Source organism: Theropithecus gelada, chromosome 3 (genome assembly GCF_003255815.1).
Source record: "Theropithecus gelada isolate Dixy chromosome 3, Tgel_1.0, whole genome shotgun sequence".
In the NCBI taxonomy this organism is placed as follows: domain Eukaryota; kingdom Metazoa; phylum Chordata; class Mammalia; order Primates; family Cercopithecidae; genus Theropithecus; species Theropithecus gelada.
Window position 1 is genome coordinate 118,900,455 of NC_037670.1, and position 232,018 is coordinate 119,132,472.

Consider the following 232,018-nt stretch of genomic DNA (forward strand, 5'->3'; position numbering starts at 1 on the left):
AAAAAAAAAAAAAAAAAAAAAAATTGCAAAACCCGCAATTGCTTTTGCACCAATCTAAGACACTGGTTATAGTGTGCTCAGAGGCACATGACTGAGTTATCACAGAGCTGAGATTACAACTGAAGCCTCTTCATTCCCACAAGAGTAAACTTTTTGCTTCTTACTGAGGTTGACAACTAATTTAGAAAGAAACCTGTAATGCCAGAATTCTTGACACATATCAAAGCAAGGTGACAAATAATAGTCATATTGAAATGAGCATTTCCAGACGAACAAATTAAATTTTGTATCAGATGCTGAAGGATTCTATTCTGCTATGAGCACCCAAATCTATAAAGCTGGTACGATCTCTACCTAGAATATATTCCTTATAAAAACTTGGCTGGGCGCCATGGTTCATGCTTGTAATCCAAGCACTTTGGGAGGCCAAGGTGGCAGATCATCTGAGGTCAGGAGTTCGAGACTATCCTGGTCAACATGGTGAAGCCTGTCTCTACTAAAGATACAAAAATTCATCAGGTATGGTAGTGTGCACCTGTAGTCTCAGCTACTTGGGATGCTGAGGCAGGAGAATCACTTGAGCCTGGCAGGTGGAGGTTGTAGTGAGCCAAGATCATGCCACTGCACTCCAGCCTGGGCAACAGAGTAAGACTCTGTCTCAACAACAACAACAACAACAACAGCAAAATCACAATAGTACATTTATACACGCGTACCATTTTTTAACACTATACAAATTTATATTTATCTATTTATCCATATATACCGATGTATATGCATGTATACATAAATGCCTATTATATAACATGCTAATTCTATCTTGTATATATGTGATTGTATATACTGTATATCTATGATTGCATATACTATATATTGTACATAAGAGAATGTTTGCAGACAGCAACTTTCAGAAATTTCTTGTGTAAAGTAGTTCTTATAATGACAGTAATAGCATGAAATCACACACTGACCCAAATGCTTCTCCTCCAAATATAACACTTATTCCTTGAAATTGCCTATTTCTACTCTATTTCCTCCATTATTACATGAACTTTATTAGGGTAGGAACATGTCTGTCTTGATGACCATTTTATCATTATGGTACTTATAAATACATGGTAGATTCTCAATAAGTAAGTGTAAAATAATTAATGTTTTTACAGGATAAATGTTGTCAAGTGTCCTTTGTGATGCTCACCCTGACTTAAGTTATTCAAGACAATTCTTCCAGACAACTTTAAATTGTTAATCATTGTTTGGCTTTCTTTGTCTTGCTTGAGTACCCTTGGATTTACATTGCTCTTATCTATTAATTTTACTGTGACATCATCATTCAAGAAGTATAAACCAGGGATAGGCATGTTTTGAAGAGAACTTGCACTCATACACTAACTTGTAAAAAAGATGTTTTTGAAAGTCACAGAGGTATTTTAAAATAAGAATTAAAATTAGATCATACATTGATAAAAAGTTAAGTGGTATTTGCTGTTAGATGTTTCTTGGAAAACTTGTTCTGATTAGCCTGTAGAAAGGATGAAACTTTCTTGAGACTACTGTGTGACTGCATCCTCTCCCCACCAAGCCACCCAAATATTAAGTAATGGGTAGGCTTTGTAGGTGGAGATGGGCCATTTTCCACATAGTTGTAGTTGTTTTTAAAAAATAGTAAGAGCCACAGGTTGATTAATCCATTTCAGCCATTAGACTATGATAAGAAAAGTATAAAATTCTGTCAAACTTTTCAATTATTATATACACTTTAGTCCAAAATATATGTCTTATCATAAATATGCATGGGAACAGTATAGAATACCCCTACTAGTGTTTTGTTTATAGCTATTTGTCTGTGGGAGGTAGACTTATCTAAAGTATTACCATTTTCCATTTGATATCTGGATGTGAACAGAGAGAAAGATAATGTTTTTACACAATATCATGTTTTCTTGATGTGGTCACCTTTAATAATAGAAACCAAAAGAAACATTTCCCAATGTATTCATCATAATTCTATCAGGAAGCAGATGTGCAGTCTTATTTTTCTTTTAAATCATGTATTTATTTATTGCATTATATCTTTCAGTTGTAGATATTTTCCTGTAGAGGGAAATTCCATCCTTCCTGGAATAATAATTCCCCAAGTTTTAGATGTATTTTTTTAAACTGGAGATTTGACATGAAAATACACCCTTCCTTCTTAAATATATTGGTCTTTTGATTGTATGTCTCTACCGGTAAACCTTGAATGCTTATAATGCTTCCTGAAGATATTTCTGTATATTTATCACGATAAATCAAGATAATTTTATGGGCAAAGTCACATTCTCACTAATCTACCACAAATAGACCTCCAACATTAGTATCAGCTACACAGTAAATTATATCATTCAAAGGTGAAAATTTATAACACAACCACCTATCCTTCTAGCTTTCTAATTACTTTTCTTCATTCCCGTTGAAATGCTTTATGTTTCCATGAGAACATCTCCACCCTTGACTGTTCTGTATATTTCCAGATACTCTTGGCCTCACTTCTCTATTTACCCAGCCAAGACCTCCAGATGAGGCATTTCAAGCAAAATGTTTCAGCCTATTATAACATTTCTTCTCTTGACATTTCAGTGTAGTTGATGTAGCTCCCTGCATGATGAAACATAATATTGTTTTGGCTTTTCATGATCTTCAGGGTCTCAGTTTACCTGTGTCTAATGAAATATCTGCTGTTTCTCCAGCCACCTTTGCTAATGGATATTTCTCTAAGGCCAATCCATTTGTATTCATTTCAGGACATTGTTTCAGTTAAATTTTGTTTAATTTGGTAATTTACTTCACAACACTGTATGCCATCATTTATCTAATACCTCTGATCCGTTGCTTTGGCTGTAATCCATTATCACCTTCGTACAAAACCTCAAACTCATGTTTTCTAATCCACTTTAATGTTCTTTCAGCCCTTCAAATATAAAATGTTCAAAATAAAATAGGGCTTTCATTTTCATTTTTTCCCTCACCAACTCACTGAACCTCTTTTCTTTGTTTTTATCAGCACCATACGGCTAGTAATTTGACCTTTACACATCAGTCATCCCTAATGCAATACAGAGCAGGTCCTGTGAACCTAGTCCCACCTGGATTCCCATCCTGATTCTGTCACTAACAAGCTTGTAGCCTTGGGCAACTTGCTTTATCTCTCTATGCCTTAGATTCAGCATCTGCAAATGAAGTATTAAGAGTATTTAATAAATTACTGTGTGGATTGAGTTAATATGTGTTCACAACTTAGAATAATGTCTGGTCCTTAGTAATACCTCATAAATGTTAGCTACTATTATTATCACTTTCCTTTGCTCTTTATTTCCAATTACTTCAGCAAGTTTTCTTAAAACTTGCCTCCTTTCCATCGTCACTGCCAACACCATGATTCAAACCTTCATGTTCTTTTGCCTGAACTATTTTATTAGTTTTCTAACTCACATTTCTGTTCTCATTTTATCATAAGCCCTAATCAAGTGAAGATACTGCATTTAAGAACCTTTGTCATTGTTAGTAAGACTTTATTTGGTAAGATCAACATCGTGTAGAAAAATACATAATTTAAGCAAAACTAACAATGACATTAAGTATCACGTGCATATATAGTATGTTTTAATGTGTATATGTGTGTAGGTATATGAAATATAGTAGTAAATGAAGAACAATATCATTCTGAGAAAGTCAGATTCTCATGGTTTTTAAACCTGCTTATGCCATTAACCATCTTCTTGGCACCTTCCTCTATTAAAAAATTGATGAAGCACATTATATACTCAGGTACATATTTATATAATTTTGTTAGGAATAATATATGTCCTCTTAAGGCATATGAACTCATCTGCATTTTCTCTTGCTTATGTTTTTAGTGCCTTTTCTGAATATTTCTGTAAAAGGCTGACTTTTGCAAATACTTTGTAGTGTTTGAGATGCATGATTGCTTTCTCTACTACACATTTTCTCCATAAATGGAGACTTGCACCACATACTTGCTCCTATTTTATATGAGAATAATTGTAAGGAATAATTGATGTCCTTCTTAATTTAAAGGGAATGACCTGAATTGGGTTTAAAGAAATATATTGCTAACTTTTTGAGAAATGGTATGCATATGTACTCAGATATTGCAACATCACAAGTGATGAAACTACTGTGGGTGAAGCATGATTTTCGCCTGATAAGGTAAACTCAAATACAGTGATTGCCTTGTTTAGATACCTCTGGTGTCATTCACTGCCTACTGCAAGTGATGGCAGAATCCATTGTAAACACAATACCTTTGTCATGATTGGGTTGTAATCTAACTTTGCAGTTTAGTCCGTGCTTATCTTAGCCACATGAAACTATTACATCACATCTTTTCTCACGCCATATCTTATGTGTCTAGGGAAACATTATCTACTTACAAACTCTAGCTTAAATGATTTCTCTCTACTGTGAAATTTTCTTTGATTCTACTACATCTCCCATTCATCTCACTCAAGAAGTTTTTTTTTTTTTTTACTATTTAATTCATCTTCTATATTTCTTGTATAGCACTTTCATTCTACTAAATTACAGCTCTTTGTATACATGTTTTATATCTTTAAGTGCCTATTGTTTCCTGGAATAAAAGACCATATTGTATTTACCAGCTACAAATACAATGGAGTTGAGTTTTATACAGGTTCTAAGTTCTAAAGTCAATATTTAAAGTTAAAAATTACTATTGTCAGCATTATCCAGACAAATCCTAATATAAAATGTATTACACAAAATTTGTGTGCCACAAAAGTGGCTGACATTCAGTCTTTCAATAAACTACAACACTGAAAGTTTTCTTCCTGTATTGTGTCAAGTCACTTTCTTCACTTCAGCACCAGATGAAGTAATTAGCTTGTCTTTAGAGGCTGTGTTGTATGAAAAAATCCATGCATCTTTAAGCATGAAAATGAAATGCAGCTTGCGGAGATGCTCAGACTATGAGAACTTAGAATGACTAAGGGAATCTAGTTTTCCTTTCCAAAAAAATATTTTTTAAACAGTGGCAGTTCAAAAATGCTCTCTATCTGCTTTAATTTTAAGAAATTTGGTTATCAAGTTCATAAGAGTTTAGATAAATAAATATATGTATAGATACATACAGATAGAGAGATAGGTTTCAGTTCAAACAAACAATAACAACTAGTTTAAATAACTAGTTTAAATCCGTGATTGATGGTATCATTATACAATGATATTACGTAGTGACTCTATTCAAGTTATTATTCACTGAAGGCTCCCAGGTAGCAACGTTATGAAAAGGACATACTTTTGCTCAAATAAACCTTTATTCAAATCCATGCTCTGATACTGACTGACTGTAAGACCTGAAGCACTCACTACACTTCTCTGAGCATCAACTTTATTGCAAACTAATTAGCATTTTTGAAAAGTCTCCAAAAGAGTCTGAAATAAGATGTGTAGAGTTTATTTCATAGCAAACATTCTAAAAAGATTGATGATTATTACTGTTGTTATTGATGTTTCCATTTACAAAATAAACATTTTTAACTTATGAAAATTGAAACTTTTCCTGTGAGAATGGAAGTCTGTAACTTTACTCAGTTCAAGTTATGTTTGCAAGATTGGCAAAAATTACTTTCCCTTACTGTTTCTGAAAAGCATTCAGATATGAAATGCTTGGTTATTTACTTGAATCAGGATTGAAACATTTGGCTGGTTGAAAGCAATTCTGGGAATGAGAATAAGGGAGCCACTTTAAATGATTGAAGCTGGATTTCTGAATTAGGTCTTTCAGAAATAAGAGGCTTCTTTGCCCATTTTCCATGAATTTACATTTTTCATAGTAAATTGTCTTGGATCAGATAAATTTTATGTAACATCTTTCACTTTATTCATTACTTTAAAAAATTCATCTTTAAATTGCCTAATTATTTCCTACTGTCCTGTTATCCTTTCTGTTGGACTGATTCTTTTTTTCTTATTTTTTCCATCATGCTGATCATTTTTATAGCCTTTTTTTGTTCAGATTCCATTTCTGATCTTTGAAGTATTATAAATCTTTCAAGACTTTGGAAATTAAGATTATAGTTTACTGTTCCCTCTGATGACAAGCACTGTATTCTTTGCTTTATAACAATTTTTTTACTGAATTCTCTTGATTTATTGTGTGGTGGGTGATACCTTTTCCTTTTTCAAGTGAAGAAACTGAGGCATAGAGCGATTAAATAACTTGCTCCAATTTCCTCCTACTGAGCTGTGAAGATAGAATGTGGACCCAGGCAGTTGGATTTTAGAGTTTAAGCTCTTCACTACTGCACAAGCGTTAGCTCACTTTCATGGAGAGGCGACTTTCCACGTGCCTTTTTTTTTTTTTTTTTTTTTTTCTTCACTGTTATGGAGAGGCCACTTTCCAAGTGCCTTTTTTTTTCTTTTCTTTGTATTCTGTTTTACTTTCTAATCTTACTGTATATTTTGGATTTATGTATACTTCTTTTATATTCTTACTTCACATCCTTGTCTTTCCTTCTCCTTAGCTCACCTCCTTGGATGTCCTCGGCCTCTAAACCTCTGCCTTATGACATTCAATCGCTGACTCAGTTCCTTTACTTCTGTCTTCCAAGGAGTCTGAACATTTTAAATGTTATTTTCCTTTCAGTCAGTTCCAAGATGATGTTTGCCTCTGCTCAGTGTATTTCCTCTCAGCTACTGGAACCTTCTGTTCTGCAGATTGCTCCTTGGTGCATTTGGAAAGACGTTGCCAAGTTTCTTTTTGTGCATATGCTTGTTTTCAGTTTCTGGAAACTTGTCAGAGCTTCCACTCTTTTTCCAAATTCTTCCTCAGGTTTTCCTCACCCTCCCAGTACACCTTTCCCATAGTGTTCCTCCTTCCATTTACTGCTCCACTCCACCCATCTTTAGAGTGTCCTTTTGTTCTGAATGCTTAAACCTACCTGAAATTTCTGGCTTTTTTCACTGTGGCATGAGTTGCATTTTAATCAACTATGACCTGTCATTCTTAGAAAACACAGGTCATTCTATGAAAACAAATGGCTACACATTCTGGAAACTTAAGCTAATAACTTTTGTTATTAATTTTTACTTGATCTACTTCACCTGCTTCTTTCATTTTTCTTTCATAATAATTGCACTTTTTATGTTTCCCAACAAACTCATGATAAGGGTGTGGTTTTATGCAGTAATCACTGTTTTGTTAACTCTGTGTTTATTGATGCTGTGACTTTGTACATGAATTGCTCAGGACATACAATGCAGTGGAAGGATCACTTGCTGGGCAGTTGGAGGATGAGGTCTTTGTTGTTGTTAGCCCTCCTTTCTACTTGACTTAGGCTACTCAGAAACCCCTCTGATTCTTGCTTTCTTACTTGTGAAACAGAGGAAGAGCAATATCTAACTCCAGAGCTGAAATTAAAATGAGATTAAAAAAGAAAAAACACACACATGTTTTACAAATTGGGAACAGCTGCAAAACAGGTACAGTTTATTATTACATTGACTCTCAAAGCACAGAGATGAGTGTCAGACAAGCAAATGCATAAAACGCAAACAAATGGACAGTCTGACTAGAGTGAGAATTTAATTTCTTCAGAGTTTTCTATTGTGCATCAGATGTTTCTTAAAATGCAGAAATCTTCACTTTGAGTTTTAATAAAAATATATTTGTATGCAACACTGTGAATATTTAAGTTGCGAGATGGTGGATGACATACCTGTTTTGCTAACTCAAATATCATAATCCAAAAATAATACCTGTGTGGGTAGTTCACTTTCTTCCTATGATGGGTATTACAGAGTGATTCATAGAAAAAAATACAGATTGACCTCTATGTACATGCAACAGCCTGTGTTATTATGGATAAATAAGTCCCACCTGAGAATTGTTTGCTTCCTTCTGTGAAGAGCCACCTCACTCCTACATGAATGATAGTTGTTTTCCTCTCTTCCTGCTTCTTGCAACTCTCCCTGCCTACTCAACCTGCAGCCATCCTCAGTTCCAGCCCTGTCTTCTTTGCCCCTCCAGAGGCCATGGGTATCTGAGTTTTTCATACCCCGCAAAGTAACAGCAGGGGAGGGAGGAATAATTTAATGATTAAAACATTATAAAATATTTATGATTTATTTCCATATCTATCTATATGTTATTTATATATTTTATATTTACCCCCATTGCTAATTATATGAGTGATTTATTCACATTTCAATATTTTAAAATATTAATTTGCAAATGAACACAAAGAATCACTGTAAGCCATGTTAAAATGACCAATTACTCGATTTTATTTAGTTCCCTTCTGGAAATTACCGAATTAATTTATTATTTCAGGTGAAGGCTAGTGTAACAAGAAAACATGGAAGATAAAGCTAAAATTTTTCGTCCTTTTGAAAATTGAGTTTGTATTATTAATATAATTCTGATATTTCCTTATTTTATGTTGATTGTTTTGTCTTCCAGAATCACGGTCACCCTCTGTGTGGTCAAGTTGCCTGTATTTTATTTACATTGTCCAACTGATGTTGTCCATTCCCCTCCTCCATACATGCAAGTAGTCATTGCTTGCATTTTTATACTTCACTTCCTAATTTTAGGGTTGACTTCTTTTCTGCTTCATTGCAATTATTCTTCATAAACCTCTTCTCCTAGTACCAAATTTAATAATACTTTTTTCCTCCAGAATTTTGATATATTTTGCTGGTTTGTAGAGAGATACTTTGCCCGTCAACTTGTTGCTCATCCAAGTTGAGCTTCTTTAGTGCTTTAATCTTCCATCAGAAATCATCTTTCTTTGTATCTTAATCATTTTTCCATCATGTCTCTGAACTACTTCCAGCTTCCCTGCACCTTTTAGATAACGAGATGCCGGGTCTGAACACCAGGTGCAGTCCCACCAGTCCTGTTTAGGAGGGTCCCATTACCTCCTGTGCTGCTATTATGTTTTCTTGTTCCCCAAGGTTCTCATTAGAATGATGATGCGTGTTTCTACAGGCAGAGAGTCAGGCACACTGCGTCGCCCCCATTTGCCTACAGCTGCCTTCTGGCTAATTCTTTTTCCATCGTGGAAATCTCGGTTTCAATTTCTCTCTCTCTTTCACTATGACTCTGTCTCTCTTGTTCTTTATAGTTTTTATTTTTACTCATTCTGCCTGACTCAGATCTTATTCATGTGTTTATTGACTTCTTTATTTTTTTTTCTGTATCTTGATCAGATCCATTATCTTCCCAGTGCTATACTTTCATGCTGGTGTTGATAGTAATCTCTGTCACTCTGACTGCATGTTCATCCATCTCTTAACCATATCAATTTTGTTCACACTTCAATGGTAAAAAAAATATACATATTTCCTTATTTTATATAATGCCTTACCTTTTTGTTTTTTTTATCAGATCAATAAATAGTTTGACATTATCCTGTTAGGCTTGAAAATTCAATGTTATCAAAGTTGAATTGAGATATATATTATTTTCAATATTACTATTTTCAGTTCAATAAAATAACAGTTCAGTTTTTATCCACAAGTGATACAGTTTGTGGAGAGATGTGATAGATATATCATCTCTGGAGTAGTTACTGTAGAACTTATGGCGTGTGTTTCTTGAACACTAGTTGGTCATTCTCTCTTCATTCACTTCCTTCTTTCCTATCTTTCTTGCTTCCTTCCTCCAGTTATGTAATGGTTACTGAAATCCTACCATCTGCAGGACAGTGTGAAGGAAAGAATGCGCACTGGTATTAGATGGCCTGCTGTCAAAGTGAATAGCTCTGCAGCTACATCAAATCATTTACATTCTGTCACTATGTTCTCACTCATAACTGGAGTGGAGTTCAGCAATATGATGATTAAGTGAGAATAAGGCAACGTTTTATTCACAAATTAGAAGCCTAGTTAGAGATAAAGCCATAATAAATTTTCCGATAATACTGAGAAGAACCTTGACCACTTGAAAAGTTTGTTTTTCTGGTTTACAAAACAACACATGGCTCCCCATTGCCTACCAAATCAATTGTATCAAAACACATTCATAGTACACATGTGGTTTGTATATGACCAGAGGACGGAAGTGACAGAAGATAGAAAATAATGTAATGGTTCATGAATTAGGTAATAAAGACAGATGAGGACTAAAGTTAGAGGAAAATCTGAGTCTGGCACTTTAGATTTGGGAACCGATTTTAAACTCAATGACTGTTAAAAAGGGGTAGATTCTGTCCTACCACCTGGAGTGCTTTCATGATTAATCCAGATTCCTTATCACCCCTCTTTGACTTGCTGCAATGAAATATTTGAAGATGATGGCCTGGAAACTGCAATTTAACACCCTTCTCTACCCTCACTGCCATTTGATTTATGTGTTTATACTTGTTACAAAATTTTAGCTGAAAGTGCAGCCAGTCATTGTCAAAATAAGAGAATATCAGGGTCTAAGGTAAGTAAGAGGAAAAAACAGATGAAGGGGGTTAAGGAACTACAGGTGTTGGGTCCTGCCAGTAGCTGAGGTGATAGTAAAGACGGTGATGTGGGTAGCAAAGCAGGTAGACACTATAGACACAGTCGGTGAGAAGGGGAGAAATAAGTCACTATGAGGAATTTGTAGAAAGGGCCAGAAATTGAGTTTCTGATCTTAGTGGAACAGAAAAAATTCTGATGATACAAATCAGTGTGCTTTGGGGGACTGAAGTGAAAATGTGAGGACTGCTGGGCGTTGTTGAGAGGAGCTACATCTCTGCCCAGCAGAGCCTTTGTTGGCTTGTTTTGTTTTGCTTTGTTCTCCCCAAACAATGTTGATGTATGTACAGCATAAATTAATGCAGTTTATTTACTTACAAGCCTTGTAAAATACAAGTCACAAGAGAAATATAAGATCATATTGTCACATGGTACAAAAAACTCAGACATCAGAGTATTATAGTGAGCACATTTTAGACAGTATACATAAAGTGTAGGCAAGGGTCAAATTATGAAGAAAAGGCGCATAAAATGTACAATGGGGAGCTGTTTAAGCATACCAAATTGTCAACTTATAAAAGCATCTTTTCAGGAATTTAGTCTCACTTGGAGAAACAAAAATATTTTGGTTAATATTTTGAATACAACCAGAATCTTTCATACAAGTTATTTTTATTACACTGTGCTGATATTTTAACATTGATATCAAAATTGTTACCATATTTGATATTGTTAACATAATTTATTTGTTAACTGCCACATTTTTAGTATTGACTTTCTTTATCCATCTAAGCAAATAAGGATGAAATTTTGTTCTTATAAAAATAAGAAATAGAATAAAACCCTAGGTCTATTTTTTTTTTTTTTAATCAGACTAAAAAGGGAGGTTTGTGCCAGAAACAGTGAGACATTCTGTATTTCAAAGTGCCATTTATTCCCGAAGCATGTCAGCCTCTGCACAGTGACCTTCTGTGTTTATCTTTATAAAGAGTAAAGTAAACCATTATGCAAACACACTTCCATTTGGGCACTGTAGTGCCAAGTGTTAATGGCATCATTATTCCAAACAAAGCATGTTTAGAACCATTACTTTTTGTGTTATTTTTCTTGTGGTGATTTCCATAAAGTGTCTGTAGGCTAAGATATTTGCTGATATAACTATTTTCTTCTTACTGTCTGTTATGCTAATGGTATTTTGTGGTGTTTTTGGTAAACTGGTTGATTTACTTCATAAAGAGTTTGTTAAAAAGATTACTTTCTAATCTGTGCCAGCTCTCTTTCTTTGTGTGTCCTCTATAATATAAATGGCTTATAGGTGATGACTTGGGTGGAAAATGTAAACAACTCATAAGGGGTTGAAATTTGCTCATAAATTAGTAAAATTCTTAAAATTTTTCAATACCGAACTAAAATATAGTTAACACCATAGGTCTTAAAGAGATATTATTTTTCAGAAATGTGATTTTTATGACTTTATACCCTGGAAAATTCAATTATTCCTTTAAGTTGGAAGAATCAAACTCTAGAATTCTATGCAATACATTGAAGTTGGAGATTGCTTTATTATCTTAAGAATCACTTGTGGCCAGGCGCACTGGCTCACGCCTGTAATACCAGCATTTTGGGAGGCTGAGGTGGTGGATCAAGAGGTCAGGAGATAGAGACCATCCTAGTCAATGTGGTGAAACCCTGTCTCTACTAAAAATACAAAAATTAGCCAGGTGTGGTGGTGCGTGCCTGTAGTCCCAGTTACTCAGAAGACTGAGGCTGGAGAATTGCTTGAATCCTGAAGATGGAGGATGCAGTGAGCCAAGATCTTGCCACTGCACCCTAGCCTGGGCGACAGAGTGAGACTTCATCTAAAAAAAAATCACTTATATTACAGCATAATGCAAGATAAATTAAAATATTATTTTGTCTACATTTCTAAGTATATATATATATATATATACACACACACACACACGTAACAAATAGGTGATAAAACTAACAATTATCAGAAGAAAAATAAAAATAATTGGATAAGCCAGTGCACATTTGGACTTAGAAGCACATCAGCTAAAATAAAAGGAATTGTGTAAGTGTGACATAAGTCATATTGTTCATTCATATTCGCAAGAGCTCAGCATTTAATTGTCGTTTACTGAGGTGCCACAATTTTATGAGATGTCAAGGGCTCATTACTTGCTGCTGTATGATAAATGCAAATATTATCTCTGGCAATATTAGACATTTTATAATTTATACTCTGTTGAAGAGCTAACCCCCATTAGAAATAAATATATAACTAAAATAAAACATGAATATAGGTAAGTATGACATCTCTAAAAGATAAATAAATTATTGTTTATTATATATTTTTTAAAGAATAGGTTTGTTTTATAGTATCTAAATGTATAAGTGAATCATTTGTAAAATGTCTTTAATTAACACCATCAGTTGGACCTGTTCCCTGATTTGTCTATTATTTAAGATTTGTGTCTTTGGCATGTTATACCCCTGTTGGAAGTACATTAAGTTTCAGTATGACTAAATGTTATTAGGGGTTTAATATGTACCTATGGAAAACAAAATAACTAATGGACCCTCAGGGAGATTAAAACTAAGATGATAGCCTCATAAGCACTAAACTCTAATGGATAAGTAACTAGTGTCCAACAGATTTAGTGCACAGTAAGACATCTATTTTGTTATATATTTTTATCCCTTAGCAATATATATATTTAAGTTACAAGAGAAAATACAAATATTTTTATTCTGCTAGAGTGTTTAGGGGTAACGTATATGGATATCACTGTCCTGCTTTGAAAAAAATATTTTAAGTCAGATGGATTGGCAGGAATGTATAATGTGATAATAAAGCAAATGTCAAAAAAAAAAGAGTGATTGTAGAATCTAGGTGTGGGTATACAGATGCTTTTTGTATACTTCAACTTTTCTGTATGTGTGAAAATTTTTATAATAAAATGTTTGAAAAATCTTCGCAATGCAAGATCATTACATTATTTTTAAAGCAATCAATTTGAAAAACTGTGGAGATGACAGTAATAACATGACACAATTTTTTATATGTAGAAAGACAAGTTGTGCTTTATCTTTAAATGAATACCTTTAAAAATAATGACATCTGAGCTTAGCTAAATTCTTTTCAGATTTTTGCATATTTTTGTAAAAAGCTTTTACTCTTTTCTCTTTAGATTATGTGTTCAAACCTAATTATCTTTTATGGTTGTCTATTATTTAGGGCCAACCTAAACTTATCACCTTGTGTTGTATTTTAGTCAATGCACTTATTCAGTTTTATGGTTCTCTCTGGTACATTTACAAAGTGCATTTTATACTCCACTTCTAGTTTCCTATAAACAAGGAAACAATCTGTTCTACTGTATTTCAAATCACTGCCATCTTGACCATTACTTCATTTGCAATAAAAGTCACAAACTGTGCAAGTGCATTTCATACATGTTCATTTCCAAGGTGTTAATAAGTAAATGTCTGGTCAGCCTTGGTACAGAGAAGGTGACAGACCCCCCCACATGGTAGGGTTTTTATGAGGTTTGATGGGATACCAAGAGTATGCTTCCCTGCCATTTCCTTGAGGCTCCCTTCAATGGGAACGTCCATGTTTGTTCCATCTTTCTAAAAAATAAAATAAGGTTTCTACTGAAAGGTAAATGTTATCAACCACTAAGAGTTATTAATAACTGAGCATGATGAATGTATATTCTAGCCAGCTCTGAGAAAACTGGGCATGATGAGAGTTTGGAACTTAGGAATTCTCTGTAGTGTCTGAACATTCCTTGGTTTAGCAGGCACAGGAAATATGATGACTTGGAGGTCAGGGAAGCAGAAGCAAGCAGTAAGCACTCTTAGCAGTAAGGAGCAGCTAAGGGTTCCTGTGACGGTTGATTTCATGTGTCCACTTGACTGGGCCATGGGGTGCCCGGACATTTGGGCAAATATTCTGGATTTGTCTGAGAGGGCATTTTTGGATAAGATCAACATATGAATTGGTAGACTGAGTAAAGCAGATTGTTGTGTCTCCTGTTGTGGGTCTCACCCAATCAGTTGAAGACCTAATAGAACAAAAAGCTTGACGTTCCCACAAGTGGGAGGTAATTTCCTCTTGCCTGACTACCTTGAGCTGGGATATTTATTTTTCTGCCTTTGGACTTGAACTGAAACGTCTGCCCTTATTGGTCCTGGAACTTGAAGGTGTTTGGACTGGAACTGCAGTATTATCTGTCCTGTTTTTCAGGCCTTCACACTTGGACTAGAACTATAACATCTGCTGTCCTGGTTCCCAGGCTTTTGAACATACACCATTGGTTCTCCCGAATCTTCACCTTGCCAACTGTATATCTTGGGAGTCGTCAGCCTCAATAATTATGTGAGTCAGTCTCTTAAATAAACCTCAATAGATAGATAGATAGATAGATAGATAGATAGATAGATAGATAGATGCATGTATTCTCCTATTTGTTCTGTTTCTCTGAATAATTCTAATACACTGTCCTTGGGCTGATGTGATTGGAGAGGAAGCACTCTACAGGACGGTTCGTTAGGGCAAACTTTGGATCATCTATGTCCACACTACATACGATGTTATTTCTAGACATGATCACTCCAAGACCTTGGAATGCAAATAATGATTGGGTCTCTGCTGTATCAATGACTCTCAAAACAAATATAGTGTAAAGTAATTGTAATGCTTTGAGTCCTGTTAGTTATATACAGTTGATCCTTTAACAACATGAGTTTAAACTGGGTGGGTTCACTTATATTAGAATTTTTTTTTTCCAAACAGATACAGTATTCTCAGGATGCAAAACCTGCTTATACTGAAGGCAGTCTTCTTATATAGCAGGGTTCTGCAGGGAGGACTGTGGGAGAATGTTGCACACGTGGGCATATGGGAATGGCAGAGATCCTGGAACCAATCTTTGGTGTGTATCAAGGGATGACTATACATTATAATGTTGCCATTACATTAGTAATCACCTGCAAAAAGTTATTTACCTCTCTCAGAATTAGCAGACATAGCTTTCTTGTGATTTCTTGATTTGAACATGTCACAGTGTCCCAGTTCCTTAGGCTGCTAGACTTGACTTTGACTTCCATCAGTGACTACTTTTGCTTCAGCTCCAGAGCTAAAGATGAACAATTACGTTAGTCCCTTCTACTATTTTATTTGTTGTATAGAATAACAACATATACCATGTAAGCACCAAGTAATTTATCAGTTTCTAATCCTAATACATGTGTGTATTTGTTTTATAAAATAAACTCTTTCAATAGAAATTATTTTGATGAGATTATTAATCTATGTTTGAAGACACTTTGCTTGTATGTCATCTTGGCAATGCTCTGTTGAGTTATTACTATACCAAAAATCAACATCATATTCTCTTATTGTTGTGTTGTTTCATTGTTTGATAGGCATAATTAATGGCTCTCATTTTCCTTTTACTATAAGATTGTGATTAACATTTTAGGCACTTAGCCTGAGATCACTTTCATCCTAGCTAACTTGCCTTCTTCCTCAAATTAGACATAGCGTTGTCCTCAAATTATAAACTATTAATTTTCAGGCAAGAAAGATGATGTCTTTTGACTACCATATAATTTAATTTGGTGATCAGAGATCAAATGTAATTGTAAATATTGATTCCTCTTTTATTTGCTTATGGCTGACAATGATTCTTTTACATGCATCTTTGGCTTATTCTAACAATCAGTAATAGGTAATTCAGTCATTACTTATTTACACATTACAGTAAAATTTGTTTAACAGGTACTTGAAATAATCGAAACCAAAGATTAAAGAACCCTCACTCTGAACAAACAAATATTGTCCTACAAGTAAGTATAGGTATAAAATAAAACATAAAAACAAAACAAGGAAGAGGTAAATGTTTAGTAAATCAAAGGGAGAAAAAATCATAAAGTAGTTATGAAATCAATGATTATGAAATTTAAACAATTTTGTTTCATATATTCAGCCATAGAAGCTATAAGATAATTAACTATTATATAATTAGAAAATAAAGAAAGCATCTCAAGGCATATAATACAATTGTAAGAGATGTTCTTTGCAAAAAAGTTTTGTGGACTTTTTCATTATTTTTTATCATAGTAAGGTCAAAAATCCTTTTTTCTTTTCTTTTTTTTTTTCTTTTTTTTTTACAGACAGTCTAAACTTTGGAATTTTTAAATAGGAATTTAAAATTTTCTTCTAATATAATAGTTTAAGTTTATCTAGAACCTTCAGATCAATGTGATGAACTAAACAGAAAATATTATCACAAAAAGCTGTGCCAGTACAAGATGCTTTGAGAATATAAAGGAAATAGTACTAAATACACTATAATATACTGAAAATTGCATACCTTGATCACAGACACACACACACAGATGCATTCACACATCAACTACATGTTCTAGTTTAACCCATATAGAAATATATATTGTCTAATACCTAGTTCAGGTTAAGAACTATATTCTTTCTGGAACTGATTTGAAAATAATGTGTTACTGTTTGTTAAGAGTATGACACTGTTTTTGTTTGCTTTGTCTCAATTTGGGGTTAGGAAAAATTTCCAGATATCTTCTATGCATATATAAACTTGGAGATGTTTAGCTGGTTTATTTTGAAGATTTCTAAAGTGAAGAATGAAAGAAGAAATGAGGACAGACTATACAAGCCCAAATTAAGGAATAAGAAAATGAACCATTTTCTTGAGTTGACAACACTTTCTCTATTCAGTTTTACATAGGGTTTTTGCAGCAACTTTTTTTACATAGTTTTACTAGACTTTCAGTCTCAGTAATATCAGATAACGTCTCTAATTATATATGTGCAGTGTGTGTGTTTGTGTGTCTGTGTGTGTGTGTGTAGATTTTTTTATTGTAGGTAACAGTGCTATTTAAACATTTATATTGCTTAGTATTTGAGAAACTTTCAGGTGATATTAAGCTTTTAAATGGGTTAAGCTTTTAACTCAGTTAAATTGTTTTAGAACTTTGGAAACATTGTTTTAAAATATTATTTTGTTTGTCTAACATTTACAATAAAAGGAATTAACAAGAAACACAAAATAACACCATTCACCACAGAGGGAAGTCAACGTAAAGAAAGTCATCTTTGGATCCTTTCCAGTGAGGCTTAATCGTGGCACCACAATAGGGACATTGTTATGCCAGGTCTTACTTACTTCATTACCTTATACCTAAACTCAGAGAACCAAAACATAGAAAAGCTGCAATGACTATAATCTTCTGGGTATAAATGTAGCAAAAGCTGGAAGATACTGAAGAGTAAAGGAGACAAAATGAACGTTAAGATGTAAGCAATAAATTGATAAGTACATTGCATACCCAAATTCTCCTTCAGGTTTCAGGTTTGATTTGGGAAGTGATTCGATTTACAGGGATATATATATATATATAGTGGATATATATATATATATATTATTTTTTCTAGAAAAGTATTTAGAACAGAAATATCTTTCCAAGATTTTCAGTTCTTAGTACCATAACAGCTCAATTTCCTTTTTCATCACACTTCTAGGCCAACAAACAAATACTAAGAATTCTGATTTTTATAGTTAAGGCCAAACAACTTAATAAGTGTTTATGTCCTGACAACATAAATTAAAACAAAAAAAAATGTTTTACATGTTTTAAATTTAAATATCCTTAAATTACATGTGAATTACTTACTAATGGGGAGTGCATATGTGTTGGGCACTGTGCAGCTTCTCAAACCTTAGAATCGGATTGAATATTGCGATCCTTAGTACCTGTTCCACAAGGACTTTTGAGGACACTTGCTTTACTGAGAACCCAACTTCACATACCTGTGACCCCTCGAATGTAACCCCCTGGAGTGTTGAAATTAAGAAACAGCTTGACTAGTAGTTAATACAGTGCCTGATAAATAGTGAGTATTGTTGTGTTTATCTTGAAATTTTAAAATATCTTACAGCATTCCTGGTGAGTTCACTGTATTACTCCAGAGTGCCTTGCACATAGTTTTGGAATCACAGTGTTAGACTATTAGATGCTAATGTTAATCGTAGCCCCTGAATCTTAATTGAGAAGTCCAAAAGCCTCTGACATGGTGGAAGTGAATGGAGGCACTGTATGGCGACTATAAAAGCTCAGTATCTTCTTTAATCTCATTGTTTTCTGATTTTTCTCAGTCCAATACGCCAAATATTTCCTAGGATTTACAGTATCACAGAGTCTGTGACTGAAAATTTGATGTTAGACAGTGATGGTAAATGGGACCACTATCATTGTTTAAGGCAAGTGTTACTTTTGTTTTTTGTTTGTTTTCTTTGTTTGTTTGTTTTTTGAGACAGAGTCTTGCTCTGTCACCCAGGCTGGATCACAGTGACACGATCTTGGCTCACTGCAACCTCTACCTCCTGGGTTCAAGCAATCCTGCCTCAACCTCCCAAGTAGCGGGATTACAGGCACATGACACCATACCTGGCTAACTTTTTGTATTTTTATTTATTTAGTTATTTATTTGGAGAAGCGGGGTTTCGACATGTTGTCCAGGCTGGTCTTGAACTCCTGACCTCAGATGATCTACCTGCCTTGGCCTCCCAAAGTACTGAGATTACAGGCATGAGCCACCACGCCTGACCAAGTGTTACTTTTGTATTTTTAAGAAAATAATATTATCAGTGTTTATTGAGATATTTTAAATTTTGACATAGCATTTTAAGATTTGGTGTTATTTTGTGTTTCCTTTTAATCCCTTTTATTGTGCAAATGGTTTTATTTTTTGTTTCTTGTTAATTCATTTTATTGTAAATGTTAGAAAAAAAATATTTTTTAAAAAGTTTCTAAAGTTCTAAAATAATTTAATGCAGTTAAAAGCTTAGCCTATTTAAAAGTTTAATATCACCTGAAAGTTTCTCAAATACTAAGCAATATAAATGTTTAATGTAGCACTGTTAGCCACAACAACAACAAAAAAATCTTCACACACACACATACATGCACACACACATACACACTGCACATATATAATTAGAGACATTATCTGATATTACTGAGACTGATTTAACTAATTTTTTTCAAAGTTTCTAACTATATTCAGAAGAGCTACTTGTTTTAACATTCCTGTGAGATGTATTGTACTGAGAGGAGAACTCTGTCTTCTCATGAGTCTACCCTAACTGCAAATAAACCCGGGGGTGCTCTGAGGAAGGAGATTTGAACTAATTTTTCATTTTATCTCATTTTCATGTTTCAGTAACCCAGTTAACTATATATAAACACTGTTTCCTTTTAAAAACAAGTATCTTATAGAAATGTGTATTTTCTGTCAGCTAAGGACCTTAGTGGAAATCTTATCTGGATTATTAGGAGAACTCAAATATGAGAGTCCTTGAACCAGATGATGTTAACCATTTCCTGCTCAGGAAACTGTGAGTGCCATCAGTGTCCACACTGAAAGCTCAGAACAGAAAACTAAAACAAGTCATATTAAGATGAATAGTAAAAAATATAAATTGTTTTGTAAATGAAAAGGGAAACAAGATATGATGACAGAGAATTCTTACAGATCTCAGGGAGGGTTAATTAATGATCATCATTAATAGTGATACTTAGCAGCTGTTTCTGACACTCTTGTGATTTTAAATTCAAATTTTTAATCTCTATGTTTATTTTTAATCTTCATTTCCTAGAACCTACTTTGCTGATCAAGTTTCCATACCTTTAAATAGATTGTCATCGTGATCTCTGACCATAGCAGAGATAATATGATTAACTTTTGTTCATTGGTTGAAATTGTTTACACCTACTAGGCAGTGGGTGTTTGAGAGAATGAAACTCAAAGCTAGTGCTGAGTGGGTTGGTATGTTAGGGACAGAGTGCACTCTCCCAGTTGAAAGACTCCTGAAAATTGATAGGGAGATGAGGCAGGAAGTTGGTCAAATGAATTATGCTGCTAGGAAATAATAGGAAGGGTACTTCTCCTACGTTGTATATCCAGAACTGAGTCTGGTTATTTCATATATAACTACAAGATCAGAAAACAATAAATTAGCAGATATATAGGTAAGTGAAACAATATCAGTGATACTAAAGCATTAGGATAAATAATATTTAAATAATAAGGTACTTGAAAAAATTGATTAAGATTTTCATGAAATTCTGTTATCTAAATATCAGAAAAAAATACTTATAGACACAAGATTTTGCTTCTAAATTGATCGAGACATCGTATTTTTCATTATTGGTATAAATTGCTTTCTAGCCAGGTTGCTAACAGCATGTCTATAAATAGATATATTTACAGATAATTAGAAATAGGGATCATTAGAAAGATGGACAGAGACCAGGAGCCATGGCTCAAGCCTGTAATCCCAGCACTTTGGGAGGCCGAGGTGGGCAAATCATCTGAGGTCGGGTTTTGATACCAGCCTGACCAACAGGTGGGCAGATCACTTGAGGTCAGGCATTTGAGACCAGTCTGGCCAACATGACGAAAACCCATCTCTACTAAAAATATAAAATTAGCCGGGTATGGTGTCTCATGCTTGTAATCCCAGCTACTCAGGAGGCTGAGACAGGAGCATCACTTGAACACGGGAGGCAGAGGTTGCGGTGAGCCGAGCTCATGCCACTGCACTCTAGCCTGGGCAACAAGAGCAAAACTCCATCTCAAAAAAAAAAAAAAAAAAAGAGAAGAAAAAGAAAAGAAAGAAAGATGGACAGAAAATTCCACTTCCGTGACTGGAACTGTAGCCATCGAATGTTGACACTGTGGTATACGGAAAGATGAGCCCATTCTCTGGAGGAATGAACTATGTTTTTCTGGTTCACTTACTTCCTCCTAATTGCTGTACCAACATTCTTTCTTTTAGACTTTCTATTCCTGAAGCTACTCCCTTGAATTGTTCATATTAAATTTGCTACTCCTCTGAGTATCCCCACAAATCTGCAACATGCTTTTGTAGCCTGCTTCCATTCACTGGAGTCTTCTGCTTTGTCATCATCCAAACATATCTGGAGATTTTACTGTACATTTTTCCAGAAAGATATACTTGTAAACAGAAGACTGGTGCTTGTATCTTATTTCTCCATTTCTTTTATCTGTGATACCTGCTATTAGGCTAGTTTTTATTCTTTCGAAAATATGACTTATTTCTTTTTACCAATACAATTGCATATCTTAAATGCAGAATTGTTAAGTAAAAGTTTTTTTTTTTTTTAGATGGAATCTCACTCTGTCACCCAGGCAGGAGTGCAGTGGCCCAATCTCAGCTCACTGCAACCTCTGCCTCCCAATTTCAAGTGATTCCCTTTCCTCAGCCTCCCGAGTAGCTGGGGTTACAGTTCCCGCCACCATGCCCAGCTAATTTTTGTATTTTTAGTAGAGACAGGGTTTCACCATGTTGGCCAGGCTGGTCTTGCACTCCTGACTTCAAGTGATCTGCCCACCTCAGCCTCCCAAAGTGGTGAGATTACACGCATGAGACACCACTCCTGGCTAAGGATTTTTAATAGTATATGTGAAATGTGATTGTATGTATGTGTAAAAATACATATATGTATACATATGTGTATATATCTCATTAAAGAACTGTAAGATGTCATACAAATATAAAGTTGATTGAATCAGAAAGATTGAATTATCTATTTACACCAATTGGTTTTTCTTTATATGTACAATTAGCCCTCTGTATCTTTGAGCTCCATACCCGTGGATTCAACCAACTACAGATCAAAAATATCTGGGAAAAAAAATTATCTGAAGCAAAACTTAAATTTGCTGCCCACTAAGTTCTATGCCAAATCCATGGGAATGAAATTATGTGTAGGCATTGTATTAGCTTTTATAAGTAATCTAGATATGATTTAAAGTTTATAGAAGAAAAAATGTATAGGGGAAGAGGTGAGTAGGTTATATGCAAATACAACATCATATATAGGAGACTTGAGCATCAGCAGATTTTAGTATCCAAGAAGGATCTTGGAATCAATCTCCCAAGAATCTTGAGGGACGACAGTGTGTTTTTAATCTCAAAGTTTTGTATTTGAGAATAAGAAATCACTTCTTTTTGCAAATGCCTTATAATTTCCCTCCAATAAAGATCCTTTTTTCCACCAGATTTTGTATTATTAAACATACTGTATCATCTTGCTTGGTGACAAGATGTGATTCCTGAGAATTTCCTGTTCCTTTAATGGGAGCTCTTACGTATGAGTTGTAGATTTAGTATTCTAAGATTCCAGCAATGTAGCTTTTAGAATGGCATTTCTCCATTTATTATATAGTACTTAAATACCAAATAACTAAAAGTAACTAACAATGATAGCAAAAAAAAATGTCCAATTCTGCTTCTTATGTCATTATTTAAGTATAGTACTTTTGTATATCCCCCCAAACCAATAAAACATTAAAAACTTTTTGATATATTGTTCAGACCATCACATCCATGTCACCTTACACTTTATGTTTGACTTCACTTTTTCATTCACGCATTTTTTCTTTGGTTTTACATAATAAATTTAACACATCTTTTGAGACATGTATTATGCCAGACTGGGATCAAATACGGGTTAAAAAAACACTGTCAACATAATTCCCATACTTGAATGGCATCATTCCAGAAAGAGTTTAAAAATTTGGAATTCGATTTTTGTGATGCTCTCATGTCTATTCATAATTCAGAGCCCTTGAAACATTCCTAATGAGGTTTCAAGTATTTTCTTTTTCCTCCATGCTTTATAAACAAATAAAATTAAACCAAACTAAACACAAATAAAATCCAAGCTAGAATTGTGTATATCATCCAGCTGCTCCAGGATTTCTCTCTAAAACTGATTTGCTCTCCTTAGTTAAATACAGTGGACACCAAAGCCAGATTAATTTATAATGCCAATTTCTCCCATCTTTGAAATGTTAATCATTGGGCTGGGATTAAAGTAGGAATCTATAATAAATCCTAATCCAATTCTATGACATATTATTATTTGTTTTACACTATTCCCACATATCATACTAGAGGCAGGGGGAACAGAAAAAATAAGAACAAACACAGCTTTAATTTTGGGCTCTAGGCTGACTTAAATGTTGGATATTGCAGGCCAGTTCCCAAAGGAAAAAAAAATGTATATATATGAGTATACATTCTTAGAAACCTTGATAAAGATCCTTACAGAAATCCTGATGGTTGTGTGAATGCATTCATTTTTCTATTACACGAAGCATAAGGCAAAAAATATATCTTTATTCTGAGAATCTTTCCCCTCTATCTCATGTAAAATATATTTTCTACCTCTGGGGAAGAGGATGAAGTTTGCGGGTATTTACATCTTGCTTTAGTTTCAAAGCTAGCTTTAAATTCAACTTTTATGTTATTTAATTTAATTAATTTAAATTTAATAAATGATACTCGATTCAGTTATCCGAAAACTTTTACATTTGCTTGAAACAACTTGAGTAAATTCAATCTCCTTTTTTAGTTGTAAATTTTATGAAGTCAGAATACAAACCAATTTTTATTGCTAATAAAAATTCAGCATCCACTTAGAGAAATACTGAAAGTGTAAAATGCACACCTGAATCTGAAGACTTAGCATGACAATGGTTTTTTGATTAATAATTTTATATTGTATACATGTTAACACGATTATATATTGGATTAAATATATAAGAATTGGTTTTATCTGTTACTTTTTACTTTCATATATAACTACAAGAAAATTTAAAATACTGTGTCTCGGGTCAGGCTCGGTGGCTCATGCCTATAATCCCAGCGCTTTGGGAGGCTTAGGTGGGCGGATCACTTGAGGTTAGGCATTTGAGACCAGCCTGGTCAATGTGGCGAAACACCGTCTCTACTAAAACTACAAAAATTCGCCAGGTGTGGTGGTGCATGCCTGTGGTCCCAGCTACTCGAGAGGCTGAGGCAGGAGAATCGCTTGAACCTGGGAGGCAGAAATTGCAGTGAGCCAAAATCATGCCACTGCACTTCAGCCTGGGTGATAGAGCAAGACTCCATCTCAAAAAAAAAAAAAAAAAAAAGAAAGAAAAAATTACATGCCTTATATTATATTTTTACTAGAGAGCACTATATATTATACAACTGGATTATATTGCTATATATTACAGTCATGTGCTGCATAACAACATTTCTGTCAACTGACAGACTATATATAGGATGGTGTTCCCATAAGATTATAGTATTTTATTTTTGTTGTATCTCTTCTATGTTTAGGTAAGTTTAAATACGTAAATACTTCCCATTGTGTAACAATTGCTTTTAGTGTTCAGTACAGTGACATGCCGTACAGATTTAGTGTTCAATACAGTGACATGCCGTACAGTGACATGCCTTACAGGAGCAATAGGCTATACCATATAGTCTAGGTGTGTAGTAGGCTGTACCATCTAGGTTTAAGTTCCCTCTATGATGTTCGAACAATGATGAAATCACCTAATGACAAATTTATCAGAACATATTCTCATTGTTAAAGCATGGCTGTATATTTTTATGCTATTCTTATCTTTAATAACTTTGAAATCACTAGAATTATAATGAAAGTATTAACATTTACTTTAGAGCTTATACGTTAGGCATTCTGCTAATCACTTTTCTCATATAACCTGATTTTATCTGCAGGTACCATGTCATGCCAGTTTCATACCTAATTATGTGTGGCATCATGATAGCTATGTGATAGGTACTCATTATCATTATTGTGAGTAACTTACTTTTAAGATTGTCTTATTAGAAATAATTATTGCATTATGAGTAAACATATGAAAGGCGTATTTATTGAAAAGATAAGAAAAACATTTAGTAAGTTGTCTGAGGTAGAATTCCTCTTGACATTACTTTTCCTAATTAAGGTGGCATTGTCTCAGCATTTGGGATTCCCAGAGAAAGTCTTTTCAACTCATGGACATGGCTCAAGAAAGACATATTCAGAAAAAAAAATGTATAAGATGTGTTATAAATATTTTTGAGAAACCATCACCCAGCCAAAGAGAGAAAAGGTTATTCCATTCACATCATGTGGTTAGTCTGGGAATCTTTCTAGTGTAAAAGCAAGAAGAGTCATAAAATTAAAGGAAACATTGATGGGGTTTTTTAGACGCGCGTGCGCGCGCGCGCACACACACACACACACACACGCCATCCTTCTTTGCTTTCTTCTAAAGAATCTCTTTCTGGACTCTCTGAAATAAAACAAATATCCAAAGCCTTTATTCTTCTTCCTAAAACTTGTCTAAATTCTGTTCTTGAGATCCATGTCCAATGCAAATTGGGGAAAATACCATATTACCATGGAGAATGATTAAATAAAAACAGGACCACCATGAGCTATATGCCTTATTTCCCTGATGTAATCTGTGTCTTTTGTAAATAAATTATGACATCTTTAGAAAGATTTTATTATTGAGTTTTAAATAAGGTTATAATTTCATGTCTAGAGAAATAAATTTTGATTTTAAAACAATACAATTCATATGGAATTAACTTTGATACTGAATGTGTAGATAAAGCTAAGTACTTTCTCGGTGTTTTACTAGATATTATTGGTTCAAAAATTTATTATATTGGTAAAGAGATGATATCTCAAACCTTGATTAAATAAGCAATTAAGTAATTTAGAAATTGGTAGACAGACACCCAGAAAATTGTCCTCTTTAGCAATGTTGATATATATTATTAATTGCTTAGAAATTTTAATACATCAAAACTAAAATGCATTGCCAACTTCCGTATAGTTCACAGAAACTTGTTTTGTGTTTTTCTCTCTTACCTTCTATTTTGCTGGCTATTAAATTTAAATAGTACATTAATGCATTAAAGCTTTGGTTAAATGCATTTTTAACTCTTTTTCCTATTCTTTTTTTTTTTTTAATGCAAAGTGCATTGCACACATCATAAATTAATACTGAGAAATCTAAATTTATGCCAATAAGGTCTTTCAGTGAAGGCTTTATAAACTGGGCCCTTGTTTATTCTGTGTGTGGCCACTTTGGTTATTAGTAGGGGTTACACTGACCGCCTTTTCCCAGATTTATGAGACTTGGCAAAAACCTTGAGAAAACAGAGCCCAGCTCCTCTCAATAGAAAACATTATTAGATACTAAATAAACATTAATTAGGTAAACTGGTACTATTCAGCCCAAAAGGAACATGTTCTTATTTAGATTTGCTCTGATGGGTGAAAGAATATGTGCCAGAAATGATTTATAGAGATAAAAAAGAAGGGAACTTAAGTGATTTAAATTTCAGTAACAGTCAAGACTATCCTTAGAAAGACTTTGTGCTCGTTCATGTAGGGCAGTGATCCTGTGCTAGGGAGGACATGCATCATGTCCTTCTCCCAGTGGAGAAAGATCAAGAGACCAATCTTTTTTTTTAATATTAGCACAGAATCCCCAAGAGTACAATGATTAATTTTCTCTGGATTCCAATAAAAACTGAGAAATAGGGCATATTGTGCAGTTAGTTGACATATGGTTTTGAAATAAATTATTAAGTTTTTGACAATGTTAAAATTCCTGAAGAGGTTAAAGCATTTTAAAAGGAATAACTTGAACTTGTCCCTCTTCAACAAGTTAACATCATGAAAAATAAGAGAGGGGGTTAATATGTGTACTATATTAAAAATGATAGTGCTGCAACTAGGTAGGTATAGTGTGCTTAGAATTAGATACCAAATTGGACAAATCCGCCATAAAAACAGTTTTGAAACATCTCTAAAATTTTTAATGTGACTGAATATTAAATAAAATGAAAACATAGTGATGGGTAAAGTGGAAACAATTAACTCATTAGTAATTTATAAACTAGATTATTGATATAATCTCATTGTTGTGAAATACATTTATGTATATGCACAGAAAATAGGGAAAATATAGAAGATGTTAACAGTGATCATCTCTAACTGAGGTGCTGATAGGAAGATGGTGTTTTGATTTTCTTTTTGCATACCTACCTTCTTTTAATGGTAGAATGTAAAAAACTACTTTTATAATAATCACAGTCTATTATTAATAGAATAATTAAACGGCAGTAAAATATATATACATTAATTCATTCATTATTAGGCCAATCCCCAGGGAAACCAGAAGAAACTTGTATTAAATAGATTTATCTCTTAATAATGACTCCTTAACAGAAGCACTTAATAATGTGTTCATGTCTTGCAGGTTGTAGGCTGTAGATTATAGGGAGTAAATATCATGTATATATACATAAAACTCTGCTGTAACATGTCGGACAGAAATTTGTGCTGATATTTGAAGTGACTATGATCAATAATGTCTCAATTTTTCTTTTTAATGTAAGTGATCCTGTACATATCAGAACAATAAGTCACCTTAAATCCCATCTTCACTAGTCCTTTCATTTAAAGATGATAAAACTGCAATTCACAAAAATAGAATAATTTAACAACATTTACTGGCAGGGCTTAAACCAGACCTTAGCTTACATGGTTTCTAATGCTGTGCATTTTCATTCTGTCACAATCAAAGTTTTGCATATTTGAGGAAAAGAGAAAATGCAGAAGTCTTATTTAATAAATAAATTATTATTTTTTATTGGGTAAAATAAAACATTTTTATTGATGTTAAAAAACATTAAGTAAATGCTCTTATAAAGTTAATTTTTTAAATGTTAGTAAATATGTTAATATATAAACATTTTGAAAATTATATGATACTTAATAGTAGTCTGCAGTAATATATTGTTAATATATTAATGTAATTAATAGTAGCCTGTGTAATAATTACAGCATACAACAAATTTATCTAATTTAATTTCATCTATTTTGTTTTGATCACTTTTTCTGTGGTTATTTATTAGGTGTGTTTGTTGTGTCATGGGAATAGTTGTTTATTCTGCAACAGCACTGTACATAACAGTATTTATCATTTGTCTAATTCTTTGATACAGAAATAGAATGTACATCTTAATATAGTAAGAAAAAGAAAATACAATAGTATTTCATAAGTTTTAAGATGGTTTTTTTTCTCACTTCAATGTCTGAAATCAATGACGTCTTACAACCAATGCCATGTCATAGTTAAATTGACAAGATTGTTTTCTTAGTGACACCTAAAATAATGATGTATATTAAAATGGTATCTTAGGTTAGATTAAATAAGTTATAATAAATAATATTTATTCACTTCTTTAGAGACATTTTCATTATAAGTTCAAAAGCATTGTTCTTAAAGAATAGCATTCATCTGTAGTCCCTTTGTGAAAAAGACAGAAATATTATTACAAGGATTTTAGGATGCTATACATCTTAACTTTAAAGCATTTGCTGATATAAAATGATGTTTTCATTGTGAAAATAAAATAAAATATATATATATAAATGTATATATCTATTTGAATAACTTGATATTTTTGATCCATTGCATAACTCTTTAGTACTGTTTAAATCTAATGATCAGTGCTCAGATCTTACCTTATTGACATATTAGTAACATTTAATCCGGTGGCTCTGTTGATCATTTATCTTCCTCTGATTTCTGATTCCTGTGAAGATTTCAAAGGAATACAGAGTCTCACATATTTCTCATTGTCCTTCTCCACAAGTAGCTTTTACCAGTCTCAGTTGCTGGTTCAGCCTCATCTCTCTGACCTTTTAATAATGGAGTGTGCCAGAGATCAGTCCTTGCACCCATTTTTTCCTCTATCGGAATTTCTTCCCTTGGCAATCTCACCTCTCATAAATGCCACCCATATACTTATGACTGCCAAAATTATACATCTATCTCTGACTACTACTTTCACCTTCTGACTTTAATTCAGCTGCCTTCTCAATGTTTCCAGGTGAACGTCCAATAGAAAGCTAGAATATATACAAAACCAAATCTTGATCTTCCAGCAATCTCCAAATGAGAGTTGAACAATGAGAACATAAGGACAGGGGGAGGGGAACATCACAGGGGAGGGATAGCATTAGGAGAAATACCTAATGTAGATGACAGGTTGATGGGTGCAGCAAACCACCATGGCACGTGTATACCTATGTAACCCATCTGCACATTCTGCACATGTATCCTAGAACTTAAATTATATATATATTTTTAAAAAAGGACAGGGAGGCACAAAATGGAACACAGGGATGAAAGGATATATTAATATACATGTAATATAATTTTGATATTTGAGTTACGTACATGTTTTATATAATCAAAAAGCAAAACAAAAAATAAGATAAAAAGCTTAAAGTAAACAAAAATTAGCCAGGCGTGGTGGTGCACACCTGTAATCCTAGCTGCTCTAGAGGCTGAGATGTGAGAATCTCTTGAACTGGGGAGGCAGAGGTTGCAGTGAGCAGAGATTGTGCCACTGCACTCCAGCCAGGGTGACAGAGTGAGGCTGTATCAAAATAAAAGAAGTAAAATTATTAATTAAAAAAGAATATCAGTTATTGCTCTTATAAAATTTACAGAACCTTTTATTCCTAAAGTTAATTAATTGTTTAATGAGTCAGAATAGCAGATTTCTATTATGTTTCCTCTATGTAATTGTTTGACTTCTTATCTGTCTACTAAACATTTATTATGCTTTTACTTTGAGCCCATTCAGCTTCTATGAGCTATCTGAAGTAGATTTAAGACAGTATACATTTTCTGTGCCTAAGCATCTTTCCAAATTTTTTGGAGAGGTAAGAGGCTTGTAAAATTCAGGCCATATGCAAGAAAATTTGACTGTAAGTCGATGTAGTTGAGAAAAAATCTGCTGTAGTTACCCTGGTAGAAAGTGTGTGAGTGTGTTGATCTGGAACTTACCCAGAAATGCTTTTTGGATGAGACTGGATCAGGACAGCAGAACATCACACACAGGAAGAAGGAAAAGAATATAATTTAGATGGGATGTGTTCACTGACTATTTTGCCTGGAACAGGGGGTGCACATTGAGGAACAAGGAAAGTAATTTGTGTAGTTAAAGAAGGGATTTAGATACCAACCTAGGGAGTTTATATTTCAAATTAGAGATGGCATTATGAAAGCAAACATTTGAGGAAAACAAGTATGGAAAACAAGTTATCCATTTCCAGGATTGAAGTCTACGGGTCAAGTCCGGAATACCAATTGTAGCAACCCAGGCATTCAATCAGAGCAACTCGATGCTACATTAGTGGCATGAAAATGGAGTAGAAAAATTAATCTTAGGTAAAAAAGAACATGTACATTATTAAAGGTATCATTAATATTGATGACAACTTTGATAAAGAGCAGATATTCCCTTGCCATATCCCTATAGTGTCTGTGTTATGTATGTGAGTATATATGAGATTTATATATATACACACACACTCCTATGTATATACCATATATGTCTTATATATATCCTGTATGTATCTGATGTATAGACTATATATGTCATGTGTATATCATATATACACCACATATATACACATCTTATATGACTTTTATGTATATCATATATACCATATGTAATACATGGTACTTCTCTATTTCATAAAAGTAAATTGCAATATCTGAATCAGAGTTTCTCATATCTGACTCTGCTGTACATAAGATTTAATAACATTGATCCCTAAAAAAAGTAAACTTGAATTAAGTCAAAAAGGTTAATCTCTTTTTAAAGAAAAAAGTCTATGTATGTTGTGTATTCATAGACACTTTGCTTTGCTAAAACTACGTACGTCATATTCCTGTAATATTGATGACATATCAACAGACTAAATTTACATAAAAAAAAACCCTGACCCTGAGTGGCTAATTGAATTCCCGAAAATAAGATGTCCTGTATGAGGCAAACCAGGACTACAGTCATGTCTTTAGACCTTTAACTCAGAGCACTTTCCTCTAAAGCATAGTGGTTCCTTATTCATGTTCCCTTTGCATTCTTTATCAAAGAGTAACTGGAAAATCTGACACTTATATAAAACATCAGAATTTAATAGTTCAAGTTAAATGATAATAAAAATCTGTAAATTGTAAAAAATAAAAATGTATTTTCCCAGTTGATACACATATTTTTAGCAAGACAAAGCATAATATGCCTTTCAATGCATAATGTTTTTACTGTTCTTTAATATTTTAAATAAAAACATATTATAGACAATTGTATAATTTGTTTTAAACTGAAATAATCTTGAAATACCATTTACATATTATAAAAATGTTTTTTTAAATATGTTACTTTACCCTTTTGCACTACATTGATTGGTCAATAGATAGATAATATAAGCTTGTTTTAAATAAATCAAATGCAGTATTTGAAAAATCAAAGTTCCATGTATACTTAATGCTGATGCTTATCATAATCCCTGGAAGTTGGCAGTCTTTGTTGAATGATTAGGTAAAGTACACAAGTCAACTTTTTAAAGGAGAATTCTTAATTTTATGAGGATAATGCAGTACAAGAGTTTAATGAAGCATTGTCTGAAAACTGATTTATTGTAGTGACAAGGATAGAAAGATATCTTTTTCTCATTGTTTTATAATCAAGAATTCGTTACTCTTCATTGACATTCCAAAGGACGCACTCATGCACTATTACAATTGAACTCCACATTCTTTCTTACCCAAGATAGCAATAATCTCTACATCTCTACATTTTTCCTCTGAGTAGCTTGCATATTTTACCACTTAGACATTGCTCTCTCATCCTCTTTTTAATCTGGGTGTGCATTTATTTAGGAAAAGGTCCGTGCTGTGAATTTTCTAGAAATGTGGGAATCATATAGATAGGATAAATGCTTAATGGATAATTCTTGAATATGTCTTTAAATTCTACTTAATTTTATGGTTTGTCTTCTGGATATAACTCAACAATTCACAGGAAGAGAGGAAGAGAAGTAGAAACATGATAGTAAATAATACCAGTAAATATATCATTTTCATATGTGTGTATGTACACACACACACACACACATATATATTTATATTTATTTATTTATTTATTTTTTACTGAGCCAGCAGGGATAGGAAGAGGGAGAAACTTGACAAAACTTTCCAAATTGTTAAATGAGCATTTGCTCACTTCTGAATTATAAATACCGACATGATTCATGGACAAATCATACCCAGTTGAGGGAATGGAACTATCTTAATCTATAATAAGAAATAATTGTCTCAAAAAAAAAAAAAAAAAACAAAGAAATAGCTGTCATAATAGCCATTGTTTTTCTGCAAGTACTATTTATGTACAGATTTTAATGTACATTATTTCAAATGCAAAAACATAGCAAAGTTGTCATTATCTGCTAAATTTCAAAGAAAATCTTACCCTGGAAATGGTAAAACTGGAATTCATAATCAAGCCTGTCTGACTCCAAAGTTCAAATGCTTACCATTATCTCACGGCCCTTCTCTACACGCAGGGGTTTTCTAGGATATTCTCAAGTGATGTTAGAAAAAAGTGTTGTTCTAAAAACTTGCAAAAAGATACCCAGAATTACAAAGAATGTCCCTGAATTGCTCAGATATTCCTCCCATTTTGGAGGGTATGAATCTTTATAACATCTATACCTCTTTCTAGTTTAGTCCCCACATTCCTATATATTCCTTGGACTCTTGGGGAGACACAAGGTTTTTGAGTTTTTCTGATATTACACATAAGGATGCTGTAAAGAGATTTGAAAAGCTTCTCCATCATATGTCAAAGAAGTGGGCTGGTGAAGGAAAGAGGAGATTGAGTTCTTCTTTCATTTATTTAATAAATAAATACTCATATCTTACTCCATACTAGGGACTGTGTTAAGCTTTGAGGATACAGTGGTAAATTTAATAGATGTCCTGAATTCATGTGGTACAAAAGAAGAAAAAGTACATGATTCGGTAGATGGAGATTTTGCTTGTTCTGGAAGGTACAAATGAAAAACTTGCAAGATTTAGGGAATGATCTTCTAATGACTTAGAAATATATTTTAAACTGTGATTTTATTATGATATAACAACTCATGTTTTGAATACTCTAAAAAGTACAGAAGTTATAATTAAAACTAAATTTCTTGATATGCATAAACATTGTTGGTTATTATAATATCTAAATAAGCCTTCAAAAATAACTTTAGGTTGGCTTTCTGTCAAAACCATTTCTAAGCATTTATATCAGCTCCAAGACCTCCCTCATAGACTTTTTCTTCAAACATATTTAGTAATCTCTAGTAGAAAATTCTAGAAAAAATATTTTCATTCTCCCTTTTATTTTGCATAGTCTGACAATTTCCACATCCAATAAAGCAATTAAGTATGTTCTTTTTATTAGGATTTCAGTTTGGCAGTGCATAGGGGCTCAATGAATTAGAAGTTCAGAGGAAAACAATGTATTATTAATACTGCAATAGGGATCTTATCTAATTGTGCATTGAAAAACATGTACACTGTGGAATGAGAGTTGAGAACGTTAATGCCAAATTATACAAACACATTTGTAACTATGATAGGAGAATATGGGAGTTTCCAGACTTCCTTTTAAGTTTCATATTTACTTACTATCTTTAGAAAATACTTGCTATCATAGTCCATGTAAAAATGGAAGACCATTAAGCTAACATTTGTTAGAGCTAGTTATGTGCCAGAGAAGATAGTAAGTGCTTTTCATGCATTATTTCATTTTATTCTCACAACAATCATATTTGATAAGAACTGATAATCCTATTTTGTAGATGCAGAAACTGGACTTAGAGAAATTAAGTGAATTCTCTCAGAGGATAAAGTTGATAAGTAACAAAACAGAAATTACAACCAAACCATCTTATAGCCAGAACCTGAAATTTTAACCAGTAGGCTGAGCGATCCTGGAAAATTCCATAATTTTATCTCAGTTGCTATAACACTTGGTAAAAACAAATAAGTTTAATTATTGAGGATTTTGAGAGACTATCTGAGTTGAACTCTGTATTTAAAAATTCAGAATGTTGTGCTAGTTTTAGAACATTGTGCTAGCTTTCAAGTCAACTTCTGAGATCTTGTAGTAAAAGGTATTATATTTTCTCCAAGAGGGAAAGATGTAAAAAATAAAAATGGAGAAATATCCATCGGCAGCTGTATGCTCAACTCAGGAATCCCCTGCTTATCCTGACTGAGACACTTTTTAACACTCATGTAAGTCCAGTTGTTAAGATGTAGCTGAGGATATAAGGATGAGACTAAACACAGCTCAGAAACTGATATTACTATGTTGATAGAGAACTAGATAAGGAGGGTGATAAGGGTGGAGGGGAAATTAAATAGCACAAATATTCAACACATGACTTCAACAGAACAGTCATGCAAAAAGAAGAAAGAAAGCAAACATATCTACATAGGAAGACCAGAGAGGTTTTTTATAAATGTGTGACTGCCTGATAAAGAAGCTGAAATTTCTGGCACTTTATTAGTCTCACTATTATACGACAACACCCCAACTCATTCTATATGCATTGCGTATGCACTGGGTAACTGCAAGTTACTTTTTAAACACAAATATATTAGTCCAGGAACTGCTCCCTTATACACATTAAGAGAAGGTAAAAGATATGAATTCAGCTTTAATGATAGAAGCTCTTTAATAAGATCCATATTATGCTTCTATATTGCATGTCCAGTACATCAAATAATGTTTCTAAAAGAGTGTTATGAGGTCATACTTTAAAATATAATAAATTCATGTGAAGGCATGTATATAGATAGTATAAAACTTGTATTAATTATAAGATGATATTTCTACATTTTATTATGTTATTTGGAATTATGTAATATATTGATATTAATTTTTAATTTTATTAATTTATATTTGAGGACAGTAAAGTTCATGCTAGAGAAACAGTTCATCCTTATGCAAATATGTATTTCAATAGCTATTTAATATGAAATAAATTTTTGATGTGTTCTTTTAATAGTCCATCTTAGAACTACCAGAAATATTAAGATGTTCTAAGATGCATAGTAGCTCTTTGAATCTGTGGCAGAGACAACTTCAACTCTTGGTATGCTACAAATACAGTAATTTTGAAAACTGTTGCAAATAATACTGGCATGCTTACACATGTGAAATGGTTTAAAATGTTATTAAAAGTATTTTTGTATGTTTAACCTACCAAAACCTAATTAAATCTCAATATGATATCCAATTTTGCCATGTTTTAACTTAGGAAACATTGCTTCACCGTTTTATGCGTTACCATAGTCAATAAAATAACTTTTGTTTTCCTGCTATATATGAAAGTTTCGCTATGTTTGATATATAATCACAGGGTATTATAAATGAAATTTAATCAAAACAGTTTTTTAAGCTGGTATGAATTTTGAAATATACTTGGTAAAAGCATAACAATTTTAATGTAAGTAAAACTAGTTTCAAAAATTGATCATAAACACAATATAGCTGTTTTTAAACATGATTACTTTTTCATGTAAAAATTATTTTAATTAATTATTTAAAATAATTTCAGGCATATGTTCAAAAATGATCAGAAACATGTGTTCAAAAATATAAATTGGTGAGGTGCCTAAGTGACATCATAATTATGAAGAATAATTTTTTAAAGAAAGCTGAAAGCAGATAACATTAATAAGAGTTCGTTAAAGATCTTTATACCTTTAAACCATACTATACTAGTTGTAAAACTAAAGACTACGTGTGGGAATGGAAACTAGAACACTGAATTAAGTCTCATAGATGCATAAATTTTTTTAAAATTACAACCTGTTAAGATTCAATACAAAGTATATATTGAATTGCAGACATACATAATCGTTATACTTTGAATATACTGTTGAATGTACTATATCTTTGTATTTCACAGGATCCACAAGATTTTTAAAATTTGTTTTCCCCTTTAGAAGGTAGTATCCTTTCTGGAGAAGGCACTCAGGGAAGCATACTTCTTTTCATCTTTTTAACCCAAGTAAAAATCTTCAAGTCAAGTACTACACATATTCACCAATGTTTATTCTATTTTGATTTAAACATTTTATATGAAGTTATTGTTGATTGGGTATTTAGTTATTTTCTCTTTCTTGATAAATTATGTGATTTAATTTAAATGAGTAGCATTAGAGGCGCTCCAGATACAATTATGTTATATCCTTCATAATCAGATTCAAACCATCACTTTCATTCTCCCCTTTTAAAGTATAGAAAAGAAATTTATATGTTTGCTTGTTTATGATCTCAAAGAATTAAAATTATTTTCTTCATTTGTTTTCATACTCTTGGATGTTATATAGTATTTTCCTGAAAACTCTGCTTTACAGGCCTTATAAACTGTAATTGTACTTTCAGATAATCATGAGTTGTCTTTAAAACCATAATTTTCTCGTTCTTAAATCGAGTTTTAATAGAAAATTAAGACTAATTGATTATAATGATTTTTAAATGGCTAACACTGATAGATCACTTACTCTGTACTGGGCAGGGTGTGGCGCTTTACATTATGGTTTCTGAGTCCTTACAACGAAGGAATCAAATACCCTTGTTATCCACAATTTCAGGTGAGAAAACATGAGACACAGTATGGTTAAGTAACTGGCCCATGGATAAACAGAAAGCAAGTGATAGACCTGGGCTTTTTGTCTGTGCGCTTAACCACAGTGCTACTATCCTTTTGACATGTCCCAGAAGAGTTATATAACCTGGGATATGTGGAAGTGTAGCTAAAAGAAGCTTTTACTTTGTATGACAAGGCAATCATATAAGGTACAAATAATGGAACTTATGATATCAATTTATTTATAAAACTTATATATTTGTTGTAAGTTGTTTTTAACTTTCTCAATAGCAGAGTTAAACCAAACATAGGAATATTTACTGAGCCAGGGATTTGAGAACTTTTGAATTTCTGGTAGAAGCTGGTAGATTATTTATGGCAAAATTCAGATTTCTCCTATGGATAAGATTTTCCAGATATCCAGCTCTTTTCTGGGCCAGGAGACCCCAATAATGAGCATGTGCAAATGTATTCTACAATGTTTACCTTATAATGACACAATTAGAAATACAAGTGGGTTGGAACAATTGCATTTGAAGCATGTTAAAACAAGATGAAATGCGTGAACATATGTCATCATCATTAGAGACATAAACAATGATCACTAAATAACTATTACTGCTAAGAGTGCTGGACAATTCTTTTATTTGTTGAAAGAAAAGTTGCCTTTTTGATTGCATAGTCATCATCAGGTGTTGAATTTATAATGTTAATTATTAATAGTTGATGAGTTGGGTCAAATACAATGAAATTCAAATCGGATATGAAGACTTGGTTCCTAAATTCCACTTGTGATGCTAAGTTCTTTTTACATGCTGCCTATTTGTGTTTCCAGATAGCAATATGTTTATGAAGTGAATTATTTACATTTTTTCTCCTATTTCCCTAGGGTGTTTATTTCCCTAAGGTGTTTCATTAAATAGTGAAGAAAGAAACAGTGTTAATGTGTTTAGCACATCTTTTGTTAAAAAAAAGATAAAATAAGGCTATATAGGATTCATTTAACTCATTATAAGTGTTTTGATCTCAACAGTTTATGTGTTCCTGAAGAATATATGTGAGTATGAAACTCAAGGTCATAGTTTTCCTGCTATGTGCAGTTTTTTTAGATTAAAAGTTTGCTATTAAATATGGGCATTGCTGGTAGATTTGATGGCATTTCTTTATCTGTTTATGTAAAAGGGTTAGGATTTTTATGAAGAATACGTATAATTGTCCTACAGCATAGATTTCAAAAATGTAATTTAATTACTTCATAATTATTTACTGGTTTCCAATAGTTACAACCTTAAGATTCTAAACTAAGTATGTATAACCCCATGTTATAATTTAGTCTCAGTGTAGGAACTTATCGAAATGCTATTTCCTATACATAAGTGGTTTTGTATAAGCAGGCTTATATAGTTTTACATATTGGCAACTATAACCTCTGTATGTTGTTTTCATGATAAGATGAAATCCCCATCTCACAGTCTGATAAGACATGTATTAAATAATTTTTTAAAAATCAATTTTTCCTCCATTGGCATAACCAATTTTTCAGTAAATATTTTTAATTGGAAAATTAAAATATACACATGAAGTCGTGTGGGAAACACGACTACCACAAGTCAATAAATGAAAAGAAATTCTGTTTTACACATTTGTCTGTCTTTCCTATCTAGGTGTTGTGCTCTTCTCTTCGTGCATCTCTGTATTGTTCTTACCTTAGAATAAGTGCTGCTAAAACAAACACCATGATAATATTTTAAAATATAATAAAGTAGGTGAGGCACAGTGACAGTGGCTCACACCTGTAATGTCAATACTTTGGGAGGTTGAAGCAGGATGATCACTTGAGGCCAGGAGTTCAAGAGCAGACCAACCTGGTCAAAATAGTGAGACCCTATCTCTAAAAAAAAAAAAAAAAAAAAAACAAAAAAAAACAGAGTAGAAAATTAGCTGGGCATGATGGCACATGCCTATAACACCAGCTCCTCAGGAAGCCAAGGCAGATGGATCACTTGAGTCCAGAAAGTCCAGGCTACCATGAGCTGTGGTCATACCACTGCACTCTAGCTTCAGTGACAGAGTGAGATCCTATCTATCTCTTAAAAAAAAAAAAAAGGAAATATACATATATCATAAAAATACTCGTATTGCTTTGAAAGACAAGTTTCCAAGTGCAGAATTATTTATGCTGCCACAGAGACCATGGAGCCACTAACTTGGTTTGTAAAACATAATATTCTGTACATTTTATTGTGAATAATCAATTTTTAAAAATTCGAATCCATTTATTCTTCACATAGGCAGAATACTTATAATATTAGATACATATTATAAATTCTGGGAAAATGTTAAATGGACATGTAGTTCAACAGCTAAATGAATAACTGAATGTGAATTTCAGAAAAGAATAAAGAGAAATTTTGGATATTTGCCAAAATGTTGTTTAGTTTTGATAAAAATGACATTTCTAAAAAATAAAAGGGCTTGACTAAATTAGAAATAAGCATATCTCAATAATAAAAATATAGTTGGCCCAGCGTGGTGACTCATGCCTGTAATCCCAACACTTTGGGAGCCCGAGGCTGGTGGATCATGAGGTCAGGAGCCTGATCAACATGGTGAAACCCCATATCTGTTAAAAAATATAAAAAATTTAGCCAGGCACGGTGGCACGTGCCTGAAATCCCAGCTACTCAGGAGGCTGAGGCAGAAGAATTGCTTGAACCGGGGATGTGGAACTTGCAGTGAGCAGAGATCGCTCCACTGCTTTCCAGTCTGGTTGACAGAGTGAGACTCTGTCTTAAAATAAAAAAAAAAAATAAAAAAGAAATAATAAAAAAATAAAATAAAATAAAATAAAATAAAAGTTAATTCTTACTTCATTATTCCAAGAAAATAGAATAATTTTGCCTTCATATTTTCAATAATTCCTACTCTGCTTTTTTCAAGTCACTTCATTAAAAAAAGCAGAAGTACCTAAGAGGCACATATCAGAATATTTGAGGTCGATGCTTTTGAGTTTTAAAAAACAACCAATTTATGTTTCGAGTGCGCACATTAAAATTTGACACAATGTTATATAATTCTCCAAAAGCATATTATAAGATTATCTTAGTCATGAAAAGTTGCATGAGTTAAAATGCTCCCAAGAGTGTAAGAATTTGAAAGGAAAATATTGAAACTTTGGACTGTCGATTAATCTGATTTGAAGAAAAGCCAACTCTGATGATGTTGTTAGTACTTTCTCTGACCCTTCAAATTGATAAGTATCAATTGCTGCTTTGAACAGCAAATTGATGTGAGATTTAGGATGAGGAAAATTAATATCAATAAAGTCATTCACAGTAGTATTTTATTAAATTTGTATAAACGTGTTAACAACTTCAACAGTTTAGACCTTGGAGGCACTTTATTTCTTTGGGACCTTTTTACAACTTAAACATTATTTTGTTGTTACTGTTAAGGTAAGAAAAAAAAGAAACTCACAATATTAAACCTAAGAGATTACACACATACATTCTAAAATCTCACAATTGTATTATTGTATGTTGAATTCGTTAGAGGTGAGATCTTAACAGAATTTTATTTGGCTTTTAGTACATGGCTATAACGCATGCAAACCCAAGTAAAATGTTAACAGTGTTGCTTTGTTGAACAAGGATTATAAAACAATATACTCTCAGTGTATTTTAGAAATGCAAACATAATGTTTAAACCACTAAAAAATAAAAATGTAGGTAGTTTAATTTATATTTACTGACAAATAGCTTAGCTCAGCTCTACAACTAATTCTGATGATAATCATAATTTGTTTGATGTGTGGAGAAATATCATTGGCCATCATAAAGAGGCCAATTAAATGCTATATTTGATTAGCATTTAATCAAATATAAGACTCTTCATGATCTCTGAGGAGTCAGATGGCCTTCCACACTCCTTTAGAATATATCAATTGATGGAGAATTCATGACATCTGAAGACAATGAAGTCCATTAATGGACAATTAGTCTTTCAACAAATACTTGCTCTCTTACTAAAGTAGTAGAATATTTTACATGCCTATTAGAAAATACACAGAAGGAAACCTAAAAAGGATAGGATAAATTCAAGTGAAAGTTCTAGCATTCCAAGCTCTGCTCCTGTGGACCTTTTCACATACCACTTGAATCCTACTTTGATATTATTGCATTTGATCAATGGAATGTATAACAGCCCCCTGTAACATAAAGCTTCTCTTTGTTTGCCTATGTTACCTCTTTGGCTTTCAAGTGTTTTTCTATAATCCCTTTTTGTTGTTCTGTCCACAGCCATGCCATGAAGCAATGTTACCAATAATTGATCAGTCATGTGCACCCTACAGGAAAACCATCTAATCAAACAATAGCTCAAAATAGGAGCAGCAATTTGGCCAGAGTGAGTTAATACAGATATTGCTTTTAATATTGAGATAGGCATATTTCCTTGTGCTTTCTGAACTGGGTAAAAAACATTCTCAGGTGACCTTATACATACCACTTAGTTATAAAGAACAAAGAGCTCTTTATAAAATTTAAAAAATCAGGGGTTCTTTTCTTCCCTTCCCCAACCTACACACCTATACACACACACACACACACACACACACACACACACACTTGAGAAAGAGTCCTACATCTAAGTGTTCCAGATTTTCAGGCATGAAGACTTATATATTCTAATTATTGTTCTGTGCATAGAAGCTATTTTTTCACACAAATAGTACCTGATCCTGGCTTAATAACTTTTGGAACAAATGCACATGAATAAATAAGACAAATCAATGAAGTTCATATATAAAATTTTGTATCTCTTGCTCCTGAAATAAATTTTTTGACGAGTTACCATCCATCTAATAAGTTCTGGACTCTTTGTGTTCCTTAGGGAAATGGCACAAGGTCTTCTTGAGTTTAGATTATGCATTTGGATCTCTGATTTAGTGGAACAGTGTGTAAAAGTCTCTCATAATCAGAACACTCCCTATTGGCTCCACATCTGAAGATCCCCAAGAGTGCTGTTTCTATCAGGGAGCATCTGGAATAGATTATATTCAGTTAATTGGCTCCAGATCAAGCTTGTTACAGACAGTAGCATGCAGTATAACCTATGCATTTCACTAAATCCACCCACTTTGGGTTAAATCACACCTACTTCTCTCCATAATTCATCCCAGATGCACAACACACACACATGTGCACATAACACACACGCACACACACACGAAGACGGCAAAATATCAACAGAGTAGGGAGGAGGTTTTTGGCAAGACTAATCCGTAAATTATCTCAATTAAAAGATTAACTATTGAATTTATAGGATTGTTGGGAAGAAAAACAAAGAATCAGGACCAGCAGATTGTAGGTCTTGACTGTTTTATAGTAGAAAAATATATAAAGGCTTTTATTTTAAGTTCCAGAAGTATCGCCATTTTTGCTTTATTTTGTTCCTCCAAGTACAGGTTCAGCACACATAGGCACTTCTCAGAATGTCTTAGTAGGAAAGCAGGGCTTTGATTTTTAACTTATTTAACAATATTAATTAGTTGGGTTACAAGGAACAGTGTTACTACTGTTCATTGAAAACCAAAACATCAATCTTCTCAACTTACGACGTTAGAGGCACAGGGCATGTCTTAGCGATTAATGACCAGTTGGAGGAGTGGATATCTCAATGCATAGCCAAGGGCCATTAACCCCAACTAGTCATTAATTCCCAGGAAATGTCCTGCACTAAGGTCATTATTGCTAATAAAATGCACATATGGAAAATTCCCTCTTTTTTGCCTATGTATATAAACATACATTCACATTACATGCATTGTTATATGTCATAAAAAAGTATTTCACATGTCCAGAAGCTTAAAAAAAAAAAAAAAGTATAATGAGAAATTTAATATATTTAGTCTCTACATTCCTTTTACCTTTCATTTTTTTTAGAGGGTATGGGTAGGAGGGAGAATACATGTTTGTATGCCAAGGCTGTGACTCTGCTGCAATCAGATATCTGTGCTTTGCTAATAATGTGAATACAAGAAACAACGGAAGGAACAGGGTAATGGGATTGGAGAAGCACTGATGAATGTGGGTGGAACAGCACACTTGATCAATACCAAAGGCAGTATGGAGTGATCATATGTATTGTTTCGAGTCATAATATATTAGGTACAAGAACATGCATGAGCCAAATTTAAGAATTAGCCAAAGATTCTCTTTGGTGTGCTTCTGTTCTATGCCCCTGAATTATGCCACATTCTCTTCCTTCTCAGCCATATAACCCAGTCTATCATGCAGCCTGCCTTACTGTTCAGGAGTCCTTAACAAGGTTTCACTGTTTTCTGGAACTGTCTCTGTTTGCTTTCCCAGTCTCTTTTCTCTGTCCTCCAGGAAAGTATACTTGTCTTGTTTAAGCCTATATGATACTCCTTTGAGTTATTTTGCATAGCGTGTCACAAATGTCTCCATTTTAAATTTATTTTATGGTACTTTATTGTTTATAATCAACCATTCCCTTCAGAAAAAAATCTTATTCATTTCCTCACCTTATAAATAGCGATTAGATATGATGCCAATGGCTAAGAATATATATAAGTGAATATATGTTAGATATATTCAAATACCATCGTAAGTTATATAAATATATATTTATTAACGTATAAATATGTAAATATTTAAAACTTGTATTGGAATTTGTGTAAAAGCAGCAAGTTTTTAAGGAGAATCTATAAGTCAAAGAATACTGGTATTCTAACAAGTTAAAACTAACTTTTAAAACTAACAAGTTGTAAGAATGCATTGAGATTGAATGATTCAAAACTCATATATTCAAATCTAATCTGATTTTTTTTTTCTGTAGATCAGTTAAAGTAACTGTTTTGTGGCAATAGCATTAATGTGTTCCTACTTGCCTTTAAATAATATAATTTTTAGGACTTTATGTCTTTTTTTAAAAAAGGCTTTATTAGTGTTCTATATTAAAATTAGCATAATTGAAATATTTAAAACTAAAATTTTCATAAAGGGCGCTGATGGTGTAGGTGTTTTTCGTCAGAAAGACATTCCTGTTGTCTCTCACATTTTATCTAATTAGGGGAAACGTTCAGGAAATGTCAATTAAATGTGACTAAAATATGCAACGTTTGTTATATTTAATACAATATGATTGAAAGAGTATCTAAACCAACTTGATTATCTGCATATGGAGTAACCTTCTAAAAGAAGAATTAAATGTTGACAGATTATATACGAAGAATAATTTAGTATTTCTTGTAGGTATCTTTGAATGTAATGAAAGTGATTGAAGAAACAACTTATTAAGCACTCACTTTTCATTTCATGAAGAAATTCAGCATAAAATTGAAGTCTATCCTTAATTATCATGTATAAACATAATACACATCAAAATTTTATTTTATTTTACTTCCAAAGACTTGACTTAGCTGCTGAGATTTAAGGTAACTGAAAACTTGGTATTCAAAATCTGGGAGACATTTTAATACACTGAAGAGCTGATCTCACTTAAGGAAAATTCATCCCTTATTAGGCCTTCTCTTAAAACTAAACCATATAGGCATAAAATATTGATTCTGAATGTTAACTAATTAGAACATTACTTAAAGTCTAATACTTTTTTATTATGATCAAAGCTATCACCATGCAATGTATCATCAAGGAAATTATGGGTTCTGTGGCCTATTTCCTAGTAAGATGGCAGTAAGTTAATTAACATAGAAGAGAAGTTGAAGACTCTAGCAGGAGATGAAGATCACTGGTTTCTACCATAATGCAAAGCACCCGAAGACTTAGGTGCGAAGAAAGCAGACTCCAGCTAAAGTCCTGATCATGCGTTGATTTGATCCATCTCTTACTTGCCGTGTACCCCTGGAAGAACTATTTAACTCTGTACCTCAATTTTGTTTCATTGGTGAAGTGAGATAAATAATTACCCACCCTTACTGGTTGTTTTTAAATTAAATCATTTAATCTATGTAAAGCACTTTTCAAAAAGTATTGGGTACATATAAATGCTCAATAAATATGATTTGTAATTTTTATTTCCAGGCTTAGTTTGGAATACGTGTTTTGATTTACTCTACATCTCACAGAAAACAACGAAGTTAGCCTATTTTATGGCAACCCAGTTAATAACCACCCCCTCCTTCTTATAAACGCTTATATTTTAGAATTTGTTTTTCTATTCATTACTTCCCTGTGTGGAATAATATAGGTTTCAGGTAAGATTGCATTGTTCCAGGCATAACACCTATACTGGGGCCCTGACCTAATTAAATTTAGTTTCTCACATTTAAGTGGAATTTTTAAATGTCTCTAAACTCAGAAACAAGATAACTTGTCTCAAAATGACAGCTTTTGTCTGTTTTAGTTGGTGGACCTTTTTATTTGGGGATGACATGGGGCAAGTATGGGCTTCTATCAGTGAAAGTGGTCTCATCTGATCAAATAATTCAAGTTTCAAAAAAAGTTGGTTCTTGAGATATTTGCTTAAACAAAACACAGAAACAACTTTAGTCAAGGAAAAAATGTTAAATATCAAAATAGTTTAAATTCTAGTGGTGCTTTTATTTCTACATCTGGACAAAGCCAGTCCTTAATTTTATTCCTCAGTTCCGATTCGTTTCTGTAAGAGTAAAATAAGAGCTATGGAGAAATTATTTTAAAAAATCTATATACATTCAATAAATTATAATTTAGTAAATTGAGGAAAACCTGCCAACTGCTATCTTAATAGTTTTTTTTTTTTTTTTGATACTTTAAGTTCTGGGATACATGTGCAAAACATAGGTATACACGTGCCATGGTGGTTTGCTGCAACCATTAACCTGTCATCTACATTAGGCATTTCCCCCAACGCTCTCCCTCTCCCAGCCCCCCAGGCCCCAACAGGCCCTGGTGTGTGATGTTCCCTTCCCTCTGTCCATGTGTTCTCATTGTTCAACTCCCACTTCTGAGTGAGATGATGTGGTGTTTGGTTTTCTGTTCCTGTGTCAGTTTGCTGATACCTTAATAGTTTTTTTTTTTTTTTTTTTTTTTTTAACTCCTTCTTAGATTTAAATTAACACTGTTGGAAAGAGAACATAGTTTTCATCATGAATGCTAATAAAGATGAGAGACTTAAGGCCAGAAGCCAAGATTTTCACCTTTTTCCTGCTTTGATGATGCTAAGCATGGCCATGTTGTTTCTTCCAGTCATCGGCACTTCAAAACAAAATATTCCAAGACTCAAGCTAACCTACAAAGGTAAATATATACATATTTTCTAAATTGTTTATTAAGATTTTTAAATGTCTTTTTTGACTGCTATATTTTTTCTTTTTAGAAAAGCATATTGGCTTCTGTGAAATGTTTATTATGTTGGCATCAATTCATAAAATAGAATTATAGAACACAAAGCCCAATCACTCATTTTTATGAGGAAAAATATGCTAAAGCTATTCAAGTATGCTTTTCAGCCCAGTATTTATAATAATCAGTTTGATCTGCAAGTGGTAAACGGTTTGGTGTTAAAACAAATCAATCCTTAAAAATAGAAAAATGTTAACTAATTTCACATAACTCTTGCTAGTTTATTCCTAGTCAGAGGGGATTTAAAAAAAAAAAAAACAGTAAGATATCTTCAAAAAGAACTTAAGACAGCAGGATAGCTTCAAGTTCTCAACTACATATGTATTTGGTAATAGAAAAAGACAATGTGAAAGGTTTAAAATACAAAAAAGATGAAACAACTTTGCTAAAAAATGAAATCTGCTAAGCTAGTTTTTAAATGTTTGATATAACAGCAAAGTTTATATGAATTACGGTTGGTCATCTTTGTGTGTGTCTGTGTCCAGTTTCATGCCCAAATAGTTTTTACTTTGGTTTTCCTTTTTGATGTACTCTGGGGTTCATTAATAACTCAAGAAATAAAAGGGATGTAGGGAGAATAAAACTTCTTTATTCTCAAAGTGGTAGGCAAAAATTATGCTGGCAATTTGATATCCTCTGATCTCTTTAAGATGACATTTTATAGACAAACAAAATACTAATAAAAGCATGTTGGATGTTAAATCTAAGAGTAAGTTGAATTAGCACATTATATCCATTACAAATCTTATATGTTGGTATTTGTACAGAATATATGTCATGTATTAAAGAGTTAAACAATTTATAAATTTTTGAGTTCTTATGTTTTTATATGTATCAAACTCATTTGAATTGGAAGTCTATTTTTTGGTAATCTAGGATGTTTTTATCTGGAAACATTGATCACATTATGAAATATAATTTATTGATGTCTATTTAATCAATAATTAAAACCTTTTTTTTTTTCTTTTTGAGATGATGTCTCATTCTGTTGCCCAGGCTGGAGGGCAGGGCATGATCTCGGCTCACTGCAACCTCCGTCTTCTGGGTTCAAGCGACTCTCCCACCTCAGCCTCCTGAGTAGCTGGGATTACAGGTGCCCACCACCACACTTGATTAATTTTTGTATTTTTAATAGAGATGGAGTTTCACCATGTTGGCCAGGCTGGTCTCGAACTCCTGACCTCAAGTGATCCGCCCACCTCGGCCTCCCAAAGTGCTGGGATTACAGGCTTGAGCCATGTCGCCCAGCCATAATCAATAACTAAAACCTGTATTTGATTGTCTTCCATTTCTTAATCATAGATATATTCAATTTTCTGTCATTCCCCTAAAATTATCTTAGTTTCAAGTGAACATTAACAGTTATGGCAAGGTTTAGGCCATAAATAAAAAACAAAGTCAAGGCTTTTAACCATGCCAGTATAAACAGTACTGAATTATGCCTTCTTCCATAAACAACGATTCATCTAGATAAACTATATGAAGCAACTATTTTTAGACATTGAGCAATAGGCAGCAAAGATGAAAGAAAGAAACTACCAGTGGTACATGCCTATAACCCTAGCTATTCAAGAGGCTGAAGCGAGAAGATTGCTTGAGCCCAGGGGTTTGACTGCAGTGAGCTAGGATTGCATCACTTTTAGAGACTCTGTCTCTAAAAAAGAAAACAAACAAACAAACAAAAAAAAAAACAAAAAAACACACTTAATGGAGCAACTCGGAAAGGGTTTGGGGCAAACGGGGAATTTGTGTGCTGAGCCGAGATATTGAGCTGAAATATTGGAGGTCAAGGAGTGCCGAATGATATAGCAGTTCTGTCCACCCAGAATTTTAAAACTTTACCAAAACCTGGGGCACTCAGTTGACATGCTGCAAGGGTCATTTTATTTTTTAATTTTTATTTTAAGTTCAAGGGCGCATGCCCAGGTTTGTTACATAGGCAAGTTGTGTCATGGAGATTGGTTGTGCAGATTGTTTCATCAAACAAGTATCAAACCCTGTACCCATTAGTTATTTTTCCCGATCCTCTCCCTCCTTCCTACCTCCACGCTCTGATAGTCCCCAGGCTATGTTATTCCCCTCTATGTGTCCACGTGTTGTCATCGATTAGTTCACACTTATAAGTGAGAACATGTGGTATTTTTTTTTTCCTCCATTAGTTGGCTAAGGATAATGGCCTCCAACTCTATCCATGTCCCTTTAAAGAACATGGTCTCATTCTTTTTTTATGGCTGCATAGTATTCCAGGGTATATACGTACAACATTTTCTTTATTCAGTCTATCATTGATAGGCATTTAGGTTGATTCTATGTCTTTGCTAATGTGAATAGTGCTGCAATGAACATACAAATGCATGTGTCTTTATAATAGAAAGATGTATATTTTGGGGGTATATACCCAGTAATGGGATTTCAGTTTCTAATGGTATTTCTGTCTTTAGATCTTCGAGAAGTTGCCACACTGTCTTCCACAATGGTTAAACTAATTTACACTCCCACCGACAGTGTATAAGCATTCAGTTTTCTCCACAACCTTGCCAGCATCTGTTATTTTTGACTTTTTATATAATAGCCATTCTGAGTGACTAGTGTGAGATGGTATCTTGTTGTGGTTTTGATTTGTATTTCTAGAATGATCAGTGGTGTTGAGTTTTGTTTTTTTTTTTTTCCCACATGATTGTTCCCCGCATGTATGTGTTCTCTTGAAAAGCATCTGTTCATGTCCTTTGCCCACTTTTTAATGGTGTTGTTTATTTAAAACTATAAAAACCCTGAAAGACAACCTAAGCAATACCATTCAGCACATAGGCACAGGCAAAGAGTTCATGATGAAGATGCCAAAAGCAATTGCAACAAAAGCAAAAATTGACAAATGGGATCTCATTAAACTAAAGAGCATCTGAATAGCAAAATAAACTATCAACAGTTGACAGTGAGTAAGCAGGCTTGAGTCAACAGACAACCTACAGAATCAGAGAAAACTGTTACATATTATGCATCTGACAAAGATCTAATATAAAGCATCTATGAGGAACTTAAACAAATTTACAAGGGTCACATTATAAGAGCTCAGCTATTCTATTCCTACTGTAAGGGATACTTTAGTCCTGCCTTAAAAAACGTGACAATAAGTCTCAAAAGGATTGAACTGATCTTCCAGTAAACTCAATATCCGCGAGAAAAAAAAAAAAAAAAAAAACTCAACAATTTTTAAAATAAGAAAACCCAAATCAACCATATTCTCAACAATTTAATATCCATAATGTCCATATACAATAAAAAAAAAATTACTAGACCTACAAAGAAACAGGAAAATTTAATGATAACAAGGGAAACATGCAGTTAATGGAGGTAAATTGAAGTGATGCAGATGTTCACATTAGCAAAGATTTTAAAATAGCTATTATGAATATGTTCAAAAATTTAAAAGAAAATGCTATCAAAAGGAATAAGCAGATATGGAATCTCAACAGAGAAGTGAAATGTATTAACAAAACTAAATGAAAACTCTAGTAATGAAAATTGTATCTGAAATTAAAAACTTACTGCATGAATTACAGATTGGAGATAGCAGAACAACATTCAGTAAACCAGAAGATAGAGAAATAGGGATCATCCAATATAAAGAACCCTTGAGTTTTTTACATGTCAATTTATAACATATTCCATTAAACCAAAGCCATATCTAGAAAGTTATTTTGTATTCCTTATGCTCTTTGTGTGACTATAATGGGATATCTTTAAATTATTTGAAGCTCTATTGTTTAAATAAATATATATATATATCTCTTTACATCTGTATCTATCTATAAAAATACATATATCTTTATATCTATATATATTTATATCTCTATATATAGTATCTATATGTATCTCTATATATAGTATCTATCTCTCGATATACTATATATATAGAGAGAGAGATAGATACTCTTGCTCTGTCTCCTATATGTAGAGAGAGATAGACAGATAGATACTCTTGCTCTGTCTCCCACACTGGAGTACAATGGCAAGATCTTGGCTCACTGCAGCCTTGACTTCCTAAGCTCAAGTAATCCTCCCACCTCAGCCTCTGGACTACAAGCATGAGCCATCATGCATGGCTAATTTTTGTATTTTTCGTAGAGACAGAGTTTCACCATGTTGCCCAGGCTTGTCTCCTGGGCTCAAGCAATCCGCCTGCTTCAGCCTCCCAAAATGCTGGGGTTATAGGAGTGAGCCACCTTACCTGGCCAAAAGATAATCTTTAAAGCCACAGGTTTTATGTTTTGTTATGACAGTGCCCATTTCTAAAACCAAAATGTAATTTGGATAACTATTGCTGTATAACAAGCCATCATAAAACTCATTCCCTTAATAAAACAACAATTACTATATCCCTCAGTTTCTCTGGGTCAAGAATTTGGAAAGGCTTAGCTGAGTGGTTCTGGTTTGTACTCTTTAATGGAATTGTAATCAGACAACGGCTAGAGTTATAACAGTAAGGGTCTGGCTGGCATCTCTTCCTTGATGTATCCTCAGGTTCCTCCGAGGGAGTCTTTTCACTTGGGTAGTTTGGGCTTGCTCAGGGCCTCAAGTGCATACATTTAAACAAACAAAGAGGAAGTTTCATTGCCTTTTTATACCTAGCTTTAGAAGTTACATGGCATTGGTTCCAGAGTATTCTATTGGTTGAACCATGAGAAAGCTTCACTCAATTTTAAAAGGAGAGCACAAAGACTGTACTTCTCAATCATAGTAGTGTCAAAGTCACATATGTAAGGAGCTGTGGCATGGGAGGTATTGTTGATACATATATATATCTGTATATATATATACACACATATATAAATTCTTATATATATATATCTGAAATAAATTGATAATAAAAAACAAGTTTATATAGGGTAAAGTACTTATTGAGACACTTCACAAACATATACATGGCCAATAAACACTTAAAAATGCTGGCCCTCATGAGTCATTGGGTAAATACAAATTAATATTACAATGAAATACTCTTATATATCTGTTGGAATAGCTAAAAACATGAAACACTGACTATATCAAATATTTGTGAATCTGTGGAACAATTTGAGCTTGCAAACATTGCTAATGTAAGAGTTAAGGTGGAAATTGTTTTGGCAGTTTCTTATACTATTATACATGCACTTACATTCATTTGAAGTTCTAGAACAGGCAAAACTAATCAATGGTTTAAAAATATGATAACAGTTGCCCTTGTTGCTGGGGGACAGAGAGGATTGACTGAGAGGGGCATGTGAGGAAATTTTCTGGGAGTATATATGTGTTTTCTGTCTTGACAGGGATGTTGAATGCCTAAGTGTAGAGATTTGTCACAACTCATTAAATTGCACATGTAAGGTCTGTCCATTTGCCTATATATAATATTGCCTTAAAAAGAAAATGAATAGAAAACAAACATTAAAATCCAAGGAATAAAGAAAGGATATGGAAAGTTTGAACTAAAGGAATTGAAGACATAAAAAGGGAAACTCTGGTTTCTTTAATACAGTGAATATCGCAAAAGCACTGCATTGACAAACATGGGTAATGCAAACATCACACTTGCAAATATATTTTAATAATTGATAATATTCACTAAAGAGTCATAATGAACAAAACATTTGCATAAGGACTGTATGTGAATTATCTCATTACCTCGCTGTGAGATGCGTATTATCATCCCTTTCCTATGTATGAGGATACTGAGGTACTGAGAGATTGAGAAATTTGCCAGGGTCACAAATCTAATTCATGGCTCAACTCCTGGGTCAACCCCAGGCTACTTAGAGCTAGGATTCTAGCCAAGTCTCTCTCACTGTAGACATAAGTATTTCCTTCCTGAGGCACTTACCTGTCATAGTGAATAAATTACAGAAGCATCATGCTGATATTTGACTAAAACTGATTATGTGATTTTCAATTGTCAACATTAAATGAAGTTGAAGAAGATTACATGTACTCTTTAAGATCACTGGGTAGCCAAAAAGATTATTTGATTTTTGTGGGATTTTATGCCATTTGCTAAACTTATTTTTTAAAAGTTGATTGTGATAAATTGTCTTCATAATCAAAATTTCATAGAAAAGTGAGTCTTAATATTAAATCAAATGTATAAATTGTCATCTGAAAATAACAGCTTGTATTAATGTATGTTTTTGGCCTTAGAGCCAACTCTATAAGGATTAAAAATCTTGTTTTATTTATCTTTCTCTAAATTTCATTCCTCTCAGCACCTTATTCTTATATATAAGGATAATTGATATGTTTTTCTTGGAGTAAATGCAAAAAGCTGTACTCTTTTGATGCTTCTTATATTCAGTATTCATTTCAAATTTATAATTTTTTCAGATGTTTTAGGTTGTCTACATGTCAAATGCTGGTAATCAGAAGCAGAGACTGAATGCAGGATAGAAATCCTAGATATCTTCCAACACACCCTCAGCACACACCCATACTTCCCTCCCAGCTCCCCAGGGCTACTGTTAGTGAGTCATTTCTTGACTGTATGCTAATAGAGTAGTCACCTTTGTTAAGAGAACTACTGATAATCCTTTGCTGCTCACAACACACCATTTTAAGGAATGCTGAACCATTTTAATGAATGCAGAGTATTCATTTTGAATATCACAATTGTTCAGCACTGTGAAGTGTATATTTCCCATTCACTTCCAAAAATTTCAAGTTTTCCTATCCGCCTCTGTAAAATCAAGCACTTGAGAAAGAAAGTAGCTCAAATCCTGACATACCACCTTTTAAAAGCTGTCTTTTCCTGGATTTTAAAAAGCTGTGACACAAAAATTACCGTTAATTTTGTGTTCTGGTGGGGCAAACTGCTTACATACCAGATTCCTGCTTCTGAGGTAAGAACTACAACATTTCTTTGACATTTTCATTTTTTCTCTCATGACAACTTACTGACTTGAGATCAGCTGGGACTATCCTTTGCTTAGACAGTATTGAGAGTCTGAAAGGTTATTCTTGGGCACTAATACACTGGTAGAACGTGAGGTTAAAAATAATCAGCCAAAATAAAAAAAAAATACTAATTTTAGTTTTAAAAATAATTAACTTTTATGGACATAAAATTAGCTTTGTTTTCTTTGCTTTCCATAATTCATATCTTCTCAGTGTAAACCAAAGATGCAGGCAGTATCTATGGTAGTAGAGTTAGCTACTTGGACGAGCTGCAAGGTAATATTAAGGGATTTCTTTTCTTTCTTTCTTTCTTTCCCTCCCTCCCTCCCTCCCTCCTTTCCTCCCTTCCTCCCTCCCTCTCTCTCTCTCTCTCTCTTTCTTTCTTTCTTTCTTTCTTAGATGGAATCTCACTGCAGTGGCCCGATCTCAGCTCACTGCAGCCTCTGCCTCCCGGGTTCAAGCGATCTCCTGCCTCAGCCTCCTGAGTAGCTGGGACTACAGGCACATGCCACCAAGCCCAGTTAATTTTTGTATTTTTAGTAGAGATGAGGTTTTACCATGTTGGCCAGGATGGTCTCATTCTCTTGACCTCGTGATCTGCCCACCTTGGCCCCCAAAGTACTGGGATTGCAGGTGTGAACCAACACGCCCGGCCTATTGAGGGATTTCTTAAAGTACTTCTTAAACAACAAGAGAGCTGTAGTAACCATTTTATCCAAAGAATGCTCTTTAATAAAGACTTAACTGAGAACCTCTGAATCCACAGGAGCTTGGTAGTTTGGTTCCATTGTTGTGCAAAGAAATTTCCCTTTGGTCCATGTTGTGAATTCTTGCATATTTATGACTACTAAACTTTTTTCTTGAATAATAAGTAAGGAATCATGGAGGTCAGAATGTTCTATATTTCCAGGTTTTGTATTATATGATTGTTACTATAAATATTGTCTTATAAATTGGGCTTCTCATAGTGACTTCTACAGTTCATGCCGCAATTATAAAAATAATATTTGAGAGACGATCTTCTTAAATTGCACAATAATATAAGTATTTTCTATCTCACCATCATCACTATAGACTTTGAATGTGTTGGAGATATTTATACTCAAAAATCACTGGTGTCTGTAACGTTATTTGTTTGGAAAACTCTAGAAGATGAGATTGGTGTAAGTCTTCAGCAAGAAAAGTAACTCATTTAATATTTACCATATATTCATCCATTCTACAAATACGTAATATGGAATCACTATTTACTAGGCATTGTTTTAGATAACAGTTACTGTCTTATTGGAGCTTATTTTTCACTTAGGGAGACAAACAGTGAACAAGCAAACAAACAGGTGAATATCATTTCAGATAGTCTAAGTGCTATCAAGACTATAAAGCCAGAGAATGACTGGGCCCAGGTACCCTATTCAGACTTTATCATGTATAAGTCTCACAACACTGTTTTTATACCCATTGTTTTCATACCTACTTTATAGATAAGATACAGGCTTAGAACAGGAGTCTCTTGCCCAGAAGCAAAAAGCTATTAAATAGCCCAACCAAGTTGTGTGCTTACATTTATCTAGTTCAAGGTCCATGTTACTGTCAACTCACCATGCCCTTGAGGAAAACATTACATTTTCAAGAGGATAAATATTAAGATATAAAAAATAACAAGATTTTACCATTATTTCTTTAGCATCAAGCTATTTTCAATAACTTCTGATAGTAGTAATTATGTTGTGCACCTCCAAAATTTATTAGATGTATATTCATTGACAAGAAAACCTTCAAAATTCCCTTTTGAAATTTTATCTGCCTATCTTATAACTAGGGATTACTGTATCTTCTAGAATTGTTCTTTGTTTTATCAGAATTTTCTAAAAAATGAATAAGTAAGGCTATATATTTTTCTGTAATTTACAAATTATTTAGCTGTGAAATTTAGCATGTGTGTCAAGTAGAGACGTCATTTAACTCATCTAATTTGTTTGATTTGTATTGATACATCTAATAATATGTATTTTATCTGGATCCAGTATGAGATAGCAGTGAATTATTTACCAAGACAGAAAGTGACCAGCACTAGGGAGAAAAATGAATCAAGACAGGGAGCTCAGTAGTGGTGGGAGTGCAGTCATCAAATACTGTGGTCAGGAAAGCACTTCCTGAGAGAATATTTTCACAGATGCTTAAGCTAGTCATGCAGATATCAGGAATATTTTTGCAGAAAGAACATCAAGTGCAAAGGCCCTGGAGTGAAAGTGTGTCTGGCATGTATAAAGATCCTAAAGAAGATGGTATGGCTAAACAAATAGCAGGATGGAAGAAAGAAGAAAATTGACTAAATAGAGAGTTAACAGGAGGGAGGAGGGATTAGATCTTCTACTGCTGGCATTTAGTCTGAGTATTATGGGAATCCACTGAAGAATTCTGAGCACAGTCTGACATGATCTGACTCTCAGAATAATAGAATCATTGTAATTTGCATGTTGAGAATACGCAGAAAGAAAGAGATCAAGAAATAGGGAGCCAAATTTGAGGCTGTTGTAATAATTCATGTGAGAATTAATGGTCTGTGGCACAAAGTGATAGGAGTGGATACACATAGATAGAGCCAACAAGATTTGCTGATGAGCTGAATATAAAGTGAGAGAGAAGTCAAAGATGACTCCATGGCTTTTGTGGTTTTGTTTTGTTTTGATGTGGTCTACAGGTGGAGGTACCATTAATTAAAGTGGTAAATACTGTGGAAGAAGTAGTTTTGTGGAGTTGTGGAGAAGATCAAGTGGACATATTTTGTTTGAGAAGGCTATTAGACACCTAAGTGAGATGCCAAGAAGGCATTTGAGTACATATATAACCCTGAAGTTCACGGAGATGTCAATTGGAGATATGAATTTGACCATTAACATATAGAAATTTTTAAATCTACAAGACTGTGAAATAATTAAGGGATGAAGCAGAATTCAAAAGATTGGCTTCTGGTATACTACCAAGTCAGGAGATGGGATAAAGGAAGAATTAACTGCAAAGTGAACTGAAGAGGAATGCCCAGGTGTATAGGAGAAAAATTAGGAGTTATAATACAAAAGGCATTAAATGAAAAAAGTAAAAGGAAAGAGATAATCAGTGGTGTCAAAGTCAGGTAATACGTCTAGAGAGATGACAACTAAAAAGTAACAGTAAATTTAACAGAGCTCACTGTTGACTTTGATAAAAGCAGTGTCTGAGTGTGCCAGCCAAAGCCTGATTAGGATGGATTCTTGAGAGCATGGGACTGGAGACACTGACTATAGATAATTCTCTCAAGGAAATTTTTGATAATTGTGACATAGGCATTAGCTGGAGGAGAAAAGCGATCAAGAGACTTATTTTAATGCAAGAAATAACAACATATTTGTATTTTAATTGAAATAATCTAGAAGAATAATAATTGATGATTCAGGAGACATGACGGATAATCTACACCTTATTGAAGAAAGTATTGATGAGATTATTTTCCCTAAAACAGGGTACATTTAGAACATGTATTAATAAAAGTGGCTTATTTTGCATAATAAAGTTCATTATCAGTTGCAACTATTGTCTAGAAAGGAAGCTAGGTTAAACATAAACAAGTTTTCAAGGAGGAATGCTTAAGTACGATATAATGATACAGGCTGTAGGCACTATATATGTTTAGGAGATTAATATGTAAAGATTTGGAAACAAAAATACAGACAGATTAAATAATAATGCTAGGGTCACATAAGTAGATAATTTTTTTAAAAAACTGATGTTCAGATCTAAATCCACTGTTTTTTAGTAAAATAGTGTTTGTATTATTAATACAACTTACCTGTATGCAATCTCTTTATACGATAATAATTGAAATCCATTTAACATTGTATATGGAACATTGTTCTAAACATTACTGGTCTATGGAACTTTACAGAGTGGTGGAGTGACACAATAATATAAGGTAATATATGATGCAGTATTGCCATGCAAACATACAAGAAGCCTTCTTGGAATTACGAAGATAGCTAAAAATCACTGAGGGCTACAGTGATCATCTATGTATTCCTAGCAGGGTAAAAGAGAGCTCAGCCTTGAGGCACTTAGGTTGTGTCTTTGTCTTTGCATAAATGTGGAAATAACTTTAAAAAGGGCATAGTTTGTCTAAAGGCAATTTTTATTGCGATAAAATCCAGTCAACTATCTTTTGGTGGAAAACTCTTTTTGAATAGATCTTGTAAGCAACTGGTTTACTATTCTATAAACTATTGAGGAGCAAAAGTTTTTATGTGCAACTGCTCATTTCACAATTCAACTTCCCTAAATTTGGCGCTAATTTCTTGAGCCTTATTTAAGGAATTTTCACAGTGAGATTTTTCCATACATGTGTATAAATATAAATTCAATGGCAGTTTAAAAAATAATGTCATAGGTCTTTTTTAAACAGAAGATTTGACAAACAATTCTCTGATTTCTTAAGAACTAGTAATATACAGTTTGCATTTTTGTAAGAATCCTTTAAACATACTGCTTTAATCCTACTAATTCAAAAGAGGCATAAAGTAGAACGAAAGTCCTTTTTACTTACAAAGATGGTCATAAAGGGGTTTATTTGACTAAAGCCACAGTGAGCCAGACACAGTTTGGAAATTAAGATAAATACTTCAGTAATCCCGATGGAGTGGTGAAGTGGAAGAAGCAATAGAAGTGAACCTGTCTGTTGGAATATTCAGTGGAAATATAAGTAGAGAACTTTTGAAAAAGAATCTTGTTTATCTAAGTAATGCTAAACATTAAAATATAAAATATAGCTGTAATGGGTGATGGGGCTTAGAATCAGAAGATAAAGATAGGTTTGAGCTCTTTCTATGACATGAACTGTCTATGCACCACTAGAATCGTAAATTGTCTTTCTGAGTCTAGGTTTTCTCATCTGGAAATTAAGTTCTTCTTGATGATCAAATTAAACAATAAATGGGAAAGTTCCTCAGATGTTACAAACCACAAAATGGAGGTTGTGACAGATTTCAAAGACAGACCATACATGTTTATAATTAATTGAATATATAAAGAAAATTTAAGATGTTTAAGAATATAATTGTAATTTAGCATCTTGGGTAGAATTTTTGCTACCACAGATAACAGCAAAGATATTTGAAATGAAAGTCTACAATGGATACTCATCTTGACACCTTTTTTCCCCCCAAGTAAATGTGTGTTAAATTAATGTACTTCACTTCTTTGTATGAAAAAAAAGCTGAAGGGAAAAATCTTATATATCATTGGTTTAAACTAAGCATTTCATTGATCACTTCTAGAAATTAAGGAATAAGCTAGCTAAAGATGTACAAATGTGACCAATTTAGAATTGTAAAAGAAAAAAAAAAAAAATACTTTGGCCACCTTGCATAAATTAACACACACCATGAGGTAAAGGTTTGAGAAACATTCTAGTGTGAGGAAGAATGAAATAATTCAGCTCTTTAATGCAGGCAAGCTGAGAATAACAGGCGCACACTGTATTTATTTTAAACCTTTCTACTCCAGGTGTGGTTCAAACTGCAGTAGTATCAGCAAAATGTGAAATTTGTTTGAAATGCAGAATCTCAGATATACTATGTGACTTCTAAACAAAAATAACTGTATTTTAACAAGAATCCTTGAATGCATGTTACATCCTGAAAAGTAATGCTTAGGGATCCCCGCGATACATGCGAAATATGGAGATTACAAAAGGAACCCCTTATGACTGCAAAACATTATCACAATTAGGTCTCTAAATAGCACTTCACTTCTCTAAATTATTAATAAGATGGTAATAAATCCTGATTTATATCGAAAGTAGATAAACCAAGGCAAACAAAAATCACTAGTTTAAAATATTGTGAGTTAAAACTTTATTAGACTTATGTATAAGAGGTGGTGTTGAAATACAGAAATGATTTTGACATTATTCTTATCTTCTAGGGCTTCTAGTGTTTTTAAGGGACAAAATAACTACACAAAATAACTGCCAAAAGACCAGTGCCATAGTATAAATGAAACCAAAAGTTTAAAAGAATTTAGAAGAATTTGGAGATGAAATTGAACTTTGAGCACTGGAGAAAGTTTAAAGTTTATTCAATGAAGCGTATGTTGGTATTGGAGTATTTTAATCATGAAATTGACCTAATTTAATTGTGATTGTCGGGAAAATGAAATAGGCAGTATCATGCGGGAGACGCTGTTGGGAGAGTGGGTGTAGCAAAAGATAATTTATGAACCGTTTACAGTAATTTGGAGAAGTAGTAATATGATAGGCAATAAGAATAAATATTCAAAAAGGGAGAATAGAAAATTTACTTGATAGATTCTATAAGGCTTTAAATTTAGCTGGATGTTGTGTGAGGTGGGGGTTAAACAGATTTAGAGTGATGGATTATATAAATAGGGGAGAGAAGAGTAAGGAAGAAAAACTAAAAGTGATTCAGAAATGTTGAGCCTCATGACTAGATAATTTCATTGAAGTCATTAAAATCAATGAGATCAGATGATTGGAGGAAAAACTGACAATACCTAGCAAGTGATGGCAAATTCTAAACTGGAACACTTGGGAGCGATGATGGGGTTGTGGTTGTGTATTTTAAAGTCATCAGCAGAGAACTAACAATTTGTGGGAGAGAAACTATTTAAGGAAGATAATGCATAAATGGAAAGCATTTCTTCATTGCTTATACCCACTGAAGAGTACCTGAAATTGAGAACAATATTCCATGATGATATTTTTAAATTTCCCTTTTGAAGTATATGTGCAAGTTCTGATGCAAATTCTCTGCACACCTTTACCAGGGTGATGCTTCTTGGGCAAGTGATTAAGAACTTTCATCTGGAAAAAACCTTGAGAAAAGTCTCACAGATGATTAACATTAATTTGTTGTAGATGAAAAGCCAAACTGAAATTTTCTTGAATCTATGAAAATTGAATTTTAGATAAAATGTCACACTGAGTGGCCAGTATGATCAATGATTCATTATATATATCTGTATCTGTATGCAGATACAGATATATATAATTATATATATATTCTGGTAAATTATTTAAAATTTCATAATAGCAAGAGAGAGGATGTGATTTGAACAGCTTCCAAGAAAAACAGAAGGCACATTCAAAGGCTTGGAAATACAAATGGTTATATGGTTTGACTGTGTTGCCACCCAAACCTCACCTTGAATTGTAGTTCCCATAATCCCTGCATGTCCTGTGAGGGATCTGGTGGGAGGTAATTGAATCATGAGGGCGGTTTCCCCCATGCTATTCTCCTGATAGTGAGTGAGTTGTCAAGAGGTCTGATGGTTTTATAAACATCTGGCATTTCCCCTGTTTGCACTCATTTTCAATCCTGCTGCCCTGTGAAGAGGTGGGTTCCACCATGATTGTAAGTTTCCTGAGGCCTCCCCAGACATACAGAATTGTGAGTCAATTAAACCAGTTTTTCTTTATAAATTACCCAGTCTGGGGTATTTCTTCATAGCAGCTTGAGAACAGACTAGTACAGATGGCATGAGACATCTCAACTATGACTCTCACAATTGAGAAGTTTCACATATACCTTTTAACATCATTTTTGATATACATATACTTGACTTTAATTAATCAAATTAATTTTATAAAACAGTATTGTTATAAAAGTGTTATCTGTTTTATATTACACACATAACTTTTTGCTTTATTCCTTAATTTATAGGGATCTTACCTTGAGGAAATATTTGCTCTTGTCATATTTGTCTATTATTTAGAGTCAATAATAGATGTTGTATTCAGTTAAGACCTTCCGAGGTTTTTTACATTAAATATATATACTTGATTGAAACAAGTACCAAATATGTGTGACATGGTGCTTCATTTTAAACATTCTTTGAAACTTGAAGAAGGAGAAATTCTGAATAACTTGAAGGAAGCTACGAAAAATTGTAAAAGTAGTATCAATCGTGCTCAGAATGATACTCTCAACTTTTTATCAGGAAGTTTATTCTATCGTGACATTGCTTTTCTTGAAATGTACTAGATATTTATAACACTAACTTTTTTACAGGTCAGTAGAAAAAAAGATCACAGCAAAGCTTTTGAAAATGTAAAAGGACTCCTTCTTATTCAAAGTATGAATTTACTCCATAACTATAAATCATAAATGTCACAGTGATGGATTATATAAAGCATCCACTATTGAAAGCTGGCCAAATAAGAAGAAAATGTAATTTAAAAGTATGGATATGACAGAAATACAACCGTGTATAATTGCCACACTCCTACTCCACAACCTGTCTTGGCAAGAACACAGGCCCCATGACATAATAAGTTTAATTTGTTTCTAATTTATGTTTCCCTATGTGATATCATCTGTTTTATTATTGATATAGATAATGTTCTAAGACCTAATGAACAGAATGATCTATAACATTCCATCACAGACAAGCAAGAGAATTTGATTTGTTTGTGTTCTTTCTGATTTGGACTTGCATTTGCAAGGAGATAATGGTTAGCATGGATAGCATAATGATATCTAAGTCAGCACAATAATAACATAATCTACACCTGCAATTTTGAAGCAGTCTTTTGTAGCGCTTTTAGGTTTGACTAGTATTTTTTCTTCATATGCTTTGAAAGATTAGCTTTAAAGACTAAATGTACACAGTAGAGAATCATTGGTATTTTTGTGTTGGTAGAGGTGAATTATGAGTTATCTTTATAACCAGAATGTTTTCACATGATCTCAAGCCTCAGAAAACATATTGGAAGTCAGCTGATGCCAAGTTAAGATGAGCTAATTTTCCCAATGTTAAATCTAAGGGAGAATCAGTGTCTTGCCTTGGACAAAAAGCTGTAGTATTTCTGGAAGTTATAGGAAGAAGCTTTGAAGGCACTTCATAGAAATGATGCTCTGATAGTAACTTAGCATAAAAAGCCTGGAATTTTAGAGATCAGAGGAGAAATGCTGAATTTAGGGGGAAGGCAGAAGTAGAAAGGATGCTGAAAGGCTTAAAGAGAAACGTTTTTACTTAGACAGCTTTGTAGAAAACACACTGGAGATCTGACTACACTAAAGAAACCTGAGAATAGCCCTATTGATAAAACTGCTATTTCCTGAAGGAAAAAGAAAAGTGGGTAGGGCAAGAATATATGCTGAATATCCTGAAATGGCAGGGAAAGGTGATTGTATTTTGATCTGGATCTATTTTTAGTCGTAACATTTCTCTGCTGAGGAATTTTCCTCTTTAGATTGGAATACATTGGAATTTAAGCTTCTCCAAAGCTGATTTTCTTTTTAGCCCCATGAATTTCTGTCTTTCATAAAATGTTCTTTAAAGGATGTGGGAAGCATTTTTTTCTTTTTTCTTTATCTATGTAGTCTTCTCGTGAGAGAAACTGACAACTCCACCCAGTTCGGGATCTCTGGCAATAAATGCAGGATTTCAAGGTTATAGGATCTTGTTCATTTAACACTCAAATACTGAGGAAGTCTGTGTTGCTTAATCCTAAATTTATTAGATTCAATATGACTCACCACTCCCTTCCTTTCTGGGGTGAAGAGGAAGAATATAGACCATTGGGTCAAATGTTTCCTCAGGCTGAATGAACAATTGTATTAAGGGACACTAAAAGGGAGACACAAAGAATTATTTTTAGAACAAAAGTATTTCAAATAAGAGCAGAGATTACCTAATCCTTAGCCTTCCCTTAAATAGGGAAGCATCTGGCTGTCAATTAGGAGATTCATTTTATTAGACTTGCTAAAGGAAATATACATAAAAAGATATTTCCATTTTACCATTAGAGGTACTTACTGATCTACTACATTATATGGTTGTCCTTTGTCACAAGTATATTTTCATTTTTGTTGTAGATGAGCATTTTCTCTCCACTAGGGTGTGAGTTCCATGAGGACAGGAGTGTGTCAAACTTGTAATCAGTGTCTTTCCAGCATGTGCAGATACCTGGTGTTCTTAGATGAGTCAGTTATTGGCTGCAAAAGTCACATTTTAGGAGGGTATTGGCTCACTTTCTTGTGCTAGCAATGAGAAATTATTTTAGATATGATTATTAACTACATGTGGAAAACATATAATTTTCCCTGTGACTTCTGGTAAGATATCAAGAGGTGTTAATAAAGACACATGCAGAAACTCTTCAAAAAATACACGCATACAGACAAACGTGAAAGTGTCATGTTGTTTACATGAAATTCAATCCTCAGACCCATTTCATTGTCCCATGGTGGTTTACTGATAATGGGTCAAGAACATCTTCTCTGTGTCACCCATGCATCAAAATCCATAATATGCAATGATTTCTATATTTAACCAAGTAGATAAATAAAAAAAATCATGTCCTTGCTTCATTAATTTTAGAAATGATGAGACTGTAGATTTTTCCAAAAGTGTGTTGCTAGAGCAAAAGTGGGAATTTGAACATCTGTGAGATTAAGATTACAAACTGGGAACAAGGTAATAGGAGAATGCACTGCTAAAAGGAACAGTGAAAAAGAATTATGGTGGATTAGGTCAAAGGTTTAGGGAGATAGAACAAAGGAGTCATTTAGGAGGTAAGTGCTGCTGACATCCCGAGGAAGGGTGAGGCTGTTTAACCAAGCACAGAGCTGGCCTCCTCTCAATGGCACGTGTGAAGCAACACACTCACCCTTTTACCTAAGGGGAAAAATAAAAAAAAAAACAAAGTTCCTGTCCAAAAAGCTTTAAAACTATGGACAATCTCAAAAATCACGTGCCCAAAAACTTCCAGTTTAGAATTTTTTTAAAAAAGCTCCAAAGTATATTGCCAAATTATTAGTCTTCAACTTTGATGAGTTTGAACCCAGCAGAGCCAGCATCCATTTCTGATTTATGAAATCCACTGAGTGTCTTTGCTTTATGTGTTAGGATACAGACTCTAAAATTACCATTTTTTTTTCAGTTTTGGTTAATAATCCTGTGGACACAAAAGTGTCTTTGCTTGGTTTGGCAGAAATGCAAGAAAGATAAGCTGGTTGGAAAAGAGGGAACCTGTTCCAATCCCTGTCCCAAAGTCTTTTCATAATGTGTGCGTCAGCCTAAGAAATTCTCATATGTAATGCCTAAATCTAATTATTTAATTTGGCTACAACAAATTGTTGAAGGATGTTTAATCGTTTTGTTGCTAGCATTGTCACAGGGCAATATTAAATCATTTGGAAATGATAATACCCCAGGTTAGTCACTATTTTTTCAGCTGTTTTCTCTTGTCAAGTTGGTTTGAAATTAAACCCCATAGAATTGGTTTTGATTAAAGAAAATAAAGCAAGTGGCTATATCAACTTTGTATTTATTTTTCTCACTGTATAAGTAAAGACAAAAAATGACATAAACAGCTCTTAAACACCTTCCTCTTCTCATTGCCATAATTCAGGGACTCCTCATGTTTCAGAACCTCTGGATAGTCTTCCTGACCCCACCTTTCCCTGTTCTCACCCATCCTAAATAATTTAGCCAGACTTATCTTTACAACACTCAGCTATAGTTGTTGCCACTTTTCTGAACAAAACATTTTAGTAGCTTCCAATCACCTACATAATAACCAAAATCTTCAACGTGCCATCATATGCTGTAATCTCTAGATGCTGCCTTTATGTCTAGTCTCAATTCTTTCCATCCCACATAGTCCCTATATTTCAGCAAAGCACATTTCCTCAGTTCTACAAATAATTATTAAGTACTGAATTTGTCTCAGACTCTGAGCTAGGTGCTGGGAATTCTAAGATAATTACACCATGGTCTTTGCCCTGAGAGAGGTCACGCTCCAGAGTAGGAGACCTATTAGAAGTGCAGTATGTATGTGCAACCTGGAGTAACATGTGCCCCTGTACAGCCTAGTGTTCATTCTGACTGGAAAAAAATTTTCTTTATGTGTTTCCTCTCAAAATTCTATCTGTCTTTCAAGGCTGTGCTCAAATCTCACCTCCTTTTAGAAGATGATGTATAATTGATTATCTGAAAGGTTTAACATTTAATATATACTTCTATTAGAATTTATTTCACATACGTTGTGTTTTATATACATAACTGTTTCCACACTGATCTGTGAGCCCCTTGCAAACAAGGCTCACTAATCCCACAATCTTTTTTTTTTTTTTTGAGACGGAGTGTCACACTGTCGCCCAGGCTGGAGTGCAGTGGCACGATCTCAGCTCACTGCAAGCTCCACCTCCCAGGTTCACACCATTCTCCTGCCTCAGCCTCCCGAGGAGCTGGGATTACAGGCACCCGCCACCACGCCCGGCTTATTTTTTGTATTTTTTAGTAGAGACGGGGTTTCACTGTGTTAGCCAGGATGGTCTCGATCTCCTGACCTCGTGATCCACCCGCCTCGGCCTCCCAAAGTGCTGGGATTACAGGCGTGAGCCACTGCGCCCAGCCTATCCCACAATCTTAACACCATACTCAACATTTAATACACACTAAATACTTCTAAATATATGTGGCTTTAATAGCATTTTAATATTATTCCATTATCATAAAAAATGCAGAGATGTTCTCATCTTACTAATTCTGATTTAACGGAAGATAAGATATATGATTTTAAAATATATCTTATTTGGCCCAAAGCAGAGCTTAATAATCATACTCAAAATAATATTTATTGACTTTTCCTATCTACCCAGCATGGTTCTAAGAACTTTATATAAATTACCTCCTTTAATCATCATGAGAACTGTGAGTTGGGAAATATTATGATTTCCTTTTTATACATTTTGTATAGACTTTTAAAAATACATCATCATCACTATAATGACTGATAGATACATAGCACTTACTATGTGCCAGACACTATTCATAATGCTGATCATGTATTAACTCATTTATTCCTCACACCAACATGGCTTATTACATCATTTCTGTTTTTGTCCTCACTTTATAGATGAGGAAACTGAGGCACAGAGAAGTTAAGTGACTCGTTCTAGATTACACAGCCAGTGAGTTGGAAGGCAGGATAGTGCCCTGGTGGCCTGGACCTAAAGCTCATACTCTTACTCATTATGAGAAGTAATATTTCCTTTTGTAATTAACAATGTAATGCATGGTTCAAAATAATTGAATATTATTCATAGGCACTTGAAACAATAAGGATTTCGATTATATAAACTACTTACTCTACTAGTTGGGTCAAAATATACCCCTGGGAATGCTTTTACATACGTTTGATTTTGCTGATTTCAGTCTTTGTTAAATAAGGGAAATTGCATGGAAGGCAACTGCCTGATTGAAATAAGGTTTGTGTGAAATGTATTTTCTCATTAAGGCTTTAGATTACATTCGTTTACCTTTTGTCTTGGTTCCATTCTTCTCTTCTCAATTCTACTTTACAATCAGTATGGCGTGTTTATTGGATATTATCCCTGCATTCGGAACTGCTATAAAATATTACACCATTGGGTCTCTAGTCTGAAAAATGACTAAAGTTATATTTAGCTTAATAGAAAAATAATTAGTATCAATTTCAGACTTCTATCCAATGTATACAAAGCATGATCCATAAATGTTAGTGAGACATTTATGTTCGGTAAAGTCACGCTCATTTGAGATTTCAAATATCATGTCTTCTTCGGCATACTGCCTTTTGCTTTGTAAAATCTAAGACAAAACCCAGCTTAGAAACTAAGGTAAATAACATTTAACCATTATAAAGTAAAAAAAAGAAGGAAGGAAAAGCTAAAATATATGAAATAATAATAAAGCCCATTGTTGGTAGATGGAATATAAAGCCATTGTATTTAAGGGACTCAAATATCATTTTTGCAGAGGTTAAAACTGCCATGATACTTTTTAGAATTATCTTGGTGCCTATATCCTAGACATTATCTCTTTTTATCTTTCTCATCAATTAATGATAAGCTACTTTTAAATAATGAATTGGTTAAAAGTCAGATAGCACATAAAGAGCTTTAATAAAGTGATGAATATTAGTACCTTATTAGCATTCATTATTCTAGGATTTAAAAATAAGATGATATTGTAAGTACCTGAGGCAAAATCTAGTGAAAGAATCTGGATGACTTATAGGAGTCTGTACATATTACAATTATAAATATAACAAAGAATTGGGACCTAAAGAGAAGTGTCAAAAAAAAAAAAAAAATCAAGACTGCAGAATCCAATTCAATTATCAACTTTGCTGCTAGGTAGTTTTGTAACTTTAGGGCATGTGACTTCACCTCAAAACGATTAAAGAGCTTCATTTGTATCATTTGTATAATTATGCTTTTGCATTAATTTAATTTCAAGGCCCACCCTAGCATTAAATTTTTGATATTACTGGATTACTGGTTCAGGGTCATATCTCTTTCAGAGTACATTTTCTGGGGTTCAGTTTCTTTCTTTACATCTTATTTCTGCACATATGGAATAGAAAAAGTTTAGTTCTTCAAACACAGACATCAATCTAAATACTATCAAAAGTAGTATGGGCAAAAGACAAGCTGCAGACTGGAAATAATATTTGCAAAATATGTATCTGATAAAAGACTGTAATCCAAAATATACAAAGAACTATTAAAACTCAATGATAAGAAAACAAACAACCTAATTTTTTAAAATGGACAAAAGGCCTTAACAGACATCTCACCAAGGAAGGTATACAGATGGCAAATAAGCATATGAAAAGATGCTCCATATCACATATCATCAACGAAATACAAATTGAAACAATAAGATACTGCTACACACCTATTGGAATGGCCAAAATCGAAAACACTGATACCACCAAATGCTAATGAAGATGGAGCAACAGAAATTCTCATTCATTGTTAGTGGAAACGCAAAGTGGTACAGACACTTTGGAAGACAATTTGGCAGTTTCTCACAAATCTAAACAGAAGACCCAACAATCATGCTCCTTAGTATAATATTTACTCAAAAAAGTTGAAAACTATGCGTATTAGTCCATTTTCACACTGCTGATAAAGACATACCCGAGACTGGGTAATTTATAAAGAAAATGAAGTATAATGGACTCACAGTTCCACGCGGTTGAGAGGCCTGGCAATCATGGCGGAGGGCAACAGGCCTGTCTTCAACAGCGGCGAGCAAGAGAAAATAAGAGCCAAGTGAAAGGGGTTTCCCCTTATAAAACCATCAGATCTCGTGAGACTTATTCACTGCCTCGAGAACAGTATGGGGAAGCCACCCCCATGATTCAATTATCTCTGACCGAGTCCCTCCCACATGTGGGAATCATGGAAGCTACAACTCAAGATAAGATTTGGGTGGGGACACAGCCAAACCATATCAGTATGTCCACACAAAAACCTGCACACAGGTGTTTATGGAAGCTTTATTCATACTTGCCAAAACTTGGAAACAACGAAGATGTCCTTCAGTAGGTAACAATTTAAATAAACTGTGGTACATCCAGGAAATAAAATACTAGCACTAATAAAGGATGAGCTATCAAGCCATGAAAACATGGAGCTAACTTAAATGCATATTACTAAGTGAAAGAAGCCAATCTGCAAAGGTAGCATATTGTTTGATTTAAACTATGTGACATCCTGTAGCAAGCTGAACTTTGGAGACAGAAAAAATTAGTCATTGCCAGGGAGAGGGGTAGGGGAGAAGGATGAACAGGTGGAGCACAGACAATTTTTAAGGCAGAGAAGGTACTCTATATGATACTACAGTGGTTGATACTTGTCATTATTCCTTTGTCAAAATATATAAAATATACAACACCAAAATTAAACCCTAAAGTAAACTATGAAGTTTGAATGATTAATATGTGCCATTGTAGGTTTATTGATTGTAATAATTATACCACTGAAGTGAGGGATGTTGATGATGGGAGAAGCTATGAATGTGTGGGGTAAGAGGTATATGGGAAATTTCTGTATCTCTCAGTTTTGCTGTGAACCTAAAACCGCTCCAAAAAAGAAGTGTATTTTTTTAAAAGTAGGAAAAAAAAATGCTGAGAGATTTATGATACACTTGATTTGATATTTACTTTGTATACATTAATTAATTTTATAGGTTTGCAAATATTGATATAGATAGATGCTTTAAATGATAAGAATATGAACATAGGGTTGTAAAATATTTCGTATTTAACTTTTTGTGTATTTACATGTTTTATATTCATTTTAATACTGCGTATTTTTCACACATAAATATTGTGTTAAAGTACAAATATATTACATCTATTTCTAAATAATTATGTTGAAAACCGTAATTACATATAGCTATATTGGCCTTTTTATGCTGTATGTATTCATTTACAAAGTGAGACAATATGTATATTTAGGCAAGTAAATATTTTGCTTATTACTAATTCTTTCTTTCTTTCTTTCTTTCTTTCTTTCTTTTTCTTTCTTTCTTTTTCTTTTCTTTCTTTTTCTTTCTGTCTCTCTCCTTCCTTCTTCTTTCTTTCTTTCTTTCTATTTTTCTTTTTCTTTTCTTTTTCTTTCTTTCTCTCTTTCCTTTCTCTCTTTTCTCCTTCCTTCCTTCTTTCCTTCCCTTCTTTTTTTCTTTCTTCTTCTTCTTCTTTTTTTTTTTTTTGCTTTCCATAGACTTGCTGCTTTCAAATAGCTGTATTCCCTTTTTGGGTTCATCAGAAGGACTGGATTTTCAAACTCTTCTGTTAGATGAGGAAAGAGGCAGGCTGCTCTTGGGAGCCAAAGACCACATCTTTCTACTCAGTCTGGTTGACTTAAACAAAAATTTTAAGAAGGTCAGTATATTTATGTATACATTTGGTTAAATTCATTTACTTTCATCTTTCTTCTTCTCCCGTTTTGTTTTGCTTTGTTTTAAGGGACGCAATGTCAAATGCAGTGCATCATGTACATGTCAAAAAGTAGTATACTTGAAGAATATATTGCCTCTGATACACATTCTGGATTTTTATGCATTTTCTTTATTAAGAGTGAATAAATATAATAAAAGCCTTGAAAATATAAATGAAAACATCAAAAATTAGTTAATGTCCATTAGGCTGTATAATAGAAATGCAAAGTTTGAGATTGAAGAAATGACAAATGAGTTATACATCAAGAATGAATATATCCATAACAATAGTTGTAAAATTAAATTTGATTAACATTCAGTTCACAAATAAGCATACTTTCAAATGATAATGTGGCTATAATAACAAACACCATGGGGCTTTTTCCACACTCCCATTTCACATCCGAATAGGTTTCTCCTACAAGTCAATCACTCTCAGCAAGTATAGATAAAAAATCTCCCAACTATGGGTTCATTAAGACAATCTTACCATGACAAAGAAACATACACTAGTAATTTAAAAATCAAAAGGCAATTACTACCATGTCCTACATTTTCAACTACCAGTGTGAAACCCAGAGGAAAGGGTGCCACACTTTAGATGTCGTCTACTAACTAGTACTTTAGCAAATATCAATATCTATGTAAGCAGAGATAGATGCTAAGACTGGCAGAGATTGAATGGCTGATAAGATTACATAATATCAGATCTCTTCTGCATCTTTGAGACATATTCTATTGTCTTTTTAACCCATCTTTTTCAGAAGTATTGAAAAAAAAAAAAAAGATTAGGAGCAATTGCAAGGTTTAAATCCAATAGTTACCAATATTGAGTTGTTCTTCTTCAAAGAGAATTGTTTATAGGCCATCCTAGGACTTTAGACTTTGAAGCTACATACAGTATTCATCTACAATGACCACTTTAACTCTCTAATTGTGAGATTTAATAGCCAAGTATCAGTTGCTCAATTATTTTAGAATTATTTATTCTCAGGGCTTTAGTCTACACAAAACATTTATCTTAATATGCAGTATATTACTTACTTAATTTCTGCAATAGAACTATGTTATTTGGTTTTTAATCAATTAACTTTTAAGTAATTCTTTCACACATTTTTAAGGTCTGCTAAAGGAACAGGACTTATTGCTTATAAAGGCTCATACTTAATAAAAAAATTATTTCTGCAAATGTGTACACATACATTTCATGTAATCTGTGTTTTCAGATGAAAAATTGAGGGCTAAAATACTGCTAGCAATTGTTTTTGACTTCTGTTAATCCAAACACACTAAGAAGCTCATATGATTATCTTTAAAAAAATTAAAGTTATCTGGTAGCCTGGATATTATTTAATGTAAATAAAATAAGCAGTTGATTATGTACTAGAATTTGAAAGTTTGTCCTCCATTCTAATCTACCATTATAGCTCCATTCCGTTTTTTTCTTAAGGCTGTATTTTTTTCTTCAGGAATTTCTTTTAAAAATACTGACACTCCTAGCATGAGCCAATCGATGGCATCAAGTAACATCTTAATTTTCAGTAAATATCTTAGCAGGAGATGACATGTTTTGTGAAAGTGGCCAAGGGAAAAAATCTTAGTTAACTTTGCAATTTTGCTTTAAGAGATGCCACGTAGCTTAAAAGGCGTTTTTTCCAAATATGTCTCAGTTTCACTATACTAGAAAAAGCAAATCATACTTTTAAGGGAATTTGTTCTTGTTCTATTCTCTGCCTTCAGGGATTGGAAGAAAAAGTCCCTTTATCTGAACTGAGTGTATTAGATCATTGCTTAAAATAAATTCTTATAGCATAACTTCCTGCCGTGACTATTTTAAGCAAGTCTCTCTTTGGCAATGTTTCATGCATGAAATGTGCTAATATTTAATAAAGTAAATGTTTATGAAGTATCAATTTATCTTATGATATCATTAAAATAAAGTTATTTGAATACATTATAAAATTAGATGTTGTCTACATAACTGATATTTCTTTATATCTCTATAAAATGTATAATTCATAAGGGGATTATGTATGCAAAGGTAATAATTTATATTATGTAGGTATCCACCATTCCAATTTATATAAATCACTCCATTGCTAAGGATACTCCACAGTAGCACATAAGTGTCAAAATGTAGTACTTTAGCAGTGTTTAGACCTACTTGGTTTGCACTGGCTCAGTGCCCCTCGGCAAAGATCCAAACTCTCCTGCGGAGGAAACCACACATGTTGGGACTCTAAGGGTCTGAAGGCTGTCCTTTGTACTCTTTAGGGTTAAAGCAACCTACAACATATAATTGAGTTATCAGTGACTGGTTGGGTTTTTTTTTTCCCTTGGAAAGGTTAAAAAAAAAATCTGTAGAAAATACTCGAAGTTAGCAAAATTTACAATATATGTGAACTTTGAGGTTTTGTACAAACAAGGCTGTGCCTCTTGAAAAAAAGGCCATTATCATTCATATTTGCCATGGGCATTTAGCGTAGAATCACCAGAAATTATAGCAAAGTGATTCACAAAATGCGTTTTGTAATAATTATTTAATAATACCTTTTTACTGTCTTTACTGTTGTTCAGACGAGATTTTGAGTCTACTAGAGTGAATAGTGCAGGTATATAATTAGTAAATATTTGACAAATAAATGATTGCAGAAGAGGAAAGTCAAAAGTAATTAGATTTTTGGGGAACATTTCCACTATCTAGAAAATAAAAATTAAGTAGACTGAGTTGTTTTTTTGTTTCTGTTTTTAAAATTCTCTGGCATTTAAAGAAGATGGATGAGATTATGACCTTCTTTTTGTCTTTTCTGAAATATTTTTTGAGAGAAAGGACTATTTCTATAGGGACTTAGACTTAAAAGCAAGTATAAGCACACATTGCAAGGATGTGACACTTCACAACTTAACTATTCCGAAGTTTAACGATTCCAAATTTGGTCCGTAAGGCCTCTCTTCAGCTAGCGAATACTCGTGGACTCCTTCTCTGGGACGGGGTCTGGAAAGATGATGCTTATTGATTTGACAGTCCCTTCCCCCAGTACTAGATCAACATGGAGCAATCAGAACCGCCCAGAAGTGATCACATTGCGAGAGAAGGACATGGATCTAGAACGGTGTTTGCCATTTCTGACACTTTTGTGTAGGTTGAGTTTCTCCAGAAGCCAACTCTGAGATGAAGATTATATCATCAGAGAGTGTTTTTGGAATCAGGCCAGTGGGAGGAAAGCTAGGAAGCAGTATTAGGCAAAGGGAGATTTGAGCTGTGACACAGTCCCAGCAAAAGCCTCAGCTGACAAGCCAAGCTGATAATGTGGCAAACATTTCAATATATTTTTCTAGTGTGAGTGATAATACCATTTTTAACTTAGTTTATCCTTTTCTCCTATCTAATCTGTTTACCACAACCATAAGATTATCGTCACAAAATTAAAAGTCTGAATGTGTCTCACTCACTCATACAACTCTGGCAGTTTTTCCTAGCAACTTGAATAAACTCCAGGCTTCTTAGCATTGACTTTTTTTTTTTTTTTTCCATTATTATACTTTAAGTTCTAGGGTACATGTGCATAACGTGCAGGTTTGTTACATATGTATACTTGTGCCATGTTGGTGTGCTGTACCCATCAACTCGTCAGCACACATCAACTCATCATTTACATCAGGTATAACTCCCAATGCTTTTAAGGCTCTTCCTAGCGCATTTCCACCCTGTTTCCAGTCTCACTGTTAACTATTCTTCATTGTTCTCTCACATGCACTCTATTTTCTGCTTCTCTCTCCCCACCTCTCTCTTTCTACTTTACTCAAAGCATCCTGTTTATTCTTCATAAATTAAATAATTTACTATCAAGTTCTGTGCCTTTTCTAAAACTTCCTGGATTTCACTTTCTTGCTCATTTCACGGCTCTTCATTCTTGAAAGACTTTATCAAATTATATTCTTTTGCTCTCCAAAGCTTCACCTTTTGCGCTCCAAGGCTTCACCTCACCCTTGGGAAATTTAAGTGTTCACATTTACTGGTGCATTTTGTATATTTATGTCAATGTCAGATGTCCTAGCTGATAGTGTTGTCAGTATTGATTTGTGTCAGTATGTCTTCATCCACATTATACATTTCTTGAATAAGGGAATAATCTTTTATGTACTTCCGATCTCTTTTAGCACACTGCACAATGTCTGATGCATAAAATACAGTAAGTGTTGTGTTTCTCTAATTTTTTTGAATTTGTGATTTTGTTAGTTTTCCTTTTTTTGAGTAAGAAACTACTATATTGCTTTTATCAATTAGCATGGAATAGATAGCTAACAGAAAAAAAGACACCTAAATTTGAATTAAAAAATAAGAAAATGTGTCATATAATATAAATATGTTCAGAGTTTGAGTGACTACAAAGATGAAAATATCATCTGCTTAATGATGTTATCGAGGACCCAGTTCTTTCTCTGTCAGCCATTCTTGGGGTTGGCATTATCTTTAGGTTGGTAGCAAGATGGCTGCCACAGTTTTCATGGGTCACATGCAGACAAAGAAATATAAATGGAAAAATAAATAATCACTTATATCTCTTTTTTAGGAACAAAAATACTTTTGTAAAACCCTTTCTTTCATCTCATTGGCCAGAAATATATTAGTTTCAACTCTCAAACTTGCGTGGAAAGGAGGGTAACTATAAGGTGATTATATCAATCACCTCAAGTTGAAGGAATATTTAGGAACCAAACACTTTGATTACAACACTTACAAAGAGGGAGCAGAAAATAAACTTTCTTTAAAAATTAATTGACTTAGAAGACTGATTTTTTCTTTTTCAGTTTAACACAGGTAACGCAAGGGAAACATAAAAGTTTTCTCAGCCAAACAAAAAGAAGAGGATATATTGCCTATTTGGAAAGACTTATAAAGATTAGCTAGTTTTACAAGAAAATTATCTGGAAGAATTTATTATTCTTTCAGTAGATAGCCTCGGAAGGTATTTGTTGCCAGTAAAAATCCTAAAAATGATGTAGTTTTTTCATCTTGTGTAGTAAAAATAGAAAAATTTGCTAATCCTCATAAATAATTATTTTCCTTCACAAGAGTTTATTTGCCTCTGCAAAAGTTTTCTCTGTCTTGATTTAATGTAAACTTCATGAAATCTGGTCTGCTGCAAATCTTTTTAATTATGGTAGTATCATGTAAGTTTTCTCCCTTTAATATTTTGACTGTTTGGGGGGGCTGACTCTGATGAGAAAGAGTAGATTGTAACTTAGTTCAAAGACTTACATGTTATTGTATAATCATAGTACTTAGCATGATATGCTAAGTATTTAATGTACAGAGAACATATTTTTAAAAAATCAAATAACTAAATATGACTTAAGCACCATTTAATATATATCTTAGTGTAATTATAAATAAAATAATGCTGCTTTTATTGGTTTGGTTTTGTCAGTCTCTGCAGCCGAAACAACTGATACGCATTATAGAAATAAAACTTGGGATACTTTATAAGTGACTACACTTCGAATATTTTTTCTTTTCCCCTTCTACTTGAGCCAGCATTTCTTTTTCATTTGGTTCAACAAAAATCCATTGAGTATCTATTATTATCACTAAGCATATTGTAATAGAATATAAAACTCAGATCTTGTCATTGCTTAAATCCTAGTTAGGGCGACAAGGCATAATACAGTTACAAGGAAAGTTAGAAAATTTTAAATGTCCAAAATCATAAGACAGATCACATATGGTAGAAACCTAGAGAGAGGAAAACAATTACATGTTGTTCATGGTTTTGAACTAGCACAAGATGGATGAGTAAAATTTGGATTAATGTTAACTGGTTAGTTTAAAATGTTTGCATTTAAATTTGGAACTTAGGGTTTGTTGTTTCCTTGTTGTTCAGTTTGAATGGGGAAATATATGTTTGAAAAATGGAGCAGAAGAGAGTCTATTCTCTATTCTGTATGCAGATTTCTCACTTGATCTTAGCCAAAAGGCTGAGAAGCGATTGTATGTAGATTTCTCATAGTTTAAATTAAGAGAGCTGCATTTTCCTGCCCCAGCCCTTAACATCCTACTCCATCTCTTTAGTCAGAGGAAGTATATAAAAGAAGAATTTTTAATAGTCCTTCAGAAAGGTGGCCAACTGTGAATAGACATTTATATCTATTTATCATTCATTTACAAGTGATGCATTAGAAGCCTGTTCAGTGTAGATATTATAATAATGAATGTGTTTGACATTTGTACAATATGGTTTAAGGACCCATGGTTTCCAAACAAATGATTCGAAACTACATAGTAACTGTCAGTTTGACTACAAGTGAACATTCTCTACTTCAGCCAGCCTTAAGTAGTCCTAGCAATAATTCATATAAAATCCAGAGCCCTCTCTATGTAAACTTCAGGAATAATGTATACAAACTGAAAGTCTTCCTCTCCCTCTTTCTCACTCTTTTTTTTTAATGGAGTCATAGTTGATGGTAAAAAAAATATATCCAATGCTCTCTGTTTGGTTATGTTACTTAGTTGGACTTCTGAGTTAATGAATTATTGGGATTCATCCATATGAAAATGTTACTTATTTTGGAAGCAGTTCAGACCTGCAGGGATGGAACAAGTCTCTAAACCAGTATGAAAGCAAAGGGTCACAAAGAGAATGACGTATGACTTACCAAGCTGAGTACTGCTTTTGTGTCTATATTATTCAAGGATTTATTTGTTGGCTTTCTTTCTCTCTTTCTCCTTCCTTCTCTTCCTCCCTTCCTCCCTTCCTTCCTTCTTTCTTTCCCTCCCTCCCTCCCTCTCTCCCTCTCTCTCCTTCCCTCTCTTCTTTCTTTCTTTCTTTCTTTCTTTCTTTCTTTCTTTCTTTCTTTCTCTCTTTCTTTCTTTCCTTCTTTCTTTTTCTTTTCTCTCTCTTTCTTTCTTCTCTCGTCCTTTCCTTCCTTTATTTATCCTTTCTTTCTTTCTTTCTCTTTTCTTTCTTTCTTCTTTCTTTTTGCATGTAATCATAAAAATTACTCAGATTACTTGAAATCCTTAATACTACACCCTTATGTTTGAGCATTTATATTGTGAAAATAACTAACCTAAATGAGTTTATAATTTTACATATAATAATTTTCAGTGGACTATTTAAACACCTTTCTTTGCCTAACATAAAAAGAGCTTTGTTATTTCCCTTTCTTTAAGGAAGTCTACAACAAGACTTTTGATACATGAGGACTCTACACTTGCTTGTTTGATATTAAGTATAAGCAAATATACTATTATAAATCAGAATGATTTTCTGACTCCAGTTCTATTAACTTACTCTAGGGCTAAATAAGACATTTCTGTCTAATGCTTTAGCTTGTAAGAAGTCTATTATATAGTGGGAAAATAATAGAATAAATAACCTTCTCACTTAAAATCAAGTTATTGGTAAAACAAAATTGTCAGTCTTTTAATTCTTATTTAATACTTGAAATTAAGAAAATATAAACACATGGAAAGCATGTGGACAGCCTAATAAATTAACTTCGGTATAAGGCACCCGGCTTAGATTCATGGGATTAATCTGTTTCCATTGCCTGCCAAGCATATGCTGTCTAGTAATCACAGAGCTAAAACAATCGACTCGTTCATGGATGTGCTGGCTCTCTAGCCCGGGTGCTCATGTGCAGGTCCCATCTGGTCACTGTAATGGACTGTCAGGATGTTGTCAGACTGCTCAGACCTTGCCAGAACTCTGACAAGAACTCATTCTCTGTGTCCAATTCTATGGGAAACTCTGCAGATCACTTTTCAATGAATAATTATTGAGCGCTCACTATGCCAGGTTCTGTGCCAGGTACTAAAGGTGATAGGAAGAAAAAGCAATGTTCCTTGACACCGGACATCAGTGCTTATTAAACTTCAATGAGTCATGGATTAGAGGTATTGAATAGGATTCACTACAAAAGTTTGAAGTCCATCCACAAGAGTAATTGGACCGCAACTTCTAAATTACTGACCACTTGTGAATTTATTTGAATGTATTTTAATTTGTATGGTATATTAGCATTTCTCTCTCTTTCATGCAATACATATTGGTAGGTTTTGTTTGTTTGTTTGTTGGTTTGTTTGTTTTATGAGATAGGTTCGCACTCCTGTCACCCAGGCTGGACTGCAGTGATGTGATCTTGGCCTACTGCAGCATTGACTTCTTGGACTCAAACAATCCTCTCACCTCAGCCTCCCGAGTAGCTGGGACTACAGGTGCTTGTCACCATGCCCAGCTAACTTTTATTATTATTATTTTTAATAGAGACAGGGTGTTGCCACATTGCCCAGTCTTGTCTCAAACTTCTGGGCTCATGCAATCTGCCCACCTCACTTGTAATCCCAAAGTGCTAGGATTACAGGGCATGAGCCATGGCACCCGTTCTTGCAATACATATTTATTGAGGTTCTACTATATTCCTGATACTCTTCTAGATCCTGAGAATATAGTGAAAAATAAAACAGGTCAGACATTTGTGCTCATAGTGTCTTCAATTTGGGAATAGAGAGTTAAAAGGAGAAAAAGAAACAAATAAAATAACACTTATTGTGAAGTGTTATGTTAAAAAATGTGTGGTGTTCCTGGGAAACTACTTCTGATTGTTATTAGAAAAGACCTTTCTAGGGAGATGATAATAAAATTGGCGTTTGAACGTTTCTTTCAAATGAGTATTAACTTGGTGGAGATGATGATTTGTATTTTAAGGCTGGGCAGCTGAGACTCACACCTACCTAAAGTCACAAATCAAGCGGCGATGCCGTAGGGACTCACATTCACATCTTCTGATTGCACTGCATTTAATTGATCTTTACACCTGGAAAAAGGTCTCAAACTAAACTTACTTTTGAAAAAGAAAGTACCAAATGGATGTGATAAGCAAAAGTGTAGTAGAAGACAGAGATAGTTAGTGGTAGAAGGCTAAAATGCAGGTGAGGCTCCTGAGCTGAGTCGGGAAAAGGGAAAGACAATTGTCACCCAAGGCTTCAAGAAGAAATATCATGGAAAACACCACTTTAGACTGTGCCTGGAACTCCATCTTCTGTATTGAAGGACATTTTCTTGGAAAATTTGTAGGCCTGCCCTTATATAAAAATCTAAAAAAAAAGAAGTGGAGAACTTAAACTTCCCTTCTGTAGCAATTTCTGTCTAGGCCAGGCCAGTACCCACTGTGCAAGCTTTACCTTTGGTGCTGTTGCTCTTGTTTTGCAATAGGAAAACACCTCCCTGTCCTGGGAAACCAGATTAACCATTGCTCTTTTAGTTGTTCAAATACTTATATAGCATTCAGAGTGACTTTTTTTTTTCTTTAAAGACATTCAAAAACTTGTATCCTGTTTTTTGAAAGAGATGGCCACTATCTCAAGGGTTCTGAATTTTTGTCTTTAATTAGGTTCTATGAACAAGTTTCAACTTCCTTTTGTGTGTCTCATTCAGTTGTTTTGACATCTCTGAATTAGGCCAAGGGGCATTTGACTGACCATGCACTTGCTAACTTGAGACAATTAAATCGCTTCTCCAAAGATGAAACAAAGAGCAGATATAATTAGAATTTCCACTGGATGTTGTTATAAGGTCTTATCATTATTTGAATGTTTCTGTGACTTGCCTAACACTGAATAATTAAAAATTAATTGTCTGACATTTTCACCTTACTAAAAGATGACTGTTCATTAATTATATAAATCATGAATGAAACAATAATTGTTAGGGATACTGCAATATTTTGTAAGTCCCTTCTAAGTATTTTTTTTCAAAGTGAAGTAAAAATAATATTAAAAGGACAAAAAGTTGTTTTGGATTTTGGACAGAGATAAGCAAATAAAATCAATATAACTAGATCACAGCTTGTATTTTAAATTCACACAGTTTCCACTACATTTTCATTAAAAATATTATTATATCTTTTTAAGAATCTGTTTAAACTATAACTTTATGCCCAAAGCCTATTTAAGGAGGAACTGAAGACAATTTTTATTTCAGTAATATGGTCTCTTTTCGTACTAGTAAGCTATACAACTCTAAAAGAAAATATACAGATATATGTTTAGACAATAATATTTGAGCCTTCCAAGGTTAGCATGAAAAAATTAATCCTTTGCAAATGATCAACTGTGAAATACTATAAAGGCAAAATAAATACAGTAATATGGGTAAGTCAGTAAATTATAGAATATGAGGACTGGCTTATGAGACATACTTGTTTTACAGTGTTGACCCATAAACTCTTATTTCTAAGTGAAGAAATGTTATAAATTTATTTACTTCTGTTTGCCAGTTTTCTGTTATCAACTAGATCTATAAGAATTAGCACTCAAACTAAAACCAATTGGCAAGTATTATTTAATAATTGTTCAATTAGTAATTATACCCTGAATAAGTAAGTTGAGAGGAATTCTTAGGTTCTTCTGGATCCACAGAAAAGATCTCCATTTGATTTCTGATGTCTCCTGCACGTGGATAGATAGCAACAGGAAGCTCTCTGCATGTTTGCAGTCCTTGATATCAAGGCTCTAAGGTCCCAAAGACCACAACCCACCAAAATTATATCCTTAAAATCTGTATCTGGTGCATCAGCACAAGGTTAGTTAAGAATTAGTGTTATGTGGGAATATTTCAGAACAATTAAAACCTGGCCATTAGGCAATGGCATCTCTGCTTCTGATATGATTCTCTTTGATAAGTGAAGGAAAAATATCTGTGGATGACTTTCTAAGGGACAAACTCAGTTGCATCAGCTTTTAGAAACAGGGACATGTGCTTTGGTGTGTGCTGTTTCGTGCAACTTTTAATATGTCAAGATACTGTGTGCAAGACACACTACAGTGCAAGAAGATTTATGAGGCATTTTATTGCCAATGAATTCAAAATACAGTAAGAATATTAATAATCACTGTCTCAAAATTGTCCATATTAACTATTGATCCTGAGGGTTGACATTTAATAGATAATGTGGATATTATATTTTTTAACTATATCATGTGACTTTTGTCTAATAGTGACACAATCTCAAAGTGTACTGACTAGGCTACTAAAATAATCCAAGGAACACAGGTATGTCTTGGGCTGTTGTACAAAATATGCTGAAACTTCAGCCTATATGTGAAACATATCTTATTCTATACCCAGTCACCCTATAGTTAACATCTCTATTTTTCCCTTTATATAACTGTGTGTGTCTCTGACTTTCTCTCTCTTACTTCCCCCTCCACATGCACCTATACACACACACACATGCACACACGCATACACACACGGGCAGGGGGAGTGGGAGAGAGAGAGAGAGACTAGAAAAATATGAAAATAGTGGAATGCTATTATATATGTGCGTGCATTGTACATTATATATCACATTCTATAAACATTATATATAATGTGATATATATACATATAACACTTCAAAAGATTATTGCAAATTTTGCCAATTCTATGTAAGAATAAGAGTGGATCTTTAAAAATGAATTTGTCTTGTTTTTTGTGTTTTTAGATGAACTAAGGGAAATTCTGTCTCTTTACATTATTTTCCAATTAGAAATAAAAATGAATATTTTTTAAAAATTTCTTTATTCTAATGACTAGGTAGTCTGTAAGAAAAAAGTCCACCACAAATCATAATTAAACTGACATCTTTTCAATATTAACACAGCTATAATGACTCTTTTTCCCTTCTAAGTAAATGTTTAGAGGCTAAAAGACAATCAGATATATCATGGGTTGTTTTTATTTAAGGTAATTCTGTTTGTGATTACTAAACCTTGGCAGCATTGTGTCAAAATAAGCCAATATGTAATTTCAATAAATCGTTATTTTTGAAGGTTTTAATTTTACATTAAGAAGTAAAATTTTCTTTGTGATCCCATCTCAGAATCCCTGTGCTTGTATGTAACATTTACTTGCTAATCAAAAAGTCAATTCTCTGAAGCTTGTAATTAGTTGTATGGCTTCATAAACTAGGATAATGCAACTCAGATTACAATTATGTGACTTATAAGCAATAACTGAAAATGTACAACAAAAACATTAAAGCATCTTTTACAGATTTGTATTTCTTTACAAAGAGAATAAATGTGCAATTGCTATTTTGGTGTCAAGTCCCTGAGACAAAATTAGAATTGAAACCACCTAACTAAACCAAACTATTACATTAGAGTTGAAACTATTAAGAGCAAGTAATTTAAAACAGAGGCTCAAAAGTAGAGACTGCTAAAGACGCTGTTTACCAGTAAGCGCTCCACAGTGCTCCCTGGGCACAGTGGTTTCATCTTGTGTACTCTTTTCTCGCTCTGTCTCTCCCATCCTGACTCAGATCCAAGCACCTCAATCTTGGCTGACATACAGAAGGCCCTTCATAATTATATATCTAGTGAACAAACAGTTAATGAAGAGTAACTACTTGATGCTAACTTTGAAATCTTGATTTAGATTTCAAAAACGATTGCTTCCACATTTTGTCATTCTTTAAATAAGCCCCTCCTCTTAGAATTACTAATGAATATATTCACACTTAATTTTGGTGGCATCGTTTATCTCATAATTTAACTCAATCACCCAATACTATGATTTGAAGTAAAAGATAAAACCCTTAAAACCCTTTATCCTTTTTAAGACTCATTTACTTAATATGAAAGAGTTATGTATTTTTTGTTTCCTACATTATTAATATTTGTATGATATGTAATTCTGAACAAATCTATAGATATTTGCCCTATATGTATTCCTGAATTGCGATTAAACCTGATTGTCATCTAAAACAAACAAAAAAAGAACAGGATCTTTCATGCTGAAATGGTTCAAAGAAATATTAATCTAGCACCATAGCAAAGACATGGAATCAACCTAAATGCCCATCAGTGGTAGACTGGATAAAGAAAATGAGGTACATGTACACTATGGAATACTGCCCAGCCATAAAAAAAAGAAACAGATGTTGTCCTTTGCAGAAACATGGATGGAGTTGGAGGCCATTATCCTTAGCAAACTAGCACAGGAACAGAAAGCCAAATACTTATAAAATGGACTTCTGTGTGTCCATGTGTTCTCATCACTCATAAGTGGGAGTTCACTGATGAGAATACATGGACACATAGAGGGGAACAACACACAGTGGGGCCTTTTGGAGGGTGGAGGGTGGAAGGTGGGAGAGAATCAGAAAAAATAACTAATGTGTACTAGGCTTAATACCTGGGTAAAGCAACAGTCTTTACAAGAAACTCCCATGACGCAAGCTTACCTGTGTGACAAACCTGTACTTGTACCTCTGAACTTAAAATAAAGGTTACAAAGAAAGAGGAAAAAAAAAGAAAATATTCTAAAAAATAAAATAAAATAAAATTCTAGGCTTAAGATCTGCATCAATAAATATATTTTGAGTGCATTAAAAAGATTAAATCAATTGACAGGTTATGGATAAGTAGTCTGTGTACTATTTTCAGTCCAATGACATAAAGTTGTCCTTTGTAAAATCACTGTAATATTGAAGAACCAGCAAGTACAGCATTTCACTTTTGCAAGATGAAAAAGTTCTAGAGATTGGCTGCAGAGCAATGTAAATATACTTAACATTACTGAATTCTACACCGAAAATTGTTAAAATGATAAATTTTTTATGTTATGCGTTTTTAACCAAAATTAAAAATAATAATAAAATTGGACCATTGGGGGGGGAAAAAGTGAGAGGATACCCAGAGATCTCATAATCTCATATCTAAAGCAAAGACTCTGAATTCAAGATGCAATTTTTTTTTTTTTTTGGCAGAACCTTGCTCTGTCACCCAGGCTGGAGTGCAGTGGCACAATTTGCGCTCACTACAAGCTCCACCTCCCGGATTCACACCATTCTCCTGCCTCAGCCTCCCGCCTGTAGTCCCCGCCTCCAGTCCCAGCTAATTTTTTTGTATTTTTAGTAGAGACAGGGTTTCACCGTTTTAGCCAGGATGGTCTTGATCTCCTGACGTCGTGATCCTCCCGCCTCGGCCTCCCAAAGTGCTGGGATTACAGGCATGAGCCACCACTCCCGGCCAATGCAATTTTAAAAGAGCACTCAGTCCACTATTTTTGCTAGCAATGATGAATAACAAAGGAACAACCAAAGCAAAAATAACAAACAACATTGGAAGAAACTCTCCAATTTGTGGCCAACTGCGGTGTTCCATCTGGATTATTAAGTTATGGCTTCACGATTCTGGGTTTATGACTAACCATTGTCCATTGGTCCAAGCATTGCCCATTTTAATCTATTTACTAACTTACATTAATCTCTTGTTCTTAATTATGTATTAAATGCCTGAAAATGTACCCTCAAATACAAATGCTAGAATCTGATAAATAACCTGTTTCTTACCACCAAGTCATCCTTCTCCTCGTCTCCCATTTTGGCTGGCCATTTTTCTAAATGCACCCGCCTATACACCTGAAATGTAACCATTTTATTTTAGTTGCTTTTAACTTTAAAGCAAGATCGTGCGGTTTTCAATCTGAGGACATATTCTTTTTTGACCTATTACTGAGTTGCTAATTTCCATTCATATTGCTTTACATTGCTGTAGCTCATTGATACTTGACTGCTGGCTGCTATTTAAAGTTGTGTGATAGTAGAACTACAGTGATTCAAACCATTTCTGAATAAATAGCATTTTCTGGTCTTCATTGTGTACCTTATCAAGGTTAGCTCATCACTTGAGCCTCCTGCTGTCTCTACCACCTGCCTATATACATATCTGGATTGTAATTTGTGAGTGTTAAGATCTTCTCTAAGTAAACAATCTTGCTTCCGTTTAAAATCTCAAAAATTTCATTGTATTTGTCTATTTTGAATGCTATTCTCTGTTCTTTATTTAGAGACATAAAACCCTAAAATTTCACCACAAAGATAATATCATATAAACATTGATGACGTCTAAATCCTTTGTTAATTCCAGGTTTAACAAGTCTCTTTCAGTGTATTCCTTCAGGATATTTCCTTTTTTTTCTCACCTATTAAAATATTTTCTGCTACCATTGGTAAGAAACATAATAAAAGTCTGTCCGGAACTCCTGGAGCATATATTATAAGATTTTAGAGCTTGCTTTTCTTGTTCCTTCTTGCTTATAGCTTAACAGAGAGCATTTCTTTCTGTAAGCTAATGAAGTAACATAACTGTTTAAACTTTATTTTTCAAAAACTTTCTTACAGAATTCCTACAAAAACTTCCTGACAGAATTTAAAAGAAAGAAAGAAAAGCCTTGAACACAAGATTGTGAAGCATAATTAAAAGCTATCAACCAATGAGTTTGGAACCCTTGAGTTATATAATGGTTGAGAACCCCCCAGTTCAGGAGCGAGATGGACTTTGAGTCAGATTGTGGCTCTGCCATAGTGTTGTGGTCCTCAACATGTTATTTAAAGACTACGTGACTAAGTTTTCTGATCTCAAAATGGGAAGAATAAGTACAGCCATCTCAGAGGGTCATTGTGAAATTTAAATAAGATAATGCTTATAAAACATTTAGCTAAGTGTCAGATGCATCTGAGTTCCAAGCATGTTAAATACTGTCAACAAATTCACACTGGTCCTTGGCTTGAAGAAAGAACTTATGCTCTAACAGAGAGTTGTTTCTAACACTTCATGGCACATGTTTATGATGTACTGCTACTCTGAGTAAACACAGAAAAACATGGTACATACAGCCTCTTATTTAGACAAATGCTCATGTGAAATTCTGTTGACATCATGATAAAGCTTGTGGACCTCTGAACATAATGTATCTACTGTTACATACATTAAATTAGAAACTAGAAGATTAACAAAAATGGATAGTACTAGACACTTTTCTTTTAGAAACTTTCAGAGTGGATTTGGGAAATATTTAAATCTCAGATTTCCCACACTGACTCTAACAACATGCTTAATACCCATTCTTCAATTTCACACATCACTCTCTAATCAGAATTGCAGAGTGTTAGGGTGTTTCAGATATTCAGATTGTAACATACTTTGAAATGTTTTGCAGATTTATTGGCCTGCTGCAAAGGAACGGGTGGAATTATGTAAATTAGCTGGGAAAGATGCCAATGTAAGTATGAAACTTTAACAATTATCTTTGTAAAACTTCTACTGATATGAGAATAAATATTTATATTGGGCTTTATTGAATAAATGGTATTAGTGTATTATTTTTCAGACTAAACTAACATATTCCATGTGAATATTACTGTGGAATAAAATATCTCTACCTTACCAAAAGCCATGATATTATTTATAAAATTTAAGAAATCTAGAAATATTCTAATGTATTAATTCTAAATATTATTTTTTTGTCACAAAAAAGATTAGAAACACATTAAAATATTCAAAAATAAACCATCCAAAAGATTATAGTTGTAAGAATATATATTTTTCATGTATGCACATGTATTTTGTAAGTGTACATAAAACCATCAGTTATTTTAGCATCACACAGAATTGACACGTAATTTCAATTGAGTTGAAATTAAAATATCTATAAGAATTCCTTTATGTAGTGACATGATGGAAAGAACAATAAGAATTAGTTGATAATGAATGACAATTCTGGCATAAGAACTAGTAATTACTTCCTCTGAAATTTACATATTAGTAATAATGATTATATAAAATAACTCATAAAAGACAACTAGAGGGTACTAATAGAAGCTTTTAGTTTAAGCTGCCTTGAAGAGCAGAGAAAACCCTTAAACAGGTATGACTTTTTGTCTCCGGGATGGTCTTATCTACCTTGATTTCTGCACTGTTCAAGCTGTCCTGCATGCTCCCTCTAATCGTGTTACCTGATTTATCTTCAGCAATGAGGGCCATGACTCTGACTGGCTCCTCTCCTCATCCGAGTGCTCTGATTCAGGCCAGATATTCTGTCTTCTGCCCTGACTTCTTGCATTATGGTAATGGGGAGAATTGCTCTTTTTTTGGCAAAATAAATTTCACATCAAGTTGTAACCCAAGATGACAACAGGTCGTAACCTGGGGCAGAAAAATGGACATCTTGAGGCTTCTTTTGCACCATCCTTTAATCGTACCTCTAACCACAATAATGCAGGGGTATTAAGCTCAGTAATACCGTCATATTTAATAATAACAAATAGTGTTTGTTATGAAAGGATGAATAAAGAATCCTCTATCAACGTGATATAAATAAAACAATATAACACATAATGCCTAATGATGTGAGGAGAAGCTCAGACAGCTAATAATCTCAGACAACAGGTTAGTTCACTCATTTCTTACTCATTTATTCAAAAAAATTTTTAGAGATCCTAAATATGTATATGAAATTCATATCATATCTGCCCTCATGCAGCTTTCAATCTAATGGGGGATACAGATATTGCTCAAATGATGACTTCTACATAGTAACTACAAAGCAAAATAATTGAAATGAAACAAAACAAACTTGTGGTGACCCCTGATTTTATATTCAGTTATTAACAGAATTAAATGTCATCCTTTCAGGCATATTTATATTAGCAGAAATATATCAGGGAGTGTTAACATAAAATGCAGTGGGAAACAGTTTTTACATTTCGGCCACTAGAGATGAAAGAGATTAAACTATTCTGTAATGTATTCTTCTTCCTCCCATGGCTTTGATATCTTTATCCAGTTCAATATTCCAACACCAAACAGGTACCCAGGTCTGCAAAAGCACCAATACTTTACTGAACACTCATGGAGAAAAAAAAAATGCTTTGGTTATGAGAGTTTTTCAAATTATTTCATTTAATGGACAGTATAAGCATGGCATAACCACCAAGAACATTTTAATATTTCTGTTTCACCAGTATTGAGTATACGATAAGGAGGCAAGAAGGAAAAGTATGTTTTCAATTGACTCCAATAAACTGGTTTTCCCATGGAGTAGATCAGGGATAAACAGTCAAGGTCAAACAGTCAGTGAAGGTTTAAATTCTGACAGTGTTCTCACTTGGGTATGTTCACTAATTCCAGTTACATAGTAACTTAATTGCCTCTCTTATTAAGTTAAAGCAAACGGAGATAAACTTTTCTGGAGGTGATATCCTTGACCATGTAGGATTCTGTATATAGAACATATTATTCCGATTCGGTCATAATTGTGAGCTAGCAATCACCTCTAACCTTTAAGTACATTTGCTGCTAACCCAGGATTAAAGATATGAGGAGCTTTTTGCTTTTTGCTTTTTGCTAAAGTCTATAGTTTGCTGTTGAATCATGTAGTGATAATTTTTAATTTTTGCCTCATTTTAACTTGTTCCTTTAAAATAATGTTTCATTTTAGAGCTACTGATAATAGCTAACACTTTTGTAGCAGTTACCATGTTCAAGGAACTGTTTTCAATGCTTTACATTTATAACTTCATTTAATCCTTATGACAACACTATATGCTAGATTTTATTATTATTTTCTATTTTCTGGATGAGAAAACTAAAGCCAAAAATCTTAAATGGCTTGCCCAATATCATGCATCTGGTAAATGGTAAAGCCAGGGATTGAATCCAAAAGTCTTGCCCCAAGGTCTGTGCTCTTACATAACATTATAAAATATACATATAAGATCCAAAAACTATATCCTTCAAATTATTTCTCTCCGTAATATCACCAGAACATAGATCCTCATTTTTAACAGCATTACTTAGATTTTGGCCGACAGAAAACTGAGACAGCTCTGTGGTTTTATTGACATCTTTTATTATGTTTGGCATTACCCTCTCTCCTCCTTCCTCTCTAGTAATTTTTACCTACTTCCCAAGAGTGTGTTTAGGATTAACAAGTGTTTGGAAAGACTGTCCCTTTACACAAAGGTACTATATAACTGCAAAACAGTGAATTATTTACCCTAATGAAAGTTAGCTAATTGGGGTGGGGATAGTAGAAGATGAGGAAACAAAAGGGAACTATTCCACTTTGTTGAACATAGTCCCCAGTTTAATCCAAAGAAGGGTAGAGGTGACAGGAAGATATTTGGTAGTATTTTGCTTCTGTTTAGTGGAAAGTTATTCAAAAGAAAGTAACTAAAGAAATGTCTTTAGTCCTGACTATATAATTGTGGGTTCAACAGCTTACTCCAAGCAAAAGAAACCACAGGGTGAGGGTAGCCTGGGCTGTTTGTCAGTTTAACCACAGAGGGGCACAGCCTGTCCACACAGACATTACACAGAGTTAAAGCGTCTTCCGGAACTTCAGTTCTTTGATTATATTCACCCTCCTTCCCTCTCTCCCTCTCTCCCTCCTTCCCTCTCTCCCTCCTTCCCTCTCTCCCTTCTTTCCTTCCTTCCTTCCTTCCTTCCTTCCTTCCTTTCTTCCTTCCTTCCTTCCTTCCTCTCCCTTTCTTTTTTTCTTCCTTTCTTTCTCTCAAGAAAGTCTAAAACTAAAATAGAACGTTCATTGTAGAAAGTTTGCAAATTATATACAAGCAAAAAAAGAAAAACAAGTCATGTATAAATACCTCCCCCATGAACACTGACCAGAGATAACTGGTGACATTTTGATGTTTTTCTATCTTATCTATTTACTATTTTTCAGTATGAAATCATTGTATACATAGTCACTTAAAACACTTATTTTTTTTACTTCACAGACTGCCATGAGCATTTTCCCATGTCATTAAATTCCTTTTTATAACACTTCTTTTAATAGTTACAGTGCATTTCTTTATGTATTATTTCATCAATCCCCTATAGTTAGAAGTTTGGTACATATCCAGTTTTACTATAGAAAATGACACTGTACGTGAAAAATTTTTATGTAAATATTATGAACATCTTTGATTATTGAGTAGACTTTTATTAGTTAAGGACATAAAAATTTTTATAAACATGTTGCCAAATCGCCCTCCAGAAAGTTTATGGCTCATGTGCTCTAACCAGCATTATGTGATCAACGGAGGGTGTATTTACCTAATATACCATTGTTAATATTGGATACAACATACAATTAATGCTTAATACAAATGCATATGAATGAATAAAATATGTATGTTCTTTGCCAATAAAAAGAAAATTATTTTTGCTGTTTTAGCTTGAATTTTTTTCATTACTCTAAACATCTTATATAGCGGTAAAATAAAATTTTTAAATAGCATATCCCTGCGGGCTGTATTTTTAAAATTTTCCTGTTTGCCTTTTTTGTGCTGATTATTTACAGATTTATAAAACATACACACACACACACACACGCATATGTAGATGTATATAACATAAATATGTATAGAGTATACATAAGGTATAATGCCTTGTGTTCCACGCATGAAAACATATTATCACTTTATCAGTTACTTTGATGTATAGACTTTATTTAAATAGTCATTTCTATCTTTTTCTTTAAAATGTTTTCTTTTGCACTTTTACTGTAACTGATTATTGCTCTGTAGAAATCTTCACTGTTAGATTTCCCATTTTTAAGTATAAATGTGATATATGAGATTTTCTATTTTTATTTTGAAGTGTTAACCATCTGTTAAATAGTTTTTTTTTTGTTGTTGTTTGTTTGTTTTAGACAGAGTCTCGCTCTGTCGCCCAGGCTGGAGTACAGTGGCTCAATCTCAGCTCACTGCAACCTCTGCTGCCCGGGTTCAAGTGAGTCTCCTGCCTCAGCCTCCTGAGTAGCTGAGATTACAGGCACCTGCCACCGCTCCCAGCTATTTTTTTTTTCTTTGTATTTTTGTATTTTTAGTAGAGAAAATTCACCATCTTAGCCAGGCTGATCTTGAACTCCTGACCTCGTGATCCACCCGCCTCGGCCTCCCAAAGTGTTGGAATTACAGGCATGAGCCACCGCTCCCGGCCCTATTTTAAAGATTTTAAGACCTAAACTGATATCTCTGCATCCTGGATCCTGTCTGAGAACTTCTAGACAAGCCTAACATGTAGCACAGAGACAGATACGGGTGAAAAGTCAAAAAATGTTTGATGATAACAATATTCTGCAACACACATTAAAAATAAAACCAGATAAGATTCCTAAATCATTAGTATCTTCTAATATTTAACATAAATAAATTAAAATTACCTATTGTAAGTCAATTATCAGACTAGATATAAAGCTGTTTTGGATTTTATTGGACAATACGTACGTCTTGAGAATTACAAGTACTTCTATTTTTCTATTATCTTTCCAGGTATCTGGGGAGAAATTAAAATTCTAAGTGTTAATGCATAGACTAATATGTTTTTGCTTTTTTTCTCTCCAAGTATGAATTCATCTTTATACTTGTCTATTTAGTTGTTTATATATGTATGAATATGTCTGAGAGATAAAACATTGAAACATCTAATATTACTTAGGATAATTAAAAAGTTGATGTTTGCTTTGCTTCTTTCTCTCTTCTCCCCCTTTTCTCTTTTTCTTTCTCTCCCAGTGGGGGTAGGGTAGGGCCTATGGAAAGTCATGTAGGTAGGAGGAATAGAGGAAGGAAGGAGAAATTCAATACTTTTCCTAAGCTGAATATATTATTCCCTGGGTTGTCTGGTCACATGCAGTGATTGACATTGTGGGCAATAGCTGACAAATTAGCTTTCAGGGAAAGTTACAAAGGCTGCTTCTCAAAGTTATCTTTCTTCATGCCTCACAGAATTACACTACCATTGATAGCCTTGCAGGTCACTAAGTGAATTAAATCAGGTTAATTATTGATCATGCTATTTAAACAAATCTTTGAAACTTTGTGGATAAGAATAAAACAATACAGGATTTCTGAGACTTAAAAAAGTGAAGTTATGAATTGAAAGGGAAGTCATTGTAAAGTTTTTTTTGCAACAAGGATTGTTTGGCTTAAATGTCAACCTCAGCCAAAATTTAAAGTGGGAGACCTTATCTTTCATGATCTCTGTTCACAGGTTTCTTTTGCTCAGTCAGCCAAGGCCTTTCTATTGCCTCTAGGCTGCTGAGAGAACCATCCTCTCTCAACTTCCCTACAGAAAACTTTGAGCACAACTGACATTTTTGTAAACTGTGTCAGATAATTCAAGATTCACCCATACTTTTTTTTATTATTATTATTCCATGTCAGCCCAATCAGACAGAAGGAGGAATTTCACAAATTAATCTGAGGTATGCCTTGTCAAGTCAGGAAATTGGTATATTAGGCAACTTTCTAGGACTAGCACCATTTTAATAAAGTACTCCTAGAAAAGTGAAAGGAAATGAAATACTTTAGATGTGATTCCGAATTTTTTTTAAAATAATCACCAAAATTATATCCCCACTGTGTATAAAATGTTACCCTGGATCATATTTGTCTTTTTAAACAGTGCTGCGTCACTGGTGGCTTCTAATCTGTTTGACTCCATAATTTAAAATCTGGAAAGGGAGTTATATTTCTTTATCCAAATATTTATTTCAGAATCCTGCAAAATTACTTTCTAAATTCTAACTGAGCTTTTGAAAAAATGAACTAATTGGTGGTGAGTCAGTCCTCCCTCACTCCAGCCATATGATTTTACTGTTCCCTGCCCTGCATGCTCTCCCCGATGCACTAACGTCTTTGTGCAGGAAAAAACAAGGAATAAAAGTCTTTTCAAAAAGCGAGCATGAGTGAGCAAATTAAAGGCTGGATTATAAAACTTCCTACTCTAGCCGTGAGGTCATCAATAAAATTTACCTGGTGATCAAGTACATTTTCATACTTTTATCTTATCTTTTCTCATATTACTTTGTCTTCATTGTTTGTTCAAAACTATTAGTATTGACCTGCCACGGTGGCTCATGTGTCTAGGGGATTGCTTGAGGCCAGGAGTTCCAGACCAGACTAGGTAACAAAGCGAGACCCTGTCTCTACAAAAAATTACAAAAATTATCCAGGAGTTGGTGACTTGCACCTGTAGTTCCAGCTACTCAAGAGGCTGAGGCTGGAGAATTGCTTGGGCCCGGGAAGCGGAGGCTGCAGTGAGCTGAGATCGCACCACTGTACTCCAGCAGCTTAAACAAACAAACAACAAACAAATATGTGTGTGTGTGCGTGTGTGTGTGTATGCCAGTTGAAACGTTGTAGCTCAAAATCAGGGTAAGGAATACACAAGTATTAAATTTATATTATTTCACTTAATCTACATAACAGCCATAACAATCCTATCAGTAAGTCATTGTCTGCCTTTTTAAAAATTTTTTTCATTCTAAGAAACACCCTACCAGTTAGGTTATCATCTATTGTTGGGGTTTGTTTGTTTTTTTAAATATATTCCTCCTAGAAACCCCAACAACAGCAGTGGACCATTAGATCCATGCCTGACTGGTGAGTGACCTATGGCCACTTGGGCAGAAATAAACTGAACTTTTTCTATGAAATCCAGTGGTTTATAATCAGATTACCAACTTCCTTAATAACCCAACACTTGCCTGTCTCCTGGGTAAAGTCAATCTAGAATAAAAGTGTACTCCAGCCCAGTGTTTACTTAAGTGTCTTTGGATCTAAGAATCATGAAGCCATGGTTAAGAAATTGCATCTAACAATTATGTAAAGATACAGTATCACTTGCAGGAGATAGATTGAAAATAATATGTAATAACAAGAATAAATACTTTGAAAAAGAGAGTGTCACTATTTACTGCTATCTGAAGCATATAAAATAATTAAATTCTAAAGATAATGATGACATAAGGAAATATTTTTAGGCATAAGCTTATGCAAAACAAAAAGAAACAAAAATTTCTTCAAAAATTTGACTTGGTGTAAAAAAAGTCCATGAGAAAAACAGGGATTATTGAAATTGACCAGAAATAATCTGATTCTTAAAGGCTCTAAAACATTGGAAAATAAATGGCAAAAAGTGGTAGGGCATCTGGTCAATAAGAATAGAATAAATAGGTAGAGATGCACGTTTGTGTTCAGTGTTTTGTTCAGTGTAGCTGAGACAGATGACATTGCACACAGTAGTAGCTATATAGTATAAATTATGTGGTAATAACAGATCATGATAGAGTTTGTGTTCTATGTATTTCTTGTAGAAAGTAAGGATACCAGGTGTGGTGGTTGGTGCCTGTAGTCCTAGCTACTTGGGAGGCTGAGTAAGGAGGATCTCTTGAGCCTAGGAGTTTGAGGCCAGTCTGGACAACATAGAGAGGTCTCATCTCTAAAAAAAATTAAAAAAGAAAATTTTAAATATAGACGTCTAATTCACATTCTGTTTATATCAATTTTCTAGGCCTCACTGAGTACCACTTTAGAGGCTTGCATTCTAATTAACCCTAATTCTGATTAGTTCAATGGTTTTATAACTTCGAAAATCTAAAAAGCTACTCCTTCATGCCATGGTTTCTATATTTGTCTTGCCTCCTTTGCTACAACAGATGTCTAGAATTTCTCATAAATCTTTTTCATTTGTGTTCTTACTTTGAAGACTAATCTACTTGGAAAACAGGTGGCATAAATGATAATATTTCAAAAACCTGAATTGTGTGTTAATGCTTTTAATTTTTATGCCCAATAGACAGAATGTGCAAATTTCATCAGAGTACTTCAGCCATATAACAAAACTCACATATATGTGTGTGGAACTGGAGCATTTCATCCAATATGTGGATATATTGATCTTGGAGTCTACAAGGAGGTAAATAATGAAAAAGCATGAAAAGCATAATTTATTGTAATACGTTGTTACTTAATTCTTATGACATAAAAGAGGCAGATTTGAATATAAAGACTGAAACATATATGGCCAGGCATGGAGGTGCATGCCTGTAATCCCAAAACTCAGGAGGATGAAGTCAGAGGGTCCCTTGAGCCAAGGAATTCAAATCCATCCTAAGCAGCATAGTAAGATCCTGTTTTAAAACAAAACAAAACAAAAAATGAATAGTTTATGAACAATATAGTAACTCATGTTCTTAGCCATTCTATGGACTGTCGTTTTCACCATATACTTGATCTACCTAATAAAAATGTTTTTCTATTAAAAGTGGTTTTTAGCAGGATGATCAAAATTAATAGTGTAAAATGTTAAAAGCATTTGTTTTTTATGGGCTTTATGTATGTCTTTATTTTCTGTTGACTTTCCTTTTTAACTAGATATATATATAGAATGTTGCTGTTGGTAAAAATTCATTTTCCATAAGATCTTGTAGTGGAATTGTATTATATAAATAATTTCATTTTCCCATCTAATAAAGTTTACCTGTTATGTATAATAGTGGACACTAAGTAAAGAATATTTTAATAATTTTGTTAAAACTTTATAGTCATTGGCACAATGAATTTATTGTTTCAGCTGGACCAAATTGGCATAATGGAAATAAAGGATGTATTAATTAGGAGTAATGTATTCCAGATATCAATTAGAACTTTAATAAGTGAGAAACATGCATATTTTGGCAATTAAATTATTTACCAATAATTTAGTTTACTGTCCTTGTGTTATGAACTTCATGCCATCCACTTTACATGGATTATTGCTTTGGAATTTCACAACACTCTTAATAAAGCCAGTGTCATTATAATTACCAATTTACAGGTTAGTAAAAATTAAATCTCAATGGAATAAATAATATGCTAAATCACCCAACTAATAAATGGTCTGGCAACAAATTGAATCAAGGCAGTGTAACTCTAGAGCAAGCATGAGCAACTGAGCTTTAGGATAAGTGCTCCCAGTTGTTTCTTGGTGATGTGCAATGTCATCTTCATGTTTCTGTAAGTACAGCCATGTGCATCATAACAAAGTTTCCATCAGCAACAGGCTGCATATAATACAGTAGTCCCATGAGATTATATTACCCTATTTCTACTGTATCTTTTCTATGTTTACATATATTTAGATACACAAATGCTTACCATTGTCTTATGGTTGCCTGTAGTATTCAACAGTAACGAGCTGTACATGTTTGTAATCTAGGAGCCGTAGGCTATACCATATAGCCTAGGTGTGCAGTAGGCTATACTATCTAGGTTTGTGTAAGTGTACTCTGTGATGTTCACACAACGATGACATTGCATAACGATGTACTTCTCAGAACATATCCTGTCTTTAAGTGATGAATGACTGTACTTTTTGTGAGTAACCACACATATTTGCAGGATAATTGGCTGTGTTTTTGAAAGTAAAGTCTGGGCTTATGGAAAAGGTTTCTTTATACTGACTTAACTGATTCACACAGAAATCAAACCGACAACTGTGGATGGATAGATTTTGCTCTCTAACCAACTTGTCTAACCAGCCCAGACTCAACTGTTTGAAAATAAAGCAACCCTGACAGTTAAATTTCTGAACCACTAGGAGACTAGGAAATTTGAATCCAACATTCTTTGTTGGTGGTGTAATGCTCTCTTGTCTAGCTCTGATGCAGGGTAATATATAACGTTAGCTTGTAGCACAGGGTGTAATTATGTGATATAGCCCCACAGCTTGAGTGTGTTTTGAGGCCTAAGGATAAAGGCCAAACTCACAACCTGCTGAGGAGGGCAAATAGTGTTCTATAGCTTCTTAAAAGTCACAAATGCTGGCCGGACACAGTAGCTCACACTTTGGGAGGCCGAGGTAGGCAGATCACCAGAGGTCAGGAGTTCGAGACCAGCCTGGCCAACATGGTGAAACCCTGTCTCTACTAATAATACAAATGTAGCCAAGCGTGGTGGCACGTGCCTGTAATCCCAGCTACTCTAAAGGCTGAGGCAAGAAAATTGTTGGAACTCAGGAGGCAGAGGTTGCAGTGAGCCAGGATTGTACTACTGCACTCCAGCCTGGGTGACAGAGCAAGACTCTGTCTCCAAAAAAAAAAAAAAAAAAAAAAAAGTCACAAGTGCTGAAAGGGAATTTAGATTTTAGATGGAGCTAATTAGTAGCTAATTAGCAGCTTGGGACTGTCAAGAAGCTCTGGGGCAGTCAAATTTACAAGTTTCATGAATAAGAGAATTATGAGTAAACAGGGGCATTGAACCTTGAGTTTTCAGCTGGTCTGGCATACAGGTAATTGTATGGAAGCCCTGCTTGAAAGTTGTTAACTTTTTAAATGAATCATTAGTCCCAATAAATCATTGTACTTCTAGAGGGAGTTTAGAAGGACCTTCCATTTTCAAATAAATAAGGCTCCTCCTAAGATGGCTGGGAAGAGGGAAGAGCAATACACCAAAGGAGCAGAAGAAGGTATACTTCAGGGACTGCTATGCAGTGTGGCTGGGGCAATGGGAAGAAACAGGGAAAAGCTAAGATGAATCCCAGATTTCTGACTTTGCCAGTGAGTTGAAGAGTGATGTTATTTATTGAGGTGAGAGTAGTAGCAAGTTTGAGGGAAATATGGTGAGTTAGTTTTTCACATTCTGCGTTTGAGGCATATTCAGTAGGTCATGCCAAGTGGCCAACTGGAGCTGGAATTTAGGATGGAAGTCAGTGCTGCTGTCAACAACTTCTAATAGTAAGTTGAGGACAGATGGCCAGAGTTTGAAATATGGTTCCAGTCGTTTACTAACTCCATTGCTGTATGCATACTCTATAAACTTTCTATGCTTCTGCTTATTCAGTAAAATAATGATAATAGTAACTATTTCACAGAATTATTTTGAGAATAAAAATGAGAAAATGATTGTATACTATTTGGCATAGCACTTGCTTCATTCTAGTCACTTAACATTCATCCATTTCTAGATAACAGAAACACAGAAAGCTAAACAGGTGTGGATATACACAATATGTATATTTCACATATTTCTATAAAATAATATTTGTATCCCACAGTGCTGGGAAACCTTGAAAGTTGTTTAATACTTGGCTTGGTATCGTTTCCTCTGGGACCTCCCCTCTGCTGCTGTAGATCTTATCTTTAAATTGCCATGATATTGACAATAACGTTGCTTAGCTGTTGTGATCGTTAAATGTTTTCTTACTATCATTCCTACCTACTTGTATCATCTTTACTTCTCTGCCCATATTTCCATCTGCGTAGCTCAGACAGGTGCTTTTTGCATAATTAATCAAGAATAAGGAACTTCATAGAAGCAATCTTATAAAGTTGAAGTCTCAAAATATAGAGTGCCATTAATTCAGTCAGTTTATTTCAGGAAGCACATGGAATCATACATTTTTTTTTTATATATACTATTTTCTTGTATGTGTCCTTGACTGGCTCAAGGAAACTTGCTTTCTTGCTATCTTCTATTTCCAGTAGATTATAAAGGGAGACCTTGTCCTCAGCTTCCACAAATATCAATATAATGGGCTTCCATGGATCATTTAATCAAATATTGTATTCAAAAACAGAAGTCTATACAATTTTAAGAGTTTATTTAGTACCTTGGATCCACTGTTACATTTTCCCAGGTATTTTTTTTTTCTTTAATACTTCCTTCTTTCCTCTTTCCCTCAGTTCCTCCCTCCCCCGCCTCCCTTCCTTCCTTTTTTTTCCAGGTTTTTACTGTAATTTTCTGGGGCATCAGGATTCAGTGCACTTTTCTCTTTACAATATCCCATTACAGATTTTTGAGTCAATAAATCTATTTGATCTGTGGAGAATAATGTACCCTTAATGATATTTAAATATGCTTCCGAGTCACCATCTGCAGTTGTTTTCCCCTGGCATATCTCTGACCCCATCGGCAGTTGGGAAGCATGCCCTAAATGTGTTCTCATTAAACATTTTTTCATAGCTCAGTTCCACTATTACAACTTTTCATTAGTTGGCCTATTCTAACAAAACAAACTTGGATTTGATCATGTTGTGGTCACAGTGAGTCTACAAATTAACTTCAACACATTTTTAAATTTATGTGTTTGAAATTCTGAGACTAGATTAGTTAAGAGGATAAATTTTGGAGACAGTCATTAATTCAACCTCCGCTTTGCCTCTTACGAGCTATGTGAGAGAATAAAGTCAGTAACCCTTTCTATCCTCAATGTGATATTTGCAAGTCTGGAATTATTAAAGTATTATCAGCTACATTATTAGGCTGGTGGTGAGAATTCAATGAGATAAAGGGCATAAAGTTGCTGGCATTAGATTAGTACCTATTTAGGTACCCTTATTATTTGTATTAAAGTGTTTACTTAAAATTATGATCCATAAATTGTTAACCAGGCTATTTAAATTGCTATTAGTATTTAGTTTTTTTTTTGTTTTTTTTGTTTTTTTGTTTTTTTTAATTAGGCAGTAGTTACTATTGGTCTTGTTCAGAAGAAAAACAAAGATCTGAAGTGCAACATAACACATAATTTTCTCTGTCTCTTTTGCTTTGTTGCTTGTGTTCTACGTAAGTTGCACTGAATGGTCCCTTTTTATTACATGTGTGCTGTGATATAACCTAATAGATAGGTCACCTAGCCAGAATGTCTGAAGTGCAGGATTTCTGTAACTAGTGCATGCACAGAGTGAGTCATCATCCTTTCTGCTGGATGGTAGTGCTGTCATTGTTATGAAACACTCAATCTCATGGGGCCATATTCATTATACATTCATATTTTTTCTTGGAAAGTTCAACTTAAGATGTTATTTATTTTCCCGAATACTAAAAGTCTGCCAATGTCATTCTGTCTGTGGCCACTATTATAAAAATAGATGTTTCAGCCAAAGTAACTCTGTGGTTTAATGTGTACAGTGTTTTCATAATAGTGAAATACTACAACAGGATTTTTTTTTTACCCAGATGTATCAACAACTTGAAAATGAACTGTCTGCCTTAGAACACTTTTATGTTACTGTAATTTTAAAAACTGTTACAAGGTTTAAGTCATTTGACATAGTTGAAGATGCTTAGTTATATAAATCATAATCATTATCCTGAAAGTATGATTATTATAGCAAATCTATTTCTTAAAAGATGAAGTTGGTTTTATTAGGCTTAATAAGTTAGTCATGAAGCTCAAGAAATGTGTGTTCTTAGTGGTGATTTTGATATTGATAATGGTGGAGACTAAATGTACTGATGAGTACATTACTACTTCCATTTGAAAAACTCACTCAGTATTATCATTGCCACTTTGGGCAAAGGGAGACCAAAACATGGTTATTAAGTCTTGCCAGATATGTTTGCTAAAAAGTTAAGGAGTCCAGCATGATGCACATGCTGTATACTCAATTAATTTTATCAAATTCATGAGTTGGAATTCAGTTTGTATCTCCCACATTCTTACTGTTTGTAATATTTTAAAAAAGCTCACTGATATTAATATTTCTCATAACAGGATGTTATATTCAAACTAGACACACATAATTTGGAGTCTGGCAGACTGAAATGTCCTTTCGATCCTCAGCAGCCTTTTGCTTCAGTAATGACAGGTAAGATCAATGATAGGCAGTTCTTATCCTTAAATGGTTTTCTAAGAGTTATTTGTTGACTGAACCACATTTTCTTTTTTTTTTTTTTTTGAGACGGAGTCTTGCTCTGTCCCCCAGGCTGGAGTGCAGTGGCGCAATCTCGGCTCACTGCAAGCTCCGCCTCCCGGGTTCACGCCATTCTCTTGCCTCAGCCTCCCGAGTAGCTGGGACTACAGGCGCCCGCCGCTGCGCTCGGCTAATTTTTTCTATTTTTAGTAGAGACGGAGTTTCACCATGGTCTCGATCTCCTGACCTTGTGATCCGCCCGCCTCGGCCTCCCAAAGTGCTGGGATTACAGGCGTGAGCCACCGCGCCCGGCTGAACCACATTTTCCTATTGAGTTAAAGTAATTGTTGATTAATCTACCATCAGCAATTTGTTTCCATTATTTTAGTGCCAGATTTGTCTGTACTGAGCATCCTTCTCAGTAAAGGAAGGCCACAGCAATCCATGGTGTCTGCACAGTTACTTTTTAAATGAACTTCTGATTGAATTTTTATAATGTAAAAGAACACATAATTATGTGTTCTATATTTTATATTTAGATGTCTGGGGATTTTCTTATGTTGTAATATCTCCCTATCTGACTTAGTATGGAAATTGAATTTAGCAATTCCCTATGTGGGTGAATTAAATCAAATTAATCAAGCTATAGAATACAGATAATAGAATGTTATAACATCTTTTGCAATTTCACTATAACCTGATTTTATCAGTGGAAACATGAAATTTCTGCTAGCATAGCTAGTCTTCTCTCACTTTGTATACATCTTAAATTCTCTTATGAGATAGCTATCTTGTTCAAAGAAGCAGTGCTGTGTGGTCTGAAGTCTGCTCCAAGGAATGTCGGCAAGACTTCTGAATTTCAACCATTATAAGGACTCCTTTTGTCTTGGTTTGGTTCATGACTTTAGTCTCTTTCTATTTAACTTGTCTGTCAAATGTTTGAATAGACGATAAGAGTGAAGCATCATGACATTTTAATTTTCACTTAGTGAAAACTAATGATTTTGCTTTGAAGTGACAACATGTGTGTATTTGTGTTTTTTGAAAATTATGTGACTAATGATCAGTCATTATTCTCAGAAAATGAGATACATGGTTTGTGATTCTGATTTGTGAAGTGGAGTTGGCACACTCTTAATAAAAAGCAAAACAAAACAATAGATTGGTGGCAGTTGTTACACCCCTTATGAATCTCCAAGTAATTTTAGGTAAAAGAAAGAAGTTTGAAAGCCTGGATATTCAGATCTAATTTTTATGTTGAAATATATTTTTCCTAACAAAACATTCAAATACTTGCAATTTTATAGTTTTCAAAGTGACATTTCGCTTCGTTTGCCAAACTTTTTAATAATGTCTTTGTTGTTATTATTTTATTCTTTTTAAAAAATATGCCCACAATGAAATATTGCCATTTACCTGATACATCGTAGGGAAATACTGTAAGAGGATGGAAGCAGTACCTAATCTACATCTACTTTACATAGCTGGAGTTCTCTCTCTCTCTCTCTCTGTGTGTGTGTGTGTGTGTGTGTGTGTGTGTGTTTCTTTAGAAGTTAGCTATCTCATTCTTGAGGTTGAATTATCCCTGATCGTTCATTGAAATCTTATTTAGATGGATATAAACAGGGGCTATCGAAAGTATCTTCATGCGTTCTTATGCAAGGCAGAATTTTAAAGCTATATTTCTGAGCAAAAATAAATTTCAGTGACAACACAATGTATTTGTTCTCATATTTAGGCATTCATAAAATCTAAATGCTTTGTAGGAATTAGCCATTTTTTACATTGTTCTATTAAATGTAAAGCCAAGTGGTTGACCAACAAGTTTCTTAAAATAGTAAAGGTTTACCTCTCAAAGAGACAACATATTCTCCTGCAGGGACAGCCTTCTTCCTGCCACTCCACCCCACCCCTACCCAACATCCTGACTAACATTAGGGAACATGGATCCTTACTCCCTTCTTCTCCTTCCCTTATGTTTTTCTCACTCCCCTTCCTTCCATCTTCTTCCTCTCTCTAACCTGCCTTTTCTCTTTTCTCTTTGTCCTCCCCTTCTCCTGCCTCCACTTTTCCCCCTCTTCCTCTTACTTCCCTTCTTCCTCCTTCTCACCATCCCTTCTCTCCTCCTCCTTTTCCTTCTCCTTTCTTCTTCGTTCTTCTCTCCTTTCTCTCTCTTCTTCTCCTTGACATTCCCCTTCTCTCTTTTCTTTCTTTCTGTCTCTGGTGAAACAGAACATGCATTTTACACAAATAACAGAACAAAGAAGTTTGGTATGCAGTAATGGCAACATCTTTCCCCTTTCAAGAATTCCTGTTTATCAGAACTATTAGAGACATGATTAGCTACAAAGAATGCAACATGTTATAATTACCAAGAATGACTTCAGTGCTGAAAGCTCCCTTTCAGCAGAGGTTAGGCAAAGAAAATTTGTGGTCATTGAGGTTGTGTCAGTTAAGTAAATACTAATTACACAATCCATTCCTCATTATGGCATTTAGCTTTTCATATTTTTTGTGTCTATTCTAAAGAGGAACTCTTAATTATGATATTTATTTGAATTACTTGTGGGGAGAAGAGAAAGAGGAATCGCTTATTATTATTTATTGAAAAGGGAAGCTGATGCATGTGCAATTATTAATTCAGAAGAATTTGCCCTGTTTTATATTCAAGTATTCAGCATCAGCTTACCAAAGTAAATTGAGTTATCCTTTCTTCAACTGAGATAAATTTTCAAAATCTGAATGTGAAATTTATGAAACAATACATTCTGATATTAAACAACAAACATCTTTGGTGTCATGCTGTAAAATTTGTATATGTTAAATAGCATCTACCGCTGTACTCTTAAAAGCTCTGTGTACTTTTTTCTCCCTCTCAGATGAGTACCTCTACTCTGGAACAGCCTCTGATTTCCTTGGCAAAGATACTGCATTCACTCGATCCCTTGGGCCTACTCATGACCACCACTACATCAGAACGGACATTTCAGAGCATTACTGGCTCAATGGTTAGTGATTTTTTTGTTGTTCGCTTTTGATTGTCTTGCCTTTGGTTTAAGATAGATAAGAAGTGCATTATTATTCATTCAAATGTATTTTGGAATAATTGATTTAGCTCAACATTATAAAATACATTTGAAATAATTTCTCACTAAGAAAATCTCCAAACCCTTTTGTTTATATAGTAATACATAATATTTATTGAGTGTGTGCTATTCCTCAACACTCTTCTATGCTCTAATTAATATTTTACATATTTACAATGACATCTGGGATGTATGATTATTTTATTCTTTAATACGCATAAACTGTTATACTATAAAAATACCGAAGTATGGAGAAGTAATTTGGTCAAGGTCTTACAACTTGTCAGATGCAGAGTGAGAATTCAAGCAGGCAATCTTACTCTTGCAGTCTTTGTAGAGACCAAGGCATGTACTGTCTGTTAGCCCAATGAACTGGGGTTAGATTATAATGGTAACTTCTGTTGCTTAAAAATAATATATATTTGGGTTAAGACACTTCTCTTCAAAATTTTAAGCATATTAATACTGACATATTTTTGTCTGATTACCATTTTATTTAAGAATCATACAATATTTTGAGTTTAAATTTTTTTAAAAAAACATAAGAATCTTATAAGTGAATTTATTTAATTAATCCAAGGAACACTACAAGGCATTCAACTCCACCCCACTCCCCACTACCGCCTTACAACAGATCAAATTTTATCATGATTCTCTAACGTATGACTTTATTCCATTGTGTGGCAGAATGACTTAACACTATAATTTAAGCAGGCAGGCATTTTTCATTCCCATAATAAATATTGGACCTTAGTGAAGGAGGCCAGGGTAGAGATTTCCTAGGGGCTATCTCTTTATCTCTCAGTGCCTTTTAAGCAGTGACAACATAAACAAAAGGAAAAACACTTTGAAAACATTTCTTTAGTCAAAAACTCCAGATCTATTTGTTTATACAACAATGTGTTTCTCATCAGCCAAAAAAGTACCCTTAATAGGTAGTCTTAAAAGGGAAAACAAATATAGAATATCCAGGACTATGTGATTACCCATTAATTTCTTGACACACATGAAAAGCAAAGCTATCTTTTTGTGCATTGTCAGATATTTGTGGAATTATTTGGTTTGAGAGTAAGTTCTTAGATGTCACCTATAGAATAGCTTAGACACCTATTTGAGTAAAAAGATATTTTATGGCTTAAAATGAAGTATAAGATTGTATCTCTGTATTGGGATGGCAAATATCACGTTTCTCCTCATCTAAAAGACAATAGTATTTTTTCCATTACTGTAACATATTCATTAATAAGTCAGCAGCATTGTCAATACAATAAATGTAGGAAATATGCATTCAACTCTTATTTGCCTAGATATGCTATTTTTAGTACTGTATGAAGAAGATTAGAGATTAGGAAGCCTTTGAATTGGTTTAACAATTTGCTTAATAAATAACTTCTGAGACCCTATTGGGTGCTACTCTACCCTTGTGGCCTGCATAGATAGATAGGGGAGGGTCACTGACCTCACAGATGATGAATGCCTTGCTCAGCCTGAAGCATAAAGCGAGAGTGGCAGACAAGGCTACAAAGCTGTAAATATTATCTTGAAATCATGATGGCTTACTTTTTAATCAAGGAGTCAGAACTTTGTTTTTCTAAAGGTAACTTACAAAAACAATAGCATGTTTTACAATAGCATGAATGGAAGACTGAAGAAGGATGAGGACAGAGAGACAAGAGGCCATTGCATGAAACTAGGGAAATGAGAAAGGGACAGCAACAAAGGTAGTGGAAGTGGGGATGGGCATGAGAATATACTGCAAAGAATATTTGAGAGAGAATACACTGGCTTGTAAATAGAAGAATCCAAGGACACGAGGCAGGACTCAAGAGATTTGGATGCTGGGAAAATTTGCAATTAAAGAAGCCAGTAGAATGGAAGAAATTGAAGGTAGGAGAAAAGACAAATGGTAGAGGAAGTCTCAGTTGACCAAATTCAAGTAAATAATTATGATGCAGAAAAACTGACTTTTATGATTCTAGGAGATTCAAGGCAGACTGCTTAGCAGTTAAAAGTCAGGGTGATCATATGACCTACTTTGCCCAGGACATTTTCAGTTTGCTTCTGTTCTTTTACTCTTAAAAGTATCCCAGTTTAGACCAAAATTATAGCTTTGTTTCCGTGGAATTTATTTATTTGTGCTTAATTCCTGAATGGTGACTTTGATCAAACTTTAATGTCCATTCAAATTATTTGTCTGTAAATATGGAATCTATTAACAACAGAATCTATTCACAGGGTATTATAAGGATTAAATTAAATCATATTGGGAAGTCTATTAGAAGACAATTTTAAGAGCTGAATTAATGTCAATGTCATCGTGATCATTATTATTCCTGAAGGCAGCAGTGGGAGGTAGAAGTGGGGCTAAAACCTGAATTCCGTGTGATTCTCTACCATCTCTTTAGCATTTTGTATTATTGACCGTCTTTTCATTCTCTCCCTCTACACCTCATAATTCTGTGAGCTCATCCATCCGAATAGTTTCCACTGTTTCCTGTGTTCCAGTGTTTCCTAAAATTGTATTTCCAACCTTTTCCTGTAACTAAGTGGCCTTAAAAATAATTTATTTGGATGACTTCCATTTTCATTCTACATTAAAAGAAAAAAGATTATTGTTTTATCTAAAAATCAAGATATGTAAGCCTTAGTTTTGACTGTGCTGTTAAATTGTTTTAAGGTTTTTACAAGTGGTTTAATGACCCTTTGTTTTAATTGGATCTAACGTCTAAAATCTTGTGAATGTTATAGATCTTGCTTCTTCTTTCAAATCTGTCCTTCAATATCCATTTCCTAATTTTTATCTATTTTAACTTTCTTAACTTCATCCACCCAGTTACCTTGGAGCTATCTTTGATTCCTTCCTCTTCTTCCTCTCCTTTATCTAATCTATTGCTAAGAGCTTTTACTTCCTTGAAAATATCTGCTGACTTTGTTATTTACTATTTTCCTATAGGGCTTCATTACTTCATCTCTGCTTTATTACCACCATTTTATTGTTTACTAACAGCTCTCCCCATTTCTCTTTTCCCATTCAAATTTATTTTATATAATATCCATGCTGGTCCTATCTTTGGCACTTTTAAAGTGCTATTTTATTTGACTGTTATAATCCTGAGAGAATTACTATTTGCACTGTTTTACATTTGGTGATATATTAGATGTCAGATAATAGTTCATAGTTAAACAGCTAGTAGAGGTGAGATTGAAGCTCGAATATGTGTATCTAGCCCCCGACATTGTATCATTTCCGTTGTATGATACAGTTCATCAGCTCAAAATCCGCTCTTTTGATGGCATATCCCCAGCTCTTTGCAGCCTCACTACAAACTGGGCCATATGTACATGCCATGTAGGGCAACAGCAAACCAAGGATGTGGGTCTGGTAGCAGGAATTAGGACAGATAGAGAAAATGGAGTTCAGCAAGCAATGAGGGAGACCTACGCAGTCTGGCTGGAGCCAGGGAAAGCAGGGAAAGTGCAAGCAGCCAGTCAGATGTTTGCTGAGGGAAAGGCAGGCCAGAGCTAGAAGACCACAATGCTTCAGGAGACTCAGTCATTCAGGAGTTCCCCAGTCCACAGAAACTAGGGCAGAGTAAGGGGAGAAATTATAGAAATGATGATATTCTTATAATGAAGAGGGATCTGATGGACTTAGACAAAATATTGGCTTGCTAAGAGGATGTTTCTGTCCTTTATGAGAAATGGCCATTTTCCAGATACAGTCAGCCTAAGGTCCAAAGTCAATGGGGTCATCTGTCTGGAGTCAGGAGTGGGAGGGGAGAGAATACAGATGAACTGCGACAACTGAATATTTAACTGTTAAGATGCAGTTTCTAAAGAATTATCATTTTTAATATGATGCTACATGAATCTTTTATAAATCCATTTTTATCACTGAAGCACTTAGGGAGTTTAAAATTCTTGATACATGTGTGCATGCCGTATTGTGTTCTGTGCCCCACTTGGCATTAACCAGAGTGAGATCAGCTAACCACTTAACAGTATAAGGATCCTTCTCAGAATTATTCTAGGACTGTTTAATCCAGTTTCAAGATTTAAGAAGTAGGAATCCTGATTCCTTCCTTAAGATACTAATCCATCTAGCAAATACCTTATGAGGAGGATACAAAATGGCAAAGATGAAATTTTTTCATCTTTGAGGCAGTTTTCATTTGAAGTTGTAAAAAGTGTTTTTTACAGTACTTTTATGGGCATTTCTAAATGAAGACTGATGGTTCCACACATTGATTTATCAACTTAATCTTAAAACATATAGGAAATAGGAGTATAGATGCAAACTAGGGTGTTTACTCAAATGCAGTTGAGCTTTTGTTACAATTTTAGGATAAAACTAAGAAGTGTGACCACTTGGAAGATGAAAGCGAGCAATAACGCCTCAGATGCAAGCAGATGTTTTTGTTTTCTTTCTTGGAATAGATGAGAACTTTTGTTTTAAAGTTTCATTTTTAACATATGGAGACAGTTTTCATTTGAAGTTTCTCTTGGGGTGATCTGTTGTCTGTAAACTCTCCTTCCACATGAAAGGAGAACATTAAAAAATAGTAATAGGAAAATGAGACTATAAGAAGTAGTAAAAGGAAGTTAGGAACTTACTGTCTGTTCAATAATGCTAGTGTGCTCATCTGGGTGAAAAGAGGTTTATAGGGAGAAAGGGAAGTAGTGTGTGCTGCAGGCCACATGAGTTTATGCCATTTTCTTTTGGCAGTGCCTCTTGGTGTCATGCTAGAAGTTCATCTGAAAATGCATGATTTCAAACTACATTCCTTTTGGGGCATGTACTTAAATGCCAAATGGAGAAAATGTGCTATAATAAAGCCCAGGTGCCTAATGGTATAATTTTAAATTGTTGAATTCATCAAGTATGCACTGATTAAATGATACCTCTTTTTATCCAAATTTGGCAACAAATCAGGAAGAGCTTCTGTCATAAAATACTAACATCAGAGTTCTAAGACTGGACCTCAACAGAATCTACAAGAAAGGAATTCTGTTCTTGCAACTTGTATTTATTTTTAACTCTCAAGTATGCTTCCTGTTTAAATCACAGAATAAAGCACTATTTGATCCTAACTCTTTTTCTTATAATTAAATTTCTTTATACAATAAACATTTAGCCTTAACACCTCCAGTATTCCCCTCTAAAACATTTTTCACAGTGCTGGCAAGAGAACCAATATTTAAAAGAGAGTTCAATAAAATCAATAATGACTGAATAAACAAATAAGACTATCTATGGTATACATCAGTTGAACGGTAAAATCAATATCGCTTGGAAAATTATTCATGCTCTTTCCTTCTCCCACCTCATTGATGTCATACTGAAATTTCTGAAACATAGACTGGTGTCATAGTCTACCTATTGGCCATTTCAAATAGCCATACCTGTCAACACTGGATGATTTTTTTCATATCCTAAATGGATTGTCCTATGCATTTCTACAACATGACAATGAATTGCCATATTTATTTATACTCCTTTTAGACATCTTTTATCTTTCTATTCTATTATTCTGCTCTTTTTCTTTTAATTGAACTGTGAAAATAAGTGAACAGAAATCAGTTAATGGAACCTCTTCTCCCATTTGAGTGACTGAGGAAAGCTTTATAAGCGACTCTCTCCTTCATATTGGTATCCCTTTTAACTGTTATGTTTTCCTGTTTCAAATCACTGAGTTCTAATTTTTTTTTTCTCTCTAGAGAGGAGATTCTATACACTTTGTACCTTTATGTTATTTTTTAAATTATAAATTCAATTCAATCATTTTGTAAGTTTGACAGGACACTAAAATTTCAAGGGCCATCATGCTGCATGTGTAATTTCTATATTAATTATATGTAAGTGCCACGATAAATTCTACTAATGTTAATACCAATTTTAATCCCACATATTTGTGAAGATAAGGAAAGCCAATCATTTCCTATAATTTCTGCATAGTTTCAGTTTTATATATTTTTCCCATTTATATTACTTAAGAATTTATTATTAAGTCACCATACCGCCCTGTCCATCCATACAACTGTATTACTGACCTTGAGTTAATGAGTCTAAATGTATCTTTTTCCCATTCCATGTATACATAGGGTTTTATTTTTGTATTTGTATATGTTTGAAATACACATGGCAGTCCAGCTAGATAATTCCATCCAGTTTGGCAGCACTGGATTTAAACATCTGTAAATTCAAAAAGTTGTGTAGATTCTTATTCATCCCTGGTCTGTGTTTGTGGTTGGTTGTTTTTCTCTGTTCATTGTTGTAATATCATTTCAAGTCAATGGGAAAATCATGGCTAGGCATTCTCCTTAGACATGTCTTGACCATTTGTCAATATTTCCTTAATCCAGATTATACTTGGTTTGATATAGAGTGTCAGTTGTTATTAATTCTTGTATTAATTCAATAGTTTTCTTTCTTTGCACTAAGTTCCTTGAATATAATAAATACATTATTTCTCTGTTTTCTTAAATTTCAGAAACCCGAATCTCACATTTATAGAACAATTTGATCCCACAAAGAGTTCATTTTTTTTTTCTTTTGAGACAGTCTCGCTCTGTCACCCAGGCTAGAGTGTAGTGGTGCGATCTCGGCTCACTGCAAGCTCCGCCTCCCGGGTTCACGCCATTCTCCTGCCTCAGCCTCCTGAGTAGCTGGGACTACAGGTACCCACCACCAGACCTGGCTAATTTTTCGTATTTTCAGTAGAGACGGGGTTTCACTATGTTAGCCAGGATGGTATCGATCTCCTGACCTGGTGATCTGCCGGCCTTGGCCTCCCAAAGTGCTGGGATTACAGGTGTGAGCCACACCAAGAGTTGCTTTTTAAAAGAAAACATATTTAAATAAAAAATCTGAAGTACTGGTTTGAGATTAAAAAAAAAAAAACTTTTACTTTGCTCAGTGATTAAAACCAAGTGTTTCTGATTTACTAATAATCTGAAAGAGGGCCGGGGCGGGGGTAGGGGGGGATGTTGAATGGAATTGTTAATGGACCTTGACAATTTGAGATTAGTTAGAAAAAAAATAAATATTTTATGTGGTTTTCTAAAGTTTTATTTTTATATGTTTTTGAAAAACCATACCAAAGTGAGGTTATCAAGAATATAAAAAGTCCATTGAAGTTCTAAATTACCAACAAAACAAACAAAACAAAACAGGAAAATAATATAGAATAAGGAGAAGAAAGTTCATGAATGTATTTCCCTCCTCTGTTTTCCTTTCAAAGCTTTGCATTAAAGCAAAGAAGAGATTGGATGGGAGACACACGGCCAACCCAGAGAGGCTGAGACTTTTTGTTGTTATTGTTGTTGTTTTGTTTTGTTTTGTTTTGTTTTGTTTGAGACGTAGTCTCTCTCTCTGTCGCCCAGGCTGGAGTGACCTGGTGTGATCTCAGCTCCCTGCAACCTGTGCTTTCCGGGTTCAAGGGATTCTCGTGCCTTAGCCTCCCAAGTAGCTGGGATTACAGATGTGCACAACCATGCCTGGCTAATTTTTGTATTTTTAGTAGACAGGGTTTCACCATATTGGCCAGGCTGGTCTCAAACTACTTACCTCAAGTGATCCACCCACCTCAGCCTCCCCAAAGTGCTGGGATTATAAGCATGAGCCACCACACCCAACCCCAACATTAACTTTTGTCTATTGAAAAAAGCTACTGTGAAGCTTTCTTTATTGGGATATTGGCCAATTACTGTGCATTTGCAGGAGAGTGATTTTCATAACACATGGGGCACACAGCAATCAGAGCTCTAGGCAAAACTCTAGAAAAGGCAATATTGATCTTTTTCACCCCCCGCCAATTTATTTTTCTTTTAAACCTTTTTGGTTTCTCTTCTCTCTTGCTTCTACTTCTTAAAAAATCAGTGCTCTGTGCTTCTTTCCAGGTGCCACACATTTCCTACTTAAAGTCTTTCCTTCATTTCTCAATAACCATACTGTCTGTCTTCTTTGCTTTAATCCAATTATTTCTGAACTAATAACGTCCTATTACACATCTGTTACCTGGTTAATTCACAGTTATTTAAAACCAAGACTTAAAATGCCCAATAACTCTTAAACAAGGATTTAGAAACCCAAATAGATTTGTCACTGATACAGTGAAAAGAGGTTTATCATATTGCAAACATTTTTACACTGTACATATATTATGGCCATCTTTCCAGGTCAGTACATACAGATCTAGTAAATTTTTAATAATGACATATTGTTTTTACAAGTACATGGATGTACTAAATTTTCTATTAACCCCTCTGTATTGTCATCATAATGATAATGCTTATCAGCCCCATAACTATCTTAATAATAAATCACATTTATTAAACACTTATTGTAAAATCAGCCTTTGCCTGATGCTAAATGCTATACATATATATATATATATATGCTGTATATATATATGCTATATACATTTCAGTATGACAGCAATGAGGTGGGAGGAGGAAAAAGCATGGATATTTTTTGAAGTGCTATTTATTTTACCTTTTAACTAATATATACCATAAATAGCCTTATTCTGTTTTTTCAGTCATTGTTGATTTTATAGAACTCTGGTAAACATTGGTTTTTGTATTGTAAAAAATTGTTTTGGGGGGAATACTGGAGGTGTTAAAGCTAAATGTTTGTTGTATAAAGCTATATATATAAATGCTATATATTTATTTATATATAGATATAAATAATAGATATATTATATATAAATGCTATATATAAAATGCTATATATATGCTATATATATTAAATGCTATATATAAATGCTATATATAGCATATATACACTTATAAAAAGGAATTTAATGCTTATATAGATGCTTTATGTATATAAATGCTATATATACACACATATAAATTCACTTGGTAATAATATAAATTATCTTATTAGGTAGATGACATTGGTAGTCTTATATTACATATGAGTAAATTGAGTCATTGAAAAGATAAATAATGTGTCAAAAGTCACCACTCCAGTAAGTGGCAGAGAAAAGATATACACTCAGAAAGTTTATCTAGAGCCTATACTGCTATATTGAACTTGAACCAAACACTATTGGTTGTTTCCATTTTTATACCCCTAGGGCAATTACACAAAATTCATCAAAGTATTCATACATCACAATATGTCAAAATCAGTGCTAGATATTTACTATTTCCTAAGCCTTTTATGAAAGACATGGTGGTTACTTGAGCTTCCCACAGTCGCAGCTGCTGCATGTGTTACCCTAGCCTGGACTTGCTTCTGACTTCACCTCCTCCTTCCTTTGCCCTCCACCTTCCAGCTCAGGGATCGCTTCCCTCAGGGCTGTGTTCTCTGAGTAGAATGTGGTAGATGGTGGATCATAAAAGTAAATACCCTTCTGGGGTACAGAAAAAGTTAAGAGAGGATTAACCTGAACTAATCATTCAATGTGTCCCCTGGCACCTAGCTAACCCTGGCTCCAGACTGAACCCCTAACACTGACCACAGACTGGGCCCTCTAATCTTGGCCACCATATGATTGTTATTTGTGGCCGGACACTAAGTAAGAAGATTTCTTAGGGTGTGTTTTTTTTATTGTATTTTGGGTTCTGGGGTACATGTGACGAACATGCAGGTTTGTTGCATAGGTATATACGTGCCGTGGTGGTTTGCTGCACTCATCAACCTATCATCTATATTGGGTATTTCTCGTGATGCTATCCCTCCCCTAGTCCCCCACCCCTAGACGGGCCCTGGTGTGTGATGTTCCCCTCCCTGTGTCCGTGTGTTCTCATTGTTCGGCTCCCACCTGTGGGTGGGAGAGTGCGGTGTTTGGTTTTCTGTTCTTGTGTTGGTTTGCTGAGAGTGATGGTTTCCAGCTTCATTCATGTCCCTGCAAAGGACATGGAACAGCCCTTCATGCTAAAAGCTCTCAATAAACTAGGTATTGATGAAATGTATCTCAAAATAATAAGAGCTATTTATGACAAACCCACAGCCAATATCATACTGAATGGGCAAAAACCGGAAGCATTCTCTTTGAAAACCAGCATAAGACAAGGATGCCCTCTCTCACCACTCCTATTCAACATAGTATTGGAAGTTCTGGCCACGGCAATCAGCAAAAGAAAGAAATAAAGGGTACTCAATTAGGAAAAGAAGATTTAAAAAACAAAAGTTATTGCCTCAGAGAAATCTTATCATGCCCCACCAATAGAGACATAATTCAAAGGACACATCCTATCTAACTGATTATAAACTCAACAGTATATACTTTTACCAACTGTAATTTATAATCCATCAGTAAAAGATAGGAGGATGAGAGGCAGAGAGGGGCAGCAACAGAATCTCTTATGTAGGTGAACAAATAAATTGAAATAAACAGAGCCTACTCCACCTGGACCTCAGAACCTCATGGTCAACAATATCAACGTGCTTTTTATTATGTTTGCTAACATAACCCTGCCTCTACTCATGATGAGAAAAGAGGAACTGAGCCATGATGCCAGAATATTCATGAAACTAAATATTTATAAGCAGAACAGACAATAAATGTTTGAGAACAGTAACCTTACAAGCACTCAAATATGAAATATGCAACCTCTGCCCTTTGTTGTAGCTTTCAGTTGTGAAGAATAGTTTTAAAAATAAAATTTAGTCTCCTAATGAAAAAAAGAAAAAGAAAGACATGGTGGTTAAAAACTTCATTATATAGAAAGAGAATATAAAATCATAGTATCTCCGTATCTGAAAAGATCTACAAGTAATTTAATCTAGTCATGTTCTCACCTGTTCTCTGGAATTCCTGGAGAACTTGTTCAGTACCTCTATGCTGATACATATTTATACATTGTGTCATGTTCATTTATATACAACATCTCATTTTCCACATCCTGCCCATAGTTCATTTTTTTAAAATCCTACTGCTAATTGCTTTTACACGGAAATATCACCATACTATGATGACTGGATTGTTTCAGCATCTTAATTTATAGCTTCTTTTCTTTCAAACAGGAGCAAAATTTATTGGAACTTTCCCCATACCAGACACCTACAATCCAGATGACGATAAAATATATTTCTTCTTTCGTGAATCATCTCAAGAAGGCAGTACCTCCGATAAAACCATTCTTTCTCGAGTTGGAAGAGTTTGTAAGGCAAGATATATTTATATGTTTTACTTAAAGCATATATATATGTGTGTGTATGTGTATATACACATATATACACATAATATATTACATACATATATACATGCATATATACATTATATATACATACATATATACATAGTATATATACATAATATATTACTTAAAGCATATATATATATATATAATGGAAAAAAATGCAAGGTTTAAGTCAAAGTTAATGCCCATTATTCATAAATGGTATGATTCATACTACCCTAGCTGTGTAATTTTTGAGATCCAAATGTTAAAAAAGAAAAGAAAGGAAAGAAAAAGAAAAGAATTCACATTTTTCAAACATTACAGTTTGTTTTCCAACAGTGCCTGAACTGTTGCCCTGGTATGAGTTACATATCTTTGGCAGCTTATTTCTTTTATTGAAGGGCTATTCCTTTGCCAGTGATTGCTATTCCCAGTAACATCATTGCATTGTCCTGATTCTCCTGATCCTGGAGCTTAAAATGTTTTTATATAATGTTAAATAATCTAAATGAAAGTAACTTAATGTAATCCCTAGAGTAATTTAAGTATCATCAGATGTATATTCTATATTTTTATCATCATGCACATCATATATGTAAAATTATATATCATTACATGTATCAAATAAGCTGAAATTTTGTTATATTATTACTCTATTAAATATTTTCTAGACCTGTAATCTAGATTAGGTTCTGAGAGAAAATGAAGCAAAGAGGAAAAAACAAATAACCACAAGGAAAAATATTTATTTTGAAGAAAATTGCAATGAGTTTTTAATCTTGCTATTTTATGTAAATTATAGATAAGTACAGATACTCTATGAGAAGCTTCCATTTTTGATTGAATACAAGCTTTATGGAATAATAATGCTACTATAATCATACTTTGACTTCAGTATATTATTTTTCTGCTTAGATTTGTCTCCACTGAAATAACTTTTCTTAAATATACACCTTTAGCATCAACTCAGTTATTAAGGGGAAGAGCTGTTAATAAATACTCTCAGCGGGAAGCTTTATTTGGTCTTGTACAAACTTCTCATTTTCTTCCATCTGAACCTATCACGTTTTTGTTTCAGTCTGTACCCTCAGGCTTCTGAACACTTTCAGGGACAGAAATACAAACCATCATTGCACTTAAAAGTGCTAATGAAAACATGGCTTTTGAATGAGGCCAACTTGTGAGCCCAGATCATTCTTTACCTAGTGTCCTGGCCAATAATGCTGTCTCCCACTGATCCCCTCACCCCCAGGGGACAGATTCTCCAAAAAAGCATTCTCATTCTTTCAGACTCTAAGAATTCACAGTAATTTCTCTTGAAGCCTCTTGCCTAGAGATGAATGCCTGTTGTTTGGAGTAGTCCTAGTGTGTTAATGTATTGAAGCATGCCTTATAGCAACAGTATCCTGATCCTGAAAAGCTGTGTTGTGGATTGACATTATTTGTATAAATGAGCTCTGTTAAATAAAGAATAAGGGATTTACAATCAATTAAATGAACTTCAAGAGTCACTTTCTGATGAACATACATAGCAAGTAAGTATATATTTTGTGCACCAGTTCAATGCTTATTTCTTGATAAATATAATCCATTTAACAGAAATGTATTTATAACAAAGTAATGTCTTACCCTAGTATAAATATACTGAAAGTTAATCTCAGAGGTGGAGAAATATATTAAAGAAAAATGTAGTTGCCCCATGTATAAATTCCTATATTAAAATTATAACCTATTCTCTAAACATCAACATGTAATATTTTATTTATATTATGAAAAAAACACCTAGAGAACTGGAAAGGCAGAGAAAATTGTCGTAAATGAGTTTTCCAATCACACACACACACACAAAACCTCTGAGGCCACACAGCAAGATTCTGTCATGCTATTGTTCTTGGTTAAAAAGCTAACAAATTGTGAGATCAAAGAAGAATATATAATGGATGAATTTACTTTTGAAAAAATAGAGGTTCTTCATTAATTAGTGTATCTCTACTCAATCACTTTTTTAAATGCGCACGTCTTCAGAATTTCTCGCTGTACATATAATCCATTGGTCAAATGTCTACAATGTTTTGCTTCTAAATGCTTTCCTTGCAGTTTCTTAGTTGCATCACATGCTGCCCATGTTTCTAACTTAATAATCTAAGATTAAGTTGTGTCAAAAAGTGAACACTTTCAAGTGGAGATTTCACTGACAACATGAGAAATGACTGAAAATCTTTGTTTAAAATATGACAAGATGTCCTACAAAACTATAACAATTTTAGCAATAGTTTAAAAAGACCTCAGCATCATTGTTGCTGTGGTATCTTATTTTCACATAAAAAAGATTATTTTGACATTATTTGAAACTTATTATTCCTTTCTGTTGTTTCTTACCCCCAACGTCATTATAATATTGTTTTTTCTTTTGACAAATAATAACAGAATGCACCTCTATGCTGTGAAACAAAATTGAGTTCAATAGATACAAGTAAAGATCTAAGAAGGAACAAATCACGTTAGAGGAAACTAAGAGTAAACTCTGTATGCTTCACTGAATTGACAAAGATTTTTTAGTAACATGAGAGTCCTTTATTCTATTTGTTCCATCAGCATATTCCCACAGAACATATTTGGAAATACTCAGGTTTTGTTGTTCTTGCTGTTATAGTTGTTCATTTGTTTTCATGTTTCACTGAATACGTTAGCACAGTAAAGAACTGCTGACAATTTAAGAGCTCCCTTCATCTTCAGCTACTAACTGAAAAACAATTGTTTTATTGACTTGTAAAACTCGTTTTATTGACCTGTCAAAGATATTATTATTAGACTAAGTAGTAAATTGTGATTGGTGGGGAAAAGGCTTTGGCAATAGAGAAACATTATATAAAAATGGGTAAAGGATTATTCACAGAACAAGGGTAAATCTTCTCAATTTTATAACTCTTGTTTATTATTTTATCATCTCATTTTTCAACAACAGCAAGAAAATATGAAATAATTTCTGTGCAAAATGCACTCTACTAGACAATTAGTGTAAATAATCAACCACTGTCCCTTTTCTTTCAAAGTTTATAGTGGGGGCAATAGACATATCAACAAATAATCATAATGTGATGTGATAGAGTTACGAGCTGAGAACTCAAGGATTTGGTGAAGCCCAAGAACGAAGGAAGTGGTGCTTTAGTTGAGTTCTATGAGGAAGTGGAACAACACTAAGGAGTGGAGGCCAGGCATTTGAGGCAGCGTGGTGACAGGTTTTTTTTGTTTTTTGTTTTGGTTTTGTTTTGGTTCTATTTTTTGTTTATGGAACAGTGAAATCTTGTTGTAATTGGAATTCAAGGGATGTGTCTGGGGAGCAATGACTTTTGAGATTAGAGTGGTAAATTAGTTGATAAGAAGTCTTGTTTCCATGTTAGTGAGTGTGAACTCTATCCTGTAGTCAATGAGGGATTATAAAATGTTTAAAGCAGAGAAGTGACAAGATAGGTAAATACAGTTAGCAGCAATTTAAAGAATGTATCTGGATCGAGAAATATTTGTGACTGGGAGAATCTGTTAGGTTGTTCCCTAAAGACAACAGGAACAAAGAGATAAGCACTAAGAGTAAGTTCAAGAGATAGTTCAGGTAGAAAGTATATGTAGATTTCTATAAAGTCCTCACTTTATTACTGCTCTTTTATTATTTGCCTGGTATGCATAGGGCTGACCAATAGAGCATTCTGGTAATGATGGTACTGTTCTACACCTGCACTATCCAATAGCCATGCCATGTAGATGTTAGTCTTCAAATATGACTGGCATGACTCATGAGCTAAATTTTTTAATGCATTTTAATTCTCTTTCTCCCATCACAGAGATTTTGATAGCCACCTTGTAGACACGTACCCTTTTATTCTTCGTAATTGTGATTCCTAGAAGATACAGTATGGACCAGGAACATGTACACAGATACATATTTTGATATGAGACAGTAAATAACAAAAAAAAAAATTATGAGCACAGATTTTTATATTTGGACATGAAGAACTTGATGTGGTTCTGAGATATGGGGACTCAATAGCCAGTTGAAAATATAACCTGAGGCTCAGTAGTCTCTGGACTAATAAATTTGAAAATTACCAGTATACTGGCAGATCTTGAAGTTATGGAAGTGCCTGACATTGCTCAGACAGATTTGTAGTGCAAGATCAAAGGGCAAGCATAGAATCCAAAGGGACAATGACATTTAAGAAATAGAAGAGAAAAATGTCTGCAAAGGCAATTTGCAGAGTGGAATGGTGTCATTGCTGAGTGGAAAAACTGGAGAAGAGTGTTGTCACAAGTCAGGGGAAAAGACTGCTTCAAGAAGAAAGCAGCTATCAAAAATGTTGCTTATCAAAAACAGGTCAAGTAAGATTACGATTAAAGACTAGGTGTTAGATTTGGCAGTAAAGATGTCATCAATGACCTTTGCCTGGAGTATATGAATGTTCAACTTAAAATCAGATCTAGGTTTACATTTTGCTCTACTTCTCATTCTCTCAGTTTCTTAACCTAAACAAATGAGGACACCAGGGACCTATTGCTTCCATGACTGTTTTACCAAACAAATGTAAGGCTTTAATGAGATCATATGAATTTGGATGTGACAGAAACTGAGGAAGTTACCAAAAACAAGGGTAACTTAGATATCTAAGTTTATAAGCATGCAACAATTTACTATAAGAGATTGATGAATAAATAATGTAAATATCTGGTCACACTACAGTGAATTTAATCCCAACAATCACACATATGCACACGTTCATGTGCACGTGCATGCACACACACATCATACATACATTTGGAGCCATATCAGTGTACCTGTCCTTAGGAGTGGAAGAAGTTGGTGTTCATGGTAGTGGTGTGTGTATTTTGCGGTGTTAGGGGCAGGTTAGTTACCAAAGATAAGATACATCATTTTATTAGTTTTAAAGGCTGGAGTTACCATTATTATTTTTCTTTATCTTTAAGAGAATTTGTGCTTTGGAGATTCATCTTATTTCTGAACACAGTCAAAGTAATTTGGAGCTGTATTTGGACAAAGTTGCATAAATTATCTGAACAATGCAAATTTTGGTCAAGGGATATCAATGAAGAGAGACACAATAAATAAACTGATTTAAAAGATAATTTTACTTGGCAATATTGATCAATGAGAGCCTAAGGAGAATAAGTACCTTCATCCACAGAGTATCTTTTAAACTTAATATGTTTATAATTGTACATGGTAGAGCACATTTTCTAATGAATTATTTTTAGTAGTGTTCCCACTTTCCAGTCAAACTACTTACTCTATTTTTCCAATAAATTGTTTAACCTTGAAGGATTTCTAAAGTCCTTGTCAAGCGCTACAATTCTTTCATTTTGTGAAGCAGTCAATATTTTGAAGCACAAAATGGTGCAACTTACACCCCAAAGAACTGCTCTCGTAGATGGTAAATAACACAGATCTTTGTGATGGGGTATTAAATGCTAATTGAATGAACAGCCAAAACCACATGAAATAAACCCATGAAAAGATTTGTGTCTATTTACTTTGCAAGTTAGTACTTTCAAAATACCATTATTTATGTCTGTGTGATGTTTATTACTCTGTGTGTGTGTGTGTGTGTGTGTGTGTGTGTGTGTTTCCCTTCATGCCCCACCTTTTAAGCCAATGGGTAGAAATACTAGTTTCTTCAGTGAGACTTGCTTTCAATTTTTCACCTCAACGCTGTTTTGCATTATTTTTTAATTCTATTCATTTTTGGAAGAGCTCTCCATTATACTTACGGGAGTCTACTCCAGATCCCAGCTGTAGTTTATGCCAATTCTCTTTTTTGTTTTTCAGTATTTCCTTTCCCCATGCCAGGAATTCAGTTTGGATGGCCCTTTCACATAACTTGCCTGGGGGTCTCATTAATAGCCCTTTGCTTCAATTCCACTTGCATTGTCTATTTTGATATATGGTCCTATTTGGACAATTACTGCCTTTGAAGATTTGTGTTTTTAGGCCGATGACACTTTCCGTATTTATTGATCTCTGTTGAGCTGTGGTTTTTGTGCTTACTTTCGGCATGTCACTTACAACCTAAATGAGAGATTTAGTGCCCACGAGTTACAGATGTGCTTTTGCTTCACTTCCATCTGTTTTCCTGTCTGAGAAATTCCTAGGAAAGGGTTTATACTGTTTGCTACAGCTTTTTTTTTTTTTTTAATTGAATCAACTCTGATTCTACCTGAAACGGACTGCTTCACATGCCTAGATTTACCTAATTGAATGTGCTAAATCTTAGAAACTGAGTTGTTTAGGATAGTGTATTACACCAGTCCTGTATTTCCAATAATTTTTATGAGTTTCTGAAGTAGTTAGAAAAACATGCTCTCCATTTCTGTTTGCTTAGTCATTAACAGCAAATCACAAATAGTCGTCTCTAAATACGAAGTGTTTTTTTCAGAAAAAAAATAATTGCCTTGAAAGCCTCTATAGAATTTATCCATTAAAACTTAGTGTGTTTAATACCTGCCACAAAAGGTTTTGTTTTTTGTTTTTTTTGTTTTTTTTTCTTGTCTATCCTTTTCCTTAGATGTTTGAGTTTGTATATTTTTATTTCCTCTAAGGTATTTCAAGATTATTAGTAGGTGAGGTAAAAGACTCTATGTTATTATATGTCAAGAATTTTGGGGGGCTTCCTAAGTATCAGAAATGGGACAAAAACCTTTGAAAATAATAAAGGGCAAGTGCCAATAGATCTTCCTCTAGTCAAGAGAAATGGTATCCATAAATTTCTCTTTATATTAAAAAATGCTTATAATTTCAGTTGCCAAAGAAAATAAGTGAAGAGATATTTGTTTCTACATGTTATATTTCTACATGTTCTATGTTACGTAGTTGTTTCTACATTTGTTTCTACAACTTAACTTACCTGAGTTGGTGGCCAAATATGGTTAGGTGAAAACTCACAACCTTATTTTTAAAATTCATATTATTATTTTTGCCTTTACTTTTTAGTGGTCAGACCCTTTTTTTTAAAATCCCGATGAACCAGGTACATGAAACATAGTTATAGCATTGCAACTATTGCAAAAGAAGACCCACAGGCTAAAAAGTGAATTTCAACATAGTTTGTTTCATTTGATTTAATGAGCATAACATCACTATCTTCCATTAGTTCACTTAATGTATTGAAATATACTCGTTTAAGATCATCTTCACAATATAGTAATATAGGTCAATATATGGCATACACTTCTAATGAGTGTCCTTGGGGCTTATGCCAGGTTTCACTTTTTGTTTCTACCATGTCATGGTCATAGTTTCAACCTCTGAATAGGCCACCCTGAGTTTGGATTATCCTTATCATTATTTATTTATACAGCCCCATGAAGATCATTTGTACTAAGTTTTCAAAGAAAGATTCTAAAATCTGTCTCTAGAAATAACCCAGTGAAGATTGAGACAACACAGATAGATGTAGATTGGACAGTTGCTGTGGGATCTATTATAAATGACAAATCAAGCAAATAATATTAATGATGGATTGAAATATAACAGGCATTAAATCAAAAAGATAAAAGTATTAAATTTCTCTAATCTTATTTGTTGAATTTGTAAAAATGGCCAACAGGAAGCCTGTGTGTTTGCCTCCGTGTTAGTTTGAGTAATGGAATAGGTTTTTATTAATTTGTAATACTGTAGTATTTATATCACGCTTCAAAAGAAGGTGAGTAGTATTAATTCAAACTAAAATCTATAAGCATAAATGTTACTAATGGGTAGAACAGGGAGTGGGGCACACAAAGGATGCATATATCATGGTTTTCAAAGAGTCTGAGAATTTCATTCTCTTGCTTGCACAAAGATACAGAAGAGCAGTATTAGGCAAAATAACTAAATGTTAAGCAAAGAATAATTTATAACCTCTAACTCCAGCATCAACTATTTTTTTAAAGTTCTTAAACTTTGTCATTATCCAGTTTCTATTGATTTGAAAATAGTATCCTTCAACTTAAACTCATTAATAGGGTTACAAATCTCTGCATACAAATTAGTAGATTAACAAAACACTTGTTTTCAAATATCTTGTAAACTGATTTTATAAAATCTTCAGGATTTAAGAGCATAGGAGCTGAAAGTCAATTATTACATTTTCCAAAAGCCACTATTATCTAATATATAGGTTAAAATGACAACGTTTATAAAGTACTGAGGGATCCTTGAAGAGGATGGATGGTATATACAGATAAAATCATGTTTAACAGAGGAACCCAGCATAGTGACCCAAAGGTCAAAAGGCACACTCAATAAAAGTTCAGGTGTGACAGCTGCTAGCTACTTTACATGTCTATGTAAGATTTATAAGAGTTTGAGTTTTTCTGGGACAGTAGAAGGAAAATGTAATGCCATATTACCCTGCTTTAAGTCTGATCTACCTATTAGTAGACGCTATGATTAGAAGAGCTTAGTAATTCGTAACATGTAGCCATCATACCATCAAACGACTCAGAGGTACTATATTTTAAAGCTGCTGAAGTATTGCAAATTGTGGTTTGTTTTGTCTTTGTTTTTTCTTTTTTTAATTAATCATTTTAAATTAAGAAATATTGCAAACACCTAGAAAAGTACAGGAAAAAGAAAACAGGCAGCCTTTCTACTTACCACCCAAATTGAACACATGTGATCAGGCTTGTTTACACATAATTTCTTTGTTACTTTCATCTGCATCTTTGAGTAGAGGGTGTCAAGGCTTTTGGAAACCTGACTACAAAAAGTGAATGATAAACAGTGTAGAGACTCACAGAAGTGACTGGTGACTAAGAACTGCTGATTTTGACATCTTAATAATAAATCTGTTGTGTTAGTGAGATGGTTGTATTCTTTAGAACTTCACAAAAATAAGCAAGGAGGTGACAATTTAGTACAAAAGTGGTTACCTCTCTTTCAGCCCTCTCCTGGGCTTAAAGTTCTTAGAGGAGATTGTGTGGATATGCAAACAAATCCAGGGACTGAGAAACTGGTCAACAAAATCCACCCAACTGACATTTCCCTGCAGGAGAAATACAACTCCTTGTGAGTTGAACTTTGCCATCTCAGGTCATGCTTCTGGATGTCTGTAAGAGTTACTATCCAGTCATTAAATGCTTATAATCCATTCCTGAGTGCTATTATCTCGGGAACTGTATTTGTTTCCCTTCTGACCACAGGTGGCTTTCATCTTTGGCTTGGATTTTTTTTGGTTTTGTTTTGTCTTGGTTTTTTATCTTTTTATTTCTGAGGGGCTAGAGAAGGCTGTAGGATGGGTAGGTAAGATTATTTCATTCAAAAAATTTCATTTTTTTTTAAAATCAGGTTAAAAGAAATGCAGGTACAGTATAAATCCCTTCTCTGTCCTTCAAATCTAGATAGGATTATTCTACTAGTTAGAATGTTCTCATGGTTACCTTAAATATCAGTGATAATTATAAATAGAAAGGGAGGCAGTGTTTGAAAATGAACATTTATTGTCACTTTTACTTAGTAAAATGTTTACAAGAGGATACAATTGTTCATTTTTATGAAGTAATACTGTGTATGCCTGTTAAAGGAATGTCATTAAGCTGGTATTCTGCTTATATATGTATTCACTTAACAAAATAATTTCAGCACATATTCTGAGTTGGGTAAGCCAAACTTGAGTCTCTGGCATTATATCCATGATCACTGATATCTTTGTTTATATTTATTGAATCAACACTATTTTCAGTATTCACTGCTGACCCTCTCAAAACATACAAATGTAGGCAAAGAAAATTTAATAAATACTATCAATATATAAGAATGTATTAAAATAAAATTGTTTTTTACCAGTGCTCTTCTTAGCACAACTGGAAAGCTGATGAAAAATGTAAAGATTAGATATATTACTTTAAAAAGATCTAAGTCAAGGGTCATGAAATAGATGGGGAAATATATTTTTAAATTTATTTAAAATTATCTTAGTTTCTGATAATTCCAGATATACATCTTCTCACTGGAATCCTACTATATGTGAACACAGAACTCATTGTTACATTAGGAGAAAGATTCAATATTTTTGCTCATTCTTATTAATGTATAGACTTTTTTTCATAAATGATCTGAGGATATTGGCATTAAAAATAAGTCATATCTAGATAAATCTGTCTGCATCTGCAGACATCTGTAATCATACAATAACTAGCTGAAATATACTTTATTTTTTAACAATGATACTCATAATAAAGGTATTGTATATAAAATATAAATGTAAGAGCAATTACTGACATTTTTTATAAGAGAGTCACTATATAGAATATATTATGCATTTTCTTAAAAGGAAACTGATTATTTAACTTCCTTACCAATTACTAAATTTTTTAGTAGTTCTTCATGTGAACTTAATAACATACAGACACTCTGGCCTGGCATTAAAGCTTTCCTTGATCTTACCCCAATTTACTTTTATAACTTTTTCCTTCACTATTTTAATTGATCTCAGTCTTCAACTAAACACAGTTTATCCTGATTCTCCCTAGATGTGCTGGATTGTTCCACCCATTGTCCTTTTCCCTAGTTTCCAGCGCTAAGTGTATTTCCTGAACCAATTTCTCCGTATGTAGTTTGGTCCCATCTATTATTGTAAAAGTTAGCATTAAATCCAACTCTTCAGTGAAGCTTTTGCCATTTTCCCACTATAATGAAATTTTAGAGGAAACTCAAACTCCTTGGCCCTTAGTCTATACCATTCTGAAAATTTTTCAATTTTGTCTTTTATTCTTAGTTATGTATTAACTACTAATCATGTCTTCATTCAACAGTGATAGGGATTTAGTGACATATCGGGAGTTGAGTGGAGGGAATTTTAGGGAGTGCATTGTCTAGCAAGAATTAAAAATTATTCAAAAACCAATTAAAAATTATTGTGCTTTTTATTATCACCACATGCCAGTAATTGTAAACAGTATCAGTGACAATATGCTAATCATAGAAGAGTCTTTTCAGTCTAGATTTTAAATTGTTGTTTACTACTGTGTATCTATTATGTATATGTATATGTGTATATATGGATATTTGTGAGGATAGTCAGCCGCCAGCACACATGTACTCAGTTATACACATGTTCCAAGAGTAAGTTCATAATGATTTGGAATCATTTAAAATTTACAACAGTGGGCCGGGCGCGGTGGCTCAAGCCTGTAATCCCAGCACTTTGGGAGGCCGAGGCGGGCGGATCACGAGGTCCGGAGATCGAGACCATCCTGGCTAACATGGTGAAACCCCGTCTCTACTAAAAATACAAAAAACTAGCCGGGCGTGGTGGCGGGCGCCTGTAGTCCCAGCTACTCGGAGGCTGAGGCAGGAGAATGGCCTGAACCTGGGAGGCGGAGCTTGCAGTGAGCCGAGATCGCGCCACTGCACTCCAGCCTGGGTGACACAGCGCGAGACTCCGTCTCAAAAAAAAAAAAAAAAAAAATTTACAACAGTGAGACATAGTGCAAACTATGAGGTGTGATAGTTTGTTCCTTAAGTGCCAATTTTTAGTTCGTACATGAAATATTTTATTGAGTGTTGTTGCTTTTAAATTTCAAAGTTATTATTTTAAAATTGTGTGTTATAAACTACGGAGCAAATAAAGAAAATAATAATTGTTCCTGAGTTTTACAGAACTATTATTGAAAATGTATCTTTTGTTTAGTGGGAAAGGAATGTAAAAAATGATTCACTCTGGGTATCACATACCATAGATGCCCGTGGTGTTAGGTGCTAAGGCTATAAACATACCTCTGGTCTCTGGTTTCCTTTCCTTCTTCCCTTCCCCCTTTCTTCATGCATAGTATTTATATGATTTCAAATTCTCCTGTTTGTTGTAATCATTTAAATGCCTTTCTCTAATTTAGTTTAATTTCAGAGATAAAAGAAGAAAGTTTCTAGATATTCAGACTTGAAACTTAACAGTTAACTTCTCATTAACTTTACAGAGCATAGATTGATTCAAGGATAAATGATTTTATGTAATTTATACTTAAATGTAAATAAATTATTGGAAAAGATAGGCTCCAGTAGTAATTTAAATAAATTAGTTTTATCATAAGCACAGCAGAGCTAGTTGAGTCAAATGAATGAAAAATCATACTTATTCAGTGTTCACAGGTGTATTAGTCTGTTTTCATGCTTCTGATAAAGACATACTGGAAACTGGGGAATTTATAAAATAAATAGGTTTACTTGGACTCACAGTTTCACATGCCTGTGGAGGCCTCATATTCCAGAAGGCAACGACGAGCAAGTCACATCTTACCTGGATGGCAGCAGGCAAAGAAAGCTTATGCAGGGCAACTCCTGTTTTTAAAACCATCAGATTTCATGAGACCCATTCACTATCACGAGGACAGCATGGGAAAGACCCACCTCCATAATTCAATCATCTCCCACAGAGTCCTTCCCATAACATGTGGGAATTATGGAAGCTACAAAATGAGAGTTGGGTGGGGACACAGAGCCAAACCATATCAACAGGTATATATTAATTTAAAAATGAGAATATACATTTTTATGCTGAATTATTGAATACTGTGAATTTTTTTTTTTTTTTTTTTTTTTTTTGGAGACAGAGTCTCGCTGTGTCTCCCAGATTGGAGTGCAGTGGCGCGATCTCGGCTCACTGCAAGCTCCACCTCCCCAGTTCACGCCATTCTCCTGCCTCAGCCTCCGGAGTAGCTGGGACTACAGGCGCCCGCCACCACGTCCGGCTAATTTTTTGTATTTTTAGTAGAGACAGGGTTTCACCGTGTTAGCCAGGATGGTCTCGATCTCCTGACCTCGTGATCCACCCACCTTGACCTCCCAAAGTGCTGGGATTACAGGCGTGAGCCACCACGCCCGGCCTGTAATCTTTTTTATTGTGTAATTGATTTAAGTGTTTATGTTTTGCTAAATGCTTAAAGAACACGTTTAATGAATCAGAGTAAAAATAAAGTACGGAAAATATAGATAAATATTATTTAAAAGATTTGTTTTGGTTTTGTTTGCTTTTGAGACAGGATCTTGCTCTGTCACCCAGACTAGAATCAGTGGCACAACCATGTATCACTGCAGCCTCGAACCCCTGGGCTTAAGCAATCTTTCTCCTTCAGCCTTCTGAATAGCGGGGATTACAGGCACACACCACCACACATGACTAATTTTTGTAGAGATGAGATCCCACTATGTTGACCATACTGGTCTGGAACTACTGGATTCAACTGATCCTCCTGCCTCAGCCTCCCAAAGTGCTGTGATTATAGGCAAAAGGATGGTTTTTATATATGTATTATTATGCATATGTTTATGTTGCATTGATGTTTAATCAGTAAGATATTAAATTTGAAAAAGTCTTTTAAGTCTATAAAGAGACATATTGCTAAAGGCTACAAATACTGTTTTTAATCCTATAAATACTATACAAGCCAGTACTAGCATTCATTGAACTCAAGTTGCCTGGGACTATGCTAAGCATTTTATAGACTTTTTTTTCCCCATTTACTCATCAAACTAACCGTATTTCAGCTGGGTACAGTTGTATGCACCTGTAGTATCAGCTACTCAGGAGGCTAATGTGGGAGGATCACTTGAGCCCAGGGGTTTGAGGCTATGATCTTACCTGTGAATAATTACTGCACTCCAGCTTGGACAACATAGAAAGACCTCATCTCTGAAAAACAACAACAAAATTAACTAACCATATTTCAAGAGATTTATCATTTTTATCAATGAGAAAGTAGAGACTTAAAAAAATAAATAGTCTCTTGCAAGTTATGAAGCAAAAAAATTGGCAGGTGGGATTTAATTTCAAGTTGCCTTTACTATTACCTTATATGCATCTACTCATCCAGTAGAGCTGAATTGCTTGTATTGAATTCATTTAACTATGAGAAAAACATTTAAGATTGAGGGCATATACTATCTTTTCCCTTATTTTAAAGTTCAAGGATTCAATATCTGGATCCCTTGTCTTTGTAAACAATGGCATCAATAAAACACTGTAATACCTGTAATAGCTACCAGTTTTCGTGAATGAAAGAATTGTGCTGGTAAATATTTATCTTTTGTTTTTGTTTTTGTTTTTCCATGTCAGAATGATGTAGGAGGACAACGCAGCCTGATAAACAAGTGGACGACTTTTCTTAAGGCCAGATTGATTTGCTCAATTCCTGGAAGTGATGGGGCAGATACTTACTTTGATGAGCTTCGTAAGTTCCTTCTTTCCTCCTTTCTTGGAAAAGCCTTACTGCCTAATTAAGTAACTTGGCATTTGTTTCCCTTTGGCTCCAATTTGGCCTGATTAATTATAGCTGAGCAAACCTTACAGGAGTGGTTCTTACTGAAATTCACACGCAAAGTACACGGAAGTGCTCTAGGTCTGGGCACACGTAGTAATGCAGTAACTCTTCTCTTTGTAAAAGTCCTCAAAGTAAGTGAAGGAAACAAAACTCCAGCAAGACACAAAAAGGTATGAGCTCTGAAACTACAAAGTTCATCCATTCTCTGTGCAGTCTTTCATTTTGAAAGGAGCCACCTTCTATAGGTAGGAAAAGTTGGATTCCTTGTTCCACGGATGCCCTCTGCTGGCAAGTACAGGAGATTTGGTGAACACTGTCCCTCCGACTTGTTGATGAAAAGAATAAGCACAAGCAGTAGACAGCTTCTTCTATTTCACTTCTCCTCTTCACTCCCTCAAAAACTCCTTCCAAGTCCTAGAATGATTTTTTTTTTTTCTTTTTTGGTTGTGTATAATGTTAGCATTATTAGCTTTTAGCTTCTTGAACTTGTTCTTGTTTTTGCCATGTAATGTATAAATGATAATCTATATCATTAAATTATTTCATCAGTATTGTGTATTTTACAAGCTTAAAGTATATATTGAGTAATCATGGATGACCTCTCATATTGTGTGTAAGCACATTCACATCTTAATCTTTTAAAGAATATTATTCGCACATAACTTACTGTCAATACTGCACTAATTTTGGGGTAACTATTTCCTTACGGTTACCAAATAAGTAAATGAGGCTGGGCGTGGTGGCTCACGCCTGTAATCCCAGCACTTTGGGAGGCGGAGGTAGGCGGATTACTTGAGGTCAGAAGTTCAAACTGTCTGTTAACTAAAAATATAAAAAGTAGCCGGGCTGGTGGTGGGCACCTGTAATCCCAGCTACTTGGGAGGCTGAAGTAGCAGAATTGCTTGAATCCAGGAGGGAGAGGTTGCAGTGAGGAAAGATCGTGCCACTGCATTCTAGCCTGGGTGATAGAGCAAGACTCCATCAAAAAAAAAAAAAAAAGAAAAAAGAAAAGAAAAGAAAAGAAAAAAAAAGGTAAATTAATTACTAACGACACAATTATAGGACAGAACTTTTTTACATTAGAGGGTAAAAATTACTTATTTTTTGGTTTGTATTTTCTATGAAATCAAAGATTTCTAATTGGAAACTGCCTTAGAGATTATCAATTGTACCATACTATACATAGTCAGTGAGAAAAAAACAATCTTATATTTGATTTCTCAAGGCATAATATAGTGCCTCTGTTATTTTAATCTTATAAACTGTTTAGATTTTCAGAGTTTCAGTTGTATTATTAACAAAAAAGCAAATGTAATACTGAAAAATAAGAGTAAATATTTATTTTTTCCCTTTAATAGAAGATATATATTTACTCCCCACAAGAGATGAAAGAAATCCTGTAGTATACGGAGTCTTTACTACAACCAGGTATGTTCAACAAAATGCTTTTAATGCTTCTAGAGAATTGTATATGTATGCAAGCCAATATAGTTATAGGATCTTTTTGTCCCTGCCTTTGTAGTAGCATGTCGTAAACATTTTTTTTTCATTTTACCATTTTACTTAATGTTCCTTAAAAATCATTTAATATCAATGTAAAAATCATATATTTTTTCTTTTTACACCAGCATAGCATTCGCTATAATAATTACCACAAGTTATTTAACCAGTCATCTGAACGTGGACATTTCTGTTATTTCCAAACTCCTACTTTTGCATATAATGCTTCAGTAACTAATCTTGTTCAAATGCCATTCCCCATAGGAACAAATATATCTGTGAGATAAAATCCTAAAATAAATTTTCTGTGTACAAAAGGCATATGCAGACCGGGCTCAGCAGCTCTCTCCTATAATACCAGCACTTTGGAAGTCCAAGGGGAGGATGACTTGAGCTCAGGAGTTCAAGACCAGCCTGGACAACACAGTGAGACCCAGTCTCTACAAAAATAAAAATAAAAAAATTTAGCTAGGCATGGAGGCACATGTCTGTAGTCCCAGCTACTCAGAAGGCTGAGGTCAGAGGACTCTTTGAGCCTGGGAGGTAGAGGCTGCAGTAAGCCATGATGGTACCACTGTACTCCAGCCTAGGTGACACAGAGAGACCCTGTCACCAAAAAAAAAAAAAAAAAAAAAAAAAAAAAAAAAAAAAAAAAAAAAGTTGTTTGCATATATTAATTATCATAATTCCAAGATATGTGTCATACTGATAGTACTAAGGAAATACGTGGGTAAATGGTTAAGTTCATTTTTAAGGCTATAATCATGAGATGGGACACTCTTAAGTTTTAAAACATCATCACATGCTATCCTATTATCATTTCCCAGTTACCCTACAAAGATAGGTGTGGCTATTATGAGTATTTCACCGCTTTACTAATTTAGGCAAAGAATGTTTACATTACTTGCTCAAAGAGAAGCAGCCTATTAGTAGTAAAAAAAAAAAAAAGATTGAAAATGAAGATAATTTCATGTTTTCTACTCCTGTATTTTTGTCTTCTTTTTGCATAATGCTCTCATGTACTTATTATTGAGACCTTCTGACTTCCTTAAAAGCTGTACTAGCATCGCTGGGCGTGATGGCTCACGCCTGTAATCCCAACACTTTGGGAGACCAAAGCAGGTGGATCATCTGAGGTCAGGAGTTTGAGACCAGCCTCCCCAACATGGTGAAACCCCATCTCTACTAAAAATACAAAAAATTAGTCAGGTGAGGTCAGGAGTTTGAGACCAGCCTCCCCAACATGGTGAAACCCCATCTCTACTAAAAATACAAAAAATTAGTCAGGTGTGGTGGTGGGCACCTGTAATCCTAGCTACTCAGGAGGCTGAGGCAGGAGAATCACTTGAACTTGAGAGGCGGAGGTTGCAGTGAGCCAAGATTGCACCATTGCACTCCAGCCTGGGCAACAAAAGGAAATTCTGTCTCAAAAAAAAAAAAAAAAAAAAAAAAAGTTATGCTAGCATCTATGAAACTTTCTCAAATAATATGTAGGCCCCCCTGCCTTAATTTTATTGAATTCAGTAATTTAAATTTGACTATGTTCAAAGCACACCCTTACTCCTGTTCCCTATGACTGCCTACATTGTTGGAAATAGTTTTCATATTTTCCAGTTTTGCTTTCAATCGTTATCAATGTATATTGACATCAGCATAGAAGGAATTGAAGATACTGATATTGGTACTGAAGAAAAGGTCTTACTGCCTCCTAGTGAATACATTTTTAATCTATTCATATATACAATATAATTTTATTTCTGTGGCACAATCCTCATTTAGTTCACAATACCTTATTCATAAACTGAAATGCACTGCTGGTTCAGAATATATCAGAAAACAAAACACTATTTGGTTAATTATAAGATATAGGATGTGAATGTTTAAATATGAGAATAAAGACGATTTCCTAGGAAGCTGCTATTTTGGACTCCATTTTTCTGTTAATTTATATCCTAATGTAAAAAGGTATAAGAAGTGCCTCTAGTCAAGTATCTCAATCCCAGTTCCATTGGCACCTTTCCAATTGCAGCACTTTCTTTGAAGTCACTGTGCTCCACACACAAGGCACGGATATGTGCCAGGAAAATATAGCCCCAAGATTCTTGTTCATTTTTTTCTCCTATTAAGTTTCTGCCCACCCAGAGTTTGAAGTTACAAGTTAGCTCTTTGTTCTTCTTATACTTTATTGGTTTGTTTTTAATGCCATCCTAAAGACCAAGGTGACATTGGAATGTATATCACATCCTTTGTCCAGCAAGAAGACATAATTAACCTGCAATAATGGCAATGCCATTAAGCATGAGGCATCATACCTTTAAAATATCCTAGGCAGGTTCTGTGATTTTTGTGGCAACACCACCTCTATTCTCAGCAGCTACTTTTCTCCCACCTACCTATTTACTGTTACCTCTCTAAAGATTCCCATTAATGTCACTCCAAGAATATTAATAATTGAGTTTCCATGCTAGAGAATCATTAGCTTGTTAATGCTAAGATGTTTAATATATTTCTTAGATCATAAAGGGTGATCTCATTTTTGAAAATGGGAACGATTAAAAGTTTTCAACTCAAAGAAAGTATCTTTTAATTTCTAGAAATAAAGCAAAATAAAAAGACATCTGATTAGTGTTCATTTTTATTAGTTTTCAAAAATTTGAAAAAATTCCTATGGAGTTTTTTGCCTCTTAATACTTTCTCTAATCCTGTGTAATTTTAATTACTTTAAGTATCAGATGAGCTGCTGTAATACATAAACTCATAAATTTAAGGAGGACCAAAAAGAAAAAGATTGTTTCAACATTTTAAAATCAGTTTAATAAAAATCATATAAGTAATTTAGCAAATAATGTTTATAGATATTCATTCATTGTAAGAAAACAAATGAGAGTATTATTATTAAAATATTTAAATAATTATTTTTAAAATAAATAATATCACTTATTTTGTAAGCTCTTTGAAATGCATTACACTATGATAACTTTAAATAAAATAGAAGAACATATAGAAAAATATAACAATCTTTCATGCATATATTCCTCTTTATCCTCCAGGGTTTGTTTTAGATAATTTCTGTTTATCTATTAGGTGTCAATTTAGATGACACCTCCTCCCTGAAAACTTAGTTGGCAGCCCAATACTGGGTACCCATGCATGTTCTACTTTGCTTACCATATTTACTGGCAATGGAGTTATTATTGCACCTTGTTTAGAATTGCTTGGCTATAAGCCACTTGAGGACATAGGTACATTGTGTCTACAGTGCTCGTCAAATTTAATGTGCTAAGTAAATTTTGTCCACAGCACCTGCTGGTAGTATGTGCTCAATCAATGTTTATTGAATTCATCAGTGAATGATTGAATGATGTCGCTTATTTTTTCAGCTCCATCTTCAAAGGCTCTGCTGTTTGTGTGTACAGCATGGCTGACATCAGAGCAGTTTTTAACGGTCCGTATGCTCATAAGGAAAGTGCAGACCATCGTTGGGTGCAGTATGATGGGAGAATTCCTTATCCGCGGCCTGGTACAGTATGTATCCAACCTAATAATCAAATTATTTTCCTAAGCTCATATTTAATTCCTAATTTAATTGTGATAAATTCTGCTATTCACCAGAGCCACATGTGCTGTAATAACCATTATTTATTTGCAGTGATGTATTAGCATTTTCATCCTTCATTTAAATTTAACATTTCACTAAGAATTTTAGTTACTTTGAGAAACAATGGACTATGTCATAAGGATGTAACCATGCTGACAATATGGAGCTTATCCCCAGCATGTTTATGTTTATAGAATCACTGGAAAGATTTAGTTATCTAGAATGACAGCTATTCTAAATTAGATGGAAATGTCAAAGAAGTATTATTTCTCACATACAGCTCTGCAGATAGCTCTAGTCTTCTAATCCCCACTTCTACTTTGAAAAGACCACGTCATAATGGTTCACTTAATTTATCTCTTTTTTGGTATGCATTTATCTTTTCTTTACTTAATTGTACCTTAGAATAACATGCATTTTTTAAATGGGAAAGGAATTTTAGACAACCCTCAGTCAAAATTTTTTTTCAAATAGTATAAATCATGTTTAAAGCACAAATGATGTAAGAATGTATTTTAAAGTTTATACAGTTGTTTAAAACAAAAAACAACTGCAGTTCAAAATGCTGTTATATGCATTTTAAGTAAAAGGATTTTTAAAACGTTTGTTGATATTACTATGACAGTTTAAGTTATGTTAACATCAGGATTATTTATTGACCTAATATTAGAGGAAAAAATGTGTTTTTTCATTTTGGATTTATTCTGAATATTACAACCAAGAGGTATAAAATGATTACCAAAATATCTGAGAAAAAGTATTGACTTAACTCCTCAAGTTTTACTGAATATTATCTTTTCATATGTTCATTCTTAAAGGAGAACCAGCTGGTAGATATGCTTTTTGAATTCTGTTTCCATCTTCCTGTTATATAACTTAATTAAATTTGGGAAGCATACTATACAACCATCTCTATTTTCCCCTTAATAATTCCTCAATATAAATTTGTTTCAAGGATGGTTTCTGACTTGATTATAAAGTAATAACGATGTTTGTGGAAGCGTGGTTTTTTTTTAAATAATAGCATGATTTTCAGGAGTCATTTTTTTTAATTTTCTCACTTTTTAATATTGTGATAAGAACATTTAACATGAGGCCTATCCCCTTAAATTTTTAAATTTACCATCCATTATTATTGAGTATAGGTACAATGTTGTACAGCAGATCTCTAATGCTTGTTCTTCTTAACTAACAGAAACTTTATATCCACTGATTGGTAACTTCCCGTTTTGCTCCCTCCTAGCCCTTGGAAACCACCATTCTGCTTTTTGATTCTATTATTTTGACTATTATGGATACCTTATATAAGTGGAATCATGCAGTGTTTATTTCTCTGCAAATGGCTTATTTCACTCAACATAACGTCCTTAAGATTTATTCATGTTGTTGCATAGTGTATGTAGAATTTCCTTGTTTTTCAAGGATGAATGCAGTCCCATTTTATGCATATACACACACACACATGTATCACATGTATATAGATATATACATATATGATGCATATATCATATATAAATATATGTATGATGTGTGAATGTCTAAATGTATCATGTATCATACATACATTTATATATATGATACAAGTCTCATATGTATATAGATATATAATATATAATCCCAGATATATCGTATACATATAACGTGCAAACACACACACACACACACACACACACACCAACCATACATTTTCTTTATCCATTCATCTATTGACAGACATTTAGGTTGTTTCCGTGTCTTGGCAATTGTGAATAGTGCTGCAGTTATCTAAGAGTGATAATATTTCATATATCTTTGATATCTGAATTTTGATTATTTTAGATAAATATCCTGAAGCAGGATTGCTGTATCATGTAGTAGTTCTATTTTTAATTTTTTGAGGAACTGCCACACTGTTTTCCATAGTGGTAGTACCATTTTGCATTACCACTAACAGTGTGCAAGGGTTCCAATTTCCCCACATCCTCCTTAATACTCACCTTTTGTTTTTATGATATTATCCATATTATCCATCCTGACAGATGTGAAGTGATATCTCATTGTGGTTTTGTTTTCAATATCACTGATGATTAGTGATGAACAATTTTCACGTATCCATTGGCCATTCATATGTCTTCATTGGAGAAATGTCTATTCAAGTACTTAGCCCATTTTTTAATTAGGTTATTCTTTTCTTTTTTTGTCAGAGTCTTGCTCTGTTGCCCAGGCTGAAGTGCAGTGGTGCAATCTCGGCTCACTGCAACCTCCTCCTCCCAGATTCAAGCAATTCTCCTACCTAGGCCTCCAGAGTAGCTAGGATTACAGGTGTGCACTACCACACCTGTAATTTTTGTATTTTTAATAAAGACTGTGTTTCACCATGTTGGCCAGGCTGGTCTCGAACTCCTGACCTCAGATGATCTGCCCGCCTCATTCTCCCAAAGTCCTGGGATTACAGGCATGAGCCACTGGACCTGGCCTAGGTCATTCTCTTTTTTAACTATTTTTTATTCATTGAATATCATAGCTGTACTTGCTAGTTTCATTTACTTATATTTGAACAGTAATATAGCACTTAGGATATGGGGATATTCTTCTAGATGTTTTACAAATATTAACTTCCTTAATACTGATCATAATCCCATGAAACACATGCTATTATCATTAATTCCATTATGCAGATGAGGAATGTCAGGCACAGACAGATACAGTAACTTGCTCAGGATCACAAAGCTAATTAGTAATAGGACTGGGTTTCAACCCCAAGCTCCAAATTCTTGGTTTCTACTGTGATTCAAGGTCATTGTTCTTACTCTAAGTCCCAGTTATTAGTTTTTATACTATGATATTGCACTATAAAAATGTTAAATTAAAATTTTTAACCTTCCATAGGAGTGTGTGTGTGTGTGTGTGTGAGAGAGAGAGAGAGATTAAAATTGGGAAACGGCTCTAGCTGGGTAAATTTTACGGTATTAATACTTTGGGGTTACATATTATAGACTGTCACATTCTGAGCCTTCTCTTACTACATGAGCTTTTTGGCTTTGGGTTGTTTTTGTTTTTATTTGTTTTTAATAAAGACTGTCACCATTCAGGCCATTTTTTTTTTCAATTATCTAGATATCATAGGAGAATGAATTGGAAGCTGAAACTATTCACATTTATTACAACAATAACAAATTATTTGCATATGTAGACATTGAGTCCTATAATACTCAGAAATAGAAAATAATTATCAAAATGACTACATGATGATGCATCACGGTTACATTATTTTCCAACTTGAGTGTAAGTTAAGATGCTTTACAAGTGGTGGTTGTCACCGCTTTCCCTGCTGCTGCCTAGAACAGCTGTGAATGTCATGCAAAGCTTGAAGAGAACTCCCGTTTACATGACTGTCCTCATAAGTACACATACACTTCTCTGAAATATGAGTAAATGACTCCCCAAAAGTAGGAAAACAAAAATGTCAATGAGGAGTGTCTTTCATTGATGAGAAAAGAAACACCAAATTATGTTCAACATAGTGGTCTCTTCTGCTGGCTACTCAGAATACAGTCTTTATGCTGTAAGAAATTGTCTTGAAAGTTCAAAATTATTTAGCAAATAGCCTGTATCTAAACCATCAAATAAATACTTAATTTTTCCTTTCTAACAACTTGAGAAAACAAAAGCATTATTAGGACTAAAGAAGGGTCATTTAAGAGAGTTATTACTCAATTTTTTCTCAACATTAATATTTATCAGACAATTTCTATGCCTTTAAAAATATGTAAAAGCATTTGCACCTGAAGTTGAGCTCTGAGAACCATGCCTAATAATGAATCTTTCCACCGTAGCCTCTATTAAGGCGATAATCGGTTATAGAGACAGAAAGACCAAGTCTCCCTCTGGAAGACTCCACCGAGAAAACTCTCTTTCATCAAATATTATGTCCCTTTATAGAACAGAGAGATTTTAAACATGCCAGTTACTGTCAAAATTTATTTATTTATTTTTACAGGCGTGGTTAAAGGAAGGAGGATTTTCTTTTTGTTGTACTGAATTAAACTGTTATATCTATGCTCTCTTTAGATAAGTAGGAACCACATAATATAAATTTATTAGTATGAGACTAACAATATTGAGGTATTTTAAAATATTTTTATTGATCAACCCTATCCAATTGGTTCTGTGTTAGAATAGTGACAATCATTTCTACTAACATATTTGCGGACTTTATGTAGAAATCTGTGGTAGCTAAGGACATCAGCTATTTCCAAATAACTAGTTACTTATGTATTCTCTTTGAAATCACTGTGACCAAATTTGAAAATGTCTAAAATCATGCATAGATAGGTAGCCTTTTACTTCATTGCTTCTTCAATCATTTTTACAACATCTTGTTTTCTATTAGCATTAAATGCTATTAGTCTGCTTTTCTACATTATGTCTTATATTTAGAATACTGATGTTGAATTTAGGAGCATCATGTATGTGATGTGAAAATCTGTTATACAAATACACTTTACAGAAACTAACTTTACCATTAATAACACTACACATAAAATCATTGAAATTATATTTCACAGCATATCAGGTAACTATGCTTATAAAATTTGAGAATGTAAGAACTGGAGTGAATGATAAAGACCACATAATTCACCCTCATTTTACAGGGGAGGGAATGAATACCCAGAATAATTAAATAACTTTACCAATATCATATTGCCAAAAACAGCAGAATGAAGAGGGATGTTGAATTTTCTGATCAATCTTCTCTCTCTGTTCGTTAATATTATCTAATATGCACTTATTTCCTAATATATATCTCACTGATATACTGCCAAATGTCCCACCTAAAATTAGCTGCATTGAATTTTACATTATCTCCTGGCATTCTTTATTATTTGTTTTCTAAAAGCAGCCCAATTTCAGTAATTTTTGTTTACATGAAGTTATGATTCTATTTCTCTAAATATCCAGCATATTTTGATCAAAGTCATGATTTAACACGCCTTGCGATCCAGACACTCTGATAAGCCCTTATATGTTATCTCACTACATTCTTAAAACAAACACATAGGTATTATTATCCCAATTTTATAGATAAGAAACAAGCCCAGTGAGGGTAAAAATATGTTCATGATCTCACAGCTTATGGGTTGTTATGACTGGAATTAAACTTACTCTACTTAACTCCAAATCAAAAGCCATTAACCCACCTTTTGTTCTACCTTCAAAATGATAACAAATGAACAACCAAACAGAACCTTATGCTATTTTTTCCAGAGATTTGTCTATTCTCTGCACAAATAATAATGAATTTTGAAACCTTATTACACTTATTTATCTTACTGCAATTCAGAGGAACACATCTTACTTTAGTAAAAGTATTGCTGAATAATTTGCTTTCTATGAAATTGTTAGAACCTTTACTAAAAGCTGTATTACACTTAAGTTAAAGCTTTAACATAGATTACTTTAAAAAAAAAATTGTTTTTACATTTTCTGCACCTGTATTGCTATTAAGATTGAATTCTAAGTTGTTCTCCCAGTAGTTACTTCTGTTGACATTATCACTCAGTTAAATAAACACTACAACTTGCAGTGTGCCATGCTTACTTTAAGTTTTTGGTTTTGACAGAATGCTGTACTTCTTTGACAAAAAGTCAAACTTAAACTCCTAGCTTAACTGTGACATCACTGCTCTGCAATGTTAATAAGCCTAGAAATGCAAGGATGCAAAAGGATATATTATAGAATGCCTTCACTTCAAGTGATTCTTCCGCCCTCTGCTGTCCAGATAGAATATTTGAACAAGCCATATTTTGTTCAGGAGGATTTTTTCAATCATTATTGACCTGCCGGGTCTTGGTAATAGGAAATTCCAAGTGAAATAAAATATTAAAGAGTCCATGATACAGTGAATCAATCATACAGGTCAGAGACAGAAACCAAATTGAATCCAACCCAAAATAACAAACTACTAGAAAACCCAGAATGTAAGAAAGATTTGTAAAGGCAGAAAATTTCCAATTTGATAGTTTATTTTTTATAACTGATGTACTCTGCAGTTTTATTTTGTGTTGTCAAGGTATTTTTAAGATTTATGTGTAAATGTAAAGTATTAATAAATGTTTGCTCAAAAGTGAGTTTCAGTTTTAAATCATTCCCTTATCAAAAAGAATGCATGTTTTACTTTTCTTGAATCCTTTTGCCACCATTTTTAAACAACTACTAAATGTTTGATTTTGTAAAAATAACAATTCCTTTTTAAATTCTATTTACTCCCAAATTGTTATTGTGTTAAATGTTAGTTGTTTTAGTTTTACTTTTACAGATAAAAGTTTACACATGAATTTCCCAACTAAGTCTCCATTTTTTGGTAGGAAATAAAAGGAGGTAGTTATAAGTATTTTTTAAATATTTCATAAGTTTGTTTTACTATGTGGATGCTGATGAACATAAAGGCATGATAATTTCTATTAATAGCTCAACCATGAGAAAAGCCTTTTATGTTTACTTTTTTGTATCTACATAGTTTAAAAAAAATAGGTGGTGAAAAATGGTGATTCTAAGGATTCCTGAAAATTTCTTGCTTCAAAAATTTGAAACAAAGCCATATTTAAGGAACATCATAACATGGTAAGAAACATCCCGGGTAGAATACCTAGAGACTGAACTTCTCACACCAGCATTGCCTCTTCCACTATCCAACACTAGAGACACTAAGTAAATGCTCATTTTCAGCTCAAAATCTTTTTTTTTATTCAGGGGTGGAGGTTGTGGTTAGTTTTCTTTTGTTTAATATTTTTTTGATACCAACTTTAAATACAGTTTTGTTTAAGACATTCCACTTACAATACAATGTTTATAAAGTGCAATGTTATTTCCTTTCCTTGTGCACATGTTCCATATTCAAGCATTGAGAATGCCCACTAATTTATTATAGCAACTTGACCTTAAAACTGCCATAGAATTTGCAGCAAATTTGGGTTCTTCGGTGCTTTAACTGTGTAGAACAATGCTTCATCTATACTTGGGTTAGCTTAATCAACCTCTTCAGTGGTGGGCCCTGAAAATCACCACCAGAGGCAGGAGCTCTACCACCAGGAAATCCCCCTGACATTCCTCCTAGCATGCCTTCTGCACTCTAGTCCACTTTGTTTGTGATGGACTTGCAGACTTCTCCAGCTCTTGCTGTGCATGTTCAAATTCTTCCTTCTCTGCAGTCTGATTCTTATCAAGTCAGTTGATAATTTCATGGCACTTGCTAAGAATCTACTGTTTGTGCTCACTGTTAATCTTGACTTGAAGTTTCTCATCTTCAACAGTTGCTTTCATGTTGAACACATAGGAATCAAGTGAATTTTTGGATGGCACCTTGTCCCTCTGCTTCTCATCTTCAGCTTTGTATTTCTTAGTTTCCTGGAACATAGGCTCAATGTCTTCCTTGCTCAAATGGCCCTTGTCATCAGTGAGAGTAGACATTGAGGATGCCCTTGGCATCAATATCAAAGGTAACTTCAATCTGATGAACACCAAGGGGTGCAGGAGGTATGCCTGTGAGCTCAAACTTGCCAAACAAGTTTTTTATCCTTGGTAATGACATGCTAGGCTTGTCAGAGTAGGCAGTGAAGGTCTGTGTCTGCCTGGTAGGAATGGTAGTATCACACTTAATGAGGACAGTCATGACTCCATCAGCAGTCTTAATATCAAGTGAAAGAGGAGTGACATCCAAAAACAGAAAATCTTGAACATTTTGAGATGTCTCCAGATAGGACAGCTGCATCATAAGCAACAGCTTCATCAAATGATACGCTCATTCAGTTCTTTTCCATTGAAGATGCCTTGGAGAAGCTACTAAATTGTGGGGATACAATTAGGACCACCAACCAGGACAATATCAGGAATCTGTGGTTTGTCTAGTTTGGCATCTCAAATGGATTTCTCTGTGGGATCTAGAGGACAACAGAACAGGCTCCGCATTCAATTCTTCAAATTGGGCACAGTTAATGGAGATATAGAAGTTGATTCCTTCATGAAGAGAATTGATCTCAGTACTGGTTTCGGTGCTGAAAGAGAGTATGCTTAGCACGTTCACAAGCAGTACGGAGGCACCAGACAGCTCTCTTGCTCTCACTGATGTCCTTCCATGTGTGCACTTGAACTCACCAGTAAAATGGTTAACAATTCAGTTGTGAAAGTACTCTCCACCTAAGTAGGTGTCTCTGGCTGTAGATTTGGCCTCAGAGATTCCATCCTCCATAGTGAGGATCAAAAACACCACCTCCCAGGTCAAAGATTAGCATGTTTCTTTCAGCTCCAACCTTTTCCTCTAAACTGTAAGCAATAGCAGCGACAATTGGCTCATTGATAATTCCAAGTACATTGAGACCAGCTATAGTTCCGACATCTTTGATAGTCCTGATGCTAAGAGTCATTAAAGTCATTAAAGTAAGCTGGCACAGCATTGGTAACAGTCTTCCCAAGGTAAACTTTTGCAATTTCCTTCATCTTTGTCAGAATCATAGAAGACACCTCCTCTGGGTAGCAGCTTTTTGTCTCTCTCTTGTACTCTACTTGGACCTTGGGCCTGCCAGCATCATTTACCACCGTGAAAGGCCAGGGGGTCATATCACACTAGATAATGGCATCATCCAAATCACATCCAGTCAGACATTTGGCATCAAAAGTCATGCTGGCACGGTTCATTGGAACTTGATTATTTGGAGTATCACCAATCAATTGTTTGGCATTTGTAAAGGTGACATAGCTTGGCATGGTTTGGTTTCCCTGATCATTGGAAGTTATCTCTACTTTTCCTTGCTGGAAAACACCCATACAATAGTAGGTGGTGCCAAGATCAATACCAATTGCAGGTCCGTGAGCCACGGTTGTTTGTGTGCACACTCAGCTCAGATTGCAAAGTGAGACACAGGAACCCCAAAAGCTGCCGCTGTGTTCAATGAAACCCTTGTTTAATACTCCTTTTATGTTGAGAAAACAAACATTAAGTCATATAAAACATCAAAAACACTAAGCTAACCTCCTTCTTCCTGCTAATTGTCTTCCATGGTTTTTCTTCTGAATATATGTCCTTTTAGTGAGAAAATAAAATAAAATAAAATACCCTATAAATCTTGATTAACAAAATTTGACTAAGAATATTCTGTAAAACTTTATTAAGAAAAAAAAAATATTTTCAACTACCACCAATGTAAAATAATGAAATGTGTCCCCTTCTGCAAGATTTCAAATCTTTGTCTAAAACAAAGGCCCCATCATGTACAACTCACATTGGTTTTCACCAGAGAAAATCAAATGTAAATGCTAAAAATTTCCTCTTTTGCTGTAGGACCTTTATTGTTCCTCTTTTTTTGCTATAAGATAAAACCTTCAAACTTGAGATATAGGTGTAGATATGTCTGACAGTCATTTATTTCCCGTCAAATCATTAGACTTTCTAACATTGTAAGAGTCATTGAGAAATTATGAAGTTCTTTTGATTCTGGATCCACTGAAAAATTCATCTTATAAATGCACTACCATGAACCGTCTCTGGGTCCTGGCATACCCTTCTGTTGTAGAAAGGTCTTTTTCACTCTAGCATATCAAGGCATCACTGCCATGCCTGAGCTTGGTTTCTGATTTTGCTTTACAAAAGCAAACCTTGGAGAAGATGGATCATAGGATGATAATACATAATATCAACAATTGGGATTTCATAGTGGACTTGAAGTACATAATGTGTTCTTCAACTAGAACTGGAATATTGCTTAGAAATTCCAACTTTTACCTTGGTTGATCTTCTCAACAGCAAGGGTTTGAGGTAACCATGGATTCCACAAGTCAAAACTCTTTAGCTACCCTGTTTTCTCTTCCTGCTCCACCTAAACTATTTTACTTAAGCTTCAGCGTGATTCCAAATACATTCTTTTCCTAAAGAGCTGATGTTTCTCAGAATATATGTATTTCTTAACCTCATACATTAGATTTTAATTGTAAACTTTGCTGATCCTATTAGGTAAGAGTTTTAAAAGACATGTTTTACAGTTGACTTTCAAAGATAAGTGTAACTTACCAAAAAAAAAATGTAATTCAAAATAATATCCAGAACTTTCTATTAATTTGTCTAGTGTTGGACTATAATAGTCTTTCCAAAGGACACTGAAAACTACAGAGTATGATGCAAGAATTCTCTCATAGTGTCTCACACTATCTTCCCATTTGTGTGCCTGAGGAATGTAGCTAACATCTTATTGTTATTGTTTGTTTCATTTAAGCAAGTCTTTCCTAATTAATTCAAAGTCTGCAGAAAACTTTTGGGGATATCTCATTTTAGGCATCAGTAGCTCACTCATGTCTCTCTAGCATATTGAATTCACAGTTTTATTTTCTCTTTAATATTTGTTCACTCCATTACCTTCCACTTATTGGATAACAATTACTTTATCATCTCTCTAAATTACTGAGGATATCTCTAGTTCTGTTCATTCAGTCCTGGTTTTGGTTCTAGAAGGGAGAAGCAGAGGCAGGACTAGACTGTGGACATTCTGAGTCCAGATTCCTAAAACAGATGACACTAAAGAGATGTATCATATATCACTGTCATTTCCCTTTAACTGTGTGTAGGCCATTTTTCCCTAAAATGGAGATAGTCAAGAGGCTTCCAACAGGAATTGACCTTTCCAACTGGCTTCAGCTTTATTTTCCAGAGGGCAAGTAATTTGCTTTTAAAATTAAGTTCTTCAAATCCCAGGCTATTTACTGTGTTCAATAGTGTTTTGCTTTTTCTGGAATAGAAATTCCTCTAAGAGAAAGGGAACCTTAAAGAGAAAGAGAGGGAGAGGGAAGGACAGAAATTTACCTCTCTATGTTTGCCCCAGGCCTCTTTGTCCCTGATGTTTAATATAGGATCTTTCCTTGCCCTTATCTGTTGTACATTGACTCTTTGATGAATAAGCAGGGGGATAAGATGGCAACTGTTACATTTGCATTTTTACTCTATAAATAAAACTCAAGCTTCTGAAAACGAAAGCCTAGTTCTGTCTTTCCTTTGCTATGTCTTCCCTCATGTTAGTCATTCCTCTGATTTGTTTAAAAGGAAACTGCAACCTGTAGAGAATAGCCTGAAGCTGCAGGGAGAAAAATCCTTTGGCAGCTATCTGGGATCTTGCCAAGGGGAAAAGTTCTCTCATTGGATAAAATCCATTTTTCTCCTCTTATCCATTGCTTCCCACTCCACTCCTAAAGGCCCTAGACAAACACACGGACTTGCCAAGCATAACATGATCACACCTAGCCAGCTGTGGCAGCCAGCCATGGGAGATAGGCCCTGAACCAGGGCTTGTTGCTGTCGGGTTTTCCCTTTCATCTCAGGGTATGTCTAGGCATGTTCTATTTTCTCTTCTTCTTTTGCTCTGGTATTAAAATTTCCAGCACAAGAGAAGAATACTGTCTTTGAGTATTTTACAACAGTGGGTAGAGACACAGATACATTTCCTGATTTACTTCCTACACTCCTAGTAGCTAAACTGGCAAATGTAAGAAAACTGAAGGCAGAAATAAATGGCCGCCCATGGTATGTTCAGGTGGGCTGTGTTAATACCGAGAAATTAAAAGTACGTACATACAGAGAAAAACCCACTAGATTTCTAATACCTGAGATGTATAGCTGCCATAGGAGAATTTTCTAGAATTTGTTAAAGGAAAATAACTGAATATGAATGACCATCTGCTTTAGATGTAGCATTTCCCTACACTGTCTCTTTTCCTTTATGGAATTTTTCTTTCCTACTTTACTCTTACCTACATACATTGCTTGGCATCTCGTTATTTTTAGATCTGTGTGCGGCACAGCTATATGATATCAAAGCAAAAATTTCCCGGGTTTGAATGTACTAAAATAACAATATTGAATTCAAACTGTACTATCCTAAACCTCAGAGAGTAACTCTACCAAATCATTTTCGTTTGTGCAAGCATAGTGGAGACGCAGACCTGAGATATCACGCATAGCAATTGAGAGGATAAAGATCTTATCCAAACACTGGCAACATGCCATGAGGAAAAGCTGCCATAAGAAAAAATACATATTTTCAAAGATCATTTTATAGTCAATAGAAACCAGGTTTTCCTTCCCTTTTTTTCCCCTTAGATTTTATTACACTTAAACCTTTTTTGTCAGAGCAATGAGGAAAATTAATATTTATTTTTTCCTAAATGTTTATATTTTCATTCAGCTATACTTTCTCACATTAAAATTTCTAATTATTTAACAATTTGATATCAAAAACTATGGCTTGAATGTCATGATATTATTTCTTTGAAAACTTTGGCTACTGCACAACTACAGCCGCAAAGTCAAAAGTGATTTTTTCTTAAGTTGGAGGGCTTTTTAAAAAATGTGTGCAGGCAAAATCTTGCTCTGGCTTTGATTCTAATGATACACCAACCAGATTGAACCGCAGGCATTATAAGACTGCTATGAATCGTCTTTGACTGAGCCTCAAACATGCAGCCTATAATTGGACAAGAGCTTTGTATCATTTGAGCTCCATATCCATTTTGAGTCCCTGCTTAATCTGCTTAATGCAGGGTTCTGCCATTATCGAGTTGACGGATTCCGCTTGGCTGAAGGTTAAGTGCTGGAAATAATGATTGAACCTGCAGACTTAGATCTTTAGAACGACATCCAGTTAAGAGTGTGTTAAGTAAATGCAAAGTGGCTAATATTCTAGAACATTTCTAATCTCTCTGATGCAGACCTGGGACAAATAAGTAAATATCAAGAAAGTATCAGTTTCTTAATACCAGACATTGAAAATTTTTGTTAAAGATATTCTTAAGGTATTTATAGGAAAACATTAACAGACTTTTAGTAAAACCTCTTTGATATTTCTTTTAATTCATAATGAGTCACTATTATTTTATTGGTATAAAATTTGGGGTCAAAGTCAAATATTGGAACTAGTTCTAGTATCTTCAGCTCCCTAAGAATGACACTCTTGAATATTTGATATGAATACATTATGTTTTTGGAGCCTTGGCATGATTCTGATTAGTGCCAAGTATAAATGGTTCAGTTCCATGGAGACTGTTTCCAATTTCTCTAAAAACTGAAATAAAGGAAAGGCACCATTTAAAAAAAAAAAAAAAAAAAAACTTTCCTTACTGTCAATCATTTTATTCTCCATGACTGCATTAATTGACTAAAGTTTTCCACTCCAAAAGAATGCATTAGTCCATTAGGAATTCAAATATTATAACAGAACCGTTCTATATGAGGTACCTTCCTAAATTGCAATATGTTTAAACATAAAATAGACTTAGGATGTGGGAGAGGTGATATTTTCTGGAAAAAAAAAAGTCTAATCATAAAGTGTTTTTTCCCCTTTATTTTTGGATAAAGGCACATAAAATTCATTTGATTTGGACCATTTTGAACTTTTTACTCTTACCACCAGGGGGCAGGTCATGCTAACTATTGATTTAGTGGATGCTGAAAGGCGCATAAGTCAATTTTAGACAGAAGTATAAAATTCCGTAAGGGTTTCTTCGCAGACTCTTTAGGAGAAGAGCTGTTGAATTGTTCGAAGTGTAATTTTCACACTAATTATAAAAGAAACTACATAATTACAATTTCAAGCTATTAAATACTTTGAAATTAATTTTTGTGAACTGTTTATTTGTTCCTTTTTTATTTTTTAATTAAACATGGTTTCATTTGAACCGAAATTATAAATTACTCAAAGGAAATTGAAAATAATGGCTTTCCACATGTTCTCATGTTTATAGATCAGTTTCTTAACAGTTATTTCAAGTTAGATTTCAAATATCTTCATTAGAAACAATCTTCAGAAGAAATAATCTTCATAAGAAAATAATTCACTATGGAAACGTTAAAAAATGCAGATATAATTTAGAAAATTTTTGAAGGAGAAAATTGAGTTTACATTTATTGGAGGCACACTGCATTTATTTACAAGTACACATGATTCCATATTGACTTTGTTGTCCATTCATTTAATACTATTGATGATAAGCTATACAAGCTTTGTTGGAAATAAGTGTGAACTTCTCAGGTGCATAAACAATGTCTTTACTTTCCTCCACATTTATTTTCAGTGTCCAAGCAAAACCTATGACCCACTGATTAAATCCACCCGAGATTTTCCAGATGATGTCATCAGTTTCATAAAGCGGCACTCTGTGATGTATAAGTCCATATACCCAGTTGCAGGAGGACCAACATTCAAGAGAATCAATGTGGATTACAGACTGACACAGATAGTGGTGGATCATGTCACTGCAGAAGATGGCCAGTACGATGTAATGTTTCTTGGGACAGGTAAGCTAAAACTGGATTAGGATTTTTTTCAAAAGGAATTTTTCATTATTAGACAAAGAGAAGAAAAACTTCAAAAATATTTATTGTTCAAAATCAAAATGAGTAATTATTAGATAAAACCTTGTCAACATTTCTTAAAATTATGTAGCTTTTAATTGATAATCATAAATATCTCCGAACTTCATATTTGAGATTTCAAAATGTATTTGACAGCAATGTGCCTGCTCTACCTTACATGCTTAATACATATTTGTTGAATGATTTTGAACTAAAATTAAACAGGTAGGGCAAAGCAATTTTTATTTTCAAACTTTGCCTTTCCCTCTCTTTACAAGTATATGCCCAAAAGATTCCTTCACCTGATTTTGAGAATCACTAACTTAGTTGACTTAAGATAGATTTTCGAAAACATTAAGCATTACTTTGTGAAGGTCTTTAAATAGAAAGTTCTTGGAGATTATCTTTCTTCTTGAATTTTGTGCATTGAAATGTATTTCATAGACTTGGTTTTTAAGCCCATTGTATTTTCCTTTGCATGTCAACTCAATAACTATGAAATGATTAAAATGTTTTTATAAAAAGAAAAATTTAATCTCAAAAAAGGTAAAAGTATTAACTAATAATGTCATGGAAAGTCTAATGGCAGTAAAAATAACATGTATCATTAAAACAAAAGCACTGTATTCCATATCATGTTATATAACTTAATGGATCAAGCATTTCATAAAGATTAAAAATTAAGAATTTTCAAGAAACAAAACTTTTTATTAGAATAGATATTTAAGAGTTCAAAACAATTTTAGAATAATTTTATTTTTAAAAAATATGGGTCTTATAGAAGTTAGGTTTATTAGGAAGTATGTGTGTGACGGACTCACAGGACTTTTGTCATCGATTGTCAAACCTGATTATTTTCCAAATGGCAATTCCACAAACCAGAAAAATAAGGGATATTCCCAAGACAACAGAGATAGAAGTTAAAGAGTCAAAAGTAGAATTAATTAGTTGCTATTAATTCCCACAAGTTTGACACTTAATTTGCACCCTCCACCCAAAACTAGGTCTTCAGCAATTCACTGCAATGAACGTCAGTTAGCCACTAGGTGGTACTATCTAACCTTTACTGAGAAAATTCTAGACCTGCTAAGATAGGCTTTTAATTTTGATATTTGGAAAAATGTACATTTAAAATTCTTTAAAATTCCCAGAGTTATTTAAAAACAATTACATAATTCAGACTATTTTGTGCAAACAGGATCTTTACTATATACGTTACTATACTCCAACCCCAGTGCTCAGAAGTTTAAAAATGCCTATATTGTATAAATTAAAGTGGGATTGTTTTTTCTTTTTCTAAACTCTTCTTTTAATTTTCTTTCTGTCCTAACCTTACACCTCATGGAATTTCAATGTAAGATGATGTATTTAAGATACCTCTTTTAAAGGTCAATTTTTGGTTTGCATTATCAACCTTGTATTAAGTTGACGTTAAATAATTTTAAACAAATCTTCCATTTCTCATCTATTAATAATGATTCTGAAGATGGAATACATTTGAAGAGTGAGCTACAATTTCCCTCAGATAGCTGCAATGAATTTTTTGTTTATTTGGCAATGTTATTAAAAGAATATATATCTGTCTTCCATGAACTGGATATAATAACTATTAAATAAATATATATTACATGGAAGGAAGAGAGAGAACTTGTTATTTTAATGTATTGTTAACGTTTTAAGTTAAGGTTCAAAACATTTGCTCTACCCTTGTTAACATTTCAAACAATATTTAAATTAGACATTATATATATTACTTTTGTTAAGAATATACTCTGAATATGCATCCTTTAATATTCTCTCTATAAATGGGTGTTCTACTAGCTAAAAGCTATATTTTAGGAGGACAAAACTTATACATTAAACTTCATTTCATATATGTTTCATTTAATCTCTTTTTTGTAAGGCATTTAAAGAGGAGGGGAGTAATTTGAAGGTTTCTGGGAATATGCTTACCACTGATTTTTGAGATAGAAACAATGGGATCATGCGTTATACTTTTTTTTCAGACATTGGAACTGTCCTCAAAGTTGTCAGCATTTCAAAGGAAAAGTGGAATATGGAAGAGGTAGTGCTGGAGGAGTTGCAGATATTCAAGGTAAGACTTAGTCCAGAGTTCCAAGAGAAGAGATGTTGAAACTGAGTAGCCCTTGTTATAGGGCACCCTTGTTTTAATACATCATCACGTTTCCCAGAGAAGCCTTTGAAATTAGCTTTCTTAGTTTTCTTTTCCCGAAGCAGTGGAAAAAGTTTTATAGGCGACTAGGAATGGGACTCACCTTCCTCTGTAGCATACCGCTGAATTCAGGGCTCCCGGGATTGCCTCTCATTACTGCATTCTCTAAGCATATAGTCAGACAAATTGCCACATTAAATGAAAGCCTGGGGTCTCTTTTACTATCCAGATGCTTTTCTACTTTATAAATTTTACTTTTCAATTTTTTCCTCAATTGAATTTGAGAAAACTAGACCAGTGTATAAATCATGTGTCCCTGCTTTTCTGTAAGGAAATTAAAAAAATATATATAGGTTGCATGATACTAAGTCTTCATGTATGCTAAATTCCTCTCGCCCGCCAAAAAGAGTTAGTAGATCTAGAAGAATAGTTCTCCAGATTTGGAGAATGAATGCCTTTGACTTTTAACAGTAACTCTCAACTGTGGCATGTTTTGTAAATCCTCAGTAAAATTAAGTTTACAATTATTTGCTGATAATAACATTTGAAATGCTTTTTTGCTTAGAGAAACTTTTTAAAAAAATATGCTTTGTCTATTAGAACATTTTTATTTAGACTGTTTATTAAAATGGATTGTTTCTATGTCAATATCTAATGCTTTAAAAGAGAATAAAGCCCTCCTCTGTGAGGTGCTCAAGTTAATTAACATACTGAGTTCCACAGGATCCTGTTTACATTGTGATGATAATAGTGGTCAAGGAGTTAACAAGAACAAGACCTGCTATCTGGTGTCTACCAAAACAAAATCTTGGGTGGTTCCTAGGGGAAGGCCAGATGTCAAATATAAGTGTGAACCCAGAGGCCAAAAAATACAGTCCCTGTAACACACATAGTTGCATTAGAACAAGTCTCATTCAATGGTGTTAGACAGTGGTCAAGAAGAATTACTTGGATTCTTCTGTTAAAATTACATAATGACCAGCTTTTGTTTTCTTTTCTCATTTTAAAAACAGTTTTATTGTGGTATAATTGAAATACAACAAAAAACTGAATATATTTTATGTATATGATTTGATGTTTGGCCATGTTTTTAAAATTGATAACAAAAAATGCTATTTGATAGAACTTTCTCACTGAAATTTTTTCTTTAATATATTTCTTTAAACTTTAACATCTGGTAGTCCTTGTCAATTAGTAAATATGAGCTGGTGCTAAATGAAAAATAGCAGAAAGATGATAGGTAGATGGAAATTTTTTAAATCATCTTGTCCTTTTTCGTTTGGTAGCTTTTTTGTTCATGTTTCTGATTTTATCTTGTATGCATCAAGCCATATTTTCTACAAGTAAAACTAGCCTTAGTTCATATCGTGAAATCATTTGCACCAGTATTGTATAGTGTTCCGTAAAGAATGTGGTCATCCACAAGGAGCACTATAACTGTTCAAAACTCTGCTACTTAAAACAACTTTTTGAACCACTGATCTAAGTAAGAGCAGAAAGAGGTAATAAATAATTACAGAGATGTTCTTGTCAACACTAGTTTGACTTATATGGAAGCCGTTAAGATAAGCAGATTTAGAAGAACACTTGTGAGTAACTGGGAACAATTTTCAATGCAGAGTATTATTATGTATTTAGGTCACTTATCTTTAACAGGATACTATAAATAATGATTTTTATCATTTCTGTTAAGGTACAAACACTAAATTTTGAAGAAAATAGCAAACAATAAGAACTTTTTTTCCTTATGTAATAGACTTGATGTTTACTTCAGTGATATGTGGCATCAGATAAAACAACATATTGTTTAATATAAAAACCTGTTAATGATTATCTTTATTGACATTTAACTTCTTTTTTCAGCACCCATCGATCATCTTGAACATGGAATTGTCTCTGAAGCAGGTACTTTTTAACTTCTGTATGAAAGTTAACCGCAAAAGCAATGGGCTGCTTGAATCAAACTTTATTTGGAAAACAATCCATTGAAATTGGAAGTTAAATTTTAAGAAATGTAAAATGTTATTTTTTTCTCTTGTAATTCATTAGAGACCATTGTTTCAGCCTTGCCTTGGGAGAAATTGAGTTAAATTTCATTAATTGAATGATGCATTCTCCCTTTCCTTTGGATCTTAAAAACTGAACTCACTTTCCTAGTCTCATGAGAATGTCCCTCTCTCAAGCCCATTAGACATTCATGTAGAATATCAACCCTAACCATTATAAAGGGTTTTAAATCTGGGAGTCTAGGATTTAGAATATGAACTGTGGTGACAAACAATCCAAAAGTCAACCTTCAACATGTCACATAATATCAAACTCTCAGAATCAATTTCCTCAACAGTGAAGTTAGAAAAACAATATCCACCTCCAGAGTTTGTTGGGAGTTTAAAGAGGATGCTTCATGTAACATTCTAAACAGAGAGCAGACACACAAGTGTAAAGTAAATGGTAACTAATTATAATAACAGTAATAATCTTTAACATGATTTCATAACTCTCTGATGATATTCCAAATTGTAATTGATTCAAGAGATTCAGACTGCACTATTATTTCTGTTTGCACCCCCAATATTTAAGAAAGCCATATGACATGTTCAATATCAAGGTGTTGCTAAAATTGTCTTAATCTATTACAGTTCCTATGGCAGAGTGATTTTTTTAGAAAATGATCTAAATAGTTTTCTTCTTCAGGTCTTTGTCATTTATTTGTTCATTCACTTATCATTTATTTATTGAAGGCCTAAGGTGCTTGGAGGGTACATAAATGAATGAATAACACAGCTCGCCATTAACCTCCAGAAGCTCACAGTAGAGCTGAGAGTCAAAGGAAGATGCTAACACTGCACAGTAATAATAGGGTATATGCTAGAAAGACAGAGACAAGAAAGGGGCCTAAAGAGAGCCAGAAGGAACAGGGAAAGATAACTGAAAGACGAGACATACAACTTGAATTATGAAGGATGTCCTACTTAACCAGATATATTAAAAGGAGAATGGAATGTAAGAGCATGTGCCAACCAGAAGGGGAGAATCTTTGCAAAAGTGTGAAGAGTGAGAGACCGTAGCTTATTGTAATAAGTGTGTGTACAATTAGGTTATGGATCATATGTGTGTTCAAAGGGGAGGAAGGCTAGAAATGAATCTGGAGAAGTAAGACAGAACAAGATTAGACACATCTTTATATATCCTCCTAAGAAGTTTAGTAGCATATCTTAAAAATAATGAAAACTCCTGGGTGCTTTGGTAATGCTCACCTGTCGTCCAGCTACTCAGGAACCTAGAGTGGGAGGATACCTTGAGCCCCGGAGCTCAAGTCCAGTCTGGGCAACATAGTGAGATCCAGGCTCAAAAAAAGAGAAAAAAAAAAAAGAAAAAAGCCATTGAAAAGGAAAACAAACAAACAAAAATACATTAATGATTAAGCAGAAGGGTATTATAATAAGATTTTCTTTTTAGAAAAATCGGTCTGGTGCGGCAGTGTGGAAGATAGATTGGGTACTGGGGTAGAGGTGGGGGTTGTTGGAAAACAAAATCAAAGCCAGCAGAAATAGGACACTTACAAGTAATCTAGGAAAGAAGTGATAAGGACTGAAACAAAGTCAGTGGCGGTAGAGAGGGAGGAGACAAAATAGATTAGAAAATTCTGTATGAGAGAATGGAAATGAAGTGATGACAGACTGAATGTGAGAGAAAGAAGATTCAAAGACAACTCCCAGATTTCTGTCTTAGATGACTTGGTGGATGAGGGTGCTGCTCTCCAAGGTAGGGCAGGAGGAATAGATTTAGGGGGGTTATTATGTTCATATTTATACTGTTTTCAAGATATGTCTAAGTCTTTTGTACAATATAAAAGGTAAATAAATAAGAAGCAAAAAGAGGGAAACCCAACATTTAATGCAAAAAAAGAAATCACAAAGGAGACAAATGTCTTAATCTGAAATAAAGAGGGAGAATAGAAAGTGGAGAAAGTTTCAAGGAATATATAGTCATTAGTGTCAAACAGTATAGAGAATTTCAGTAAAACAAATACTAAACAGTGTTCATTGCATTTAGCAACTGGGAAGTCTTAATTGACAGTTTAATGGATGCTAGAGGTATAAGACCTATTTCTGTAAGTTGAGTACTATGTTATTATGCCGATACCTATTTCTAACATGGATTTCCTTCCTTTAACTCTTGAAATGGTCCACTAGAGTGGACCATGAGTTCTTTGGCACAGATTGTGGCTTATTCACTTTTATCACCCCTCCTCCTCCACCACTACTACCACAGATACTCAAAAGAATGTATAAGGGAAGTAATTCATTACTTTCAGGACTCATATTGAAAATGTGATCTTATTTGCTGGGTTTTTCAGTATCATGCAGCCTTGCATTTTTGATATGGCATCCCTCAAGCCTGTTTAATACTTTCTTTCATGATAACAAATACTCTCTCTCCCACTAATAACTCATGTTCTTTCAAGGATCAGTACTTCAATAACAAATGAAACAAATGAAATGGTTAATTGAAACCAGGGGAATGCTTTATAAATTTATTTTCAGTCATCTCTTATATAAGGAGTCATGGGAAGTCTTGGGAAGACCGTGAGCTTTGTCTATAGCATCTGTGCTGGACATAATCTCTCAAAGTACATTTTCTAGTATTGAGAAAGGATTTGACATCTTAATTCCTGTCTAGCAGCTGGTTTTTGACCTTCTGAAATTACTGCCAAGCTTGTAGAATGCTGTCTATTTCAGCATCAAAATCTTCAAACTATCATCCAACCAGAATAGAAATGATTGACTTATTTTACTCCTCATTATGTTTCTGTACAAGTGTTTACAATGGGCAGGACACCCAGAGAAACAGATTTATATGTATTATGTGATATTCAAGAAAAGAAAATTCTTAAGACTAGTCTGAAAGATCTTCTAATTCATTTGTTTTACCCGATTTGCAGCAACAATTGTACATTGGTTCCCGAGATGGATTAGTTCAGCTCTCCTTGCACAGATGCGACACTTATGGGAAAGCTTGTGCAGACTGTTGTCTTGCCAGAGACCCCTACTGTGCCTGGGATGGAAATGCATGCTCTCGATATGCTCCTACTTCTAAAAGGTAAGAGGCACATTGAGTTAGTATAAAGCCCTCCTTTCTACAAAATGAATATCTCACATTAATGCCTTGTCTTATAGTTTAAGTTAAAGAGAAAATATATACCAAACATGGCCTATGGAAGGAATATTGAAATCAAAATGTTGTTTTATATTTTTACATAAAATTTAATTTTGAAGGAGGATAAAACAGACGCTCTGAAATTCTGAAATATGGAACTTCGAACAATTTTAATAAATTGTTTATTCACTATTTTGCCTTTTTTATAATTGTTCCTTCCCTATTTCTTATTTCTAAATATGCATATACTGATGCCTACTGTTTTGCAAATAATATATAAATATATATGATGGTACAAGTACAGATTGTATAAAACCCACAGTGTAGCCCAGTGACTTGGTATAATTTTAGTTTTACTCTAATAATTATAACTTGGTCAATTTCTGCCACTCATATAATTAAACAACGAACATTTTCCTTACTGTTTGTAGTTCATTGCTTTGTGTTCTTAGAAATAGTGCTATTTTGAGCCAACAATTCCAAGCTAGGAATTTGTTCTATATACACATGTGCAAAAGTACCACAAAGTTCTATGTTCAAGAATGTTTATTTCAGCATTATTTTTATAGCAAAATAACTGCAAACAATCTGAATGTCCATTGATATGCTTGCCGCTAGCTAAATATATTATATTAATTAGTTTAATGTCAATTATAGTAACATTATTTTCTAAAGTATTCAAAGTATATTTTCCTGTAGGTGAAAAGTAAGCAAATGTATTTTTAGGTCTGTTTTCAAACTAACAGGCACATGCTAGTGTCATTACCACATGTACACTTTTTTCTTTTTGGAATTTTATTGATTTCTCAAATTCTGATTTCTAAGAAATTACGGATTGAATGTATAGTGCAATAGCAAATGTTACTTAAAATTAGAAAACATTTTATATTCCCTGAAACCCATGAATTAAATTGAAATGGGTACATATGATTATTAGAAATTACAAGTTAAAAGTCACCCACATTTTGTTATAGTTTTTGGCCAAGAACATACTCATTATAGTCTTTGGGGAATGCTTTCCTGGAAAGCTGAAAAACAAGAATGCTCATTAGTTGGTAATAAACCTCAGTGTGATGAATTGACCCTGTTCCTTAAGAAGCCAAGATTTAAAAACATTCTTGACCTTATGTACCTTACACCATCATAATTTTTTCTTCTTGTATTTCCCAAGACTGTATCTCTGATCTTTCAGACATGCCACTGTGATGTTTTCCCTTACCTAACATAATGTCATGTGAGCCAAAAGATGTGTATAATGGATGAATCTTGTCATCTGTTGTCATCTGTTCAGCATTACCCTCAAGGAACACTCTAGATATCACAGAACGTTTATTGGTGCTTTTCTGATCTCTGAAGTGACAAAATAAAATAGCCCAAGCAAATGAAAATATGCTGTAAGGGTGTAAGAACTTGCTTAGATGTAGCAGGGTTTTTTTGTTTGTTTGTTTTTCTTTTTCTTTTTTATAAAATAGTTACTACTTTATTTTAAGGAAAATGTGTGATGTAATACAAAAGCCATTGTTTAATATTATTATTATCATAACTACCAGAAAAACAATTTGAGCTACTCATCAGCAGATAGAAATAACAGGTAGTCTTTTATACCATATTGAACTTATAATTATATTTCAAGTTACAGTATTTAGTTTGTTGCTTAATTAAATCTATGCAATAATGAATCTTTCCATGACAAGGTGTTTTGTATTTGTGTATATGTTCCTATCCACTGACTGAACTCTTGTATATATTATTATTTCTCAATGACTGACTAAAAAAAGAGTTCCTAAAGAGAGTAACTAGCCGGGCGCAGTGGCTCATGCCTGTAATCCCAGCACTTTGGGAGGCCAAGGCGGGCAGATCACCTGAGGTCGGGAGTTCAAGACTGGCCTGACTAACATGGAGAAACCCTGGCTCTACTAAAAATACAAAAAAAAAAAAAAAAAAAAATAGCAGGGCGTGGTGACACATGCCTGTAATCCCAGCTACTAGGGAGACTGAGGCAGGAGAATCGCTTGAACCTGGGAGGCGGAGGTTACGGTGAGCTGAGATCGCGCCATTGCACTCCAGCCTGGGCAACAAAAGTGAAACTCCGTCTCAAAAACAAACAAACAAAAAAAGAAACAAAAAATAAAAAAACAAAAACAAAAAAAAAACAAGAGTAGCTATCCTTATTTTAATTATATAAAACCAGGATTATATTTTTATTTAACCTTTATTGTTGAATACTTTGTGAAAAATCAGAGAAAAAGAAGCACAGTTAAATAAAATTCATGTCATCTCATTGTCTGAACAGGATTGCTTCTATTAGGACCTCACTACCAGTGGTTTTTAAAATCAATGTTAGATTGATTGGAATATTGACTTGCATTTAAGTTGAGCTGTAAGACAAGCATAGAACTGCATCTGCTACTGTTGTTAGTGTTAGATGTAGCCTTTCTATATGATGGTAATCATGCTTGAGGTTCTAATCAGTGTAATCCCCTTTCCGTAGGAGAGCTAGACGCCAAGACGTAAAATATGGTGACCCGATCACCCAGTGCTGGGACATCGAAGACAGTAAGTACAGCTTCGATATGCTTTTTCTGTGATTTAAAATGCTAAGCCCATTCTTTTGTGTACTTTTATTATATGACTTAAACCATCTATTATCTGGGAATATCTCCATTTTTTGTAATGCATGTGTTCTGGAAGAGCAACAGGAAATTGTATAAATCAACCCCTGTCTACGTGCCTAATAGAATAATCCTTTGTTATATCATTATTTGTTTCATATGTCTTTTAAAATTCCTAAACTGTAGCCTTTGTTTCTTTTTACTACCATATCCATCCTTATAAAGTTTGAAAACTGCTATTAGAGATAAAACAGGATATAACAGAAAACATTTGGACATTTAGAGTAAACTCAAATAGACCTCCCAGAAGTCTGGTAAAAGTGTAGGTCTTATTTGAAAGAAGTTTTTAAGTAGCCTATACTTTATTTATATTCACCTATCAAATCATATATTCACTTAATCAATAAATATTTATTAAGCGACTTTCATATTCATGTAATTGTCCTGGGTATACTATGTGACTAAGAAACTCCTTAGAGAGCTTATGAATCTTTGGGGAAATGTCATAAGGCACAATTAGTGATAGGGGAGTTTAGTGAAAGAGAGGCTGTATTGTTTAGAAAAATGAATCATACAATAGAAGGTCTTGAAAGCCTGAAGGAGAAGGCCAGTGTGGGGGAGTAGAGAGGAGGCCTGGTGAGTGATTCTGAAAACAGAGAAAAAAAAAATCGATAAAAGTATGTATTCCAGAGCTTCAGTTACTCTCCACTCTCAAGCTCTACCTTCAGATAGAAAATATGTGCACATACACACCAAACACACACACACACACACACACACACAGACTGGTAGAGGAAGTGCACATTCATCACAATGTTACTGACCACCCCACCAGTGATGTAAGTAACCCAGATTTCATAATCTATAACTGGTGGTCTGGTAGTGTTTTCTTGATTTAAAAGCAAAACAGTTATTTTTAACTTATAACTTAATTCTTCTGAAAAATAAGCCTTCATCCAGATTAGTATGTTTGGGTTCTTGTTCTAATGTGTAGGTGATTCATTGTGATGTCCATTGGTTTAGTTACCAATCATTACTGTGAGATACATATGCAATTCTCTACACATGCATATGAAATGTATCAGGGATGATTATAGGTATTGAGGATATAGCAATGAACAACAAAGAAAACAACAACAGAATCTGTGCATTCACAATACTTATATTCAAGAGTATGTTAGGGGAGAGAGCAGACAATAAATACCAAAACAAGTAAAATAAATGCTATGTCAATGATAAATGTTATGAAGAAACTGACACAAAACATAGTTGCTGCCTAAGGCACTCACAATTTTTGTCTTCACTTTACCATATCCTATTCATGCTATAACCCACTGCACGCAGTCTTTTCTAATCATCATGATCATCACTCTATCCAATCCATTCTTATGAAGGTCACCGGCAATTTCCTCCTTGCCAAATCCAATGACCAATTTTCAGTTCTCATTTTTACTTAAGCTGTAACTCCCTCCTTTTTGAAACACTTTCTTTTGACTTCCATGCATTTGTGTGCTGGAGCCAGTTCATGTGGCCTCATATAAGTTGGTTGCTTAAAATTTTGAAATTTTGTGAGCTGATTTTAAACCACTGAAAGCTTGAATCAGTCAGACATGTTGGGAGTATTTACACCAGCAAAATCAGCAAGCACTACAAATTAGTTTTTTTGTTGTTTTGTTGTGTTTTCAGAGAAATGATGTTCCAGCATACCTATGTGCCCTTATACCATATCCTTCTGGTTTACCTCTTACCTTGCAAACTGTGCCTTCTGAGTGTCCTTAACTTTCCTTTTTGTCCCACCTTTTAAATATTGGAGTGCCCCGAGCCACTTTCCCATTCTCTGTCTACTCACTCTCTAATACTGTCTATTTCAACACTGTCAGAGGCTATTTCCCTCCCAAATTCATAGTCCAATTCTGAACTCACCCTTACATGCCAGACACAGACGCTTGTATGCCTACTAAAGAGCTCCACTTGAAGGCCTAATTAGCATCTGAAACTTATTCTGAGAAAGAATTCTTGTTATCTTCTTCAAGACCTATTTGTTCTGCAGACTTTCCTTTATTAACAAATTGCACACCATTCACCCAGCTACTTATGTCAAAAAGCAGCTAGGAGTCACTTTTATAATATTTTCTTTCCTTCGCATCCTATCACCAACCTCTCAATTAGTCCTTCTGACCCATGGTCAAGCTTTCCTACTTCTCATTACACCCACAAATGCCAGCCTAACTGAGGCCATAGTAGTTCTTCAGTAGCTGCTTCACTGGTCTTTCTGCCTCCACACTTGTGCCACTTCTATCTGTACCCCACTTAGCTGTATACCCCACTTACTAGCCAGAGTCATCTTTTTAAAAACTTCAGTCAGAGCATGTGACTCCCTTACTCAACATTTTTCAATAGGTTCTTAGAACAATTGGTAAAAAAATGGAAAGCTTTCCTATGGCATGTAAGATTATTCTTGACCTGATCTCTAGTATTTTCTCTGACCCTCCTTCACATCACTGTTGCTAGATTCACTTAGTAGCTTTCTCTTTTTCAAAAGCACCAATGAGTTGCTGCCTTATGTATGTTTGCATTCATTGTCCTCTGTACCTGAGGAACTCGTTTTTCAGATGTTTATTTAGCTCCATCTTTTTACATCAATTAATCCTATGGTTACATGTTAATTATTCAGAGAGACCTTTCCTGATCATCCCATTTAAAGTACTTTTTTTTCTTTTCTTTTTTTTTTTTTTTTTGCCCATGGTATTTTCTAATCTCCTTTATTGTTTTGTAGCAGATATTACTTCTTTATTCATTTACTTGATTACTTTGTCTATGTCACTAGAATGTAAGTTTCTAGAGGGCAGTGAATTTCATATTCATCCTGTCATATTATTCTAGCACTTAAAATGATGTTAGTGTGTTAGGCACACAATAGCAGTTGTGTAATAGACAAGTAAATAGAGGGATATTCAGATGGATAGCATTTGAGCCATGCCTTCAGGAGAAAGTTAGATTTTATAAAGTAATGAAGAAATAATAATTAAAATCAGAAAGACCTCACATAGATTGGGTAAAGTTTGTGAAAGTGTCTACATGATTCTATTAATTTTATGTTTACTTTATAGGTGCTAGGAGCTATTTCGTATTGCTCAGAAAAGGTTTTTTTTTTTTTTTTTTTAATAAAAGTAATTGACACCTGTATAAAACATTGATTGGAATATGAGATGCTAGAGGCGGAGAATCAATTGTGGGAGTTAGAGTAGAGACTGTAAAGATATTTACAAATTAATTGACTTGTCTCTAATCCATCATAAATGTGTGCTGGATTTTATTAGGAAGTCAAGTCTTGAATAATGGGCAAAGATTTTTCTTTTCTTCTTTATATTCTTTCTTTATTGCTTTTATTGTTAAAAGCTGCAAAACTGCATGGTTATCGATGACATAAAACCAGCAATACATACAGAAAAATAGTTCAACAACATTAAACAGATCAATCTTGCACTTCAATGATAAGCTATATATTTATTATAAAGAGGTATTCTAGGCATTTTACTATAAAAAAAATTTTTTGACTGCAATCTGGAGGAAAAAAAAAATACTCCACTATTATCTTACATGTCATAAGAAGCTATTTTAACTATTTCAAACACTATTGTATATAACTTTTACACATTTAAAATTTAGGTCATGATAGAATAAAACAAGTTGAATATTCCTTATCTGAAATGCCTAGGATCAGAAGGTTTTTGGATTCCATATTTTATCAGATTTTGGAATATTTGCATATACATAATGAAATATCTTAGAATGGGATCCAAATCTGCACACAAAATTTATTTATATTTCATATACACCTGATACACATAGCCTTCAGGTAATTTTGTATAGTATTTTAAATAATATTGTGCATGAAACAAAGTGTGTGTGCATTGTATCATAAGAAAGTAAAGGTGTTATTTTCTCAGCCACCAATGCGGACAATCTGTGGTTGTATGGCATCACCACCATTCCTGACTCTGAATTTATATGTTACCAATAAGCAATCATCATCTTATTCACACATAAACTGTATGTTGTGTCCCTGCCTTTTGACTGCAACCCATCAAGTAGAATTTTCCACTTGTGGTTCACGTCTGTGCTGAAAATGTTTTGGATTTTGGAGCATTTTGGATTTCAGATTTTTGAATTAAGGATGCAGAACCTTTGTGTATGATAGTGTGTGTGTGTGTGTGTGTATGTGTATGTGTATGTGTATATAATATGCATACATCTATATACATTTAAAAACTTTTAAAGTGGAAAACTTAGAATTCAGAAATGAAACAAACGTTGTTGGAAGTAACAATAAATTCATTTTCAGTGAAACTGATGTAGAGATGTCAGACATTATTTTTATTAATTTGAAAAAAGAGTTCAGATAATGAGCTCGCTATCACTTTTCCAGTTGATTTCACCAATTTATCTTTTACTAAATTGACCAATTCTTTGGTCAAGTCAGTCTAATGGCATTTCTCCTGAGCCCTTGCCCCATATCCCAAAAATTAACCTGCATCCTCCCCTACTTTGTTGACAAAATCCTTTTCTCAGGAAAATTGTATCCGTTATTATAAGATGGTGCATATCTTTCTTTTCCATAACTGGCACCAGTGATCTTTTTGTGCATTAGGAATTTATTAACTGTGAAAATCACAGCTATAATCTGTTGAATTGGTGGAGATAGTTGATTGACTACAGGTTTTAAATGGAATCCACACATTTTGAAGGTTAGATGAGGTTAATTCATAATGGTGTCAGCATGCTTGACTTAATCCTTGCTGGTAAAACACAAGTAAGTTCAAAATAAGTTTCTTGAAAAGAAGCCTAACTAACATATGTGCATTTATGCCATTGCTGATCATTTGTATGCTTAGGTTTAGGATTCACTTGGTCTTTTAAACCTTACTCTAGGTGATGTTCTATAGTGCTAAGTAAGCCAATCTGTAAAATTGAGATATCTGAATATATGATGAGATAGTGCATATTTGGGCTAAGCTGAGCAGCTGTCATTTTTTGTTTGATCAAATTTGAGCTAGAGCTCTTAGATCACACAAGGGACACAGCCTTTGGCTATTCTAGATGGAATGTATTTCAGATGGTGCATTGATTTACGAGAATAAGGTGTCTGAGACACTGTTCTTTTAAGCATCCCAGTAACTATCTCATAGCAAATGTATATTGGGCTAAAATATCCCTCTGTGTAAAAAAGCATAAAAATGATAGATTAATACAGATAAGGCCCCGATATTGAGTATTAGTGCATCTGGCTCATGATCATCATCATAGAATTTTGTCAAGCGTAGATCACTATAACTTACTTTTCTGATATCAAAATTTTATGTTATCTGATCAGCTCTGTGGACCAATTCATGATAGAAATTGCCTTTAAATTAAAGCAAACTGCTCCAGAACTATCTACAAAATTGTTTATATTTTATATTAACAAAAAAGTATTAAAGCACTAAAAGATGCAAAAGATTTATTCAGCTCAAAGAAAAAAATCTCAATATATAGAGTTAGATATTATGAACATTATTTTTTAAAATCAAGTGCAAATAGCTAATATATTGATGAAAGAATAAAAATTACAATACAGGGATAAAATTTTAAAAATCCATCTATTGTGTAATATTTGTCTCAGGTAACAATATTATAACATGAATTTCCTTTCTCTTTAATAATGTATATGATTCTTTCCCTATGGCATCTGTTCTGAATCAGTCTGTTTTCCCATTGCTTTTAAAATCAGGTCAAGGTTAATCTCTTATTCCATGTTTGCTTTCCAGGCATTAGTCATGAAACTGCTGATGAAAAGGTGATTTTTGGCATTGAATTTAACTCAACCTTTCTGGAATGTATACCTAAATCCCAACAAGCAACTATTAAATGGTATATCCAGAGGTCAGGGGATGAGCATCGAGAGGAGGTAAGCTGTTGTCATCAAAGAATACTCACTTTGAGGGAAATAGTGTACGATTGAGAGATGTTCAACTTTTAGTGCTGTATGCTACTTTTATCATTATTTGATTTCAAAAAAAAAAAAAAAAGGTTTTGCTTACTAACACCAAAAGTAACAATAGCTTTTAGATAAGAATAGGCCAACTTCACACAAATGTTTTCATAAAATATATTTAAAAGTAGACTGAATTTTTTAAAGACTTTTACATTTTTTTTCCAAATTGCATATTTCATAGATTGCCTATATTTAGGAACAAATCCCTAATAACAAGAACATCATATTTTTCTTCCCACAGTAGCACAGTGACTACATTTTAGTTCGCATTGTGTTTAATTTAGATCATGAAATGAAGCATGTTGAGGTTGTATTAAAACAGAAATATCTGGTCGGGTGCGGTGGCTCATGCCTATAATCCCAGAACTTTTGGAGGCTGAGGCGGGCGGATCATGAGATTAGGAGATCGAGACCATCCTGGCTAATTCGGTGAAACCCTGTCTCTACTTAGAATACAAAAAAAATTAGCCAGGCGTGGTGGTGGGCGCCTGTAGTCCCAACTACTGGGGAGGCTGAAGCAGGAGAATGGCACGAACCCACGAGGTGGAGCTTGCAGTGAGCCGAGATCGTGCCGCTGTACTCCAGCCTGGGCAACAGAGCAAGACTCCATCTAAAAACAAACAAACAAACAAAACAGAAATATCTATGTTTATCAAATTATATGAGCAAATTAGATAAGTATCCAGACATGTTAAACTAAGGACACTGTAATGAATAATGGAAAAAACACAGGATTCAGAATTACATATCTTGAGTTGAAACATGGTCCTTAAACCTTTGGTAATGTTCCTGAGCCCCCAATTTTCTAAGTGAACAAAATAAATTCAAAAGTTACTATAATATTAAGTGAAAAAATGCATATGAGAATGTAGAATTTCAATAAAGAGGCTCTCACAACCGTAAAATATGCATGTAAAATTACAGATACCCTATTAATGAGGGTATTTTACATGTGCATCAGGAAAGAGTACTAATCATGTGTTTAGAAAATACTAGTTCTACCTTTGGCTTGACTCCTGAGAATTCATGAGCAGATCGTAACTTCTCTAGCACTTAGTTTCTCTCTTATATAAGTAGATCAAATTTCCCTAAAATATCAGCCTTATTGACAAGTCTATAAACATTTAAAATAGTACATGTAATTAAGTCAAACATTAGTACAGAACAGTGGATCTCAACCTCTGGTAATTTTGTTTCCAGAGTACCAACATTGGGTGATGTCTGGAGACATTTTTGAACATCACAGCTGGGTGGGTGGGTGGCCAAGTGGGAGCCCCTGGTGTGTACTGGGTAGAGGTCAGAGATGATACCAAAAATTCTACAATGCACAGTTCCTCACAATAAAAAACTATGTCACTCCAAATGTGAAAGATGCTGAGGTTAAGAAAACTTCAGGTAAAAAAAATCAAATTTTATCGTAAGAAATTGATTTAAAGATATAGTTATACTGTTACATGAAGAGTTTAACATCATTCTCTTCATCTAACAGCTACAAGAATAACTTTTTCTAAGTGTTAACTCTTTACATACTTAATATATAAATAAAAGAATAACTTCATGTTTTGTTAAGTCAAATTTCACCAATAAAACTAGATACATCATCATTCCTGACTTCTATAAGTCCTAAGACTATGGCAGATTCATATTTACACTGCATATTTATTTTAAGGGTTCAATTTTTTACCTTTATATTGAAATATTATTTGATACAGAAATGATTATTTAATTTCAAAATACAAGGCATTTACTAGAAATGTTGAAAGAACGATACTGAAATTTTTTAACTTGCAGATTTTTTTATTATGTTGCAATGTTTTAATCTTAAGTGTCACAAACCAATATTTTGAATTTCATAGCAAATAAAGTTTGATAATTGCTTTTCAGTTAAATATAATTCTTTAATAAATGGATTTTTCTTCATGGGAAATTTAATCTGATTTTTAAAATTATGTGGTCCTCTGCTTGAGTTCATCTCTCAGCTCTAGATACTTACATTTGCCTGTGGTTGTTTGCATTCACATCTTGCATTTTCTTGAAAATTCCGTGCATTACTTTAATTTACCTTTTAAAAGTATATTATATATTCATAATGGTACCATGCTCCATGAATTTCAATGGAGCAGAAATATTTATTGAATTTTACTTAAAAGTATCTTCACTGTAATATTTCAACTGGTATTTTCATTTATCTTTGTAAATAGAGAGTTTCACATTATCCAGGGTATGCAATACTGCTTCCTGAGCTGAGGAAAAGGGCAATATCCAGATTATACTTGAAGCATTTTTCCCAGCAGGATGCCTTCTGCTTCTTACCCATAAGGTCACAGTTTGGAATCTTTCCTCCACTCAAAAACAGCCTGCAGGAGGGACCATGATCTCCTGTGGCACAGAGGCTGTCACCAGGTTATTCTCTGCCAGGAGGAGAACATTTCCTTACTGAGCTGTTTCACAGTTGGGTGCTGTACGGGAGGTCATGAGTCAGTTATCTGCTGACTTTCTTATAAAACTGTTCTTAAAATTGATGATGTTTATGCTGTAACTAGCGAGTCAATTGGCAGTCCCCAAGCTTCTGTTGAACTTTTGGGATCTGAATAAGTAAACGAGGCCGTACTATATTTTCTCTGTTTATGTTAATAATATTTTAAAAACATCTTCAAATATTTGCATTATTCCACTTGTCAATCTTATTTTATTTTTATTCTAAAAGCAATATAAATGATTTTAAAATTATTGTAACACATAAAATAAGTATGAGGCCACTAAGTGTATATAAGCATAAATAATATTTTGATGTCTATTCCAGCTTTTTTTCCCACTCACCATTGCACTGTGAGCATTTTCCATTATCATTTAATGTCAATACCATGCTTTTTCTGTCTCCCACACATCCCACCCTGATGCCGTAGTTATCCATAGGTATTCCAGGTGTTCTCTCACTAGATCATGTTCCTGCTTGAAATAATAATAATGAACTTTGTTATATCTGAGTCTTTCTCTGCTTTTCTAACTATTTTCTTAGGAAAAAATCTTAGAAGTAAAATAAGTTAAAGACATTTGTTATCTTTGTGGATTTTGATAAACAACACCATATTGCTAATTTCACATAAAAATCACTGTATTAGTGTCTGTTATAAAGCCCTGAGGCAAAATTATGGTTCACAATTTAAGAAAATCTTTACCAGTTTAATATGAAAACTGTATTGCCTTAATAGCTACTTCTTTGCATATTAGTGGATGCGAACTGACCTTCTTATGTGTCTTGGTTCTTGGCTTCAGTTGTATTTGGCGAATTGTCTTGCCTGTCATTGCTTACTTTATATGGGCATATTTTTTAATAATAATTGTAATAAGTCCTTTGTATATTACATATATTAATAATTTAATGTTATACATTTATACATTTATTTTATTTTACATTTCTTTTGTTTCTGACAATTTCTGACTTTCCTACACATTTCGTTTTATACAGGCAAATCTGTTGATTTATGGCTCTGTGACATTTCACCTGTTATGCTTAAAGACTCCTTCCCCCTGGCCGGGCGCGGTGGCTCAAGCCTGTAATCCCAGTGCTTTGGGAGGCCGAGACGGGCGGATCACGAGGTCAGGAGATCGAGACCATCCTGGCTAACACGGTGAAACCCCGTCTCTACTAAAAAATACAAAAAACTAGTCTCTACTAAAAAATACAAAAAACTAGCCGGGCGAGGCGGCGGGCGCCTGTAGTCCCAGCTACTCGGGAGGCTGAGGCAGGAGAATGGCGTAAAACCCGGGAGGTGGAGCTTGCAGTGAGCTGAGATCCGGCCACTGCACTCCAGCCCGGGCAACAGAGCGAGACTCCGTCTCAAAAAAAAAAAAAAAAGACTCCTTCCCCAATCAGACAGCAATTATATATTTTTTCTAGTTATTTTATGAGTTTTTACATTTATATTTTACATATTATATTTACATGTACCCAAAGATTGTAAATTAATCTAGTAGTTATTTATGTATGTATATATTTGATTTTTCTTTTTAATAATGAGCTCATTGCTCTAGCATCGGTTTAGCAAGTTTTCCTTTTTCTAATGTTTGCTTAAAAATATGAATTATTGCGCCTGTAGTCCCAGCTACTCGGGAGGCTGAGGCAGGAGAATGGCGTAAACCTGGGAGGCGGAGCTTGCAGTGAGCTGAGATCCGGCCACTGCACTCCAGCCTGGGCGGCAGAGCTCAAAAAAAAAAAAAAAAAAAATGAATTATTGGTTTCGTGGTATATTAATAGAAGGATCATATACAGTGTCATGTAAGTAAACTCTGATAAATTTAAAAACATGTATACAAATGATTCTATTCCAGTTCCTTTTCCTTTCTCCCAAATTAAATAAGAAAAGTTTTCAGTGTATTTTTTAAATACAGAAAAATTTTTGCCACAGTTTTGCAGACATTTATTCTCTCACACAAGCAGCTTTCTTTATTTTTTAATCCTAATTTCCCACTAGTAATATTTTCTGTTAGAGAATGGGGAAAGTTTTGAAGCCCTGACCTCTTCCAAGGCATGTGCAGTGCTTTTACTATGGAAGAACTGACAGGTGAATTATCTGTAAAAGAACTACCATTAGACTGCTATTATAAGAGATAAAGTCCCTGACCTTTACCTGCTGCTTAATACTTAAATGTCCTTTGTCCCTTCCATGTTACTCTTCTCATGTTAAATGAATTGCCCTTCACTGGAGATCTACATTTAATAATGCCAGATATATTATCCTTGTTCACATTAGGCAAATGGATAGTCGACCCCAGCTCAAACGTGGTTTTAATTTGTAAAGTTGAGCAGTTTTTACTTATCACTTCTAGAGTGGAGAAAATTCCAAGAGTTTAAATCAATGACCAGAGATTACATTATCTCTTTGTTGAGGAGCTGAATTTTCTAAATTGACTGTGCTGACATTTCACTGTTGAGATACAGTCTGCATAATGCATCCTATTTCAGCAAAGAACGAAAGCATTACAGAGAAAGAGAATGTAAAGGCAAATGTTAATCAACTACTTAGTTTCTGGGTCACAGATTTTTATCTCTAGATTGTAAACATTCTCTGTAAATATATCTATTCAAAATGTCTTTTATTAGAGCTGCCAGTTTACTAAAAACATATTATTGAAATTTTAGCAAGAAAAAAATTGTTAAATGATCTAATTGACATTAGTTAGATGTAGAAAGCTGAAAATTTATTAAATCAAGTATGATATCTGTAGGTCAAAAACCAGAGAACAAATCCAGCACTCCACAGAAGAAAAGAAAGTTGAAAGATCATGACCGCATAATGGAATGCCAGGTGTTTATGGAATCCTGAGTCCTGTGGGGACAGAATTAGAGGGAAAAAGATGGAAGGGGACCAGACCTCAAAGTACAACAACATAAACAGGATACAAAAGATAATAGCAAAAGCAATGATGAAGTGTTGCACAATATGTGTGAGATCAAGTCATAATTTCTTCCTGTCAGAAGATTAAAGAGAACAATCAAAAGTCCTGGTCAGAGCTGTGACAATCTCTAAAAGCCACATTAAATGTAATTTAAACATTAGCAAGAGTACCAGTTATGTAAAGGAAATCTAGAGATGAACTAGAACTGGAGATATCCACTTTGATTGTCATGCTAATAACCTCAGGCCATTTTCTATTAAAAGAATTACAGTAATAAAGGCTTCAAAATATTACCTCTCAAGCAGCATGGCAGTAGTATGTAATGTTGCTAATAATACTTCACATTTTAACCTTCAAAGAGCTTTGCTTTTAATCCCCCAAATACACCATATGCTGCACCACAACTTGATAGATGGGAGACCAATGGGGGAAGATAAATGAGTCATCATAGGAAACAGAGTAGAGACCAGAAGGTTCGGCTATGAAGCTAGTATTTTGAGACCTAAAATGTATTAAATTGCAAAAAAAAAAAAATACAGTGAAATTATCTAAGGGGAAAAAAATAATTATACATAGTGTATTAAATTTGACATTGTCATTTCTGTTTAAGACTGGCCATTTAGAACTCTCCTAATTCAAATCACATTTATTTTAGGCATGAGACTCCTATGGTTTCTGAGAATGTAAATTAATTCAAAGTTAGTTTGTATTACAATAGCATTTCTAAATGTCTGGGCTTTTAGAATAAATCCATAAGAAAAAGAATACCACATCCAGCTTACCAAATGGGCAACATAAGAGAAACAAACACACAAAGCTCTGATGGTGTGGATTCAGTGCAGAGCGAAGGCAGGCCTGGAGACCATTCAGCCTCATTAACCAGGGATCTGAGCTGTGACCTGCCTTTGGCCTCAAATGGTTCCCCGCCAGCTGCACTTCTCTGGCACAGAGGGTGGCTTGCCATATACTTGTTAGTTAACTGGGCTGGTAGCCAGAGATGTTTCTTTTCCTTTTCTCATATTTCTAGAATTGGGGAGATTTTTTCCTACATATTTTTCACATAAAGATGCAGAGTACAATCCACCCACTGTGAATAAATTTAATTTAACCATCTTTATGCCTCCTTGATTTCCATCATCTAAAAGTCTACAATACAGGGGCAGATGTGTAAACTGGGAAATCTTCCAGACTTCTTTGTTGCTGCTGTTGTTGTTTTTGTTATTCCACTTAATGCTGAGCCACTCAACAATACTCCACATTAAGCAGGGCTCTTTTGTGGGTAAACATGCCTCTAGTTTGACTGAAGATAGGTTCATTATTCACACCATATCATGGGCCAGGCAAGCTTAATGTTAGAATTGTCTTTTAGTAATATTGCTTCAAAGGCTGGAGAGCATCACATTTCAGTGGAAGTTCTTTGTGTTCATTGTGCTTTCTCACACTTGAAATCACATTACCATGTCATAGTATACGAAGGCATGGCAAATATTTCCACAAATGACAGTTGAAAGTATCACGTATACATACAGTATGAAAATTCAATCCACAGTAAAGAGGGAAATTCAGCTTTCAATGTTGCTAACCTTCTGACTAGAGTCCTACTCAATTACAGCTCTAACCACCAAAAGACTATACCCATACCTTTGGGTTTGACTTTAAAGACGTCATCATTTACAGCTTTCATATGCTACTCACATAGCTTATTTGGTGATATCTGGAAAATAGTAAATTCCACTTGGAATTATTGTTCTATTCTACGTTATAGGTAGTAGCATGTACTGAAGCTCCTTCTCTATACAATGATTATAAATGTTGTATTCTTGCTCCACATTTCGGGTGCTAATTTATGATCTTGGTATAGTAATTTGTATATGAAATCTCTGTAAAGAAGGTCACTTGATGGTTTCCAGTTTTTCATTCCTATCTGTAAATTGGGAGAAAAAAAATAACTGTATTCCAAAAGCTGTTAGACTTACTAAGATACAAATGTGAAAAATTAAGGATAGAGTTTGGGGGCGATTACTTTAGTTGAATTTTTTTACCCTTTTAAACTATGGCTGACAATATTATGCTTGATGACAGAGACAAAGAGACAGTGAATATGTCTTTTAGGTTCATCTAAGTAAAACTATGTAGCCTGTTTTCATTTGTTCTTAGGTCTCTCTGTTTTTAATTTATTACCTATATTTTTCCAATTCTGCAGTTGAAGCCTGATGAAAGAATCATCAAAACGGAATATGGGCTACTGATTCGAAGTTTGCAGAAGAAGGATTCTGGGATGTATTACTGCAAAGCACAGGAGCACACTTTCATCCACACCATAGTGAAGCTGACTTTGAATGTCATTGAGAATGAACAGATGGAAAATACCCAGAGGGCAGAGCATGAGGAGGGGCAGGTCAAGGATCTATTGGCTGAGTCACGGTTGAGATACAAAGACTACATCCAAATCCTTAGCAGCCCAAACTTCAGCCTTGACCAGTACTGCGAACAGATGTGGCACAGGGAGAAGCGGAGACAGCGAAACAAGGGGGGCCCAAAGTGGAAGCACATGCAGGAAATGAAGAAGAAAAGAAATAGAAGACATCACAGAGACCTGGATGAGCTCCCTAGAGCTGTGGCCACGTAGTTTTCTACTTAATTTAAAGAAAAGAATTATTTACCTACAAAAACACTGCCTTCTGTTTTGTATATCCCTTATAATAATTCATAAATGCTTCCCATGGAGTTTTGCTAAGGCACAAGACAATAATCTGATTAAGACAATATGTGGTGAATATAAGAAAGGGCAAAAAAATCATTTGAACCAGTTTTCCAAGAACAAATCTTGCACCAGCAAAGTATAAGAATTATCCTAAAAATAGGGGCTTTACATTTGTAAATGTTCCATGTTTTGACTTTTGAAATTAATTGTCATGTAAATAATTGAGCTAAGTAAGCACCAAAGTTGATAGTATATAAGGTGCTTTATTCCCTCAAATGTCCGTTAAGCATGGAATTTACCATGCAGTTGTGCTACGTTCTTATGAACAGATATATCATTCCTATTGAGAACCAGCTACCTTGTGGTAGAGAATTAGAGGTCAGACACAAATTAAGACTACTTCCATTATCAACAGGAACTTTCCCAGGGAGCCATTCGCTCCTGGAGAATGGTATAGGAATTTGGAGAGGTGCATTATTTCTTTGTGGCCACAGGGGTTAAATTTAGTGTACTACAACATTGATTTACTGAAGGGCATTAATGTTTCCCCCAGGATTTCTATTGACTAGTCAGGAGTAACAGGTTCACAGAGACAAGTTGGTGCTTAGTTATGTGTTTTTAGAATATATGCTAAGCTCTACAGGGACAGAATGCCTAATAAATATTTTAATAAGATATGGGAAAATATTTTAATAAAACAAGGAAAACATAATGATGTATAATGCATCCTGATGGAAAGGCATGCAGATGGGATTTGTTAGAAGACAGAAGGAAAGACAGCCATAAATTCTGTCTTTGGGGAAAACTCATATCCCCACGAAAAGGAAGAACAATCACAAATAAAGTGAGAGTAATGTAATGGAGCTCTTTTCACTAGAGTATAAGTAGCTGCCAATTTGTAATTCATCTGTTAAAAAAAATCTAGATTATAACAAACTGCTAGCAAAAGTCTGAGGAAAAAATAAATTTTTCTGAAGAATCATAGGAAGGGTAGACATATTTTATTTATAACCAATGATATTTCAATATATATTTTCTCTCAAAAATATTTATCATTCTCTGTATATTATTTCTTTTTACTGCCTTTTTTCTTTCCTGTATATTGGATTTTGTGATTATGTTTCAGTGAATAGGAGAAAACAATATATAACACAAAGAGAATTAAGAAAATGACATTGCTGGGGAGTGGGGATATATATTTGTTGAATAGCAGAACAAGTGTAAAATTTTGACAACGGAAAGGGTTAAATTAACTCTTTGACATCATTTCTTCACACAACCTTTTCGCATTGCTGAGTTAATCTGTTGTAATGGTAGTATTATTGTTTTAGTAATTTAACAATAAATAAGCCTGCCACGTGTAAAAAGAACCAAACTCACAATATTAACATAAACATCTTTCATATTTTGTTAGTACTTTCAAATGTTTTCAATTTGACTTTCCCTCTGACTATGTATGGTGTGTTTCCTGTCTGTTTAAGCAGAACTCACCTTTCCTTCTTGTAACACAGAACCCTTACCCTTCTTCGGTTTTGCCTTTTCATGCCCTTTAGAGTGTGAAATGAAAAATTAGTCACTTCCTCACATGGAAGGCAGCTTTTCAGAAAACTAAATAACAGACATTGCTCGTTTCTCATGCATTCTACGTATCTTGAAAGAAAAGTCTGTGAGAAAGCCATGTGATTAGAGGGCAACTTAATGCAAAATCTGTGGCTTTATGTTGAGAGCATTATCTCTCTGTTATATTTATTTTATTTGCATTGGTTACCTATCTCAAAGTAGTCAAACTGGTCAAACTGATATATGAGATTGAGTATTCCCTTTTGATATTCTACTGATGAATATTTGTAGGTGTTTCACTGTAAGGAAAAGCTAAGGAATAATGTTAATAAAAGTGAACCAGAACAAATCACTCATTTAAAAAGTAATTCAGAAGAACTGTGTGGCATGACCAGACTTCTAATTGAATAGCATAACAACAGTGTTTGTAATTATAGATTTGCTTGGACAAAATGTTCCAGGAACTCATAGTGAGCTCAAAGCAATTAAGTGGGAACATTTTTAATTTAAAAAAAATTCAAAATATTTGTGGGTCCGAGAGTAAATATGAATGACTTCGGAAAAATTACATGAAGCTCAAATGTTAGGATTGACTTATGAAAATAAATTTTATTTCTATCCAAATTTGAATGTCCAAACCATTTTTTAATTACTTCTTTCTAATCCTAGTTATTCAAACAAAATTTGGGAAACTTATTTTATGACCACCTCTAATATTCTGGCTGCTTTGGATATAATACTCTTAATTTATGATAATTAGTTTAAATATATTAAAAATATTATAGGTAAAATAAAATTTCACACAAAAAACAACATAGAGGACAAATATTTATATGTATTTTTAAAGATAAAGAATATCTCAACTGTGTTTTTTTCTTAGCTTTTTAGTTGTGTAGAACATTTAGAGAGAATATGAATATATTAAATCCACAAACACACTATATACTTCCTTACCACTGACTATGTCATCAAATTTGCCTTAAAATAATGAAAAAGAAAAGTATAATTAATGGTTTCAAATATTCTAAGAAATTGATTCTCTATGGAGGGGATCTTAAAATGCCTGTTTATTCATGTTTTTGGATTTTTCTTGTCTCTAATACTTTTGTCTTTGACTGCCTTGTGTGTTCTTTTCTGAATTTTCTGAATTTCATTTCAGCAATCTATGCTGCTAAATAGAATCCTGCATGTCTGCATTCATTTACATTCAATTTATTGTAAATTTGAAGATTTTATTTAGAAATGAATAGTCTAATTAATTTATGTAGAGTCCTTTTTTCCAAAGAGCTCAAAACACTACATCCAAATTATTGAATAAACACTTTCGGAAACCAACCAAATTACTCAAGAAATGGAAAAGTAGTCATAGAGAAACTTAGTAATTTGCAAAAGGCACAACAGTAGTTGAAGAATTAAAATTCATAAAGTCTCATCATTCTGTTGGCTAAAATAATGCTCTTTACAATATGCTGGCTACAAAATGGTCTTACTCTTGAATTTTGCTTTTGGTTCATATTTTGGTTCTTCATATTCTAGTATGTTTTGTTCCTACTGAATTGTACAGACTCAGCTAAACAGTAAGTTATCAGTAGTCACTTTTTACTTTTCATTATCAAAATTAAATTTCCAAGAACAACTTGATATCATTCAACTGTCCACAAAATAATAAAAAGGGCATTCATTAAATACTGATTTTCTTAAACTTAAATGTTATATTTCATATTTATTTATATAATGCAAGTGGAAATCAAAACTGAAATAGCCTCCCTTTGGAATGTCACATTTTTCTTCAAAAACATGTTGGAATTGGTTAGCCTTATTGGGAATGGATAATTTAGAAACAAACCAAAAAAAAGAAAAAAAAAGATATTTGAAGTGTTTTTATAGGAGATGTATTTTTATCATCGTAAATGATCACAATTTTAAATAATTCATCTTACAAGTGAGGTAAAGCAAATAAAAGCTAAGATTCCCAGATTCCATACCTTAGGAGTGCAAAGACAGGATCGTACACATGACTTATACCTCTCATTTAAATATTTTGTAGTATAAAGTATTTATGGGAAGTGTTTGAGATAGACGGTTTTTGGTAAAGGGCAAAGTCTGTCAGATGCCATAGTTAATCATGTAATTTAATTCTAGTATTGTGAGTGGTTAGCAATCAATTTTGAATTTATAATTTTGCTATTTTAAAAGAAATGTAGTCTTGTAGATGAAATAATTAAAAATTGTTAAATGTATATTTTGGTTGTATTATAATAAAACACAAACGTTAGTATTCTATGATTATGAAAACTACTGGTTTGTGTGCAAATTTTGTTTTTAAACCCCAAATATGGTAAATTTTATATATAAAATGGGACTAAAGAAAATATAAGATGCAGTATTTTCAGAAATGTTCAGTAGATGTATTTTACACTGTAAGTACGCAGTAATTTCATTTATGAAAGAAAAGAATGTGTCCCACCCAATTTGACACAATTATATTGCTAAGCTTTATTGTGATTTAATTTAGGTTTTAGTGGATTGAGATAAATGTTATTACCACAAATAACTACTTATTTTAAATTTCCCAATTGCCATCTGATCATTTAAAAATACTTATCTATATGTTTAGCTGTATTGGAGTATAATTTATTAAAGAGTAAGGTGTGGATTGTCTTTAATTTTGCTTTATAAAAACATTTTTAAAATTTATTTTACAGACACATATTTCTTGCCAATTTGGGACACACATGAAGAACATTTAATATTTGCAAATAAATAATATAATGTTCTACAAATATGGTACTCAAATAATATAGAGAGATACTGTGTTGAGAGATGTCAAGTTTTCTGACTTTACTGATAAGCTTGTAACGTAAGATTACACTAATAGTCTTTAAAAGAACAAATAATTTTCACACAAAACACTTAAAAATTATTACTTCATTTGGGCTACTAAAAAAATATAATAAACTGGGTGGCTCATAAACCACAGAAATGTATTTCTCACAGTTCTGAAGCCAGAGAAGTTCAAGATCAAGGTAGTGGCAGATTCTGTGTCTTGTTAGGGCCACTTTCTGATTCATAGACAATGCCTTCTTATTTGTCCTCACCTAGTGGAAGGGGTGAATGAGCTCTCCTTGGCCTATTTTACACAGGCAATAATCCCACTCATCAGGGTTCCACTCTCATGACCTAATCACCTTCCAAAGGCCTCATTTTCTGACACCATCACCTTGGGCGGGGGGGTTAGGATTTTCATGTATAAATTGAGGAAAGCGGGAACACAAAAATTCAGACCATAGCAGAGCTGTTAGGTACTAGATCACGTCCAAGCTTTTACTGTAGATGAAATACAAGATTAATAATTGAGAAAATTTCAGGTATATTTGTTGGAATACATAAAGACACTTAAGTAATTCCCAAGACAGAAGAAACAAGAATGTAACAGTTTAGTTGAGAATGGAAAGCATGTAAGACCACACAACTTGCTGTCTTTATTAACATGGCTTTACTAGTCAAAAAAACTCTTGCCCAAAGAAGATGAAGTTGAAAATACCTTTACTGTTTGTTTCAAAAGCTCATATACTTTTACGTTACATATATGTTGGCATAAACACTCACCTTGGAGAGTGATTTGGCAATATTCAATGAAGTTGGATTTTAGTGGATTGAGATTAATGTTATTACCACAAGTAACTACTTCTTTTAAAGTTTCCGGCCCGGCGCGGCGGCTCATGCCTGTAATTGCAGCGCTTTGAAAGCCCAGGCGGGTGGATCACGATGTGAGGAGATTGAGACCATCCTGGCAAACACGGTGAAACCCTGTCTCTACTAAAAATACAAAAAAATTGGCCCGGCGTGGTGGCGGGCGCCTGGAGTCGCAGCAACTCGGGAGGCTGAGGCAGGAGAATGGCGTGAACCAGGGGGGCGGAGCTTCCAGTGAGCCGAGATCCGGCCACTGCACTCCAGCCTGGGAGACACAGTGAGACTCCATCTCAAAAAAAAAAAAAAAAAAGTTTCCGATTGCCGTCTGATTATTTAAAAATACTCATCTATATGTTTAACTGTATTGGAGTATAATTATCTCAAGAACAAGCTCTTAACAATTAATATATACCCTTGAGAAACTTCTCCACATGTGTAGTAGTAGACATTTTCGAAACTCTATTACAGGATAATTATAACAGAAAAACTAAACAATCTATATGTTCAAGAAAAGGAGAATGAATACCTTGAAATATACTTACTAAATAGATACAGAAATTTAAATTAAAAAAAAAAAGAAAGGTTGTATGTATTAACAGAAAAATCTCAAAAATATAATGTTAAACAAGTAAAATCAAGGAGTCTAGGGATGCAAAAAAAATTGTCCCGGGTATATCAAGTTTAAAGAAGCAAATGATAACGCTTATGGTACATATGCTCATATGTAAGTGGTAAATATATAAAAACAATTTTTGGAAAAGTTAAGTACTAAATTCAAAATAAATTTTCCTGTAAGTATCAAAGGAAAAGATGAGGACATAGGGAGCTACAATTGTTTCAATAGCTTTTAAAATACTTTTTTTTTTTTCTTTCTTTTTGAGACGGGGTTTTGCTCTGTCGCCCAGGCTGGAGAGCAGTGGTGCGATTTCAGCTCACTGCAAGCTCTGCCTCCCGGGCTTATGCCATTTTCCTTCCTCAGACTCCCAAGTAGAGTAACTGGGACTACAGGTGCGCGCCACCACGCCCAGCTAATTTTATTTATGTTTATTTATTTTTAGTAGAGACGGGGTTTCACCGTGTTAGCCAGGATGGTCTCCATCTCCTGACCTTGTGATCCGCCCGCCTCAGCCTCCCAAAGTGCTGGGATTACAGTTGTAAGCCACTGCACCCCGCCTAAAATTATTTTTTAAAAAAATCTAAACCCAATATAGTAAAAAGTTGAATTTTAAAAAGTTGATTGTTAAATTACAATTTCAGTACTCTATATTACTTTCAACATAATTGTGTGCTTGAAATAGTTCAAATAAAAAGTACATAAAGTATCTCTACCTCAACAAAAGAACAAATTACTCAGTAAATTCTGAAGACAAAGAGAGAGGTAAAGAGAAAAAAGAATAACACAGAAATAGTAAACATTCGGCTACTATACAGTAGATACAGTTCCAGTTGCTTTTAAAACATGGACTTTCTTGAACACCCTGATTATTTTAAAAATATGTCAGCTAAGACCTTGGTTGACCTCAGAGATCCAAGAATAATGTCTAGTCTTCAAAGTAACAACATATTGTTGTGAAAATGCCTGAGACATCTAGGATATCAAGCTATTTGCTTAATATACCAGAAGACTCTGAACAGCTGAGCTGGCCTTTTCTTAGATTGAATACTGTTTAAGGTTAATGTTTAAAATATAAAGTTTATTTTTCCCAGCTTACAAATCAAATTTATAAACCAACTCATGCTCTTTATGTAAACTGAAGCATAAAGAAGAAATATTTACATCACTTTAGATGTCTTTAAATGGTCTCACACATGGTTATTTTCTTAAAGAACGATTCTATATCAATTTAATTTTCACTTTTAATTCACAACGAAAATTTTATGTGTAGACATAGGTCAAAATTTAGCCCAACATTTTAGAACTTTGCAAATTATCAATTTTACTGGGTTCTGCTAGTGAGGAGCTAGAATTTTTTTTATTTTTATTTATTTTTTTTTTTTGGAGATGGAGTCTGGCTCTGTTGCCCAGGCTGGAGTGCAGTGGCCAGATCTCAGCTCACTGCAAGCTCTGCCTCCCAGGTTCACGCCGTTCTCCTGCCTCAGCCTCCCAAGTAGCTGGGACTACATATGCCCGCCACCTCGCCGGGCTAGTTTTTTGTGTTTTTTAGTAGAGACAGGGTTTCACCGTGTTAGCCAGGATGGTCTCGATCTCCTGACCTAGTGATCCTCCCGTCTCGGCCTCTCAAAGTGCTGGGATTACAGGCTTGAGCCACCGCGCTCCCGGCCGGAGCTAGAATATTTAAACAAGTATTTTAGAAGTATAGGGTAGCATATTCTGAGAGTATTAGTTTAAAGTGCAAAAACATAGATAAGGAGAAAATGAGACCAATTTACTGAATGAATCAGGAAAACGGTTGTTCAATGGGTGATATTTCTCTACGCTTTTAATATATTGAAACAAATTACTGTTGCACAGTTATCTCCAACTACTGAATTGTGTTTCAATTCTAGCTTTCTTGCAGGTCATTTTTATCACTGAAAAATGAATAAACAAAAAATCTTTGAATCTCCTGTGGTAATTTGTGCTGTTGTAATTAGTCTTTCAAGATATTTGGAAGTAGCCTTTGGTTTCAGTAGCTATGGCCAAAACTAAGAGTGAGAATTGCCACACTTTATTCATGTGTTGGAAATTACAAAAAGTTTGACAAGAAGACAAGGGTCTGATTATTAGAAAGTTCTTGTTCACACTATGTAGCGATTTAATCCTGTAGGCGGGGGAGACATTTTGGTATTTTAAGCAGAGAAGTGGCATTGTGAGATTTCAGAATTTTCATATATGAAAAATAAGCATAGAATTAAAACGACTCCTTGATGTTCATGGTGTGCAACTGTGTGGATGTTAGTGTCATTTAAAAATAAGAGGAAGTACAGTGGGGGAAACAGGATGGGGTTGGGAGAACATGGTTTCAGCATTGAACTCTATGAGTATGAGAAGATTTGAGGAGTATCCAGTAGGCAGTTTTATATATCGGTTTGGTGTTCAGGCAAAATGAAAGTTGGCGTTATTTTGTGGTTTCTGGCCTACAGATGACAGAAGCAATGTAGTAGGGAATGAAGTGAACATAAACAGAAAGGGATGGTCAACTTGGTGCTAAAATTAGTGTATATCTTGATGTAAGTCAACATTAATTTCTCTGTACCCCAATGCGATGTCTCTAAGGTATAAAAGAGCTTAAAGTTTATGAATTTCCTTTTTTTTATCAGAAACTAATTTTATTAAGGACTAAATCTTTATTCTTAATATCTACTACAATCTGTATCAACTAAAAAAGTTAAAACTTTTGCAAAATACGTTTTCTTTAAATTATGATTTGTTATTGTAAAAACTAGTAAGAAAAAATTCCACCAAATGAAAGCATTTTCTAAAATTCCTACCCCATGTACCTATTTTTAAATTCAATTAGTATATTGATGAAGCTCTATTTTCATTTTGAATGCTCATCTGTTTTAAAGAAAACAATTACAAACTGATGCTGTTGGTCTTTTTTTTTTACTTTTTTTTTTTTTTTTTTTTTTTTTTTTACTTTTTTTTTTTTTTGGTCAAATTGCTTTGACTCAGGTGGACTCAGTGCCATAAACTACACAGTTTCAAACTGATAGACAGGGGGGCCCATAGAATTTGTAATAGATGGTTTCTTTAAGCACAGAAAATTTGAAGAGGTCTTTGAAGAAAGCTTTAAAGATGTAAATTCATGGCATAGTAAAATATTGACAGATTTCTCTGACAGTTTTGGGTTAAAATATTTTAAATTATTTTTTCCTATTATTTTTCTGTTTGATTTACTTTAAAGAGCACAAAGTCTTAGATATAGTCTTCTTGAAAAAATTCTATTAGAACTTTAAATCTCAGCACTAAATGAGACCAAACCAAAATTATAACAGTTTCTCATCCATTTTCTACCATTATATATCGTCTCAAAAATGTAGTTGAATTAGGCATATTGGATATATTTACATATTTGATCCATTAACAGCAAAATATTAAGTTGGTGCAAAAGTAATTGTGGTTTTGCCATTAACAGTAATGATAAGAACCTCAATTACTTTTACATAAATATTATAATAAAGTTAATTTCTAACATCGACTTAAATAGTAACAATAAAACTCATTATGTATTTTTAAAAATAAAATACTTATATATGAGAATTTTGATTTGAATTTGAACCCAGGATGATACATGTAATTTGATAAACAGAAATCAGCTCTTTTGGACCAGCTCCTCAGAAACAAGCATTTCTAGTCATTAATGAAAATTGTAGCTCTTTGCTTTTTTTGTGATTACATAAAAACAACAAACAACAAATGACAAACAAAAATAGTATCTTTTGGTTATTTAACATTCATATAGCATCATTTTATATAAGTATACAAATAATTTAACAAAAATATAAAAATATATTTCTGTATGTAGAGAATTAACTGAGATGTATATGAAAGAGATGTATATCTATGCAATCTAAGAAGGAAAATCACACAGCTTAGACAACGCTTCTTTATTTTCCATTTACTCTAACCAAGGGAGTGAATATCATAGAGAAGTATTTTGTGACATATCTTTCCAAGATGGCAAATTAGATAAAGTTCTGGTTTATCCCTCCCAATTAACCCTAAAGAAATTCTAAAAGACAGTGTCAACAGGATGGTGTGAAGGGTGATAGGAATCAAATGAAAATAAGAGTGTTCAATTCTTATTTTATAAGTGAGGAAATATAGATACCAATAAGTGTAAGAAATCATAACCGTGAATACATATATGTCTTAAGGACAATCACTATAGAAATAAAATAATAACGTCATTTAAACTAATTGAAGAGAACTATTTTTATCCAGGAAAAAGCAGAACAAAAGAAAGGAATGAGGGTGGATTGTGTGTATCAAATATGAAACAAGGGAATGGAAACATGACCTAATATGATATGTAGAACAAATGGAAAAATAAAATATTCAATTCATTAAGATAAAGAATTCAGATAGGCTTAAAAAATTCTAGCAAGTTATGAATAAGAAATAAACATAAAGCAAGAAGATACAGAAATAAAGAAGACAAATATATATTAAAAACACTGAGCAAAGAGTCCACGGGGATCACGATGGACAGGAGGCAGGACTAGATTGCAGCTCCAACTCGGATGCCCAGAGCAGTGTGTGGAGGCCTGCAGCATGAATTTTTGCTCCAGAATGAATGCAGAAACAAATCAGCAAGTCTGAGAGGACTCACAGAGCCCCTGAAGGAAGTGGATTGATCCTGCAGGACCCGGGAGACACCCCAAATACTGTGAGGGTCCAAAATGTGGAAGTGGGAAAGGGGGATCATCCACCCTCGAACACACCCCTCCACTGAAGAAACTGAGGGCCTAGATTATGGGAGAAGACTTTGACGTTACTTGGAGCTGAGTCAATTTAGATAACCGAGTGAAATATAGCGGTAGAGAAAGCAGCAGAAAAAGGCCTGGAAGCTCATTGGGTTCCCTAGCAAGCTGTTTTTGCCTGACCTCACAGGGGTCCTTCCGGAGGGCAGCCAGAGGCACCGGAAAAAGGCCACAGGGAGAAGGAAGTCTCCAGCTGAGCTTTGTAACAATTTGAATTGATCGAGAAGCCCCCTGGCCAGAACTCAGGGGAGGGAGTGAATTCAGTGCGCAGACTCCACAGGCCGGGGAAGAAAGAAAGCCATATTTGGTTTTGCAGCTGGGATGTGGGTAGCCTGGGGCAAATTCTCAGCCCAGCTCGCCCACTGACTGGAAACAGACTGGGTGCTGTTGGGGGCGGGGCATGGTGGGAGTGAGACCGGCCCTTTGGATTTCATGGGAGGTGGGTGAGGCCTGTGACTGCCAGCTTTCCCCCACTTTCCTGACAACCAGCATGACACAGTAGAAACAGTCATAATCCTCCTAGGAATATAACTCCATTGACCTGGTAACCTTACCCCCATCTCCCACAGCAGCCACAGCAAGACCTGCCCAAGGAGAGTCTGAGCTCAGATATGCCTAGCTCTGCTCCTGCCTGATGGTCCTTCCCTCCCCAGCCTGGTAACTGGAGACAAAGAGCATATACTCTTGGGAGTTCTAGGGCCCTGCCCACCACTGGTTCCTCTCCATACTACTGTTTGGGTGAGGGAGAAGGGACAAGAAGGAGGAAGGTGAACAAGAAGGCATAATCCATGTTGCTTCCGGGTTCTTCCTCACCAACTTTCCAGCGCGGGAAAATGCAGCCCGCCCCGGGAAGATGCAGATCAACCAAGCATGCGCCTGGTGATGTCAATCCGAAGACATCGAAACTTACCTGGTCACGCCTGCGGAGACGCCCCTATTACGCCCTTATCCTGCCCACTGCCCTCCCCCTTCCAGTACCAATGCATAAAAGTTTGCCACTGGCAGGAGCCAGCGTGACTTCTTCGGCCCCCGCATTTGCGGACTGGAGAACATCACCTGAGAGCGCCGGCGTGACTTCCTTGGCCCCCCACACCCGAGAACCAGAGAACTTCGCCCGAGAGTGTGTGCATATTTGCAATAAAAGAATGCCACTTTCTTATGTACTTTGGCCTCATGTTTAATTACTTAGCTCTCCTAAATTAAGTTACATTAAATTAAATCAAAACAGTTGGTGCCGAAACCCGACCCAGGAGGAGACCCCTCCTCAACATCCCCTAAGGGTCTAATGAACCTCCTCCACAGCAAACTGGCTCCCAACCCAACCAGCCACGAACACCGAACAAGTGTTCCAGCTTTCCACTGGTGTCGCTCTGAGAATTTCTTCTTTGGTGAGTACTCCCCTTTGTTAACCATCTCCGTCCGTTTCCGTATCCTTGGCCTGGAGTCGTACGTACGCCCAAGGACGTAGCCACCCTGTGGCACAGTGAGGTCTTCAACTCGGAGACGTCCATCTTGAAGTTCCTCAATTCTCTGTTAGTGGCTCCAGGAGCCCCCGGTCCCCAGCAGCGACAAAGGATGCTTTGCCACTGCGTGAGGTCGGTTTCCATTTCTGGTGGTTAAACAATGGGAACCTCACAATCGAAAATCCCTACGAACACCCCTTTAGGGTGTCTCCTCCAAAACTTGGAAGCCTTACATCTAGCTCAAGATTTAAAATGAAAGCGGCTAATTTTCCTCTCCACTGTGGCATGCCAAAAACCCGGGAGGAGACCCCCCCCTCAGGGCCCCCTAAGGTCCGAGGAGCCTCCTCCTTCCACGCCGTGGACAGACCAGGACCTAGACATCGCTTTCCACACCTCCAAGTCTCCTAGGGGTGAGTATCTCTTGCCTCCCTCTCATACTCCTTGGCCAGAAGTCCTGTGCAGGCCCAAGGTTTTTTGGTCACCAGGTGACCCACAGGAGAGTTCCCAAAGGTAGAGACGTCTGCCCAAAGGAACTCCATTCCAGTCCGTGTGGGACCCGTCCAGGACGGAGACGTCTGCCTGGAGGTAATCTCCATTCCGGCTCCAGGAGCCTCCTGGTCTCTAGTGGCTCCAAAGGACGCTTTGTAGCCAGGTAGAGTTCGGTTTCCGCCTATAGGCGAGAGAAAGGCAATGGGAAATCCCCAATCCAAAATACCTAGAGACACCCCTTTAGGGTGTCTTCTAACTAATCTCAAAACTTTATAATTAGAGCAAGATCTTAAACGAAAGCGACTGATTTTACTCTCCACTGTGGCGTGGCCAGTCTCAACGTTGAGACTGACAGCCAGTCTCAACGGCCGCCTGAAGGCACTTTAGACCGTAACATTTTAATTAGATCTCTCTAATTTCTGCCAGAGGCTCGGAAAGTGGTCAGAAATTATCTATGTCCAAGGCTTTTAGGACTTGCGCTCTCGCCCAGACCTGTGCGCACAGTGCTAAATGGCCCAGGTCTTGTTAGCCTAAATCCCTAAACCCGGCCCTTGGCCCCCACCTTAGCAACTGAGGAGGACTCCACCTCCATTTCAGATGGGGCGGACGGCAGGCGACCTCCCTCCCAACTTTCCAACCCCCCTCCCTATGGACTTCCTACCGCCCCTCCCGACACTCCTCCCTCAGCCACTCCTCTTACCTCTCCCATTTCCGCCCACACTCGCTCCAAGACCGCGGTAGCGGCCCCCATTAGTCAGCCCTCTACCAGTCAGCCTGCCCCAACCCCCTCTACCAGTCAGCCTGTCTTAACCTACCCTACTGGTCAGTCTGTTCCAACCTCCCCTGCTAGTTTGTTGCCCCCTCCCTCACCCCGAGAAGTTGCTGGAGCCAAAGGCGTGGTTAGAGTCCACGTCCCCTTTTCCTTGGCTGACCTTTCCAAAACTGAAGAACCACTTGGCGACTTCTCAGCCAACCCCACCTAATATTCCAAAGAGTTTCGATACCTAGGCCAGAGCATATAACCTTACCTGGCATGACTTACATGTCATTCTTACTTCCACTCTTAACCCAGAGGAAAGAGAGTGCATTCTCGCAGCCGCCAGGCAACATGCAGATCAATGGCATTTAACCGATGCCACCGTCCTGTTAGGAGAGATGGCTGTCCCGTCCATAGAACCAGATTGAGATTACCAACCACAGCAGCCTGGCCGCTGTAGGAAGGACATTATGATTCAATGTCTCTTGGCCGGTATGCAGGCAGCCTTTAACAAAGTGGTCAATTTTGATAAACTAAAGGAAATCATCCAGCACTCAGATGAGAACCCGGCTTCCTTCCTAAATCGCCTTACAGAGGCACTAGCCCAATTTACTCGGCTAGACCCCACCTCCCCAGCCAGAGCAGCTGTCCTAGCCTCCTATTTTATCTCCCAGTCAGCCTCAGATATTCGAAAAAAGCAAAAAAAAATGTTGAAGATGGGCCTCAAACCCCCATACAGGACTTAGTAAAATTGGCCTTTAAAGTTTTTAGCTCCAGAGAAGAAGCAACTGAGGCCGCAGAGCTAGACAAGGAGAAAAGAAGGGCTGTGCTTCAGGCGCAAGCTCTAGTGGCTGCCCTCCAACCAGCGTTGCCCACTCTGCCAGCAGGGAAGACACAGGGCAAGTCTCCCAAGGGCTCCTGCTATAAATGCGGAGACCCAGGACACTGGGCAAACCAGTGTCCCCAGGCCAAGCCGGCCACTCCGTCTGGCCCATGCTTTAAGTGTGGCACAACTGGGCATTAGGAAAAAAGGTGTCCAAATCCTCGCCTACCTACCACGCCATGCCCAACCTGCCAACAGGAAGGACACTGGAAGTCTGATTGCCCCGCCAGCAGGGCAGGCATTGCGCCTCAACGTGGTGCCTCTCCTCAAAGGCCGGAAGGCTCCTTCCAGCTCCTACACCTGGACGACGACTGACGGTGCCCACACTCGGAGAACCCGGTCACCCTCGCCGAGCCTAGGGTAACTCTACAGGTAGCGGGTAAGCCAATTTCTTTTCTCGTCAATATGGAGGCTACCTATTCTGTTTTATAATTATATTCTGTTTTGCCAACCTATGGAGGTCCTAGCCAGCCATCCACTATCTCAGTAGTTGGGGTAGACGGTAAACCGTCTAACCCTCGCCAGACCCCAGTGTTAAATTACTGCCTGGACTATGCATGCTTTGCCCACTCTTTCCTCATCATACCCTCTTGTCCCACCCCCTCTTGGGACGAGACATCTTAACCTAACTCAAAACATCTATTCCCCTTCCCTTTCTCCAGGTGACCAGGTTCTACTCAAGGATCAACACCCTCCTCAAATTTTCCCGTTTCCTCACCATTCTTCATCTTAACTGACTTTTCCCTCATAAACCCCATAGACACCCTCCTTCCCGACCCATCCCCCAACCAGTGAGTTTCCCGACTTTTTACTCTCATAGAAGACCTAGCTTGGCAGGGTGCCCTTTGTGATTTCCTAATTCCCATACTAATCCTCTGCCTTGCCTTATATTTTGCTCCCATTTTAATAAAATTTCTCCAAGCTAGGGTCCAAGAGATCACCCGAGTCACCTTCAACCAAATGCTCCTGCATCCCTACACCCAAATGCCAACCTCAGACCCTAACTACGCCCCTTAACAGCAGGAAGCAGCCAGACAGACCACGGCACCCTAAATTCTTATAATCAATAAGAGGTTGGACTGTTTGGGTGAGGGAGAAGGGACAAGATGGAGGAAGGTGAACAAGAAGGCATAATCCATGTTGCTTCCGGGTTCTTCCTCACCGACTTTCCCGCGCGTGGGAAAATGCAGCCCGCCCCGGGAAGATGCAGATCAACCGAGCATGCGCCAGGTGATGTCAATCCGAAGAGATCGAAACTTACCTGGCCACGCCTGTGGAGACGCCCCTATTACGCCCTTATCCTGCCCACTGCCCTCCCCCTTCCAGTACCAATGCATAAAAGTCTGCAACTGGCAGGAGCCAGCGTGACTTCTTCGGCCCCCGCATTTGTGGACCGGAGAACATCACTCGAGAGCGCCGGCGCGACTTCCTTGGCCCCCCACACCCGAGGACCAGAGAACTTCGCCCAAGAGTGTGTGCATATTTGCAATAAAAGACTGCCACTTTCTTATGTACTTTGGCCTCATGTTTAATTACTTAGCTCTCCTAAATTAGGTTACATTAAATTAAATGAAACAAAACAACTACCACAGCTGATGCTTTCGGGAAAGCTCCAGCTCCTGGCAAGGGGACAATCAGCACAAAAATAGTGCATTAAACCACCAAAGCTAAGAATCCTCATGGAGTCCTTTTCACCCCACTGCCACCTCCACCAGAACAGTTGCTGGTATCCGTGGTAGACAGACCCACAGACAGATCACATCACAGGACTCTGTGCAGACAATCCCCAGTATCAGCACAGAGCCTGGTAGACTTGCTGGGTGGCTAGATCAAGAAGAGAGATAATTTCTACAGCTCAGCTTTCAGGAAGCCACATCCATAGGAAAAGGGGGAGAGTACTACCTCAAGGGGACATCCTGTGGGACAAAAGAATCTGAACAACAGTCTTCAGCTCTAGACCTCTCCTCTGACCCAAGTGAGAAGGAACCAGCAACCATCTCTGGTACTATAACAAAACAACGTTGTTTAACAGCTCCAAAAAATCACACTAGTTCACCAGGAATGGACCTGAACCAAGAAGAAATCCCTGATTTACCTAAAAAAGAATTCAGGAGGTTAGTTTTTAAGCTAATCAGGGAGACACCAGAGAAAGGCAAAGTACAATGTAAGGAAATTCAAAAAATGATACAATAAGTGAAAGGAGAAATATTCAAGGAAATAGACAGCATAAATGATAAACAATAAAAACTTCAGGAAACAATGGACACACTTACAGAAATGCAAAATTATCTGGAAAGTCTCAGCAATAGAATTGAACAAGTAGAAGAAAGAAATTCAGAGCTCAAAGAAAAGGTCTTTGAATTAACCCAATCCAACAAAGACAAAGAAAAAAAATAAGAAAACACAAAAGAAGCCCCCAAGAAGTCTTGGATTATGTTAAAGAATCAAACCGAAGAATAATTGGTGTTCCTGAGGAAGAAGAGAAATCTAAAAGTTTGGAGAACATATTTGAGAAAATTATCAAGGAAAACTTCCCTGGCCTTGCTAGCGACCTAGACATCCAAATATAAGAAACAGAACACCTAGGAAATTCATTGCAAAAAAGATCATTATCTAGGCATATTGTCATCAGTTTATCTAAAGTTAAGATGAAGTAAAGAATCTTAAGAACTGTGAGACAAAAGCACCAGGTAACCTATTTAAAAAAAAAAAAAAAAAAAAAAAAACCTATTAGAAAAACAGCAGATTTCTCAGTTGAAGCCCTACAAGCTAGAAAGGATTGGAGCCCTATCTTCAGGCTCCTCAAACGAAACAGTTAGCCAAGAATTTTGTATCTAGGTAAACTAAGCTTCATATATGAAGTATATAGTATTTTTCAGACAAACAAATGCTCAGAGAATTTGCCACTATCAAGCCACTATCACAAGAACTGCTAAAAGGAGCTCTACATCTTGAAACAAATCCTGGAAACACATCAAAACAGAACCTTTTTAAAGCATAAATTTCCCAGGACCTAGAAAAAAATACAATTTAAAAAACCAAAACAAAAAACCAAGGTATACAGGCAATGAATAGCACAATAAATCAAATGGTACTTCACATCTCAATACTGACATTGAATGCAATACTAAATGCAATACTTAAAAGATACAGAATGGCAGAATGGATAAGAATTCACCAACCATCTTCTGCCTTCAAGAGACTCACCTAACACATAAGGACTCACACAAACTTAAGGTAAAGGGGTGGAAAAAGACATTTCAGGCAAATGGATACCAAAAGTGAGCAGGAGTAGCTATTCTTATATCAGACAAAACAAACTTTAAAGCAATAGCAGTTAAAAAAGACAAAGAAGGACATTATGTAATGATAAACAGCCTTGTCCAATAGGAAAGTATCACAATTCTAAACATATATGTGCCAAACACTGGAGCTCCCAAATGTATAAAACAATTACTAATAGACCTAAGAAATGAGATAGACAGCAACACAATAATAGTGGGGGACTTCAATACTCCACTTAAAGCACTAGACAGGTCATCAAGACAGAAAGTCAACAAAGAAATAATCAATTTAAACTATACCCAGCAACAAATGGGCTTAACAGATATATACAGAATATTCCATCTAGCAACAGAATATACATTCTATTCAACAACACATGGAACCTTCTCCAAGATAGATCATATGATAGGCCACAAAATGAGCCCCAATAAATTTAAGAAAATTGAGAATATATCAAGCAATCTCTCAGACCACATTGAATAAACCTGAAAATCAACTCCAAAAGGAACCTTCAAAGCTACACAAATACATGGAAACTAAATAACCTGCTCCTGAATGATCATTGGGTCAAAAATGAAGTCAGGATGGAGATTTTAAAAATTCATCAAACTGAATGACAATAGTGACACAACCTATCAAAACCTCTGGGACACAGCAAAGGTCGTGCTAAGAGGAAATTTCATAGCCCTAAACGCCTATATTAAAAAGTCTGAAACAGCACAAACAGACAATCTAAGGTCAAACATCAAGGAACTAGAGAAACTAGAACAAGCCAAACTCAAGCCCGGCAAAAGAAAGCAAATAACCAAGATCAGAGCAGAGCTAAATGAAATTGAAGCAGAGCATAGAGGATTTTTAGGCCAGTGAAACTATTCTTATGATACTGTGAGAGAGGCTCCATGCCGTTATACATTTGTCCAAACCCATAGAACATATACAATACCAAGAATAAATCCTAATGCACTCTATGGATTTTGGGTAATAATGATGTGTCAATGTAGTCTTATTGATTGTAATAAATGTACCATGGTGGTAGAGAATTTTGATAGTGGGAAGAGCCTATGCATGTGTGGGGATAGTGGAAAATCTTCATACTTTCTACTAAATTTTGCTGCAAATCTAAAACGGCTCTAAATAATAAAGGGTATTATTTAAAGGAAATAAATACATAGCAAAAATGAGCAAAAAATAGTTAATATCTGACAAAATATGTTTTAGTTGAAGAAATGTAAGCAGCTTAGTGATTATATTTAAAGATATTTTTATCTGTTAAGACAAACATTAAAGGTTGAAATGAGATAATTTTTAGAATAAAAAAAGTAGAATATATACTTTTGAAACAATAGTTGCTGAAGCTAGCTTATGGATGCAGGGAACTTATTTTCTCCCTACTTCTGTGCATTTTTGAAAATTTGCATAATAAGGAAGTTTGCAAATGTAAAGGGGCAAAAAATGGTGTTAAATTCAGATGAGAGTCATAACAGAGAGAAAATACATCCACTTAAAATGCGTATGTATCGAATATCACAAAATCTAAGCAATAACTGGATGATTAATTTAGGAAAATCTAAATGATCAATAACTTTAGTTGGCTATTTTTAAAATTTAAGTTATGTGAGACAGGTGCAGAACATGCAGGTTTGTTACATAGGTATACCTGTGCCATGGTGGTTTGCTACACCCATCAACCCATCACCTATGCTTTAAGCCCCACATGCATTCAGTATTTGTCATAACGCTCTCCCTCCCCTTGCCCCCCACCTCCTGACAGGCCCCGGTGTGTGATGTTCCCCTCCCTGTGTCCATGTGTTCTTATTGTTCAACTCCCATTTATGAATGAGAACATCCGTGGTGTTTGGTTTTCCGTTCCTGTGTTAGTTTGCTGAGAATGATGTTTTCCAGCTTCATCCATGTCCCTGCAAAGGACAAGAACTCATTCTTTTTCATGGCTGCATAGTATTCCACGATGTATATGCGCCACATTTTCTTTATCCAGTCTATCATTGATGGGCATTTGGGTTGGTTCCAAGTCTTTGCTATTGTAATTAGTGCTGCAATAAACATCTGTATTCATGTGTCTTTATGATAGAATGATTTATAAACCTTTGGGTCTATATCCAGTACTGAGATTGCAGGGTCAAATGATATTCCTGGTTCTAGATCCTTGAGGAATCACCACACTGTCATTCACAATAGTTGAACTAACTTACACTCCCACCAGTGGTGTAAAAGTGTTCCTATTTCTCCTAGTCGGCTATTTTAATGCATTATTCCTGGGAGCTGATAGTACAAGTAGCAAAAGAGTAAGTGAAGAATACAGTAACATATATATAACACTGCAACACCACATTCATAAGAGAGGTAATATGCATTTTGAAGAAATATAAAAGATTCACAAAAATAGATCATGTATTAGCCTATAAGAAGATTTTTTTTATTATTTTTTAGTTTAAGCTAAAAAGGGAATTTGTTATATGCATAATAAGATACAAAGACAAAGATGTGGCTGGACCCCAGAAATAACTAGAAGGAGCGATCTGAATTCAATGAAGACTTTTTAAAATCTCTGCTCTTCTTTACTTCTCCTTCACTCTCATCATTAGACGTAGCTCCTATTTCTTTTTTTTCTTTTCTTTTTTTTTTTTTTTTTAACTTTTATTTTAAGTTCAGGGGTACAAGTACAGTTTTGTTACCTAGGTAAATTTGTGTCATGGGGGTTTGTCATACAGATTATTTCATCACCAGATATTAAGCCTAGTACCTATTAGTTATTTTTTTCTGATCCTCTCCCTCCTCCGACCCTCCACCCTCTGAAATGCCCTAGTGTTTGTTGTTCCCCTCTATGTGTCCATGTGTTCTCATAATTTACCTCCCAATTATAAGTGAGAATCACTTGAACCTGAGAGGCAGAGGTTGCAGTGAGCCAAGATCATGCCACCACACTCTAGCCTGGGCGACAGAGCAAGTCTGTCTCAAAGAAAGAAAAAAAAAGAAAGAGAAAAAAAAGAAAATAGCTAACAGAGGAAAATATTGTAAAACTGTTTGGCAAAATCTGCAAAGGCTAAGCATGACGTATCTTATAACTCATCAATACTGCTCCTAGCACAGCCCCTACAGAAAGGTATACTTGCATTTTTAAAATACACTGACAAGTATGTTCACAGCAGCACTATTAATCGTCAAAAGTTGGAAACATTCCAAATTTCTTTCTACTACTGAATGAGTAATTAAATTATAGTACATTTATGCAAATGGAATTTCAGACAGGAATGAGAATTAGTAAACTTTAACTGCATACAAATGGATCCATCTCAAAATATAAGGGTTGAAAAAAAAAAATGAGGCACAAAAATATACGCTCTATGATTCCATTTATATAAAGAAATTATGGGCAAAAGTAATCTCTAGTCAACATAGTGGTTTCCCTGAGGGAAAGGGAAATAACAGGAAGAGAATAAGGGCTTCTGGGGTTCTAAGAATGTTGTTTCATGATCTGGAAGACAGATGCAGAAGTGAGTTTAATTTATCACAATTTTGAGTTTTGCATTACATATCAATTGATAAATAGTTAATAGCTGAATAAAATCTACATTAAACATGACAAATAATAATTTGATTAAGGATTTATCCCAGAAAGTTAGTATAGTTCAGTAACAAAGGAATCTATAACTCTGCGAACATATTAAAGCCATTGAATTGTACAATTTAAACAAGTAAATTGTATAGTACATGAATTATATCCCAATAAAATTAAAAAAAAAAGAATTGATAAATGTAATTTACCAGCAACTACATAGAATTAAACCTAATTATTATTCTAAATGGAAAAAAGAAAAAAAAAAAACTTTTGATAAACAATGATTTTTTTACTTAATTTTTTAGCCAATTCTAAGTAGAAAAAAAATCTGTAATTTGGCAAAGGTTATAAATCAAATGTATAAAGCAAACATATGGACAAAATTTTGTTACATTCCTTTTAGATTGCAGAACAAAACAGGGATGCCCATTATCAATGCTACTGTTTAACATAGTACTGAGAGTCCTGTTCAATATTAAAAGAAAGATAAGCAGGCAATAATTAAAAAGATTGGAAAAGAAGTGATAAATACATCATTGTTGATAGATGATACATTTATCTTCTAATGGGGAAAATTAGTAAGCAACATCTATTAATATAAATATAAAATTAGCCTAAAAATTATAGCGTTTATTTAAAACAGAATTAACAGATAAAATTATAAACTAAAAATAAATTCTAATCACACAATAATATGGTTTGGCTCAGTGTCCCCACCCAAATCTCATCTCAATTGTAATCCCCACGTGTCAAGGAAAGGACCTGGTGGGAGGTGACCAGATCATGGGGGGTGGTTTCCCTCATGCTGTTCTCATGATAGTGAGGGAGTTCTCATGAGAGCTGATGGTTTTTAAAGTGTTTGGTAGCTCCCCCCTCTTCCTCTCTGTCTCTCCTGTCACCATGTAAGATGTACCTTGCTTCCTCTTCACCTTCCAGAATGACTGTAAATTTCCTGAGGCCTCCCAGCCATGCAGAACTGTGAGCCAACTAAACCTCTTTCTTTGATAAATTACCCAGTCTCCGGTAGCATTTTTATAGCAATGTGAGAATGGACTAAAACACAAAAATAAGAAAAATTATAAAACACCTTGGATTTAACTAAGAATACATACACTTCTATGGAGTAAACATTAAAACTTTAATTGGAATATGATCTGAACAAATGTAGAGACATTCTAGGCTAAAGGATTGAACAAGCTAATATTAATATTATAATAAAAGATTTTAAGTTTTTCCAAATAAGATAAATTGAGTTGAATTCCAATCAAAATTATTATAGAACATTTACACTGTGCTTTATTGATTCACAAGGAACTAATCTATGAAAGGTAAGTGAAAAAGAACAGTATATTTTTACTTAATAATGAAATGATTGAAATATCCAACCTATTATCATTTTATACATTAACAATGTGTGCCTATGAAGCTGAAACACTCATGTTCACAAATATAGTCATTAAACTTCAAAATATACAAATTTAACATAAATAAATGATAGTTTAAGAAGAGAGAGGAAATTAAAAGTGGAGTATCTGCCGTAAAACCCCAGGAATTGGGCAGCTGCATGCTCTGCCCCTCTGCTCTGTAAGTGAAACTCAAGCACACTTCTAGGGCTTGTGAATTTCTGTTTCTTGAGTCCAGTAATCCACGATGTTATTAAAGAAAAAACAGACTTGGACAATGGTTAAATCAATAAAAATAGATTTTATTCAGGAATTACTGCAGTAGGAGAAAAGAGACCTTAGTATAGAGCTGGGCTCAATTCTGAATACAACATGGACAAGTGGAGTTTTGTAGCCAAGGAACCACTTGGTAGTCAGTGGATGGAAAATTACTAAGAGGAAACATCAGGGTGAGTGGCAGGTTCTTGACCTGCCTTGAATACTGCCTTGACAGTATTCCTGCTGAAGGCAGTTCAGTGATCAGATATTACCTGGGGGATGCTGGGAATGAGGAATTTGATTAGATAATTGGGGGATAAAATATCAAGGGTAAGGGATCCTAGCTACATCAACTAGACAGGATTCTTGCTAAAACTCAGCAAGGCAGGCCCAACAAGGATAGACACTGAAACTCAAGATAAAAGCCTAGTTGAGAGGAGGGATTAGAAAGCTTGATTAAAGTTTGATCAAGGAGAGTCTTCGTCAGTGTGGCACTTCCAGGCCCAAAAGGGAAGTTAGTAGTGGAGGATGGAATACAGATGTGTAGGCTGGGGTATTCACATGGCATTTGCTTGAGGCTGCTTGTGGTTCAGGGAGCAGAGAGAAGTAAGTCATGAATCTGAAGCCTGAGTCTTCCATTTATACTCTTGCCCCAGCCCAACAAATATAGTGGGCTAGGCTAAGAGAGTGGATTTGCACAAACCAATGATAATAATGTGTGATGAACTGTGGGCTATAATCAACTCAAGTCTCTGTAACTGAGGTTTTAAAGGGAAAGAAATAGCAATGCAGTTTGTGCAGATCCACAGGAGAGGGGACCGCTATTGAGCTACTTGTTCATGGGAGCATCTGCTCCTTTGTGGACACAGATCCCACCACAGATGCTACCGCACAAAGAGGACTCCTTCCAGGGACGGTACCCATAGTCCAGAATTCCTAAGTAACTACTTAGACCACTATATTTTCCACTGGAATGTTACTTTCATTTTAGTTAATTTTTCAGTGAAATAGTCTCCCATGGACTTTTCCAGGATACTTACTGGCAACAATCTCAAATACAGCTTCTTGGAAAAAATGAGATATGAGTTTCAAACCTGGGAACATAATAAAAACTAAAGAAGTTATTAATATCCACCAATTATCGAATGCATACTATATGCCAGCTACTATGCAGATATAATCTCATTCAGTATTCAAAACCACCCTTAGACATAGGAACTATTAGCTCCATTTTTCAGAAGCAGCAGCTGAGACTGGCAGAGAATAAATGTGTGGCTTAACATTGTTACAGCTATCACAAAGCTAGTAAATGACAGAACCAAAATACACATCCAGGCGGTCTGATCTAAATTCCAAGTTGTTAACAATAACAATACTATATTTTGGCCCATTAGTAAATTGGAAATATCAGTAGTAAGTATTCTTATTACTGCTAAAGGATATTTAATTTTGTTTTTGTTAATAGGCAATAATTATAGAAGCTAGTATTTTATGTAATGCAAAATATTAATCCATTAATAATCTAATAAAGTAAATACCATTTTAATTTATATTTATTAATGAAAAAATTTAGAATTCCACATTAGATTAATTATCCAAGGATATTTTATTTTACACATACTAATACACATAGTTTGTTTCAGTTCTAAGTGTATTAAGAATATTAGCGGGGCCGGGCGCGGTGGCTCAAGCCTGTAATCCCAGCACTTTGGGAGGCCGAGGCGGGCGGATCACGAGGTCAGGAGATCGAGACCATCCTGGCTAACATGGTGAAACCCCGTCTCTACTAAAAATACAAAAAACTAGCTGGGCGTGGTGGCGGGCGCCTGTAGTCCCAGCTACTCGGAGGCTGAGGCAGGAGAATGGCCTGAACCTGGGAGGCGGAGCTTGCAGTGAGCCGAGATCGCGCCACTGCACTCCAGCCTGGGTGACACAGCGCGAGACTCCGTCTCAAAAAAAAAAAAAAAAAAAAAAAAAAAAAAAGAATATTAGCACATTTAATTCCTACAACCTCTTTGAAGTCAGTACCATTTTGATCTAGATTTCACAGATAAGGAAAATAAGGCACAGAGAGATTAAATATCTCGTCTGAGGCCACATGGGAACAAAGATAGGACTCGAACCCAAATTCGGTTATTCTGACATTTATTCTCTATTGGTTTAGGCTGAAAATTGACAAAGCAAGCCCTGACTTTCAAGTCCAACCCTTAAACTCTGTTATAAGAATATCTATGTTATTTCACCACAGTCAAGAAATTGTTAATAGTACTCTACTTAGTTTTTCATTCACATTTGTGAAGTCAAAGCTCTTTTATTTCCATAAACATTTAGTTACTTTTCTGTTTTAACATTAGCCTTTCAGCTAAGACCAATTGCTGTTTTTGGAATGAGTATCGAATAAATATCAAATAAAGGCTCTTTGCTAAGTTTGAGGAGGATCTGTTTGTCAAATGTTGCTCTGCTGCCTAGAAGTGAAGAGTGATAGCATCTAGAAATTAAGTATTATGACTCCATTCTAAGAGACATATTAGACAGAACCGCCTCTCCCGGAGGTTTAGAGGACTTCATTACACTTTCCATTTTGGCATAGATCACTTTCTCCCCAGGAAGCCAAGTTTGTAATCAGGACATAGTTAGGTAACACTATCAGTAGGAGCAGGCTGTACTTTTTTCCAGAACAGCATTTGCATATTCTGAACTGACCAAAGTGCAAGACTGATTATATTCCATTGATTACACACCAAAGAGTGAATTCTAGAAGAGAATTACAGTCAATTAATATAATGTGTATTTAGAAAAACAATGAACTAGAGAGAACATCTTGTTCTAAGACTGACTTACAAGGAACAAAAAATAGAAAAAGACATGATATGAGATGGTTATTAATAATGTTATAAATAATATTTTATGCTTTATTCCAAATTATCTTCTGTCCATTTTTTTCTTAAACTTTGACAATGACTTGTGTGAACACACTGTGGATTAATACATACTGCACAATTATCCAATATTACAAGAGAGACTGAAGCTTCCCAGAGAGGCTTGTCAAACTGTATCTTTACTTCCCTCTTAGACCTCTTTGTGGAAAGTTCTCACATCACTGTTGAAATGGAGATATCCCTAAAGCAACAGGATCAAAAATATTTCCATTAGAATAATAATCTTTTTAGAAGCAGAATCTAAACTCTTCAGATTCGGTGTGTATCTGTGTGTTCATAGGCAATCTTTACTCATCATTCTGACTTTTTCTGCTTTGAAGATATGAGAAGCAAGAATTGAATCCGGCCAGGGAAAAGAAAGCAAAAAGTGTATGGGAAATCCCATGCTTTTCTATGAGAATCTTGGTATGTTAAGAGGTTGGCAGAGGTTTATCTCTACCTCTTCCTGGCATAATTTTCCACAAGATTTCAATAGTTCCTTCCAGCTTGGTCAAATTATACAGTATATTTCCTGGTCATGTCTCTGGAAATTAGCAAGTCACAAATGTTCAACAACCTACTTACACACGCCGTCTTAGTTTATTTAGGCTGCTATAACAAAATACTACAGACTGGATGGCTTATTAATAAAAGAAATTTATTTTTCACAATTCTGGAGGCTGAAAAGTACAAAATCAAGGTGCCAGCAGATTTGTCTGGTGAGGGCCTGCCTCCTGGCTCATACACAGATATCTTCTCACTATAATCGAGCATGGCAAAGGGCAAGCGAGTTCTTTAAGACCTCTTGTATAAAGACACTAATTCCATTTATGAGGGCTAATAACCCACCCCCAAAAGCTCCACCTCCAAATACCATCACATCAGATTTTAAGTCTCAGCATAGGAATTTTTGGGGCATGCAAATCTTCAGTTTATGGCCCATGCCCTTCCTGGGTGGACATGAATACCCGCACTGAACAGTGGGTGTCAATTACATGTTTAGTTACACATTATGCCCACAGTTACACACATAGCATGTGTACATCTGATAATATTAAAAGTAGAAGAGAAGATGAGTAAACACCGCAAGGGTATTGGGATAAGAAAGAAAAGAAAACTGAAATGGTAAACCAAATAGTAGTAGAGATTACAGCTAGAAACTTGACAGGGAATAAAACCTGGATAAGAATCCAAATTAAAGACCAGAAAGAAGGCAAAATCAGAGGTTTGAATGATGATACTCAACTTTTGAGACTGACAAACGCACAATTTAAACATCAGAATCTGGTATTTTGGACAGTGATATAGGGAGAATTATATGAATTATTGTGGAGTTATGGTGCATGGAGATTTTACTCCAGAGAAAGAAATGCCTGTCAGCTTGAAGAGCCCCAGGGAAAATAGAGATGAAAGTCAACACGCAAGTCAAATGATGCTGTTTCTCACGTCTTCATGACAGGGGTTGGAGAATTGTGTTAAAGGCAAGAAAGCAAACAAAGATCAGGGCTTCAGCCATGTGGACAGATGGAGGCACTCATTCCTCTCTCCTTTGTTACTGTTAGATTGGACAGTTGTTTTTAATTCCTCAAAGAACTGGGTTGCAGCCTGAATGATGTCAAAGGGTGGACCCACTCATCCAGTTATATTATCTTGAATTTGCTTCTTTATATCAGGGAGTTCCAACTAAGATGAAAATGAAAAGATTCCTATGTTCGAGACTTAGAACTTTGTGCCTTTGAACTGTTTCAATAAATCATTCCACAAATAATTTAGGATATTCTCTTTCATTCTAAGTACACAGTTACATTTTAGCTTAGGAGAAAAGGCCTTAAACATAGTTCATTTCAGGCTCTGAAATTTTGCCTCGAATTAGGCCAACTTCTAACCATAGCGCACTGAAAAAATGCCACCATGACAAACAGTAAATATTCCTGGCAGTATTTAGTTCACTCCCCACCCTTTCTTAAGCCAAAAGTATACCTATTCTAATTGTGACCCAACACCAAACCAGTCATTTTGTAGCTTAGCTAAGAAGTGTCTCCAAAGAGTATTCAAAAGAGTCAGTCTTTCCGATCCAGATTCACTCCCAAAGATAGACTCAAAGACTTCAATCAACCTTCTGAGCTGGTAACAATTGGTAGGATATCAGCCACAAAGGAGGTGCATCTCACATTTCTGCCCCTCCATCTACCTATTCTCAGGATCTGCAACCAGGCAGTTGACTGCCTTAAGGTGTAGGCCCCACAACATGTACAACCTTGCAGAAAGTCAAACCAGGTGCTCATGACACAAACTAAGAAACATAGGAAAGCAATAGCTGTCCCCGAGAAAGAAAGGATCAATAACCAACAAATACTGGGAACAAATCCACAGAAGTCACAATCCACAGAACAAATTTTAGCAAATTATTTTTTCTTCAGTTAATCTAAATTTGAAGAAAAAAAAAAAAAAAAAAAAAAAAAAGACAGAGGCTTTTTCCCACCCCTACTGTATTGCAACCTGCAGACAGAAATCCGGGAGGCTGACTTTAATAAGAATTTATCTTGGGCTGGTGTTGTCAGAGAGTGCCAGATTTCAACCGCATCTGGAGCAAGTGAAGTGACCCAGCTATCTCATTTTCATCATCAAAACTGTAGGAAATGAAAAAATATTTTCCTCTAGCCATCTTACATTCTCAAGCTGGGCTCTGGAAATTAGACTGGCCAAACACAGATTGAGGGTGTTTGGCCAGTCTAATTTACAAAGCCCCAGGCAAAACCAAATGGAACTTTATTCCCATGTGTATTGTGCTTACACATGGGAGTACCCAGAGAAGAGTAGCTCTTCACTGTTAGCCTGGGACTCCGGGTTTTGTTAAGATAAATAGAGTGAAACATCGCTAGAAAATTTTCCTAGCACTAAATTTTCTTTTTCTGCCAAATAACTCAATTTTCAGTCAAGATTCTGCTTCTTGTCAGGTGTAATTTAGTCATCTCAATGGCATATATGAAGACATATTATAAACTCCCCTTTGACCAAAGAACCTTCTCTTCTACTCATCTGTTATGATGGCTGACAACATTGTTATTAGAAATGGGTAGAGTTGATTTTTAAGGATAAAGTATTTCATTTCTTTTTTAAAAATACCAATATGCATTATGCTTTATTTTTCAAAGAAAAGAAAACATCTAGTACAAATTTCTTCACTTTCTCCGTTATATATATTGTACCTGCACTTATTATCTCTAAACTGTGCCTTAGAATTTGAAGATAACTTTCTAATGGTGCTCTTGATCTCATCCACTTCAGCCTTCACCAGAACTTACTGCTTCAATCATTTTTTTTTTTTTCTATTTTCAACATCACTTCTTCCTGGCCTATACTCTTTTGTTATATTCCTTCCAATCTCCTTTCTTTTACAGTAGTGTTTCAAGATAAAGGTACTACAAATTGCTGCATATATTTTGTATCTTTCCTTATATTTCTTAAGCCATGAAAAACTTAAGTTTTCCTAAGATAACCAATGACCTAGGAGGTCTCAGTTCCAAGAGATACATTTTAGTTTTCTCTTTATTTATTGATGTACCACCTCTAGCACTGATAACTAACCGTCTTGAACTAATTTCACCTTCAAATTCTATCAAATGAGCTTTATTGGCTCTTTTTTTGTTTTATCTTAAAAATAATAATAATTTTTGGCTGGGTGCTGTGGCTAACATCCATAATGCCAAAAATTTGGGAGGCCAAGGCGGGCTGATCACTTGAGGTCAGGATTTTAAGACCAGCCTGGCCAACAATGAGAAACCCTGTCTCTACTAAAACTACGAAAATTAGCTGGGTGTGGTAGTGGGCACCTGTAATCCCAGTTACTTGGGGCCCTAAGGCAGGAGAATCACTTGAACTTGGGAAGCGGAGGCCACGGTGAGCTAAGATCACACCACTGTACTCCAGCCTGGGTGACAGAGTGAGGCTTTGTCTAAAAAAATTGTTTAATTTGTCTAATAAAAATTGTAAATATGTATGGTTTAAATGATATTTTGATATATGTATATGTTGCAAAATGGCGAAATCAAGCTATTTTCATAACTTCACATACAGATGATTTACGATTATGGTGGAAATGTTTAAAATCTATTGTCTTTGCAATTTTCAAGTATACAATACATTGTTATGGACTATAGTCATCATGCTTTACAATAGGTCTCCTGAACATATCCCTCCTGTCTAACTCAAATTTTGTATCCTTGAACCAGCATCTCATCGCCTCCCACAACCTCCCATCCCCAAGTAAACACCATTTTACTCTGATTCTATGAGTTTGACATTTTAGATTCCACATACAAGTGACATTATACAGTATTTTTTTTTCTTTGACTTATTTCACTTAGCATAATATTCTGTAGCTTCAACAATGTTATTGCAAATGACAGGGTGTCCTTCTTTTTTTAAGGCTGAATAGTACAGGTACACAAAATGGAATACTATATATTACTCTAGATACTATATTATAGAATGTGTACATATATATACATGATGCAATGCTATATAGAGTCTATAACTATAATCTATAATTATGTGTATATATACATATATACATACATATTTATATATACTTCATTCATCATTGATAGAGAGCTAGGCTGATTCTATACATAAGCTATTCTGAATAATGCTACAAGAAACATGGGAATACAGATATCTACAAATATCTCTTTGGCATATGAATTTAATTTTCTTTGGATATACCTAGAAGTAAAATTGCTGGATCATATGGTTGTATGGTTCTATTTTTAACAATTTGAAGAACATCCATACCGTTTTTCATAATGCCTATACTATTACATTACCACCAACAGTATGTAAGGGTTCCCTTTCTCTATATCCTACCTAACTCATTATCTTCCATCTTTTTAATATTAAACATTCTAACATGTCAGAGGAGATATGCAGTTTTTATTTGTGTTTCCCTGATGATTAATGATGTTGGGCATTTCTTCATATACCAGTTCACTATTTGTATGTTGTCTTTTGTGAAATGCCTATTCATGTCATTTGCCCATTTTTAATGTGATTATTTGGGACTTTTTGCTAATTGGTTGAGTTCCTTATATATTCTATTTATTAATCCCTTTTCAGATGCATAGTTTGCAAATATTTTCTTCCATTTCGTAGGTTGTCTCTTCACTCTGTTGATTATTTCCTTTGTTATGCAGAAGGTTTCAGTTTGATATAATTTCATTTGTCTATTTTTGCTTTTGTTGCCCGTACTTTTGGGGTCCGTCCATTTATTTTTGCAGTTTCAGATCTTATGTTTACGACTTTGAGTTGATTTTTGCATATGGGGTGGTTCTGCATATGGACATCATGTTTTCCTAACACCATTTACTGAGGAATCTATCTTTCCCCATAGTGTGTTCTTGGCACCTTTGTTGAAGATCATCAGTCTTTTGGTTATTCCTGCTTCCCTGGTATTCTTTTTGAAGGTTTTTGTTTGTTTGTTTGTTTTGTTTTGTTTTTTCCAGCATCTTTTTATCTTATCTATTATTGTGTTCTGACATACCCCAATGAGGTTTCTAGGTTACCTGAAGCTATATTTCTTTGGTTGAAATCTAGGCCCTATTATTTGACAGACATGTGACTTTGGAAAGTCATGTATTCTTTCTGTGGCCCACCTATAAATTGGGAGTGACAACAATAATATAGTATATACAATGTAAGTATTAGCTTTGCCTGTTCTTTTGCACAGGCAATTTATTTCATGCCTTTAACTCCATCGGCTATTTCTACTCTGAAGATTCCCAAATAAGTATCTTGTTCTGAGTCTTCTCCTGAGCTCCAGACCCTTATGCTAAGATTTCTCTTATCTATTGTTTTCTGGATTTACAATTCACCGCAAGTAACTTGACCAAATCTGAACACAATATTTTATATATATTTCTTATTCTGGTGGATTGCAACATCCAAAACTTTTTCTCCTATTTTGCCTCAAACTTGACATCAACTATCATTACTTTATTTTGATTAACTCTTATTTATTAACTCAAAGAAGAACCTAATCACTTTTTATGTCTATCTTCTTAATATCTCAATTATTATTGCCTTCATATAGGCACTTCCACTTTTCTGCTAATTATTACTGAATTGTTATCACCTACTTTCTGATTTTCTTGACTTGTCATATGCCTCTCTAGTCCATCCTTCACAGAGATGCCAATGAAATTTTTTAAAGGGAAAATCTAATCACTTTGCTGGTTTTCTTCAGAAGCCTCTAGTATTTCTTTATGATTCACAAAGTTTAAACATTTCATGTCATGGTAAACCCTTCTAAGCTGGCTGCTTACTTCCTGCTTTTTTTTTTTTTTTTAGAAAATGTCTTGCTACATTGCCCAGGCTGGCCTTGAATTACTGGGCTCAAGCAATTCTCCTTCCTTAACCTTCCACCTCATCTTATGGTATTCACCCTCTCACTCCATCCTTTACATTTAAACAATAAATGAAGGTTTCCTTCCTTGCCTCCACATATGCTGTTTCCCTCATCTCGACTGACCCATATCTGTGTCTACACACATCATTAGGGTCTTGCATTAAACATTTTTGTGAATCCTGCCCTGAATCTTCCACTCATCAGTCTTGGGTTGTATGTTTTTTTGTTTTGTTTTTTTGTTTTTTTTTTTCCTCCTCTTCTCCCAAAATATCTTTATTTGAATTATAATGAATCCTTATTATTTATGTATTACATATTTGAGAACTTGCTGACTTGCTATAATGTATCTGTAACCCCCAAATCAATGCTCACAACCCCTTTGAAGTTCTCCACAAGCATATGAATAAGCTTTGCTCAGGCATCAGTTGTGCTATTGGCCATGAGTTCAATGTTAACAAATCTACAATATATTTAGATAATGTCTTTTAAAACAGAAACTTACATAGAACAAAGTTACGTCTTGATTGGTTGACAAAAATATTGTGACTAGAGACTCAGAGGAAGCTAAACCTGTGTTTGCCCTAGAACCATCGGTTCAGTACTCATTAATTCAGTGTTCACAGTGACTTTATAAAACATTACTACAGTCAGCAATAAGTATCAATTATATATTTGTTTTCACGTCTATGTGTATTTTTTTTTTTTTTTTGGATGGTTGTCACTCTATCCTTTCATATTGTCTATCTTCAGGGCCTGAACAATCCTTAAAAAATAGTAGATACCACATAAATATTTGTTGAATAAGTAAAATGAAAATGAATATATGCCAGGATTAGGGTGTATGAGAACATTATTCATTGTAGTGTGAGTATAATCTCTCAAACAATAGAATAAAATAGGTGAGTTTCAATGAACAGCAAGAAAAAAAAAAAGACTCTCTGAGGCTAGAGCTTGTCAGAATACAACTGTGTCCCAGGGTAAGTGAAGGAAGAGAAGTAGTGAGACAGGGTCAAGAGCCTCCAGGCAAGGGAAAATTTAAAGCAAGTTGCCAAGAAAACAGGGGTGCATGGGAGGATACAGAAATAATTCTTAGCTTTCTCCAGATCTAGTGAAGGTTTATATTGCCCCTTCCTTATCTTCATTTTCTATATACCAATAAGCTGAAAAATCATCCCAGCATGCCCAAGGCTGTCCTAGATTTTGCATTAAAATCCTGTTTTCTGGGAAACTCCTCAATTCTGATAAACCAAGATACTTGGTCACCCTATTTATAAACTACTATATTGTAAGGTGAAACACACTTTGTAAATTACGACAGTGTGAATTTAGTGTTCATTCATTGTTCACACAAACAATAACTGTCAAACTGCTATTACTTCACAAGCACTATCTAGTTTTTGAGGACACAAAGATGATTTTGCTATTACTGTTCCTTAAGGATCCCTGCGTAACACCTCAAAATAATTTACACTTTAAAGTGTTTTTTATAAATATGTATGAACTCAGGGCAGAAAATCATAACAATGGATACTTCTGATACAGACTCTTCTTAGGGCTGAATAACCAGACTGATTTAAGAGATAGGGAATGTGTAAAGGTTGGAGGCATTTTTAACCTGTACTTACGTGGGACAGAAAAAAAAATCTGGAAGAAAGATCTTGACAATACAGAGGAGAAACATTTGTAGAATAATACACTTGGGAAAAGTTGGAAGAAATAAGCTTCTCTTCTCTCATATGACATGTTATCAGGTTTCCCAAGGACTCAGAAACCCATGCCTCTGAATTCCAAGAAAGAAAAATAAGTAGATTTATTTCACGTAAAAGCTAGTTCTCCACTGGATTTTGATAAACTTTCTTCTTTATTAAAATAAGAAAGTTTGTGACACTTAAATCAAAGATCTTTTAAAATAATAAACATTAATAAATATATTCACTTAGCGTGATAACTAAATTATTGTCTAAGAGAGTTAATTAATCCAAATTTTATCTTGGTTTAAAAATAATAGTTCTTACTAATGGCAATAATCAGATTTTAGGTATATTTTATTTCCTAACTTCTCTCCAGTTTGGTAAAATTATACTTGCTTTTCAATTTAGCACATAGTTAAAAAGATGTTCAAGGGAAAATTCCAAAAGACCTTTGTATAACATTGATATTTTTTCCCTGACTCAATCTTTTACAGTCACTATTCCACCCTAGTTTTGTTTACTGAGTGAGCTAAGTGCTTCCATGATACTTTTACTGCTGACACTTTCCTCCAAGAAATTAATGTATTTCATATATTTTTGAAATGTTTAACTTGATTAATAGCAAATCTGATTATTTATAAAAGGGACTTCAAGCCATGGTTTATTCTAAGTATGCAGTAAATACATAAACATTAGATTCAGATTTAATTTACAGCTGTGGCAATGAAGAGAAACATATTTTAGGCCAATATGAGCTATTTGGCAATATTTTACAGGCTGTAATGGAAGATTTAAACAAAATTATCCAATTTGCATTGATTTTTAGCAATCTTGCACTTATTTTTTATTAAAAATAGATATATTTGGCAGCAGAGTCAAATATGGACAAAATTAAAACATAGCATCTTTGGGAGTTTTGAATTATTTACTTGACTGTAAATTCACTAAATAATAAAACAACTATTTAATACATTCTAAAGGAATAAATAATATAATTTTATACAGATAAGTATGTATAACAATGATCATCTGGTAGTGATATGCCTACAAGTTGCAAGTCTGTGATGCAGTGGAAAAATTAGCCTGGAAATCAGGAAGCTGGGTACTATTCTGGGAACTGACAATAACAGATTATGGACATATCACTTAGCTTATCTCTGTCAGATTTCATTGAAGAAAATGAGAAATTTGGGACAGATGTTGAGTTTTCTAAATAGTGCTTCCTAAAATGTTTTTCTAGAAAATTTTAACAGATATGAATCAGAAAATGGGTTGTCACATAAGACTAGTTTGGGCAATTCTCTATTTTCTATCCTGTCTTGAAAATTCACAGGGCATATTTATAGTCTAAAAAATTAAAGCTGCAATTTACCTTTTTAAAGGACTATGTACTTAACAAAATGGAACACATTTTTAAACTATTTTCTAAGCTAGATACATTTATAAGCTAGGTGACTTCCAAAGTTTCTCACACTTTGAAAATCTATAAATATAGTTATTAAAGTACCTAAATAATATGCCAGTTAAAAAGAAATTCATCCTAGGGCTGAGTGTGGTGACTCACACCTGTAATTCCAGCATTTGGGAGGTCAGTGAAGGATTGTTTGAGCCCAGGAGTTTGAGACTAGTCTGGGAAATGTAGTAAGACCTTGTCTCAAAAAAAGACAGACAGACAGACAGACAGACGGAAAGAGAAAGAAAAGAAAGAAAGAAAGAAAGAAAGAAAGAAAGAAAGAAAGAAAGAAAGAAAGAAAGAAAGAAAGAAGGAAAGAAAGAAAGAAAGAAAGAAAGGAAGGAAGGAAGGAAGGAAGGGAGGGAGGGAGGGAGGGAGGGAGGGAGGGAGGAAGAAAAAGAAAGAAAGGAAGAAAGAGAAAGAAAGAAAGAAAGAAAGAAAGAAAGAAAGAAAGAAAGAAAGAAAGAAAGAAAGAGAAAGAAAGAAAGAGAAAGAAAGAAAGAAAGAAAAAGAAAGAAAGAAAGAAAGAGAAAGAAAGAAAGAAAGAAAGAAAGAAAGAAAGAAAGAAAGAAAGAAAGAAAGAGAAAGAGAAAGAGAGAGAGAAGGAAGGAAGGAAGGAAGGAAGAGAGAGAGAAATAAATTCATCCTTATCAATCTCATTCAAATTAGTGAGCAATGGCAAAAATAAAAACAATTTTAAGGTATTTTTCCTTTATCAGGCATTGATGGTTGTAGTATTTTTTACTTATAAATTATGTTTTTCTGAACATAATAATAAAACGCCCACATTCCTTTACTACACATCCATTGGTTTCAAGAGTCAGTGATTAGGATTTTCTGGATGACAAGAGGAAGTCAACTTGAGGTTTAACATTAGACTAACTCCTGTTCACAGAATTCTGCCTTAAGAACAGGTCAGCAGGTTTGTAAATTGGCTATCTGGTCATCCCTTTGATAGATATGTCTATGTTTGAAGTGTTGGGTTATACAGCAGTAAGACACTTGAAACTTTCCTTACCAAAGGGTACTGAAAGCATCTTTAATTCTGCTTGCTAGTCTGTTTCTCTTTCATTTGGAAAGAATGGGGCATACAGTTTATCTTACTCTGAGAATTTTGGATTAATGAAATTTTGCAGAGATTATAACCATTTATATATAAAAACTTAAATACTTATCATAGGCAATATACCTTTTCTGTTTCAATCTTTAGAAATCATACATTTCTCTAGATAAGTGAGTGAAATTATTACCTTTCAAACCAATTACTCTTTTCTCACACCAGTTGTCATGGAAATTATCAGGAGAATATAAAAATAAGGAAAAGCTATATTAGATGTAAAAACTAAAGAAGTCTGTTGCTGAAGACCTTCCAGACATTTTAGAGTTTTTGCTGTATCTAGCCAGATGGGATGAATTTAAGGTATAGTATGGAAGAAACACTTGGGATTTCCCTCATATCATTGCAGTTTGTAGGTAATTCTGACAAAAGCCCACTAATCTCCCTAACACAAGATGGAAACCACAAAGGGGAATCTAAAGTGGGTGGGATCATCAATCCAAAAAGTAGATACTTGGGGGCTATCCTTGAATTGTATGGCCAATCAAGGTAGAATGCAGATGGTGACAAGATTCCTTTATGCCATTAGATGGTTTCACAGGAGCAAAATTCTGTACTGTTACTCCTGTGACCTATATACTCTTTACTCTCCAGCAAAGATCTTTGATATTTGCAAAGTGAGTTCAAGTTCACATTAGCTCTATTTTTCTTCTTTTTGTAGTCTGAAGATTTCAGGAAAGGACTCACCCTGTTATCTGACAGGATCCATTCTATTTTCCACATAACTATGCATCAGCACTCTCCATGAGAAAAGACCTAGAGAGAAGTGAGAGCAAATAGAGAAAAGCAAGCATATTGATAAAAAGATTATGCATTGAAAAAGATTAATACCTGGCAGTTGAGACGTAGTAACTAGGTCTAATATTTTCAACTAAATATAAACCACCCTTGCAGAATATAAACAAAACCCAGACTTGGCCACCCGTGGACTGTGGTGGACAAGACAGGTAAAACTGCTCCATAATGATACCTAAAACAAGACAGAGACAGAAATATTCTGCATACAAAAATAACAGTTCTTCTTTTTACTATTTATCAATGACAAATCTAGCTTCCTGACAGCACTCAATTCAAACTGAGCCTTTACTTTCTTAATCCCTTCTCAGAATCACACAGTCTAAGCCAAGTACTATAATAAGCAAGCACCTCTTAAAAACATCTTCTCTAGATACCTCACATGTCTACAGCAAGGGAAACAAATATTACAGGTGTGTTCCTGGACGTCACGACTGGTGAGCTTCAACACTTTCTTGAACTATTAGAGGATGTGATTCGGTATGAGGTATGAATTTCTTTGACAGAAAACAAACTAAAACAAAACCAACAACACAAAAAGACGACAGGGAAGAGACATTTTAGGTTTCTTTTTCCTTTTTTTTAGGTAGATTTAAGAGAATATGAAACTCTTAAACTTGAGTAAATGAACAATTAGATGAAGAAGGGAATATTTGAGCCAAAGAAAGAATTCATGAAGACAGAAGCATAACTGATAAATTTAAAAGAATAAGGTCATCAATGACCACTATATTGGAGATTGCATAAAATTAGTTCAATAAAAGAAAGGACAATAGAATATAGAATAGACATACTATACATGGGTACCCAGTAGATGAGTGAGCAAGAGCTAAATCCAGCTCACATACCTCTTGCCAGGTCTCAGATATTGCAAAGTAGGGGCTGCATTTAACCAGAGGAAGGAGAGCATATTTACCCCACAAAACTGCCAGCAATCCAGCAGGTACAAGGGTCAGGATAGGCTAATATCAGACCTGAAGAAGAGTCTATTTAAAATGAAGTTTTCATAGGTTAGGTTAGTGCTTCCCATGCATTGGGCCACAACACAGAGAGGTTCTCAGGAACTCGATTGCTTGTCATTTGGGCATCCCAGTAAGGCCTTACAAGGTTGGGAGCCCAGAAGTCAATACTCTACAGCTGCAAGAAACTACTTCAGTTTATCCCAGTTTACCCCAGTTTTGAAGCATTGGCCAAGAACAATTTATATGTTTTGTCTCTTAGTTCTGATCATGTTTCCATAGTGTGCCTAGTTCTGGAGAAGAGCTGAACAAAAGAGCTAAGGGCCTTGCATGAATCCTACATTTCTCTACCTTTAAGCATCTGTTTCAATATCCTCCTAATTTTACTTTCTCTCTCACAACCATACTGTCCTAAATAACTCCTAAAATCTTAATCTATAGGAACACCAAGTTTCAGATGTCTTAATTGTTAGTTTGAGATGTAATAATGATGATCTCAGTGTCAGTGCCTCTGTTACTGAATAAATGTTGTGAGCAGGCATGTTGGATGAGATGAAAACTGAATACTACAAAGGCAAAGGTCATGGATGTGTGTCTCATAAGTGCAGTTTAGGTTAATTTTATTTGAATATTGAGAATTTCTTGTAAGTTTCATACTGCTCAGTCCACTTGGTCAAGTTCTTGGTCAAGCCAGTTTTCCTACTAGAGCCACTGCAGAAGTCAACCACAGATTAAGCACTTCTAATAACTATTCTTTGTCTTTTCTCTTATTTTGTAGATCCTGGCATGAGACCCAGCATTTTCAGACTTTTTCTTTTGCAAATATAACAATTTCCACTCTCAATTTTTATTGTAAATTATTTCCTTCACTTCTTATAATGTCTAAATGGGATTAAATTATTTTCTTTTTGAATTTCAAGTTTGATTTTTTGCTAACAGTGATTGAAAACAAAACAAATTAAATCAGTTTAAAACAGCACAAAACAAAAAAGCAATAGTGACTTCACAGCTACCTCCCTGACAATCACCATTTCCCTACTTCTTGTTTCTCTTCAGAAATTCTGTATTCTAGATAATTTATCATTCTAGCCCCTGATATAGGCCCTACTCTCTACATTAAAGACTTTTGAGTATTCTTATCCTCTTTTTCTCCCTCCTGTTAGACAGTTTATTAGATATTGACCTTGGACTCTGTTTAGCAGCCATCATCCCAGATTCTTAAAAGGGATCCATTCACCGAATCAAAATGAAGACATATGGACCAACAACAGCGTAAAATGTCTACAGCTGTGACAGGGAGATAGTTTCACTTCATAGCAGCAAACAACAGAAACACTGTAAACAACTGAAGCAAAAAGGGGAAGAATGAATTGTAAGGACATTTGAGACTTCATAGAATTGATAAAACTTAGTTAATTGCTGGAAGTAGAAAACTGTGTGCCCTCTGTTTAAGTTTTCATAGTTTGATGTGGAGCTCTAGTGTGCCCTATTTTGGGATTTGGAACGGATATTCAGATGTTTTCAGCAAATCCAAGTCATAAATTCGTTATTAAAATACTGCTTTCTCCTTTCTATTCCAACCTCTTTATTCTAACTCCGTTTTAAAGGCTGCTACTCTTTTTTTCTTAACCATTTCTTTTTTTAATTTTTCATTTATTTAATATTTTTTAAATTATACTTTGAGTTCCAGGGTACATGTGCACAACATGCAGGTTTGTTACATGTGTATACATGTGCCATGTTGGTGTGCTGCACCCATTAACTCGTCATTTATATTAGGTCTATCTCCTAATGCTATCCTTCCCCCCTCCCCCCACTCCATGACAGGCCCTGGTGTGTGATGTTCCCCACCCTGTGTCCAAGTGTTCTCGTTGTTCAATTCCCACCTATGAGTGAGAACATGTGGTGCTTGGTTTTCTGTCCTTGCAATAGTTTGCTGAGAATGATGGTTTCCAGGTTCATCCATGTCCCTACAAAGGACAGGAACTCATCCTTTTTATGGCTGCATAGTATTCCATGGTGTGTACGTGCCCCATTTTCTTAATCCAGTCTATCATTGATGGACATTTGGGTTGGTTCCAAGTCTTTGCTATTGTGAATAGTGCCGCAATAAACATACGTGTGCATGTGTCTTTATAGCAGCATGATTTATAATCCTTTGAGTATATACCTAGTAATGGGATGGCTGAGTCAAATGGTATTTCTAGTTCTAGATCCTTGAGGAATCACCACACTGTCTTCTACAACAGTTGAACTAGTTGAGCTGTGCAGAAGCTCTTTAGTTTAATTAGATCCCATTTCTCTATTTTGGCTTTTGTTGCCATTGCTTTTGGTGTTTTAGTCATGAAGTCCTTGACCATGCCAATGTCCTGAATGGTATTGCCTAGATTTTCTTCTATGGTTTTTATGGTTTTAGGTCCAACATTTAAGTCTTTAGTCCATCTTGAATTAATTTTTGTATAAGCTTTAAGGAAGGGATCCAGTTTCAGCTTTCTACATATGGCTAGCCAGTTTTCCCATCACCATTTATTAAATAGGGAATCCTTTCCCCATTTCTTGTTTTTTTTCGGGTTTGTCAAAGATCAGATGGTTGTAGATGTGTGGTATTATTTCTGAGGGCTCTATTCTGTTCCATTTGTCTATATCACTATTTTGGTACCAGTATCATGCTGTTTTGGTTACTGTAGCCCTGTAGTATAGTTTGAAGTCAGGTAGTGTGATGCCTCCAGCTTTGTTCTTTTGGCTTAAGATTGTCTTGGCAATGCAGGCTCTTTTTTGGGTTCCATATGAACTTTAAAGTAGTTTTTTTCCAGTTCTGTGAAGAAAGTTATTGGTAGCTTGATGGGGATGGCATTGAATCTATAAATTACCTTGGGCAGTATGGCCATTTTCACAATATTGATTCTTTCTATCTATGAGCTTGGAATGTTCTTCCATTTTTTTGTGTCCTCTTTTATTCCATTGAACAGTGGTTTGTAGTTCTTCTTGAAGAGGTCCTTCACATCCCTTGTAAGTTGGATTCCTAGGTATTTTATTCTCTTTGAAGCAATTGTGAATGGAAGTTCATTCATGATTTGTCTCTGTTTGTCTATTATTGGTGTATAGGCACGCTTGTGATTTTTGCACATTGATTTAGTATCCTGAGACTTTGCTGAAGTTGCTTAACAGCTTAAGGAGATTTTGGGCTGAGACGATGGAGTTTCCTAAATATACAATAATGTCATCTGCAAACAGGGACAATTTGACTTCCACTTTTCCTAACTGAATACCCTTTATTTCTTTCTCTGGCCTGATTGCCCTGGCCAGAACTTCCAACACTATGTTGAATAGGAGTGGTGAGAGACAGCATCCCTGTCTTGTGCCAGTTTTCAAAGGGAATGCTTCCAGTTTTTGCCCATTGAGTATGATATTGGCTGTGGGTTTGTCATAAATAGTTCTTATTATTTTGAGATATATCCTATCAATACCTAGTTTATTGAGAGTTTTAGCATGAAAGGCTGCTGAATTTTGTCCAAGGCCTTTTCTGCATCTATTGAGATAATCATGTGGTTTTTGTCTTTAGTTCTTTTTATACGATGGATTATGTTTATTGATTTGCATATGTTGAACCAGCCTTGCATTCCAGAAATGAAGCCAACTTGATCGTGGTGGATAAGCTTTTTGATGTGCTGCTGGATTGTCTCTCAGACCATGGTGCAATCAAACTGGAGCTCAGGATTAAGAAACCCACTCAAAACCGCACAACTACATAGAAACTGAACAATCTGCTTCTGAGTGACTACTAGGTACATAAGGAAATGAAGACAGAAATAAAGATGTTCTGTGAAACCAGTGAGAACAAAGACACAACCAGAACACAACCAGAATCTCTGGGACACATTTAAAGCAGTGTGTAGAGGGAAATTTATAGCACTAAATGCCCACAAGAGAAAGCAGGAAAGATCTAAAATTGACACCCTAACATCACAATTTAAATAACTAGAAAAGCAAGAGCAAACACATTCAAAAGCTAGCAGAAGGCAAGAAATAACTAAGATCAGAGCAGAACTGAAGGAGATAGAGACACAAAAAAATCCCTTCAAAAAATCAATAAATCCAGGAGCTGGTTTTTTGAAAAGATCAACAAAATTGATAGACTACTAGCAAGACTAATAAGAAAAGGGAGAAGAATCAAATAGATGCAATAAAAAATGATGAAGGGGATATCACCACCCATCCCACAGAAACACAAACTACCATCATAGAATACTATAAACATCTCTATACAAATAAATTAGAAAATCTAGAAGAAATGGATAAATTCATGGACACATACACCCTCCCAAGACTAAACCAGGAAGAAGTTGAATCCCTGAATAGACCAATAAGAGGCTCTGAAATTGAGGCAATAATTAATAGTCTACCAACCAAAAAAAGTCCAGGACCAGAAGGATTCACAGCCGAATTCTACCAGAGGTACAAAGAGGAGCTGGTATATTCCTTGTGAAACTATTCCAAACAACAGAAAAAGAGGGAATCCTCCCTAACTCATTTTATGAGGCCAGCATCATCCCAATACCAAAGTCTGGCAGAGACACAACAAAAAAAGAGAATTTTAGACCAGTATCCCTGATGAACATCAATGCGAAAATCCTCAATGAAATACTGGCACACTGAATCCAGCAGTGCATCAAAGGCTGCTACCCTTATTGTTGAGTTTTCCTGTTTATGATATGCCCAGCACAGTGCCTGACACGTAATAGATGTTTAATGTGAGTTTCATTATACTTACATTTTCTGTTTGAGTACATCTGTTCATCTCTCCTATCTGGTCTACCAATTTTTTTTTTTCCTCACTTCATTTTGTACATTATCTGGGGTGACATTATTCACAATTCTGGGCTTCATCATATTTGTGACTTAAAGCCAATGACACTCCATTTTTAAAACCCTAAAGTCCCTGTGATTACATTTCCACAGAAATCTGTTGGGCCCACCCTTGGGAAAAGTGATTTAAATCCATAGTTCTTTGCTCTGGGTGTAGTATTTCTCTAATATGTCCCCCTTAATTGCGAAGTCTCAATAACCAGACCCAGTCTCTTTTCCTCTCACACTTCTCTTCACTTATTCATTTTTCCAAATTCTATATTAGGAAGGAAGACAAAAGGAAGAGACAAAAGCTTATTTCTAAGTTTTGAAACTTTTTTTCTGACTCCCCTTGAGAATCAGGATTTAAAATCATATAGATGCTCTTCCTTTTAAAGATAAAAGGAGATATTGTTACCCCACATGGTAAATAAATCATAATAAATCTAAGATGCAGAACAAGAAGGGCTTTAGCAAAGGATCAGAGAGCAAGTCTGAAAAGTCAGAGGATTAGCCAACTGCTCCCTAATGTCAAGCCAAGATCCAGTAGAAATCATCATACTGGCATCTGACAGAAGAAGTCAAAGGTCAGGATTTAATGCTGCCGCAGTCCGATTTCCCAACTTGATTGAGCAGGTGCTTAATAAGGCATGATTATTTGTTGTGTTAAAAGAGTTCAGAGCCAAGTAAGATGTAGAGTCACAAAACAGAGTGATTCTCAGCTCTATTATTCTGTTGAGAACACTGTAACCTTTTTGTTAACGACAATTATGTTGAGGTGATTACTTTATCAGAGTTGATTTCTTTGCCTAAGAAAAATATGGAATGCAAACATATTAGATTATACGGAACTGGAAATGTCACTGATGAGTCTGCACTGATTACAAACAAGGAGAAAGAGGTTAAGGTCAGCAGAAAGAGCCCTGAATGGGTGATTAGATAAATGTGTTTCCCTTTGATTTTTAAGTGAAAATACAGTGTAAAACTGGCAGAAGTTTTCAAGGCACCGTCAGGAGTTACCCAGAAGAAGAAAGAGTGAGAGCAAGAGCAAAAATGAAGAGAGTGAGAAAGGGAGGAAGACAGAGAAAGAATTTTTCACAACAAATCTAATTAATTTTGACTGCAGGAAGTTTGAGTTAATTAGAACTTCTTTAAGCATAAGAAGCATAACATCAGGGATTTAAAACACTGCTCAGGGGACCCATTGCCTTCTTTCCCCGCCCCCCTCCACTGCTTAGAAGTTGTTTGAGTCAACAAAGGTAACACTTAAACACTTCACAAAAAAAGGCAGGTGCTCAAAAATCCAAACAACTACCTAGATTTGAATTCCACCTGCCTCACTTACTAGGGGAAAACTGAATAGTGAGGCATGGTTTGATCTTTATGGTGTTTTAAAAAAAATAGATTGAAAAAATAAATACTTGTTGAAAAGTTAACCAACAGTCAAGAACACTAATCTCCAAGATGGCCCACAGTAAACCATGCCTTCTGGTATTTATGCCTTTGTGTGTGTGTTTCCCCTTCATTCTGATTCTGTGCTGGCTACGTGAGTCTCATTAAAAAATAGCGGGCAGCAGCAGTAACATTGTGCAAGTCCCAGACCTAAGCCTTAGGAAGGCCTGGCAGTTTCTCCTTCTGAGCTATGGGAAGCCCTGAACCACCATGCAATAAATTTGGCTAGCCTTCTGGAGAGACCACAAAAAAGAGTGGCTCAGCCATTCCAGCAACCAAGACCAGCCCAGCCATACACCTCTCCCTGCTGAGGAGCCAGACTTGGGACATTCCAGCCCCAGCAGTTCTCAGACTCTAAAAGCATGAGAAACCTGAAGCAAGACGAGAGAAATGACTACACGGTCAACTCAAAGGATCTTGAGACATAACATATTGTTGTTATTTTAAGTCACTGTTTTAGGGGATAGTTTGTTATACAGTAATAGATAATGGAAAAAAACAACACATATGGACATATTGTTCAATGAGCTAGCCACTAGAAAAATGGTTATGACTGATAACTGAATTTTGAATTTTGTGTGATTTAATATATTAAGTTTAAAAACTGAAGCAATGCAAAATAACTTTTCTGTTAAACAAAACTTTATTTTGGTAGGATGACATTTCACTTTAATGGTTTTATTGTCTATTCTATTGTTACTGGATTGTAGTTCTGTAGACATCTGTTATTTCTGGTATTACACATGAACACACCACCAAAAAAGACTGTAATACATTATTATTAATAATTTTATACCAGGCTGAGTTCTATGGCTCATGCCTGTAATCCCAGCACTTTGGGAGGCTGAAGCAGGATGATTACTTGAGCCCAGGAGTTTGAGACCAGCCTGGGCAACATAGTGAGACCCCTAGCTCCACAAATAATAACAAAAATTAACCAGGTGTGCTGGCAAGTACATGTAGTCCTAGCTACTTGGGAGGCTGAGGTAGGAGGATTGCTTGAGGCCAGGAGTTGAAGGCTGTAGTGAGCTATAATTACACCACTGCACTCCAGTTTTGGTTATAGAGAAAGACCCTGATACCAAATAATATTAATAACCAATTATTGATTATTAATTGATATTATTTGATATCAATCACGTTGAACTGATAATATTTTGTACATATTCAGCTAAAGTGTTATTAAAGTTAATTTTATTTCTTTTTACTTTTTGAAATGTGACTTCCAGAAAATTTTAAATTACACAGGTGGTATGCATTATGTTTCTATTGAACAGACCTCTTATAGAAGAGTAAACATAAAATTATTTTAAAGTTAACTTTGTTTTTAGAATAGTTGTAGATCCCATAAACTCCACATATGTTTTCCTCTCTTACTAGCATATTACATTAATATGGTTCATTATTTAAAATGAATGAACCAATATTGATATATTATCATTAACTACAGCTCATACTTCATTCAGATTTTCTTAAGTATTACCTAAAGTTCTTTGTCTATTTCAGGATCCCATCCAGGGTACCATGTGACATTGAGTCATCATTTCTGCTCAGGCTCTTCTTTGCTGCCACAATTTCAGACTTTCCTCTTTGTTGATGACTGTAGTGGTTTGAATGGTGGTCCTCAAACAAGCTATTTTCATGTCCTAATCTCCTTGAACCTTTCTATGAAAAAGTTTTCTTAGATGTGATTAAGTAAGGGTCTCAAGATCACCTTATTTTATTTTATCCACCCTTATAAGAGACCCACAGAAAACAGACACACACTAAGAAGAGAAGAAGCAAAGAGGCAGAGGCAGAATCCGGAGTGATGCAAACATAAGTCAGGGAACGCTGACACCTACTGAAACCTAGAGGGGTTAAGGAACAGAATCTCTCTTGTTGCACAGCCCTGCCAATATTTTGATTTTAGACTATTACTAGTCCCTACAACTGTAAGGATTTTTTTTTTTTTTTTCATAAGCTACCAAGAATGTGATAATTTGTTATGTTAGCCACAGGAAATTAAAACAATGGCCTTGAATGTCCTGATAGTACTGGTCAGGTAGTTTGCCTAGTTGCAATTTGTCTGGTGTTCTTCTCCTGGTTAGAGTGGGATTATGCGTTCTTGGGAGGAAGACCACAGTGGCATAGTGCCTCTTCTATCAAGTGTACATACTATTAGCATGATTTATCAACGTAGATGCTCATCTTGATCACCGGGGTCAGGTATGTTTATCCATTAAGAAGTTGCCCTTTTTCCCCTCCTTTTCATATTGTACCTTTTGGAATGAATTTTGAGAACTCAAAATAAGACATAATTAAATGGAAAAGAAGAGAGAGTTATAAGAGCACCCAAACAGGAAGAGCGAACACTGAGTAGCCATTGGTCAAAAAGTAAAATAAATCAGTCATGACCACAGTGCAAAAATGTCAGTGTCACATTCAGATAAAAGAAGAGACCTCTCTACTCCTCTGAAATGAGAAGGAATAAACAAAAGACAGGTAAAGAGACATAAATATTGAACAGTTGTTGCAAAGAAAAGATAAAGGTATCATAAAGGCCTCTTAAAGAAAGTAAAATTCAGTTCCATTATCAAATATTTATTGAGACTCACTGTATACCATACAATGCCAACCCTGAAGAATCCAATTTAGCAAGATGTAGTTTCTGTCATAAGGCATATATTATTTGAAAAAGAATATCATATGAATAAGGTAGAAAAATAAATATAACACTGTAGGGATACTTCAAAAAGGCTCTACAAAAGTGGCATTTACATCCATCTGAAACTCAAAAAAGTTTTCTAGGATCAACTGATATTTGAGAGAAAAAGCACTAACCACAAAAAGACATGGTAGCATGACCTAATAATAATTTTGAAAACAACCCTCAACTCCGTGGGTTCTGAAATGCTATTTGTCACTGACCCAGAGTTGATTGGAGTTAGGAATAGAATTCAAGCCAAGAAAAAATATAAACTAGAATGAGAAGTATTAATTATGTTGGGAGTCAAAACTGTCAGACAAGCTTTATGTGGGAAAATTATATTAAAAAATAAAGGTATTAAAAGACTGTTCGATAAGCCTTGAATGGGAGAATGGGGTACTAGTTATTTACATGAGTTCAATCTGTAAAGCCATTAACCTGGCAAACTTCAGTTCCATGGTCTGTGAAAACAGAAAGTGGAGCTCCTACTTCAAGGAATCAAATGAAGAAAGGTATGCTTATCATACGGTCTGGAACATAGTCAACTTCCAGGAAGCATTATCATTAGTATGACGATAATTATTTGTTTAGTCATCATTTTCCTTTCCCACTATGGCTTACTGCAAGACTGCAGCCAGATTATACTCTCTTATGCCCTCCTAGGTGCCTCATACAGTGCTTGTCATCAAAAGGAAACACAAAGAAAGAGAATGGATTTTATTTAATGAAGCGGGGTTGATTGTGGCAAAGTGTAAAAAGTGGAATTAATTTAGAAGCTGATATAAACAATGTGCTTTAGACTAAATTGGTCCTATAAAAAAAGAAAAATATATATATTTGTTTGAAATCATGTCCCATTCAAACAAATATATATTTGTTTGAATTCATGTTTAATGTTCATGAATATATACATAAGCAAATACATACAAGAGAAAGCTACAATTTGCTTTGCAGCAGAACTGTGTCCTGTTCTTAATTAAATGGAAAGAATGAAAGACAATCACCAGGGATGGGGGGTTGGGATGGCTGTGGTTTGGAGGCATGGTTGGTATTTATTAGTAAAAAATGGAAGAGAAGGTGTCATAAACTTAAACTAGGGAGGTCCAATACTAACTAAGTCACAAGATTTTCTCTATGGACTGAGTTAAGCCCCTTAACAACTTCTCTGTTTTATTCTCTCCATCTGTTTTACCAGACTATTGGGAGGATTATTTAGTTAATGTTGAGGACTATGTTTATCAATTCCACAAAACGTCTGTTATTTAATGATGAGAGAACTCTAAACGACGCAGCGGGAGTATCACAGGGGTTAGCAACAGCGTTATTGTCAGTTGAGTCCTTTAGAGACCCACAGGACAAAATATGATATGCAGCTCTCGGAGCATTTGGAATTGTGTTTCAATAATTATTTCTCCTTCTAACTCCTCAAGTCAATTGGGTTTTCTACTTTGTGGGCTTGACAAGGAATTTGTTTTTTATGATGGTAAAATTTTTGAGTGGTCTCAAAATTATCCTCAAAATGATTTCTCTAAATAGAAATTACAGTGACATCATGCACTGCAAGGTGACAACCTGTCTTTGTACCTACCTATATAAGTGAATTCTTCACTTTACCTACTTATCCAAGATGCTTCTCTTTTTCTTTAGTGAAAGAAACAGTCTAATTTTTAGTAACTTGATCCTAAACCAAAGACTAGGAAGCCCCCAATATATCACATTTAAATGTAATTTTCCATAGAACATAGAACACAGAGAAACTCAGACTTTGATATAATAACGTATGCTGATTGTTTCAAAAAGAAAATGATCTCCTTTGTAAATCTGCAGTTTTAAAATTCCATAATAGTTATAATCCTGACTTAGTGAAGATGAAAATAGAGCTCAATATGCTACAGCATACCTCCAATTTCCAGTTCTAGAATATTAAGTCAGCACTTTGTAATCTGAAACCAAATCTGAACCTTCCTACTTCAAAAAAAAAAGGACCATAGGGAAGAAGAATATTCCAATTCACTCTTAATCAGTGTAAAATATCTCAGACTCACAATAAAGCCTGGTAAATAAAATCTCCGCTAAAATGAAACCTCCATATGAGGTAAATCAGTTCTTTCAGGTCAGTAGGGTACCATTTGGTAAATTACCTCTGTTTCCTCCTCCCACTAGAGAATGTTATTACCTCACATATGTGGGCTAGTAATGCTCACCAAGCATCAAACTCTCCTGTATTGCTCCAAGGATCATGCCCAGTTTGAATAAGACTGAAAATATTATTAATGGGTAATTTAGACTTTAGGCCTGAGGCTAAGTTCATGCTGTTACGCGGTCAGGATATTGGCACTTTCCCTTCTTTAATTTATGTTTGCACAACAGTGACATGAACTAAGTTTGACTGTTCTTCCAGAAATCTGGCCCAAATCCCTCTTTGTGTGGCTTTAATTTGCACCCTTCATAGTATTTCTGTGTATTATACTTGCTTGCATACCAGGTTTGAATGGAATCTAAGATATGATTGAAAAGAGTTCTATTTTTATAATTCAAAATTAATCATGCCCCAGCAATGCGAACATGGTTCTCTGGGTGGTAATCCTGGAGTTAAATGTTCTCATTCGAAAACAAAAATACGCATTTGTGATCTTTATTGAAGGTCATCGTGTATACAGAGTGTGTGCTTAGCATGATTTCAGAGCATTATTCCAGTAATTTCAACTGTGCTGCATATTAATTCAGGAGCTAGATTACATATCAGAATAATAAACAGAGTCGACATTTGATGCTTTCCAATGTGAAAGAGGGTGTGGTACTGGAGATTTCAAGGAAGGGTCAGCAAGGGCCCAAGTGAAACTTTTTAGAAAGTGAAGACTGAGAGAGAGATTCTGCAACCTGACTGCTTAATAATTCTTGTCTTTTTTCCATTTGAACTATTATAGGAGCTTATAGTAGGTAAGCTCCTATTTCTTTGAACTGAAACTCACTCCTGGAAAAATTAGGATGCCTGATTTAGGTGCTCCAACGTAAATTTCACAGTTCAGCACCCTCCATTTCTGCTCACTGTTTTCTCCTATCAGTTGTGTTCTCCTTCTTATCTCCTCTTACACTCACAATGCAAATCCTGCCTCTTGCTCTTGTCTGCCCAAAAAAATCTGCTATGAGTCCTAGCATCAGTCTCAGCTGGGATCTTTATTCATGTGCCAGTGATTATCTGAATGGACTACAGGCTGAGGTTCCCCTCAACCCCCAAAAAATCAATGATTTAAATTGGTATATGTATGTGTATAGATGGTTTTCTAGGTAACATTTACATTTTAATAGTGTCCTTTAACAATTTGAACTAAAGACAGTGCTAACCAATTTTTTGATATGTGCTCAACATTGTTTGAAGCACTTTGTTCATACAATAATGAAGTTTCATGTATTTATCATATACAATAAGATGCTTTAAAGTATATATATGTTGTGGAATGACAAAATTCCAGCTAACTAGCATATGCATCACTACCAGATTTGTAGTGAGCACATTACATCCACTTTGCCAGAATTTTTCAAGAACATGATACATTGCTAACTATAGACAACATGTTTTACAATAGATTTCTTAAATTTATTTCTCCTACCTAACAAAGATTTTTTTTTTTAATTTTTTGACCAATATCTCCTCAGCTTCCCCATCCTTCCAACACCCCAGCCCTGGTAACTACCAATCTACTCTACTTATATGAGTCCACATATGAGTGAGATCATGCAATATTTAATTTTCTATGCCTGGCTTATTTCACTTAACATAATGTCCTCCAGTTTCATCTATGTTGTTGCAAATGATAGAATGATTATGGATTAATGCTAATGATGGCTGGATAGTATTCCATTGTGTATTCATACCACATTTTCTTTGTGCATTTATCCATGGGTGGACACTTAGATTAATTCTATACTTTGGCTATCGTGAATCATGCTGTAATAAAAATGGGAGTTCCGATATCTCTTCAGCATACTGAGTTCATTTTTGTTTTGAATATAAACCTATTAGGGATTGCTGTATCATGTGGTAGTTCTATCTTAAATGTTTTGAGGGATTTTTATACTGTATTCCATAACGGCTGTACTAATTTACACTCTCACAAACAGTGTGCAAGGGTTCCCTTTTTTCCGCATCCTCTCCAACCATTGTTATCGCTTGACATTTTGATAATAGCCATTCTAACAAGTATGAGGTAATAGCTCATTGGGGCTTTAATTTGCATTTCCCTGATGACTAGCGATGTTGAACATATTTTTTTATATACCTATTGCCATTTGTACATCTTTTGAGAAATGTCTATTTCAGGTCTTTGTCCATTTTTAAATTGTTATTTGCTTTTTTGCTATTGAGTCATTTCAGCTTCTTGTATATTTTTGATATTAACCCCTTATCACATATATTTTGCAACTATTTTCTTTGATTATATATGTTGTCTTTTCACTCTGTTGATTATTTCCTTTGCTATACAGAAGCTTCTTAGTTTACTGCAATGCTATTTATCTATTTGGATTATTATTATTTTTTTTTCATGATGAATCATGCAATGCAGAACCTTTAATAACAAAAGCTTTAAGGACTCAGGAAGGACAAGGTGGCCATCCAGGTTCTTCATGAGCCCATGCTTAACATTAGACTTATGTCCTCTTGAATACCAGCTGTTTCTCTAATTCAGGTGCATAGCACTGATAACTAATAAGTTATCACAGGTAATTCGACTTAGACCAGGGAGTTCATTCCAATTGTATATTTAAACAACTTCAGTATTGGCTGATTGATTTAGCACGATAATATAGAGTTTGATTTTGAAAGGTTAAATACCAAAGGTTTAAAACATTGGATATTACAAAATAGAATCTTAAGTTACCAAAAGTCATTCATTTGGTCAAACTGATAACTCAAAAATTTTTTAAAGGAAAAAATATTATTCTGATAGAGAAGAGACCCAGCTTTCCAAACAAGACCCAAAGAAGATAGCATGAGGCCAACTGATTCTGTCTCCTTTCTTTCCTTCTCCCTCCTTTTTTATAGTTTACTTAAGAAGTAAACAAAACCCTTTCATTATGTTTTGATATTACATAAAAATCCTTTTAAAAGAGAAACCAAATTTTATGTTTCCATTAGTGTATTTTTAATGATAAAGCTAGGTTTTAGTAACATTTTATAAATCTGTTCAGTTTTAATTAGTTTGACCATAAGGTAAGATTTTAATAAACCTTTTATAACCCTTTACATTTTTTTTTTTCCCTCAGAGCTGAACAATGTTCTAAGAAAACTCTGTTGTGCTTTTATTCCAATGTCCAATTTATGGGGGAAAAAAACAACAATAACAATCCCATTTTAACTTTAGCCACTAGGTTCACACATAGAATCTCTTATAATTAACTTTCATAAACATTCTACAACTTGTTCAAACTTTTAGCTTTAATTTAAAACAATCTTTAACTCTCTAACTTAGGCAAAAATCTACATTCTCATAGTTTCTTATAATCTCTTACAAAAACACGTTTCATTCTCCTTATACAACTTGCATGCAAACCTATTTTTCCAGTAGTCTCAATTGCATATTACAATGTTAACTCTTATCAATTTTTATTTTTGGTGAAAATCTTGGTAAGTAAGAGATTTTAATTATGTACTAGGTGTGGAGTCTGGGACCCAGACAGAAATGCAGATAAAGTCTGACTCTTTCCAATCTCTAACTCCACGTGTCCCAGGACTTAGCTAGCTGTAAGCAGGCAAACTATACAGTTAAGAGCCATATTAGTATTTTATGAAGCATTTAGGAGGCCTAATGTTAAATTGTATAACATTTCTGGCATAAATTCCCTTTTATAAATTATTTCACGACTTTCACAGACCATGAACAACATGTTTAGACTTTCTGACTTGCCCTAAACATTCCTCGTTTTAAACAACCACTCATTTTACTTTAGGACAAGAATTTACTATACGACATTCTTTCTTATATAAAATCTCTTTTCTGTATAACCTTCTTTTCATAGCTAGGGGGCATGGGTAATTCCAGATATCCCCAGGCCTTATGTAGAATGTAATGTCTCCAAAATAAATTGAACAATTTTCAAATGTCAAAGTAGTTTATAATCTTAAAGCATTTAGCAAACCTAATATCTGACTTGCATAATTTAGAAAAAATGTCTTTATTTTATTAATAATTTTTAAAGTTGTCTTTATTTCCCCAATATTACAAAAGTTACATGAACTAAAAGGTACTGCAGTTTTTATTTTGCTTTCAATATATTTGGTTTAAGTGCTTATTTTTGCTTAAGCCAATTAATTAGAGCTCTTATATATAAACATTACACACAACATATATATAATCACACAGAGAGACAGACAGAATAAGATTACTACAGTAGTTATAAGATTTTTCATTTCCTAGTTTTTAAGTTTCTTAACTGATTATTGGCTTTATGGTGTAGTCCTCACAAGCACAGGGCCAAGAAAGGGGTTTCTCATGCCTCTTGTTTTTCCTAAGGGGTCCTGGGTGTTAAAAGCCGGAATATCCACTTTTAACGAAGCTGACTTTTAAGCATAGCACTCTGTAATAAAGACCTTTTAAAATTTCTGATTACCTGATTTTAGGCAGGCCAAACGGCTGATATTTCTGGCTTTTGAACTTTACCAAAGGTAACCTCCCAGGTACTCAAGGAAGAAAAATTTAAGATAGACTATGGAGGAGAAGAGACTAGACAAGGTTATACAGATATTAAATGAGAAAGGAATTACTTCCTAAGCAGGAAATCAAACCCAGACCACCACTGTGAAATGGCCAGAATCTTGGTCCCTGAGCTACAGCATAGGGAGGTCTTTATTGAACTTCCCAGAAGAAGTCTAGAGTAGTTAATTTTGAGTTTCCAAAGCCTTTTAACTACTCAAGATAATTTTTAGAGCTACGACATAAACTCTAAAATTCCTGTTCCTGGAAGGCAGAGACCAACAGAAAGTTGCCACGCGGTTACAAGATCAAGCTCCCAAGGACATAAAACAAGATTGAGACCCCATCCAGTTTTTTTGTTTGTTTGTTTCAGGGACCTGCAGCAAAGTTTGTCACTGACCAACTTGCTGGGTCATGTTGAGCAGCAAGCTTATGAGTTCCTAAGCCCAGGTTTTATTCTACGGAACCCCTTTGACTCAGAAAAACGAATTCATAGCACAAATACATCAGTTTAAGACTAGCCTCCGAATTCTTTTTCTCATTAATCAAAACTTTACAGAAGAGAGAAACAGTGATTTTTACCATTCATTCAACCATTTGCATAGAGAGAGAGAAGCCAGAAATCTGACTGGTAAGAAACTCTCTTACCCTTTTGCCAGCATGCTAGGCTTCTGGGTTCCCTTTTCTTGAGCAGCCCTAGTGACCCAGTTTGCCACACCGTCTCCCAGGGGACCAAACCACACTATAAAGGAAAATTAGCTTTTTTCATTCTGTCCAGAGCAAAATACATGTGATAAAACATAAATTATTAGCTACTCTGCTTAGCACCCAATATCGAACAGGCAAGGCTTAAATCTGCCCTCAGATGGGTCCCATCATCTTTAACCAAACCTCCGACTAGCAGTTTCTACACCTGGTGTCTGGGCAAGATAGTTGCCCTGAGTAATAGAAAAGACAAAAAAGGGCAAGAAGAGAGAGAAAAACATTGCTTGTTGCAGGGTGGAGAAGGTGAAATGCTCAGGCAGGCCAGAGAAAGACCCACCCATTTCAGCAGTACTGAAAAGTTCAGGAAGCTGCAGCTGCTGTCATGAAGGGATTTTTTCTAGTAGTCCCATAAACTCCCAAGTTTCCCCTTTTTGGGGAGGAAGAAGCTCCCCATGCCCCACTATCCTGTAGATGCCTAATTCTGTCAGTCATAGTTGTCAGCAAAGAGCGCAAAGCAGATTATTCCAAAGAGAACAGCAGTTGCCATCCTGTAGTGTCAAACCTGTTCTTAGCCAAAAGGGACTTCACCGAGAGCCCTCATTTTTAAATGTACTTCAATGCATTGTTGTTCATTTGGAACATTCCACTGTAAGTTATCTTTAGTAAGATTTTGCCGTTTCTATAAGACTTCGCTGCCTCCCATGCCTAATGTACAACCCAGAAGAAACTCAGTTTTCCAGAAATTAAGGATCCCATTTTTACCTAAAATATTGGCTTTACTCTCAGGATCTCTTGATTAACTTAGCCAGTGATTTTTTTTCCCTACTTAAGCAGGCAAGAAAAATAAAACAAAGGGGGTAGAGCAAAAAATTCCCTGTGAATTTTCAAAAACCAAATTTTATAACCCCTGCATTTTCACTGCTTACTACCTTTCCTTTCTGACCCAGTCAGATGTAAGTGGCCTCTAACTGGAACCAAGCCAGTTAATTCCTAGATGAATTCCATTCCTGGACCCAGTCCAGTTTCTGTCTCAACTCCAAACCCAGTTTGGATCAGAAATTTGCTCAAAGAAACTCAGAGAGCTCAAAACACAAATCTGTGGAGCTCCGAAATCCAAGAGGGAGCTTACCCATAATCCCCAGCGGCTCTGAGAGATCTATGGATACAAGAGGGTCCTGCAGGTACCTTGCGTGTTCACTCAGCGCTCCTGGGTGTCTCTAGAAGCTCCACTTCGGATTCCGCTTTTGACACCATCTGATAAAAGAATAACGTCAGCCAAATTAAATTTAAAGTTTAATTGAGCAATGAATGATTCACGAATGGGGAAGCCCCCAGAATCCGAGCAGATTCACAGGGGTGCCTCCCAATCAGAACAAATTTATAGACAAAAAAAGGTAAAGTGACTAACAAGAATCGGAAGTGAGGTGTAGAAACAGCGGGATTGGTTACAGCTAGGTGTTTGCCTTATTTGAACCCAATTTGAACATTCAGCAGTCTATGAGTGGTTGAAGTATGGCCGCAGGGATTAGTGAACACTCAGCTGTTGTTACTGGTGTATACTATTAAGTTAGGTTTTCAATTTTGCCTGACTATTAAGCTAGGTTACAGTTCATCCACAAGGACTCAAATATAGAAGTAAGGAGTGTTCTTTAACAGTTGATATATTTCTTTTTATGCCAGTGCAATGTTGTCTTGGTTACTATAGCTCTGTAATGTATTTTGAAATCAAGTAGTGTGATGCTTCCAGCTTTGTTCTTTTTCCTCAAAATTGATTTGGCTATTTGAAATATTTTGTGGTTCTATAAAAATTTGAGGATTTTTTTTTCTACTTTTGTCCTTCATTTTGTTAATGTGATGTATCATATTTATTAATTTATATATGTCGAACCATTCTGGAATCCCTGGTATGAATCAATGATAAATGGTATTTTAAATGCGCTATTGAATTTGGTTTGCTGACATGATGTTAAGGATTTTTGCTTCTATGTTAATCAGGGATATTGGCCTGTAGTTTTCTTTTTTGTATAGTTTCCTTGTGCCTGGTTTAACGTATAGTTTCCTTGTGCCTGGTAAAGCTGACCTTGTAATATGAATATAGAAGTAGTCTCCCCTCCTCAAATTTTTGAGTGAGCTTAAGAAGAGTTAGTATTGGGGGCGGAGCAAGATGGCCGAATAGGAACAGCTCCAGTCTCCAACTCCCAGCGCCAGCGACACAGAAGACCGGTGATTTCTGCATTTTCAACTGAGGTACTGGGTTCATCTCACTGGGGAGAGCCGGAGGATCGGTGCTGGTCAGCTGCTGCAGCCCGACCAGCGAGAGCTGAAGCAGGGCGAGGCATCGCCTCACCTGGGAAGCGCAAGGGGGAAGGGAATCCCTTTTCCTAGCCAGGGGAACTGAGACACACAACACCTGGAAAATCGGGTAACTCCCACCCCAATATTGCGCTTTAAGCAAACAGGCACACCAGGAGATCATATCCCACACCTGGCTGGGAGGGTCCCACGCCCATGGAGCCTCCCTCATTGCTAGCACAGCAGTCTGTGATCTACCGGCAAGGCAGCAGCTAGGCTGGGGGAGGGGCGCCCGACATTGCTGAGGCTTAAGTAGGTAAACAAAGCTGCTGGGAAGCTCCAACTGGGTGGAGCTCACAGCAGCTCAAGGAAACCTGCCTGTCTCTGTAGACTCCACCTCTGGGGACAGGGCACAGCTACACAACAACAACAACAACAACAAAAAAGCAGCAGAAAGCTCTGCAGACGCAAACGACTCTGTCTGACAGCTTTGAAGAGAGCAGTGGATCTCCCAACACGGAGGCTGAGATCTGAGAAGGGACAGACTGCCTGCTCAAGTGGGTCCCTGACCCCTGAGTAGCCTAACTGGGAGACATCCCCCACTAGGGGCAGTCTGACACCCCACACCTCACAGGGTGGAGTACACCCCTGAGAGGAAGCTTCCAAAGCAAGAATCAGACAGGTACACTCGCTGTTCAGAAATATTCTAGCTTCTGCAGCCTCTGCTGCTGATACCCAGGCAAACAGGGTCTGGAGTGGACCTCAAGCAATCTCCAACAGACCTACAGCTGAGGGTCCTGACTGTTAGAAGGAAAACTATCAAACAGGAAGGACACCTACACCAAAACCCCATCAGTACATCACCATCATCAAAGACCAGAGGCAGATAAAACCACAAAGATGGGGAAAAAGCAGGGCAGAAAAGCTGGAAATTCAAAAAATAAGAGCACATCTCCCCCGGCAAAGGAGCGCAGCTCATCGCCAGCAACGGATCAAAGCTGGACGGAGAATGACTTTGACGAGATGAGAGAAGAAGGCTTCAGTCCATCAAATTTCTCAGAGCTAAAGGAGGAACTACGTACCCAGCGCAAAGAAACTAAAAATCTTGAAAAAAAAGTGGAAGAATTGACGGCTAGAGTAATTAATGCAGAGAAGGTCATAAACGAAATGAAAGAGATGAAAACCATGACACGAGAAATACGTGACAAATGCACAAGCTTCAGTAACCGACTCGATCAACTGGAAGAAAGAGTATCAGCGATTGAGGATCAAATGAATGAAATGAAGCGAGAAGAGAAACCAAAAGAAAAAAGAAGAAAAAGAAATGAACAAAGCCTGCAAGAACTATGGGATTATGTAAAAAGACCAAATCTACGTCTGATTGGGGTGCCTGAAAGTGAGGGGGAAAATGGAACCAAGTTGGAAAACACTCTTCAGGATATCATCCAGGAGAACTTCCCCAACCTAGTAGGGCAGGCCAACATTCAAATCCAGGAAATACAGAGAACGCCACAAAGATACTCCTCGAGAAGAGCAACTCCAAGACACATAATTGCCAGATTCACCAAAGTTGAAATGAAGGAAAAAATCTTAAGGGCAGCCAGAGAGAAAGGTCGGGTTACCCACAAAGGGAAGCCCATCAGACTCACAGCAGATCTCTCGGCAGAAACTCTCCAAGCCAGAAGAGAGTGGGGGCCAATATTCAACATTCTTAAAGAAAAGAATTTTAAACCCAGAATTTCATATCCAGCCAAACTAAGTTTCATAAGTGAAGGAGAAATAAAATCCTTTACAGATAAGCAAATGCTTAGAGATTTTGTCACCACTAGGCCTGCCTTACAAGAGACCCTGAAGGAAGCACTCAACATGGAAAGGAACAACCGGTACCAGCCATCTCAAAAACATGCCAAAATGTAAAGACCATCGAGGCTAGGAAGAAACTGCATCAACTAATGAGCAAAATAACCAGTTAATATCATAATGGCAGGATCAAGTTCACACATAACAATCTTAACCTTAAATGTAAATGGACTAAATGCTCCAATTAAGAGACACAGACTGGCAAACTGGATAAAGAGTCAAGACCCATCAGTCTGCTGTATTCAGGAGACCCATCTCACACGCAGAGACATACATAGGCTCAAAATAAAGGGATGGAGGAAGATTTACCAAGCAAATGGAGAACAAAAAAAAGCGGGGGTTGCAATACTAGTCTCTGATAAAACAGACTTTAAACCATCAAAGATCAAAAGAGACAAAGAAGGCCATTACATAATGGTAAAGGGATCAATTCAACAGGAAGAGCTAACTATCCTAAATATATATGCACCCAATACAGGAGCACCCAGATTCATAAAGCAAGTCCTTAGAGACTTACAAAGAGACTTAGACTCCCATACAATAATAATGGGAGACTTCAACACTCCACTGTCAACATTAGACAGATCAACGAGACAGAAAGTTAACAAGGATATCCAGGAATTGAACTCATCTCTGCAGCAAGCAGACCTAATAGACATCTATAGAACTCTCCACCCCAAATCAACAGAATATACATTCTTCTCAGCACCACATCGTACTTACTCCAAAATTGACCATATAATTGGAAGTAAAGCACTCCTCAGCAAATGTACAAGAACAGAAATTATAACAAACTGTCTCTCAGACCACAGTGCAATCAAACTAGAACTCAGGACTAAGAAACTCAATCAAAACCGCTCAACTACATGGAAACTGAACAACCTGCTCCTGAATGACTACTGGGTACATAACGAAATGAAGGCAGAAATAAAGATGTTCTTTGAAACCAATGAGAACAAAGATACAACATACCAGAATCTCTGGGACACATTTAAAGCAGTGTGTAGAGGGAAATTTATAGCACTAAATGCCCACAAGAGAAAGCAGGAAAGATC

General features: G+C 34.8%; 1 protein-coding gene and 1 pseudogene across 1 annotated transcript; one reads left to right on the forward strand and one right to left on the reverse strand.

Moving 5' to 3' along the window:
* The first annotated feature begins 14,734 nt into the window (after positions 1-14,734).
* Positions 14,735-176,513, forward strand: SEMA3D (semaphorin 3D). The gene is made up of 18 exons (XM_025380899.1): positions 14,735-14,863; positions 46,002-46,193; positions 69,773-69,933; positions 85,982-86,044; positions 94,408-94,527; positions 100,084-100,177; positions 103,102-103,230; positions 114,290-114,432; positions 128,544-128,658; positions 130,107-130,176; positions 133,629-133,773; positions 147,935-148,157; positions 150,221-150,309; positions 152,251-152,292; positions 155,333-155,490; positions 158,039-158,103; positions 163,967-164,106; positions 171,797-176,513. The coding sequence occupies exons 2-18, from the start codon at positions 46,043-46,045 to the stop codon at positions 172,220-172,222; spliced, it is 2,334 nt and encodes a 777-aa protein (XP_025236684.1). The 5' UTR covers positions 14,735-14,863; positions 46,002-46,042; the 3' UTR covers positions 172,223-176,513.
* Positions 140,854-142,693, reverse strand: LOC112621456 (annotated as a pseudogene).
* Positions 176,514-232,018: the final 55,505 nt, after the last annotated feature.

Coding starts and splice junctions, on each gene's coding strand:
- SEMA3D (XM_025380899.1), top strand. CDS start 46,043: ATGAATGCTAATAAAGATGAGAGACTTAAGGCCAGAAGCCAAGATTTT. Junction 100,178..103,101: donor TTTTGCTTCAGTAATGACAG/GTAAGATCAATG, acceptor TCTCCCTCTCAG/ATGAGTACCTCTACTCTGGA. Junction 103,231..114,289: donor AGAGCATTACTGGCTCAATG/GTTAGTGATTTT, acceptor TCTTTCAAACAG/GAGCAAAATTTATTGGAACT.